The following is a 288,358-nucleotide window of genomic DNA, read 5'->3' as shown; positions in this document are numbered from 1 at the left end:
CTCAGTGGTGAAGATTATTATTTAAAAAAAAATTATTTATGCTTAATTCACATACAATATGAAATTCACCAGGCAGTATGTAAAAATAAAATAAAAGGACATCAGCATAAGAAATATTTTGGAATTGGACCACCATGCCTTTAGTTGATATGGCTGTTTTAGTACTGGGCTTAGGGATACAGCAGAAACCATTCAATTACATGTTCTTAGCTTGTCTAGATGATGGCAAGGTCACAAACAGGTGCCTCAGGAAAAGTGGCATCTCCACCGTGATGCCATTAATCTTAATATCCTTTCGTCATTGCTGATCCTCAAAAGAAGCAAAACAACACTCAAACAGACTCTTGTTGCTGCATCTCCTGGATCAAGTGCTCAATCAAGGTAAACCTTTAAACATAACTAATGGATTTGCCCTCCAAGGCCCCAAGTCGACTGATTAGGCCTGTCAGGTCTTTGCAAAACATGGCCACGTCCATCAACATGTTTTTTTTTCTGTAAGTCAGTTAGGAGCTCTTTTAAAAACTGCTGTCATCACCAGTGAGGAGTCTGTGTGCTGTGGTTTAGGTAGCGGTGTCAACAGGCAGTGGAGTCTTCATCCTCACCCTCCAGTTACCCTGGCCATAATAGGCGAAGGTTTCCAATGTTCACCCCTGTTAGAGGCCTCACCGGTTTTGGGTTTTTGTCTTCAGACCCATAGTAGAAGATGCAAGACAAACACATGGCAATAACCCCAAATAAGGGCTTCAAATATGGAAAAGAGACAGCATAATAGTGATTTGGCTTAGAGCCCTCAAAGAGTGTGTGTCATATTCATACAAAACCTTTTCCTTTCAGTCAATTAGTTCCAGCAGCAATTCCTGTTTTCCTCCACTAGTGGCCTCACTAACCACTAGTCTAATTAAAAACATTCATCTGAATAGCATGATCATCCAAACATGCTATAAGAGACCACAACCGACTTCAAAGGGTGCATGTAAATTGATTGAAGTTTGTGCTCTGAAGTGGACAAGACTTCTTATCCTGGCTCCTACTCTGAAATCCTGATACTATCTGAACTATCCTAATTCATTCTTTTCAACTTGCCTCACTTACTGAACACTGCTTAACCAACCTGGAGATCCTGTTCGTCTATTCCTACCAGCTTTAGTCAATACTGGACTTTGTACCTACAAATAACCGGTAACTATTTACCCGACCTGGATATCCTGATCTGCTATTCCTACCAGCTTTATTCAAATACTGGACTTTGATTTATTATTACTTTATTTCTACACTATTGAACAAACCTAGATATTACAATATTCCCTATATTTGCAAACATCCTGAAGGACCCTGTTTCTAAAACCCTGCTGTACAACCTCCAAGCTAAAGAGACTGATCCCCTGAACGTCAAACTTATTAGTTTTACTTGTTCCTTTATATTGTTGTTTAGTTGTATATAATTGTCATGTAACCTATAATTTCTATTATAGGTTTTCCTTCTCTTCTCCTTCATACTCACCTATAATTTCGTTTATAGGTTCTACTCCTACTTCTCTCACAGCCTGTATCTTGATAACCTGCTTAGGGCCTATTGCCTAAACCTCTGTTTCTGTTGTCTTTCCTTATATTACCTATAATTTTGTTTATAGGTTCTCCTTCATACTCACCTATAATTTTGTTTATAGGTTCTACTTCTATTCATCTCTTACAACCTGCCTCCTGATAACCTATTTAGGGCATATTGCCTAAACCTAAATTTCTATTATCTCCTTTCGTCTGTATTGTTTCCTTTTCCCCTTAAGTTCTGCTACTCTTATTTTTTTTGTCAAATCATGTCTAAAGTTCAAAATAAAGAACATAAAGTTAACCCCAGCATAAGTTTCTTGTCTGACCTGATGCAAAACCTGACGGTGAGCTTCTGCTTCAACAGGTAAACCACATGCAGAGCCGGCGCTATCCTAAGGTGGCACAAGCAGCCGCTTTAGGGCGCACCGACCCGAGGGGCGCAAAAATGTCAGAGTGACCGGCGAGAGCACACAAAACTCTGCTCCTGCTGGTCTCTTTCTGCAGCAATTTACTAATCTGGCTGTGTGTTGGGGGTACAGCCACTGAGGGAGCTGGGTTGAGCAGCGATGAGCGACTGTGGCCAATCTCTTCATGAGCTAAATGCCGCTGGTATATGTAACATCATATCATGGCGGCCAACTGCTGTGGAGAGCGGTAGAAAGCTACTACAGTACAGCGGGACGTCTGTTTAGCAACTATAACAAACAGTAAGTCTGTGTATGTGTAAGAGTTTGTGTGTGTGTTTTAGAGCAAGTGTCTCTGTGTTAGAGCCAGTGTGTGCAAGTATGTGTCTGCATAAGCAGTGTGTGTGTGTGTAAGAGTTAGTGTGCGTATGTGTGTGTGTGTTAGAGTCAGTGTGCGTGTGCAAGAGCCAGTGTGTGTGTGTGTGTGTAGCAGACAGTGAGTAAGTGTGTGACACAAGGGACTAAAGAGACCACAAAAATAGGATGAAAACACAAAAACATGAAAAGAATGCCAAACAGGGGATACAATATAGAAAAAGGAAAAACAAGAAAAAGATGACAAGATGCACACCGTGGGGCAAAAGAATTGTTAAGAGGGGCACATTGGGAGATATTAGACAGATGAAAACAAATTTTTGGGGCAGCAAAATGTGTCTTCTCCTGTGTAGACAGAAGTCCTTGCACCAGCCCTGACCCTATGCCCAGCAGATTAGCATTTTGAGAAAACTAATTAAATATTTCTGTATAGATGTCTATGTATGGCTTCTTTAAATGCAGCATTGCAATGTTTCAAAACTCTTGTCAACCCTGTAACGAGTATATACCCCTACACGCAGGATCCAGCAAAACAGAAGACAGCACAGAGGAGAGATACGTCTACCGGACCTTAGAGTTGCCGGACTCGACGTAAAGGAGAAGTACAGAGTCAGGAGCGATCCGAGGTCAAGGGCACAAAGAGACAGCGTAAACGAGAACTAGCCGGGGTCTGGTACACAGGAATCAGCAAGCCGGCAAACAGTACAGACAAGGATAAAGCGAAAACGAAGTCAGAATACAAAGCCAAGGTCAAGTACGGAGAAACACAACTGAATACAACAAGCACTAAAGGGAACTGTAGCAGAAACCACGATAGGGCAAGGAACTAAGGGAAAAGGGTAAGTATAAGTAGCCTTCAAACTAACGTGATTGGCTCCTGTCACTTCCACTCCCCCAACAGGTAAGTGTATGGGGTGATTGGCATGACAGGAGCCAATGGGAGCCTTTTTGCAATTTAGGCTCCCACTGTCTCTTTAAGAGCGCGCCCGAGAATCGCGGCGCGCTCTTAGCTGCAGGCGGGACACGTGACCGCTTCTCGCGGTCACTGCCCGCCTTCCTGTTTGAGCAGTCGGATGAGCCGCGCGCGGCTCATGCAGCCGCAGGACCGCGCGCGGCTTGAAGAGAGGACCGCGGCCGGCCCCCGGATAAGGTAAGTACCGCTACAGTACCCCCCCCTGAGGACACGCCCTCCGGGCGGGCAGGACCAGGCCTGGCAGGAAAACGCGAATGGAAAGAACGTACAAGGCGGGGAGCATGAACAGCATCCGCAGAAATCCAACTGCGCTCCTCAGGCCCATAACCCTTCCAATGTACCAAGTACTGAAGCCGACCCCTGAGGAAACGAGAGTCAATAACAGCAGACACTTCGAACTCCTCATGACCCTCCACAGAGACAGGAGGGGGAGGGGGAGTATGCCGGGTATAGCGGTTGCGTACGTAAGGCTTCAACAACGAGGTGTGAAATACATTGGGTATACGCAGATTCTTAGGCAGACCCAAGGCATAAGAAACGGGATTAACCTTATGTATAATGCGATAAGGACCAATGAAGCGGGGAGCCAATTTCATAGAAGGCACCCGGAGGCGAATATTCCGTGTGGAAAGCAAAACCCTGTCCCCCACAACATAGGAAGGAGCCGCTCTGCGATGCTTGTCAGCCTGAGCCTTCTGGCGGGCAGCAGAGTCCACCAAAGAACGCTGAACCTGCTCCCAAGTATTAGGCAAACCAGCCAAATGCTCATCCAGAACTGGCATGCCCTGTGAGGAGAATGCAGCCGGAAGAACAACGGGATGCTGGCCATAGACAACGTAAAAAGGGCTTTTGCCGGAAGAATCATGAGTGGCATTATTCCGAGCAAATTCAGCCCAAGGAAGCAGGTCAGACCAATTGTCCTGATGGTGAGACACAAAACAACGGAGGTACTGCTCCAGAGACTGGTTGGCACGTTCAGCAGCTCCATTAGACTGGGGATGGTAAGCGGAAGAAAATGAGAGGGAAATACCCATCTCCGAACAAAAGGCTTTCCAGAACCTGGAAATAAATTGGCTACCCCTATCGGATACAATAGATAAGGGAATACCATGTAATCGAAACACTTCTTTAGCGAAGATAAGAGCCAGTTCCTTGGAAGTGGGCAACTTGCGAAGAGACACAAAGTGAGCCATTTTGGAAAACCGATCTACTATCATTAGGATGACTGTGTTACCATTCGAAGGGGGTAATTCAACAATAAAATCCATTGATAGATTAGACCAAGGTCTCTCGGGAACGGGTAACGGATGCAACAGCCCACAAGGAACTCTACGAGAGGTTTTCATACATGCACAAGTAGAACAAGCACTTATATAGTCAGTAACATCCTTACGTAAGGTATCCCACCAGAAATACCGAGAAACGGCTGACACTGTTTTGGAAATACCAGGATGTCCAGCAGTCTTAGTATCGTGATACAGTGACAGAATATCCCGTCTCTCGGGAACGTCAACGAACAATTTATCATTAGGCCTCTCGCTAGGTGCCATGCTCTGTTTCGCTTGTATGGCCTGCAAGAGGGACGAGGAAATAGACAATATAGTAGTTGCTATTATCCTGTCTGGGGGAATGACAGGAGTGACATCAATCTCCTGTTTGTCAATAGTCTCGAATTGTCTGGACAGAGCGTCTGCTTTAGTGTTCCGGTCACCTGGCCTATAGGTTATTATATAATTAAAATGAGACAAGAACAGTGACCACCTAGCCTGCCTGGAAGACAATCTTTTAGCTTCGCTAAGGTAGGACAGGTTCTTATGATCCGTAAATATGAGGATGGGATCCTTAGTGCCTTCTAACAAATGTCTCCATTCTTTGAGTGCTAAAAGGATAGCAAGGAGTTCGCGATTACCCACATCATAATTCCTTTCTGCTTTGGACATTTGTTTAGAAAAGAAGCCACAAGGATGCAATGGCTTGTCAGGAGACTCTCTTTGGGATAAGACAGCACCTACCCCTATATCGGAAGCATCAACCTCAAGTATATATGGCAATGAGGGGACAGGATGCTGTAAAATAGGGGCAGAGGCGAACGTAGTCTTAAGAAAGTCAAAAGCCTGAAGTGCCTCAGTAGACCAGACACGTGTATTGCCATCCTTTTTAGTCATACGAGTAATAGGCGCTACTATAGACGAAAAACCTTTGATAAAACGTCTATAATAATTAGAAAAACCCAGAAAACGCTGGATGGCTTTCAGACCTTGCGGCAGAGGCCATTCTATGACCGCAGCGAGCTTCTGGGGATCCATCCGAAAACCCTCAGCGGAAATCAAATACCCTAAAAACTGGACCTCGGATTGGTCGAATAGACATTTTTCTAATTTGCAATAAAGACCATTAGCAAGAAGGGTCTTCAGAACTGTCGTAACATGTCTGTGATGAGTGTGAATGTCTGTAGAATATATTAAAATGTCATCCAAGTACACAATAACAAATGAGTGAATAAAGTCCCTTAAGACATCATTAATAAATTCTTGGAACACTGCTGGGGCATTGCAAAGCCCAAATGGCATGACGGTATACTCATAATGACCTGACCGAGTGTTAAAGGCTGTCTTCCATTCGTGGTCCTTTTTTATGCGTATCAAATTGTATGCTCCTCTAAGATCTAATTTGGTGAATACCGTAGCATGTTTGAGCCTGTCAAACAATTCTGTTATTAACGGTATAGGGTAAGCATTTTTGATGGTGATTTTATTAAGACCTCTATAATCAATGCAAGGTCTTAAATCACCTTCTTTCTTCGATACAAAGAAGAACCCCGCTCCAGCCGGAGAAGAGGATCTCCTAATAAATCCCTTTTCTAATGATTCTTTAATGTACTCCTCCATGACACGGTTTTCTTGAACCGATAGGGGGTACACCCTGCCCTTGGGAGGTATAGTACCAGGCAACAAATCAATAGCACAATCGTAGGGTCTGTGAGGCGGTAATTTGTCAGCCTCTCTTTTATCAAAGACAGTCTTTAAAGTTAAATACTGAGAGGGTATAGCCGTAGATAAAGGAGGAACAGTAGGAACGTTAATAGAATTCACAGGCGTGACTTCAATAGTACATGACTCATGGCAGGCTTCACTCCATGATTTTATCTGCCCTGTCTCCCAGTCAAAAATGGGATTGTGGGCACGTAACCATGGATACCCTAATACCAACTGTGAAGAGGGAGAGGTGATGACCTGGAACCGAATGGTTTCATAGTGTAGAACCCCTGTGTACATGTGTAGCGGTGCAGTCTCGTGAGTAACAACTGGAGATATCAATGGTCTACCATCTATGGCCTCAACGGCCAAGGGTATCTCCTTCTCCCTGATGGGAATATTGTTTTTCTTTACAAAACCAGAGTCTATAAAATTCTCAGCTGCCCCAGAGTCAACCAGGGCGTATATGTTTTCAACTATACAACTCTCTCCCATATGTAAAGAAACAGGGAGAAGCAGTCGGTTAGGAGGCAATGTAGGAGACTTAGAAATCACACCCAAGGCCAGTCCCCTATAAGGTATTAGGTGCGAGAGTTTTCCGGGAGCAGAGGACACTCCTTTACCCTATGTTCTCTCCTACCACAATATAGGCAGAGTCCCTCTCTTCTCCTATGTAATTTTTCATTATCAGAGAGTTTGGTAACCCCTAATTGCATTGGCTCCTCTTCAGATACTTTTACACTCTCCGGTGGATTAACTCTGGGGTGAATAGGCGTAACAAAATGTCTATTCCTGTTCTTGGTATAGAGCCTGTCCCGAATCCTATTATCTATATCGATGAGGTAGTCAATAAGGTCCTCTAAGGCAACAGGAAGTTCCTTAGCCGCTACCTCATCCAATATAGAATCTGATAAGCCTTCCATGAAGGCAGTAGTTAACCCATTATTGGTCCAATCGACCTGTGAGGCAAGGGTACGAAACTGTATAGCGTAATCAGCCACAGACCTAGAACCCTGTTTAACCCTCATTAATGCTCTAGCGGCATTCTTAGACCTTTTCATAGTGTCAAAAGTTCTGCGAAAAGCTGTTAGGAAACTGTGAAAGTTATGCACCATAGGTCCATTAGCCTCCCAAATAGGGTTTGCCCATTCAAGTGCTTTGTCGGTAAGTTGGTGCATAAAGAACCCAACTTTGGACCTCTCTGTGGGAAATGAACGTGGATACATTTCAAAATGAAACTCTATTTGGTTAATGAACCCTCTGCATGTCTTAGAATCCCCTCCATACCTAGGAGGAGGCGTTAAATGTGCTGCAGCATTAGGCATAGTCGATACTTCAGGAAGCAGGGGTGTAGGAGGGTTAGGTGCGGTTGCTGGAATGGTTCTAGCTAAGAGCGTCTGGAGAGCCTGAGCTATTTGATCCATACGGTGATCCTGCTCTACAAATCTAGCCTCATGGGTCGCCATCTGTTGAGCTACATCTGCGGGGTCCATGGCCCTATCGTAATGTAACGAGTATATACCCCTACACGCAGGATCCAGTAAACAGAAGACAGCACAGAGGAGAGATACGTCTACCGGACCTTAGAGTGGCCGGACTCGACGTAAAGGAGAAGTACAGAGTCAGGAGCGATCCGAGGTCAAGGGCACAAAGAGACAGCGTAAACGAGAACTAGCCGGGGTCTGGTACACAGGAATCAGCAAGCCGGCAAACAGTACAGACAAGGATAAAGCGAAAACGAAGTCAGAATACAAAGCCAAGGTCAAGTACGGAGAAACACAACTGAATACAACAAGCACTAAAGGGAACTGTAGCAGAAACCACGATAGGGCAAGGAACTAAGGGAAAAGGGTAAGTATAAGTAGCCTTCAAACTAACGTGATTGGCTCCTGTCACTTCCACTCCCCCAACAGGTAAGTGTATGGGGTGATTGGCATGACAGGAGCCAATGGGAGCCTTTTTGCAATTTAGGCTCCCACTGTCTCTTTAAGAGCGCGCCCGAGAATCGCGGCGCGCTCTTAGCTGCAGGCGGGACACGTGACCGCTTCTCGCGGTCACTGCCCGCCTTCCTGTTTGAGCAGTCGGATGAGCCGCGCGCGGCTCGTGCAGCCGCAGGACCGCGCGCGGCTTGAAGAGAGGACCGCGGCCGGCCCCCGGATAAGGTAAGTACCGCTACAAACCCACAGTGACTTTCTAGGGATAGAGTGAGTTAGCAAAAGAGTTGAAAAATTAGTAAAAAGGTTAGCAAAAGAGTTTCCAACCTCTTGTCAACTCAGCGTTACTTTCTAAGGATAGAATGGGTTGGGAAAAGAGTTGAAACATTTTAATCTGTGACATTTCTGCTTGTGGCACTGATGAGGAAACAATACATTATTTTGTTGTTTGACCAGGCTGCACTTCATATTGCTTTTAAATATATCACATATGTTCTTGCATTATACACACACATTTTCCTACAATTATTTTTACTAAATAATTAAACATTTATATGTGAAGTTGATCATTTCTCAAACTATAATTCACGGTGGTTAATCCAATATACAAAAAGCAATTGTCAGAACACTACACTTGTTTTATTGTATTGCATGGAAAAAGCTTATTATTGTTTGCCTTAATGTAAAATAAGAGTTTTATTATGGTCTATCTGGAAATTAGCTTTTCATAAATAAGAGTAGAGATTTTGAGTTTGACCTCGTCTCTATTTTTTTTTCTTTTACAAAGGAACTGCAAATGACTTCCATTAATTTAGTGCAAAGCTACTGAATTCATTGTTCTCCTCTACATTATGTAAATGCTGTGAGATGGGGTACTTGGGATAAAAACTCTGTTTTTAAAACAGATGACAGGACTGTTCTAACCTTTCTTTGAAAGGATTTTCATGAACTACATTTTAAATGGATGCTTGGGGAATATGATTCATTGTACAAGCAACTAAGAAGTAATTTAAATGAACAATGAGTTTGTCAGTAAAAAATATATATAAAAAATGCTGTCAGCTTTAATTCATTTTTACAAACTCTTAGTTTTGCTCTTTACATAACAAAGATATAAAGTAGGTTAAATAGTCAGATTTGTATTAATTTTACCACATGACAGGAGGCTTCATATTTGCATATCTTTCTTTACTGAAAACTCCAGCAGCATAGAAACAGTAACAACCAATCAGAGAAAAGATATGGTGCCCATAAAAGGCCCTGTCTATGACATCACTTCCTCTTTCTTTGCTGCTCCAGCCATCAACAGGTCAGAGTAATTTTACCTCTCTGGTTTATGTACCTATATTGTCTTATTATTGTATTATTACTGTTTTCTTATTCACTCCCTGTCTACCTATACCTGTCCCCCTCCTGTTTTTACTTACTCAGTTGCCCCTGTTTGCTTTTGTGCCTCTGTTACTTTGATTTTTGCGGTCTGGCGGTCCGCGGGCGTCACGGCTGTCCGTGCCGTGTTCGCCGCGCGGACCTGCCCTTACTACACACAGGGGGCTGGGTGGGGACGGGTGGAGGGTAGCCGGGGTGAGAACTTTTCTGTTTGCCGCGTTTTTCCCTTCCCGCTCGCAGCCGCGAGCGGGTAGCTCTTACTCACGCGGCCGGCGGCCATTTTGGATCTCGCGAGCCGCATCACCCGATCGCCGCAACGGAGTTGGGGGATTACCCTCAGGGACCCCCCCCCTTCACAGTCTCAGGGCACCCCTAACCAACAAGGTTATTCTACTGGACAAGATAGTCAAAGCATGCACAATTTGAGTTTTGGTTATGAAGGCTGTACAATATATGATATACATATCTCACTCTTATAACTGACATACTGCCTCTCTGGTCCCTGCAGGGACAGATGCAACATTATTTACCCCACAGGGGATCGGATACTGCTATACCCTTCAAAGGGAATATTATACTGATTACCCTGCACAGGGTTATATTACATTACTGTACCCAAGGGTGCAAAAATTATGTGGGTGTCCTCTGGGTATTTTTTCATGGCACACCACCTGGGGTGACCCCCCAGATATGCATGCAAGGGCGCTGTTGGCCCATTTCAATTGATGTGGGTGTCCTCTGATTGCCACGGCACACCACCCGGGGTGAACCCCGATGATATGCACAAGGGCCTGTACTTTCAGCTGACGAGATACACATATAGCCCTGATTTCACTAATTACGTGCATATACAGCCTTCTATATATATATTCAAGAGTCAATCTACAGGGAGTGCAGAATTATTAGGCAAATGAGTATTTTGGCCACATCATCCTCTTTATGCATGTTGTCTTACTCCAAGCTGTATAGGCTCGAAAGCCTACTACCAATTAAGCATATTAGGTGATGTGCATCTCTGTAATGAGAAGGGGTGTGGTCTAATGACATCAACACCCTATATCAGGTGTGCATAATTATTAGGCAACTTCCTTTCCTTTGGCAAAATGGGTCAAAAGAAGGACTTGACAGGCTCAGAAAAGTCAAAAATAGTGAGATATCTTGCAGAGGGATGCAGCACTCTTAAAATTGCAAAGCTTCTGAAGCGTGATCATCGAACAATCAAGCGTTTCATTCAAAATAGTCAACAGGGTCGCAAGAAGCGTGTGGAGAAACCAAGGCGCAAAATAACTGCCCATGAACTGAGAAAAGTCAAGCGTGCAGCTGCCAAGATGCCACTTGCCACCAGTTTGGCCATATTTCAGAGCTGCAACATCACTGGAGTGCCCAAAAGCACAAGGTGTGCAATACTCAGAGACATGGCCAAGGTAAGAAAGGCTGAAAGACGACCACCACTGAACAAGACACACAAGCTGAAAGGTCAAGACTGGGCCAAGAAATATCTCAAGACTGATTTTTCTACGGTTTTATGGACTGATGAAATGAGAGTGAGTCTTGATGGGCCCGTGGCTGGATTGGTAAAGGGCAGAGAGCTCCAGTCCGACTCAGACGCCAGCAAGGTGGAGGTGGAGTACTGGTTTGGGCTGGTATCATCAAAGATGAGCTTGTGGGGCCTTTTCGGGTTGAGGATGGAGTCAAGCTCAACTCCCAGTCCTACTGCCAGTTTCTGGAAGACACCTTCTTCAAGCAGTGGTACAGGAAGAAGTCTGCATCCTTCAAGAAAAACATGATTTTCATGCAGGACAATGCTCCATCACACGCGTCCAAGTACTCCACAGCGTGGCTGGCAAGAAAGGGTATAAAAGAAGAAAATCTAATGACATGGCCTCCTTGTTCACCTCATCTGAACCCCATTGAGAACCTGTGGTCCATCATCAAATGTGAGATTTACAAGGAGGGAAAACAGTACACCTCTCTGAACAGTGTCTGGGAGGCTGTGGTTGCTTCTGCACGCAATGTTGATGGTGAACAGATCAAAACACTGACAGAATCAATGGATGGCAGGCTTTTGAGTGTCCTTGCAAAGATTTGTGGCTATATTGGTCACTGATTTTTTTTTGTTATGTTTTTGAATGTCAGAAATGTATATTTGTGAATGTTGAGATGTTATATTGGTTTCACTGGTAAAAATAAATAATTGAAATGGGTATATATTTGTTTTTTGTTAGGTTGCCTAATAATTATGCACAGTAATAGTCACCTGCACACACAGATATCCCCCTAAAATAGCTATAACTAAAAACAAACTAAAAACTACTTCCAAAAATATTCAGCTTTGATATTAATGAGTTTTTTGGGTTCATTGAGAACATGGTTGTTGTTCAATAATAAAATTAATCCTCAAAAATACAACTTGCCTAATAATTCTGCACTCCCTGTATAACTGTATGTGACTCTCCTCCACGATTTTTCCACTGAATCTTGTTTTCACCAACAGGTCGGAATACACCCCAGATCATGGAAGATACCCAAAGCACCCAGGACTTCCAAGCCATGATCAATGCCGCCGTGGCGGCTTCAGTGGAGAAGACCCTCTTGCGGGCTCTAGCCAGGAAGACACAAACCCTCCCAGAGCGCATGGACGCTTCGGGCTCAGAGATGTCTAAGGCCAAGAGGCAAAGGAAGGCCTCGAGTCCCCCCTCCACCAAGACTAGGGGCAAGTTGCCCGTCAAGCGAGTTAAGAACGCGGACCGACAGCCCGCGCCTTTCCCGCCTCAATCCTCGGACGAGGACGATGCCTACGTCCCATTAGACGTTGTGGACGAGTGGCACGGGGACGGCTCACCCTCAGATGACGAGGAATGGCAAGACCTCCCAACCTCATCAAAATATGTCAAAGAGACCTTCCTTGGCAACCGAGACAAGGAACTCGACGATGACCGCCACACTGGTCAGTCCGAAGACAGGGTCTTCCTGGATGACCAGGGGACGCCATTGTTCGACCCACGCACCATCCGGCACCCAAGATCCTCAGAGTGGACGCTGCCAGAACACCTGGCGAAATTCATACACTACTGGCTGCGCAAACCGCTGGAAAGGGAGGTGCGGGCACGCCTCAGGGCTGAATGCCCCAGACCGCTGATCCCCGACAAAGTGGCGCTGACGCCCGATTTTGACGACACTATGGTGGTCTTCATGTCACGCACAGGCAGAGACCCGCGCAAAAGGGGGGAAGAAGGGCATGAAAGCGGCACAGGACAAAGTGCTGGACTTGCTCGGCCCCATAGCCAAGATGTTATACTTCGCAGACCTAGCCCTCAGCCAAGACTCTCCACTGGACCCTCATGTCATACGTGAATGGGCTCAACGTGCTGTGTGTCTACTGGGCAACGCTAACGCCGCACTCTGCGTCGAAAGACGCAGATCGGCTCTAATACGTATTGACAGCAAGCAACTGGACCTCGGGGCTAAAGAATTCGGACCGAAAGCCAAAGGCCTGTTATTTGGCGATGCCTTCATCGCGGAACTTAAAAGACATGTGAACCTATTCACTACCTTGAACAAGGCTCAAACCTCTCTCAAGCAGGTGTTCCACACCCCATCCACAAGAGGTGTTTTTGGAAGGGCTGGTCGACAGCGGAACTGTGCCACCAGCCGATTTGGGGCCTCAGGTTCCAGATCGTTCCCACAAGCCCCGAATTTCTTCCCGTCTACAACGCAAAGACCTTCATCGTTTCGAGGAACGGGAAGAACCAGAGGTTTCAGAGGCCGTGGTCGCGGCCGCTTCCCCAATGGTGAGTCCACTTACATACACAAATGCACCAAAATTTGTTGCAGGCAACCTATCCTTTTTCTTACAGAACCGGGAACAGATTACCACAGACGCCTGGGTCCTCCAGACGGTTTGCGGATTCGTCATAGACTTCTCCGCACGACCCATTCAAAACGCTCCCCCTCCTCCGATCCACATGGCGGCAGGACAAAGCCGCCTAGTGGACGAAGAGATCCACGCTCTCTTCGAGAAAGGCGCGATACAATAGCCACCGGGCGGGGGAGGTTTTCTAAGCAACATCTTCTTGGTCAAGAAGAAGACGGGCGAGTACAGGCCGGTTATCAATCTCCGGCAGTTAAACTCGTTCGTAATCTACAGACACTTCAAGATGGAAGGAATCCATCTTCTACAAGACCTTCTCGTCAAGAACGATTGGTTCCTCAAAGATGCGTATCTGACCGTCCCAGTGGACGTACACTGCCGACGATTCCTCCGCTTCCGATGGAGAGGACGTATATGCCAATTTACATGTCTGCCATTCGGCCTCAGCTCGGCTCCGTGGTGCTTCACGAAGCTACTGAGACCAGTGATGGCTCACATCCGAACAAGGGGCATACGATGTCTCGTATACTTGGACGATTTTCTGATCTTTTGCGAATCCGCATCCAGGCTGCGATCACAGACGAAATATGTCGTTCACTTGTTAGAATCTCTGGGGTTCGTGGTGAACAGACAGAAGTCGTCCCTCTCCCCCTCCCAGTCGGTCCAATTCCTGGGCTTCGACATCGATTCGAAGGAATGCGTACTACGCCTTCCCTCGAAAAAGAGCCTCGATAAGGAAGGAAATCAGACGAGTTCTGAGGATGGACACAATAATCAGGATGCTCGCTCGGATCATAGGACTCCTATCCTCATCCATACAAGCGATATTCCCGGGCCCTCTACACTACAGGGCCATGCAACGACTGAAGGCGGGATACCTACGCACCGGACACTCCTACGACCACTGGATCCCACTCTCGTCGGAAGTGAGGTCGGAACTACGGTGGTAGTTACTACATATACAAGCCTTGAACGGCAAAGCGATCTTCGGACCTTCGCCGGACTTCATAGTGGAATCAGGCGCCAGCCTGTGGGGATGGGGCGCTCACTGATCGGACGCCTCCACGGGAGGCCCATGGCAGGAAGAGGAGACCAACCTGCACATCAACTGCCTGGAATTGATCGCAGGATCCTTCGCCATCCGCAGCCTGGCCAAAGACAGGTCGAATTGCTGTATCCTGCTCCGCATGGACAACGTCTCGGCGGTGCAATACATCAACCGCCTGGGCGGAGCGAGGTCGAAAGACCTGACGGAAGCCACGAAGGACATCTACAGTTTTTGCCTACGGAGGAACATCACGCTACAAGCGGAATACCTTCCAGGAATCTCCAACCTAACGGCGGACTGGTTCTCCCGCCACTGGAGAGACACCAGGGACTGGAAACTCAACATGGAGATATTTCAGACACTACGACAACGGATGGGCCCACTAACAATAGACTTGTTCGCCTCCAGGACCAACCACTAACTACCAAGGTACTACAGTTGGCTTCCGGACCCGAAGGGCGAAGCAGCGGACGCATTCCTTCAGGACTGGCCCTCCCACGGGCCTACGCTTTCCCTCCATTCCCAATGATCCCATGGGTACTGCGATACACCCGCACTCACAGGATATCACTCCTGCTCATAACACCACTTTGGCAGAGCCAACCGTGGTTTCCGGACCTCCTGGAGATGTCCCACGACCATCCCATCCGGCTCCCGACCTATCCACTTCTCCTGTCGGGACCTCGAGGGGAACTCCATCCCCTCATTCTAGGACAACTGGAACTGGTGGCCTGGATGATTTCAGGGGCTCCTGGTCGGTCCACGGCCTATCGCAATCTACTAAAGACCTCCTGTGGGACCTCATGGGCTCCAGGCACCAGGAGATGTTACATATCCGCCTGGTCAGCTTGGAGTGATTGGTGCATGGAAAGTGATTCCGATCCCTTTACTGCCTCTGTCCCACTGATCCTCTACTATCTCTCTCATCTGTTCTCGACGGGTCGATCATATAGATCCCTTAACGTGATCAGATCTGCAATTTCAGCGGCGCACGTCCCAGTACAAGGCAGGCCGGTGGGTCAAGATCCCCTGGTGTGTCGTCTACTGCGGGGTGCCAAACTTACTAGACTCCCAGCACCCAAATATTCCAGCCTCTGGCAGGTGAATGGAGTGCTGGACTTCCTTCGGATTTGGCCGGACAACCCTTTGCTGTCGCTGAAACAGCTTTCAGCCAAACTGGCCTTTTTGTTATGCCTCGTCTCTTTCCGACGGGTGTCAGACATTAGGGCTTTTTTTTAGATACATAAATGAGAAAAGAAAAGTAAAACAAGGATTAGTTAGATTAAAAACAAAAGAAGGAAGGTATGTAGATGAGGATAAAGGTCTAGCTGACTGCCTCAATGAATATTTTTGTTCGGTATTTACAGATGAAAATGAAGGAAAGGGACCTCAGTTAAGAAAAAGGATAAATGAGTCATTTATTACACGTGAGTTTACAGAGGAAGAGGTTCTATTTCAACTCTCAAAAGTAAAGACAAATAAGTCAATGGGACCTGATGGAATACACCCAAAGCTATTAAAAGAGCTTAGTGGTGTACTAGCAAAACCATTAACAGATTTATTTAACCAATCATTGTTAACAGGCGTAGTCCCAGAAGATTGGAAGTTAGCGAAAGTTGTGCCCATTCACAAGAAAGGTAATAGGGAGGAGTCGGGCAACTATAGGCCAGTAAGGCTTACTTCAGTAGTGGGGAAAGTGATGGAAACCATGTTAAAGGATAGGATTGTTGAACATCTAAAAACAAGTGGATTTCAAGATCAGAGACAACATGGGTTTACTTCAGGGAGATCATGCCAAACTAATCTTATTGATTTTTTTGATTGTGTAACTAAAATTATAGATCAGGGCGGTGCAGTAGACATTGCTTACCTAGATTTCAGTAAGGCTTTTGACACTGTTGCACATAGAAGGCTTATTAATAAACTGCAATCTTTAAGTTTGGATTCCAATATTGTTGAATGGGTAAGGCAGTGGCTGAGTGACAGGCAACAGAGGGTTGTAGTCAATGGAGTATATTCAAAGCTTGGGCTTGTCACCAGTGGGGTACCTCAGGGAGCTGTACTTGGACCCATTCTGTTTAATATTTTTATTAGTGATATTGCAGAAGGTCTTGATGGTAAGGTGTGTCTTTTTGAGGATGATACTAAGATATGTAACAGGGTTGATGTTCCAGGAGGGATAAGCCAAATGGCAAATGATTTAGGGAAACTAGAAAAATGGTCAGAGTTGTGGCAACTGACATTTAATGAGGATAAGTGCAAGAGTACAGAATATTTGATAGAGTCCTAACCTCAACATCTGAGGAAAGGGAAATAGGGAAGTGCTCATTAGGCATGTGCATGGGGAAAATTTTCGGTTTGGTTCGGCATTCCGAAATTCGGAATTTTCGCAATTCGGGACTTCGGCACTTCAAGACTTCGGAAATTCGGCAACTTCGGAATTTTGGAACTTCGGCATTTCGGCGCCTCGGGACTTCTCTTGCAGCCGCTTGGTAGATAACTGCCTAATTCCCACGGTATTAGGGAATTATCTACCAAAAGGCTGAAAGACCTAAATTGGTCTTTCAGCCAAATTTACTAATACTAAGCAAAAATTACTTAGTATTAGTAAATTTTGCCCCTACTCGCTATACCGCGAGTAGGGGCATGTCTAGTAAACAGTGAGCAGCCTGTGACTGCTCACTGTTTAAAAAAAAATAAAAAATAGTACCCCCCTAACCCCCACCCCTGAGCGGCGGGTGGGGGCCCTAAATACTAATAAGGGGGGGGGGACCTAATGTCCTCCCCCCTGGCCCCCACCCCTGAGCGGCGGGTGGGGGCCCCTAAATACTAATAAGGGGGGACAGGGGCATTATTTTTTTTGTTTTTTACAGTGAGCAGCCACAGGCTGTTCACTGTTTAATAGACATGACCCTACTCGCGGTATAGCGAGTAGGGGCATAATTTACTAATACTAAGTAATTTTTACTTAGTATTAGTAAATTTGGTTGAAAGACCAATTTAGGTCTTTCAGCCTTTTAGTAGATAGCTCCCTAATACCGTGGGAATTAGGGAGTAGTTATCTACTTATTCATTCCTGTCATTACATTGACTGGCCAAGTAACTTACATTTTATATGAATGTATGTTACTTGATTGTTGTAAGTGTTGCAAATGCTTACAGCTGAATCCTGGCTATGTTTGTATACTTTTTATTTAAAATTGTTTATAATGTAACATTCTTCTTCTTTCACTTGGTAAGTATATTAGTACTTAGGCAATACTGTGCTTCGGAACTTCGGCACTTTGGAATTTCGTAACTTTGGCACTTAGACACTTTGGAAATTCAGTAATTTTGGAACTTCGAGACCTCGGCAATTCGGACATTCGGAAGTACCCGAATGTCCGAATTGTCCAAATTCATATTCGGACTGAAACGAATTGCACATGTCTAGTGCTCATGCCATTGTACAGAACACTGGTGAGACCTCACTTGGAGTATTGTACGCAGTACTGGAGACCGTATCATCAGAAGGATATTGATACCTTAGAGAGAGTTTAGAGAAGGGCTACTAAACTGGTTCATGGATTGCAGGATAAAACTTACCAGGAAAGGTTAAAGGATCTTAACATGTATAGCTTGGAGGAAAGACGAGACAGGGGGGATATGATAGAAACATTTAAATACATAAAGGGAATCAACACAGTAAAGGAGGAGACTATATTTAAAAGAAGAAAAACTACCACAACAAGAGGACATAGTCTTAAATTAGAGGGACAAAGGTTTAAAAATAATATCCATAAGTATTACTTTACTGAGAGGGTAGTGGATGCATGGAATAGCCTTCCAGCTGAAGTGGTAGAGGTTTAACACAGTAAAGGAGTTTAAGCATGCGTGGGATAGGCATAAAGCTATCCTAACTATAAGATAAGGCCAGGGACTAATGAAAGTATTTAGAAAATTGGGCAGACTAGATGGGCCTCATGGTTCTTATCTGCCGTCACATTCTATGTTTCTATCACTTATCGTAAATAACATTCTATAATATGCTCCACATACATTAAAAACACATGCATATATACTATTAAATTGCCATGTATAAGGTTAAATTAAATGTCTGTTGAGGTAATGTTCAATGCATCTCTCTTCCAAATATAGTACATCCTCTCTTTTCCCAATAGCAAATATAATCCCCGATCTCTCTAAAAAGAGAGTGCAAATTAGGAAATGTCTCAAAATGTATTTATATAATTTTTTTTTTATTCTTTATTTTTGTCGTGCATGAGTAACAATCGTATGACAGCAATGCCACAACAGCATACTTAGACAATGTGAACATACAAGAGTGTAAACTGTTATGTAGCATTCAGATGGTATGCACATATTTTTATATAGTGATAATAGCAAAATCAAGCTGGGCAGGGGCGGACTGACCGGTCGGGCACTTCGGACATGGTCCGAGGGCCCGGCCGGGAGGGGGGCCCGCCCTCAGGGGGCCCGGCCGCCCCTTTAAATGCTGCAGCCGCCTGAGCGCTCTCTTAAGAGCGCTCAGGCGGCTGCAGCTTCTCACCTCCCCTCCCCGTAGCGTGGCCGAGCTGCTCTGCGTCCGCGGTGCCGGCCGGAGTGATAGGAAGGTGCACACACACTGAGTGTGCACCTTCCTGTCAGTCCGGCCGGGTACAGGAAACAGAAACTCCTGTTCCGCGCGGAACAGGAGTTTCTGTTTCCTGTACCCGGCCGGACTGACAGGAAGGTGCACACTCAGTGTGTGTGCACCTTCCTATCAATCCGGCCGGCACCGCGGACGCAGAGCAGCTCGGCCACGCTACGGGGAGGGGGTAAAAAGAGAGAGGGAGGGAGGGGGGGGGAGTTAAAAGAGAGAGGGAGAGGGGGGGTTAAAAGAGAGAGGGGGGGTTAAAAGAGAGAGGGGGGGTTAAAAGAGAGAGGGAGGGGGGTTAAAAGAGAGAGGGGGCGGTGTTAAAAGAGATGGGTTAAAAGAGAGAGGGAGGGGGGTTAAAAGAGGGAGGGGGGTTAAAAGAGGGAGGGGGGTTAAAAGAGGGAGGGGGGTTAAAATAGAGAGGGAGGGGGGTTAAAATAGAGAGGGAGGGGGGGTTAAAATAGAGAGGGAGGGGGGGTTAAAAGAGGGAGGGGGGGTTAAAAGAGGGAGGGGGGGTTAAAAGAGAGAGGGGGGTTGTTAAAAGAGAGAGGGAGGGGAGGTTAAAAGAGAGGGAGGGAGGTAAAAAGAGAGGGAGGGGGGTAAAAAGAGAGGGAGGGGGGTAAAAAGAGAGAGGGAGGGGGGTAAAAAGAGAGGGAGGGGGGTAAGAAGGGAGGGGGGTAAGAAGGGAGGGGGGTAAGAAGAGGGAGGGGGGTAAGAAGAGGGAGGGGGGTAAGAAGAGGGAGGGGGGTAAGAAGAGAGAGGGGGTAAGAAGGGGGTAAGAAGAGAGAGGGGGTAAGAAGGGGGTAAGAAGAGGGGGAGGGGAGAGTAAGAAGAGGGGGGAGGGGGGTAAGAAGAGGGGAGAGTAAGAAGAGAGGGGGGGAGTAAAGGGGGTAAGAAGAGGGGAGGGGGGAGTAAAAAGAGGAAGGGGGAGTAAGAAGAGGGGGGAGGGGGGTAAGAAGAGCGGAGGGGGGAGTAAGAAGAGGGGGAGGGGTAGTAAGAAGAGGGGGAGAGTAAGGAGAGTGGGAGTAAGAAGGGGGTAAGAAGAGAGTGGGAGTAAGAAGGGGGTAAGAAGAGGGGGAGGGGGGTAAGAAGAGGGCGAGGGGGGAGTAAGAGGAGGGCAATTGCCCCCTCCCCTGTCCGCAGGCACCGTGCGGGCAGCCGGCAGGGGAGGGAGGAAGAGAGGACCCAGGAGCTCAGCCTGCAGCTCCTCTGGGTCCTTCTTGCGCGAGCACAGATCGTTGCCGCGGTTACCACGGCAACGTTACGGCTCTTGCGAGAGTAAACTCTAGCCCTGGAGCTACGGGCTAGAGTTCACTCTCAACACTGTGACCACCAGGTATTCCTGGTGGTCGCAGTGGTGAGAGTGAACTTTAGCCCCATAAACACACTGCCCCCACACACCATACACATTCACACACTGCCCCCCATACACACACACTGCCCCCACACACACCATACACATTTACACACATTGCCTCACACACACACACACATACACTGCCCACCCATACACACACAGCCCCCCATACTAACATTGCCACACACATACACAGCCCCCTCGTACACACATTGCCCCACACACCCTACACATTCACACACTACACCCCCTCACACACACTGAACCTTTCACACACACTGCACCCCTTACACATTGCACCACTGCTCCTATACCCTACTACAGCCTCATATCCCAGCAGACCCCAGGTAAGTTGTCAAACTGTTCTTAAACGGTTTGACTACTTACTCTGGGAGGGGGGCCCGGCCCTCCTGGCACCATAACGACTACACAGAGTAGTAGTGGTTATTTTGCATGGATTATTTCTTTAAATAATCTACGAGTGCCCCAGTAGCCAGCAAGCCAGCCAACCCACAGGCCAGCCAGCCCACAGGCTGGCCAGTAGACAGCCAGCCAGCCTACAGGCCACCAGTTAGGCTTAAAGCCAGCAAACCCACAGCCTGCCAACCGCAGCCAGCAAGCCACAGCCTGCCAGCCAGCAAGCCACAGCCAGCAAGCCACAGCCTGCCAGCCGCAGCCAGCAAGCCCACAGCCTGCCGGCAGTAGCCAGCAAGCCCACAGCCTGCCGGCAGTAGCCAGCAAGCCCACAGCCTGCCAGCAAGCCCACAGCCTGCCAGCCGCAGCCAGTAAGCCCACAGCCTTCCAGCAAGCCCACAGACTGCCAGTCAGCAACAGTAATTAAGGTAAGAGGAGCCAACTTGGCCTAGGTATCAGCTATGTTGTGTTGCTATATTGTGAATAGGAACCAGAGTGTTGGAGAGACCCCCCTCCAGGCCCCATTAGACTCCATTGTAGTCTCTAATGGGACCTGGAGGAAATTCTTTCTAACACACTCTCTAAAGGACACTGAGATAGCCTCTGCTAGAATGCTCCCCCCCTCCATGGCCCATTAGCCCTCAATTGTAGTCTCTACTGGGGCCTGGAGGCGACTGTTTCCAGCAGGGACACTGAGATGGCCTCTGTTAGAAAGACCCCCTTCCAAGCCTATTAGACTCCATTGTAGTCTCCAATAGGGCCTGGAGGGGATTCTTTCTAACACACTCTCTAAAGGACACTGAGATAGCCTCTGCTAGAAAGACCCCCCTCCATGGCCCATTGTAGTCTCTACTGGGGCCTTGAAGGGATTATTGCACTTTTGTTCCTTGTGTCTAAAGATTGTGTAGGGTGTGGCTGGAGGCGGGACATGGGTGGCGCTTGCTGCGGAGTATGGGTGGGGCCTGTAAGGGGCCCTTGATTTATTTTGCCCGGGGGCCCTGAGGGTTCTCAGTCCGCCCCTGAAGCTGGGTACATGCTGGTTAGCAATAGTGAATTTTTCTGTGGTTTGGTAACAGTAGCGTAGGGTAAGTAAGTGTATTGAATGTCATCGCTTTAAGTTAGTTATGTAATTATGATGCTGGTAAGCAGGCGAGGTAACTTTGGCTAAAGTATAGAGTTGCTAAGTTAAGTCAGTAGTTATGTCATGCAGGCAGCAGCATCAATAGTTAGATCGTTTAGGCATTGACATTGACATTGCGTTGAGACTAGAAACAGGCTTGAATGGTTATGTCAACAGAACATTAACACTAATGACACTCCTATAACGTAAAACAGGCTTAATTATGTTGCTATGATGCTATTAGAATAACGAAAAAGCTTTAGCTGAAAGAAAGTTCACTCGGTGATAGGAAATGCTGTGTCTGGATTGCTTCCCAACCCTGTGCCGCAGAAAGTGGAGAGGTGGAGGTATTAAGAGTAAGCCCATAATGTGTAGCTTGTCAGCATGCGAGTTGCCTGCATGTGCTCTGAAGGTATAGTGCTTGTACTCGTGTTTTAATTAATGGGTTAACATAGAGATCACAAATGTTGCCTAGTGTCTGCGATGAAGGATGACTTATATTGTGTTTATATAATTAAACACAATATTAACAATGATCTACATATACTAATTACCCAGGTAGGGGAACATGTCTCTATACTACACCTTATTTCAATATTATATGGGAAGTTAGATATGACAAAGGATTTGGGGATAGAGCATCTTTCTGTCTTCACTTGACACAGACATTCTAAAAGTAGCCTTGAAATTGAGGCAACTCTTTCCCTCGTCCATATACAGAGATTTGAACCAACTGGCACATCAGAAACTGTCAGGGTGGTGGTCCGGTGCCCGGAACCCAGACACAGTGTCCAGGCGGCGGAGCATGGACCGGGACCCAATATGCCTGATGTTAAGTGGGAGTCTTCAGCGTGGAGGTGCATTAGCAGGGTCTGGTGCAGGGTAACCACACGCCCCCTGGTGTTGAGCACCAGCGTTTGTGCAGCCACATACCAAGACCCTGAATCAGCTTCAGCGGATACCAGGAACTAGGAGCTTGGAAATTAAGCAGACCTCCCAGGAGCTGAATAGGGAGGCTCTGCAGCAAGATTGTATCCAGTACTAGAAATAAGGCAAGACTAGAGATAGGCACCAAACATGAAAACAAGACAGAACTAGTAGAACCCAGAACCAGAGAAGGATAGTAAGCTAAACCCAGAACATATACACAAGACATGAGGAAAATATGAACACAACATGGGCATGACTGGACAGGACTGTACATGGGCTGGGTATACAAACTAAAACAAGACAAAATAACATAAGCAAAACAAGAGGAGAAATAACTAAGTACTACATATGTAAATCATGGGATTTAGTCACACTATATGATCATACATTGCATAAGCCTGCCAACAACGCCCATATCTGGCAGGTCCTACACTTACCTGCAAGAAAGGGCAGAAGCATGACAGAAACTACCTCTACAGTGTCAACTTCAAATATGGCAAGCTATCTATTGCCTTAAACAAGGTCAAAGTGAGTGAGACCTGCATACCTATTGCTCTCAAACCGTAATGATGGCCAGGTGGAGATCGTACTATGCCCGCCCCTCTCTCCCAGGACCATGTGGATTGTCCTGGTCTCCTGTTGTAAAGTTACAAGTTTAAAGTTTTTCTGTTTGCTGAACAATATTGTTCCTAGCAGAGCTCTTGTGGCCACTTGGTGGACTCCCACCGCTCAGGGACCCTCTCCACTTTCTCACCCACTTGCTAAATGGAAGATGGAGATTGATTTATCTCACTTGACGGGAGGAGTATGTCTGAGTCGCACATGCGCCTGTGGGGGCTTCCGATCTTTTGGTGTTTCCGCAGGCCTGAGAGCCTGCTGCACGGATGGGCATTTTGCCTCTGGGTTTCGGGGGGACCGTAGAATGGAGTCCCCATTGTTGTGATCCCTGCTGGGTCAGGCGGCCGTGGCCCCAGGCAGACCAGTAGCTGAAGGCCTGGGTGACCCCTTTCTTGGACGAGAGGCCTGTGATGGGAGAGACTAGCGGAGGTGACATACATGACCTGCCTGGATGCAGGCTGAGATGCAGAAGGCGGTTGGCCAAAGGACTACGGCCTTTGAGTACCCTCGGTGCTGCTGCCTATTCAGCGGGACAGTGTTGGCCGGCTCTGGGGTGAGGGTCAGTGGATTCATGCCTCATGGGGCTTGTCTGCTGCACAGCTTCGACACTCCTCTAACTATTCAATATCAGATGTCTATTCTGCAAATATTTTTATTTTTTCTTTCTCATCTTGCAACATACCTCTGAGTGAGGGGGAGACTACTCTGCTTTGACTGAAAGTCAGCGCTATGTGTTGTGTTTTTTTTTTTTTACTTCTGGCTGTACTGTCTCGGACAAGACCCTTAGTGGAGACCGGATAAAGTTTTGTTTGATAGGCCACCTACTAGGGTCTTCACTTACGCCCTACTTCGTGTCTGTCCCATTGAAAAAAAAAAATGTATTTTACGTTTTTTTTTTGGAACGCATCTTAATTTTAAAATAAAAAGCCGTTCTACCACAGTCATGTCTTCGGTGCATATGCCTTCCTTGTATAATTCTATAATGATGTGATACCTTTCCAATACTTATATGTTTACAAATACATAGCTTTTTCCTAATGTATGTACCTTTCAAACTAATAAACTTTGGATAACAAAAAAAAAACAAAAAAAACAAGTGAGACCTGATCTAATGCCCCTGGCTGTGCATGGACAATTTTGGAGTGATTTACATTTATTTGTTAATAATAATTTCTCAATGAAATTGTTGCTCACCCTGGTTATTCCACTTAATAGTTTATTCGATGACAGAGCCTCTACTTCGTTTATATACCTGATTTTTTTATTGGATTGACTGGACACTGATTCTAAATAAAGGCAACTCGTCAAAAAATGTATTCAACAGTGGCAACCCTGAGTCAAAACACTAGACCCCCACATTACATTGAACATGGAAAAAAATCTTTGAACTCACTAATTGGTTCTCTTACCAACTGCTACACGATTTAAACCTTTATATCTATCTTAGCTGCTATCACCTGTAAGTCTTGTGAATAGCTTAACCATACACTACTTACTACTACATGATGTGGACAAGCTTGTACATGCAACTATCTTTAACTGACCACACTACTGCTATCTGGAGACTCGAGACCTAGAAAAATTACAGGAAAATGATCACCATTTCCATTCACAAGTGTAGTTTACACTAATTGTTTTTTTTGAGTTTGTAAATTTATGTTTCCAAAGGCTAACACGGGTGATAAAAAGAACATCAAATATATAACATAAAAATGGGAAGCGTCCGTGTTATCGTATAAGGAAGATAATGCCATTTCTATAGCTCAATTCTCAGGATCACAACCTTGTCTTTAAATAGCTGCTGTAAGCTGTCACTATTAAAAACAGCCAGTAGCTTGCAGCGGCTACAAATTACCATCAGGTTTACAACATTGTTGCTAAATTTCCTACCAATTTAATTTTAGCGGCTTGCTGGTAAACCACAGAAATACACACCTGAAAATGTGTATTTCAGCCTTTAACAACCGACAAGTAGCATTTGATTGGCAAAGCTTAGCAACAGGATTGGAGTGCTCCACACTAATATCTTCATACACTGGATCTCTTCGGGGGGAGGTCCGCTAGCCCCCAATATAAATCCAGAAGTATAGAGCCACAGACTACACGGTGCAGGGTGAAGAGTCCTGCATATTTATTATGGTCCAAATGAGAAAAAGATACAGCGTTTTGGTCGTTTATACATGATTAAGGCATTGTATCTTTGTTCTATCTTTTGGATCCTAATAATATATAAATGACCCTGCACCGTGTAGCCTGTGGCTCTATACTTATGAACTCAAGTGTGTAAGGTGTTGCATGGTCTTTTCTATTTCTGTGTGTCCATGGAACCTGGGAAATACCTTGTAACGTAATTAGAATTTCCAACAGAAATATTGTAGCAGTAGCATTAACAGTGTAATGAACAATCAAGTATCAATTAATATTATTAGTTTCATTTTTTCCCCCTCCAGAAATCAGTTGCTAAGTAGTGGTTAGTGGCTCCCAAATATTGGGAGCTGTTAAAGCGACACTATAGTCACCTTAACAACTTTAGCTTAATGATGCAGTTTTGGTATATAGAACATGCCCCTGCAGTCTCACTGCTCAATCCTCTGCCATTTAGGAGTTAAATCCCTTTTTTTATGAACCCTAGTCACACCTCCCTGCATGTGACTTGCACAGCCTTCCTTAAACACTTCCTGTAAAGAGGGCCCTATTTAAGCTTTCTTTATTGCAAGTTCTGTTTAATTAAGATTTTCTTATTTCCTGCTATGTTAATAGTTTGCTAGACCCTGCAAGAGCCTCCTGTTTGTGCTTAAAGTTCAATTTAGAGATTGAGATACAATTATTTAAGGTAAATTACATCTGTTTAAAAGTGAAACCAGTTTTTTTGCATGCAGGCTCTGTCAATCATAGCCAGGGGAGGTGTGGCTAGGGCTGCATAAACAGAAACAAAGTGTCTCCTTAACCCCTTAAGACCGGAGGGCGTACAATTACGTCCTTTTTAAAGCGTCTCTAAACGCTGCAGGGCGTAATTGTACGCCCTCCAGTTTTTTGTTACTTACCCGGTCGCCGGCGATCCCAGGGAGCCCCCCGCGGCACCTCCGTCCTCTTCAGCCCCCCCGGGCCATGTGAGAGTGGCTGGAAATCAAATTAAAATAAGTTAAACAAGTGTAAAAAAATATATATATATACTTAGATCATATATATATTTTATATATGATCTAAGTATGTATATATATATATATATATATACATTCACACACATACACTGTCTAGGTGTATTTTACTATTAATATATATAATTATATATATATATATATATATTTTAATATCAAATTACACGTAGACTGATACTGATTAAATATATATAATTATTGTTATATATATATATTTATATATAATATAAAAAAAATGTAAATACGTACAAAAATAAAATAAAAAAATAATTAAAAATAAAATATTAAAAAATATATAGATGTGTTTTATTTCGTTCTAACTGTATTGTGATATTAATATATATATATTTATATCAAAATACACGTAGAACGAAATAATAAATATATCTATATACATAAATATATACGTATATATCACTATATATAATATACCTATATATAAATAAAAATATAAAAATATATACCGTATTTTTCGCTCCATAAGACGCACCTCACCATAAGACGCACCTAGTTTTTAGAGGAAGAAACCCAGAAAAAAAATATTCTGAACAAACTGTCCCATAGTGTTTCTTACTATGGGACAGTTTATACAGAATATTTTTTTTCTCCCCTGTCCCATAGTGTCCCCCCCTCCCATAGTCTTCACCCACCCCCTCCCCATAGACTTCATCCACCCCCTCCCCATAGTCTTCATCCACCCCCTCCCCATAGACTTCATCTCCCCCCCTCCCCATAGACTTCATTTCCCCCCCTCCCCATAGACTTCATCCCCCCCTCCCCATAGACTTCATCCCCCCCTCCCCCCATAGACTTCATCCCCCCCTCCCCCCATAGACTTCATCCCCCCCTCCCCCCATAGACTTCATCCTCCCCCCTCCCCCCCATAGACTTCATCCTCCCCCCTCCCCCCATAGACTTCATCCTCCCCCCCTCCCCCCATAGACTTCATCCCCCCCCTCCCCCCATAGACTTCATGCCCCTCCCTCCCCCATAGACTTCATGCCCCTCCCTCCCCCCCATAGACTTCATGCCCCCCCTCCCCCCATAGACTTCATGCCCCCCCTCCCCCCCATAGACTTCATGCCCCCCCTCCCCCCCATAGACTTCATTCCCCCCCTCCCCCCCATAGACTTCATGCCCCTCCCTCCCCCCATAGACTTCATGCCCCTCCCTCCCCCCATAGACTTCATGCCCCCCTTCCCCCCCATAGACTTCATGCCCCCCTTCCCCCCCATAGACTTCATGCCCCCCCCTCCCCCCCATAGACTTCATGCCCCCCCTCCCCCCCATAGACTTCATGCCCCCCCTCCCCCCCATAGACTTCATGCCCCCCCTCCCCCCATAGACTTCATGCCCCCCCTCCCCCCATAGACTTCATGCCCCCCCCCCCTCCCCCCCATAGACTTCATGCCCCCCCTCCCCCCCATAGACTTCATGCCCCCCCTCCCCCCCATAGACTTCATGCCCCCCTCCCCCCCATAGACTTCATCCCCCCCCTCCCCCCATAGACTTCATCCCCCCCTATATTCTTCTCTCCCATACTGTCCCCCTCCCCTTGTCCCATAATTACTTACCTGTCTTGCAGCGTTGGCCGGCAGCACAGGGCGCACCGCGGTAGTGGAACTTGAATTTCATGTTCCGGTTTCCGGCGGGACTGAAAGGAAGTGCGCACTCAGCTTGTGCACACTTCCTTTCAGTCCCGCCGGAAACCGGAACATGAAATTCAAGTTCCACTACCGCGGTGCGCCCTGTGCTGCCGGCCAACGCTGCAAGACAGGTAAGTGAAGCTTCATATTCGCTCCATAAGACGCACAGACATTTCCCCTCACTTTTGAGGGGGGAAAAAGTGCGTCTTATGGAGCGAAAAATACGGTATATATATATATATATATATATATATATATATATATACATATATTAATTCTACACATATATTTATGTGATATTTTTACATAATTAGGTATCCTAATTAATTACAATAAGCGGGACCTGCTTGACAACCCATGCCGAAATTATAGGGAATTTAATTTGGTAGCACTATATTTAACCCTATAACTTTCCAAAAAAAACATAAAACCTGTACATGGGGGGTACTGTTTTACTCGGGAGACTTCGCTGAACACAAATATTAGTGTTTCAAAACAGTAAAATGTATTACAACGATGATATCGCCAGTAAAAGTGACGTTTTTTGCATTTTTCACACACAAACAGCACTTACACGGACGATATTATTGCTGCAATACTTTTTACTGTTTTGAAACACAAATATTTGTGTTCAGCGAAGTCTCCCGAGTACAACAGTACCCCTCATGTACAGGTTTTATGGTGTTTTCAAAAATTACAGCGTCAAATATAAGGCTTGTGTTTCATTTTTTTTCACATTAAAATTCGCCAGATTGCTTACGTTGCCTATGGTAGCCCAAGAATGAAAATTACCCCTATGATGGCATACTATTTGCAATAGTAGACAACCCAAGGTATTGCAAATGGGGTATGTCCAGTCTTTTTTAGTAGCCACTTAGTCACAAACACTGGCCAAAATTGGCGTTTTTTGCATTTTTCACACACAAACAAATACTAACGCTAACTTTGGCCAGTGTTTGTGACCAAATGGCTACTAAAAAAGTCTGGACATACCCCATTTGCAATACCTTGGGTTGTCTACTATTGCAAATGGTATGCCATTGTGGGTGTAAATTTATTTCCTGGGCTACTATACAGTCTCAAAGGCAACGTAACCAATCTGGCGAATTTCAATTTCAAATGTAACATGCTATATTTGACCCTGTAACTTCCCAAAACACCATAAAACCTGTACATAGGGGGTACTGTTTTACACGTGAGACTTTGCTGAATAATAATATGTGTATTTTATTGCAGTAAAAGCAAACAGTATTATGACATTGACAGTTAAAATGTCATGTAGAACTAAACAAATAACAAAATTTCTTATTTTCTCCCATTTTTTTAATATTAAATTATGTGTAATAGCTAAATATTTGATATTAAATGAAAGCCCTGTTTCCCCTGAATAAAATGATATTTAATAAGGGGGGGTGCATTTAATATGAAAGAGGTGAACTGCGGTTGGACAGACATATAGCGCAAATGCCAGGTTTTGTTTACGTTTTGTTCTGTTCACAACGTGTACATTTGGCTCAGTCCTTAAGGGCTTAACTAAGTACCTGTAAAAATAAAAATAAACTTACCATTTGATGTTTTCTTTCTTCTAAAATCTTCTTTTTTCAGCCCCAAAAAAGCCAAATAAAAATCCATAATAACCGATGCAATAAAAAAAAAAACCCAAGCAAAAAAAAAAAAATCCATCTTCACCCGGCGAGGGCTCCGCGCAGACTGAGCTCTGCAGGGCGGGGGAAGGCTGTAATTGGTGGGTTTAAGCCATCCAATCAGAGTGCTCTGACAGGTAAGTCTCTACATTTACCTGTCACAGCATTCTGACTGGTTGGTTTGAAATCCACCAATCAGAGTGCTCTGTGTCATTTTACACAGCGTGGGAAAGTTCTTTGGAATTTTCCCACGCTGTGTAATTTGACTCATAACACTCTGGTTACTTAATCCACCAATCAGAGTGCCACAGGTTGCTCACTATTTAATAGACATGCCCCTACTTGCGGTATTGCGAGTAGGGGCATAATTTACTAATACTAAGTCATCTTTACTTAGTATTAGTAAATTTGGCTGAAAGACCAATTTAGGTCTTTCAGCCTTTTGGTAGATAACTCCCTAATACCGTGGGAATTAGGGAGTTATCTACCAAGCGGCTGCAAGAGAAGTCCCGAAATTCCGAAATGCCACGGTTGCCGAAGTGCCGAATTGACAAAGCCCCGAATTTCGGAATGCCGAACCGAGACGAATATTTTCCCCATGCACATGCCTACATACCATGCTTGTATCAGTTCCCCTAAGGTATTGTTAGATAAAAACATTCTGTTCCCGGTGTCATAGGGGCTTACTAGGGGTGTTGTTCAGTCTTTACCATAATCTGTTGTTGTAGTGGGCTGCCTTCAAGAAGGTGTTTCAAAAAGCTGAACATTTTATGAGGAAGCTCAAACTGGTCTATTACATGCAAAGAAACAGGGCAGAAAGAAAACTCCATGCCAAACATGCATCTGCTAAAATACCTTACATTCACTATTCCTCTGGTGTGAAAATTGCAAATCCAGCACTAATAATTAGTTAATTTGCTGCTTACTATCGTAATCTCTACAATCGAAAAAAGATTCTTCTACCCACAATCCTACACCTGAAGAAATCAAAACCTACCTCAGTTATTATAGTTCCGCAACTCACCATAGACCAGGCAGATTACTTATTGCTACCATTCTCTACATAAGAAAGCACTGAAACAATGATTTCCTATGGGGTGTTTCAAGACACTGGACATCCTCATGCAAAGTGTGAGAACATCCAGTGTCTCTAAAATTGCAATGCCTTACTTTGCAGAGGTAATAGAACAGGCGCAGTGCACCCAGACCACTTTGATTAGATGAAGTGGTCTGGGTGCCTATAATGTCCCTTTAAGAATATCACAGACATTCAGCTTCCCCTCACACTATTTCTGTTGTATATGGTGCCTACAGAGGTTAGAGATCTTACCAAAACGCCAGAAACAATATTGGCATACACTGGAAATCGATGCATCCCCCACCAATCGCTTTACTTCTTCATATGTTACGGAATACTAGAAAAAAAAGAAATGGCTTACAGACTGCTGGGATCTCTAGAAATGTTCAGGAAGCATGGAAGCATGAAACTGTTTCCTAGTCTCTGGCCCCCAGTAGGTCTACTGTAGAATTTCCTTGCTCCCCTTCTCCTCTTCTACAGTTATTTATTTTGCACTGAAAAGTTGTAAGACTCTCTTTCAAAGCTCACTCAGAAAAGTGCATAAGTGATTTTTCTGCCCTCTTGTGCGATTAGAACTTAGCATCTACCCTCTGCAGTGTAGTATTGTTCATATAAGCTGATATGTTTTATTAGAAAAAAATCAATAATATTTGAACATTCCTACGAAAAAAAAGAATACTTGATTTAGCATAAGATGGTTAGCATAATAAGTGTACGTAGCAAAAGATATTAGCATTTATGAATTAGAAGTTCATATGATGGAACGCTATCAATAAATAAGTGTTTTTTTCTTAATGTCTCTGCATAGATACTAATTCTACAACTGGCATGAAAGTGTTAAAGTAAGAATCCAACCAAAACAATAATATATAATGTTTTGTTTTTTTATGTGAGTTTTCCTTAAACTCTCTTCACTGAATTCCAGCACCTAACGAGTTTCCTCACTGCAGCTCTTATCTGCCTCCTGTGAAGTCATCATTACTGGTGATTTTTTTTCCAACCAGCTGCCTCTTCAGCAATGTTTCTCATAGAGGATCATTGAAATCAATGCTTTTCTATGAGAAAAACGAACTTCTGCTTTGAAGTGTATGAGGCAGGACACCCTTCCAGCAGTGTGTTTGATAGTCAAGATCAAGAGGTGTTCCCAAAGAGATTTATGAAAGTGCTGCTTTCTTTCATAAATAGCACGTGTATAAAGAAAACCTGTGTATGCTGTTAACCCCTAAAGCACTTCAACTATTTTCAAATTTACAAGCTTATAGAATCCTTACATGTTTTAGGGAATATTTTGTTAGGTAATAATTGCCAACTGGTCTGACCACTCTCTCGTAGCCATTAACATGACATCTGTCCTGCCCATACCCGTCAAAAACACCAGAGGCTCAATTAATCTCTTATCTAGATTCTGAAAGTGTGAATTGTCTTACCCAAATGGCATGCATTTACGGTGCACTTTAAATTGACAATGCTAAAATGGCCCCAAATGAAACAGGTTCAGCAAATCAATCTTCAAAAATTGAGGTTTAAAAACTGAAATGGGCAGATATCCAGTTTGACCCTGTAACATCTCAGAAACCTGGCAAAGATATACATGGAAGACATTGCTATACTCATGATATGTAGCAAAATGTTATATTTATTAATTATTAATTCACTGGAAAAACCCAATGTTTTCTATGTGTGTATGAAAAGCAAAAATATGCAATATTAGAACATAATTCAGCAGATATTGGTGGCAAATTAGGTAAATGAAAATGTCAAAGTACCCGAAATAAATACAGCTTTCTATAAATTCATAGTTTGTGTGGCATGTTCGGTTTCTGACAGTACTATTAAACTTTAAAGGGACACTATAGTCACCTGAACAACTTCAGCTTAATGAGGTTGTTTAGGTGAGTGCTACAGCTACCCGGAGCCTTTTTCTTGTAAGCACTGTATTTTCTGAGAAAATGCAGTGTTTACATTGGAAGCTTGGAACACCTCTTGTTGCAGTCAATCAGACGGCCACCAGAGGGACTTCCGAGTTCAGAGGCCCTAAAAAGGCCTCTCGTCCGATGCATTCTGGGTGAATGCATCAGACGGGCTATCAGCACACAAAGCACTGTGAACGCGCTTTGTGTGCTGACAGCCTGTCAGCACTGCTGTGGGCGTGGCTTCAGCTGACAGCTGAAGCCCGAACCCACAGGGATGCTGTCTGGCCACAATAGTGGTTGAAGGGGGGGGGGACGGACCTACTCTCCTCCCCCCCCCCCCCCGGCCCCCACCGCTGTGCGGCGGGTGGGGGCCCTAAAATTATCAATAAGGGGGGGACATACTGCCCCCCCCCGGCCCCCACCCCTGTGCGGCGGGTGGGGGCCCTAAAATTATCAATAAGGGGGGACCTATTGCCCCCCCCCCCGGCCCCCACCCCTGTGCGGCGGGTGGGGGCCTTAAAATAAAAAATAAGGGGGGGACATACTGCCCCCCCCGGCCCCCACCCCTGTGCGGCGGGTGGGGGCCCTAAAATTATCAATAAGGGGGGACCTATTGTCCCCCCCCGGCCCCCACCCCTGTGCGGTGGGTGGGGGCCTTAAAATAAAAAATAAGGGGGGACATACTGCCCCCCCCCCGGCCCCCACCCCTGTGCAGCGGGTGGGGGCCCTAAAATTCACAATAGGGGGGGGACCTACTGATCCCCCCGGCCCCCACCACTGTGCGGCGGGTGGGGGCCCTAAAATTCACAATAAGGGGGGGGGACCTACTGCCCCCCCCCCGGCCCCCACCCCTGAGCGGTGGGTGGGGGCCCTAAAATTATCAATAGGGGGGGACCTATTGTCCCCCCCCGGCCCCCACCCCTGAGCGGTGGGTGGGGGCCCTAAATACAAAGGGGGTGGGTACCCTAGTTAACCCTCTCCCCCCCCCCCCCAAAAAAAAAAAAAAACTTATCTCCCTACCTACCCCCCTCACCTTAAAATATTGAGGGGGGACCCTTTAACTAAAAACCTGTAAAGAAAAAAAAAATAAGATAAAAACAACTTACCATTCGATGTTTTCTTTCTTCTAAAATCTTCTTTCTTCAGCCTCAAAAAAGGCCAAATAAAAATCCATAATAACCGACGCAATAAAAAAAAAAAAAAAAAAACCCGAGCGCAAAAAAAATAATCCATCTTCACCCATGGAGGGCTCCGCGCAGACTGAGCTCCGCAGGGCGGGGGAAGGCTTATAAAGCCTTGCCCCGCCCTGCAATTAGGCTAAGAACACTCTTATTGGTGGGTTCTTTGGAATTTTCCCACGCTTGTAAAATGACACAGAGCACTGTGATTGGATGGATTTCAAGCCATCCAATCACATTGCTCTGTGTCATTTTACAAGCGTGGGAAAATTCCAAAGAACTTTCCCACGCTTGTAAAATGACAAAGAGCATTGTGATTGGATGGCTTGAAATCCATCCAATCACAGTGCTCTGTGTCATTTTACAAGCGTGGGAAAATTCCAAAGAACTTTCCCACGCTTGTAAAATGACAAAGAGCACTCTGATTGGCTTAAACCCACCAATCAGAGTGTTCTTAGCCTAATTGCAGGGCGGGGCAAGGCTTTATAAGCCTTCCCCCGCCCTGCGGAGCTCAGTCTGCGCGGAGCCCTCCATGGGTGAAGATGGATTATTTTTTTTGCGCTCGGGTTTTTTTTTTTTTTTTTTATTGCGTCGGTTATTATGGATTTTTATTTGCCCTTTTTTGGGGCTGAAGAAAGAAGATTTTAGAAGAAAGAAAACATCGAATGGTAAGTTGTTTTTATCTTATTTTTTTTTTTCCCCGCTCAGGGGTGGGGGCCAGGGGGGGACTATTGATAATTTTAGGGCCCCCACCCACCGCTCAGGGGTGGGGGCCGGGGGGGGGACAATAGGTCCCCCCCTATTGATAATTTTAGGGCCCCCACCCACCGCTCAGGGGTGGGGGCCGGGGGGGGGCAGTAGGTCCCCCCCCTTATTGTGAATTTTAGGGCCCCCACCCACCGCTCAGGGGTGGGGGCCGGGGGGGGACAATAGGTCCCCCCCTATTGATAATTTTAGGGCCCCCACCCACCGCTCAGGGGTGGGGGCTGGGGGGGGGCAGTAGGTCCCCCCCCTTATTGTGAATTTTAGGGCCCCCACCCACCGCTCAGGGGTGGGGGCCTATTGATAATTTTAGGGCCCCCACCCACCGCTCAGGGGTGGGGGCCGGGGGGGGGCAGTAGGTCCCCCCCCTTATTGTGAATTTTAGGGCCCCACCCGCCGCACAGGGGTGGGGGCCGGGGGGGGACAGTAGGTCCCCTCCCTATTGTGAATTTTAGGGCCCCCACCCACCGCTCAGGGGTGGGGGCCGGAGGGGGGACAGTAGGTCCCCCCCTTATTTTTTATTTTAGGGCCCCCACCCGCCGCACAGGGGTGGGGGCCGGGGGGGGGGACAGTAGGTCCCCCCCTATTGTGAATTTTAGGGCCCCCACCCACCGCTCAGGGGTGGGGGCCGGGGGGGGACAGTAGGTCCCCCCTTATTGATATAGTTTTAGAAAGCGAGCTGAGCTGTCAGTCAGACAGCTCAGCTTGCGAACGCGCATTCCGCGCACATGCGCGGTAAAGCGCTCAGGTTCTTCATAGGGCGGCTGTCAATGCCGCTCTATGAAGAACGCGATTGGTGCAGCGCGAAGCCGCGCATGCGCACCACATTGCCCTCTCCATTGGGCCCCGCGATTTAGTCATTTTGACGAAAAAGGGGGCGCGGCCTGGCTGGGAGCTCGGCGCTGGAACGGAGGTAAGTTTTTAATATAAAAACACCTCGAATTTTTTTTTAATTAAATGTAAGTTCATATAAAAGCAAGAAGGAAGGCTGGGGGACCTGTCTTTCTTGCTTTTATATGTAGACTATAGAGTCCCTTTAAAGAGAAAAAACGAACAAGCCTGTTGCCTGAGGCAACCCGCCTGTAAGTGTGTCTGGGGAATCCTGGGAAAGGGGGTAACCCTTACATACGTTTTAATAGAGAAGAGAACAATGGAGGAAGATCAAGAGAGAGATAGGAGACTCCTAATCTCTATTCTAGATCGCCCAAGGTAGGAAACCCCTTCCTAATAGTAATGTTAAAATATAACCTTTATTAGAAATACACTAAAACAGTGTGGGCACAAATAGTAATAATAATGTTTGTAACAAAGAAAACAGAAATAAATAAATAATAAATAAAAAAATGAGTAGTGGTTCCTAAATAACTGTGGTAATGGACAATGATAATTGTAGAAAAATCAATCAAATTGCGTCCTAGGAAACCACCTATAGGAGGAGAATTAAAGTCCAAACTGGTATAACAATAGGGGGAGGTGGAGGGAGAGAGTCAGAGTGGTAAAAATAATGCCCTCTACAGCTCTTAAATGGGAAGATGACAAGATAAAGAAAGGATGCGGTACACAAGCTAATATATAGGCTTAAATAATAATAAGTCACCTGTAGGGTGCACAGATGTAGCAAAACCTTATTCCCTAGGAGTTACTATCCAGCGTACTTTCAGGAGACCACCTATATAGAGCTATGGAAGTGAGTAAAACTCGGCTACCTAAATCGCCAGCTAAGAACTCCTAACTTCCATACAGTGTGCGCCTAGAAGATCACCCCCATGGAGCCGAGGGAGAGTAAAATCGGCTAACACAGTAGCCCACAGGAACACCTAACCCCAAACACCCCTTGTGTGACACCTCCAAACACCCTGAAAATAAACAACCAGTCTAACTAGACTAAAGGAATCTCGACCTGGAAACACTACTGACTTGACTACCTAATGCGCGTTTCAGTGCTTCTAAATGCGCCTTCGTCAGAGGTAAAAGCATCGTTCTGTCCTCCTGCCGGTTCTTTTATACCCGACGAGCCGGCAAACCTGTTCGCGCCGAAAACGGCGTTCAATTCAGTGCCGGCCATCTGAATACGTCATAGGGCTGATTGACAGGATATGCAAATGTGTCTGAACATCTAAGCACTTGCTACGAAGAACCCAAAGTTTATGCAAACAAAAAAGGGAGGATAAATCCTTATTCATTCAAAAGGATGCAGTAAAGATAGATGGGATAAAGTGACACAATCCCATCCATGATTTTTCTACAATTATCATTGTCCATTACCACACAGTTATTTAGGAACCACTACTCATTTTTTTATTTATTATTTATTTATTTCTGTTTTCTTTGTTACAAACATTATTATTTGTACCCACACTGTTTTAGTGTATTTCCAATAAAGGTTATATTTTAACATTACTATTAGGAAGGGGTTTCCTACCTTGGTCGATCTAGAATAGAGATTAGGAGTCTCCTATCTCTCTCTTGATCTTCCTCCATTGTTCTCTTTTCTACTATTAAACTTTGCAGTCAAACATAACAAATTCTAAAAATGTTACGATTTTACTCCTTATATTTTGTGACCTGTTTATGCAATTATTTATAAAAGTGTTGATTTCATATAAAAATCAGCACTTTTATATACTGCAATTAAAGCCTTAAGCCCCACCCTTTTGTCACATTTGTCAGGCGTAGGAAAAATAATAAGACAAAGTGATACCGGAGAAACTGACGGAAGCTAAGCACAGAGAGATGGACACAGGTTTCTTCAGGAAGGAAGAGATTCTTTATTCGATTCACCGACCGGGACTCAGAGGGACTAATGTCACCAAAAAACAGCAAAGTCTGAGTCCTGATCATACAGTGAACCAGACCAGACTTTGCGACTCCCTAAGGACATGAATCTCTCAACATTCCTCTTCCTGTACTAGTTCTCCCTGATTTAGAGCCTCATACCTATATATAGCCATTATCTGTGCAGCAGCCTTTCTCTCTGCTATATTTTCTATAATGCTCTGCACAGACCTAACTACCAAAGGAATAAGACATGGTAGGAGAAGACACAGCATCAAGATTAGCATGACTCCACCTACCAATGCCTTAAGTCCTCCAAACTGCTCATACCAGTTACCAAACCAACTACTTGGATTATACCCTTTCCATACCTGAGTAGGCACATGCGCTAGTTTAACCATATGGCTAGTGAGCTCAGCTATTGCTTGCCCTTCATCATCTATTTGAAGACAGCAATTGCTTAGGTTAAACTTCCCACATACACCTCCCTCTACTGCCAATAGGTAATCCAAGGCTAATCTATTTTGGTAAACGGCTGTCCTCATCCTAGTATTATGTTTCGCTAGGAGATTGAGCGCTTGCGATGTCTCGTTGGTAATTATCTCAACCACTGCCTGTAACCTTATAATACGGTTGAGCATATATATTGGGGTTCTATATCAAAAAAGTACCTCTGCCCAAGTAGCTGGCCCATAATAATATATAATACGCTGGGGAGGCCATTCATTATCTTCCCAGGTACCTATCTCTAGGGGTCCCCTTTTCTTCCTATGATTTACATCATATACCTTAACTCCCAAAGTCTCTCCTGTTTCAATAGGCAACAAGAAGAAGGATGGTTTGAGCATACCTAACACACATGCCCCTTCCCAGTCCTGTGGTAACTCCGAATAGGCTTTCTTACCACAGATCCAGTACAAATTTGCTGGGGCTTTCCAACTAGATGTAGTAGATAGGTCAAACCACACGTCCTTTAAATTGGTATAACTTGCAAACGGGTTAGGTGGTTCTGAGACATTTGAAGCCGACCACCAAGTTGTATTCTTTGTATTATCATCATAAGCTTTTTGCCCTAGACAAGTCAATTCTCCTACAGATGTATTAAACATTATTCCTTTCCTTGCTATGCAAACATAACCTATAATGGAGGTCTTTAATCGCCACTCAGATTTACCTCTAACACTCATTTGATAATCGGCTTGAGAGGATATTATTTGTTCAATTGTCTCAGAACCAGAATACATTACCTCCTTTGCTTCCCAGGGCCATTGGTCTCCCATATTAGTACCTCCACACACATAGCAGTTGGTTACATTAAGACTACCAGCAATACTCTCGGCTAGATCAATAAACAGGTTCTTAGCATTATGGGGGATCTTATTTTCTACACTCATCTCTTCATAAAAAGAATGGAAAACCTGATGAGTTTGGGATGCTACGGTATCGGTCTCTATCCCTATGAATAATATTGTCCCAGGATCCAAACCCGTCCCATATATCTGGAACCCAAATAAGTTTCCGAACCTATCTATAAACTGTTCAGGATTATTAATAAGTATATGGACTGGGTTACACTCCATAGACTTACAATATGGTTTGGTAGGAAACGTAGTAACAATCATATCGTTATCTACTGTCTGTCCCCAAGTTGCCCACCCTACACAAGACCAATATGGACAATAATTATAATTCTTATTTGGGCATTTTGGATCTATATACTTGTTCTTACTACTGGGGCAAATATACCTATCATTAGACCCATACGTTCTTTCCCATTTAAGATCCCGGCATACATTCCACGGTTTTCTACCACTTGATATCGCCTTACATGCATCAAATAGCAGAACACCCGAAGAATGTATGGTTTCTAGTATTGTCTTATTTATTAGGGTCCCCTGTGAGTCTCCATTCCAAAGGGTCAACCAAATTGTACGGGGTTGATACTCTTGATTGAAGCACTTAGGTTCTCCTACTCCTAAATGGCATACACTATAATCTATACCTAAGTATCTACACTTAGATACATATCCTTTACACTCATATTGTGAATGCCAAAAAAGAGTCTGGGAAATATGATTACCTGTTTTAGTAGTCTTAATGCAAACCTCACAGCCAGGTGTGTCGGTACCTCTACCTTCCTGAATAATTAAAAACACAAATATATACACTATCAAATACATTTCTCATCTTTATCCTAATTCTTCGCCCGTGCGATGGCACCTCAGCTTCCAGGTTGTAAGGGCTGCAAGGAATGGAGTCCTTCAAGTCCTCTCTTCCCTTCACAGAGGTCCCTTCAAGACACTCTGGCTATGTAACGTGGGTAGGTGGTCAGGCTTTATTATGGCCGTCAAAACACCCACTTGCTGATCTCTTTGATTACTCTAGAAGTCCCAATATCTCCTCGTCACTCCGACTGAGTTACACGCTTTAACCGGATCTTGCAGGGATTCTCTGGATCTGGTGTAGCTTGCCAAGAATCTACTGCTGCTGGTTTAACCCTGGAGTGATGAATCCACGGAGTCACTTCAGCCACCTTTATAGCTGTAGGGGTAGACAAAAGAACAACATAAGGACCCCTCCACTTTGGCCCCAACGGTTCACTGTTCCACTCCTTTATCCAAACTTGATCTCCTGGATGATAACAATGGACAGGTGGATAAATATTCACAGGTAATCTATCTTGTACCCATTTCTGTACCTCCTCCATAGTCTTACCCAACTCTACAACCTGCTGCCGGGTAATTCCTTCTCCCAACTGACTCAAATCCCCCCTTAAGTTACCAAGTACGGGAGGTGGACGCCCATACATGATTTCAAAAGGTGAGTGACCCATCCTTCTGGTAGGTGTATTACGAATGCGCAACAGAGCTATGGGCAAAAGAACATTCCACTTAAAGGACCACTCTAGTGCCAGGAAAGCATACTCGTTTTCCTGGCACTAGAGTGCCCTGAGGGTGCCCCCACCCTCAGGGACCCCCTCCCGCCCGGCTCTGGAAAGGGGTAAAAACTTACCTTTTTCCAGCGCTGGGCGGGGAGCTCTCCTCCTCCTCTCCGCCTCCGTTCCTCCCCGCCGGCTGAATGCGCACGCGTGGCAAGAGCTGCGCGCGCATTCAGCCGGTCACATAGGAAAGCATTCATAATGCTTTCCTATGGACGCTTGCGTGCTCTCACTGTGATTTTCACAGTGAGAATCACGCAAGCGCCTCTAGCGGCAGTCAATGAGACAGCCACTAGAGGAAAAAGGGGAAGGCTTAACTAAATGATAAACATAGCAGTTTCTCTGAAACTGCTATGTTTATAAAACAATTAGTTAACCCTAGCTGGACCTGGCACCCAGACCACTTCATTAAGCTGAAGTGGTCTGGGTGCCTAGAGTGGTCCTTTAAGTTGAGTTTCTTGACACATCTTTGCCAATTGGTTCTTAATAGTTCTGTTCATCCTTTCCACTTTCCCAGAACTCTGAGGTCTATATGCCGTATGAAGCTTCCACTTAATACCAAGCATATGAGTCAGTTGTTGTAGGCACTGGTGAACAAAGGCTGGACCATTATCCGATCCTATAGAACATGGTAGTCCATATCGGGGTATTATTTCTCGCAACAGAAATCGCACAACTTCTCCTGCTTTCTATGTACGAGTAGGACATGCTTCTACCCATCTTGAGTAGGTACACACAACTACTAGTAGGTAGCGATGTCCGCCGGATTTAGGCATTACCGTATAGTCTATTTGAAGATCGGACTTAGGGAGTCCCCCCATATACTGGACTCCCGGTGGTTTCACTGGTCCTTGCCTTGCGTTATTCTTGGCACATATCACACATCTTCGTACAATGGCTTGAGTCAAGTTGGCCAATCTTGGTATGTAGAAATGTTTCCTGAGAGATTCTTCCATACTATCTCTTCCAGAATGTGTCCCGTTATGATAATTCTGGACAATTTCTACAGCTAGTGATGCTGGAATGACTATTCTTCCATCTTCTAACTGATACCAATTATTCTCCAGGTACTTCCCAGCTTCAGTCTTTAACCACTCTTCTTCTTGAGCTGTATAAACTGGAGTCCATTGAGACAGTGGGGTCGGTATAAGAGCAGCTATATGTTCCACATACTCCTGTTTTCCTGATTCAGCGGCACGCTTAGCTGCATTATCTGCCATCCGATTTCCTTTTGTTACATCACCATCACCTTTCAGATGCGCTCGACAATGTATGATACCAACTTCTTTCGGTTCCCACACGGCTTCCAGTAGTTGTAATATCTCAGCTGCATACTTGATTTCTTTACCCTCTGAGTTCAGTAGTCCTCTTTCTTTATACAAAGCTCCATGGGCATGAGTGGTTAAAAACGCATAATTTGAGTCCGTGTAGATGTTCACCCTCAAACCTTCAGCCAATTGTAACGCTCGTGTGAGTGCGATTAGTTCTGCCTTCTGTGCCGATGTTCCTTTTGACAATGGCCGAGCTTCTATCACCTTGTCTATGGTTGTCACTGCATATCCTGCATAGCGAATCCCTTCTTTCACATAACTACTGCCGTCCGTATAGTACTGGACATCAGGGTTCTGGATGGGAAAATCACGAAGGTCCGGTCTACTTGAAAACACTTCATCCATCACCTCCAGGCAATCATGTTGACTCTCAGTAGGTTGTGGCAAAAGGGTAGCTGGATTCAAGGTGTTAACAGTCTCTAGATGCACTCTCGGGTTTTCACATAACATAGCTTGATACTTAGTCATGCGGCTATTGCTAAACCAATGATTGCCTTTATAGTCTAGCAACGTCTGTACTGCGTGCGGGACTCGCACGTAGAGTTCCTGACCCAGAGTAAGCTTATCAGCATCGGCTACCAGCAGGGCGGCAGCACCTACGGCTCCTAGACAAGGTGGAAGACCATTGGCCACTGCATCCAATTGTTTGGACATATATGCAACAGGTCGTTGCCATGATCCCAGGTACTGTGTCAATACTCCCACAGCCATTCTTCTTTGCTCGTGTACATATAAGTAGAATGGACGTGTATGATCAGGTAGACCTAATGCTGGGGCGCTCATCAACGCCTTCTTCACATCTTCAAATGCCTTTTGCTGTTCAGGGGTCCACAGGAAGGGATCATGTTCTGTACCTTTTATAGCTGCATAAAGAGGTTTCGCCAATATTGCATAACTGGGAATCCATATCCTACAGAAGCCTGCTGCCCCCAAGAATTCCCGCACTTGTCTTCTATTCTTGGGTATTGGTATTTGGCATACAGCTTCTTTTCTCTCTGGCCCCATTATCCTTTGACCTTCAGAGATATGGAATCCCAGATACTTGACAGTTGGCTGACACAACTGAGCTTTCTTCCTGGACACCTTGTATCCTGCCTTCCAAAGAATGTGTAGTAAATCATGTGTTGCTTGCTGACATATTTCTCTTGTAACTGCCGCCATCAACAAATCATCTACGTATTGTAATAGTACACACTCTCCTGGGATGGACTTGAAATCCAGTAAGTCCTGACTTAAAGCTGATCCAAATAGGGTAGGCGAAATTTTAAACCCTTGGGGCAGTCTTGTCCAAGTCATCTGGCGTTTCGAGCCCGTTACAGCATTTTCCCATTGGAATGCAAAAATACACTGGCTTTCCGCAGCAATTCGAAGGCAAAAGAAGGCATCTTTGAGATCCAAAACTGTGAAGTAGGTAGCCCCGCCCGGAATTAAAGCAAGCAGGTTATATGGATTGGGTACAACTGGATATATACTCACTACCGCATCATTGACTGCTCTCAAGTCCTGCACAGGGCGATACTCATCTGTACCGGGCTTTTGAACAGGCAACAATGGGGTGTTCCAGGGGGAAGTACAGAATTTTAGGATACCATACCTTATGAACTTATCCAAATAAGATTGTATGTTCTTCTTGGCCTTTTGTGGAATATGATATTGTCTCAGGCTTACTGGATAAACCCCAAGCTTTAGTTCGATATGAATTGGTGGGATATTACGAGCAAGTCCTGGTGGGTTATTCTCTGCCCACACTCCTGGTATATTGAACAAGGATTCATCACTCTTAGGGTTTTGGCTAGTCAACACTGTATAAAGTCGCCACTCTTCTTCCTTTGGTACAGATATTGTCATTATACCTGAGGGTCCATTGAACTTCAAAGATGTTGTTCCGTTAGGAAGAAATGTTATCTGTGCTTGTAATTTCGACAACAAATCACGTCCTAGCAGTTGGACTGGACATTCAGGCATATAAAGGAACTGGTGTTTCACTATGTGGCCTCCCAATGTACAGAGTCGACTTTTAAGAACCGGTTTAGCGGCACTCCTTCCAGTTGCTCCTATTACGGTGATAGTTCTTCCTGAAGGAGGAGCGACTAGGTCAGTCACCACCGAATGTTCAGCACCAGTGTCAATCATGAAAGCACTCCTTTTTCCCCCTATTGCTACATCGACCATAGGCTCCGCTCGGCCAAGGGGGATGGAGCCCGGTCGGTATCAATAGTCCTCCATGACTGTGTCAGCCAAACCCACAAAGTACCTATCCTCTATCTATCGCGGGGTCTCTGCGCTGCTGGGTAGTATCTATCTCCACTAACACTTCCTCTATTATTACCACTATTTCCTCCAGAACCTCCTCTACCTCTCGCTCTGCCTCTATAATTACTGCTATATCCTGCCCTAGGTCTGTCTCTCTCATACTGTTCCCTTCGTGGACACTCACTTCTCCAATGCCCTTCTTCCCTACAGTACACGCATTGGCTCCTACTCAAAGGTTCCCCATTGCACTTACTCTCGCCTTTATCCGTTCCCCTATACACTTCCTTTTCCCTTCTATCTACACCTGCGATAGCTACCGCTAGCATATCTGCTTTCCTACACATCTTCGCTCTTCCTCCTTCTTCGTCTCTGTCTCCCTATTCATATATACCTTATTTGCTATTTCCATTAGTTGGGTTATAGACATCCCTACAAACCCTTCTAACTTCTGTAGCTTGCGCTTTATATCTCCGTAGGCCTGGCTGACAAAGGCAGAGTTAACCATTCGGGAATTCTCAGGAGCCTCTGGATTAAAGTGGGTATACAAACGGTATGCCTCCAATAATCGGTCATAAAAGACACTGGGCGATTCATCACATTTCTGTAATACCTCAGCCGTCTTAGACATATTAATCGCCTTCTTCCCTCCGGCTTTCATGCCAGCAATAATAGCGTCCCTGTATGCTTTTAAATGAGCCATATCTGTGCCATTGATATTCCACTCCGGATCAGTGTTTGGATAATGTGCTGCAGCCCATGCTGCCGGGTTGGCCTGATTTTGTGTACGGGCCACTTCTTCCAGAGCTTTAATTGCTGCTTGGTTTATCCTTGTCCTTTCCTCGTTATTAAACAATGTCATAAGCAGTTGCTGGCAATCAGCCCAAGTGGGATTATGTGTCTGGACTATGGAGGTAAACAAATCTGTCATGGCTTGAGGCTTTTCGGTGTATGAGGAGTTATGGGTCTTCCAATTAAATAGATCAGTAGTTGTGAAGGGAACACAGACGAATACTGGCTCAGCATATTGTATCTGGCAGTCACCGTTAATGTGTGTCGGGCCAGGTGTCAGTCGAAGAGGCATTTGAAAATGTCGGGGTTGGAGGGTACCGGTCAGTTGTCGGATTAGTATGGGGCTTCGTTTAGGAACGTTAGTTAGGGGTTCCGGTCGAGGGGTAGTAAGACAAGGGGATGGGGACGCTTTACTGAGGGGGAGGTCAGCAAGCAAAATATTCCGGGCCGGGCTAGGAGGAGCCTGACCAGGAACTAGAAATGGCACCAAATCTGGGTAGGTGGAGTTAACAGAGGTAGGTACTGAAAGGGGAGGGTTTAAAACAAGAGGGCTGGGCTCTGAGCTAGAGGAGGGGGTAGGTGGGGACAACAGGGCAAGGGGAGTAGCGTTACCAACAGCACCTCCTCTTCCGGTGGAGGAGGAGTAAGGGGGCGGCATGGGGATCTCGGACTCAGGAGACGTGTCCAAAATGGGCGTAATTACGGCCTTAGTGGACAGGCGAGTTCTGGCCACCATAAGGCGACATTGTTCCTCGTGGCCGTGGTTAAAAAAAAATAAAAAATATTTGAATTATCAGTTTAGACTCGAGAATAACACTGTAGCTCTAAATCAGAATCTTCCATCACATCAATAATTCTCAAGATTTACCTGGACAACCTTTATCACTGCTCTCAATAAAACCAGCACTGTTAAGCCACTTAATATTTACTTAAACTGTTTGTGGCGTTCTCAAGCTCATAAAGTTCTAAGCATGAACGTTCTAATCACTTCGCCGGAACGTGAGAGACACACACACACTGCAGCTTCGCCTCATCATCCTCACCGCGCATGTACAGGACCGAAGGGGCGGGGCCGATGACAAAAGGGTTTCACTAAGACGGTTCGGTTGAGTTGCAGTGACGTCACATGTGATGGACGCGAGTGACGCTTACGTAGGACGTTACTGGCAAAATAAGAAGAGAAGCGAACATGGCTGCCCGGAGAGGTAATGTCCGGCTCGGTAACAAGCTTTCCGTACCGAGTTATTGTTTCCCTGTTCGTTACAAAAATCTGAAAGTGTGTTTGTTAAAGGCTTTAAATGGCTCTGTGCAGGTTTTACATAGTCACTTTAAATATATTGTAGCTGAGCTTCACACCCTGTATTGAGTAGAAGGTCAGTGTGACTGGTGGTAAATCCTCCTTGCAGTATTTAATAAGCTGTAACTGTATGTGTTACCCTAGTGTCCTTGTTCTATGAGTTGTGTGTATTAGGGATTGCTAATGTGCATATCTGTGTAATATGTATAATAAGTATTGTTGGCCAGGTCCCATAAGCAGAGGTTGCTGCTATGATAGAGGCAGTAATGTAACACAATCCACGCCCTGTGTCATTCAGTGACTTCAAAGTGAAAGTCTTATGTTACCTATGCAGATGAATCCTTTAGTTTATATATAGTCATGACGGGGAATGTTTTTCTGAGTTTGATTACCCAAACTGCTAGGAGAAACCCATGGTGTTTGTGGCCACACCTGCTCTAAGTTAAACACGAATTGTAGATTTTATAAAAAGTTGGGGGGGATTACTCATCTGTGTGAAGTATTAGACTGAGAAATACACTGCTTCTTGCTGTTTTACCTTTTATTATCCCACTGTTTTCTGCAATTTGTTCCTTATTGATAAATGTGTGCCACCCCCGCCTTTGTTTCCTTACAGTTCTTTTGGCTTGTCTCCCCTTTGTTGCCGCTCAGATCTCTGCAGGGGTTTTCCTTATTTGTTTTCCCCCTGCATTGTTCTCTACAGTTGCAACTAATCACCATCTTTGGAGCCAAGTTTCTGTTCCATCATTTAGAAGACAAGTCTAAGGCATAGCGGAGGTTGAGAAATGGGTAGACTCCAAGTTATGGAATGGACAAGGGACTACAAGAGTAAAGAAGCTCTTAATATGGAAATTTAATTTTTGTATCTCTGTTGCTGTCCCTTTTACACACTCTCCTGAAACACACAAGACTAAAGCCTAGCCCTCTCACTGTAACTAAATAGATTGCAATTTAGTAACGTGTTGATGCAATTATAGCTTCAAGGAAGGTGTGGAATTATTTGAGCAGAAACATATCTTTTTATAATGAAACAAAAATAACTGTAATAAAGCAGGTGAACAAAAGAGACATAACATGAAATAATTCAGATCATATACACAATGCACCAAAACAAAAAGGGACAGCCTAAACTTCATAAGGACTTTCACTCCTCCATGACGACATCACGGAGCTGGTGGATGTTAGACGTTGCACTCCCCCACCTTCCGTTTGAGGATGCTCCACAGACGCTCAATAGGGATTAGGTCTGGAGGCATGCTTGGCCAGTCCATCACCTTTAGCTTCTTTAGCAAGGCAGTGGTCGTCTTGGAGGTGTGTTTGGGGTTATCATATCGGAATATTGCCCTGCGGCCTAGTCTCCGAAGGGAGGGGATCATGCTCTGCTTCATATGTCACAGTATATGTTGACATTCATGGTTCCCTCAATGAACTGTAGCTCCCCAGTGCCGGCAGCACTCATGCAGGCCCAGATCATGACACTCCCACCACCATGCTTGACTGTAGGCAAGAAACACTTGTCTTTGTACTCCTCACCTGGTTGCCACCACACACACTTGACACTAATTGAGCCAAATAAGTTTATCTTGGTCTCATCGAACCACAGGACATGATTCCAGTAATCCATGTCCTTAGTCTGCTTGTCTTCAGCAAACTGTTTGCGGGCTTTCTTGTGCATCATATTTAGAAAGGGCTTACTTCTGGGACTACTTCCATTCAGACCAATTTGATGCAGTGTTTGGCGTATGATCTGAGAAATGACAGGCTTCCCCACCCCTTCAACCTCTGCAGCAATGCTGGCAGCACTCATACATCTACTTCCCAATGACAACCGCTGTATATGACGCTGAGCACGTGCACTCAACTTCTTTGGTCGACCATGGCGAGGCCTGTTTTGAGTGGAACCTGTCCTGTGAAACCGCTGTATGGTCTTGTCCACCATGCTGCAGCTCAGTTTCAGGGTCTTGGCAATCGTCTTATAGCCTAGGCCATCTTTATGTAGAGCAACTATTCTTTTTTTCAGATCCTCAGAATTCTTTGCCATGATGTGCCATGTTAAACTTCCAGTGACCAGTATGAGAGAGTGTGAGAGCGATAACACCAAATTTAACACACCTGCTCCCTATTCACACCTGAGACCTTGTAACACTAACAAGTCACATGACTCCGGGGAGGGAAAATGGCTAAATGGGCCCAATTTGCACATTCCCACTTAGGGGTGTACTCACTTTTGTTGCCAATGGTTTAGACATTAATAGCTGTGTGTTGTTATTTTGAGGGGACAGCAAATTTACACTGTTATACAGGCTGTACACTTACTAATTTACATTGTATCAGAGAGTCATTTCTTCAGTGTTGTCACATGGAAAGATATAATAAAATATTTACAAAAATGTGAGGAGTGTACTCACTTTTGTGAGATGGATGTGTGTGTGTGTGTGTGTGTGTGTGTGTGTGTGTGTGTGTGTGTGTGTGTGTGTGTGTATTTTAATCACACTACAATTCAGGATCGTACTTCAATAAAATTCAGTACTAGACAATTAAAGTGATGCATATATTAATATCCATATAATTAAGAAAAAAGTGGAAAAGTGCTACTTGTAAAAAAAATGTAACATATTATACAAACAAATTATGTCATCATTGGCATCTAATAATGGTGAAATTTACTCATATACCAACAGGTGAAAAGTGCTTGCAAAAGAAGTGAGGGTGTAGATGTCAACCAGCGCCAATGATTGTAGAAAACCTGTGAAAAGTTAAAAAGAAAAATATTCTATATAATCTAAACAACTTTTTGAAAGTTAAAAGTTAAAAACTGGGTCAGATCATATTCTTCGTTTAGGACTCCGTGTATCAAGGTTTTCTAATCCAATGGGCTACCTCTGTTACCTCACCTCTCCTCAGAGACTCTATGACTTGCCCAACCAATTGTATGAAATTTGAGTTGGAAAACCTTGTTCCATGCTTCAACAAAGTGAGCTGGTAGGGCCAATTTAAAAAGATCTGTCCTGATAGTAGATTTATGTTATGACAACCTCTCTTTCAGGTCAAAGGGGCTTTTTAAAACCTACACCACATGTGTGGTGTGTAGTGTCACAAAATTGTTTACTTAGTGGGGGCTTTTTTTTTTTTTTTACCACTATGAGGGTAATAAGACATTTCTCTCTGGATCATAGAATGGCAACAAACCCCAATTTCTTTTGGAACAGCTAAGTGTGAATCAAAGGCATTTTTTCCCTAACCAGTTTGCCCCTAAGAAAATGATATCTCTTAAAAGCCAGCATGGGTTTATCAGCAATCTCTGGAACATCTGGATGGCAATCCAATAGAATGTGCCAGTGTTTGTTGATAATCCTTTTAATGTTAGAGGAAAATGTACCATAACGTGAGATGAATTTAATTCTAGTACTGTTCTCCCTCTTTAATTTTGGCAAAAGCAATTATTGTCTTCTTTTTGTTTGAACTTGTCTCAATTATTCATTAAATTAGCTTAGGGGATACCCTCATATCTTAAATTTCTGTCATCTCACATAGTTGTCAATCAGCCTTGTCAGCCAGTGATACCAATCTTTTGACTCTCCTGTACTGGATTTTGGGAAGAGCTCTAAAAACAGAAGGGTGGTGAAAACTGCAAAATGCAAAATCGATTTTCTCTGTAACGGTTTACTAAAAATGTTGGTTTTAAGTTTCCCCCTGAATTGATCATCAAAACTTGTAGACAGGGGGAAAAGGTAGTGTTCTAGGGTCAACCATCATAATAAATTTGCTTGAATAGGAGCAGTTGTTCAGAAAAAATAATTTAGAATTCCAATGAGCCACTTCACAACACCAGGCATGATTGATTAGCCATTTTGTATCAGACTCTACTGTTATCTGGCTAACTGCAGTTCTAAAACAGTAGAGTGTGACCCTATATGGCTGCTCAACCAGATAAAGTGAACGAAAATATAAAAGTCATGTTCTCAAGCAGAGCATCATTTAGGAGACCTAGAGTCTGATAAACTCCTGGAAACACCTCTAGTGGCTGTCTAATAGACAGCAACTAGTGACTGTCTTAGCATTGCAATGTTTTACATTGCAGGACTAAGATGGACAGGTACACTGCACCCAGACAACTTCAATGAGATAAAGTGGTCTGGGTGCCGGTAGTGTCCCTTTAAGTCTGATAAAGGTCTAATAAAAAAAGGTTGGTTGAAATATTGTCACAATGCCTGAAACACAAAGCACACTGGGCTTTTCTCTTTACTATTGCACATTTTATGCGTTATCAGTGATCTTACGTGCTTGACTTTTTTTCCTATCGAATATAGTCAGAAATATTTACCCCGAATGCAAGAGACTTTTGTTTTGTTTTTATGTGTCTACTGGAGTTACTGCATAATCATTTTGAAAGTTGCGGTTATCCAATTGCTGGTGGGAGGGCACAGCACATATTTCCCAGAGATTCTAGAATCTAGAATATATTTGAGTTCTGCATTCCAGAAGATCAAGTTATAAATGTAACATCCCAACTTTTCATGCATACATTTTGTTTTCTCTTTAAAGATCCCAGCAGTGATGATGAGTCATATGAAGTTTTGGATATAACAGAATATGCTAGGCGTCATCATTGGTGGAGCAGGCTTTTTGGACGAAACTCTGGGCCACTAACAGAGAAATATTCTGTTGCTACGCAGATTGTCATGGGTGGAGTGACTGGCTGGTGAGATTAGATTCTAATTGTTTTTAATAATTATATTTTTTTAATGTACTTTCTTGTAGAAAATTAATAAATTACATTATATGTTAGTTACCTGAAACTATTACTAAATTTCTTCTGGATACTAATAAACATAACATACACATGCAGTAGAAGTTCTGAATATTGTGTACCTTTCATAGTGACTGATTAGCTTCAGTGCCTATTTAAATATGTATATTCTGCATTTTTAGGTGTGCAGGGTTTCTCTTTCAAAAAGTAGGGAAGCTGGCTGCAACGGCCGTAGGCGGTGGATTTCTTCTGCTTCAGGTAAGCATGTGATCTGTTAAAATGTATATTTTTTTGTATATAATTTTTGGTGTTTCACTTATTAGTCTTCAGTACCAAGCTAAATATGTCCAAATGTATTGTTACAAAACTACATATGCTTTAGAGTTGAATTTTCCATAAAGTATTGGAAAAATAGACACAGCTGTTAAAGTTGAAATCTCATGGGGTTAACTTATATGATTGTACAGCCAGTGCAATGTATACCTTCCAGAGAGATATCTGTTTGCTTGTTTACATCCCATGGAAATAAATGTAATTAATATGTTTAATTTATAAATTTTCTCATTAAAGAAATAGTCTATCCATCTCTTATATTTTTGTTATGTCCTTAGATTCACTGTGATGGCGTATACAAGTTAACAATTAAATTGTTACTTTCAAGTTAACAACTAAAGAATACAACTAAGGGATATAAAAAAATGCCCACCAGATAACATGCCCACAATGCACTCTCCCAAAAAAGTGCTAAAAACAGAATATGAATATTATAAAATTACTCTAGATATGTGAATTATCATTTATTTTTTGTATCTTAAAACATGTACTGTTTCTTTAAGGAATTTGTTGGTAGCCTTATGTAGACAACAATGTAAATCATTGCCGTTTTTGAGAAAGACAAGACTAAGAGTGCCTCTAGTGGCTGTTAATCAGACAGCCATTAAAGGCACTTCCTTGTGGCTAATGAACTTTGGATTCCTGACGCTGGACGTCCTCACCTCCACCTGTTGGACGACGCAGATTGTCGAGGGACATTGACGCTAGAATTGGGTAAATGAAAAAAGGGGTTTTAGCCCTTTATGAGCTGGGTACAAGGGAGGGGGCACCAGACGATTTATGAATATCCAAGAAACACGATTGCCACGCAACTGTGTTATTTAATGATTGCTAAATGTTTAATGGCAGAAGTTTAATTAGATTTTCCTATCCGAATAGTAACCTAGGTGTCCAAATTGAGAATTGTCGGGAATTAAAAGTGAATTTCAAATGTAAGACCAAAGATTCCAAACTGGATGCATATTTGACTGTTTCAGTATTTTGGCCTTAAATAAGAAATTAATTTTGATTTCCCAACCCTTTTCACTTTAGTGAATAACCTTATAAATTAGCCAAGCATTATGTCAGAGCACCTATATTGACAATAGTTAACACATTTTGAGATTAACAGGAGAGGTTGTAGACTTTTATTTTTTGGGGAAACTGCAGTATTTACATTTGTAATCAGGGTTCCTCTTGTGGCTGTCAGAAAGCCACAAGAGTGACTTCATTTGATAATTGAAACCCTTCATTCGGCACTGACAAACGCGTTAAATGATTTTCATAGAGAAGTATCCTATTGGTGCACATGCTCAGTAGATTTCCACTGCTTCAGTCAGACCAGATATCATCCTAAAGGATGATCTCAGAAGTGGAGAAGCAGGTGCCTAGCAGAGACTGCCCGCCGCTGGATAAAAGGTAAATAAACATGTAGATGGGTTTATTTTTTATTTTTTTATTTTCTAGTATATCCTAAAAATAAAGAGATGTAAATATATATACTTGTGTTTTACGTGTATGTGTGTGTGTGTGTGTGTGTGTGTATATATATATATTCTTTATATATATATATATATATATAAATATATTCCTTGATTTATAAATGTTTGGCATGCTTCACAAGTATTGAGTTTTTTGTTGCTTTCTTTTTGCTTGAATTAAGTAATAATTACATGATGTTTTGCTTTTTAGATTGCCAGTCATGGTGGCTATGTACAGATAGATTGGAAGAGAGTTGAAAAAGATGTTAACAAGGCAAAAAGGAAGATAAAAAAGCAGGCTAATAAATCAGCACCTGAAATTAACACCTTAATTGAAGAGGTAAAAAGAAATGTATGTGGATTTTTATTTTATTTTATGAAATAATATAATATGTATACATTATTATTATTTTGTAATCAGACTATATGTTGCATAATTGTTATTTATTGAACTATTGTGAACTTATCACTCAAGGACTCTTAATGTTACACTTCTATCTACTGAAATTCACTTGTCAGATGTTATGTTGCTAAAGTGAAAGTACTAATTAGACAAACTTATAAGGGCAGCACCTTTCCCACCCCCCCAACAAATGCGTATTTCATAAATATAGTCAGTACTTACCTCTCCCTCCACCACGAGCGGTGGCTGTAGGGACTTGGATGTGTCTATGGAGGGATCCCTTGTGGTCACGGGATCCTCTATAGACATCAAAGCTGTACTCTCACATATGCGCTAGAGTACAGCAGTGACGTCTGCTCCGAAGAGGACCCGACAGAAAAAGATGACGGCGCCCGCAATTAACTCCGTCGCTGATCTTTGTATCAACCTACATTCAGTACTCCATAATGACTAAGAAAATATCTGATTTTTTTTTTCTTTATTGCAAATACATTAAATAGCAATAACTGAAATATCACATTGACAATTGTAAAGCTTTTGCTTAAGACATCCAGCGATAGTTTTTCAGCATGCATGTAATAACTATCAGATTCACACAGCTGTCTATGACCTATTGTTGGACTGCCCCACTAATGAGGAATCCAGCAATAGTGGGGTCTTGCTAGAATCATTCAGAAATACATTGTAGCAGCACGTTTGGCTATGGACATGAAGTGTATTTAATCAGTTCGGTGACTGGGACATAAACTCTGTCTTTTTGTCATATGCGGGTTAAGATTCCTTTGGTGTCCTCAAAGGTGAAGAATGGGGATATTATTAGTAAAATTAGCAAGATAATTTTCAACTGGGGCAAACAGCCTGTTTGCGGGCTGACATTTGTAAACACTCCCATTTCTGAGGAAAGGCAGTGTTTACAAATGTTCTTAAGGCCTTCGTTAGTGGCTGTCACTCAAACAGTAGTTATATACCCTTCCTAGGGTGGACCTGAACTCTTTGCAGGGCTGACATTCGGCGTTTTCAAGTTCAGCATGAACGCGCCAAACACTTTCAATAGAGATGCATATCTATGAGGAGATGCTGATTTGTGTAGAGCAGTGGTTGATTAACATGCGCACTACCCCCTATTTGTCTACTGGGCATCATTGGACAGGCTGAATTAATCTGTAATGATTATCTCAGTTGGGAGGAGTAGCAGTTACTGCAAGACCTGCATAGCGGGAGAAATATTGTAAGTAAAACTGATGTATTTAATTTGTTAACAGGGTCCCAATAATCTCAATATATATTTGTATTCCTAACGTTAGGAGTTAGGTTGTTTTTCCTCAGAATTAAGTGGTTTATGCTGTAGGCTTTGTGGGAATATTTAAAGGGACATTCCAGGCACCCAGACCACTTCTGCCCATTGGAGTGGTCTGGGTGCCAACTCCCACTACCCTTAACCCTGCATAAACTGCAATAATTACCTTGCAGTGTTAACTCCTCCTCTAGTGGCTGTCTACTAGACAGCCACTAGAGGGCACTTCCGTGTTTAAAGCACATGAAAAGTGTGCTATAGCGTCGCTGGACGTCCTCACGCTATGTGAGGACCTTGCAGTGTTAACTCCTCCTCTAGTGGCTGTCTACTAGACAGCCACTAGAGGGCACTTCCGTGTTTAAAGCACATGAAAAGTGTGCTATAGCGTCGCTGGACGTCCTCACGCTATGTGAGGACCTCCAGCGTCGCTGAAATCCCCATAGGAAAGCATTGAAAGCATTTTGTAATGCTTTCTTATGGGGAGGTCTAATGACCTCGGCGGGGGAGGAGCGTGGGCGGACCCTGAACCAGCCCCAAGGTCATCGGTGCTGGATACAGGTAAGTAGCTGAAGGGGTTTTAACGGTTTGTATTCCTGGCACTGGAGAGTCCCTTTAACCCTTTAGTGACCAGACTGTTTTTTTTTTTTTTTTTTACCGTTAAGGACCAGGGCTGTTTTAACATTTCTGCAGTGTTTGCGTTTAGCTGTAATTTTCCTCTTACTCATTTACTGTACCCACACATATTCTATACCGTGTTTCTCGCCATTGAATGGCCTTTCTAGGGATACCATTATTTTCATTATATCATATAATTTACTATAAAAATATTACAAAATATGCTGAAAAAAATATATTTTTTTAGAAATACCCAATGTTAACATGGTTTTAGTTTTTTTTTTTTTGCAAGTTATAGGGCTATAAGTACAAGTAGGACATTGCTGTTTAAAAATATATATTTTTAAAATGTATCAATAGTGACATTGTAACGCTGTTATCTGTCATAAATCTCTGAATCACACCTCACAAGTGCATGTTTTTTTTAAAGTAGACAACCGAGGGAATTCAATATGGTGTATGTCCAGTCTTTTTTTAGTAGCCACGTAGTCACAAACACTGACCAAAGTTAGCATTTATATTTGTTTTGTCTGTTTAAAAATGCAAAAAACAATTATGAACGCTAACTTTGGCCAGTGTTTGTGGCTAAGTGGCTACTAAAAAAGACTGAACATACCCAATTTGCAATACCTTGGGTTGTCTTCTTTTGCAAATGGTATGCCATCAAGGGGGTAATTCTCCTTCCTGGGCTACCACACGCTCTCAAAGGCAACATAACCAATCTGGCAAATTTCAATGTGGAAAAAAAGGGAAAATCAAGCCTTATATTTGACCCTGTAACTTTCAAAAACACTATAAAACCTGTACATGGGGGGTACTGTTATACTCTGGAGACTACGCTGAACATAAATATTAGTGTTTCAAAACCGTAAAACGTGTCACAACAATGATATCATCAGTAAAAGTGCCGTTTGTGTGTGAAAAATGCAAAAAACTTCACTTTCACTGACAATATCATCGCTGTGATATGTTTTACTGTTTTGAAAAACTCATATTTGTGTTCAGCGAAGTCTCCCAAATATAACAATACCCCCCATGTACAGATTTTATGGTGTTTTGGAAAAGTTAGAGGGTCAATATAGGGCTTGCCCATTTCAGTTTGCCAGATTGGTTTGGTGGGTCTATGTTGCGTTTTGAGACCATATGGTAGCTCAGGAATGTGAATTAACCCAATTATGGGATACCATTTTCAAATGTAGACAAACCAGGGTTTTCAAAATGGGGTATGTCCAGTCTTTTGTAGTAGCCTCTTAGTCACAAACGCTGGCCAAAGTTAGTGTTTTTATTTGTTCTTTGCATTTTTACTGGTGATATCATCGTCGTGATAAGCTTTACTTTTTAAAACCACTCATATTTGTGTTGAGCGAAGTCTCCCGATTATAACAATAACCCCATGTAAAGGTTTTATGGTGTTTTGGAAAGTTACGGGGTTAAATATAGGGCTTGCCAATTAAATTCTCTGGACTGTCTGCCTGGGTTGTCAGGCAGGTCCCTCAATATATATATATATATATATATATATATATATATATATATATATATATATATATATATATATATATATATATATATATGTGTGTGTGTGTATATATCTCAAAGTACACTTATAATAAAATCATATATATGCATTATATATGTATGATATATTATAAAATGCTTTAATAATTTTACAATATATATGTACAATATATATATATTTTTTTTTACACTTTAGGTGTCAGGGGGACTGCCTGACAGCTTAGACAGTCCCCTTGCAGGCAGCTTCATAGACTCCTCTTACGGCCATGTGATCATGGTGATCACATGGCCCTGGTGGGCCGGGGTGGCCGGAGCTGCTGCAGGGAGACTGCTGGGGTCTCTGGCAGTCTCCCCCCGCCCGGGAACGCCGGTCCAGGTAGTGTAGAGCTCTTATTTCCCGCGGTCGTTAAGGGGTTAAAGAAACTCTATGGGGTCAGGAATACATGTCTGTGTTCCTATAGTGTTACAACCACTATTTAGTTGGCTTGGATTCCCCACCCCTCTCCAAATTGGAAAGAGTTAAAACATTTTTTTTCCAGTGCTGGCCCCGCCTCCGATCCTCCTCTTTGACTGACATCATTAAAATTGATCGCCATGGAAGCGGGGTGGGGCCAAACACCGGCCAAGACAATTAGCATCTCCTAATAGAGATGCACTGAATCAATGCATCTCTATGAGGAAATTCCAGTGTCTCCATGCAGACCATGATGACACTGAACAACCCCAGGAAGCACCTCCATTGGCCATCTGAGGAGTGGCCACTGGCCACTTATTATATCAATTGTAATAAGAGACAAAATAATACTTTCCTCTAGTCATAATACTTTTAATTCTTTTGTATGAGATACATTTTATTTTTTATTTTTCACTATAAACTTGACATAAGAAACATAGAATTGGGGTATAGTTAACATTTTGGCTTCCTAAATATAGTGAGTAATTCTTTCCTATATATAGGAATCCGTTAATTCTAAATGTTTTATACAAGGAAACAAAATAAAATAAAATGTTATTTCAGTGAATATTTAAGTTGTTCTGATCTTTATTTGTTTTTCTTTACAGTCTACAGATTTTATCAAGCAGAACATCGTTGTGTCTGGTGGATTTGTTGGAGGTTTCTTATTAGGTCTTGCCTCTTAAAGAGCAATGTCATGGAAACAGCAAGAACTATGACAAAGACTCAGAAATTTGTTTGTAAGAAAAAGTATCGTCAGACACACCACTGAAGTAAAAATGGGAAATGCTGATCCGTTAATAAAGACACATTTTTGTTTTATTTTTCTAAGTGGGTTCTCCTGTAGATGCTTAACAAAGTCTAGAGTGCTTGCAAAGTCTGTGCCTACATTAAATGGCTGACTTTTGGCTACTTGAGATATGAACGTTTATTCCTTGCACTGCTGTTCCTATAATGACATCAAATTCAGCGTGGGTTACAGTTTTTTTTCCCATATTGTTTATGATGCCTGGCAACCTTGCTAGATTCCTTAATATTCATGTTAGATCATAAATATTTACTTTTTATATTTATTAAATATGTGGGGTTTGTTTTCCTCCTAACCAGTGCCAAAGCTATGTACTGTATTTGGCAATCAAAGCCCTATTGAAGAATGTTATTAAAAATAAAAAATTAAAACACTGTGTGTATTATAGATTATTTAGAAATAGTATAGATCAAGGCTGCAAAAATAAATCTCAGTATATGGTAACATTGCGTAGCTTTTTCTTATTAGGTTGTCAAAAATTGTAGTGACTTCCTTTTATTTTTGTTTTGACCCTGTTTGATCCTTACATCCATAAATTGTTCTCATTCAGGTTCCTATAGGTTTAATCTGTACATTGTTTTTAGAATATACATATATACAACCAAAATTTATTCCTCCACATTCAAAGGGTTATCCTTGAATGGATAGGAGAGCTGTGCACAAAGCCCTCCTGCCTGCAAAAAGCATGTGATGCAGATCTTACAGCATAGTAGTAAATCCCAAAATAATGTATAGTTTACATGTGTACATCAAGTGTAGCCCTTTTCACGTCAGCTTTTGATTGAAAAGAAGGGAAAAATCTCAGTTTGAAGTGATTTTCCAATTTTGCAACACACTAGGAGAAAATTCCATCTTGACCCCAGAATGGCAGTAAGAGCTTTCCTTGGATCAACAAGCTTTTGTTTTCATTCATATCCCTAGCCTGTATAACACAATGGTTCTTGATGCTTCCCCATGTCTTTGGTGAAGTTAATGCCTCCGGATCCACAATTACTGTAGTTAGGTGGTAGCCTATTCTACACACACACACTTCATTTCAACAGACCGCTGCACACCTCCTGATATCAACCAATGCTGGGCAGCAACTATTGACATCTTCTTGAAATGTAATGGGTTGCTGAGTTGCCTTTGTAGTAGTTGTATTTTTTGGCTTTGCATATAGACAAATTATGTGCGTGCATGAAATCTTTATAACTTAGCATTTTAGATTTTTATTTCTTTATAGAAACACTAGGCACCATAACCCCTTCACGCAATTTCGTTGGTTATAATGCCTGGAGTTTCCTGGCACTCTCACAAGATTCACTTTTAAACAGTTTTTAAACAATTTGACTCTGAATGAGGGACCCTCAATTGCCACTTACCCAAGTAAGGGCATAATATAACTTATGAGTAATATTCTAAAAAAAAGTGTTAAATTACAGGAAAACACTTTCTTCAGTTACTTGTTGACGCAATTCCAGGTCCTCGGACACTTACATGATTAAATGTATCCTAATAATGGTGCTGGATTAATCACGAATGTAGAAATTGCTAAACAGCCCACACTCATAAGGATCTCAGAATAATCCACCAGGTCGATCATGGAAAGTGCATACTTTTATTGTAGAAAAATGGTTAACCGCATGTCATAAAAATAGGTGCAGATCTCATAAGTGACAGGCAAGCCAGAATCTTCAGGCACATGTCAATTAATGCAGGAGTTTGAAATTACTAAATACAAAAATGTAATTATACAAATATGAAAAAAAACCTGCCAGAAGCGGCGGGGAACAAAAATATGAAAAAACTTACAGTAACGGATTATAACTCAGCATTAGCTATACCACTACATACCAATAATGAGAGGCAGTGATAAACTGAGTGCAGTTGAAGGATATCTTAAGACAGGCATAGACAACCTTTGGAACGCCTGATGTTTGGAATACACCTACCATGATGCTTTGCCAGCAATATGGGTGTAAGAGCATTGTGGGTGATGTAGTCCACAACATATGGAGTGCCAAAGGTTGCCTAAACCTGCCTTAAGACAAAGTTGGAACTGTTTTGTCTTGGCGTCAAGCATAAAGTTGACAAAAGGCAGAGCTACTGCCGGCAAGTTTTGTTAATTCTCATAGCCATTGCTAGCAGCGCTGTTGGAGTCAAATTTTGTCAATGCAGATCACTAAACATGATGTATGGTGAATGCACAGTCTTGCAGGATCCTCACTTTTGTAAAATTGAGCTTGAGGGAGAGACATTAACTTGTGCAGATCAAATGCCCGGAGTCAAAGAAAGAAAATGGCAGCACCTGCTGAGAATAGATTCAGTTAAGTACAGTCACAGGAAAAGAAAGTACACCCTCTTTGAATTCTATGGTTTTACATATTAGGACATAACAATCATCTGTTCCTAAAAATACAATCTCTGATGTACAACAACACATGACAAATTACAGTGTTGTGATTAATTTAACAAAAATAAAGCCAAAATGGAGAAAAACTAATAAAAGCTTATAGTTCGATAGTTTGTAGAGCAACCTTTAGCAGCTATAACTTGAAGTAATCGTTTTCTATATTATTATTATTATTATTATTATTGCCATTTATATAGCGCCAACAGATTCCGTAGCGCTTTACAATATTTTGAGAGGGGGGGGATGTAACAATAAATAAGACAATTACAAGAAAACTTACAGGAATAATAGGTTGAAGAGGACCCTGCTCAAATGAGCTTACAGTCTATAGGAGGTGGGGTATTAGAAACATTAGGATAGGAAATATCAAGTAGGAGTGAAGCAGAGCTGGAGGAGAGAGCAAAGCACTATCCCATAGGGACAGGTATGTAAGGGAGAGATTACTCTGGGAGGCCATACGCTTTCCTGAAGAGATGGGATTTAAGGCCCTTCTTAAATGATTGAAGACTAGGGGAGAGTCTGATGGCAGTAGGCAAGTTATTCCATAGGAGAGGAGCCGCCCGTGAGAAGTCCTGCAAGCGTGAGTTGGCCGTACGGGTGCGAGCAGCGGTCAGGAGGTGGTCGCGGGCAGAGCGGAGGGTACGAGGAGGGGCATACCTCTGGATCAGTGAAGAGATATAAGAGGGGCTGGAATTCTTCAGTGCTTTAAATGTATGGGTTAGCACTTTGAATTGACTCCTATAGGATACAGGGAGCCAATGTAAGGACTGGCAGAGGGGCGAGGTGTGAGAGGACCGACTGGATAGGAAAATCAGTCTAGCTGCAGCATTCATTACAGACTGTAGCGGGGCAGTACGGCTTTTGGGGAGACCAATCAGGAGAGGGTTACAGTAATCCATGCGGGAAATTACTAGAGCATGGACAAGCTCCTTGGTAGCATCTTGCGTAAGAAAGGGGCGGATGCGGGCTATGTTTTTGAGTTGGAACCTACAGGACTTGGCAACAAACTGGATGTGAGACTCAAAGGTGAGACCAGAGTCAAGTATGACGCCAAGACAGCGCGCTTGTAGGGATGGACTTATGTGGATATCACTGACTTGAAGGGAGAGTGAGAGAGGAGGATCAGTATTAGGAGGAGGAAAGACAAGGAGTTCAGTTTTAGAGAGGTTAAGTTTGAGAAAGCGTGACGACATCCAGTCAGAGATGGAAGAGAGGCAAGCAGTGACACGTTGCAGGACGGCCGGGGAGAGGTCCGGTGAGGAGAGGTATATCTGAGTGTCATCAGCGTACAGGTGGTAGTTGAATCCAAAAGAGGCAATAAGTTTTCCAAGAGAGGCAGTATAAAGAGAAAATAGAAGGGGACCAAGGACAGAGCCTTGGGGAACTCCAACCGAGACAGGGCGAGGGGAGGAGGTATCCTTGGAAAAGGAGACACTAAATGAGCGTTGGGAGAGATAGGAGGAAAACCAAGAGAGGACAGAGTCACAGAGACCGAGTGATTGAAGAGTTTGAAGGAGGAGAGAATGATCAACTGTGTCAAAGGCAGCAGAGAGGTCAAGGAGAATTAATATGGAGTAGTGACCTTTGGATTTAGCGGAGATTAGGTCATTAGTCACTTTGATAAGAGCGGTCTCAGTAGAGTGGAGAGGGCGGAAGCCAGACTGAAGAGGGTCAAGGAGAGAGTTGGAATTAAGGAAGTGAGACACACGGGTAAAGACAAGTCTTTCCAAAAGCTTTGATGAGTAAGGGAGCAGGGATATGGGACGATAGTTCGAGGGGGAGGACGGGTCAAGAGATGGTTTTTTCAGGATAGGTATTACAGTGGCATGTTTAAGGTCAGCAGGAACAGTGCCAGAAGAGAGAGAGCAGTTAAAGATGTGTGTTAGGATAGGCACAAGACAAGGGGAGAGAGATCTGATGAGGTGAGATGGGACAGGATCAAGTGGGCAAGTGGTGGGGCGAGAGGAATGGAGAAGTGCAGACTTTGTTAGTGTTAGTGTTAGTGTTAGTGTCTCACATTGTTGTGGATGAATTTTGGCCAACTCTGAGGTTGGGTTTTCCTAATTAAAAGACCTGCTAAGGAACATATGAGTTTTATTATGGAGCAAACAAACAAGTAAAGAATAGTATGTACCACCTAAGGCACTATAATTAGAAAATAGTCCAGGTGGATCCAGCTATCCTTAGCAACAAACCAAGACTCCAGGAGACATAGAATCCCAGCACATACAGTGTTTATGAGTCACTGTATCACCTGGAGATGAAAGTAGTTATGAAAATAGTAACTACAAAAATAAAAATACCTACAATGAGGTGAATAGTATAAATGGGATCTGGTGAAAAAATAATGAAGAAAAAAAACAAAAAAATCCTAATGCTCCTTTGTGACAAATATATAACAACTCAGAATCATTAGGTTCAGGTGGAGTCCAAGTATATATACAGATGAGCTTTATTAGATATGGCTCTTGGTGTAAGAGAACATCCCCCTGATCATATATCTAGTGTTATATAGTGAAATATCTCCTGGTCAAATATATCCTATGAATCTGTGTATTGTAAATCTTAATTATGAACTAGTGGCTCAATACACAGACTAGTTTCCTATCCCCCTAAAAGTAATCAGTATATCAATGGTACTCTTAAGGGATATCAATCAAGTATCTAATAGGATGTGGCAGATATAAGTGATAGAGAACAGCCAGGTCAAGTTGTCAAAAATGTATATACACTTGTATCCTAGTTGATACCCAGAGGATTAAATACTATCAGAGTTTATAGGTAGAGAGTAGCAAATAAAAAATCTATTGCCAGCAAAAACAGCCGGTAGTAATGAAATTAAATAGCCTCTCTCCCTGGTAAACTCGATAGACATAGGAGCAGAAAATAAATAGAAAAAAAATTATAACAACATGTAATTCAAAACGTGCTAAATCATAAATGAACACTGAAGTGATTCAAGGACATTAAGTCCAGTGGACACAATAAAGTTCCCTAGGTTTGCAAGTAAATATATACAGTTAAAATCACATTTTATTAGAGAACATAAGTATCAAAATAAAATCATCACACCACATCTAAATCCGTAAGGAGAGCTAATGAGCTCAGCAAACCTGATGGGGAGAAGGGTAAGCAGAATATAGGAGGCTGCTGAATGGCAAATAGTGAATGAAATATAAGGTGGAAATCTATATACTATAACCCTCACCACCAGGTGAAGAAAATGAAAGTATGTATCACTTGCAATGAAGCTAGTCTGTAGTGCCAGATGCAAATGCACCGGCAGAATAAACTGTGTATGTAGCCTATTGTTACCAGCGTCTAAGATCTATCCGATTGTACACACCTGCTCTGTTAAAATATTGAAACAATATGTCTCACAGTTGTTCTACAAAAATATCTAGATAAATGTAACAGGAGACAGAAGCATAAAAAAACAAGCCTTCACTAGACTAATAGTATATAATATATCCGACTTCAAGGTCACTATCTGGAGAAATAGAATAAGGGCTATGCAAAAGTATCCACCTTAACGGTTAAAAGTTAAACAGCTAAGCACAATAACCTGTAGTATACATACTACCTCATAAGTCAATAGCTGAATATATGGATGGTAAATAGACTGTACACTAAAAAGCCATAGAGATAAGTCCCTTAATAATAATTTCCTTCCTGTTGAAAATACCCTAAGAAACCCCCCATCGTAGAGAATAGTCACTTTGGGTATGCTATATAAATCCTCTAACCATAATTAAAAAAAGTGCCAAACTAAAGAGTGCCGTGAAAATAAAATAAAAAAAATATAGTCATAAAGCCTGATGTGTGTTTCGGCGCTACTAAAGCGCCTTCATCTAAGGCACCTTAGTCTAAATCATAATAAAGTGCCGTACCCAGTGCCCATAACCCAGGAAGAAAAACGCCTGACGCACGTTTCGGTGCTATATGAGATGCACCTTTGTCAGGCCCTTTTAAATAAAGATTGTTGATGTTATAAGGCTTTTTCCTGTGGAATAAAATGGTGTTGGTAAAATATATATATTATTACAACTGCTGCAGCTACACTGTTCAGAAGTTTACAATCAAGATGTTTGTTCAGAAGTTCACAAACAAGCTTTTTGGATATGTTTGAATTCAAGCCTTTAATTCATCTTGTTACTCTGATAATTGTACTGTATACATGGTGTCATATATCTAACCAGCAGGTTTTGCTGCACCATAGCTTATTTTCTCAGGCTGTGGACCCCACAATTTATCAAAGGGTGAAGCCCCATGTGTATATATATATACACATACTTTCTCCTGTCTCAAATAACAGGGCATATGGTATGTTGCCTGGGGTGAACCCCCAGATGGACTGTGCACTACTGAGGCATTACCGATAGGGGTGAACCCCCTTACTTCTGGCGTGACCCCCCCACTAACATATGTGCATTTACCAACTAATTGCTACTCACATCGTTATAGAGGTAACCCCCCCCCTAGCCCTGGGATGAACGCCAAGCGATACATATATCCGCCCAGTAGTGGCGAACGGATCTCTAGAGGTGACCCCCCAAGCGTTCTGAACCCATTGAGGCACTGTAACACGGTTTCACGTCTCCCAATTTCATGTGCCTATAGCCCCATTTACATATAGACCACTAATCCCGGTCACACAGAGGGTAACCCCCTCTTCTGGCTGCCTGCCAATACTGCCTCACTAAACAGTGGGCTTTGATTGCCTGATAACCTAGGTAAACCCTAGGCTTGCTCTGTGTTTTAACATGTGTACTTCTGTACCTGAACCGAGTCTATTTTCGGTCCCAGAACACAGACCACACAGTGGTATCGTCACTAAAAGAGGGATGATATCCATATGGCGCAGAATCTCTTCCTCGCAAATGATTGGTTCACTTGTCTGGACTTGAAGAATGCATACCTGTAGGTTCCAATCAGAGAGTCATCCATGCATTTGTTTCATTTGACGGGACCGACCATGCCAATTCACTTGTTACCCTATCTATCTAGAAGACATGATGATACTCTGCAAGTCCGCATCCGGACTACGCTCTAAAGCGAGGTTTATAGTTTTATTTATAGTGAACTTAAAGAAAATCAACTCTATCCCCATCCCAAGTAGTCCAATTCCTTGGGTTCGAAATAGATTCAACAAAATGTGTCCTATGTCTTCCCACTGCGAAAGTGGCCTCAATTCGTAAGGAGATTCGTTGTATACTCTAGAAGATTCGGTTCCCCTTTGGCTCCTCGCCCGAGTAGTGGGACTTCATTCCTCTTTTATACCATTACCAGCGGAAAGGACACACCTACGACCACTGGGTACCGGTAAAACAGGAGGTGCGAACGTGACTTCATTGGCGGCTCCTACGTATGCAAGCCTGGAATGGCAGAGCCATCGTCGGGTCCACACCGGATTTCATAGTGTTGTTGGACGCCAGCCTCTGGGGCTGGAGAACTCACTGCATACACGCTTTCAAACGGGACCCATGGTCAGGGAAAGAGACACCCCTTCACATAAATTGCTTGGAACTGATCGCGGGATCCTTTGCGATCCGCAACTTAGCCAAGGACATTGAGGTATCCTCCAAATCCGCATTGACAATATGTAAGCAGTTCAATACATTAACCATCTGGGCGGAGCCAGATCTCATGCCTTGACAGAGGCAATGAGAACCAGTTACTGACTTTGCCTTCCCTGCAACTTCACTCTCCGAGCAGAGTTTCTTCCAGGGATCACAAATGGGACAGCAGAAATTGGTGACTGGACACCTTGGTATTTGCCATGCTGAGAACGGTCAGAGGACTGTTCCACGTAGATCTCTTTGACTCACGGACGAACACACAAACTACGAGATGGATTCTACATCCATGTCATCCGTATTTTCCCAAAGGTTCCCCGTCTCTGTGTGGTGAACACTCTACTACGTTATGTGAAGGTTACTGCATCTCTTCGGTCTTCAGGCAGGCCAACTTCTTATTTTATTTCTGTCAGACTTCCCATGCTTCCTTTGCTTTTCGGGCACACCATTAAAAAATGCAAAAAAAAAAAAGCCTCCTGTCATGATGTAAAATTGTAGATTATGCTTATGTAATGTACCTATAATCTTAATTTTAATAATGACGGTAGGCAAATATTTTCTCTCCCTTGGCTTCCCTCCCTTTGACGGGTATTGTATTCTAGTCTGTTTACGTTTTCTTGTTGGTTTATTCAGTTATGGTTTTCATACTGATTGTATAAGTCTAGATACGCTGATTTGTCTGGTGGTAGTACATGAATGATGAGTTGTCTACTGCAGTATGTGGATATATAGCACATCTCGTATTCAATATCCTAAGTTGATACGTATATATACTAATATAACATTTCTAATTGATTATCCATGTTATGTTGGACATCCATTTATTACCATTGCCTTTCACTTATTTCTGTTCTTTTCAGTTGGACCCTCTTCTACGGTCTCAAGATTGGACATATTGGAATTCTCCGTTCTTCGGCTCTACTATCTACTATTATCAAGTGTTTGCAAAGTTCACATTGTGGCTCCAGTTTTTGTAACTGACTTTTAACTGACACACCAAAGAAAGAGGAGGAGCTGTGCCTGTCAGGGCTTTACATGGAATGTGTCACTTGTTTTGATTGGTTTAAGTTTTATGATTGACCTGTGCTGCTGGAGGCATAAGTAAAAAAAGTTATGCAAAATATTCGCCTCCTGTCATTATTAAAATTAAGATTATAGATTCATTACGTTAGCATAAGCTACACTTACCCAAGAAAGTAGAAAGAGTTGACGATACCAAAAGTGAAGAGTATAAGTCAAGGTGGTGGTAGAGTACTTTGTTTAAAAAGTGTTCTATTTACAGAGGGAAATAATGATTTCCTTTTCATGCATCTTTCTTTCAGTAACGAAAAATAATTAATAAAAGTGCAGTCATGAAGAAATGCATTTGATAACATTTATATGAATAGAAATACAATTTTAATGTATTTGGCATGAAAAGTACTTAATTATGATTCTGTGACATTGCTTTGCCAGTGTGAGATTTGCCATCTTAACAGTACTGTGGTTTCAAGCAGTGCTAAATACCTAAATCTTTCTAATTCTTGATAAGCAAACTGTTGTGGTTTAACTCTTAGTGACCAGACCGCTTTTCAATTTTCTTAACGTTTGAGACTAGGGCTCTTTGTACATTTCTGCCGTGCTTGTGTTTAGCTGTAATTTTCCTCTTACTCATTTACTGAACCCACACGTATTATATACCGTTTGTCTCGCCGTTAAATGGCCTTTCTAAAGATACCACTATGTTCATCATATCATATAAATTATTATACATTTTTTTTATAAAATATGATGAAAGAATGTAAAAAAACATACTTTTTATAACTTTGACCCCCCAAATCTGTTAAGCATCTGCAACCACCAAAAAACACCCGTGCTAAATTTTCTAAAAAGTTTCTAAATTTAGAAATACCCAATGTTAACATGTACTTAGCTTTTTTTGGAAAGTTATAGGGCTATATACAAGTAGCACTTTGCTATTTCCAAACCATTTTTTTTTTCAAAATTAACGCAAGTTACATTGTAACACCGATATCTGTCAGGAATCCCTGAATAACCCTTCACATGTATATAATTTTTTTAAAAGAAGACAACCTAAGGTATTAACCCCTTAAGGACACATGACGTGTGTGACACGTCATGATTCCCTTTTATTCCAGAAGTTTGGTCCTTAAGGGGTTAAACTTGAGGTATTTTGACTCTTTTCATGCAACCATTTTACCAACAATCTATGCCAAATAATTTTTTTTAATAATAATTGGTGATTTATTTGATTCACATAGCAATTTAAGAATACATGTAAAGAGAACTTTAAGGGTTACTGCCAAAGAACACCCCAATATGTGTTCAGCAACATCTCCTGAGATACAGTGATACCACACATGTATAGGTGTATCGGGTTCTCTGGGGCCTAAAAGACCTTATTTGGAGGGTCCACATTCCAGTTTTCCAACTTGGAATTTTCACAGTTGGTCATCATGCACCCATGTCCTATTTGGGACATTTTACCCCATCGAACCATATATTTTTGAAAAGTAGACAACCCAGGGTATTCAATTTGGGGTATGTCTATTTTTCTTTAGTAGCCACTTAGTCACAAAAACTGGCCAAAGTTAGCATTTATATTTGTTTGTGTGATAAAAATGCAAAAAACAATTAGGAATGCTAACTTTGGCCAGTGTTTGTGACTAAGTGGCTACTAAAAAAGACTGAACATACCCCATTTGCAATACCTTGGGTTGTCTTCTTTTGCAAATGGTATGCCATCATGGGGGTAATTCTCATTCCTGGGCTACCATACGCTCTCAAAGGCAACATATCCCATTGTACAGCGCTACAGAATCTGATGGCACTATATAAATAATAAAATACCGTATATACTCGAGTATAAGCCGAGTTTTTCAGCACATTTTTTTGTGCTGAAAAACCCCAACTCGGCTTATACTCGAGTCAGAGTCTGTATTATGGCAATTTGCATTGCCATAATACAGACTGGGGGGAGAGGGGTGCTGGCAGAGCTGTACTTACCTTTCCTGCAGCTCCTGTCAGCTCTCTCCTCCTCCGCGCCGTCCATTCAGCACCTCGGTCAGCTCCCAGTGTAAGTCTCGCGAGAGCCGCGGCTCTCGCGAGACTTACACTGGGAGCTGACAGAGGGAGCTGCACAGACCGCGCGAGGAGGAGGGAGCTGACAGGAGCTGCAGGAAAGGTAAGTACAGCTCTGCCAGCACCCCTCTCCCCCACTGAACTACCAATGACACTGGACCACCAGGGAAGGAGCCCCCCTCCCTAGCCAGCTAGCAAGCAGGGAGGGGGGACGAAAAAAAAAAGATAATAAAAAAAAATAATAATAATAATTAAATAAATAATAATAATAAAAAAATAATAATAATTAATATATCAAATGCCCACCCCCACCAACACATACACAAACACACACTGCATCACACACTGCATCACACACTCACACTTCATTCATATACACACACTGCATCACACACTCACACTTCATTCATATACACACACTGCACTCACACACACTGCACTCACACACACTGCATCACACACACTGCATCACACACACTGCATCACACACTCACACTTCATTCATATACACACACTGCACTCACACACACACTGCACTCACACACACACTGCACTCACACACACACTGCACTCACACACACTGCACTCACACACACTGCACTCATACACACACACACTGCACTCATTATATACACACACTGGAAATAAATATTCAATTAATATATACGCACACACACTGCACTCATACACACACACACTGCACTCATAAACACGCACTGCACTCGCGCACTGCACTCATACGCGCACTGCACTCATATGCGCACTGCACTCATATGCTCACTGCACTCATACGCGCACTGCACTCATACGCGCACTGCACTCATACGCGCACTGCACTCATCCGCACACTGCACTCATCTGCACACTGCACTCATCCGCACACTGCATTCATACGCACACACTGCATTCATACGCACACACTGCATTCATACGCACACACTGCATTCATTATATACACACACTGTAAATAAATATTCAATTAATATAATTTTTTTAGGATCTAATTTTATTTAGAAATTTACCAGTAGCTGCTGCATTTCCCACCCTAGTCTTATACTCGAGTCAATAAGTTTTCCCAGTTTTTTGGGGTAAAATTAGGGGCCTCGGCTTATATTCGGGTCGGCTTATACTCGAGTATATACGGTAATAATAATAACCATTCTGGCAAATTTAAATGTGAAAAAACAGCCTTATATTTGAATCTGTAACTTTCAAAACCACTATAAAACCTGTACATGGGGGTACTGTTATACTCGGGAGACTTCGCTGAAAACAAATATTTTCAGTTTCCCCATATTTCTTCTTCCTGCAGCTCATGACTTACTTTGGGCAATCTCTGCCTTCTGCTACAGTACCTCTACACACAGCCATCACTTACCCTTCACAGCCATCACTAACCCTTCACTCCATACGTTACAACTTTTTTAAAAAGGTGGATGTAACGGAACGCAGTATATTAGTCCACGATATCCGTTGGTATCTTCAGGAAATCCACAGTCAAGACAGAAAGCACGGCAATATTCCCCATCCTCCCAATAACCGGACGAAACACAGTTTGGGAGTCAACTAACTCGCTTTATTCACAGACTTCTGTATTTATGCAGTTCCCCGTGCAAGGGGTTTCCTTACAGTTATTACAGGGGATTTCTCCCATCAGGCATTGTAATTATCCCAACAGGCATTGCGGCACGAGAGGGATACTCCCACTAAAATGGACGATTAAGTGGATTATCCCCTCGTGGCGCAAAACCGACAATTTATACAGAAATCTATATTTTATACATTTTTACTCGCTTTTAGACGAGGGACCGTTCGGTAGATAGCTGGGGTCGGCGGGCACATTTAGTGAGAATACCGCTCCGATCCCAGCTAAACCAACCGAACGCCGCACAAAATACCTTCAAACATTGAGTTCGGCCCAACAGTACCGGACATTTATGGGGAACACAACATACTAAACGCGGCACTCCCGAACGCTCTGGAAGTCCAGCGGTGTTCGGATCATTGAGTAGCCGATTTCGGTTCCAAGCTCTCGACGACCGAACACCGCTGCAGAGACAAAGGATCCAAGATGGCCGACCGCCGCATGGTCGGTAGCCGATCGGCGGCCACCTAGGAGAGCCCTTGATTACCGATTGCAACATTGTTGCAATCGATTACTTGGTGCCACACGGCTGGTGAGTGTGTGGTCTACCTGGGGAGCCCGCATTCGTACGGTGAACGGCCGGAATAGCCATGTTCCGTCAACGAATGCTTTGTGTGCTGGCAGGGTACGGGGGCCAGTATGCGAACGGCTGCAACATAGCATTATTACAGGTAAAGATCTACAGTATACATTCAGCCTATGGACAACCTACAATACATATAGTTCAGAAGTGGCTAGATTTGCCACAATGCTCCCCCAGAACCAAGCCGGCATACACAGTCTGATCCCAACGGATCGGCTTGGGGATGTCCGGGGGAGTACTCACAGATCACTTTTCTAATTCAGTCTGTCTGGATAACCCGTCGGTGTTACCGTTTTGTTTTCCTGGCCGGTAGTGAATGGTAAAGTCAAAGGGCTGCAGCGCCAAACTCCAGCGCAGCAGCCTGCCATTGTCCCCAGATACACGGTTTAGCCACACCAACGGGTTGTGATCTGTGAGTAGAGAAAAAGGTTGTCCATACAAATACGGCTGTAACTTTTTAAGGGCCCACACCACGGCCAGGCATTCCTTCTCAATGGCGGCGTAGCTCACTTCACGGGGTAACAACTTGCGACTTAAGTATGCTACGGGATGCTCTCCGCCATCGGCTCCCACCTGGCTTAGCACTGCCCCCAATCCAAACATTGAAGCGTCTGTGTGGACAAGAAATCTTTTAGTTGGATCAGGAGCCGTTAACACAGGAGCATTAGTTAGGGCGGTCTTGAGCTGTTGGAATGCCTGCTCACACTCTGGGGCCCAGACAACCTGTCGGGGAAGATTCTTTTTGGTCAGGTCCGTCAGGGGTTTGGCCAGGGTGCTGTAGTCGGGCACAAATTTCCTATAATACCCTGCAGTCCCTAGGAACGCTAGCACCTGGGTTTTGGTCCTGGGGGTAGGCCACTTAGCTACGGCCTCAATTTTGGCTGGCTCGGGTCTCTGCTGCCCACACCCTACTCGGTGTCCTAGATACTGCACCTCGGCCATCCCTACATGGCACTTACTGGGTTTTAGCGTTAACCCGGCTTCCCCAATACGGTCTAGGATCGCCCCTATATGTTGGAGGTGATCTTCCCAGGTCTGGATGAAGATGGCTATATCGTCCAGGTAGGCACAGGCATAGTCCTGGAAGCCGTCCAGTAGCCGATCTACCATCCGCTGAAACGTAGCCGGGGCGTTTTTCATTCCGAAGGGCATGACCTTGAACTGGTACAGGCCAAACGGAGTGACAAACGCCGACTTGGGGATGGCATCATCGGCTAAGGGAATCTGCCAGTATCCCTTACATAAGTCAATGGTAGTGAGATACTGACCCCGTGCCATCTTATCTAGTAGTTCGTCTATCCGGGGCATCGGGTAGGCATCAGACACTGTTTTGTCATTCAGCCTCCGGTAGTCAACGCAAAATCGGGTCGTGCCGTCCTTTTTCGGCACCAGGACTACCGGCGATGCCCAGGGGCTATCTGAGGGTTCGATAACCCCTAACTGTAGCATTTCCTCCAGCTCTGCCTTCATATGGGTCCGGACTGATTCCGGAACCCTATATGGCGCCTGTCGCATAGGTAGCTGTCCCGGAGTTTCAACTCGGTGGGTGGCCAGCGGAGTGTACCCAGGTAAATTGGAGAAGGTAGCCCCTTTAGCTACGATCAGCGCCTGTATCTGGGCACGCTCGCGAGGGCTTAGCCGCTCCCCCAGTTGAACTCCCCGGGAGGGCTCTACCGGCTCTTCCGGTTCTAATAGATCAGGTAGTGGCAAGTTCTCCTGATCTTCTATGGCGGAGGCACAGATTGCCGTCACATCCTCTATCCGCTCGTGGTAGGGTTTGAGCATGTTTACGTGAAGCATGCGTCTCTTCCCCACCCCTGAGCAGGGGCCGATCACATAGGTAGTGTCGCATCGCTGTTCCACTACCTGGTATGGGCCTTGCCAGATGGCCTGCAGCTTGTCTGTGCGGACAGGTTTTAAAATTAAAACTTTCTGTCCCACTTGAAAGCTGCGGTCCCTGGCTCCCTTATCGTACCATCGCCGCTGACGTTGCTGGGCCGCCTGGAGGTTGGTGTGCACAGCCTGGGTTAGCGCCTCCAGTCGGTCCCGGAACTCCAGTACATACGATACGATAGGGGTTTCGCTAGCGGTACTCTCCCCCTCCCAGTGCTCTCTAATCAAGTTTAAGGGCCCCCGTACTCTTCTCCCGAACAATAGTTCAAATGGGGAGAACCCGGTCGATTCTTGGGGAACCTCTCTATACGCAAAGAGCAGGTGAGGTAGGAACCTCTCCCAGTCTTTGTGTGTTTCCCCGAACGTCCGAAGCATCTGCTTCAGCGTCCCATTGAATCGTTCACATAGTCCATTGGACTGGGGGTGGTAGGCTGAATTGACTATTGGCTTAATGCCACACACCTTCCACATCTGTTGGGTAACCTCAGCAGTAAATTGGGTGCCCCGGTCGGATATTATTTCCTGGGGAAACCCTACCCGGGAAAATACTTTTATTAGAGCTTCCGCCACGGTTTCGGCGTGAATGTTAGAGAGGGCTACCGCTTCGGGATATCGAGTGGCGTAGTCCACCACGGTTAAGATGTACTTTTTCCCAGAGGGACTGTGTTTTGGCAGGGGCCCTATTATATCTACCGCTACCCTGCTGAAGGGTTCGGCGATAATGGGGAGGGGGCATAATTTGGCCTTGTGGCGATCCCCTCGCTTACCTACTCTCTGGCAGACGTCGCAGGAGGTGCAATACTGTCGTACATCCTGGGAGATTCCGGGCCAGAAGAACGCATGCGTTAGGCGGTATCGGGTACGGGTCATCCCTAGATGTCCTGACAAGGGGATATCGTGAGCAATTCTGAGCAGCTCCTGCCTATACTTCCGGGGTACCACTAGCTGTTTGTTAGTCAAGGTGACAGACCCCCCCACGTCTTTGGCCGTGATACGGTACAATAACTCTTTCTCCCACGTGTAGTGCTCCCCCTCTAGCCCGGCCTGGTCAGCTTGTGCCCGGTCCCTATAAACTTGTAGAGTGGGATCGGTCTGTACTTCAGTGGCAAAGGTAGTCGGGGTATCCCAGGATAGGGAAGTCGGGTGGAAGTCGTGGTCTCTTACCTGAGCCTCAGAGTGTATCGGTGTAGCCGTGGTGCGAGCCTGTTGCCGTGTGGTTACTGGATGGGCTTCCTGGTAGGGGGCCTGTGGAACAAAGGCAGAGGTCATCTGACCCAAATCATTCCCTAGCACAACATCTGCTGGTAAGTTCTGCATTAGCCCCACTTCTACTGTCCCCTCTCCCGCACCCCAGTTCAAATGTACTTTCGCCGTGGGTAGTCGGTATACAGCTCCCCCGGCTACCCGAACGGCCACAGATCCGCCGGTATGCGTGCCCTCCGAAACCAAATGGGGGGCTATCAGGGTCAAGGTAGCTCCCGAATCCCGCAGTCCCTGAACCTCGTTTCCCTCAAGTGTGACCAGTTGTCGGTGATGTTGCCGGTTATCAGTGGCCCGGACCGACATGACTTCGTGCAAGATACCCAGAGGTTCCTCCGCCTGCACACTCCATAAATCCTGAGTGGCGGGTTCCCTCTGGTAATGGTGAGCAGCCGCCCTGGGTGCGGGGTTTGGACGGCCCTGATTCCAGGTGGGCCTGCTGCGATTCTGGGTGCATTCTCGGGCCATATGCCCCCATTGTTTACAGGAATGGCATTGGATGTTGGCCCGCCCGTTGTATCTGGAAGGTGGCGGTATCTGTCCTTGTGAGGGACGGAACGGGGCAGCGGTGGGCGCTAGAGGTGGTGTAGCGCTAGGTAGTCCTGGGGGTCGGGAGTAGATTTTGGCTACGGGTCCCTGGGGTCTCCGGGCATCAAAGTGTTGATCGGCCAATCTAGCCACTTCCGTTAGGGTGAGGGGTTTCCTGTCCCGCACCCATTCTTGCGTCTCCGGGGATAATCCATTAAAAAATTGTTCCAGCAACATCAGCTGGCGTAATTCCTCCATGGTGGTGGCGTTGCTGGCCTGGATCCACCCTTGGGAGGCTTGATCCAATTTGTGTGCCCATTCTGCGTGCGAATCTCGCTCTGGTTTGCGTAAGTGTCGGAACTTGCGCCGGTATGCCTCTGGGGTAATGGCATACCTCTCCAAGATTGCGCGTTTTACTTTGGCATAATCTTTGCTGTCCTCACTGGGTACAGCACGGTACGCTTCGGCTGCCCGACCTGCTAGTTTGCTTGCTAGCAGTTGCACCCATACGGACCGTTCTAGCTCATGCAGATCACACAGTCTTTCAAAGTCCTGCAAGTACCCGTCTATCTCGTCCTTTTCCTCGCAAAAAGCCCTGAAGGCCTGGTACGGGATCTTGGCCTTTACTGGGTTGTAGAGGGACCCTGTGTTGGACTCGGTTCGAGTCAGGGTGTGTTGCGGGCTGTGTGCCATAACATATTCTTGCACATTTGCCATTACCATATTCAACATGGCATCTGATATCGGTTGCGGCAAAAACGCTAGCCTGGTCCTCATCTCTCTTTCATAGAGCGTTTCCTCCATAACTACTGGGGGTGTAGCGCTGCGGGCTTGGTCTCCCTCCATCAGCTCGGCAATTATTGTAGCCTTGTTTTTGCTGCTGGCTACTTTCCCTCTGGCTTCCAGTAGTTCCTTTAAAGTCTGTCGTTTCAGTATGGTATAATCAATCTCCATACGAATTGCCTTTGCTTTCCTCGTTCGGTAGTTCCAGTTACACGAACTCCGTTTTTCGGCTGTAAGGTTCGGATCCCGTCGCTTGCCACCAATTGTAACGGAACGCAGTATATTAGTCCACGATATCCGTTGGTATCTTCAGGAAATCCACAGTCAAGACAGAAAGCACGGCAATATTCCCCATCCTCCCAATAACCGGACGAAACACAGTTTGGGAGTCAACTAACTCGCTTTATTCACAGACTTCTGTATTTATGCAGTTCCCCGTGCAAGGGGTTTCCTTACAGTTATTACAGGGGATTTCTCCCATCAGGCATTGTAATTATCCCAACAGGCATTGCGGCACGAGAGGGATACTCCCACTAAAATGGACGATTAAGTGGATTATCCCCTCGTGGCGCAAAACCGACAATTTATACAGAAATCTATATTTTATACATTTTTACTCGCTTTTAGACGAGGGACCGTTCGGTAGATAGCTGGGGTCGGCGGGCACATTTAGTGAGAATACCGCTCCGATCCCAGCTAAACCAACCGAACGCCGCACAAAATACCTTCAAACATTGAGTTCGGCCCAACAGTACCGGACATTTATGGGGAACACAACATACTAAACGCGGCACTCCCGAACGCTCTGGAAGTCCAGCGGTGTTCGGATCATTGAGTAGCCGATTTCGGTTCCAAGCTCTCGACGACCGAACACCGCTGCAGAGACAAAGGATCCAAGATGGCCGACCGCCGCATGGTCGGTAGCCGATCGGCGGCCACCTAGGAGAGCCCTTGATTACCGATTGCAACATTGTTGCAATCGATTACTTGGTGCCACACGGCTGGTGAGTGTGTGGTCTACCTGGGGAGCCCGCATTCGTACGGTGAACGGCCGGAATAGCCATGTTCCGTCAACGAATGCTTTGTGTGCTGGCAGGGTACGGGGGCCAGTATGCGAACGGCTGCAACATAGCATTATTACAGGTAAAGATCTACAGTATACATTCAGCCTATGGACAACATACAATACATATAGTTCAGAAGTGGCTAGATTTGCCACAGTGGACACTAACAGTTATGTTTTATACAACAGCGGACACTACACACCCTGGTTGGAGAATATCCCTAAAGGACAATTCCAAAGACTACAGCGTAATTGTACAGACAAAACTATTGTTTTAAGAGAGACAAAGGCTAATGTTTTAAGAGAAAAATTTGTACAGAAAAAATACCCTATTAAAATATTAGAAAAGGCATATAAAGAAGTTGAAGGAATGGGTCAAAAAGATTTAATCTTACAACATTATAATCATTAAAATTATGAAGAGGATAAAAATAAAAGAATACAGTTAGTCTTTGATTTTTAATAATGAGTATAAAAGCATTACATCCATAATGAATAAGAACAGGCATCTTTTGAAAAAAAAGATAGAGAATTTTTAGTATTATCCCGGACCAACCTTTTCTTACCTTTAGGAGTGCACCCAATTTTAAACAATTGCTCACTTTTAACCACCATAGGAATGAAACCCCAGGGACTTTTTTTTAAATGGAAAAAAAATTATTTTACTCATTTATAAAATGTGTGGGCTGCAAGTGCAGCACTAATAAAGCCCTAAAAGGTATAAACACATTTAGAAGTAAATATAAAGAGGAGTATTTTTATATTAAGGATTTCATTCCTTGTTATAGCAGAAATAAACTGCTATGTTTACATTAGGGTTAATACAGCCTCTAGTGGCTGTCTCATTGAGGCCAAAACTTACATTTTGTTTTGTTCTGCATCCATCTTGGCAACATGCTGTGAAGCTTATGAATTTTAACTTTTGTGTGTTACCTTTGATTTCACCCCAGAAAGGTATATGGTTTTATTATATGTGTTTGCCAAGTGTAGGAGATTCACTCTGCATTGTCCTCTGCACTGTCCCTTTATCTTAATGTGTTTACTGATAAACTTGAAAATCTATACTTTGTTCTGATATAAACAACAAGAAAATGCATGGTAAAACAACAACAGGAGCTGCAGCAGCACGTTCTGGACCTGAGCGTTCCTGGTCCCCTTTGTTAAAGAAGCACTATAGGGTCAGGAACACAAAAATGTATGCCTGACCCTGTAGGGTTAAAACCACCATATAACCCCCTGGCCCAGTCATGCCTCCCTAAAAAGAGTAAAACTTACTTGTATTCACGTCTGCAGCCTCATATTTTGTCCCTGTTTACTTTAGAACTGCCCACTGCCTGCTGACATCAGCAGAAGTGGTAGCCTGATCCAATCACTAGGGCAGCACAAAACCAGGATACACCACTGCATCCTGCCAGCATACACAACACACACATTACACACATTACATACTGCCAGCATATGCCACACACAAATTACACACTTTACATACTGTGCCAGCATACATCACACACACATTACATACTGCCAGCATACGGCACACACATTATGTACTGCCAGCATACACTACATACACATTACACACATTGCATACTGCCAGAATACGCCACACACACATTTCATACTGACAGCATACACCATACACATTACACACATTACATACTGACAGCATACACCAGGCCTGGCCGCGATGGCTCAGAATCTCCCCTGTCGGCTCATGCAGAGCTGGCGCTATCCGAGCGCCGGCCCTGCTGTGTGCCTCCATGGGCCGATGGGGAGATCAAAGATCTCCCTCACTGGCCCACAGGTAGTTACAAGCGGCCGCCGGCTGGGGAGTGAGGTAAGCAAGAGAGAACACGGGGAGCTCTAGCCAGCAGCTCCACCGGGTTCCTCTCGCGGGATTCTGAGCGTTGCTGCGGTTACCCTGCAGGCTAGAGTTCACTCTCACCACTGGACCATCAGGGAAGGCAGCACGTATATTTAAATAGACCTTCACTCACAGTACACTCAGACACTCCTAGTACCCCACTACACACACACAGCAACCTCAGACACAAACAGCACCCTCAGACACACACAGCACCCTCATACACAAACACATCACCCTCATACACACACAGCACCCCCCCCACACACACACACAGCACCCTCATACACACACAGCACCCTCAGACACACACAGCACCCTCAGACACACACAGCACTCTCATACACACAGCACCCTCATATACACACATCACACACCCCCACACAGACACACACAGTACCCTCATACACACACAGCACCCTCGTACACACACAGCACCCTCAGACACACACAGCACCCTCATACACACACACAGCACCCTCATACACACACATTACCCTCACACACACACATTACCCTCACACACACACAGCACCATCATACACACACAGCACCATCATACACACACACAGCACCCTCATACACACACACAGCACCCTCAGACACACACAGCACCCTCATACACACACATCACCATCACACACACACACACAGTGCCCTCATACACACACAGCACCCTCATACACACAGCACCCTCATACACACACAGCACCCTCAGACAAACAGCACCCACAGACACACACAGCACGCTCTCACACATATACAGCACAAACACACACTCATATATATATATATATATAATGTATAAATTAACCCTCAGTGACTTAACAGACAAAGAATTAGAATCATAGAATGTGACAGCAGATAAGAACACCCTCACACACACAGCACCCCTCTTACACACACACACACACACACACACACACACTGCACCCCTCACACACACATGCTGCACCCTTCACACATACACCCAACACATAATACGTGCCCCTCACACATACAATATGTCCAAACATAAAATATACACTCTGAATCCTCTATACACACACTCACACACACACACTCTGGGTCATTTACACACTAGATCTCCTACACACACACACTGCACCACCTACACATACTAAATTCCTGACATACAAACTCTGGATCCCCCATGCACACACTACATTCCTTGTAAGCAAACACATACAACATTCTCTAAACACACACTCTCTACAACCCTTACACACACTTTGTCACCTATACACACACACTATAGCCCGTATGCACACACTCACTACATCCCCTATACACACTATGCCCCCTATACATACACGCACTCTCTACAGCCCCTAGCCACACATATTACACCACAAACACGAATGAAATTGACCTATTTGCACAATACCATAGCACAATCAGCTCACTCTACACACAAGCAATCCCACTAGCAGGCTCCAAACACATGGCCCTTTTGTCCTGTGGTATCCCACTTATGGAGGCCAGGTTAAAAGCAAACACATCGCACGCATGTTATTAAATTTGCTTGCGCTGCACAGAACAAATACAGGGCATTTTCCCCATGCTTGAGCTCTTCAGGGCTCTGCACATTGAACTAACATGCTCACTTTCAGAGGGGGCGTGCTTGTCATTATTCATGACAAAACACACCCTCTCTGGCCCGGGCCAAATTTTTTTTCCCAGTCCGGCCCTGGCACACACCACACACACATTACACACATTACATACTGCCAGCATACACCACACACACATTAAACACACTACATACTGCCAGTATACGCCACACTTATTACGTACTGCCAGCATACACCGCACACACATTACACACATTACATACTGCCAGCATACGCCACACTTATTACATACTGCCAGCATACACCGCACACACATTACACACATTACATACTGCCAGCATACGCCACACACACATTTCACACATTACATACTGCCAGCATACGCCACACTTATTACGTACTGCCAGCATACACCGCACACACATTACACACATTACATACTACCAGCATACGCCACACACACATTTCACACATTACATACTGCCAGCATACGCCACACACACATTTCACACAGTCAGGACACAATAAGCACACCCAGCACACACTATATACACAAAGCAGTCAATCACACATGACACACAGCCAGCAAACAATAGGACAAAGGGAGAGAATATGAAACACTCAGGGTAATTAATGAAACAGAATATTTGCAAAATGAATACAAATAGTAAACCTAAGGCAAAGGTAGCCATGCTGGGACTGTAGCAGAGTTGGAGAATTATAATACCAGATCAGCTATTTTTGCCTCAGTTTTTTTACTTAGATTTACATTTTGAAAATTCAGAGTTTAGCAAATAGCCATTTGAATGTCCTGAGCTTTTGGCAGATGCCCCAATCTTTGTAACTAAAATGATTTGATGTCAGGACAAATAGATTGTTATGATGGACATGTAGAGTGGGCTACTGATTTGGTCACTTGGACAAGTAGATTTGTTTTAAATAAAATCCAAATCCCTGAATGCATACATTGTTAAAGAAAAATAAATAAATAAATAAATAAATGCTGACTAGTTTTTAGTGGACTGTTAATTGTAACTATAAAATTTATTAAAAAAAAAAGTTAAAACTAACAAAATAATTTTCTCGGAAATCAGCAAATCAACTTGCCAGGAGCATTTTGCTTTCACTATATTTATTTCACAAACTAGAATTGAAAACCAGTAATGTTTACTGACAAATGTATAAATAAAGTTAGGAGGAAATGAAAAAAAAAAGTTCAGTTTTGCACGACAGTAACTAAGTAACATGGCTGAAAACAATGCTATCACCTTAGCAACAGTGGTCAAGTAGGCTATCCCCATCCCTATCCTGTATTGTGAAGCTCTGTATTGTGCTCCTGCTCAACTGAGCTGAAAATGGCTTTACCTCTCCTACCAGGAAACTCCTTCAACAGAAATGTGAGTATAAAATATAAAAAGGCTTGTTAATTTAGGAACATTTTCCTATTTGTCTCAAATGAATATGGAATGTCATAATCACACTAGGACAGTGAATATCCACACACTGAGCCATTACTTTCCATTAATAATATATATTGTATAAAATACACATTGTAAATCCCTCTCACTTAATACGTTTGGTGGCTTAGTTAAGCTTCTATTTGCTTTTTCTGCCAATGTTACTGTTTTAGTTGATTAGAAAGTTTACCAGCATATGTAATGCTGTGTTTATAAGCAAAACAGTGCTAATCAGACGAGCTCAGCATTCACTTGAGACAAGTGTTATAATGAGCAGATTTGTGCATTTTTGGTTAGGATTCCAAAAGTCGTTTAAAAAAAAAAAAAAAAAAAATACAGCTGTGTGTCACATTGCCAATATAAAATAATTAAATAATTAAGTGAAGGAAGCAGCAGGAGAGGAATTTGTATCTATATACAGACAGAACAGAGAGGCTAGAAAATAATACAAAATCGAGATTAAAACACTACAGCAGCAATGGCCTTTCATGTAGTTTAGATATATCATTATACTATGTATTTATGACTATTGTATTGTATCTGTATCAAACAAAAAAAATAAACACGTAATGGTAAAGTGTATTGTAACTGAAATATTGGTACTGCAGTAGCATTTAGTATAGAAATTAATTATCCCTCGATTTAGAAATTAGGCTCTGGATTTTAAATTTCGGGTTATCCCTGCTATTTTTTTATTTACATGAATCACTTATTCCGTCTGTGTTATCGTTATAATTTTAATTTATATTTATAATTTTATCGTGGTTATTACACTATTTTAAATTGTAGTTTCTGATTTACCATTTGCCCATCTTTGCAGAGATGTATTTGTGAGCAGTGTTTTTCGCATCTGTTTGTTTATGTATGTATGTGCATATTATAATCAAAATCTACTGTACTTTTTCTGCTTGTAGTCATTTCTTTTGCTAATAATGATAATGGATATACAAGGAGCTTTATGCATATCAGGAAATCTGATACGGGCTCTAGAACACTTGCTTTTTAAAGAAATTCTCTGGGCACCAACATAAGTGCATTTGAGGTTTTGGCTTCATATCCATGCAGTATTTATCTCCTTGTTCAAATTAGTTTAGTTTTGCTTTTAAAAAATTGAAAAGTGTTTTGCAGTTTTCTGCAGCATCAATTCACTCTCTTAACGATGCTTCTTCTATCACATATACATGTTCTTGATTTTATTCTATACAGTGTAACTTATCCAATTAGGGATCAGCATGGCCTTAGCTGCTGACTTGACTCTTGTCCTCCTGTAATCTGCAGTTGCGGAACTAAAGAGTGCAAGACATTTTTTGAGCTCCCCTTTAGCGCAAGGGTGGCCAAAAGGTAGATTCCCATCTGTCGAACTCCCATGATGCTATGCCAGCCAGGGATTAACCATTTGTGCATCCTTGCAGAGTTGTATTTGTGAGCAGTGTATTTTACATGTTTGAGTTTGTGTGTGCTTGTAGGGATGTATTTTTATGTGCTTTTGCCATTGGAGTGCAGTGTACTTGTGTGTAGTGTTGCTTTTGACTGCATGGATGTATTTGTATGTAGTGTTGGCTTTTACATGCAGGTGTGATTTTGTGTGTAGTGTTGGTGTTTGTATATAATTTTATCGTTTGAATACAGGGGTGTGTTTGTATGTAATGTTTGCTATTGATTGAAAGGTTATGTTCGTAAGTAGTGTTGGCTTTTAAATGCAGATGTACATTTGTGTGTATTAAACACACACTGACATATACACACACCTTGATACACGGATAAACACACTGACACATACACAACCGTGACACACAGATACTCACTGGCACATACATACACCTTGACACACAGATACACACACTCATAAACAAATGTGCACAATGACACATACACGCACACTCAGATACACACACTGACACATACATGCACACTCAGATACACACTGACACACAGATACACACATTGTCACATATGCACACATTGACACATACATACACACACATACATACAATGACACACAGATGCACACACTGATAGGCAGACACACACTGATAGATTCACAGACACTAAAATACACACTCTGACACACAGATACACACAAACTAACACACACATACATGTAATTTGTTGCACCACCCTCTTGTTAACATACCTTTTGTGGCTTTCTTGGGTTCCTGCTGATGGAGAATTATGTATATTTTTGCAGTGCCACATGCACACATTCCCACAGTCAGACACACAGTCAGATGCACACAGTTTTACACATATACGATCAAATACAGTCACATGCACACAGACCCAGGCATATAGTCACCTGCACGCACACACACTTATACACTTACACACACACACTTAGTCAGTCCAGACAAAAGGGGTTTAGGTTAGCGCTAATAATATATAGGACAGGCAGCGTCCTTATAGAGGGTAACCCTCTAACCCTCTATATAAGGAATATACAGTAAAAACAAAGAAAGGTTGCGCCAAAATTAAAAATAAATAAATCAATAAAAGATAAACGATAATAAAAAAAAATAAGTAGAGTTAAAAATAATAATAGATAAGTTCCAATGCGTATCAAGAGATCAGATGATTCTAGTCTCTAATTCCACTGTGGGGGTGAATTCTCTTGTTGTAGTAGTTCACACCGTCTCGTGATATGGAAAACATAAGAAGAGAGGACCAATCGTGCGGAGTGTTAACAGTTAATATAGCAGTATTAAAACATAAGTGGTACACTCACATTTGGATGAGCTATAGCCAGCTCAGGGTTTGTAGGCATATAGCGGAATAATCCCCGCTTACAGGATGTCTTGTCCTCCAGGGGTTTTGTCCAACTCTCAGAAGAAGGAAATAAAAACAGCAAATAGTGCTCTCTGATGGTATTATTGAGGTGGTGAATAAAATAAAATAAAATATACTCACAAGGAAAGTGCAGGTCACACTGCAATTTAAAGGTAGCGTTAGTGGTATAGTCCCCACTTCAGGATATATAGTATAAAAATGCCAGGAAAATAGTTGAAATAATAAAAATTATAATAGTGTATAAAAAATTATAATGGTACAAATATCTAACCAAAAAATCATTTATTTTATAAATAACACAATATAAATAACCATAACGCGTTTCACCGCTGGGGCTTTATCAAAATGGTATAATGATAACACTTTGATAACACTTAGTCAGTCACACACACTTACAGGCAGTCAGTATCACACACACACAGACATGCACACTTACTTACAGTCAGTCTCTCTCTCTCCCCCTTCCCCCCTCCCCCCCCCCCCCATTGTAGGTGGGGCATTCATTAAAGCACAGGGATATGGGACACTTGTAATTCATACAACTCCTGCATAATACATAACTCAGAGCCCACATGAATTGGAGCACCTGAATAACAGCATTGACATATCATGGACCAACATATCAAGGACACACAACACATTTAGCAACATGCAAACGCATATGTTATGCATGCATGATTTCTCTGAAATGCAGATCTCTGTATGCTATAGATGCATTAATTTCTGTAGTGACTATTGCAGTGGCTTAGCGGGAGGAGCTAAGCCCTCAATGCATGACTACACATTGCTTTCTGCTAATGTTACAGTGCTCCCAAGTGTCCAGATGTACTAAGTGCAGCTACAGCTATATTTGGAAATTACTCTTCTGCACAATATATAGGCTATCTTTTAATCAAAATGTACAGTGTATTGCTTCATGTCAATCCATACCCTACAATGGGGGACTCATAATTCTTGTGGCCTAACAAACTCACTTGACCAGGAAATCCATCTTCTCTTCTGCTGTGGGTAAATGTTGTATTTTCATAAACTGCTCATAATATTAATGTCAGTAATATAACATTGACATCATTGGTATCATTTCTTTTTTCAGCTAGGGAAGGAAAAATTCCACAAATCGCAGCATTTTGGCTATTCCAATGATATATCTATGCTACTTGGAGAAGAAAAGCCTGGAATTGGTGGCGAACCCCTTCTTGGACAGAAACCAAAACCTAAATTCAGTGTGTTTCCTAAAGGAGTAGGCAGCAATGCTCCATCCTGGGTAGCTTTTGACAAACAGGTGTGTTGGTGTGTATAACGCTTGTCTGCCTATAAGTTAATAGGACAATATGCAATGACTATTCTACTTATACTCGCTTTTCACTAAACTAGGAATTGGGAACAATAATCAGCGAAACTGTAAATTGTAGTCAAAGCTGAGCTGGAGAAATAATTGAATTACCATCAGATATTTTGGGACCCCTTACAAAGCTCAAGGCCTGGGGCCAGTACCGAGACTCTCCACTAGGCTGGCCACGAGTCCACCTACAGGGTTCGCTCCTCTCTTCACTATAATCTTACAGGCACTTAGAACTGTGGTAGGGGATGTAGTTTGTGTTTTTAAGGGATGCAATGTGTGTGTTTAGGGGATGTAGTGTATGTGTATAGGTAATGCAGTGCATGTAGGGGATGTAGTTTGTAAACTGGATGCAGTGTATGTATGTATAGGTGATTTGTTGTGTGGGTGTATAAGTGGTGCAACTGTTGTGTAAGGGATGCAGATTGTATAGTGGCTGAAGAGTGTCTGTTTATAAGGCATGTAGTGTGTGTGAATAGTGGATGCAGTATGTAGACTGTAAGCTTGTTCTGGCAGGAACCTCTACAGCTACTGTTCCTGTATGTTATACATGTTTTGTTAGAATTGAATGTCTGTTTTGTTTCCTGTTGTGGAATATGTTGGTGTTGTATAAAGAATTGGAATTGTGTGTGTATGCGATGCAGTGTGTGTGTGTAAAGGAGGCAGCATGTGTGTGCAAGGCTTGCAGTGTGTGTATGCGTGTGTGTAAGGGATGCAGAGTGAGTGAGTGTGAAGGATGCAATGTGTGTTTCAGGGATGCAGAGTGTGTGCATTGAGGATATAGTGTGTGTGTATAAGGGATGCAGTATGTGTAAGGGATGCAGAGTTTGTGTGCACGGAGGATCTAGTGTGTTTGTGTGTGTCTGCCTGCCTTTATGGGATGGGATAAAGGCTGTCATCTGCAGGTAGTGACAGGTGCAAGTTTTTTTTTTTTTGTCTATATTTTATGTTTTTCGCTACCTCTTATCTGTGCCAGTGAGAAAGGACATGCGTTCCCTCCTGGCCTAGTGAAACCTATTAGCACTTTTCCGGCTGCCTAGGCTCTTGTTGCGAGAGATAAAAAGCCCAGCGGTGAGGATACAGACAGCCTTCCATGCCTCCTCTCTATGCAGGGAAGAATGCTTAGATCTTTGATCTTCCTTTTCCGCAGCTATGTAGAATTGCTTATGCACATTTTTACTATGGGGCCAGGCCCCTTACATGTGTATTGCCTGTACCCCCCTGGTGGCGGCCCTGATCTTCATATATTTCCCAAGCCATCCAGGCCCTCAGCACTGTCACACCCTGATTGCGGCCCAGTCCTGTTTTCCACATGAAGGTGTTTTGTGTACTTGCCTATGTATGTTATTTCATAAACATTGATAAGTATTTTAAAAATGTATGCAAAAATTTTACCAAAATGTAACATTTGCAAGCATTAAGAGAACAATGTCCTAATCATCATTTTTATGATTATATGCGAGTGCCTTAAATAAAGACTTTTTAAAAATAAAATAAAAAAAAACACCCCCACTTTTTATTAAGAATAAAAATAAGAAGAATACAATTATACTGCAAGTTCTTCTTGGTAAAATATAGGTATATCATCAATCAACCATCAATCAACTCATTATTTGAAGCAAAATGTTTAATGTTTGACTATAGTTATACACTTGTGATATTTTAGTTATATACAGTTTATTAAAATAAATGGTAAATCAAAAATGAATAACATAACATAACACACACAATAGCATTACCATTATACATTTAGATTTATTAACATTTTTTTTAATACAAATATTTAAAGCTTTAGTTAGAATTAATTGTTTACTAAACTATCTGCTTTTCATTATACAAAGTATACCTGGTTTGCAATACAGTATATGCATTTGGAGTGAAATTGTTGATATTAAACATGTCTAATTTACTACACCCTTACATTACAGTTATGTTTTTGGATTAACGTATTGACCATGTAATATACTTTTGCTAGGTTCTTTCATTCGAAGCATATTTTGAGGAGGTAGTTCCACTGAGTAGAGAAGAAACACGTCGAATCAGACACTGCAAAATATATTTCTACCTCGAGGATGACACAATACAAGTAGTGGAACCCCAAATAAAAAATAGCGGTATACCACAGGGTATGTTAATAGTAGTTTTTCAGAGTAAATATAAAGAATTTTCACAAATCTTACTGAAATGACTATTTTTCTGCCTATTTCTTGCTGTGTGCTACTGGTTAATCTATGAATACATTCTTCAAGTGCACAAAACAGTCCCAGCTATATTCTTCTCTAATCTCGTGTAGCATTGTAGATGTTTTGTTGTTTGTGTAGTAACATTTTATTGAGCAGTATATTGTGGGTGAATTATTTATTTAATTTATTTGTATTTCTTTTGTTTTTTTATTACCGCTTCCTGTTTATCGTCGATATCTGCTTCTGCTTACTTCTTGTAAAAATATGGTTTACTTTTCTGGTTATAAGACACAGCAAATCTTTATGTAAGAAAAATCATAGGGGAAATGCATTCACAGGAAATCTATTCTAGACCACATGTGGAAATAGATCGTCGTACACCCCAGAGGACGACAAAACACTAACTACGAAAAGCCAGACAATCTCCCTGCTCCATCCCACTCCAGAGCGGCCCCCAAGCCAAGCTACGAGTGTCACAGTCCGAGCTCATACTACAACGACCTTTTTACCCTAGACTTATTATTTTCACATTACAACACTCCGACTTATTATTTACACGTGTAGTTATCTTGCTATACACCACGAAGACGCTAGGTTATAAAACCATTTGTAATTTTATACTGTTCTTGGATTTTAATCATCTAACAACATAATTAGTATTAATATGTTACTTTAGCAAAATGTGCGACTTCCATCTTGTGTTCTGTCAATGAATGCCTAATCTTGCCTGCTACTGCTATGGTGGCACTGCAGACATGTCTGTCAATTTTTTCTGCACAACAAAAATAAAGAATATATATAAAAAAAAAAAGGAAATAGATCGTCGTAGCTCACATGTCTCTCAATATTGACATTTTAGTTATTGAGAAATAACTATCATTACGTTTATCATAAAATTTACCCTTTTCCCTCCAATCTAGTCATTTTCACATTTTCACAGAGTGGTATAAAATGGAAAAAGGGATGGGAGAAAGATAATTATGTTTCACTCCATATAAACTCCTAAACATTATCTGGCCAGTGGTAAAACAGTTATTGAATATTTATATTCCTCTATTATACCCTTTACCTCTTTTATAACTGTACCTTTTTTTTCTCACACTCTCTAAATATATTTTTTTATTAATATTAATTATCGTTATTAATAATTTTTATTGAAGGCACAATAATACGACGTCATCGGATTCCACTTCCTTCGCCTAACGATGATCAGTTTTACACTGTCGATGATTTTAACATCAATATGGACATTGTTTTTTATTCAAGATTTTTTAAAATTGTGAACTGTGATGAGTTTACACATAATTTTCTAAGGAAACTGGGAATCCGATTAAATCCTCCTGGGTCAATTCCACCGGACTCTTACTCCACAATACGCAGAAAGGTAATTGATTAATTCTGTAAATATTATTTATACCTACCATTTATATAGTGCTAGTATTATGGTTCTAATTAATGCTATCATGTTCCCAGTAAATTTGGAGAGAGTTTTGATTACCGAGTGGTGTACTAAAGTCTTGAGTGCTTCACTTAGAATCAGATTATTCAACAAAAATGTATCTAATCATTTAGAACACACATTGTAAAGGGAAATTTCAGTCCATTGCAGCAGAACAAGAAGGCTGTTTTCTCCTATTAATGCTACAAGAATACACATCAGAAAGCACAGATTACGATTCCCAATGACCATTTCATGTTTCATGCCAATCAAAATTGAGCACATTTTCAACAGAAACATCACAGATAAAAATAAATAATAGCAAATTTGTTTTCTATTAAATTCAAATTTATTGGGTCGATCATGTAAAATTCAGATTGATAACATTTACATATATTACCGCAGTTTCTTTTAATTTGCACTTTGATATAAACTAAATTTATGTTCATACATTGATGTCCCTATGAAGAAATAATCCTAAAAGGGAATAATATGTCAAAATTATGATCATTCTGGATAGGTTTCTTGGACAGGTATTCTGTCACTGTGCACATAGTCAGATTTGTTTGAAGATAATGTGCCACAATTCTAGTTGTTTTATACTTACTATAACCAGCAGAAATGTCTCATTTGTTTCCTGTTTATTTCTCCTGAAATATTTTACACATATGAATTTATCTTTAGAAGAATTATTGTACAATCCATTAATTTACATAGTATTTTGTAATGTTTTCTTTATATTACAGATGAAAGAAAATATGAAGCCTTTGCGTCCATATGAGCGTACAGATACACTCAAACAGTTTCTGGAACATGACAGAGAAGTGCTACGTTTCTACTGCTTCTGGGATGACACACTCTCAATGTTTGGGGATTGCCGGGACCTTATTCTACATTATTTCCTAGCAGACGACACCATTGAGATTATTGAGATAATACCACCAAATGCTGGCAGAGATACAGTTCCAGTATTTCTCCATAGAGGAAAGCTGCCCAAGGTAAAGGCAACAAGAATTAAAGGGACACTATAGTCACCTGAACAACTTTAGCTTAATGAAGCAGTTTTGGTGTATAGAACATGCCTCTGCAGGCTCACTGCTCAATCCTCTGCCATTTAGGAGTTAAATCCCTTTGTTTATGAACCCTAGTCACACCTCCCTGCATGTGACTTGCACAGCCTTCCATAAACACTTCCTGTACAGAGAGCCCTATTTAGGCTTTCTTTATTGCAAGTTCTGTTTAATTAAGATTTTCTTATCCCCTGCTAAGTCAATAGCTTGCTGGACCCTGCAAGAGCCTCCTGTATGTGATTAAAGTTCAATTTAGAGATTGAGATACAATTATTTAAGGTAAATTACATCTGTTTGAAAGTGAAACCAGTTTTTTTTTTTTTTTTTTTTTTTCATGCAGGCTCTGTCAATCATAGCCAGGGGAGGTGTGGCTAGGGCTGCATAAACAGAAACAAAGTGATTTAACTCCTAAATGACAGTGAATGAGCAGTGAAATTGCAGGGGAATGATCTATACACTAAAACTGATTTATTTAGCTAAAGTAATTTAGGTGACTATAGTGTTCCTTTAAACAACATTATGGAAAAGTATCAAGCTACAGAATCAATATTAATTTATGAAAAACATGAGAGGGAGACACAACCTGATTTACCCTCCTTGCTGACTCAATGCTAGTTTGCGTGTGTGTTTGAGTGTGTGCTGGGTTGCACATGCTGCTGTGGGGTTGTGTGTGTGTGTGTGTGTGTGTATGGGGCTGTTTATGGATGAGACCACATGTATTGCCTGTCTTTTAAAACTTTGAAAGTTCACCATAACTCAGAAAAAAAGAGTTTAAAGTTTCACATCAGTTTAAGTGAAATTAAATCCCTGATGAGATTGAGTCTTGACAAAGGACAGCACTTGGTCCAAACATTATCATTTTATGTGTACTTGACTAACAATTCATTTAGTTTTTTTTAAAGAGGTAACAGTTATAAGTCAGCTTTGAAATTACATTTTTTAAGTGAATTAAACATGTTGTTTAACTTCTTTTTTTTTACTGTTATTTTTTCCCCTTAATTTCTTATGTAGGATGCCCCCACAGAAATGTACAAACCAGGGGAGGTTACTTCACGCACTGTCTTGAATGTATTTGGACCAATGGGACATGGTGGTCGTTATATTCTGGATAATCTAAAGGTGGGAAATATAAATAAAATGTAGACTACTGCATGGCAAAAAAATGTTCAATCCCCAAATAAGTTTGTTTCAGAGAATTCAGGTTTCATCCATTTGGTGTTTAAAATGAATTTCGTCCATGTGATTGTTTTGGGAAAAAACTATTTAGATGAACCAAAATGGTGGAAAATTGGCCAGTGTAGTACTGCAAAATATATATTATTCAATGTACTGGCCAAATACAAATTAGCCAGTGTACTACAAAACATCTACATAATAGTAATATTACGGATATATTTTGCAGTACACCAAGAGGTTCATTTTTGTGCCATTTGGTTCAACGATCAAGTGAGAATAAGTAACCAATAGAAGGGAAAAAGGAGGAACAGTAAACAAATCTATATTTATATAGGTTGTGTGTGTATGTACGTATATATATATGTATATTTTATTTTTTTTAAATTTATTTTTTGTCTACTTTTTCCCCCCCCTCAATTGGTCACTTCTCACATGATCTGTGAATAAAATCAACATTTAGTTTGTTTCCCCTAACCATTAATCATCTTTTTTTTACATTAATCATCTTTTTTTTTGGGGGGGGGCACAACGGATGGAACTCGAAATCATGAAAAACAACAAAATAGTTCATTCATTGTCCATTTCAATTGTTTTGCGATTTGTCCATATAACATTTCAAAGTTAAGGTTTTTCAGATGAATTGCCCCAAATTGGATCAATCTCAATTTGTCTAAGACCAAATTCTAATAAAATGGCATATGTGAGTAAATCACTAAAACGCTTTGAGATGAAATGAACTTCTCCATCTCTTCAAATCAGTGAAGTTTAGACAGACAAGCACATATACACTATTATCCTACTCTCACACTAAGTAATACATTCATTAACTATTCATCATGTGAAACAATTTCAGCTATTTTACCCTCTTCCCTCTTTACTTATGCAACAAATGTAATAAAGGATGTTACATGTTTTAATGCAGAAACTTGGTGTGAGCCATTAATAAAAGAGAAAAGTTATATGATTACATAGGAAACAGGAAAGGCTCAAAATGACAAAGGGACCATCTGACAAAATACTGTAAACATAGCAAATTGTCATACTTCTATGTTTAAAGGGATCCTATAGTGGCAGGAAAACAAACCTGTTTTCCTGGCACTATAGGCTCTCCTCCCTCGGTGCTGAAGGGGTTAAAACCCCTTCAGCCACTTACCTTAATCCAGCGCCGGGCTCCCTCGGCGCCGGTGACCTCTCCTCCCCCGGTGACCTCTCCTCCCACGCCGACCTCAGCTCCCGAGTGGAGCCGAATGTGCATGCACGGCCAGAGGCTCGCACGCATTCAAACCCGCCCATAGGAAAGCATTACTCAGTGCTTTCCTATGGGGATCTTATTTGACGCAGGAGGTCTGTGAGGACGCCCAGCGTCAGGTAAGTGCGATTTACTCAGTGTAAATCGCAGAGGCACCTCAAGTGGCTGTCAGGGAGACAGCCACTAGAGGCTGGATTAACCCTGCAGTGTAAACATAGCAGTTTCTCTGAAACTGCTATGTTTTCAGCGGCAGGGTTAAAACTAGGGGGACCTGGCACCCAGACAACTTCATTGAGCTGAATTGGTCTGGGTGCCTAAAGTTGTCCTTTAATTACATAATTGTCAACAGATACTGACTGTTTGGAAGATCTTCATGTCCTCTGGTTTTCACAATCTCCATTAGATAGCTGTGTCTACTACAAACTAATAGTATAAAAACCTCCTATGATTTATGGGAGAACTACAGTGAGACTAAACAGATGTATACAATACTGTAATTATATCGTAAAATGGGTATCATTAATCTGACTTTTCCTCTGTACCCAACCCACATGCAATGCATAAGAAATATACACACTGCCATTACTAGCAAAGATACAGTAAGTCACTGAAGACCACTGAGAAGCAGTTTGTTTGATATTAATGACAATCAGAAAAATAATTAATTCAAACTGCAGTCACTACAATCATAGGATGCTATATGAACCTTTTTAATTTTCTTATTTTGTTTTCAATTACATCCATAACTGTGCCAAGATCCAAACTAGACAGTATTTATTTGCTTGGAGCTTGAATTTCTTTTTGTATTCTTCACAATATTTTTTACCATAATTGGAAAACCATAATTTTTGATGCAAAATTCAATAATATTGAGATTTTTTTTTTTTTTTTTAGACAGGAGCTGTGCATCAGGAGTTTTACAAGGACTGTGACCTGGCAGTAGGAGTAGCGCTTAATGCATGGGGAAGAAATATTATTCTTTGTGATTGTGATGAATTCACCAAGAATTATTACAGAACAAAATATGGAATTGGTAAAAAAAAAAACGAAATCTGTGCAAAGTTGGCATGGTTTATAACCACAGGAGAGATTTTTTTTTGTATCTGGAAATGATAATGTTAATATTGATTTTATTTTATGGTAGTTTCACAGTATAAATACAGATAGCAATAAATTATGAAATGCACAAACAAAATGTTATGCAAAATGTTATCTTAAAATGTGTTTTTGGGTGGAGATGATGTACTTTTAGGGAACATGATTAGAAGTGACGGCACCATATTGCCTTTTTCTTTTTAAAGCAAAGTTGGTGCTTTCCTGCATTATATTATATGATGCTGTACCAGGGTTAGCTCATTGGGTGGGAGCACCAGCTAATCACTCTCAGCCAATGAACTATGGCCTGCACTGCAGAGCTTAGCTCTGACAAAGCGTTTGTCAACCATCAGTAGTGGTTATGGTGCTTGGAGTGTCCATTTAAGCTTTTGATCAAAAGGATTCTATGCATTCCCTAGCTGGTTTAAAATACATGAATGTAATTTCTATGAAGCAGTTCTTGGGTGTAGAAAATTGCCTGCAGGGAAACATTAGAAAAATTGAGGAGCAATTGCTCTCTCATGCATTTTCCCTCTAGTTAATGGCAGCAAGAGACTTGAGCTTCTGACATGAAAGGTCAGTCTTAATAAGCTCCCATAGCTATTGCTTACTTCACGGTGTCTCACAGATATAGAATGCATGGGAATAAAGCCAACACATCATTTTAAGACACTACCAACCTGGCAATCATGCTAAATAGATAATTCTGCTTAAGTGCTTACTAAATTAAAAGTATTTCTAGAGCTCCCTCTCCTGTTTTAAAATGTATATGGATTTTATCCAGAATGGTTGAAGGATCTTGATGAATGGTTCTTAACCTCGGGTTCAGGAGCCAATATTGATCCCCCATGCTATTTTAGTGGGTCACCTCTAGCAGGGCTGGTGCAAGGATTTTTCCCGCCCTAGGCAAACAACATTTGCCGCCCCCCATATACCCTGCCCACCATGTGACATCACAATGCCCTACCCATATGATCTTCCATATGAGCCAATGCCAGTGCTGCACACATTCCCTTTTCTCTGAAAAGGCAGTGTGTTTACATTACAAAAACCTGCAGGGACAGGCTATAAACACCAGAACCACTACATTAAGCTTTAGTGGTTCTGGTGACTGCCGTACCAGACAACCACTAGAGGCACTTCCTGGAGTTTCACAGCTTGACTGAGGAACATGTTCGTTCCTAACACTAAACTGTTCCTTTAGTACAGCATGCAAAATATATTGCAAGATAATGCAAAAGATAATGGTGCATTATCTTTTGCATGCTACTGTAATTCTAAATTGAGGTATTGTACTTATTAAGAGGATATTTGCATGCTAAGTTGGATCTTAAAGGGACACTATAGTCACCAGAACAACTACAGCTTATTGTATTTGTTCTGGTGAGTAGAATAATTCCCTTCAAGCTTTTTGCAGTAAACACTGTCTATTCAGAGAAAATGCAGTGTTTACATTATAGCCTAGTGATAATGTGACTGGCCACTCCTCAGATGGCTGCTAGAATTGTTTCCTGGTGCAGTGCTGCACTGCCATTTAGTGTCTCCGCCCTCTGCATGCAGACACTGAACTTTCCTCATAGAGATTCATTGATTCAATTCATCTCTATGAGGAGATGCTGATTGGCCAGGGCTGTGTTTGACTTGTGCTGGCACTGCCCCTGATCTGCATCCTTGACAGTCTCAGTCAATCCTATGGGGAAGCATTGTGATTGGCTCAGGACACCACTTCTGATGATGTCAGCAGACAGAGCCAGTTCAGGGACAGAGGCAGCAGCTGCATACTTGAATACAAGTAAGATTTTACTGTATTTAGGGAGGCAAGGGGGGCCAAGTTGGTTAGATGGTGGTTTTAACACAATAGGGTCGGGAATACATTTATGTTCCTGACCCTATAGTGTTCCTTTAAATGAATATCCACTTAATTTAAATAAATATTTTTAATATTTTGAGTGCCTGTTTTATTCACTTGTAAGTATTGTTTTTTGTTTTTTTTCATAATGTGGGCACTATCACATAATGTGGAAATACTCTAAGCACCTACTCTGCAACTGAATGTTTACAAATCACTGGGCTTTAATTTAATATTAGAAATATAATAAATTATGATTGGTATGTAAAATAATGAATGCTGTTCTATTATTCTTTTTTTTTAAAGAGGACTTTGCCCCAGTTCAGTACAAAGCTGCTCCACCACAAAGAACTGAGAGAAAATTGCCACCATACAATGGTTTTGGTTCAGAGGAAGATTCTCTCTGTTCCTGCTTAGGACTTTTACCAAAACCACCTCAGCGTGATTTCAAGAAATTTATGGAAAAGGACAGGTATTTTATTGCTGTTTCTGGAACATACGCACAACTTCTTTATATATCTGTATCTATTAGTGTCTTTATTATTATTACTATATGACTACTTACGTGTTATCATATCTAGCAGTTTTACAACCCATAAACGAAACGTAGAAGTAATTGTGATATGTTTCACATATAGGAACTAGATGCAACCAAGGCATTTCTCAAAACAAGCCTACAGCCTAAAAGGATTGTAACCAAAAACATAATCAGTATATGTAGACAATATGTGAATATGCACAAGATACACCACCATTCTGATTTTGCCATATTACTTTTAACTTCATGTTTAAGTCTGTATATGAGTAGTCTGATTTGTTTATGCATAGTTAAATAAAGTACGATAAAGATGTGGCTTACTTATGTTTCTGTAATAAAAGCTAGAGGTCTGTTCACAGTCAAGACTACTGATCTACACTCACTTAGTCTAGGTAAAGAGTATAATACAGAAATGATAAACTGCTGCAACCAGTTGCCTTGGCTGTTGAGTGTATCTTTATGTTATAGTACCTTGGGATGTCACATAGAAATTCAAGATCATCTTTCTAAGGTTAATAATGTAAAGACATACTCCAAGTACAGGGCCGGACTGGGAAAAAAATTCAGCACGGGCATTTTTTAATCACAACGGCACACTGAGAGGGAGTGGGGCTAGATAGGGTGTGTTTTGTTATCACCAATGCCAAGCACGCCCCATCTCAAAGTGAGCATGTTGGTTCAATGCTCTTCTAGGGCAGACCATGCACAGAGCTCTGCTAAAGAGCTCTAGCATGAGAAAAAGGCCCAGTATTTGTTCTGCGCAGTGAAAGCTAATTTAATAACATGCTTGCGTTGTGTTTGCTTGAAACTTGTCTCTTGTGTCTCCATAAATGGGATACCAGGAGACCAAAATGTTTGGAGCCTGCTTGTAGGATTGCGTGTCTATAGAGTGAGATGATTGTGGTGTGGTATTGTGTAAATAGGTTGGTTTCTGTCGTGTTGTGTTTGTGGTCTAATGTAATGTATGTGTATCTAGGTGCTGTAGAGAGTGTGTGTATATAGGAGGCATAGTGTATATAGGAGATGTAGCGAGTGTCTACATATGGGCTGTAGTGTGTGTGTGTATAGGTGATGTAGTGTATGTAGGGGTTGTAGACAGTGTTTGTTTAGGGAATGTAGTATGTGTTTGCTTACATGGAATCTAGTGTATGCATAGGGAATCCAGAATGTGTATGTCAGGAATGTAGTGTGTGTAGAGGATCTAGTGTATATTTAAATGACCCAGATTGTGTATAGGAAATCTAGTGAGTGTGTGTGTGTAGAGGATTCAGAATGTATATGGGGAGCTAGTGTGTGTATGTGTGTAGATGATACAGAGTTGGGTAAGGGATCTAGTGTGTGTCTGGAATGTAAAGTGTTTAAGGTTGCAGTGTGTGTATGTGAGGGTGCAGTGTGTTGGGGGGGTGCTGTATGTATGTGTGAGGGGTGCGAGGGTGCTGTGTGTAAGGGATGCCGTGTGTGAGTGAGGTGCTATGTGTGAGGGAGGGTGCAGTGTGTGTGTGTGTGTGTGTGTGTACAGGGGTGCAGTAAGTGTGCACATGATGCTGTGTGTGTGAGTGAGGGGTGCAGTATGTTTGTGAGGATGCTGTATGTGTGAGTTAAGGAGTAAAGTGTGTGTGAGGATGCTGTGTGTGTGGGTGCTGTGTGTGTGTGTGTGTGAGGGTGCTGTGTGTGTGAGAGGTGCTGTGTGTGTGTTAGTGCTGTGTGTTTTAGTGAGGGTGCTGTGTATGTGTGTAGGAGAGTGTAGTGTGTGTGTGTGTGTGAGGGTGCTGTGTGTGAATATGTTTAGAGGGATTGTGTGTGGGGGGAGTCAGATGTCAATATATATGTATTATTTATTTTTTATTAAAAAAAACCTTACTGCTTACCTTTAGACTGGGAGGGGGCCTGTGCATGCATCCATCCCTGGTGGTCCTTGTGGTGAGTGAATTCTAGCCTGCAGGGCTAGAGTTCACTTCTGCGAAATCCGGTGCATTGCCATGGCAATGCTCCAGTTCTCGTGAGAGGAACCCGGTGGAACTACAAGATAGAGCTCCTCCGGTTCCTCTCCTGCCTCCTGTCTCAGCCGGCGCCCGCTTGTTAGTGCTAGTGGGCCAGTGAGGCAGATCTTTGATCTCCCCATCGGCCCATGAAGGCACACAGCAGGGCTGGTGCTCGGATAGCGCGGGCCCTGCATGGACCAGTAGGGGAGATCCTGTGACCTCCCCTGCTGGCCTCGACCCATGGCCATCGCGGACCACGGGGCATATGCCCCAGTGTGCCCGATGGCCAGTCCGGGCCTGTCCAAGTACCATAACCAGTACAATGCACTGAATTGGTTTTGTTGCCAGAACTTCCCTAGTGCTCCCCAATGCCTCCTCACATTCGGAATCAATAGCCAGAGGCTGAAATTGGTTTGACTATTTTTATTGATGGCGCACCAGGGCACTCCTGGCTTGCTGTAGTTTTTTGGTGCTCGAAGTGTTCCTTTAAAGCTACGTAATGGGCTACGTAGATGAAAGTTCTGTTAGTTAAATCCCCATTTTAAGTAAATTAATCTCTGTGTTTTATAAGCTAAAGCAAGCACAAGAGCTAATTTAAAAGCAATGGAATAAATGTGGTGCTGTTCTCTGATAGCACATTTTAACACTTAGACAAAGCTGTAAATCTGAATTGCCTCTATTTGTGGCTGTTTGGCAGCTTACACCTCACCACATAGCAGATGAATATAACCAATAAGTCATATTTATAATTATGCTTGTGGACCTGTATTTGATCCATGTATCTGAAGACTTGACCACAATGTTATGGAATACCCTCAGCAACAGTGGCATTCTCAAGGATTGTCAGTTATGTGATTCTGCATTTTGAAAAGCTTTAACATTGTTCCTGTCAGAGCAAGTGCAAATAAATATATCTATTACTCTTATTGTTTATTTTAGGGCCCATCTGGTAATTTTAAATGTGTTCACAGCTTCTTTGTAATACTATTACATTGATGAGTGAAGCTGTCTGGCTCAGGTTGCTTTGGAAAAGTCATTGTGATTGACATGTACAAGTGGCTTGGTTGTCTTAGCTTATTTTCTATTGAACATATAAACAGCTGGGGCGATTTACCAAACTGGGGTGTGATTGTCCCAGTCACAATAATGTACAAATCTTTTAAAAATATAATCCATTAGAATTGTAAATTGTACTTTAATCACACACAGGAGGCTCCTGCAATGTATAGCAGGCTATTAACTGAGCAGGAGATTAGAAATTCTAACTCAAACAGACTATGCAGTAAAGGAAGTGTAAACATTAGATCTTAATTTATAGGAAGTGTTTAGGAATAGGGCCATCTTTCCGCATTGACACACTGGGCCCTCACACACAAACACACTGCACACCTTCCACACATACTTTACCCTACACACACATTGCACCATTCACTCACATACACTGCACCCCTTTACACATGGTCACCCCTCACACACACTGCACCACTAATCATACACTGCACCCTTCACACACTACACCCCTCACACTTCTTCAACCTTATGCATAGGTTATGTTTGGGCGAAATACGTAAAATAATACAAATAGCATTAAAGCTCTTATTCTCAAAATAAATTCAGATACATAGCAAAGCTTTGGCTTCATGCACCCTACTGGCAGACAGACATATCATAGCACTTCATTGGAAAAGCACAAAAATCCTGATGTCAGAGCTATGTAACAAAGTGAACCTTAATGATGGGTACAAATCATTGACTAAGAAACAAAGGGAAAGAACAGACACAGTTTAGGTGCCTTGAATACATTCACAGATGGGAAGGGGTGGAGTGTGTGCTACACTACCAATGTCCCTCACTGACTCTCAATGAATAAAGGTAAATAAATAAATAAATAAAATACAGACAAATGCAAACTAATGTTATGTAGCTATTAGAAAGCGCTTCTTACGTTGGGAATGAGACATTTACATCATCATGCAATTAAATGTGCAGGACATGCCCTGTTGTGTGTAACTACAAATGATAGAAAACATAGAAAATAAACCATAGAATGTGACGGCAGATAAGAACCATTCGGTCCATCTAGTCTGCCCACTTTTCTAAATACTTTCATTAGTCCCTGGCCTTATCTTATAGTTAGGATAGCCTTATGCCTATCCAACGCATACTTAAAGTTCTTTACTGTGTTAACCTCTACCACTTCAGATGGAAGCCTATTCCATGCATCCACTACCCTCTCAGTAAAGTAATACTTCCGGATATTATTTTTAAACCTTTGTCCCTCTAATTTAAGACTATGTTCTCTTGTTGTGGTAGTTTTTCTTCTTTTAAATATAGTCTCCTCTTTTACTGTGTTGATTCCCTTTATGTATTTAAATGTTTCTGTCATATCCCTCCTGTCTCGTCTTTCCTCCAACCTCTATGATATAGAGGTTATGCTCTGTGTTCCTGCTGACATGGAATGTGATACTTGATATGTGAACCATTTTGATATTTTTGGGGAATGTCTCCTCCACACCCCCTTTTATTTGCTATATTCCATATGTATAACTTTTCAATAAAGTGCACTGCTATTATAAATAAAAAAAAAATCAAGAATAATTGCCACTAACCATATTTATAGCCTTCTTGCCTTTGTATGTCAACCCATGGAAGGAAGTGAAAATATAAAGATAGATTTATCAATATGTATTGTGCCAAAATGTTCATGGGGAAGAGCAACCAATGTTGGTTACAAGTGTTTCCATGGTAACTGCCCCACTTTTAGTGCTTCAGACAACTTGTTAGAGCACAGCACTTTGATAAATTTTCCCTTTTCCCCCATTGTCCACCTTCTCTATTGCAGTCATTGAAATGAATATATGTACCCTTTGCGAATACTCAGTGTAAATGTAAATTTACTGTAGACTCTCCACACTATCAGTGAGCTCATTGCACCCCCTCTCCTCCACCGTTAACACTTGGGAAGGGGCAATCATTCTTTTCACTAAGTGCCTATCAGAGATGTACCTTCAGGTAGCTACTTTCTGGTAAATTAACTATTTTTATATAGCTAAAACTTTCTGTTCAATTTCCTTACATTTAATCATATTTAATGATTTCCGTTAGATAATGATGCAAATTATTCATAATGTTAAATGCCATAACCAAAGGATCTTAAGCACTGTATGAAAATAAAGTTTTTGTGTATTCTTGTGTTGCATTTGTTTTAGGAATGGCCTTGAAAGTAATGTGCTCAGATTCGTAGCAAAACTTGCCACAGATAATCCTATTGATAAGGAGCGAAAATTCATTATCTCCTACTTCTTGTGTGATGACTCCGTATCGGTTTTTGAGCCACCTCAAAGGAACTCAGGTAATCCAAATATCTATTTAATTACAAATATATGACAGAGTCTCTCAATTGATTATATATTGCCAGATTCTTTCAATGAAATTTACAAATCATAACTAGTAAAACAAAAGCACTAAATAATAGTATTTGTTCAATCATCCTTCACTGACTGAGTCTATTTCAACTAGCCATGTGTTTGTGACTGAGGTCTTTTTTACACTTTACGTTTCTGCTTTCCTATTAAAGGGCACCCATATATCTTAGATATAATAATTTTTTTTTAAAGTACCAATTCGGCATTCTTTCATAGCACAACATTACATAACAATTTAAAAAAGAAAGAAAAAAACTACTTATTTTTAATGTTTTGCTTTGAGTTTCTAACAACTTGTGTATTTAAGAAAAATGTATAGATTAAATAGGTTTAGTTACTCCTCCTGATTCTTCAAATGACACGTATGTCTAGGATTTCAATATAATTTTGAAAGTTATAGGAACTTGTCAATTAAAGTATCCAAACCAGCTGAACAAAAATATATTTGTAAAAAGTAAGCCTCCAAAAGTATTTAACTAAGAGCATTTTACTATTTTTTTTCATTTAATCGTTTTATCACCAACCTCTCCAAAATCGGCAGGTTATGTTTTAATTTTTATTTTTTTTCACACACATTCCACCCTTATGGAAAATCTCACAGATCTTGTCCAACAATGCTGTAAACTCAGATTTGTATTTCCCTATTCCTCCCTTGTACAGCACTGCTTCACATGTAGACTATTGTGAGATTTTTGAAAAATTATAGAATCATATTGCAGACATGCCAATTTAAATTTTCTAATTTCTATTTTTGATTTTCTAATTTTGAATGATTGATTTACTGGGCTCATGTCCAGTTTGGGTCAAAATAGAAACCCCCAACTGCACTTTCACCCAATCATGACAAATTACGGCCAGACCACTGTGGTGTATCACCAAATTAATATAAATATTACACAAGGTTCGTCTACATTAAAAGGTATTTATTTAGAAGGCAACAACACAATACTATAAATATATCACAAACACACAGCCCAGACCCACGGAGCAACAACCCTTTTAAATCTATCTATCTATATAGTAATCCCCTTCCCCACACGTTTGATCTCACCCACGGTTAGGCCTTCACATCTAGTAATGGCTCACTGCTGCAAGTCCAACATCACATCCACCAAGGAAGAAAAGGAAGCAAATAGACTGATTTCCTGCCTGGCCTTATGTTATATGCCCTTAGTTGAGATGATGTGTTTTACATCACATCCTGTTCATGCCTCACTTCCTTTAGCAATTGTGGGAGGGAAGGAAAGATTCTTAGCCCTCCCACCTAGTCTTTGTTTAAGGAAGTCCTGAAAGGAAGATAAATGATCATGCAAGGAAGACAAGTTACCACAACCACGTTTGCCCAGGGAACACAGGTCAGTGTCAAATGGTTCAAAAATGGTTTAACTCTTATATGGTCAAAGATGCCATGCGATTCCTAGTACCACAAAAATACCGACACGCCAAGGTTTTAGTAAATCAATCTTCTTTATTCTAATAAATCCAGTAGTCAACATTTCAGCTCTAAACTGAGCTTTCATTAGGACATATCAAGACATACACTACATACAGTACAGTGCATTACTGTAATGTTACCTTGATATGTCCTGATAAAAGCTCAGTTTAGGGGCTGAAACGTCGACTACTGCATTTATTAGAATAAAGAAGATTCCTTTACTAAAACCTTGGAGTGCCGGTATTTTTGTACAGCTATATCTGACCAGAGCACCAGGTGCCATATATTTTTAAGTAGGGGTGCAAGAGCTTTGGAATTATATATATATATATATATATATATATATATATTTTTTTTTTTTTTTTTTTTAAATAACATTATTTTTATACCTTTGATAAAAAGTGACTTCAAAATTCTAATTCTGACACATAACTATTTGTTTTTATTAGGAATAGATGGTGGTAAATTTTTGGAAAGATGCCGTGTTAAGAAACCTGGACAAGAACTTTTCAAGAGCGAGCTGTCAGACTACTTTAAAGCTGAAGACCTTTTTGTTGGAGCCAGAGTTAAGTTCAATGACCACAACTTTATTCTTGTCGACGCCGATGAATATGTTTTCAATTATATGGAGAAGAATGCAAATGAGGTAAGCAGTATATTTCTAAAATTCTCAGCTATATCCTCTACAATATAAACTGGGTTAGACTATAAGTAGCTTTAAATCTGTTTTTGAACTACAGCTTCCATAAACCTCTGCCAGCATACATCCAGCTAAAGGCACCATGTGGATAATAGCTGCCCATCAGCAGTATTAGAACTACTCTACTTGTTGATTAGTTCCACTCTCATACCTCCCAACATCGTGACGCGTGAGCGTGACTGAGAGGTGGCTTCACCATTGATGCGTCTCACACCACCGGCAATGCCCATTATGGCCCATAATGAAGGGGCCTGTCTAGTTGCCCTCCAACCTGCAGGACCTTGCTTAGAGCACTGCTCGTGAACAGCACACTCGGGCTGTGCTGCCCGAGGACAGTTCCCTGGTGACCCCACTTGTGGGACACCAGGGAATTAAATCTGGACAGTGCAACAGGACCCCTAAATGAGGACTGTCCTAACAACATCAGTACTGTAAGAGGCCTGCACTCTTCCTTGATTTTAAACAGCTCTCATTATTGCGTCTTACTTATAAGTGCCAGTATATGCCACAGTCTTGTACAGTATATATTACTACCATTTAAGGTTTTCATGATCTCTAGAAAAACAATAGACCTTCTGACTGTCCTAATTTCTGGTTCCAGTCCAGCACAGAGCAGGGATACGAATTTGGCATTAACAAGCATACCTGTGTGGAATACATTCCTCTACTTTTCTAAGGAAAGTATTTAGTGTTTTGAAAAAATGAATAGCCTCTACATGTTGTACTGGTGAATACCATGAGATTTGCACTCGCCTTCTGGGGTCCTTTTGGTAGAACTTTCCTTCAGAAGTTTATTTGCTGTTGGTAGAACCTGTAAGATGTATGCTGCACAACCTAAAGAAATACGTGCAAGATAATGCATCTTGGATGTAAAAACCTAAGGGCAGAGTATAGAATATTTGATAGAGTCCTAACCTCAACATCTGAGGAAAGGGATTTAGGGGTAATTATTTCAGATTACTTAAAGGTAGGCAGACAATGTAATAGAGCAGCAGGAAATGCTAGCAGAATGCTTGGTTGTATAGGGCGAGGTATTAGCAGCAGTAGAAAGAGGGATGTGCTCATGCCATTGTACAGAACACTGGTGAGATTTCATTTGGAGTATTGTACACAGTACTGGAGACTGTATATCCAGAAGGATATTGATACTTTGGAGAGAGTTCAGAGAAGGGCTACTAAACTGGTTTATGGATTACTGAATAAAAATTACATGGAAAGACCACTTCAATTTAATGAAGTGGTCTGGGTGCCAGGTCCATCTAGGATTAACCCTGCCTGCTGTAAACATAGCAGTTTCACAGAAACTGCTATGTTTACAAATGGGTTAATCCAGCCTCTAGTGGCTGTCTCATTGACAGCCACTAGAGGCGCTTCCACTGGCCGAAGAAGGAGGAGATTCCCCAGCACCGATGGAGCACGGCGCTGGAAAAAGGTAGGAATTTAACCCCTTCCTCACCCTAGAGCCCGGCGGGAGGGGGACCCAGAGGGTGAGGGGGCCCCAAGGACCCTATAGAGCCAGGAAAACAAGTGTGTTTTCCTGGCACTATAGTGGTCCTTTAAAGGATCTTAATGTATAGCTTGGAGGAAAGACGAGCCAGGGGGGGATATGATAGAAACATTTAAATCATTTAAATACATAAAGGGAATCAACACTGTAAAGAGGAGACCATATTTAAAAGAAGAAAAACTACCACAACAAGAGGACATAGTCTTAAATTAGAAGGGCAAAGGTTTAATAATAATATCAGGAAGAATTACTTTACTGAGAGGGTAGTGGATGCTTGGAATAGCCTTCCAGCTAATGTGGTAGAGGTTAACACAGTGAAGGATATTAAGCATGCGCGGGATAGGCATAAGTCTATCCTAGTGATAAGTTAAAGCCAGGGACTAATGAGAGTCTTTAGAAAATTGAAAAAACAATAGTATACCAACTAACCACAAATAGTTAATCTACCCCAGGGGGGTGAGAGGCCTGATTTTCACTTTCGTTTGTGAGTTTATTACTTGCATCACATTTTCATTACTATATTTGTACTGTGTTACACTATGATATATATTCTTTATCATTCCAGATTTCACTATATTCTTTTATAGAATATTCTTATTTTGGATATATTTTTCAGGTTGTATTTTTAATTGTATGCTTATTTTGATTGTGGTTTCCACTTTGTTGTTTCTTTAGAAAATTGGCCAGACTAGGTAGGCTGAATGATTCTTATCTGCCGTCAATTCCTATGTCACATCCTATGTAATATATGTTAAAGTGGCTTTGTTACATTTGAGTGTCTTTTTGCCATATTTTGGCCTGAATGTGACATCACTGCATTGGTGTGCAACCAAGTAATGAAACTGAATTCGTCAAGTTGTGAAGCTGTAGTAGTGCCTACCTGAAACTCTCCTTTCTGGATGCTGCCATCTTCTATTTTCAGCTTCTAGTGCTTTATGAGCCAGGAACTCCTGTCACTGCCTTATTCTTGTGTATGGAAGAGAACAGCATGAAAATCCCATGAAATATCACCCAAGACCATCAAAACTAGATCTGTTTGTAGTTGGTGTTGCTTTGAGGAGTCTTTGGGTGGGTCCCTCTAGTTTTTAGCTCAACACAATGAATGCTTTAAGTGGTTTCCCCAAATTCAACTAAAAATGCAACTTATAATAATGACTTCTCCAGCTGCAAAATTATTCAACCCTTTCATGACAAGCGTCTTTAGTACTTAGTAGAGCACCCTTTTGCTGTTATGATCTCCTGCAAACAAGATACATAGATATACACTAGCTTCTGGCAGAATTCCTGAGGAATCTTAGCCCATTGCTCATGAGCAATGGCCTCCAGTTCAGTAATATTCTTGGGTTTACTGCAACTGCCTTCTTCAAATCCCACTAGAGATTTTCTATGGGGTTCAAGTCAGGTGACCGTGATGGTCACTGTGGAATTTTCCAGTATTTTGAGGAATTTGAGGTATCCTTGGGAGCATTATCTCGTTGGAAGTTCTAATGGTGCCCAAGCTTCAGCTTCCTTACAGATGGCATCACATTTTTTCCTAGAATTTCCTGATACTTCAATGAATCCATTTTGCCTTCCACATGCTGCAGGTTTCCAGTGCCAGAGGATGCAAAGCCACCCGAGAGCATCACCAAGCCACCACAATGCTTAACTTTAGGTAGAGTGTTCTTTTCAGCGTATGCTTAATTCTTCTTCCTCCAGACATATCACTGATCCATTAGGCCAAAAAGTTCCAGTTTTGTTTCCTCGCTCCACAGAACAGAATCCCAAAACTTCTGTAGCATACTTAGATGATTTGAGCATATTGGAGACATTTTTTATTGTGCTTTTAAATCAGTAGTGGTGAATGTCTTGGAGTTCTAGCATGGAAACCTTCTGCTCTTAGTATACACCTTACTGTGCTCACTGAAACCTCAGTGCCTGTTGCCACCAAGTCGTTCTGCAGGTCTATTGCAGTCACTTGATGGACTTTCAGAACCTTCTCAGAAATCTACCATCTTCTGGTTGCAGCCATTGATAGCTTCCTTTTTCTGCCCCGTACAGGTAGTGTAATCACTGTTCCTTCAACTTTTAACTTGCGAATTATGCTTCCAACTGTGTCTCTAGGAACATTCAATGCCTTTGCTATCTTTTTGTGTCCTGTTCCTTGTTTGTAAAGGGCAATGATCTCTTCTCTTGACTTTGTGGACCATTCTTTTGACTAAGCCATATTTCTAAAATGCAGTCAAACATGACACTTAACCAACCCCTAGCCAGTGTAGATATTTCAAGTGTTCCAGCTCAAGCACACCTGGTGCAACTAATGAAGCCCTTGATTGGTTGCATTAGGTGTGCTTGAGACAACACTTGTTTTGCACATTTGTGCTGTTGTGAGGTATTCTGAATTCTGAGACTAGAGAAGTCATATACATTGCATTTTACGTTGGATTTGGGGAAACCACCTGACGCATTTGTTGTGTTAAGTTATTTCATTTGCTTTTGTTTGATTTGTTCATTGCAAACAGCTGAAAGTCTGTCAATTTTGACAAGAAACCTGATTTTCAATGGGGTTTGAATAGTTTTGAGCTCAGATTTCAGAAGCATCAATCTGTACATGTGTATGTCCTAGTAGTTTGTATTCTCTTCTGAAAGGTTTAAAATATACTCAAGCAAAATGCTAGATGTTGAGTAGTGGCTTCTTGTATTGAGCTTTGGGGGGGGGGGGGGGAGCAAAAAATACATAATGCATTATATATTCTGTGAGATGACATTTATACATTTCAATTGATTTTTATAAAAGCTCCCTGCTATCTGAGTCTTTTTTTCCTGGCTTCTGTATTGCTTTTCTGTTTTTTTTTGTACCCTGTGGTTTTGTTTATCTAAAATTATTGTTTTTCATAAATGTTGCTAAATTTTGAGATCCATCTTTCTTTCATTCCCTTCACGATCTAAGGGTTTTAGGAGAAAGGATATGCCACTAGGGGAAGAGGTCTTTTCCATGGGGCCTTTAACAGCTTTGCAAATAAAATTCCAGTGAGGGAAATTGTGTTTTCCTGTTTTTTCTCATAATTTTTTTACTTTCTTCATATTTATAAATAGGTACAATAAATAATATTTTATCATCTTATGGTTGGACAGTGAATACATTTTCTCAAAACCATCTTAATAATTTTTTTATTTTTCTTCTTGATCATATGTAAGCCCTTGTCATTAAGATTAATACGTATCTCATATTTACTTGTATAGTGTTACCGAGTTCCACAGCTAACCTTACCAACATATCATATGTGTGCCATGTTACTTTAATGCATAAGACGTCTACATAACAATCTCCGGTAGTATTTTATGTTATAGTGATGGTATGAAATACAAGTGGATAATCGGAAACTGAAGTTCGATTACATTTAAACAATCTGATGTATTTTGTTGTTGTTTATTTTTCAATATAATACAAAATATACAATTACATAGCATATTATAAATATCTTGCCATGGAGAAATACATCTTTTATTTAATACTAGACTTCAAATTTTAACTTTCAAACTTTAAAAAAAAAACTAATTTTCACCATTCCTTATTACATAAAGGACAATGATGCCCCTAACATTAAAAAACATTCATTCTACCATGCATTCCATGACTCTAAGGGGAAATTATTCTTTGGTGTAATTATACTTTCTCTTTTAAGTTCATAATATATATATATAGGATTTGTTTTTTCTGTCCCACTTTGACTATCTCTTTCTAGATTTTTCTCGATTTAAACTATTATTCTGATAATAACCTTTTTCCATAAGGTATTGGTATTCTAGTTGGGCATATAGATCTTTAAATTCCACTTCTTCCTTCAATTTCCATTTTCTTGCTGCTAATAGTGTAAATGCCGCCAAGAGATGAACCACAATGTATCTTGTTTCTATCGGGAGGGTATAAATATCAATATGGAATAGGGCACGTGCTGGATCTAAATCCCATTTTTTGTTTCTTAAAACGGAAATTATATTAAAAACTTTAATCCATTGAAATTAAATCTTGCTACATTCCCACCAAATATAGACTAATGGCCCCTTTTCTTCCATACATCTCCAGCATATCCCATTTTCATTGGGAAAAATCGTACTTAGTCTTTCTGGAGTTAAGTACCACCTAAAATTTATTTTAAAATAAGTTTCTAACAAATTCATATTGTGAATAGCTGTTTTCATAAAATTGATTGATCTAATCCATACAGGGCCGGTGCAAAGATTTTTGGCTACACAGGCGGAGATGAATTTTGCCGCCCCCCCCCCACCACACACAAATAAGATGTATCTTTAGCGGTGTCCCGTATCCAGCCTTTTGAAATCCCCATTTAGTGTATTGTATATATTAGTGTGTCTTACACCCCCTTGTATGTCTCTTACAACCCCCATGTGTATCTCCTCCCCCCCCCCCAGCCCCTCTGTGTGTCTTTCTTTCCAACAGCCCTTTTATGTGGGTCTCTCCCCTCAGTCTGTTTTTTGTGTGTCCCTCTTCCCCTCAGGGCCCTTTGTGTAACTTTTCTCTCCCAAGCCATATAGACATAGATATATAGCTACACACACATACAGGCACATAGTCACAGAAATATGCAGGCACACAATCAAACAAACACAGTCATACAATCAACACATACAGGTACACAGACATACAGTCATACAGACACACACATATAGATGAATAAAGACACAGTTATACAAACACAGACTTACAGAGACATGAAGATGCAGGCATACAGAGACATACAGAACAAAGCATACAGATACATACAGGCATGCAGAGACATACTTACACAGGCATGCAGGGACATATATACACAGAACAAGGCATACAGAGACATATGGATACGGTCATACAGAGACATACAGACACAGGCAGAAACACACAGACACAGTCATATAGAGACATACAGACACAGACATACATACACTTTCATACACAGACAGACATACTCATACAGAGACATGCAGACACAGGTATACAAAGCAGGGGCAGATCCAGAACCTAATCGTGGGTGGGGGGGTTGGTGGTGAGTTTTAGTGGGGTAATGGGGGCTCTAAATGAGGAGTTAGGGGCTGTGGTAGGGGGACAGGGGCTGTAGTTGAGAGTTAGGGGCTGTAATTAGGGGCTTAGTAAATGTAGTGGGGAATTGGGGCTGTAGTAGGGGGTTAGGGACTGAAGTAGGTTGATGGCTGCAAGTGGGAACAGGGGCTGTAGTGTGGGGGATATGGGCAGCAATTGGGGGAGAGGGGCTGTAGTGGGGGTAAGGACTGTAGTAAGGGAATAGGGGCTGTACAAGGGAGTGGAAGGGATGTGAAGTAAGGGAGTTAGGGGCTGTAGAAGGGAGTATAGGGGCTGTGGTGGGAGCAAATGCGAAATGTGGTTGGAACGGGCAGTATGGTGTGGGCACAGGCTGTAACGAGGGACACTGAGTCAATAAAGTGGTGTCACAGGAACAGTATGGTGGGGGTAAATGGGAAGTAGAGGGGGGGACGGGGGGAACAGGGGCTGTATAGAGGGTAGGGGAAGTAGAGGGGGGAGACAGGGGCAGTAGAGGCGTGTGAAAGGGGGGCAGAGGCAGGAGGCAGGGTCTGTAGAGGGAAATAGAGGAGGCACAGGGGATAAAGAGGGGGTCACAGAAGCAATAGAGGGGGACATGGGCAGTATAGTGGGGACAGGGGCTGTAGAGGGGGAGCATGGGCTGTATAGGGGCGCATGGGCAGTATGGTGGGGTAGAGGCTTTAGAGGGAAATAGAGGGGCTGTAGACAGGGCAAGGGCTGTAGATGGAAATAGAGGGACTGTAGAGGGGCAGTATGGTGGGGCAGGGGTTATGGAGGGAAATAGAGGTGCTGCAGAGTGGCACATGGGGTAGTAGAGGAGGACAGGGTCAGTATGGTGGGGGCAGGGGCTATAGAGGTGCTGTAGAGGGGCACATGGGGCAGTATGGTGGGGGCAGGCGCTATAGAGGGACGTAGAGGGGGCATGGGCAGAATGGTGGGGGCAGGGGCTATAGAGGGAAGTAGAAGTGCTGGAGAGGGGCACATGGGGCAGTAGAGGGGGGCTGGGGCAGTATGGTGGGGACAGAGGCTATAGAGGGGCTGTTAAGGGGCAGAGGTAGTATGGTGGGGCAGGGGCTGTAGAGGGGGCAGGGGTAGTATGGTGGGGCAGGGCAGGGGCAGTATGGTGGGGCAGGGGCTATAGAGGGGGCAGGGGCATAGGGGGCTGTAGAGGGGGCAGGGGTAGTATGGTGGGGCAGGGGCTATAGAGGGGGCAGGGGCATAGGGGGCTGTAGAGGGGGCAGGGGTAGTATGGTGGGGCAGGGGCTATAGAGGGGGCAGGGGCAGTATAGTGGGGGCAGACGCATAGAGGGGCTGTAGAGGGGGCAGGGGCAGTATGGTGGGGCAGGGGCTATAGAGGGGGCAGGGGCATAGAGGGGCTGTAGAGGGGGCAGGGGTAGTATAGTGGGGCAGAGGCTATAGAGGGGGCAGGGGCAGTATAGTGGGGGCAGATGCATAGAGGGGCTGTAGTGGGGGCAGGGGCAGTATGGTGGGGCAGGGGCTATAGAGGGGCTGTAAAGGGGGCAGTATGGTGGGGGCAGGGGCTATAGAGGGAAATAGAAGTGCTGTAGAGGGGGCAGGGGCAGTATAGCGGGGCAGGGGGAGTATAGCGGGGGCTGGGGCAGTATAGCGGGGGCAGGGGCAGTATAGCGGGGGCAGGGGCAGTATGGTGGGGCAGGGGCAGTATGGTGGGGCAGGGGCAGTATAGTGTATAGTGGGGGCAGGGGTAGTATGGTGGGGGCAGGGGCAGTATGGTGGGGGCAGGGGCAATATGGTGGGGGCAGGGGCAATATGGTGGGGGCAGGGGCAGTATGGTGGGGGCAGGGGCAATATGGTGGGGGCAGGGGCAGTATGGTGGGGGCAGGGGCAGTATGGTGGGGGCAGGGGCAGTATGGTGGGGGCAGGGGCGGTATAGTGTATAGTGGGGGCAGGGGTAGTATGGTGGGGGCAGGGGCAGTATGGTGGGGGCAGGGGCAGTATGGTGGGGGCAGGGGCAGTATGGTGGGGGCAGGGGCAATATGGTGGGGGCAGGGGCAGTATGGTGGGGGCAAGGGCAATATGGTGGGGGCAGGGGCAGTATGGTGGGGGCAGGGGCAGTATGGTGGGGTCAGGGGCAGTATGGTGGGGTCAGGGGCAGTATGGTGGGGTCAGGGGCAGTATGGTGGGGTCAGGGGCAGTATAGTGGGGGCAGGGGTAGTATAGTGGGGGCAGGTGCAGGGGCAGTAGAGAGGGGCTGCAAAAAAACACAAAAAAACTTTTGATTTAAAAAATAAAATAAAAGTAAACATACTAAAAGTTATTCCCCTTCCCCTCCCAGGGGCATACCTTGGGCTAGGAGGGAGAACCTTACCCCTGGTGGTCGGCTGGGACGGGCTGCACTGGAGGCTGGAGCTGCAGATAGAGTCAGGACCGCTGGGGAGTCTGGGAGCAGTAGAAGTCCCGCCCCCTTCTGACATCATCAGAGGAGGACGGCTGACTTCACTGCCCTGCTCCTGCTGTGTGCTGGCTGCAGGGAGAGAGGTGAGATTAAAAATCCGAGTCTCCAGCCAGAGGCCGGGGATTCTGATTTTTGCGCCCCCCTCCTCTGGCGCCCTAAGGCGGCCGCCTGTGCCGCCTTATGGACGCGCCGGCCCTGAATCCATATATCCTCTTCTACTTTTAAATTTAAGTCATTATTCATTTTTGTATAGTTTTTCTTTTTTTGTTTCCCCAAAAAGATGTCTTTAATTTTATTATCCTCTCTATAATTTCTTTGGATATATCTTTCTCTATATAATTTTGTATCCGTATATATTTATAAAATTCACTCGCAGGAATATCATAAATGTTTTGAATTAAATCAAAAGATTTTACATTATTATTTTCAATCAACTGATAGATATATACTAATCCTTTTTCTTTCCTGATTTTTTTATTTGATATTTCTCAACATAGCCTCCAAAAGTACCAATGGAATAAAACTATTCAGATCCCGTGGACTCAGATACTTGTAATGTAGATTTTCCTTGCTATGCTCATATCTCTACGAGCAGTTGGATCTTTATAGAGTAGCCATACTGCATCTAAGAAAAGATCTCTAAACCCAAATCTCCTCATAGTCTCTTCCAAATATATCCAGCCAACCCTGTCAAAGGTCTTCTCTGCATCCAATGACAGGGTCAGCATGGATTCCCTTGAGTTTTTTGCCAATAGCATTAAATTCATGTTTTTTCTAAAGTTATCTTCTGCTGATCACTTATTAGTTTATATGTAACCCTTTTTAATTGATTAGCCCATACTGTTTGTTTCTTTATATCAACATTAATAAACATTAATGAGAGAGATTGGTCTATAATTTTGAATTAACATTTTATCTTTTCCTTCTTTCAAAATGGGAGAAATAATTGATGCTAACATTTTACTTGGCATTTGATTATTCCTAATTATGTCATCAAAAGTTGTAGAGAGATAACCAGAGAGGTCTCTTTCAAAATCTCAAGAAAATCAATTTGAAAGAGCATCAGGACTTGGTGCCTTGTTTTTCTTTAAGTCATTTATGACTAGTGATGTCGCGAACATAAAATTTTTGGTTCGCGAACTTCCGCAAACGTTCGCGAACCGGCGAACCGGGCGAACCGCCATAGACTTCAATGGGCAGGCGAATTTTCTGGCCACAATAGTGATGGAAAAGTTGTTTCAAGGGGACTAACACCTGGACTGTGGCATGCCGGAGGGGGATCCATGGCAAAACTCCCATGGAAAATTACACAGTTGATGCAGAGTCTGGTTTTAATCCATAAAGGGCATAAATCACCTAACATTCCTAAATCACAATGGATATGGATTGACACCTGACATATGACATATTGACACCTTGACATATGGATTGACACCTGTCCTCAGAGACCCTGATACACACTGACACAGAGCAGAATAGGGACTGTTCCCCCTTCATAGGGTCACTTGGCAGATATGGATTGACACCTGTCCTCAGGGACCCTGATACACACTGACACAGAGCAGAATAGGGACTGTTCCCCCTACATAGGGTCACTTGGCAGATATGGATTGACACCTGTCCTCAGGGACCCTGATACACACTGACACAGAGCAGAATAGGGACTGTTCCCCCTACATAGGGTCACTTGGCAGATATGGATTGACACCTGTCCTCAGAGACCCTGATACACACTGACACAGAGCAGAATAGGGACTGTTACCCCTACATAGGGTCACTTGGCAGATATGGATTGATACCTAACCTAAGGATCCCTGATACACACTGACACAGAGCAGAATAGGGACTGTTCCCCCTACATAGGGTCACTTGGCAGATATGGATTGACACCTATCCTAAGGATCCCTGATACACACTGACACAGCGCAGAATAGGTATTGTTCCCCCTACATAGGGTCACTTGGCAGATATGGATTGACACCTATCCTAAGGATCCCGGACACAGAGCAGAATAGGGACTGTTCCCCCTACATAGGGTTACTTGGCAGATATGGATTGACACCTGTCCTCAGGGACCCTGATACACACTGACACAGAGCAGAATAGGGACTGTTACCCCTACATAGGGTCACTTGGCAGATATGGATTGATACCTAACCTAAGGATCCCGGACACAGAGCAGAATAGGGACTGTTCCCCCTACATAGGGTTACTTGGCAGATATGGATTGACACCTGTCCTCAGGGACCCTGATACACACTGACACAGAGCAGAATAGGGACTGTTCCTCCTACATAGGGTCACCATTTTTAGCCCAAGGCAGCTCATCTCATCAGGCCTTTTTTAGTCGAATGTATCACCCACTGTCAGTCCCTTCGGGATCCATCCCTCATTCATCTTAATAAAGGTGAGGTAATCTAGACTTTTTTGACCTAGGCGACTTCTCTTCTTAGTGACAATACCTCCTGCTGCACTGAAGGTCCTTTCCTACAGGTCACTTGAAGCGGGGCAGGCCAGAAGTTCTATCGCAAATTGGGATAGCTCAGGCCACAGGTCAAGCCTGCACACCCAGTAGTCAAGGGGTTCATCGCTCCTCAGAGTGTCGATATCTGCAGTTAAGTCGAGGTAGTCTGCTACCTGTCGGTCGAGTCATTCTCTGAGGGTGGATCCCGAAGGGCTGTGGCGATGCGTAGGACTTAAAAAGCTCCGCATGTCCTCCATCAACAACACGTCTTTAAAGCGTCCTGTCTTTGCCGGCGTGGTCGTGGGAGGAGGAGGATTACTTTCACCTCTTCACCTGTTAGATTCCCGTTGTGCTGTGACATCACCCTTATACGCTGTGTAACGCATACTTTTTAATTTATTTTGCAAATGCTACATCCTTTCCGACTTGTTGTAATTTGGTAACATTTCAGCCACTTTCTGCTTATACCGGGGGTCTAGTAGCGTGGACACCCAGTACAGGTCATTCTCCTTCAGCCTTTTTATACGAGGGTCCCTCAACAGGCATGACAGCATGAAAGACCCCATTTGCACAAGGTTGGATGCCGAGCTACTCATTTCCCGTTCCTCCTCCTCAGTGATCTCAATGATGGTATGTTCTTCCCCCCAGCCACGTACAACACCATGGGTGCCAGATAGGTGACAACGAGCACCCTGGGATGCCTGTTGTGGTTGGTCTTCCTCCTCAAAGCCACATTCCTCCTCTGACTCCTCTTCCTCACAATGCTCTTCCAGCGTTGCCGCAGGTCCAGCAAGCGATGCTGATAAGGCTGTTTCTGGTGGTGATGGTGACCACAACTCTTACTCTTCCTCTTCACGCTCATCTACGGCCTGATCCAGCACTCTTCGCAGGGCACGCTGCAGGAAGAAAACAAATGGTATAATGTCGCTGATGGTGCCTTCGGTGCGACTGACTAGGTTTGTCACCTCCTCAAAAGGACGCATGAGCCTACAGGCATTGTGCATGAGCGTCCAGTAAAGTGGCAAAAAAATTCCCAGCTCCCCAGAGGCTGTCCTAGCACCCCGGTCATACAAATATTCATTAACGGCTTTTTCTTATTGGAGCAGGCGGTCGAACATTAGGAGTGCTGAATTCCAACGTGTCGGGCTGTCGCAAATCAAGCGCCTCACTGGCATGTTGTTTCGCCGCTGGATATCTGCAAAGTGCGCCATGGCCGTGTAGGAACCCCTGAAATGGCCACACACATTCCTGGCCTGCTTCAGGACGTCCTGTAAGCCTGTGTACTTATGCACAAAGCGTTGTACGATTAGATTACACACATGTGCCATGCACGGCACATGTGTCAACTTGCCCAACTTCAATGCCGCCAACAAATTTCTTCCGTTGTCACAAACCACTTTGCCGATATCCAGTGTCTGCGGATTCAGCCACTTTTCCACCTGTGCGTTCAGGGCGGACAGGAGTGCTTGTCCGGTGTGACTCTCTGCTTTCAAGCAAGTCAAACCCAAGACGTCGTGACACTGCCGTATCCGGGATGTGGAATAGTACCTGGGGAGCTGGGGGGTGCCGTTGATGTGGAGCAAGATGCAGCAGCAGAAGAGCACTCAGCCGAGGAGGTTATGGAAGAGGATGGAGTAGGAGGAGTAGAGGAGGTGGCAGCAGGCCTGCCTGCAAGTCGTGGCGGTGTCACCAACTCCTCTGCAGAGCCACGCATTCCATGCTTGTCAGCCGTCAGCAGGTTTACCCAATGCACACTGTAGGTGATATACCTGCCCTGACCATGCTTTGCAGACCAGGTATCAGTGGTCAGATGGACCCTTTCCACAACACTGTGTGCCAGACATGCCATTACTTCCTTTTGCACAATCGAGTACAGGTTGGGGATTGCCTTTTTTGAAAAGAAATTTCGTCCGGGTACCTTCCACTGCGGTGTCCCAATAGCCACAAATTGTTTGAATGCCTCAGACTCCACCAGCTTGTATGGTAAAAGCTGGCAGGCTAATAGTTCAGACAAGCCAGCTGTCAGACGCTAGGCAAGGGTGTGATTTTCTGACATTGGCTTCTTACGCTCAAACATGTCCTTGACAGACACCTGACTGTGGGCAGATGAGCGGGAACTGCTCAAGGCGAGAGACGGAGTGGCGGATGGTTGAGAGTGCGCAAGGAGGACAGCAGTGGTTGACGTGGCTGAAGATGCTGGACCAGGAGGAGGATGGCGGGTTTGAGTTTGTGTGCTGCTTGTACTCATGTGTTGATCCCATAGGCGTTTGTGATGTGAGATCATGTGCCTACGCAAAGCAGTTGTACCTAGGTGGGTGTTGGACTTCCCACGACTCCGTTTCTTTTGGCACAGGTTGCAAATGGCATCGCTGTTGTCAGAGGCAGACACACAAAAAAAATGCCACACTGCTGAGCTCTGCAATGACGGCATTCTGGTGGTGGCAACAACATGCGTTGATTGGCGTGCTGTCGGGCTGACCCCGGGTGCCGATGCATGCTGTCTGACTGTGCCACTAGCTCCTTGAGATGACCTCCCCCTGCTTCCAACTTGTCTCCTCCTCCTCTCTGTCTCCCCATCTGAACTTTTGCCCTGTTCTTCTTCTTGCCGAGCGGGCACCCACGTGACATCCATGGACGCATCGTCATCATCAACCGCTTCACTTGTATCTGACAACTCAGCAAAGGAAGCAGCAGCGGGTACAACATCATCATCACACCGTACGTCCATGTGTGTAATGCTGCCTGACTGAGACATATCCCGGTTATCTACATCCTCTGGCAATAATGGTTGCGCATCACTCATTTCTTCAAACGGATGTGTAAATAACTCCTCTGACAGATAAAGTGAAGCGGCTGTGGTGTTAGTGTTGGTGGTGGCGGCAGGTGGGTGAGTGGTATCTTGAGAGGTGCCCGAAGCTAAGCTGGAGGAGGATGGTGCGTCAAGGTTCCGTGCGGAAGCTGTAGAAGATTGGGTGTCCTGTGTTAGCCAGTCAACTATGTCCTCAGAACTTTTCAAGTTCAGGGTACGTGGCCTCTGAAAATTGGGCATTATTCTAGGGCAAAAGGGGCACCACGACCACGAGGGCCCCTGCGGGGTGGCCTGCCTCTGCCTGTAATTTTTTTTTGATTATTGGTACTATGCGTGCAAGCTACTGTGAGACCAGATATGAGTGGCAATGTGCACTGGCAAGGTTGGCAGAGTACACACTGTAGGCCTGACACTCGCTTGAAGACAACTAACTGCTATTCAATCTATAACAGTGAAAAAGGTTTTTTTGGTTTTAAATGCACGCTATTGTGACACCAGATATGAGTGGCAATGTGCACTTGCAGAGGTTGGCAGAGTACACACTGTAGGCCTGACACCTGCTTGCAGACAAGTAACTGCTATTCAATCTATAACAGTGAAAAAGTTTTTTGGTTTTAAATGCACGCTATTGTGACACCAGATATGAGTGGCAATGTGCACTTGCAGAGGTTGGCAGAGTACACGCTGTAGGCCTGACACACTCGCTTGCAGACAAGTAACTGCTATTCAATCTATAACAGTGAAAAAAGTCTTTTGGTTTTAAATGCACGCTATTGTGACACCAGATATTAGTGGCAATGTGCACTTGCAGAGGCTGGCAGAGTACACGCTGTAGGCCTGACACCCGCTTGAAGATAATTAACTGCTATTCAATCTATAACAGTGAAAAAAGTTTTTTGGTTTTAAATGCACGCTATTGTGACACCAGATATGAGTGGCAATGTGCACTTGCAGAGGTTGGCAGAGTACACGCTGTAGGCCTGACACCCGCTTGCAGACAATTAACTGCTATTCAATCTATAACAGTGAAAAAAGTTTTTGGGTTTTAAATGCACGCTATTGTGACACCAGATAGGAGTGGCAATGTGCACTTGCAGAGGTTGGCAGAGTACACGCTGTAGGCCTGACACCCGCTTGAAGACAACTAACTGCTATTCAATCTATAACAGTGAAAAGGTTTTTTGGTTTTAAATGCACGCTATTGTGACACCAGATATGAGTGGCAATGTGCAGTTGTTATGGTACTTTTTAGCAGTAAACCAAAATGTTTAAATGTCTATCTGTTCCTGTCCAAATTAAGAAAATTGAATTGCGTATATACGCTGAAGTAATTAAGTCTGACACACGGAGTTCAGGTTAAAATAACTTCGAGAAAATTTATTGGCAAGTGAAGAAAAGCGGGCGCGCAGGCCCTTTTAAGAGACATTTTACGTCATCATTGATTATCAATATATTAGTGAATAAACATCATTAATTGGGTTAATTGTTAAGTGTCTGAATTAGTGTCCGCCTATCTGTATAATTAATTGGTTCAAAAGCTAAGTGGTTAGTCCCGTGCCCACCCACCAAGAGGTGGTATTATTTTGGACACGGGTGGGGACAAGGGGGTCTGGAGCGTCATTTTACACGGTCAGTGATCTCAGATCTCGTGGCCAGGTGCGAGGTCTCTTATGAATAGAACATTTCATTACTACTGTGTTCTCATGGCCTTCAAATTATACTATGTTGCGAGTTAGGGGAAAGTCAGCAGTTCCTGAGTTAATCATGTCTTATAGAAAATACAGTCTTTGTCCATTGTTATATGTGCTGGGAAATTCTGTCATGTAATGTAGTTTTAAAATGAGAAAGTTTGGTTATGAGGACAAAATGGAGGAATGAAGAAGTCAGGTTAGGAGGACAAAATGGAGGAATGAAGAAGTCAGGTTAGGAGGACAAAATGGAGGATTTGTCAAGGTGTGAGGTTAAAATGGAGTTAGTACAATAGTTCAATACAAGTACAATAAAGATTTTTAATAATTCTACATCAGTCCCCCCTATGAAATGTTAGATTCTAAGAGATAAAACTTTATTTGTTAGTATCAGAAGACGTGTTAATCCAAAGGCACAGAAACCCCGTGGCCGCTAGCTAGGTGTTAATGCAAAGTGCAAGTCTGTCCCTAGAGCTGACCCTGATAGGCTAACTCATCGTCAGTATGGCTCTCGAACACTTCACTCCCATGGGTGGCCCATGATGGCTTGCCCACCACTTCTCCACACGGGGTCTTTACCATTCACTGACAGATGCTGTCCCTAAGCTGGTCCCTTCCTAGAATTCTCGCACTTTATCAACAAAAGGGATAGTTTGCAGCGGTAAACAGGGTGAGTTGAGATCTTGGAAATCTTGGTCATCAACTTCGAGATGTGTGAAAGTGGGTGCCGCTTGATCAACAGTCTTCATGAGGGATTTTCTCAGACAAGGGAGGACACAACAAAAGAGAAGAGCAAAGATAAAAAGAAAAATTAGTATTGCCATACCAATATGCATTAAAGCTTTTTGCCATCCTGTCATCCAACCAAACCATCTTTCCCAGGGATCTTTTATCCCAGAATTCCTTTTTAACTCCTCAGACAGGTCATTTAATTTCTCTATGGCTAATGTAACTTTACCATTAGGGCCTGTGTTTTCTGGGATATAGGTACAACATGTCATGGTGTCGGGCAAAATTTTACATACCCCTCCTTTTTCGGCTAAGATCATATCTAGGGCCATTCTATTCTGGAAGGTCATTTGGGATGTGGCCTGCAACTGTTCGGCCAAGCCCTGGAGGGCATCTCTGGTATAATTAACAAAACGCTGTTGATTATAATAAATGTAATTTATCCAATTTAGATTCTTGTTTGTGGTAACTATGGCAAAAAGTGATTCAAATCCTGCAGCAACTTCATCTCTTGCTTTAAATTCATTGGGCACCCCCCTATGCACCCCAATGGCATCAATATAAACATGAGGGTCAAAACTACCCTTCACTGGGGCTTCGCGCTTAACCTTAGTGTGTCTGGATTCATGAGTAATGAGGTGTGTGTCAGAAATGATGTGTATGGGCATAATGGCTTTAGCCAAAGTACACTCCCCCCACCACTCCTTGTCCACCCTGGATCTTAACTGTAGATCCCCACACAACCAGTAAATATCCCCTAATGACCTAGTGTGAAATTGCAATAAGTTCATGGAGACTTTTCTGTAGGTAGCACAATACCCTTTGGAGAAGTTACCTAAGAATCTGCCAATTCCATCATAATTAGCATAACAAGTGTAATTACCTTTATATACTGTAATACCATCTGGGGGTTTGACATCCTGGGTTAGGAGAGGATACTCTTTTGTCCATGCTATGCATATGGACCTGTTAAAATCATAGTGATAGGCAAAAAGGCTCAAAACACATGCTTCTATATCTACTGGCAGGATTAAAGGTACGGTGCCCAGGTGAGGCCGGGCACCGCCACACACATAACATGCAGTTTTATTATGCTTATTAGCATTATATTTCATCCATTCTAACCATAAATTTACATCATTAAAACCTGTTTCTGCGGCCATGGTATCTTCAAAGGTGGGGTTTGCAATGGCCATCATATCTTGAAAGGTCTGGATGTGAGGTTTTAATGGATTGGGGACCATATGGGTGGCCCCTTGCCACTCAGAGGAGTTGCACATATCTTTAAGGTAGAAATGCCCTAACTTTTTATAGGATCCCTTTTTCCAATACATTCCCATTACATATTGGTCTGCATCTGTTGGACTTGGATGCTCAATATTAAGAATTAATTTCATTGGTGTACCTCCCCCAGGCTTTCTTAAAGCCATTCTCTGGAGAAGGGATCTACCCTGATCATCTATTTTAGACAAGGCACTTTTTGGCTTGTAACCCCAGGCAGGCCCGGCATTCCATCCCGCCGCCCCCCAATGGTCACAATTGTGCCCCCATTGTCTGTCCACTACACAAACATATGGGTCTTTTGAATGAGGGATATCTCTATAGATACTCTGAATTTGTGATGTAGGGAACGGGCATTCTACAATATCACAATAATCAAAGGTATAGGTAGCCACATGGGTACATGATGAATTATACCAAAAGGTGTACCCACTAATATCCTTAGTAATGGCCACCTGCTGGGCCTTAATTGAGCTAATTAAGGAGATTATGTACCAGAGGTACATGCTTGTGCGGTATCTGCTTCCTCCGGGGCAGGAGACTTCTTGCAATGGGAAGCGTGGATCCAATTTGGCCTGCCGGCCACTTTGACGGAGGTTGCGGTGATCAGGAGAACTTGGAAGGGACCGTCAAATCTTGGTTCCAGGGTATTTTTCCGCACAAATTTCTTGACCAGAACCCAATCTCCGGGAAGCAGGCTGTGGGTACCTGTATCCAAATCGGGATCTGGAATTGAAGAGAAAACTTGGGCATGTATTTTGTTTAAGGCACTTGCAAGTTCAGTTACATAGTCTACTAAAACATCTGATTGGAGCTGTAACTGTTGCGGATAATAACAACCTAGTCTGGGTGCTGTTCCAAATAGAATCTCATATGGGGATAATGAATGCTTCCCTCTAGGTGTGTGCCTAACGCTGAATAAAGCTATTGACAGGCTTTCTGGCCAGGGCATCTTTGTTTCTTGTGACATTTTTAACATTCTGGCTTTTAGAGTGCCGTTCATGCGCTCTACTTTACCACTACTTTGCGGGTGGTAAGGGGTGTGAAAGGCTAGGGTCACCCCCAGAGCAGTCCAAATTTCTTTAGTCACTGTTGCTGTAAAAGCTGGGCCTTGATCACTTTCAATGACTTCTGGAAGTCCAAATCTACATACAATATCCGTAAGTAGACGTTTTGCTGTTGTTTTTGCAGTGATATTGGCCACTGGGTAGGCTTCTGGCCAGCCTGAAAACATATCCACTATCACTAGTGCATATTCATGAGGCCCACTCTTGGGCATTTGTATATGGTCAATTTGAATTCTCTGGAATGGGTACATGGGTTTTGCCAGGTGTTTTGGAGGCACCTTAATTGGTTTTCCTGGATTGCATTTTGCACAAATGACACAGGCCCTACAGAAGCTGTTGATCAATGTTGTGATTCCAGGTGCTTCATAATACTTCTGTATGAGGGCGGCCATTAAGTCCTTTGACAAATGTGCAGGTCCATGTGCCCATTGGACAACTGCTGGATATAAATTTTTTGGAAGGCAGAATTTGAAGTTGTTGTAGTATACCCCATCCTTTAGGACAGCTCCTTTATTCTTCCATTTCTGGATTTCTTCAGGGGTAATTGCAGCTTGCTGTTCTCGCAGAATTCTTAAATCAGTAGGAAGAGTTTGCAGTGCAAAAATAGGAACTTCTTCTTCTTGTCCGGACACTTCTTCATCCACTTCCTGCAAATCTCTGGCTGCTTGCTTAGCAGCCTGATCAGCCAAATGGTTGCCCTTTGCTTCATCTGTATCCAACTTCCCATGTGCCTTCACTTTCAGAACGGCCACTTCTTCAGGGAGTAGGAGGGCGTCCATTAGATCCTTGATTGCAGAGCTGTGTTTGACTGGTGTACCGGCAGTGGTAAGAAATCCTCTTGTCTTCCAAATGAGGCCGAAGTCATGTGCCACAGCCAGAGCATATCTTGAATCTGTATAGATGTTGGCACGTTTTCCTTCGGCAATTTTGCATGCTGAAGTTAGGGCTTGTAATTCAGCTTCTTGCGCAGACATTGCTGGTGGTAAAGGTGATGATTTGATAACTTCATCTGTTGTGGTTACGGCATATCCTGTATGGTATCTTCCTTCTTCATCAGCATACCTTGATCCGTCCACAAACAGGGTAAAATCTGGATCTGGCAATGGATTCTCGTGCACAGTTGGTAAGTGCACTGTCTCCATTTTCATCTGTTCAAAACAGTCATGAGGTGTTTCGGGGTCATAATCATTCACTATGACCAGATCTTGAAATTCGTCTTCCAGGAAATGGCGTGGCCATGCTTCCAGAAGGTCAGTTGTTGGGTATTTGACAATACCATTTTCCTGTAGCTGTGATTCATCCATGGTGGCCCATAACTTTGCCATGGGCCCAAGATCATTCCATGACCTTGTCTTCAACTTGGTAACAGGAATATGTGGGATAGCAGTATCCCAATGGCGGTAGAGGTAGTTAAGTTCTTGAGGTAGTTGAATCAGAACCATGCTATTGCCCTCGGAGTCACAATAGAAATCTTGAGCTGTGAGCTTCACCTTTGTCCAGTGGTATAGCTCATCTTCATAGCAAGGTTCAGGAGTAATATTTGGTTTGTACCATGTGGTACAGAAGGCGTACTCCGGGCCTTCACAAAGAGGTGTATCTTCTTCATGAAATGTGAGGTCTGGATGCATTCTCTTGATGCACCCACAAAGAAGGTAGATGTAGGTTTCATCTATGATAAACCCATAGTAGACACCCCCCTCAGGGAGTGGAAGAAGAGTGGATGGGTTAAGAATTTGACATCTTTGTATGGAAATGTTGTCAGGCAGGAGGAGATGACATTGCAGGCGTAGGTGTCTGGCAGGAGACACGTGCTTGAGCTGGACTTGGTTGATAATGGCAGAGATGTCATGAGGGGCCAAAACAACCAGAGGGTGGCCAAGGACCAGGTCTGAGGATCTTTCAATGAGTTCTCTTGCAGCAAAAACAGCCCTAAGGCATGAAGGGGTCCCCCTGGCCACAATGTCCAGTTGACATGAGAAATATCCAATAGGCCTCTGGCGGCCTCTTAAGTCATTAGTTTGGGTAAGCACTCCTGTAGCATGGCCTTGTCTTTCCGAGACAAATAACTTGAAGGGTTTGGAATAGTCTGGTAGGCCCAGTGCAGGAGCAGATGCAATAGCACGTTTTAGGGTGCGGAAATTGTCCAGAGCTTCATTGGTCAGGCAGAATGGATCTGACTTGAGTGCATCATAGAGGGGTTGCATAAGCAGAGAGGCTTCTGGAATCCATGCTCTGCAATAGGAGATGAGGCCTAAGAAGGCATGAAGAGATTTTGCAGTCCTTGGAGGTGGAATATCCAGTACTGCTCTCACCCGGTCCCGAGTGAGATGTCTGGTACCTTGAGATAGGCAATGACCAAGGAAAATTACTGAAGGTTGACAGAACTGCAGCTTGAGGAGTGAAGCTTTGCATCCTTGTTCTGCCAAATAGCAAAGGAGACTGAGTGAACACTTTTCAGTAGTGGGAATATCATCTCCACAAAGCAGTAAATCATCCACATACTGGAGTAAAACAACTTCTGGGTGTTCAGCTTGCCATGGGTCGAGGATGGTACACATGGCTTTAGCAAATTGGCTTGGAGAATTTTGGGCCCCTTGGGGCATGACAGTCCAGGTATACTGTTGCATTTCATGGGTAAAAGCAAACAGATATTGACAGGATGGGTCCAGTGGAACACTGAAAAAGGCATTAGCCAGGTCAATGACTGTGAAATACTTAGCAGATGGTGGAACTCCAGAGAGCAGAGTATGAGGGTTTGGTACAAGAGGGGTGTCCAGGACAGTTGCTTCATTGACGGCACGAAGATCCTGGACCATCCTGTACTTTTCTGGCTCACCTTTTGGAGTCTTCTTTTTTACAGGGAATAATGGAGTATTACACTCCGATTTGCATTTTACTAGAGCACCCTTCTCCAAGAGAGCTTTTATTTGGATAGAAATAGCCGCAGCCTGTGCTGGTTTTAAAGGGTACTGTGGCTTCCTTGGTAGCTTAACTCCTGGAATGAGCTTTACCACCACAGGCGGGACATTTAGGTGACCTACGTCCTCTGGGCCTGAGGACCATAGGTGAGCAGGCACCTGGGTTTTTAACATTTCGGGGAAATTGGGCCTCTGTTCAGCTGCTTCCCTATGGGGTTCTTCTAGCTGTAACATCAGAGGCAAGGAGCACAAGGCTGAGGTGTCTGATTCAGATAGAGGTGTAGACATTTCTACCTGTCCATCTGGAGTGAAGGTGATAGAGGCCTGTAGGCGTGAGAGAACATCAGCACCTAACAGGTTAATTGGGCATGTGGAGGATACCACGAAACGAGCAAGCAGGCTAGAGCCAACCCGTAGCGGAGTTGTTAAAGGGCTGTGTCTTGGCTGGCCATCCACTCCAACACAAGAGACATCAATATTGGACAGAAAGGATGGGTCTGGCAGGTCTTGTTCTCGCAGAACACTACGGGCTGCACCTGTGTCAACCAGAAATGTGGTTGGTTGGCCCTCAATGGGTAAAGTCACTGTAGCAAGTGGCCCCCCCTTATCCCCTGTAGACACTGCCATGACAGGGGTTAATGACACAGGCTTGCCAATTTCCTAATCATCTGGTTCCTCAACTAGTGGAACCTGTTGAGTGGCTTTGGGAGCCGGGGCAGGCCTGGACGGCTTTCTGGGCTCTCTTGGCTCTCTTTTAGGCTCAGGGCAGTCACTTCTAAAGTGTCCTTTGGCTCCACAATTGAAGCAATGTCCATCCTCAGGTTTAGTGCCTTTTGGGACAGGGGTGGAGCGGGACACCATGAGAGGGGCTGAGGTGGGTCTTCTTGGGGTCTGGGCAGATTCCAGACCTCTAGCAACTAAAAGTAAAGTATCCAGAGGAACAACCTTATATTCTGGGCGTGCAGCAATGATTCCCTTGCGTATGGAATCTTTAACACCTTGGACAAATGCACCGGACAACATTTGTGAATGGATCTTGTCAGTGAGATCAAACCCCAAATCTGTAAACATTTGATACAGTCTTGCATGAAACCTTTCCACTGATTCTCCTTTATCTTGTATAACATCAGTAAGGCCAGCCGCCTGATCTGCAAGTTTGTCTTTAGCCCATTCTCTTAATTGGTTGCAGAAAGTTACTCCGGAGGGGTAATCAACATCACTAGAGAGCAAATCTGTACTGAGGTGGCGGGCCATGCTGGGCCAATATGCATCCCCTGCTTTAATAGCACAAATACTCAGTAAATCACGCCATGCGGCGGAATAAGTCTTTTGAATTTGGACTATCCCTCGGTAAAAAGGCATAGGCTGTTTTTCTGGGTCAGGGAGTGATTTCATTAAAGCACTAGCTTGAGTGGGGTTAAAGGCAACGTATTTGGGAGGGGCCCGTTCTCCCCGACCCTTGTGTCCAAAGGGATCGTCGATAGAACGATGAGCTGAGGCTCCCACAGCCTCCAATGAATCCTGGGATACCCTGTCATCCTCTTCCTCCTCTATTTCTACGATCTGGGCCCTTCTACGTGAGGGGCCCGCTTGAGGTGTCAGAACCGGGGGATGTGAGGGAGTCCCAGATGCAGGGGTGGCTTGTTGGTCGTAGTCGTGGGACAAGTAGTCACCGGGAAGTACCGGCATCAGGGCTGAATGACTGGGGGCCGCCATATTGGAGGCGGGAAAGGAAGCTGCGTTTGGGTTAAGGGAAGAAGCGGCGGCCATGTTGGATGTGGGCACATCCGGGGTAGACTGTGCCGTACTGGGCATGACCGGAACCTGGGGAGTGGCTTGGGGAAGGGGGTATGGGTAGGTTGGATAGGGCAGGGCCATGGGATATGGGAAGGGGTATGGCCAGGCTGGGGAGGGCAAGAGAGTTGGTTGGGGATTTACATTTAAGGAGGTGGGATATTGGACCGGGGCGGAGGCGGGCACGGGAGAGGACGGAGAAGGATTGGCAGGGGTGGGTGTAGAAGGAGGAGCCGGAGCAAGAGAGGAGGAGGTAGTTAGTTGGGCGGATGCAGAAGGGAGGGTAGAGTTGTTAACGGAGAGAGCGTGTAGAGAAGAAATGGCGGATGAAATGTTAGGATCAGGTGCAGAGGGTAGTGCAGGGATGGATGAGGATGATGGGAGAGTTAGAGATGGGAAAGGGGAAAAGAAAGATCCGTCAGAATTCAGGACCGGGCAGACAGGGGAGGTGAGGGGATGGGCATCGGGAGGATTGGGAGTGGGGAACATAGTCAGCTGGCTATCACCTATTGCTGACTGAACCTTGGGGATAGACATCCCCTGGGCGCCATTTTGGGGCGCTGGCTGAGGGAATACCCCAGCAACACAGTTATTATGATAAACAAACAATTTCACACCTTTGTGATTTATTTCTTCCTCAACCCAACCTTCCTGCTGAATAGCCTTCGCTACTCTGTACCACGCTTCAGCAGTCTTTAATAAACCGTTATCTGTAAGCTTGCCTTTCTTATCTGTCAGTAATCTACGCCAGCTTTCTGGTTGTAATCTACCACATGAAGGCACAGCAATTTTACACACTTTAGCAATTCTTTCAACACCTTTAACCATTTCCTCTCCCTCTCTGTCTTCAACTAAATCACATGCGAGCCAGCCCCTACCGGGCTTACTCAATTCCTGTCCCATATTCCCCCTCCCCCCTATACCAGCGTCCTAGATATAGGGATAGAATAGGAGAAAGGAACAAGAGCGTCTACAATGCTCGACTGCCACTCAAGGAATAGGGTGGGACCCTCCCTCAAGTGCGTCTTCCCAAAACGTAGACTAGTCACTGAATCCGCCTACCCGAGGTGGTAGACACGGATTGGAGCGAGGTGAGAAGTGTGTGACCAATCACTTCTCTACCAAGAGAAATAGGAGTGGATAGAGTAATAATATAGTAAGTGTAGAAAAGATGAAAGGCAAGGAAAAATCCTTAGAGACAGACACAGGAGTTCATGAGACTCCTAATTAAACAAACAAGACAGCAATACAATTGAAATACAGTGCATGCATCACAGTTCAATTAAAATAAACCTTTCCTTTACTCGTGTGCTTACTCCAAAGTCACCTCCCTCAACCCCGTAGTGCCCCTATAAAACCCACTTACAAGTCTCACTACCACGTGGTGCGGGAGACAAGCAATGCCTGCCTGAATCCCCCCGCCACAAATAAAAGAAAATTGGAATTCCACCAGCCTCAGCGCTCGAAGCTGTGGGTTACCACCTCTCTGCAAGCAGAGTTACGTGTACAATGAAGCTAGCTAGGCTGTCAAAGTGACACAAGAAGGATCACAGGAAATTATGAGTCTACACAAAAGCCACAGTTCCAACACTCCCCTTTTTCCTTACAGCCCCAGCCACGAGGCTCCTAAAAGAGGTAAACAGGCAAAGAAGACCCCCAGGAACACATCCACAGGTCAACCCCCCTTTTTCCCTACAACCACAGCACCGTGGTTCCTAAAAGGAGTAAAACAGGCAACAGAAGACCCAGGCAAATCCCCTCAGGTCCACCCCCCTTTATCCCAAAAGGGGTAAAATACAAACAGATAGACAGACAAACTGAAGACCCTGGCAAATCCCCTCAGGTCCACCCCCCTTTATCCCAAAAAGGGGAAAACAAATAAAACAGAGAACCCCAGGCAAATCCCCTGCAGGTCCACCCCCCTTTATCTCAAAATGGGGAAACAGGCAAACAATTCAAACATACCCAGGCAACAGATAGACTAAAATGCAGGTAAACAAGTGAGTAACGAGACACCGGGCAAGATATTACCTGTCTTTGATGTCCTCCCGGGAAGCAGTCACAGACACGTGGACGGGTCAATCAAAGGGGCCGGAACATACCGGTGGCTCTGCAGAAGTCTCTACCGTGTACCTGGAGGTGATCAATCTCCTTTCCTTCCCCCCGGATTCCTCCGTCCAACTGCGTCTTCCTTAGGACGGCTCACCGGCCGGACATAGCCCGATGCCCCACGTTGGGCGCCAAGTTGTTATGGTACTTTTTAGCAGTAAACCAAAATGTTTAAATGTCTATCTGTTCCTGTCCAAATTAAGAAAATTGAATTGCGTATATACGCGGAAGTAATTAAGTCTGACACACGGAGTTCAGGTTAAAATAACTTCGAGAAAATGTATTGGCAAGTGAAGAAAAGCGGGCGCGCAGGCCCTTTTAAGAGACATTTTACGTCATCATTGATTATCAATATATTAGTGAATAAACATCATTAATTGGGTTAATTGTTAAGTGTCTGAATTAGTGTCCGCCTATCTGTATAATTAATTGGTTCAAAAGCTAAGTGGTTAGTCCCGTGCCCACCCACCAAGAGGTGGTATTATTTTGGACACGGGTGGGGACAAGGGGGTCTGGAGCGTCATTTTACACGGTCAGTGATCTCAGATCTCGTGGCCAGGTGCGAGGTCTCTTATGAATAGAACATTTCATTACTACTGTGTTCTCATGGCCTTCAAATTATACTATGTTGCGAGTTAGGGGAAAGTCAGCAGTTCCTGAGTTAATCATGTCTTATAGAAAATACAGTCTTTGTCCATTGTTATATGTGCTGGGAAATTCTGTCATGTAATGTAGTTTTAAAATGAGAAAGTTTGGTTATGAGGACAAAATGGAGGAATGAAGAAGTCAGGTTAGGAGGACAAAATGGAGGAATGAAGAAGTCAGGTTAGGAGGACAAAATGGAGGATTTGTCAAGGTGTGAGGTTAAAATGGAGTTAGTACAATAGTTCAATACAAGTACAATAAAGATTTTTAATAATTCTACATCACACTTGCAGAGGTTGGCAGAGTACACGCTGTAGGCCTGACACCCGCTTGCAGGCAAGTAACTGCTATTCAATCTATAACAGTGAAAAAAGTTTTTTGGTTTTAAATGCACGCTATTGTGACAGCAGATATGAGTGGCAATGTGCAATTGCAGAGGTTGGCAGAGTACACGCTGTAGGCCTGAGACCCGCTTGAAGACAAGTAACTGATATTCAATCTATAACAGTGAAAAAAGTTTTTGGGTTTTAAATGCTCGCTATTGTGACACCAGATAGGAGTGGCAATGTGCACTTGCAGAGGCTGGCAGAGTACGCGCTGTAGGCCTGACACCCGCTTGAAGACAACTAACTGCTATTCAATCTATAACAGTGAAAAAAGTTTTTGGGTTTTAAATGCACGCTATTGTGACACCAGATATTAGTGGCAATCTGCACTTGCAGAGGCTGGCAGAGTACACGCTGTAGGCCTGACACCCGCTTGAAGACAACTAACTGCTATTCAATCTATAACAGTGAAAAAGTTTTTGGGTTTTAAATGCACGCTATTGTGACACCAGATATGAGTGGCAATGTGCACTTGCAGAGGTTGGCAGAGTACACGCTGTAGGTCTGAAACCCGCTTGCAGGCAAGTAACTGCTATTCAATCTATAACAGTGAAAAAAGTTTTTTGGTTTTAAATGCACGCTATTGTGACAGCAGATATGAGTGGCAATGTGCAATTGCAGAGGTTGGCAGAGTACACGCTGTAGGCCTGACAACCGCTTGAAGACAAGTAACTGCTATTCAATCTATAACAGTGAAAAAAGTTTTTGGGTTTTAAATGCACGCTATTGTGACACCAGATATGAGTGGCAATGTGCACTTGCAGAGATTGGCAGAGTACACGCTGTAGGCCTGACACACCCGCTTGAAGACAAGTAACTGCTATTCAGTCTATAACAGTGAAAAAAGTTTTTTGGTTTTAAATGCACGCTATTGTGACACCAGATATGAGTGGCAATGTGCACTTGCAGAGGTTGGCAGAGTACACGCTGTAAGCCTGACACACTCGCTTGCAGACAAGTAACTGCTATTCAATCTATAACAGTGAAAAAAGTCTTTTGGTTTTAAATGCACGCTATTGTGACACCAGATATTAGTGGCAATGTGCACTTGCAGAGGCTGGCAGAGTACACGCTGTAGGCCTAACACCCGCTTGAAGACAAGTAACTGCTATTCAATCTATAACAGTGAAAAAAGTTTTTTGGTTTTAAATGCACGCTATTGTGACACCAGATATGAGTGGCAATGTGCACTTGCAGAGATTGGCAGAGTACACGCTGTAGGCCTGACACACCCGCTTGAAGACAAGTAACTGCTATTCAATCTATAACAGTGAAAAAAGTTTTTTGGTTTTAAATGCACGCTATTGTGACACCAGATATTAGTGGCAATGTGCACTTGCAGAGGTTGGCAGAGTACACGCTGTAGGCCTGACACACCCGCTTGAAGACAAGTAACTGCTATTCAATCTATAACAGTGAAAAACGTTTTTTGGTTTTAAATGCACGCTATTGTGACACCAGATATGAGTGGCAATGTGCACTTGCAGAGGTTGGCAGAGTACACACTGTAGGCCTGACTCCTGCTTGCAGACAAGTAACTGCTATTCAATCTATAACAGTGAAAAAGGTTTTTTGGTTTTAAATGCACGCTATTGTGACACCAGATATGAGTGGCAATGTGCACTTGCAGAGGTTGGCAGAGTACACGCTGTAGACCTGACACACTCGCTTGCACACAAGTAACTGCTATTCAATCTATAACAGTGAAAAAAGTTTTTTGGTTTTAAATGCACGCTATTGTGACACCAGATATTAGTGGCAATGTGCACTTGCAGAGGCTGGCAGAGTACACGCTGTAGGCCTGACACCCGCTTGAAGACAAGTAACTGCTATTCAATCTATAACCGTGAAAAAAGTTTTTTGGTTTTAAATGCACGCTATTGTGACACCAGATATGAGTGGCAATGTGCACTTGCAGAGATTGGCAGAGTACACGCTGTAGGCCTGACACACCCGCTTGAAGACAAGTAACTGCTATTCAATCTATAACAGTGAAAAAAGTTTTTTGGTTTTAAATGCACGCTATTGTGACACCAGATATTAGTGGCAGTGTGCACTTGCAGAGGCTGGCAGAGTACACGCTGTAGGCCTGACACCCGCTTGCAGACAAGTAACTGCTATTCAATCTATAACAGTGAAAAAAGTTTTTTGGTTTTAAATGCACGCTATTGTGACACCAGATATGAGTGGCAATGTGCACTTGCAGAGGCTGGCAGAGTACACGCTGTAGGCCTGACACCGGCTTGAAGACAAGTAACTGCTATTCAATCTATAACAGTGAAAAACGTTTTTTGGTTTTAAATGCACGCTATTGTGACACCAGATATGAGTGGCAATGTGCACTTGCAGAGATTGTCAGAGTATACGCTGTAGGCCTTACACACCCGCTTGAAGACAAGTAACTGCTATTCAATCTATAACAGTGAAAAAAGTTTTTGGGTTTCAAATGCACGTTATTGTGACACCAGATATGAGTGGCAATGTGCACTTGCAGAGGTTGGCAGAGTACACGCTGTAGGCCTGACACCCGCTTGCAGACAAGTAACTGCTATTCAATCTATAACAGTGAAAAAAGTTTTTTGGTTTTAAATGCACGCTATTGTGACAGCAGATATGAGTGGCAATGTGCAATTGCAGAGGTTGGCAGAGTACACGCTGTAGGCCTGACACCCGCTTGAAGACAAGTAACTGATATTCAATCTATAACAGTGAAAAAAGTTTTTTGGTTTTAAATGCACGCTATTGTGACACCAGATATTAGTGGCAATGTGCACTTGCAGAGGCTGGCAGAGTACACGCTGTAGGCCTGACACCCGCTTGAAGACAACTAACTGCTATTCAATCTATAACAGTGAAAAAAGTTTTTGGGTTTTAAATGCACGCTATTGTGACACCAGATATTAGTGGCAATCTGCACTTGCAGAGGCTGGCAGAGTACACGCTGTAGGCCTGACACCCGCTTGAAGACAACTAACTGCTATTCAATCTATAACAGTGAAAAAGTTTTTGGGTTTTAAATACACGCTATTGTGACACCAGATATGAGTGGCAATGTGCACTTGCAGAGGTTGGCAGAGTACACGCTGTAGGCCTGACACCCGCTTGCAGGCAAGTAACTGCTATTCAATCTATAACAGTGAAAAAAGTTTTTTGGTTTTAAATGCACGCTATTGTGACAGCAGATATGAGTGGCAATGTGCAATTGCAGAGGTTGGCAGAGTACACGCTGTAGGCCTGACACCCGCTTGAAGACAAGTAACTGCTATTCAATCTATAACAGTGAAAAAAGTTTTTTGGTTTTAAATGCACGCTATTGTGACACCAGATATGAGTGGCAATGTGCACTTGCAGAGATTGGTAGAGTACACGCTGTAGGCCTGACACACCCGCTTGAAGACAAGTAACTGCTATTCAGTCTATAACAGTGAAAAAAGTTTTTTGGTTTTAAATGCACGCTATTGTGACACCAGATATTAGTGGCAATGTGCACTTGCAGAGGTTGGCAGAGTACACGCTGTAGGCCTGACACACCCGCTTGAAGACAAGTAACTGCTATTCAATCTATAACAGTGAAAAAAGTTTTTTGGTTTTAAATGCACGCTATTGTGACACCAGATATGAGTGGCAATGTGCACTTGCAGAGGTTGGCAGAGTACACACTGTAGGCCTGACACCTGCTTGCAGACAAGTAACTGCTATTCAATCTATAACAGTGAAAAAAGTTTTTTGGTTTTAAATGCACGCTATTGTGACACCAGATATGAGTGGCAATGTGCACTTGCAGAGGTTGGCAGAGTACGCGCTGTAAGCCTGACACACTCGCTTGCAGACAAGTAACTGCTATTCAATCTATAACAGTGAAAAAAGTCTTTTGGTTTTAAATGCACGCTATTGTGACACCAGATATTAGTGGCAATGTGCACTTGCAGAGGCTGGCAGAGTACACGCTGTAGGCCTGACACCCGCTTGAAGACAAGTAACTGATATTCAATCTATAACAGTGAAAAAAGTTTTTTGGTTTTAAATGCACGCTATTGTGACACCAGATATGAGTGGCAATGTGCACTTGCAGAGATTGGCAGAGTACACGCTGTAGGCCTGACACACCCGCTTGAAGACAAGTAACTGCTATTCAATCTATAAAAGTGAAAAAAGTTTTTTGGTTTTAAATGCACGCTATTGTGACACCAGATATTAGTGGCAATGTGCACTTGCAGAGGTTGGCAGAGTACACGCTGTAGGCCTGACACACCCGCTTGAAGACAAGTAACTGCTATTCAATCTATAACAGTGAAAAACGTTTTTTGGTTTTAAATGCACGCTATTGTGACACCAGATATGAGTGGCAATGTGCACTTGCAGAGGTTGGCAGAGTACACACTGTAGGCCTGACTCCTGCTTGCAGACAAGTAACTGCTATTCAATCTATAACAGTGAAAAAAGTTTTTTGGTTTTAAATGCACGCTATTGTGACACCAGATATGAGTGGCAATGTGCACTTGCAGAGGTTGGCAGAGTACACGCTGTAGACCTGACACACTCGCTTGCACACAAGTAACTGCTATTCAATCTATAACAGTGAAAAAAGTTTTTTGGTTTTAAATGCACGCTATTGTGACACCAGATATTAGTGGCAATGTGCACTTGCAGAGGCTGGCAGAGTACACGCTGTAGGCCTGACACCCGCTTGAAGACAAGTAACTGCTATTCAATCTATAACCGTGAAAAAAGTTTTTTGGTTTTAAATGCACGCTATTGTGACACCAGATATGAGTGGCAATGTGCACTTGCAGAGATTGGCAGAGTACACGCTGTAGGCCTGACACACCCGCTTGAAGACAAGTAACTGCTATTCAATCTATAACAGTGAAAAAAGTTTTTTGGTTTTAAATGCACGCTATTGTGACACCAGATATTAGTGGCAGTGTGCACTTGCAGAGGCTGGCAGAGTACACGCTGTAGGCCTGACACCCGCTTGCAGACAAGTAACTGCTATTCAATCTATAACAGTGAAAAAAGTTTTTTGGTTTTAAATGCACGCTATTGTGACACCAGATATGAGTGGCAATGTGCACTTGCAGAGGCTGGCAGAGTACACGCTGTAGGCCTGACACCGGCTTGAAGACAAGTAACTGCTATTCAATCTATAACAGTGAAAAACGTTTTTTGGTTTTAAATGCACGCTATTGTGACACCAGATATGAGTGGCAATGTGCACTTGCAGAGATTGTCAGAGTATACGCTGTAGGCCTTACACACCCGCTTGAAGACAAGTAACTGCTATTCAATCTATAACAGTGAAAAACGTTTTTGGGTTTCAAATGCACGTTATTGTGACACCAGATATGAGTGGCAATGTGCACTTGCAGAGGTTGGCAGAGTACACGCTGTAGGCCTGACACCCGCTTGCAGACAAGTAACTGCTATTCAATCTATAACAGTGAAAAAAGTTTTTTGGTTTTAAATGCACGCTATTGTGACAGCAGATATGAGTGGCAATGTGCAATTGCAGAGGTTGGCAGAGTACACGCTGTAGGCCTGACACCCGCTTGAAGACAAGTAACTGATATTCAATCTATAACAGTGAAAAAAGTTTTTTGGTTTTAAATGCTCGAAAATTGTGACACCAGATAGGAGTGGCAATGTGCACTTGCAGAGGTTGGGAGAGTACACGCTGTAGGCCTGACACCCGCTTGAAGACAACTAACTGCTATTCAATCTATAACAGTGAAAAAAGTTTTTTGGTTTTAAATGCACGCTATTGTGACACCAGATATTAGTGGCAATGTGCACTTGCAGAGGCTGGCAGAGTACACGCTGTAGGCCTGACACCCGCTTGAAGACAACTAACTGCTATTCAATCTATAACAGTGAAAACGTTTTTTGGTTTTAAATGCACGCTATTGTGACACCAGATATGAGTGGCAATGTGCACTTGCAGAGGTTGGCAGAGTACACGCTGTAGGCCTGACACCCGCTTGCAGGCAAGTAACTGCTATTCAATCTATAACAGTGAAAAAAGTTTTTTGGTTTGAAATGCACGCTATTGTGACAGCAGATATGAGTGGCAATGTGCAATTGCAGAGGTTGGCAGAGTACACGCTGTGGGCCTGACACCCGCTTGAAGACAAGTTACTGATATTCAATCTATAACAGTGAAAAAAGTTTTTTGGTTTTAAATGCACGCTATTGTGACACCAGATATTAGTGGCAATGTGCACTTGCAGAGATTGGCAGAGTACACGCTGTAGGCCTGACACACCCGCTTGAAGACAAGTAACTGCTATTCAATCTATAACAGTGAAAAAAGTTTTTTGGTTTTAAATGCACGCTATTGTGACACCAGATATGAGTGGCAATGTGCACTTGCAGAGGTTGGCAGAGCACACACTGTAGGCCTGACACCTGCTTGCAGACAAGTAACTGCTATTCAATCTATAACAGTGAAAAAAGTTTTTTGGTTTTAAATGCACGCTATTGTGACACCAGATATGAGTGGCAATGTGCACTTGCAGAGGTTGGCAGAGTACACGCTGTAGGCCTGACACACTCGCTTGCAGACAAGTAACTGCTATTCAATCTATAACAGTGAAAAAAGTCTTTTGGTTTTAAATGCACGCTATTGTGATACCAGATATTAGTGGCAATGTGCACTTGCAGAGGCTGGCAGAGTACACGCTGTAGGCCTGACACCCGCTTGAAGACAAGTAACTGATATTCAATCTATAACAGTGAAAAAAGTTTTTTGGTTTTAAATGCACGCTATTGTGACACCAGATATGAGTGGCAATGTGCACTTGCAGAGATTGGCAGAGTACACGCTGTAGGCCTGACACACCCGCTTGAAGACAAGTAACTGCTATTCAATCTATAACAGTGAAAAACGTTTTTTGGTTTTAAATGCACGCTATTGTGACACCAGATATGAGTGGCAATGTGCACTTGCAGAGGTTGGCAGAGTACACACTGTAGGCCTGACTCCTGCTTGCAGACAAGTAACTGCTATTCAATCTATAACAGTGAAAAAAGTTTTTTGGTTTTAAATGCACGCTATTGTGACACCAGATATGAGTGGCAATGTGCACTTGCAGAGGTTGGCAGAGTACACGCTGTAGACCTGACACACTCGCTTGCACACAAGTAACTGCTATTCAATCTATAACAGTGAAAAAAGTTTTTTGGTTTTAAATGCACGCTATTGTGACACCAGATATTAGTGGCAATGTGCACTTGCAGAGGCTGGCAGAGTACACGCTGTAGGCCTGACACCCGCTTGAAGACAAGTAACTGCTATTCAATCTATAACAGTGAAAAAAGTTTTTGGGTTTTAAATGCACGCTATTGTGACACCAGATATGAGTGGCAATGTGCACTTGCAGAGGTTGGCAGAGTACACGCTGTAGGCCTGACACACCCGCTTGAAGACAATTAACTGCTATTAAATCTATAACAGTGAAAAAAGTTTTTTGGTTTTAAATGCACGCTATTGTGACACCAGATATTAGTGGCCTTGTGCACTTGCAGAGGCTGGCAGAGTACACGCTGTAGGCCTGACACCCGCTTGCAGACAAGTAACTGCTATTCAATCTATAACAGTGAAAAAAGTTTTTTGGTTTTAAATGCACGCTATTGTGACACCAGATATGAGTGGCAATGTGCACTTGCAGAGATTGTCAGAGTATACGCTGTAGGCCTTACACACCCGCTTGAAGACAAGTAACTGCTATTCAATCTATAACAGTGAAAAAAGTTTTGGGGTTTCAAATGCACGTTATTGTGACACCAGATATGAGTGGCAATGTGCACTTGCAGAGGTTGGCAGAGTACACGCTGTAGGCCTGACACCCGCTTGCAGACAAGTAACTGCTATTCAATCTATAACAGTGAAAACTGTTTTTTGGTTTTAAATGCACGCTATTGTGACACCAGATATTAGTGGCAATGTGCACTTGCAGAGGCTGGCAGAGTACACGCTGTAGGCCTGACACCCGCTTAAAGACAAGTAACTGGTATTCCATCTATAACAGTTAAAAAAAGTTTTTTTGTTTTAAATGCACGCTATTGTGACACCAGATATTAGTGGCAGTGTGCACTTGCAGAGGCTGGCAGAGTACACGCTGTAGGCCTGACACCCGCTTGAAGACAAGTAACTGCTATTCAATCTATAACAGTGAAAAAAGTTTTTTGGTTTTAAATGCACGCTATTGTGACACCAGATATGAGTGGCAATGTGCACTTGCAGAGGCTGGCAGAGTACACGCTGTAGGCCTGACACAACCGCTTGAAGACAAGTAACTGCTATTCAATCTATAACAGTGAAAAAAAGTTTTTTGGTTTCAAATGCACGTTATTGTGACACCAGATATGAGTGGCAATGTGCACTTGCAGAAGTTGGCAGAGTACACGCTGTAGGCCTGACACCCGCTTGCAGACAAGTAACTGCTATTCAATCTATAACAGTGAAAACTGTTTTTTGGTTTTAAATGCACGCTATTGTGACACCAGATATTAGTGGCAATGTGCACTTGCAGAGGTTGGCAGAGTACACGCTGTAGGCCTGACATCCGCTTGCAGACAAGTAACTGCTATTCAATCTATAACAGTGAAAAAAGTTTTTTGGTTTTAAATGCACGCTATTGTGACACCAGATATGAGTGGCAATGTGCACTTGCAGAGGTTGGCAGAGTACACGCTGTAGGCCTTACACACCCGCTTGCAGACAAGTAACTGCTATTCAATCTATAACAGTGAAAACATTTTTTTGGTTTTAAATGCACGCTATTGTGACACCAGATATGAGTGGCAATGTGCACTTGCAGAGGTTGGCAGAGTACACACTGTAGGCCTGACTCCTGCTTGCAGACAAGTAACTGCTATTCAATCTATAACAGTGAAAAAAGTTTTTTGGTTTTAAATGCACGCTATTGTGACACCAGATATGAGTGGCAATGTGCACTTGCAGAGGTTGGCAGAGTACACGCTGTAGACCTGACACACTCGCTTGCACACAAGTAACTGCTATTCAATCTATAACAGTGAAAAAAGTTTTTTGGTTTTAAATGCACGCTATTGTGACACCAGATATTAGTGGCAATGTGCACTTGCAGAGGCTGGCAGAGTACACGCTGTAGGCCTGACACACCCGCTTGAAGACAAGTAACTGCTATTCAATCTATAACAGTGAAAAACGTTTTTTGGTTTTAAATGCACGCTATTGTGACACCAGATATGAGTGGCAATGTGCACTTGCAGAGGTTGGCAGAGTACACACTGTAGGCCTGACTCCTGCTTGCAGACAAGTAACTGCTATTCAATCTATAACAGTGAAAAAAGTTTTTTGGTTTTAAATGCACGCTATTGTGACACCAGATATGAGTGGCAATGTGCACTTGCAGAGGTTGGCAGAGTACACGCTGTAGACCTGACACACTCGCTTGCACACAAGTAACTGCTATTCAATCTATAACAGTGAAAAAAGTTTTTTGGTTTTAAATGCACGCTATTGTGACACCAGATATTAGTGGCAATGTGCACTTGCAGAGGCTGGCAGAGTACACGCTGTAGGCCTGACACCCGCTTGAAGACAAGTAACTGCTATTCAATCTATAACAGTGAAAAAAGTTTTTGGGTTTTAAATGCACGCTATTGTGACACCAGATATGAGTGGCAATGTGCACTTGCAGAGGTTGGCAGAGTACACGCTGTAGGCCTGACACACCCGCTTGAAGACAATTAACTGCTATTCAATCTATAACAGTGAAAAAAGTTTTTTGGTTTTAAATGCACGCTATTGTGACACCAGATATTAGTGGCCTTGTGCACTTGCAGAGGCTGGCAGAGTACACGCTGTAGGCCTGACACCCGCTTGCAGACAAGTAACTGCTATTCAATCTATAACAGTGAAAAAAGTTTTTTGGTTTTAAATGCACGCTATTGTGACACCAGATATGAGTGGCAATGTGCACTTGCAGAGGCTGGCAGAGTACACGCTGTAGGCCTGACACCGGCTTGAAGACAAGTAACTGCTATTCAATCTATAACAGTGAAAAACGTTTTTTGGTTTTAAATGCACGCTATTGTGACACCAGATATGAGTGGCAATGTGCACTTGCAGAGATTGTCAGAGTATACGCTGTAGGCCTTACACACCCGCTTGAAGACAAGTAACTGCTATTCAATCTATAACAGTGAAAAAAGTTTTGGGGTTTCAAATGCACGTTATTGTGACACCAGATATGAGTGGCAATGTGCACTTGCAGAGGTTGGCAGAGTACACGCTGTAGGCCTGACACCCGCTTGCAGACAAGTAACTGCTATTCAATCTATAACAGTGAAAACTGTTTTTTGGTTTTAAATGCACGCTATTGTGACACCAGATATTAGTGGCAATGTGCACTTGCAGAGGCTGGCAGAGTACACGCTGTAGGCCTGACACCCGCTTAAAGACAAGTAACTGGTATTTCATCTATAACAGTTAAAAAAAGTTTTTTTGTTTTAAATGCACGCTATTGTGACACCAGATATTAGTGGCAGTGTGCACTTGCAGAGGCTGGCAGAGTACACGCTGTAGGCCTGACACCCGCTTGAAGACAAGTAACTGCTATTCAATCTATAACAGTGAAAAAAGTTTTTTGGTTTTAAATGCACGCTATTGTGACACCAGATATGAGTGGCAATGTGCACTTGCAGAGGCTGGCAGAGTACACGCTGTAGGCCTGACACAACCGCTTGAAGACAAGTAACTGCTATTCAATCTATAACAGTGAAAAAAAGTTTTTTCGTTTCAAATGCACGTTATTGTGACACCAGATATGAGTGGCAATGTGCACTTGCAGAAGTTGGCAGAGTACACGCTGTAGGCCTGACACCCGCTTGCAGACAAGTAACTGCTATTCAATCTATAACAGTGAAAACTGTTTTTTGGTTTTAAATGCACGCTATTGTGACACCAGATATTAGTGGCAATGTGCACTTGCAGAGGTTGGCAGAGTACACGCTGTAGGCCTGACATCCGCTTGCAGACAAGTAACTGCTATTCAATCTATAACAGTGAAAAAAGTTTTTTGGTTTTAAATGCACGCTATTGTGACACCAGATATGAGTGGCAATGTGCACTTGCAGAGATTGGCAGAGTACATGCTGTAGGCCTGACACCCGCTTGCAGAGAAGTAACTGTTATTCAATCTATAACAGTGAAAAAAGTTTTTTGGTTTTAAATGCACGCTATTGTGACACCAGATATGAGTGGCAATGTGCACTTGCAGAGGTTGGCAGAGTACACGCTGTAGGCCTTACACACCCGCTTGCAGACAAGTAACTGCTATTCAATCTATAACAGTGAAAACATTTTTTTGGTTTTAAATGCACGCTATTGTGACACCAGATATGAGTGGCAATGTGCACTTGCAGAGGTTGGCAGAGTACACGCTGTAGGCCTGACACACCCGCTTGCAGACAAGTAACTGCTATTCAATCTATAACAGTGAAAAAAATGTTTTTGTTTTTAAATGCATGCTATTGTGCCACTAGATATGAGTGGCACTGTGCACTGGCAGAGGTTGGCAGAGAACACACTGTAGGCCTGACACCCAGACGCTTGCAGACAACTATATAAAAAACAAAAGAAAATTATAAACACTAAAGGTGAAAACCGTATAACTGGAAGTGATCCCAGGTGTACTTCACAGCCACCTAAGAAAATATACACATATATATAAAGAAGTGGAAACCACCCAGAATACGTTAAGATCTATATATAAAAATAGAATGACCTGTATTGAGGTAAATCCTCCAAACATGCGCTCTGTATAAACAAATCAAATAGCTAACATAGGTGCACCGCCCCCTGTCACAGGTGTCTCATCTCAGGACCCTATTTAAGCCTTGTACTGCAGAGAACTCGAGATGGAAGGATTTCCCCAAACTACATCCTACATCTTATATTCATCACAGTACCCCTGAGTGGGTGAAAGGCTTGATCCTCCCATCTGTTTGTGAGTGCATTCACACCACATTTACTTATATTCCTAATTTAAACTATTTTACGCTATGTTAGCTATTTGATTTGTTTATACAGAGCGCATGTTTGGAGGATTTACCTCAATACAGGTCATTCTATGTTTATATATAGATCTTAACGTATTCTGGGTGGTTTCCACTTCTTTATATATATGCTTGCAGACAACTAACTGCTATTCAATCTATTACAGTGAAAAAAAAATTTTGTTTTTAAATGCAAGCTATTGTGACACCAGATATGAGTGGTGACACTGGGCAAGTTGGCACAGTATCCACTGTGAGCCTGACACAGAAGCTGGCAGGCAGGCAGGCAACTGCAATTAGATTACACAAAAAAAAAGCAGACTGATGTTCTAGCCCTAAAAAGGGCTTTTTGGGGTGCTGTCCTTACAGCAGAGATCAGATGAGTCCTTCAGGACTGTAGTGGACACTGAATACACTAGCCTAGCTATACATTTCCCTATCAAATGAGCAGCAGCTACACTTTCCCTCCTCTATCTAAGAATGCAGCTTCAGAATGAATCTAAAATGGATGCTGTACAGGAGGTGGAAGGGTTTGGAAGGGAGGGTCTGCTGCTGATTGGCTGGAATGTGTCTGCTGACTGTGAGGCACAGGGTCAAAGTTTAGTCAATTATGATGAATAGGGGGCGGATCGAACCGCGCATGTGTTCGCCCACCATGGCGAACGCGAACACACTATGTTCGCCAGGAACTATTCGCCAGTGAACAGTTCGGTACATCACTATTCATGACTTTTGTAATCTCCTGAGAGGTCAATGGGGCATTCAAGATGTCTAAATCAATTTGATCAAGATTTGGCAATTTTCATTTTTTTAAGTACTCTTTAATTTTAATTTGCATTTGATTAACATTAGACCCTTCTTCTAGATGATATAGATTTTTATAAAAAAAAATTGAAAAGCATTAGCAATCTCATTTGGATCCATAATTATTTTATCTTTTTCTATAATTTTATCAATTCTATTTTTTGCTTGTATTATCAATCTGTTTGTTAAGAGTTTGTTTGCTTTATTACCCTGTGCATACCACATTTGTTTTAAATTAAGTTTTAAATTAAGTAGATTTAAATTAATTCTATCTATATCTTTAATTTTTATTTCGTTCTTAATTTTTATTATTTCTTTACTGTTTATTTCCAAAGGGTTTTCTTTGTTAAGCAATTCTAATTGGGCTAATTTAATATGCAATTGTTGATATGCTAATCCTTTTCTTTTTTTCCCAACCTTTTCTTATATGTCCTTTTATAACTGCCTTGAAAGCACACCATAAGTTTTTGTTTTCACATCTCAGGCTTATCATTTTCGTTAAAATGATTCTTTGTCTAGCTATTTTATCTTTTATTTCATCTTGTTTCAGTAAAAATTCATTAAGTCTCCATTCCTTATGGTTTTTATTTGTATTAGTTTTTAATAAAAAAAAAACAAAAAAACTTGTGCATGATCGAACAATGTTGGTATATGTATTTTACAAGTGATTTGTTCATTAAAGAGATTTTTATTTTGGTTAAAAATAGGCCTATTCTTGAATACAAATGATGAGGGATTGAATAGAAAGTAAAATCGTTTGTTTCTGGAAACTAAGAACCTCCATATATCTAGTAGATCATATTTTTTTTAAAAACTTAATAAATCTTTTAGCTCCCAATTTTTGTTATGTGTTTATTTCTTTTCCTTTTTGAATTGCTAGCTAGCAAGATTACAAGTTTTACTCAGTGTACATCCTGCTGCATGTATGCATGCCTGGATAAATCTGTCCAGGGTCCATACCTCTGTGGTGGGTGTGAGCGAGTGGCTTTTCTGGAAGCTCGGATAGGAGATCTGGAGAGGCAAATTGCAACACTGAGGGAGATTGATAATCTTGGGAGGAGTCTGCTGCTCACTGAGCAGAGTTTAGTGGGTGCAGGAAGTGGAGTGGGAGGAGATGAGACAGTTGGAGAACAGGCACATAGCTGGGTGACAGTGTGGCGAGGAAGCAGAGGGGGTGGGAAGAGGAAAGGTTTAGCTAGTCCTGATCTAGTGCAGCCTAACAGATTTGCCCGTTTGAGTGAAGATGTTGGGAGCATCAGCTCATGAGTAGCTGTACTGCAGGAAGCTGTTCCTTCTAACAGCCGTGGGAACAGCCCCTCTAGTACGGGTGGGGTTGAGTGGGTAAGGAAGTCTAGACAGGTTGTGGTGGTAGGGGACTCTATTATTAAGAGAGTAGATAGGTTAATCTGCCACTTTGATCGACTCAACCGGACAGTTTGCTATCTCCCGGGTGCTCGGGTCCGGCATGTTGCCGACAGAGTGGAGGGATTATTGGTAGGGGCTGGGGAGGACCCAGCTGTCATTGTCCATATTAGTACCAATGACAAAGTCAGAGGAAAATAAAAGGTCATAAAGAGTGAGTTCAGGGATCTAGGAAGTAAGCTAAAGAAAAAGACCTCCAAGGTAATATTTTCAGAAATATTACCTGTGCCGCGCGCTACAGCAGAAAGGCAGCGGGAGATTAGAGAGGTCAATGCGTGGCTGAAGTCTTGGTGCAGGAAAGAGGGTTTTGGGTTTTTAGATCACTGGGACGATTTTGCGCTTGGGTACAACCTGTATAGTCGTGATGGATTGCACCTAAACGGAAGAGGGTCTGCTGTGCTGGGGGACAGGATGGCTAGAAGGTTGGAGGAGATTTTAAACTAGTAGTAGGGGGGAGGGTCAAAGCAATCTAGAAACTGGAGATAGGATAGAAATGAGATGGGCTTTAGCTCAGAACAAAGGGTGTGGAGATGGGGGAAGGGGAAAGCTCAGAACAGAGGAGGTATGTAATATTGATAATTCACAAAATGTACAAATTACTTATGGTAATATTAAATGTATGCTTACTAATGCAAGGAGCCTATATAACAAAATGGGGGGAACTAGAGGCAATAGCATGCACTAAACAATACAATATAATAGGCATAACAGAAACATGGTGGGATGAGACACATGACTGGGCAGTTAACTTAACCCCTTAAGTCCGGCGGACGTATATTTACGTCCTTTTAAAAGCGGCTCTAAACGCCGCAGGACGTAAATATACGCCCGCCGTTTTTTTTTAACTTACCCGGTCGCCGGTGGTCCCACGCCGGCGATCGCGGTTGGGGGGACTCCCAGGGAGCCCCCCCGAGGCAGATCTGCCTCCTCCGGTCCCTCCCGGTCATGTGAGAGTGAGGTCCTTGCGAGGACCTCACAATCACATGGCCGGTATAGCTGGCTTCTGTATTGCCAGCAGGGGGACCAACTGTAATGACAGTTGGTCCCCCTGCTGGCTGAAAATAAAATAAAATAATGTTAAATAAGTGTAAAAAAAAAAATTTATACTTAGATCATATATATATATATTATATATATATGATCTAAGTATATATATATACACATATACATACACGCACATACACCGTCTAGGTGTATTTTAATATTAATATATATATAATTATATATATATATATTAATATCAAATTACACGTAGACTGATACTGATTAAATATATATATAATTATTGTTATATATATATTTATAAATAATATAAAAAAAATAAATATGTAAATACGTAAAAAAATAAAATAAAAAAAATAATTAAAAATAAAATATTAAAAAATATATAGATGTGTTTTATTTCGTTCTAACTGTATTGTGATATTAATATATATATATTTATATCAAAATACACGTAGAACGAAATAATATATATATCTATATACATAAATATATACGTATATATCACTATATATATACCTATATATAAATAAAAATATAAAAAAAAAATATATATATATACGTATATATACACATATGTATATATATACATATATTAATTCTACACATATATTTATGTAATAATTTTACATAATTAGGTATCCTAATTAATTACAATTAGCGGGACCTGCCTGACCACCCATGCCGAAAGTATAGGGAATTTAATTTGCTAGCACTATATTTAACCCTATAACTTTCCAAGACACCATAAAACCTGTACATGGGGGGTACTGTTTTACTCGGGAGACGTCGCTGAACACAAATATTAGTGTTTCAAAACAGTAAAATGTATTACAACCATGATATCGCCAGTAAAAGTGAAGTTTTTTGCATTTTTCACGCACAAACAGCACTTACAGGGACGATATTATTGCTGCAATACTTTTTACTGTTTTGAAACACAAATATTTGTGTTCAGCGAAGTCTCCTGAGTACAACAGTACCCCTCATGTACAGGTTTTATGGTGTTTTCAAAAATTACTGCGTCAAATATAAGGCTTGTGTTTAATTTTTTTCACATTAAAATTCGCCAGATTGCTTACGTTGCCTTTATGACCCTATGGTAGCCCAAGAATGAAAATTACCCCTATGATGGCATACCATTTGCAATAGTAGACAACCAAAGGTATTGCAAATGGGGTATGTCCAGTCTTTTTTAGTAGCCACTTAGTCACAAACACTGGCCAAAATTGGCGTTTTTTGCATTTTTCACACACAAACAAATACGAACGCTAACTTTGGCCAGTGTTTGTGACCAAATGGCTACTAAAAAAGACTGGACATTGCTTATTTGCAATACCTTGGGTCGTCTACTATTGCAAATGGCATGCCATTATGGGTGTAAATTTATTTCCTGGGCTACTATACAGTCTCAAAGGCAACGTAACCAATCTGGCGAATTTCAATTTCAAATGTAACATGCTATATTTGACCCTGTAACTTCCCAAAACACCATAAAACCTGTACATAGGGGGTACTGTTTTACACGTGAGACTTTGCTGAATACAAATATGTGAATTTTATTGCAGTAAAATCAAACAGTATTATGACATTGACAGTTAAAATGTCATGTAGAACGAAAAAAATAAAAAAAAATCTTATTTTCTCCCATTTTTTTCATATTAAATTATGTTTCATAGCTAAATATTTGATATTAAATGAAAGCCCTGTTTCCCCTGAATAAAATGATATATAATAAGGGGGGGTGCATTTAATATGAAAGAGGTGAATTACGGTTTGACAGACATATAGCGCAAATGCCAGGTTTTGTTTACATTTTGTTTCGTTCACAACTTGTACATTTGGCTGCGGTGTTAACCCCTTCAGGACCGCTGACGGTTCAGGACCGTCAGCGGTAAAACGTGCGTTTGGACCGCTGACGGTCCTGAACCGTCATAACGGTTTTGGGCTACTTACCTGATCGCCGTCGGTCCCACGGCGGCGATCAGCTCTCCTCCCGGTCCAGGGGGACTGCCTGTCTGCCCGGGCAGTCCCCCCTCGGCAGATCAGGACCCCACGGCCATGTGATCACTCGATCACATGACCGCAATAGGGGTCTGTGTATCTGCCTGCAGGGGGACTGTCTGTGCTGACAGGCAGTCTCCCTGCAAGTAAAAAATCATTAAATAAAGTGTAAAACAAAAAAATCAGTGTAAAAAAAATTATAATATGTGTATATATATATGATATATATACATGTATTATATCTATATATAATATATGTATATGTATCATATATATAATGTCACACTAAGTGTATTTTTATATTTATATATACGTATATTAATATAAAAATACACTTATATTTAAATTACACACGAATATATACAATATATATAATAACTATATATATGGTATATATATATTATTATAAAATACAAATAATATGTTAATAAAAATAAATAACAAAAAATAAAAATAATTTTTAATAATTAAAAAAAAATTATATATATATATTCAATTTTATTCTAACAGTATTTTGATATTGATATATATATATTTATATCAAAATACACTTAGAATGTAATGATATATATATCTATGTATAAATAAATAAATAAAAATAATACGAAATATACATATGTCCACATACAAAATTACATTAATAATTTCATAAATATACACGTAGACGTCAAATATATAAATATGTATATATATTAAAATTCTACGTGCATATTTATGTAATATTTTTACCTAATTAAGTAATTTTAATGATTGCAATTTGAGGGACCTGCCTGCCAACCCAGGCCAAAAGTCCAGATAATTTAATTTGCTAGCACTGTGCTTAACCCTGTAACTTTCTATGACACCCTAAATCCTGTACATGGGGGTACTGTTTTACTCGGGAGACTTCGCTGAACACAAATATTAGTGTTTCAAAACAGTAAAACATATCACAGCGATGATATTGTCAGTGAAAGTGAAGTTTTTTGCATTTTTCACACACAAACAGCTCTTTCACTGAGGATATTATTGCTGTGATATATTTTACTGTTCTGATACACTAATATTTGTGTTCAGCGAAGTCTCCTGAGTATAACAGTACCCCACATGTAGAGGTTTTATAGTGTTTGTGAAAGTTACAGGGTCAAATATAAGGCTTGATTTTTTTTATTGAAATTTGTCAGATTGGTTAGGTTGCCTTTGACAGCGTATGGTAGCCAAGGAATGAGAATTAGCCCCATGATGGCATACCATTTACAAAAGAAGACAACCCAAGGTATTGCAAATGGGGTATGTTCAGCCTTTTTTAGTAGCCACTTAGTCACAAACACCGGCCAAAGTTAGCGTTTCTTGCATTTTTAACACACAAACAAATATAAATGCTAACTTTGGCCAGTGTTTGTGACTAAGTGGCTACTAAAAAAAACTGGACATACCCAATTTTGAATACCCTGGGTTGTCTACTTTAAAAAAATATGTACATGTTAGGTGTGTTTCGGGGATTTATGACAGATAACGGTGTTACAAGGTCACTATTGATACATTTAAAATATATATATATTGAAACAGCAATTTCCTACTTGTATTTATAGGCCTATAACTTGCAAAAAAAAGCAATAAAGCATGTAAACACTGGGTGTTTTTAAACTCGGGACAAAATTTTGAATCTATTTAGCAGTTTTTTTCATTAGCTTTTGTAGATAAGTAAAAGATTTTTCAAGTAAAAGTCCAAAAACATGTTTTTTTTTTATTTTTCACCATATTTCATTATTTTTTTTAAATACAATATATGACATAATATAAATACTGGTATGTAAAGAAAGCCCTTCTTGTCGTGAAAAAAACAATATATAACTTGTATGGGAACCGTAAATGAGAGAGCGGAAAATTACAGCTAAACACAAACACCACAAAAGTGTTAAAACTGCTCTGGTCCTTAACGTACAAACATCGCAAAAACAGGCCGGTCCTGAAGGGGTTAAGGGGTTAAATGGGTACACGTTATTTAGGAAGGATAGGAAAAACAAGAAGGGTGGTGGGGTATGTTTGTATGTCAGCCATGAGTTAAAGTCAAATCTTAGGCATGTGGAGTGTGACGAGGAAAATGTGGAAGCTTTATGGGTAGATATCTGCTTGGGGCAAACAAAGGGATAAGTTATTGGTTGGGATATGTTATAAACCACCAAATGTAAATATTAATGAGAAAGAACTGCTGTTAGAGCAAATTGGGAAAGCTGCAAATCGGGGTAACACGTTAATTATTGGAGATTTTAATTACCCAGACATAAATTGGGATAGAGGGACTAGTACTTCAGCAAGGGGAATCCGGTTTTTGAATGTGTTAAATGACACCTTTATGTCACAACTGATACAAGCACCAACTAGATAGGATGCTTGTCTGGATCTCGTTATAACAAACAATTTTGATCTTTTAACCAACATTCAAGTAGGGGAGCATTTGGGAAATAGTGATCACAATATGGTAACTTTTGAAATAAACTCAAAAAAGCAAAAGCACGTGGGGTATATTAAAACATATAATTTAAAAAAAGACAATTTTAATAAGATTAGGGCAGCTCTGCAACATATCGACTGGCATAAACTCCTTAGTGATAAAAACACTGAGGAAAAATGGAAACTATTCAAACAAATATTAGAAAGGTACATTTCACAGTATGTACCATTGGTAGTGATGTCCCGAACAGTTCGCCGGGAACCGTTCGCCGGCGAACATAGCGTGTTCCCGGTCATGAACACGCACGATGTTTGGTCCGCCCCCATTCATCATCATTGAGTAAACTTTGACCCTGTACCTCACAGTCAGCAGACACATTCCAGACAATCAGCAGCAGACCCTCCCTCCCAGACCCTCCCACCTCCATGCCGAATAGGGGGCGGACCGAACATCGCCGGCGAACGGTTCCCGGCGAACTGTTCGGGACATCACTAACCATTGGGTAATAATTATAAAAGAAACAAATTAAAACCAATGTGGCTTAGTAGAGAAGGAAAATAACAGATTAAAAATAAGAAAAGGGCATTTAAAGCATTTAAATCGGACAAATCAGAGGCATCCTATATAAGATATAAGGAAGCCAATAATACTTGCAAAAAGGCAATTACAGTGACTAAACTAGAAAATGAGAAATTGATAGCCAAATGCAAAACCAACCCCAAATTTTTTTTCAAGTACATTAATTTTAAAAAAACTAAAAATGAAAGTGTAGGTAAACTGAAAACAGAGATGGGTCTGTTAGTCAATGAAGACCAGGAAAAGGCAGAAATTTTAAAAAACAATTTTTCTTCAGTATATATTAATGAGGATCCTATGGCAAGAGATATGCAAATGATTGCTGCAAGAAACTTGCAGATAACTTGTGACTGGATAACTCGAGACAAGGTGCTACAGCTATTAAAGAAAATTAATGTAATTAAAGCTCCGGGGCCTGACGGTATCCACCCACGAGTACTTAAGGAGCTAAGTGGGGAAATAAGTGAACCTCTGAGATTCACAAGATTCTTTTGTTTCAGGTATTGTACCGGAGGATTGGAGGAAGGCAGATGTTGTTCCTATATTTTAAAAGGGTTCAAAATCCTTGCCTGGAAATGATAGACCTGTGAGCTTAACTTCTGTGACTGGGAAATTATTTGAACGGCTATTAAGGGATAATATTCAGGAATTCATTGGGAAGAACTGTGGTATTAGCAATATAGATGACCCGAACAGTTCGCCGGGAACTGTTTGCCGGCGAACATAGCTTGTTCGCGGTCGCTGCGGCGGGCAAACATATGCGATGTTCGGTCCACCCCCTATTCGTCATCATTGAGTAAACTTTGACCCTGTACCTCACAGTCAGCAGACACATTCCAGCCAATCATCAGCAGACCCTCCCTCCCAGACCCTCCCACCTCCATGACGTATAGGGGGCGGACCGAACATCGCATATGTTCGCCCGCCGCGGTTACCGCGAACAAGCTATGTTCGCCAGCGAACTGTTCGGGACATCTCTAATTAGCAATAATTAGCATGGTTTTATGAAACATAGGTCATGTCAAACTAACCTAATTGCATTCTATGAAGAAGTAAGTAGAAGTATAGATCAGGGTGTTGCAGTGGATGTGATCTACTTGGATTTTGCGAAGGCATTTGATACGGTTCCTCACAATAAGTTAGTCTTCAAACTAAAAGAAATTGGTCTAGATGAATATTCTTGTTCTTGGGTTGACATTGGCTTAAGGATAGAGTACAACGAGTTGTCATTTATGGTAAATTTTCAAGCTGGACAAAAGTGGTAAGTGGTGTCCCTCAGGGTTCTGTTTTGGGATCGCTTATATTTAACATATTTATAAATGATCTTGAAATGGGCATTGAAAGCCATGTATCAGTGTTTGCAGATGACACAAAACTTTGTAAAGTAATAAAATGTGAGCAGGATATTGCCTTGCTGCAGAGGGATTTGGATAGATTGGGGGACTGGGCACTAAAATGGCAGATAATATTTAACATAGAGAAATGCAAAGTTATGCACTTCGGGGTTAAGAATGCACAAGCAATTTACATCCTAAATGGTAGTGAACTAGGGATAATCACACATGAGAAGGATTTGGGAATTGTTATAGACAACAAATTAGGCAGCAATATGCAATGTCAATCTGCCGTTGCTAAGGCCAGTAAGGTTTTGTCATGTATAAATAGGGGCATAAATTCTCGGGATGGAAATATAATTTTGCCTCTTTATAAATCGCTGGTAAGACCACACCTTGAATATGCTGTGCAATTTTGGGCACCTGTTCTAAAGAAAGATATCATGGCACTAGAAAAAGTGCAGAGACGAGCTACAAAATTGATTAAAGGAATGGAGCATTTTAGTTATGAAGAGAGGTTAAAAATTTTTAATCTCTTTAGTTTGGAAAAAACGTGCCTGAGAGGGGATATGATAACATTATACAAATATTTTCGGAGACAGTACAAACCATTATCTGGAAATCTATTCATAAACAGGGCTATACATAGGACACGAGGCCACACATTTAGGCTTGAAGAAAGGAGATTTCATCTAAGGCAAAGAAAATATTTTTTTACAGTAAGAGCAATAAGGATATGGAATTATTTGCCTGAAGAGGTGGTTATGTATAGTTTTTATCAAAAATATTTTTTTTTGTTGTGAATATAACCAGTGTGTTTCTTCTACTAGTGTAATATCATTTTTTTTAAAAAATGATTGTGTCCAATAATTTCCGTCTATAGACGGAGTTTAATCCTTGTGCATTAATAGTGCAAAAATTTTACATTTAAAAACTTAAAAAAAATGTTTTCTATCAATTTCCCCTTTGACACATTCACACATCACATTCATACTTAGATAAGTCAAGAGACCTTCCTTTCCTTTCCAATGTAAGCTCTTTATTAGAGCTATTAAGGTTAGTCAGGATGTTGTTCCATAAGAGGTCTGATTGCCAAGTTTATCTATTATTAGAACTTTTAAGAGCAGAGAATATCTTTGGAAGGCATAGGATAAAGGTGCCAATATATAGGTGGGAGGAGGCTGGCGGGAGGATACCCAAGCAAAGGGAGGGAAAGGAGGAGCAAACATTCCATAGAGTTAAACGTGATAATAATCCTATCTACTCTGGACATGTTTTAGAATCAACTTAAACATTAAATGTATCACTGGTTCTTAATATAGGGAACTCCATACAGAATGTGATGTGTTTTTTAATGCCTGAAATTTATGTATCCTGGCTTCTTAAATGAGTTCCCTCACAATGATAATTAATATTTTGCTGTACTCATATTGTGGTTTTATTTACATACTACTTATTTCTGATTTGTCTTTTTGCATCATAGTATCGTGATAATATGGCGATCTTGTATGGATAGTTAGCTCTTTATAAATAAGGAATTTTGCATATTGAGAAGGAATTATTCTACTTATCTATTATATGTTGAACAATTTAAATGGACACTTAACTGCCCAAATACAAAGTAAATAAAAATCACTGTTGAGCAGATATACCCCAAATGAAAACCTGCATGCATTTAATTATGCATTTTGTCATTGGAGTTATAATTAAAAATAGCTTGGAAAACTGCAGATCTCTTGTCTGCTGCTTTTCTAAACCCTCCCCTTCTAACCCCGCCCAGACTTTATGTGACTGTCCAATCTCAGACTGCAAAATGCAGCTCAATGAGAAGTTTTTGCAATCCAGGTGCTCTGGGCAGTTTGCTGCTCCTTGAGTTCAATGCAAGCTGATAAGTTGATAAGCTAACCAGACTAGGAAGTAAGTAGTCAGGGGGGTGTAACCAGTATAATTTATAAAAGTGTCAATTTCTATGAAATCTGAAATCTGAACTTTTTCCAAAATGAAAAAAATAGGACCCACTCTTCACACCTAAATCTTTTCAGCAAGTTAAAGTGCTCTACGGGCCTGGAGTGTCCCTTTAATACGTTAATATGTTAAGCAAGCTAACATAAAACATACTTTTAACTGTCATTTAATTGAGGACATGAAGATTCTGATTTACTAACTTTTGCATGTATAGTGGTTAGCTATGCAATGGTTAAAATTACTCTTGTTACATTATTGTCTACACATTGTCTGACTGGCCTCCATCCTTCTTGCCGTTTTTTTTTAAATGGATTCTTATTTCTTTTATTTTTACATCCATTCCCAAAAATTCTCTGTTTCAAATCATTTAAAAATGTAGTTCAATCTAAATAAAAGTGGTTTGACATTTTGCAGCCCCCACAAGTTTACAGAGGGCTGTTCCTTAAAATATATCCACAAACCAGTATTTTTCCAGAATCTACTCCTGCTTTTCTTTATGTTCGAAGATATCCTGGCATCTCCCTATCTTCCTAATTTTTTTTGAAACACTGAGTCCAGCTATGTAAAGTCCTCCATTTTTTTTTATCATGTTCTCTCTAACCATATCCCCAATAAAAAATTCCCGTGAGGATAAATTGGGTTCCTTCTTCAAACGGCTGAAAGGTTTTACATTGGGGTCTAACGTCAAATAGCCCACTAACCCCAACTAACCTTTAAACAAAAAGTAATTTTAGGACGGGTGAAGACAGCTGCTGAACAGCAGAATATACTCATGCTATTTCTTAAACTACCACATTAAGCCATAATAAACTGACCCGGGCAGCCCTGCCCTCTAGATGCTAATTAAGAGTTAATGGATCATCCTTAAATGCTAACGAAATAATAATGAGCTTATAGAGAATTTTATTTTTATGTGGTAGCAATAAAGGTGCTTTCTTTTGGTTAATTTAAAGGAAAAAGTGAGTTCAAGCATCCACAGTAAACTGACAGGCAGCACCGTAGCTGCCCGATGCCTCAGATTATGTGCGTGGGAAAATAGAGAAAAGAGTGGAGAGTCCTTGCACCCCTACAAAAAGGGTGGTCCCTTTGTTTCTAAAACCTGCTGGTTAAGATTAAATTCATGGATCATTCTTTTAATTCAATTTTTTTAATGTGCAATGTTCATTTTTTTTTGTGTAGCATACATGATTCACTGTATTTACTCATTTGTTAGTATCTAACTTGATATTTCTAATCTAAGGGTTTTTTTATACCGTGCCATATGTTTTTCATTACTATTTTTGTAGATCTGTCAGTAACTTATGCAGGATTGTTCTAACTAAATAGGTTATTAAAGGAATATGTATGGCATTATTACATGTAATTCTGTCCAACCATGATACTCTACTATTTATCAGTGCTTCCACTAATTCTTTGATTTGTAGTACCAGTGGGTTGCAGTTCTCTTAAATCATGTCATCTGATTTCTTTGGCATGTTTATCCTCAAATAGTATAGCATGCTATCCTTTCTTTGGAACATTTAGCCTGTTCATTTCTTATTATTACCTTATTCTTATATGTTCATAATTAGATATAATTGTGAACATATACAAATAAGGTAATAACAATTCAACAATTGTTCAGCAATTTTTTTATAGCCTCCATATATATATTCGTTTTCCTGTGTTATTTATTTTCTCTTCCTTATAACTGTTGGTACTGTTATTTTTTTATTTTATTTTTAATGATTGTATGTAGTGTGCATATGGACATTTCTTATGTATCCTGCTTTTAATTAAAAACAAACCCCATCCTACAATCATATCCACTAGTTTCATATATAGGGACACTATTGCTTTTCCCAGTCTTTGTTTATTCTCTACACCATCAGAGAATTAAAGGGAAACTATAGTGCCCGGAAAACAAACTCGTTTTCCTGGCACTATAGCTTCCCCCTTGTAACGGGTCCCAGTACTTTAGCTGAGTACATTCGTGAAGAATCTCCCAAGTCCCAAGCGCAGTAGTGATTAATTGTGAATATAGCTCCCAATCCCCCAAACATTAGCCTAGACTTAATGAATGGGTAAAACGACCTGTTTAATCCAGCTGTAATGGCCTGCTTTTATTCAATACAGGGACACAGAAAACACACCCATGACACTCCCATACACACACACACAAAATGACCCCAAAATGCCATGTCACCGTGACTAAGCATAAAATGCCAAATTATAGAAAACACACAAAAATACATATTTCCCATAAAGGAACTCCCATAGTTCATAACCCGAATAGCCTGGATTTGAGCGCCCAACATATCCGAAAAGCGCTCAGATCCCAGGAACACAGCCAAAACGCCACTGGGGTAAAGTTCTGTCCCTTTATCCCCTTAAGGACCAAACTTCTGGAATAAAATGGAATCATGACATGTCAGACATGTCATGTGTCCTTAAGGGGTTAAATAGTGTCTCTGTCACCTGTTATTCAAGTGCCACTGATAACATACATTTCCACATGAATATTATTTTTTATCACATACTTCTCTTTTAACAACCATTACATACAAGCAGTACCAAGTACTTTCTTTTTCCTCACCTATGTACCCAAGTACTGGCCAAGCATATTAGCAATATACAAAACTTAACCATTCTATTCCCCTCCTAAAGCAATAAAAGGTCACGAAAAGAAGTAACAGTCACAATAGTGGCAAAGGGCTGGGTGCCCCAACCTGAATCATGGTGGCTCTGATGGGTCAAGTAGGCAAAACTTAATTCCTGATGTACCACTAGTTGTAGTATTTAATGGAAATGCCAAATATAATGTTATAATAGAAATACAATCTGCTCTCTCCAGGCGTCAAGTCCTGGGGAATAAAGTGTGGGAACTCACCCAAGTTCCACCCCCCCCCCCCAAAAAAAAATACACTCTTATGCATATATAAGTGCACACATACACACACACACTGACACACACTCATACACTCAAACACACACAGACACGCACACTGATACACACAAACATACACTCACAGACACACACACACAGACACAGACACACACACACTCTCACAGACACACACACACACACTCACAGACACTCAAACACACACAGACACACACTCAGACACACACACTGATACACACATACATACACTCACAGACACACACACTCTCACAGACACACACTCACAGACACACACACAAATTATTCATATTTTTTTTTAATTTTAAAAATGTCCTCCCAGCCTCCCTACCTGGAGAGCTGGCATGGACCTGTCCCTGGGGTCCAGTGGGGCTACAGTGCGGCGGGCGCCTTTCTCGCTGTCAGACACGGCGTTCCTGCACTTTTATTAGACACAGCGTTCCTGCAGGACTCGAGCACTGTCTCTCTCACTCTTAATCATCTAAGACTTCTTCCAAGTGATATAATTAACCGAGGTTTATGACAGTATCCCCACCATGGGGCCCCACACTGTTTAGCTACATTGACACAATCTATCCTGTGAGGATGGAGACACAGTCAATAGTGTATAGTATTGAAGCAACATGTTCAACAATTGTTTATAGCCTCCATTTAGTCAGTGTCCTCTCTTTCCTAGGAATTTATACGGAAGGCCTTTTTCTACAGGTGTAGAGTTAAAAGATTTAAAGGGTTACCGCAAGCACCATTACCTGTTCAGTGATTTGAAGTTGTCATAGTGCCTAGAGTCTGTATGTGCAGCATTTCCCTATGAAATGCTGGACATACGGAGATTAACCTCTCTGATAACTGACAACCAATGGCGGCACAGCAATGTTTCTTAAAATACTGTTTTTTTTAATTGTAGTAGCCCTTTAATCTGAAATAGTGCAATTTTCTGGAAGTTCGTACCCCAACAGAAAAAAAAACAATGCAAGAATGCTGCAGATGTTTGGAAAACATTGGGCTTCGATTAGCTGTTACATATCTGATACAGGTAACAGGAGAATATATTAGCATTACATTCCTCTGTCATTCCACAGCAATTCATACTCAGGGCATTGACATTGGCCCAGATAGGACATCTACAAATAACTGATTTGAAAGTAAAAACATCTAAGTTGAGCTTGGCTACAAAGCTAGTAAGATAAGAAAGGTTTATCTTAAAATATTCACAATCTATAAAACATCACTGGGCAGCAAACCAGAACAATGGTTAGACTTTACTCTCGAGTGACATTCCATGGTTTATTAATATGGTTTTCTAGCCAGAAACAACAAATTTAATTCTTTTGTGATGTTTATGAATATACACAAGAGCTGGCTTGAAATTTAGAGTTTAAATTTGGCATAGTAAAATCTTTATTATGTCTTTTTAAATTAAAACCATTTTAACTGTTATTAGTTTTGTTATTTAATTGAACTGGCAAACTTTCTTTACACTTCTTACAAATTTCAGATTTCATAAAATTATAATTTTGAAAGAGTTTTCTTAGGATTTTTTTAGGTTCACATCTTTTTTGTCTCATGCACCCTGCTAAGCAGAGCCAAGTATAATCTTAGTTGACATGAGAATTTGACCACACATAATCAAGAAATTCTTTAAAAAGTGAGTCTCAGCAAAACTACTACTTACTTTGCCCAAACACACACCTCTAACGTCCCAACCAATAAATAGGGAGATTTGCATACGTGCTAAGTAGAGCTGTGGTGTAATAATCAATCATCATATAAGCAAACAATATAACAATATATCCACTATATTTTTTTTTCAGAAGTTTCTCACAACGGGGAATTTGTCTGTGTAATCTGATTACTATTCTAAAATTTGCTGTTACTCACAACACTGTTTCCAAATAGTATTAGTAACCAGCAGCCAAAAAACAACAACAAATCTGTGGTGATGGTGGTAGATTAGTACATTGCTCTGAAAAGTTAATGCCTCAAGTAGAATAGTTAAGTGTATTATAAACAAACTGGCATGGGTTTTGCAGCACAAAATATCTTTACTCTGTGCTATATGAGGCTGTCACCTATACGATATATCACTGTCATATGTAATATGTTTTCTGGAAACTGTGGCAGCCTTTAAAGAACAGTATAGCGTTAGGGATAAAAATGTGCATTCCTAACGCTATAGTGCTCTGGTGGCCATTTAGGTGGTCAGCACCCAACTTGCAAGACTGGTTTTCTGCGGCTTGCCCTGCCTCCTTGGCTGAGATTATCGAGATTGATGATCTCACCCAATCCATTGTTTTTCTACATGAAAGCATTGGGAGGCAAGTGTGAATGTGCAGCAAAATGCCATGCTGAGACTATCTGATAGATATAGCAGAGTTCTCTCTGCGAATTCCTTGGGAGTGTTTCTAGTGACTCTGAGTGACAGCCCCTAGGGACACTTAAAATCTTCCAATGAAACGTTGCCTTTCTGCTAAATGGCTATGTTTTCCACTGCAGGGTTAAAACAGGGGTGAGGGTGGGGGACACATAGCAAATTAAACCACTTCATTGAGATTAAGTGGTTTGGGTGCCTATAGAAGCCTGTAGTAGCCTGTGACCCTGCGCCATCTTGGGCGCGCCATGTGCTTGACTGCCCCGTCGTTTCTTAGTCTCAGGCTGCTGATCTAGTCTGTATTTGCCTCTCTCGCTGCTCGCTGTGGACCGAGATGACCCCCATCGGTCCAGGGGGGGGGGGGGGTAGGAGCCGAGAGCCCCGAGGGTACCATACCCAGGTCAGGCATCGTGGAGAGCGGCCGTCCCTCCACTGTTCGATCTCCGGTGGGCCTCAGGTTTGCAGAGCGGGGTCTCGGGGGGTCACACGCTTGGGTTTGGTGTCGGAGGAAGCCCCCGGGTTTCCCCATCTTACCAGCTTCACTCCGGTGAGCTTTGATGCCAGCTTTTTGGGGTTTTACCCCCGATTTGTGTCGATTTGAGCAGGAGCTGCAGCTTGGCACAACCGCTCAGCTTGGCTGCTAGGCTCCGCCCCTACAGTATGTTTAATGGGATTATGTGTCACACTGAGGGGAGGAGATGTGTGGGAGGTAACTGTTACATTATTGGCTACTGTACTAAATATTGTGACTCCCTCCCCTGCATGGGAGAATGCTTTAAAAGAAGGTTGAGTGATTAAAAGTTCAGTTCTGCTCCTGATGCTGTGTGTCGTCCAGTCATTGGGATCTGTATGGGGATATTCGTGGATTACCTTACTTGCTGTGATTATTATTCTATGGTATTTGTATTACTTTTCCTGAGCCTCACTGGAATCTTTATTGGAGTTAACCTGTGAAAGACCAGCTCTCCGTTACAAGCACTGTGTATTTATAGTTGCTGACTATGCTACATATTATATGCTTTTTGTTAATTATTACACATGTGGGATATTCTCAGACTTGGTTATTTTTTACATATTAATCCAGAAAAAAACATTTTGCAAAAGCATACAAAATTGTATTTTTGTCTGTGTTTTTGTGTTTCATTGGTAACCATATCACTCAATTGGCAGCACACAATACAGCCACTGGGTGGAGAGCTAGTTTAAGAAATACCATGATTTGCCATTCTTTTTATATCCTATACCTTACCACTAGAAATTAACTTCAAAAGAGTTTCTGTTTCCTTACTGTGCTTGACGCTCTAACCTAATGTTATTTAAATCCAATTCCTTTTCACAAAATAGAAATTTTAAACACAATATTAGATAATTTACAAGCAGACAATAGTCTACTGCAGTTTAAATATTACTCTATGGCTTTAAAGTACCAATATAGCTTCAAGCAGGAGAAATCGTTCACATTTACATGTTTTAAAAAAAAAAAATATATATATATATATATATTTATTTCACATTAGCCTTCCTAAAAGTGCTTTGCTGGGGGCTCCAATAATGCTAATGAACACCGTGCCAAACTAACTGCTCCCATATGCTTTTCCAGTTCATACAGGAGCTCGCAATAGTTATGAATATTGAGATTGCATAGTTATGAATATTTTCCATGAATGTTTCATTGTGTTTATTATGAATTTTCCTGTGGATACTAAGGCACTCAACCATACTGAGTCTGATGAATAAAAAAAAAGAAAAATTATTGTAGTAACCAATAATGTGATTAGATCATAAAGCTACAGATGACAATCCAGACATGAAAATTCATAATCTGTTACATTTCTGATTTACACACAAAAAATGACTTGGGGAGAAAACTAGATGAGACATCTTAGAAATCCTATTATTGTGTCCTAACAACTACCTTTAAAATGTAGGTCAAAGCAGCTAAGTTGTAAAAAAATCTCACACAGTTTTTTGGTTGTTTTTCCTCTAACAAATTTCACAATACTGTATTTGATCCCTTGCTGATTTTAAATGTTTGCACACTGACAAATAAATGATGAGTCTACAATTTTAATTTTAGGTGTATTTTAACAGTGAGAGACAGAATAAAAAAAAAAAATCCAGAAAAACGCATGTCAAAAAAGTTATAAATTGATTTGCATGTCAATGAGTGAAATACGTATTTGATCCCCTATCAATCAGCAAGATTTCTGGCTCCCAGGTGACTTTTATACAGGTAACAAGCTGAGATTAGGAGCACTCTCTTAAAGGGACACTCCATGCACCCAGACCACTTCTGCCCAGTGGAGTGGTCTGGGTGCCAACTCCCACTACCCTTAACCCTGCAAGTATAATTATTGCAGTTTTCATAACCTTTCAGTTTTCATTACCTTGCAGGGTTAACTCCTCCTCTAGTGGCTGTCTACTAGACAGCCACTAGAGGGCACTTCCGTGTTTATAGCACACATTCCGTGTGCTATAGTGTCGTTTGACATCCTCACGCTATGTGAAGACCTCCAGCGTCGCTGAAATCCCCATAGGAAAGCATTGAAAGCATTTTAATCGCATTAGGTCTCCCCCGCCGGCGGCCGCGCATGCGCAATGGGTCTCCCCCGCCAGATGACGTCCGCGGGGGAGGAGCGTGGGCGGACCCTGATCCAGCACCACGGGACATCGGCACTGGATACAGGTAAGTCACTGAAGGGGTTTAAACCCCTTCAGCAACTTGGGATGAGGGGTGGAAGGGAGAGGTGACCTGCAGTGCCAGGGAAATGGTTTGTTTTCCTGGCACTGGAGAGTCCCTTTAACCACTTAAGGACCAAACTTCTGGAATAAAAGGGAATCATGCCATGTCACACATGTCATGTGTCCTTAAGGGCTTAAAGGGATTGCTCCTAATCTTAGCTTGTTACCTGTATAAAAGACACCTGTCCACAGAAGCAATCAATCAGATTCCAAACTCTCCACCATGGCCATGACCAAAGAGCTGTCAGGGACAAAATTGGAGATCTACACATGCTGTTCTGGAGCATTCATAAGTAGAGCTCATGATGCAGAACTCATTAAAGTCATTTAAAAATCAACACAAGACATCTGGAGAAAAACTAAATAAATTACAAAAAATAAATGTATAAAATGCCATAGACCCAGGGTTTTAAGCAAGCTATGACATTGTAGTTGGCAAACAAATTCTGTTTTGTCACTTATTTTTACTCACTTTGGCCTTGATTAATTAAACTTTCAAAATTATTTATCTACAAGCGTTCCCATATACTTTATTGGTGATTTTTGAAGTGAAATCATTTTATATGTTTAATTAAATGAAAACTTAATTAAATTAAGGGGTTAATGTTTGAAATCAGTATGGTGATCAACTTTCTCATTTTGAGTGAAAAACACTTATTTATAAAAGTACAATGGTATCGATTTAATATTGTTGGATAAGCTTTTCAATGACTTAATACTTTGGGATGAACTTTTAAAATATATATTTTTTCAAAATATAAAAATATCATAAAATATCATATATTACAAAATATCTTAATATTACACAATTAAAATATTTTTCATAATTTTAAATCATTTAAAAAGTTTATCCAATAATATTAAATCATTTGAAAAGCTCACCTAATAATATTAAATCGAGGCCAATGCACATTTCTAAGTAGAAGGATAATTACTGTAGCTGTAATTTTACATTTTGTTTTTCATCTTTATTTTCTAGTTCCCTATGGCTGACATTATTGCCATTATAAGTAAGTTAAGGAGTATTGCAGAACCAAGACCACGCGAAATCAAGCAACTCTTTGCAGCTAATGATCCTGGGAACAGCACTGAGATGGCTTATGAAACTTTCAGGTATGAAATATAAATTAAAATGATGAATGTGCTATACTTACAGTTTAATGCTTTGCATATGAAAGGAAATCAGTGATTGATTTATGTATATATATATATATATATCATACAAATTTCAACCCATTCCATTAAAAATGACTTTAAAACAGAGTATTAAAAAAAAAAAAAATCCCTGACTTAAGTAAAAATAATGGATTTTTAAAAAATATATTGTTATATTTTGCATTAGCTTGCCACAATGCCAGTGCACTATTTAATCCCAGGTCCTACTCTATAGCAACCTAATGCCTATGCATTTCAAGGTTTACGTAGGGCTTGAAATTAGGCACATATGACCGTAAAAGATGAGAAAAAAAAAGTGTTTGGTCATTACTCTCTTATTATACACAGAAATGCAGCTCTCACCTTAGTATATATAAATTATAAAGGTGCTGCTGGTGGCCAATAGATGCAACAAGCAAAATTCAGCCCAGCCTACTTAAAACCAACTTTAAAATGCACATTTTTATATACACCTAACATATGTAAACATAATTGGAATTTAGTTACAGTGTATGTTTATACATTGCATAAGCCTGCCACAATGCCAATGTACCCCAAATTTGGCAGGTCGTACTCTATACCATATTATTTTTTATCTGTGTGGTTGTTTTGGCGCGGTAGATCATTCCTGTTTTTTCACAATTTGTACTCTATACCAACCTAATGACTGTTTTTGTATGTTGTATCTGTTGGTCACAAGCAGCATGTGAGCATGTTTAGGTGGTTGTAATCTTTCTGTTCTATATGCATATTACTTTAGTTACATCTGATAACCCTGGTTGATTTCTGATTATGTTTGGTCAAAGTAGAGTAACTATCTTCTCCAGTAATGTCCAATAATGACAGGTTCCAGGCAGGGCCGGCGCGTCCATAAGGCAGCACAGCCGGCCGCCTAAGGGGGCGCACTGGCTCTGGGGGCACAAGATTCCAGTGACCGGCAGGAGGGAAGCTTTCTTTCCTGCCAGGTCACCTCCTGGATCCCCGGCGGGCAGCAGTGTTCTAATGAGAGGCGGCGAGGGAGCTCTAACCTGTTTGCTCTGCTCCCTCGCGCGATTTTTGCTGATGCCGCGGGACCCGGAATATGACGTCATATTCCGGCTCCCGCGGCATCAGTAGACAGCCCGCCAGGGAGCAGAGCAGACAGGTTAGAGCTCATTCGCCGCCTCTCATTAGAACACTGCCACACGCCGCCCAGCAGCCCCACTGGACCCCAGGGACGGATCCACGCCAGCTCTCCAGGTAGGGAGGCTGGGTGGATATTATTAATAATTTGTGTGTGTCTGAAAGTGTATGTGTGAGTGTGTGTCTGTGTATGTGTTTGTCTGTGAGTGTGTGTGTCTGTGTTTGTCTGTGAGTGTGTGTGTCTGTCTATGTGTTTGTATGTGTTTGTCTGTGAGTGTCTGTGCTTGTCTGTGAGTGTGTTTGTCTGTGAGTGTGTGTCTGTGTATGTGTTTGTCTGTGTATGTGTGTGTCTGTGTATGTGTGTGTCTGTGAGTGTGTGTGTCTGTGAGTGTCTGTGTTTGGCTGTGAGTGTGTGTGTCTGTGTATGTGTTTGTCTGTGAGTGTGTGTCTGTGTATGTGTTTGTCTGTGAGTGTGTGTGTCTGTGTATGTGTGAGTGTGTTTGTCTGTGAGTGTGTGTCTGTAAGTGTGTGTCTGTGTATGCATTTGTGAGTGTGTCTGTGAATGATTGTGTGAGTGTGTGTGTCTGTCAGTGTATGAGTGTGTTTTGTCAGTGTGAGTGTGTCTATCAGTGTGTGTTTGTGAGTGTCTGTCAAATCAGTGAGAGTATGTTTGTGATTGAGTGTGTGTCTGTCAATGAATGAGTGTGTGTCAGATCAGTGAGTCTGTGTCTGTCAGTGACGTCTATGTGTTTGTCATTGAGTGTGTGTGGCTGTTAGTGTTTATACACCACTGAGTGTAGCGTGGCGGAGCGGAGCGCAGTACAGGAGCTTCTTTTTCCTGTACCCGGCCAGAATGACAGGAAGTGCTCACTGAGAGAGCACTTCCTGTCAGTCCAGCCAGGTACAGAAAACTGAAGCTCCTGTAGAGGATCTGCTCCGCAACGCTACAAGACAGGTAGGAGGCACACCAGGAAGGGGAGAAACACCAAGGGACAGGGAAAAGAGGGGGGAGGGGAGAGGGGAGAGGAACACTAAGGGACAGGGAAGAGGGAGGGGCTGGTTAGGAGGCACATAGGAGAAGATGTTAATTTTAGAGGAGGGGTGGGGGCGGAAAAATGCATCTTCGCCTATGTACCCAAAAATCCTTTCACCGGCCCTGGTTCCAGGCTAAAGTAAAATTAGTTAATCCTTCCCACCAGCATCCTTAAATGGAATTTAAGATCAGCAGTGCTCTCAAACTTGTTAAAAACTAATTTCCTGGGTAGCACATGAGTAATGCTGAATCCTGCATGGTTATTATTATTATTGGTATTTATATAGCACCAACATATTCTAATAAATGAGACAATTCGAAAATTTGAAGGAACAAAAGGTAGACGAGGACCCTGCTCAAAAGAGCTTAGATTCTACAAGAGGTTATTCACTAAAATTAGAATAATATCCAACTTTTGTATTGCCAATTTTAAAGACCTAGCCAGAAGTTAGTCAGAATTGGACTTCTCAGCCAACAGAGTGGAGTCATTTGTTTCTTGTCTCCCTGGTTATTGTGTAGAGGACTTGAAAGATACCCTTCAAGTTTGTGCACTGTGAACCTTATATTGGACGCTATCACAATTATTCATTAAAGAGCTGCATTGGAAGTAAAGCTGACGTGAAGATATATTCCAGTTCAGCTTTTTGATCATTAGATTTGAAATGCACATCAAATTCACTCTGAATAACCAAAACTTGTCACATAATTAATAACCCTAACTGTTTTCATGGTACCTCTAGAGTAGAGAAGCTGACCTTTTCCTTCTAATTCTGGAGCTGTTTGCAACTCACATAATCTTCATAAAGAACATGTTAGAAACTCACTGAGTTTTGATAAATGCAATCCAGGTGATCATATATAAACGCTTATGTGCCTGGCCTGGTCACTATGGTACAAGTGATACACTTTGAAAAACATAGAGACAGAGCTTCATATTTAGTTTACTATTGAAGACTTATCAATAAATGTGTAAATAAGCCAACAACAGAGTGTAACTGAGAAAAGACAAATGCAGGATAGATTTTCGTGCTGGTAGTTCAAACTCAGGAGTTAAAATTAATCTAAGCTTAACCTGCCAAAGTGTATACTTACAATTATGAAGAACAATATCCAGCAGTGATAGTAGATGTCAGTCTGTGATATAGATTGCCTATCAAGAGACATTTAACAGTGCAGGTTCTATACAGCACAGGTTTACTTTAAATTTGGAAATGTCAGAAATTATCCAGGGAATTGCATATAGTAGGCCCAAATAAATGCACTGAATAAATAGTCAAGTTGTGGATTTATCCCAATAACACTATTTTAGCCTAAAATGAACAATTAGCTGCAGAATTCCTGGCAGTACATTGAAGAATACTGTCTGTAACTTTGTTGCAGATAGAGCTTAGTACATGAGATTAATTTGTACTTGTGTGATCTTAAAATCTTGATCCATCGCCATTGACCAAGACACCTGTCTGTGACCTAATTACCATAATCCATGTTTTTTTTAAATGCCCATTTGTTATAAAGGTAGACTTCTGTAATAACCAATAATTGTATGCTAGTTAACTTGTGAGCACCCGGTAAAGTATAAATGAAATAACTACATGTAAAAAGGGTAATTTCAACATTTTATATGAAATATTTTTGTTTTTCTTGTGCATATGCATATAGAATTTTTTTGTACACGTGGTGACCGTATTACAAGCTAAAAAGCAGTCACTCTTTTTAAACTAACTTTTTTCCATTTCCAAAATCTTTTTATTTAGACGACCGTTGATAAGTTTAATCTATCAAAATGATTTAAGAAACCATAAGCTAAATGAATCATCTTCGGATCCGTGTTAGCCTGTTTTTTTAGTGTATTCACAGCTGTGCTTCCTAAGTGCATAACTGAAATGTGTTTGTTGTATGACACTTAGCCCTTGGCATTTAATATATATGTCCTATGTGTCATCACTTTAAAATCTTTGACCAACAACCAACACTAGTGTCTTAAGGATGATGCCATATCATACATACATTACAGTTCACATAAACCTTAAATTAACTGTTAATGTGATATAAATTTTTTGTTTTGATTTAACTGAACTTCATGGTTATTTACTAGATTAAGAATTTGGGGAAATAATACTTTCCTATGGGGAGGTATAATGTGCACGTGGCCATTGCCGCGCATGCGCATTAGGTCTAACCCGCCCGATGATGTTGTGGGGGAGGAGCTGGGTGGGACCCAGTGCCAAGATGAACGACTCATCTAGAATGTAACAATGTTGTAGGCCCCCTGTTTGAATACCAAGACCATGTCTGTAATGTCAATTGTTCTAATTAAATCCCTTATTCCATTCCCCTATCTTCAATTTCTGTTACACCCACAGAAAGGGATTTTATTTATTCTTATTTTTATCTTGCTTAATATAATTTTACTTTATTCTCCCCTTTTGCACCAGGCTTAAGTGTGAAATCCCAGATATACAAGCCTTCTATCATACCAGCTTTATATGTCTATTTCCTACCATGTTTTATCCCTTGCCGCTTTGGTCTTGTGGTAGCTGTCCTTTTTTGAGATCATCAGTGAAGATAATCTCAGCCAATCCAATGCTTCTGCACAGAGAGGCATTGAGGCACCTAATGTGCATGCCCTACGCACATCAGCATCTCTTCGTAGAGATGCATCATACCATATTTATATAACTCCCTCAGAAATGATATAGATTAATTTGTGTATTTAAGGGAAAAAAAATAATTCTTTGACACATACATTAACTAACTCTCCCTGGCACATTATTTCAATGACAGGCACATTCATTGACCCATAGACAAAAAGGCTCAATGACTTATATCCACTTACACTGAGTGACTGACACAGCCACAGTCACATAGACATATACACACTTACTGACGTAAACACCCTCTAATGCACCAATACAGAAACACTTAAAGGGACACTCCAGACACCAAAACAACTTAATCTAAATTAAGTTCTCGAATGGTTTAACCCCAAGGTTGACTATAGCAGTGGTCTCCACTTCCACCCAGACGGCCCCTGGCTTCTGCATTTTTAGATTAGGGAAAAGCAGAGTACTGCCGGGCAGGCATGGAAGGAAACGTATCTTTTCCAAGCCAGTTTAGTTAATGGGGAATCACTGACTGTTTGAGAGCATCAGCTGGCCACTCTCACCCAATCAGCAGTGACCTTACCTAGCGAAACCCTGCGCTTCCTGAATCTGAAAATTCAGAAGCCAGAGCCACCTGGGGCTAGTGGACTTTACCCCTTGAGGCAGCTTGGGGTTAAACCGTTTAATAAGGGTTTAACCCCTTGTGGTAAGAGTGCCTCCAGGGGCCTCCTGGAACCATAACAACTTTACTTAGATTAAGTTGTTTTGGTGCTTGGAGTGTCGCTTTAATATCACTGACACATACATTCTCATTGACACAAACAATAACAGACACCCCTCACCTCACACCTCAATGACCTCCCTTACCCGTCTGGCACCTTTACACCCCTTGAACCACACACACGTCTCTGCTTTTTTATTTTTTTCTTGCCCCCATCTCACTGCTTCTCTCTGCTTTGCCAGATCTATTTCTGTCACTAACCTTATCAAGTACTATATCTCTTGTTCCAAACCCCAAAACTACATTTCACTCCCTTGTAAATCATATCCCCAAACCACATTCTCTCTCTAGCCTTATAGATATTTTCTATTTTGTCTATTAACCTTTCTGTTGGTGTATTAGCTATCCTAGTACTTTCTAGGATATATATAAAAGGTATTTAGACTAGAGAGCAGTAATACAGCTAAAAGTGAACCTCAATCCAGTCTTTCTGATGTAATGAATTGGGAGAGGAAGAGAGGAGAGGAAGATAAATGTCACATAGTTTGTCAATCGTGTGACACGTAAACCAGCAATAGGCTTGATTTTTTTTTATATATAAAAATAAAATTAGTATGTGCTAGAAATATTTGGCCAGGTCATTTAGCCACTTCTGGGTGGCAGTGCCACTCTTTCGAATAGCTCTTACATTCTTGTTCAACAGACTATTGTATAGTTATTCTAAATTCAGCTTGGCTCAGTTACAAAGGCAGTTTCCCCTAGTAAGCATCCAACATTCTTTTTCTGTCCTTCTCAGGAATTCAGAGAGTTCTGTGAGTCTCACATTGTATGGTGCTCAAGTATCAGAGTAGAAAGAAAGCATCTAATATACAACTGACGTTAGAGCACATTTCAAACACATTTAGAAACAGAAGATTATCAGTCAGTTATTGCGTTAATGTCGACCCGTACATGTTGAACTTTCTGCATACATTGCTCATATTTTGTTTAATTAATTTTAAGATTGTACAATTAGAATATTTGTTCTAAAAAAATAAGTTTAGTAACAATTATATAAAATCTTTAATCTATTGTCACTTGGGACCATTTGATCAACCACACAGAATTTAAAGGTATCAAACACCACAAAATGTAGAAAACGAAAGTTAATAATTCTCACAAAATTGTAAACTTAATCACAATTATTTCTAGGGTTAATTATAATAAAAATGAAGGGGTTGTTCTGGATGACTCTGTAGGTATTCAAGATGCAAATGACTATCATTACCTACGGTCAACAAAGAAAAAGAAAGTAAATCTTTTTTTTTAAATCAATGCTGATATAGACTTTATAAGCCAGACTACTCAAATGTACCTGTAATCCCTTACTTTCAAGCAGTGGTTCCCAAACCAGTCCTCACGACCCACTAACAATCCAGGATCTATGCATTTTCGTGTTTTATTTTAATGAAAATACTGACAAAACTTGGACTGTTGGTGGGTCTTGAGGACTGGTTTGGAAAACACTGCTTTTAAGTATTATGTACTTTCAGGTTTAAGTATCAAATAAGAAGATAAACTGGACAATCATACATTTTGGTTTTATATTGTTATATTGTTATATTACCCAAAAAGGTCATTGACGTTTCTGTTAAGTGTTCTTTCCTTAAACAAATTCTGTTTTGCAAAGATTTAAATTGAATAAGTCTACATATTATCGTAGTAGGACAGCATTGATTTTGTAAACAAGACTAAATAGTGGGCAGATCATTTAATGCATAAAAGGGAATCAGTGATTGGTTTCCTTACTTCCTGTATACAAACTAGCAATTATTTTGTTGTTTTTTTATTTTTTTATATCTAGGAAATTGAAAATACAATTGTTCATGTCTTCCTCGTAGGTTATTTACGAGAGTATTAAATAGGTTTAAATGAAATACTTTGCATTTAGCCATATTAATACTATTCAGGACATGATCCTATCAGTCTATTAAGTAAAAATCTATTTTAAAGTACATATCTTACCATCTGTCATCTCCTGCACACACCATCTACATTGCTCTTTCTGTTCTTCCTTCGCCCAGCCTTTCAACCAATGCTTTTTACTCACATATATATTGTTCCTAGACCCTGTTACAAATTTCAGCATTCACTACATACATTCAAGTCAAACACTGCCACATTCTTCCTCTGGGCTCCATTCTGCTTCCAGCAACTTGGGGTGTGTCTCCCCTAATCATGGCCCTTCGCCTGCTTCCTCTATCCACCGTGTCTCCATAAACACCAACAACCTCTTACAGAAATACTCCACCACTTCTTATGTTCATTGTGATCTCTGAAATACAGTCTATGACAGCAGCAAAACAAATGTAATTCTTAGTTTCCTGCTCCTAATATTATTGATACTGTACCCCTTCCACTGTATCTTACAGTGGCATTCAGATAAACCCTCCCCCCACACAATGTTGTAATTAAGGTGGTGTTTAATTTTTGTTCTCCCCTATTTGCTCATTTCAGTCCTTGCCACCTTGTCCTTTCCTCTCATTTTCTTCTTTTGAGGTTCACTTCATCTGAATTTTCAATACTTCCTCTGTCTTCATTGCTGTCATCTAATGCTAATTGAATCTACTTTGTTCCTTCATGGATGGCCTTCTGCTTGATTTTCTCTCTTTTAATATGCTATCCTTCATCCTTGCCAATTTTAACATCCTGATAACCAACCCACCAGCTTAATATCCACAAATTGCTCTCAATTACATTTTTGAATCCCCCTTTGTAAGTCTACATGACAGTCATCAACTTCTTCTTGGCTTTTCCCAATTCCTTCTTGATTAGTTTTCTGCTTGGCTTTCTGTCTTTTAATATTCTATCTCTAATCTTTGATGAATTCAACATCCAAGTTATCTAACCCATTAGCTCTATAGCTTCAAGACTTCTCTCAATTACCTACTTTTTGTCTAACTGAGTGGACTAGCTCTATTACACATGGTAACACTCCTGCCATAAACTTTTTCAATATGCACTCTGTCTTTTTGTCTGAAAATCATCTTCTTCTTTTTTTTCCCACTTCTTTATTTGTGTGTGACCTATAGCGTATGCAGTGATTACATTCAAATCCAGTAATATCTAGACCTTCAAAATACAATTCAGTACTTAACAAAGGCATCTGTTGTACATAACATATATGTAACCACGTTTCCAAGCCCGTAGGCCCTCAGTTAGTTGCTACCATCCTATTTTGAATTTTAGATCGTTTAATATGCCTATATGGGCAAAAGGAACTTAGACATAGGAACTCTACTGTTGACTTAACGCATCTGTCCTAACACATTACAGCACACTTGTACATTCGTCTGTGGGTCATTGACGCCGTGTGAGCGGTGGATTATCTTGTTCCCACCTTAAGAGTAGCTTCTATACCTCAGAGGAGGTAGAAAAAAGACAAAGAGAAGAAAAGATGATAGAAGATAGTGAAGAGAAGAAACTCTCGTGGACAGCTGAACAAGCCCGGCGGCCGCCCTGCATGAACTTAATTTTCTAACGCAGTGGTTCCTAAACCAGTCCTCAAGGCACTCCTACCAATCCAGACTTTAGGTATTGTCCAGTTGTGTCTAAGGTGTTTTTTTTTCTTCCATTTTTCCTAAAAACACCTTAGACACAACCGGGTAATCCCCAAATCCTGGACTGGTAGGGGTGATTTGAGGACAGGTTTGGGAACCACTGTTTTAACGTAGGATGCCAATGTGCTCCTCACGCAGAATCTTAACCCCTTAAGGACACATGACGGAAATATTCTGTCATGATTCCATTTTATTTCTGAAATTGTGTCCTTAAGGGGATAAATCTAACTCCTCTTGACTTAGCAAAAAACTAGACCCACTTGATCTGTTTCAGTTCTCCTCTACTCTCCTGTGTCCACTTTCACATCTCTGAACTTTTTCCTGTCCCTCTCAAACAGTATACTTCCATTTATCTGTTAAGGCAATACCAATGGAAAAAATGCTGTAGGGGACTGTCGTGCACTCAGCCCTGGCATAACAAATTCACAAAATGCTCAAATGTATTCCTGCATAGCAGAATACTACAGGAAAAAGTCTGACACGATAACACACAACTTCTATTGCAAATTAATGCTTCATTCTTATATTTTCACCTAATCTTTCGTTTTCACCCTGCTGCATTCCCTACTCACATTAACCCTGCAGTCAATATTTTTGCATATTACTTAATAAGATTGACCAAATTAGGAATGGTGTCTATTCTCTTCTTCCCCCCACAATTCAACTTCAACTGTGTTTCTTCTTCTAGTCTAAATTCCCCAAGCTAGTTACTCAACAGATGGTTTCTATACTTTTCTCTTGACCCACCATCTGTCCCCTTGTTCCCCTTTCACCTATGCACATTTCTACATGTTTTGTGACTGTCTACTAAAGGGTTATTTCAAACACCATGACCAGTGTCTGGCATCTGCATGAGCAGCTGTTCAGTATAAAATATTGCACATATGGAATTAGGGCATCATTAGCTAGAGTTTCAGGCTGGTTAATATCATTTGGTGCATATTTCAATGCACAGATGCTTATTTATTGGTTAAGAGAGGTCAGGTGAAACTCTGAGTCAGTGAAGGAGCGTCAGGAACGGCTCCGGCTTCTACAGCTAAGCAGAAGCTGGATGTTAAAAACCTGCCTACAAAAGGGAGCGGGATCCTGGCTGCACCCAAATAAGAGGGCAAACTGTTGCAAAGCGGTTTCCCCCATTACCAGGAAACAGGGCTAGGCTACTTCTCACCTCATAACCACTACAGCGAAATTATATATATTCCATTCATTCAGTGCTCCTATTAACTTTCTGGACCTTAAAGGAATAAAAGACTAAAGGATATTAATGGGACTATATGAAAATAATGATGTGTAAAATTGTTACGAGATTTGGACATTCCTCTTCCAGCCATATTGCAATGACTGTTATTCTTTGTTATGGTATTTAATGGTAACCAACAATTCTCTGTGTGCATAACTAAATGATTCACAGGCCACCCACATTTTGTTTTTCTAACAATATGAACCTTTCTCACCTTTCACCCATAGAAATGTCCTTTTGTTAAGACCAAACATACTTGTTGGCCAGTAAATCATCGATGCCCCCTGGAGAGCAATCTTTATTTTTTATTTTTTTTGATGCATGTATATTTACAGCATTTTCCTTTCTGAGTCAGTTTGTATCCATCATGGAATTATTGATGTCATGATCATCCAGTAAAACCATAAGGAATGTCTCATTCAGTCAGAAACAAAACAAACAGGACTGGCATGCATCTGCCTTCACGGTTATTATTGTGTTAAGTACGCGTTTTATTCACTAAACAGAAATAAAATCCTGAACATTTTGTCGAGAACAGATAACTACATTCTGAACTTTTGGATAAATACTGAATCAGAAAAAAAAATCTCAAAAAAAACACAGCTTTGCTATTTTTTTTTTTCCCAATACAGCTAATACAGATGAAAATATGCATACAACTCTTTTTCTGTTGTCATAATTAACTACTTTAATGGTAAAGCACCAGTTTTTGTGTATCTCATCCGTCAGCTTTGATTAACCCCTTAAGGACGCATGACATGTGTGACATGTCATGATTCCCTTTTATTCCAGAAGTTTGGTCCTTAAGGGGTTAAACTGCAGAAAGTAATTAAGAAACAGAGGAAATTGACCTCTGTGCTTAGATATATGTAAACATGCATTAAGCAGAATGGATTTTAAAAGGAATCTTTTTAAAATGATGGATATTTGTCCTCACGACTAAAAACCAACATAAATTACTCTGACCGACTTGGTTCTAAAATAACACTTCAATGTCTAACCTATAAAGCATTGATTTGCATTGTCTGCCACTCATATTATTCTTCCTTTAGTGCCATGTTGTCTACATATCTAGGTGAATGTTAAAATCTAACCTCTGTATTGCTTTTATGCAATCCCCAACAGATGCATAGGTGTTATATTTGCCTAAATCTGTGTCAGGCATGTACAATGCATTTTCTCAGTGGAACTGTGCTTGCAACATGTGGTTATATATTTTAGGTTACTGCTCTATACTACTTTCTGTTGACATATGCATTCCAGTTTAGAGATATAACAGTAAATTCTAAACATAAACATAAAATGCTGTCTATACATCCATGGGGTATGTGACTAACCCAGTGTAAAACACAAGTTATTTATTGATGTATTGCTATACAAAGAGCCTTCGTACCTTATTTGTAAAGCTTTAAATGATAAGATGTTCTAAAATAGTTCACCAACTGGAAATGTACCAGTTGAAAATAACTTGTGCTCTCCTGTAAGACCCCACACCACTGAGGATCTCATCTCATATTTATAAAGATCTCATTATTACATGCGTTGTTGTTTTTTTCATACACCCAATTCAACTGTATTAATCTGACAAGTCCATTGTAGTCCTGTGAATCATCAGAGTAGGATGGGAGTGCATTTAAATGGTTGACCACGGCTTTGCGCCCGCCTAAATGTTTTATAATAAGCCGTTGCCCTATATCATTTAGGTGAAAACAAGGGGAGAGGTGTGTAAAGTAGGACTTAGTGGACACACTCCCTTTCTGGTGCACCATGAGAAAACACACTTTGCTGTACCACTATGGACTGGTGGGGAAAAAGGTAAGCACCCAGGAGGCACAGAGTGGTAGAATTGCAGATAGTTCAAAATAGAAGGATGATCTGGTTGGGATTTTCACTGCCACCTCTAACATCTTGTAAAATTCCCCAAAAATACAGGCACCAGGAAAGGATTACAATTCAAATGAGATATGGGGAGTTTACTGCCATTTTGTACCATGAATATGAATATTACTTTTACATACTACATACGTGGTGACTCTTTTTGGGAGCCATCAGTATCTTGCATTGGGCATCTAAATAATAGGGAAAATAAGTGTTCAAATCAGTACATTCAATTGAGAAAAGGGGATCCTTGAAACATTTCTTGCTCTGGATCTTCTACCTCCCATTATGTTGTCTCTTCCATTGTCGAAAACTTTCCCAAGCTATTCCTTCTCTAACAAAAGACACTTGAAATGCAAGAACAACAATGATTGTATCTTGAATATGCTTGTACCTTGAACACTTGCATGATATGTAACAACCTAACATTTGCTAGTGGTCTGATGTATTTAGCAACCATAAATAGTAATTGTTATCAGTTCATTCTTGAATATGCTTCAAGAAATGCTTCATGAGTGCTGTGCCACCATGCTGCCTTCCGTGGTGACCAGCATTGCTATCCACCCTTGGTTGTGTACACCACATGCTCCAATTTATGCAAGGCCATGCACAAGGACACAGAGAACATCAGTGTGGTACCTGCCACAGAATTATCTGTGGAAAGTTAACAAATTCACTGCATCTCTACACTTGCTAAGTGTTTGACCTCTTGTTTTTTCTAATAAGTGAAAAGTTTAGGTGATTAGAAATGGACTTATTATTAGCACAATTTTACTTGAATGTAACGCTGTAAATATTCATAAAAAAAATTAATGTTTCTTTGTTGTGTCTATTCACAGAAATATTCTGGTGGATATATCAGACAAACAACTTACTGAACACCAAATTATGACTATTGGACGCTACTACAGTGTTAGAGAAAAGCCGGAAATCGATTTAAATTCCCTTCTTGCTTTGGCCCATGAGCAACTGAAGAAAAAAGCCTTTGAGAATTTTAACAAACTCTGTGACGCCTTTAAATACAATGACCGTGAAAAGTATGTATAATTTATTCCTGCTTATTGTATGGTTACGTGACATTAGCAGTGTAGTTTATATTTACGGAACAATATGTACAAGGTGTTCTCAGTAATTTATTTGTTTTTCTTTTGTGCTTTTGTTTGGAAAATTGCTAATGAAACTACAGAAACTGGCTGAAATATTGCTATTATATGGTAAACCTTTAATGACTAATCATAATTTCTCAGATGTTTCCATTCTTATGATGCTCAGCCAAAGCTGTACAAAATGTTTTTCATCAAGGTTATCCACTATGGTAGACTATTTACAGTGTATTCAGAAAGTATTTAGAACCGTTCATTCTCTGCATCCTTCTGTTACAATTGTTAAAAATATAGTTTTTTTTTAATTAGTATATAACAACTCTGTACCCCATAAGGGCAACCTCCCACCACATAAAATAAACACGCCTTTGCTATTAAAAAAGTAAAATATAACATTGACATAAGTATTGATACGCTAAACTCAGTTGAAGCTTCTTTGGCAATGATTGCAACTTCAAGTCTTTTTGGGTATTATGTGACAACCTGCATTCATCTCTGCAAAATCCTCTCAAGCTCTGTCAGGTTAGTGACCGTCGATGGACAACCTATTTCAGGTCTCTCCAAAGATGTTTGATTGGGTTCAAGTCTACACTCCTCAAGAACATTCAGAGTTGTCCCTAAGCCAGGCTAGCATTGTCTTGGCTGTGTGCCTAGGGACATTGTCCTATTGAAAGGTGAACCTTTGGCTAAGTCTGGGGTCTAGAGCATCCTGGACCAGGTTTTCATTAAGAATATTAAGAATATCTCATTAAGAATATCTCTGTATTTTGTTGTGTTCAGCTTTCCCTCAACACTGACCAGTCTCTCAGTCTCTGCTGCTGAAAAACACCCCAGAGCATGATGCTACCACCACCGTGCTTCAAAGTTTTAATGGAAATGCGCAGGAGAAAAACTGTGACTCTTTTCCTTCAGACATGACCCTTTGAATTAAAGCCAAACCATTCAACCTTCATCAGACCAGAGCATCTTGGTTCTCACAGTCTAAGAGTCCATTAGGTGCTTTTTTTGCATGCAGGATTTCATGTGTCTTCTAGTAAAGAGATGCTACCATCTGGCCAATCTGCCATAAACTCCAGATCAGTGCAGTGTTGCAGTGATGGTTGTCCTTCCTCAAGTTCTCCCACATCCACACATGTATGCCCTTAGTTGGTCATCCTGCATGACATGTATTCACGCCAGGCTGACCTTCCATTTTTGGGCAGACTCGCCACCTTTCTGGGCATGGGCCGGTTACGTGGTTCACGTCAGTGGCCCACCCTTTTACCCTGCCCACTGATGTCCTGCATTACCAAACACTGCTGTATCGAGAGATGATAGCGAGAAATGAGTATAGGGTGTTTTCTTGTAGCTGCATCCTGTGAGTTTCCCTCCAGTAACACCTCCACCAGATAAAGTTAGGTCTGGAAATGTTTGGACACTGACACAAGTTTTGTTATTTTGTCTGTTTACCAAAATAAATTTAAGTTACAGTTGAATAATGAATATGGGCTTAAAGTGCAGTATCTCAGCTTTCATTTGAGGATAGTAACCCAAAACCGTGGACAGCACTAAAGATTCTAATATACACTGTAGCACATAATATCATACAATTGTTCAAACCAGCAGCACTCACCCAAATAAGTGACTTATAACATCCAAAACCAAGAAATGGTGTTGCACTAAATGGTTATTCTCTATATATGGTCAATTGGTATATAGAGAACAAATATTTTCATGGAATCATCTGAAAAGATACATATAAAACCAATATAGTGCAGACCATCTGATCTTAAGTATTTTAGTTGTGCACACTTGTTAAAAATTGGGAGTTCACACTCACATTTCCCAGAGCCTGATCAACCCTGGCTCTGGGTAGGATAGGCTCATATGGAGAGGGAAAAATCCAACAATCAGGTGTCCTAGGGAGATCAAGTGTACTCTGCAGCTCTGCATGGGATACAGAACCAGGAGCATGCCTGCTTTCTCTCAATCTCTGTGATCTCAAAGTATGATGTTAACTACATGTTAACTTAACTTGCCTAATGAGTTACACTTCCCAAAGTTACAGTTAGGGAGAGGCGTTATTGAAGGGGTAGAATGGGAGGCACGTGGGTATGTGTCAATATTGGCTTGATCCCCCTTGATCATGGCTTTTATGTATTTCTCACCTGTGCATTTCTTATCAAGCCTTGTTGCCCCCACCCTCCACCGTAATTTTTGTAGCTGAGCTCATTAGGGTTATTAATATAATCATAATTTAAAATTGAGTTATACATTGACTTGTGGACAAGCAGGTGACCAGCTTTCCATATTTGAGGAAGATCTTTCTGTTAGAATAATAAAAGGCTTCTTTACAGCTTGCAGTGTACTGTAGTTATATGGTCCACGTTCCCCTGAATATTCGAGTATTCTGAGTAAATATTCTTGAAACTCCTTCATAGTTCAGTATTATGAGTCAGTTACTGCTGGCACCAATATTTATGAGGAAACAATAATGTCTTTAGGCCAACATTAATGCCAGACTACGCAAGACCTACCCCTTGTATATTGCAGCAAAACAAAATAAATACGCTGGAATTCCAGTAAAATAATCTTATGAGATGTTTTTTTTGTTTTAATGATTCCTTTATTTTCAATTATTTTCAGGAATGGCTCACTTTCGTTTCGAAAAACAATTACAATTTGCAAAGCTTTCAAGATTCCTTTGGAAGATGATCTTCTCCGAGCAATACTACACAAGTAAGACTCAAATATTTAAATATGACTTTTGGAAAAGTGCACTTATGGCACTTATTGCAGTGGCAGTAACCCTCTGAGTATGAAAAGTTGAATTAAATGCATTCTTCAACCAAAGTCCATGCAGGCAATCGAGAGGTTGTGTGTGTATTCACAAACTCTGATGTCATGCACCAGTGCAGGGATTTTGCATATGTCTTATGAGCTGGTTTTTAGCTAATCAAGTTGTCTATATTCTTGACAGGTATGTGTTGCTTCTTACCAATGAGAACTTAAACATGGCTGACCCCACAGAGCAGGGATAAGCAAAAAGATGAAAAGCTGAGCTCTTGCTGGAAATAAAAAGCCTAGATTTTTTTTAATTATACTAGCCCAATATACAGATGGAAAAGAAATGTAAACTTTAAAATATTTCTCCAACACTCACATTCATAGGACAACAGCTTACATTAAACATTTTTAGAACCACTACCTCAACGCCTTGAGAAAAGTTTGGTAATGGGACTAAAACATTGGAAATGTTGACTGTATAACATATTTATATATCTATAAAACCCTGCATCCAATCACTTGAGAAAAGCTTTTGGAAATAAAAGTTAAGTGCCAACTGGCACAGGCTGACCCAGACACTGTCACTGACATACACGCGCACATGACTCTCACTGAAGTTTACACTCAGTTGTGCCATTATAGAGAGAACCTCTTCCATTTAAGTATCAGATTAATCCCACTCATAAGTACAGTACAGATCCGAAATGCCAGCAAGTCCTTTGTGCACGAGAAATATAGCAACACTGGATGATAATTTCAGTCTTCTTTGCGCCTCGTCTGCGAGGTGTAGCCGATATCACTCTAGGCAAAGTGAGCCAGTTTCCAAGTCTGGATTACCCTTTTAACTTGGGGAGAGCCAAAGTAAATGCATTGCAACAAATATATGTGAACAACAGTTCAGAGAAACCTCAATAGCTTGCCTTTCAGTTTTCCATTAAAGGACCACTATAGTGCCAGGAAAACAAACTCGTTTTCCTGTCTCTATAGGGTCTTTGGGACCCCCCCACCCTCTGGGTCCCACTCCCGCCGGGCTGAAGGGGGAGGAAGGGGTTAAATTCTTACCTTTCTGGGGACTCTCCTCCCTCTTCCGACGTCTTCCGCTGAATGCGCATGCGCGGCAAGAGCCGCGCGTGCATTCAGTCAGTCCATAGGAAAGCATTTCTATGGACGGCAGTGTCTTCTCACTCAATGAGACAGCCACTAGAGGCTGGATTAACACTACTGTAAACATAGCAGTTTCTCTGAAACTGCTTTGTTTACAGCAGGCAGAGTTAACCCAAGATGGACCTGGCACCCAGACCACTTCATTAAGCTAAAGTGGTCTAGGTGCCTATAGTGGTCCTCTAAGCATTGATGCAGCCTTGAATGAATAAATGTTTTGTTTTGTTTTCTAGACATTGTGCTCATCTGTACTGCATTCCATATTGTAGAACTAGCAGGGAAATAAGCTTGTGACATTACAGTTTTAGGATTCGGGATCACATTTGTGTGTAATTAGTTCTCTGAAGAGCATTAATGTACAAATGACATGATGGTAAAATACTGATTAGAATGTAAACTCCTTAGTTCAGGTATATCATAAAAATAGTACATGGTGTACTGTGACAACTAAGAAAGCACAATCACTCTCCTTCACTAAGAGTATTATAGGTGAACAGACAGTACATATTATTTATCAAAATAAACGATTTATAAAACAAAACTTTTCTAAAATGTGAGTAAAATTTCTAACATTGTAGAAAATGTGCTAGAAAGGGTAGAATAAATAATGTCCAGCACCAGATGAATAAGATTGTATTACTATTTCCATTTGTTCATGAAAAAAATAAATGCAGAGCCTATTTCAAAAGAAGAGTCCTTATTTCAAGTTGGCCTTTTTATATAAAAAATAAAAAAAATGTCTTGATTGCACCAGGCAACCGAGAAGGTGCTTTTTCTGATTGGTATAGCTCCAACACAAAGTGGAGGGCAATGCTTCTTGTAGAGAAGCATTGGAATGGCTGGGTACTGAGGGTCTGATGCCTTTTTGGAGACAGAAATGAACTACAGCCTGGCACACTCTCACCATTGGATTGGAGATCAGGGTGCTGTTGGGGGCCCAATACTTTAAACGGTGATCATTGCAGCATTATACATATAAGTTCTTGTAACAGTATACACATAAATCAAGAGTGGAAAACAAAGTCAGTCCACAAGCGGGTAATTGCTTGCATATCTGATTTGTTTGCTATATATATATATATATATATATATATATATATATATATATATATATATATATATATTTTACAATTGCCTCACTTCAGCTTTACAGAACAGAATAGGGTTTCATTGTGTAACTAAAATAAAATGTAAAAAACAGAAAATGCCAAAGAGGCAGGCCTATTGAAGTACATACATACTATTCATTGTTAATTTACTAAATTGAAGAATGCAACAACATAATAAAATATATCAATAGTTTAGAATTCAAGAGCGTGGAATTATGGTTCAGTTGCCTTCATTCTGCACATTGTGAGTTCAACTTTGTGACTGAATAATATATATCATAATGCATTTATTAGAAGGAAACAATACAAAGTAAAAACTATTATATCAATATATCTCAACATGAGGAGGAACAAAAAAATTTAAAACCATGCTGGATGCATTTTGCGCCTACCAGGGCTGCCGCAGCTCTGTTCGCAGGAGGATACCATAGCCACTGAAGGATCTCACAATTCGTAGGCACTGCAAAATGTACCATAATAGCACTGTATTCGCTTCTGAGCTATTGCTATAAGGATGGTTTTGCATTGCTCTGTTTAGGAAGTGCATTTACTTGTTTTGAAATAATAATCTCTATTTATATGTTTCACTATTGCTGCTTCTCTTGTGCCTTTTTTTTTGTTATTTGTTTTATATAAATTGCAATTCATATAGGAGGAACTCTGGTGGGGATGTGTAATGACAAAAAGCCAAAAGACATTGCATTGCAATTTAACAAAATGAAATCCTTTGTTTGTCAGAACTTGCACCGATAATAACGTCATGTCAAAATAATAGAATTGCCGAATAGGTCTTTTGTTGTGGAAAAGATGTATTAAACAAACATTTTAATAACAAAACACAGACACAATTCGATGATTGACTGCAAATGATGCAAAGACACACAAGACTCCCAACAGTGTAACAAACTCACCATGTCATCAAATGTAACTAAATATGTGTAGTAAGCAACTATTGCACATTACTCACATCTGGTTTTGCTTTGCATTTTTTTTTTTTTTTTAAGATTCGGTATTGAATCAGATAACTAAAATTCTGAAATAGTAAACCTGGCTTTTCTGATAGTTATTGGTTTCAATGCTGGCTCTGGACCAAAGTCGACAGTGCAATATTTAATCATTTTCACTAGTTGCAGTTGCCTGTTTAGCAAAATATATATCTATATATACAGTTTTATACTAACATGTTCTTCATGTGCTTTGTGCAGGTATGAAGAAAACGGTGATCAGGTTAATTATCTGAAATTCACTTCTGGACTTAACTGGCGAGAAAATCCTACTCGTGCCAGGCAGATCACTCCAATTAAGGTAAACATTAGTCTCTGTTTCTCACCCACTTTAGTGTTTGTGAGGCAATAGCATGTGATTTTATTGTGTAATCTTTACTTAATATGTGCATTGTATGGGTAAGCAAAGTGAAAGTGTATAAGGGCATCAGTCAATTTTATGAAACAAAGTAGTAAAGTGAATCAACGATTACTTACATTGCATACTATTGCAGCATCGTTAGTGTGTTGTTTGGTAGAATCCTGTAATTTGTCAAATTGTATCTGGTCGCATAGTCAAGAATTGCTGAATTCAGAGTAGTGGGAAACCCAATTCTGAATGGATATTCACTATAGCCTCTCAGGATCTATCAGTACAATTGGAAGTGAGATCACAAGCAGATCCACCAAAGACAACAGATACAAATGCTCAAAATATCCATTTTATGAACATTAGCAGACTTCAGCATCAAGCACCATCTTCATGTTTGGGCTGTTTGTTCCATGGACATAACCATGTTCTCTATTTAATCTGTGGAAGGTTTCAAGGATAAAAAGGACCAAATTATATTGTTAAATTATTACTGAGTCAAAGGGACACCCTAGGCACTGAAACCATTTCATCTTTTTGAAGAAGTAATAGGGCCTGGAGTCACCTGGCACTGCCCCTTTATTCAGTGTCAAACCATTTTTTTAAACCATACATTAAACAAGAGTCCCCAGCAGCCAATCCCTCCCTCCTGCTCTCGTTAATGAAGAAACATTTGGCAAAATAATAAAAATGGTGGCTTATACTGACATCATATGTATTAAAATTAAACTATTTTTAAGCACTAAAACAATTACTTAATTCTCTTTAAAAGCCACTCTTTAATGTTGCCGTGTAACAAAGTCAGTGTTTAGAGTTGAGCGAACCCGAACTGTAAAGTTTGGGTTCGTACCGAACATTACGATATTTTGACCTTGAACCCGGACATTTCAGTAACAGTTCGAGTTCGGTGTTCGGCGATTTAATGGCGCATTTTGAAAAGCTGCAGGGCAGCCAATGAACAAGCGTTTGACTCGTGTGCAGGCCCGTCGCGACAAGGCAAGCAAACCAAGCAATTGCTTGGGGCCCCGAGCTGGCCTGTGGCCCCAAGACAACGACTGGTTAAGGATAAAATGCAACGACAAACTGTGTAAGCACACCTTTGATAGTCAATGCAGTAAAGTGCAAATAGCTTTCCTCCCTGTTCCCACGATGTCTCCTGTCAGTATTGCCGAACGTCCTGTCACTTAGACAGAACGCCGGCAAAACTGCCGAATTGCGTCCTAACAGAATGAGAACAGTTTCTCCATTCGTGTTAGAACACAATTCGGGACTTTGTTCCAAAGAACTTTCCCACGCTGTGTAAAATGACACAGAGCACTCAGATTGGTTAGATTCCAACTCCACCAATCAGAGTATTATGAGTAAATTTACACAGCGTGGGAAAATTCCAAAGAACTTTCCCACGCTGTGTAAAATGACACAGAGCACTCTGATTGGCTTAAGCCAACCAATCAGAGTGTTCTTAGCCTAATTGCAGGGCGAGGCAAGGCTTTATAAGCCTTCCCGCGCCCTGCTGAGCTCAGTTTGCGCGGAGCCCTCCATGGGTGAAGATGTATTATTTTTTTTAGCGGCAGGTTTTTTCCTTTTTCCTCAGTTTTTTTGGGCGCTCAGATTTTTATTTTATTTTAAGTTCGACGGGTATTATGTTTTTTTATTTGCCCTTTTTTTTTTTTTTTTTTTTAATTCTTTATTTTGATCGTGCAGAGATAAAACATGCAATTTGCACTGCCACAATAGCTGGTGCAGATCGATTGGCATTCACATATGTTTACATGGCATCAGAAACATTGCACTTTTTTTTTTAAAGCGAAATAACAAACAGGTTTACATCGTAAACTTCCTAACCACCTAGAAGAAACAATTGCTTTGCCCACCGATTGATAGCGTTGTGTAGGAAAGGGTAGGGGTAAAAGGTCATGTTAAAACATTGCATTAGAGAATTGAGTCGAGAACAAATGGCTTTGTGCCTGGCTTCCTCAGTTTAGTGCCTAGTGCGTTGAAACAAGAAAAATAAAAATAAACAAGTTTGATAGACAACCAAGAGTTGGTGCAAAGGTAATACGGTACAATTGCTCACAGCGCACCAACAACAATTGTCAGCGTAATGAAAATGAGCTGCTTAGTTAACTTCGAAGAGAGGTAGTCTACGCTAAAAATACACACCGCAGTTTAAATTTTAAACAATGCTGTTGTTAGCCTACTGGGTGCTGGTAGTTGGCTTCTGAGTTGGAAGTAGTTCCCTGTTTCCCTACTTGGTAACATGGGGAAGCCTATGGGCTATGGGACTAGCAGGTAATACATACATATTCAACATGTGGTGAGATGCTACGACCTAACGTGCGAAACATAAGGCTGGGATCAGTATGTTGTATTAGGCAAATAACTCACAGTGCAAACTAGTCAACATAGAATCAACTGGACAACTGAATAATAGTCATGCTTCATCAGTGTAGCTTTGATTAAAGAGTTACATATAGTGTGAGTTCTGTTGTGCCGATCAACGCTGGTTTGGCATCGCTGTGGTGAAGTCCCTTTGCTGGGTATGACAGTCCCTTGAGAGGATGTGGATGCAGAGGGCTCCGTGCGTGGCAGTTCCTTTAGCCGATACCCTGTCGCCAGGCTGGCACCGAGGGACCCTGAGGTTGGCTGGGAGCTGCTTTGGTCGTTGGTCTCTGCTGCGAGTGATCTTGTTGCCTCGTTGTGGTGCCGCTCACCGACGGGTGCTGGTGGGGTCGGATAGCTGGATCGGGTTGCTGGGGCAGGGTCACCCCCGATGTGGTGGGTGCTTGGGTGGGTTTTATTCCTGGTTTCAGCAGGCCCCTCCGCTGTGCTGCTTTGCGTACGTGAGGTGAGTGTGGAGCTCTGCGCCGCCATCTTGTGACTTCGGTTGCTGGAGTATCTGACTTGTGCTGCGGGGCATGTGGAGGTTGTCGAGGTAAGTGGTTTTCCGTTGCTTTTAGGGCCCCTTGGTGCAGTTTGCTCTTAAGTTTGCGCCAAAAGTCTGCAAAAATTTGGTCCAGGCTGGACTTTGGGTCGTGTTGCTTCTCGTGGCTGTTTGAGCCCTGCGTGGTCTCCTCCATCTTGGGTAGGCCCTGCGGCTCCCCGGCTCGCCCCCCTAAGGGTACTGCCGTGCTATGGCGGGTCTTCCGAGGTGGACCGGGATCACCCCCACCGGTCCAAGGGGGGGGGTTACGGGTTACCCATTTGTAGCAGCCAGTCTCCGGGGAGCCCCAGGCTGGGAGGTCGGCCGCCTCTCCCTCCGGTGCTCACCGGGCCTTTTGCCCTCGTGGATAGTGCTGACTGTCCGATGTCCGCTCACGGGCCGCATTACCGGTTCACCGTGGGGATTGATAGCAGGTGGGTCGTTTAAAATCATCTTTAGTGCGTTTTGTGGGTGAGAAATGCCGTTTTAGCTATTGCCAGTGAGGAGCTCTAGCTAGGCACGTCTTCCCTCCATGGCAGTCAGGCCCCGCCCCCCTATTTGCCCTTTTTTGGGGCTGAAAAATTAAGATTTTAGAAGAAAGAAGACATAAAATCATAAGTTTTATTTACAGGTTAGTTATTTTATTCCCCCTCACTATTTTTAGGGAGAGGGGGGTAGGTAGGGGATAACTTTTATTTGGGTGGAGGGGTGACTAGAAGTTTGGAGACCCCTAGTCACCTTGGAAGGGGGGGGATTTTCATTTAGGGCCCCCACCCACCGCTCAGGGTTGGGGGCCGGGGGGGAGGACAGTAGGTCCCCCACTCATTGTTATGTAGGGCCCCACTCACCGCTCAGGGGTGGGGGCCGGGGGGGAGGACAGTAGGTGTCCCCCCCTCATTGTTATGTAGGGCCCCCACCCACCACGCAGGGTTGGGGGCCGGGGGGGCAGTAGATTCCCCCCCTCATTGTTATTTACGGGCCCCACCCGCCGCTCAGGGGTGGGGGCCGCCCGGGGGCCTCCATGTCCATTTTGCTTGGGGCCCCCAAATTACTTCAAACAGCCCTGCTCATGTGCCCTTAGAAGCCATCACAGCCATGTCTACTAATCTTATACTCAAGTGCACTTATTCTTTGTTTTCTTTTTTTATATGTCCCAATATTTTGGGGACTACCCCAATTAAAAAACAAACAAATAAAAAACAGTGTTGGCTACCTCCTCCTCCTCCACTGCCACTTCCACCTACACCGCTACGGTCACCGACTCCTCAACCTCCTACTCCACATCCACCTCCTCCTCCTAGTTCAATATTATTATTTTTAATTTGTATGTATTTTTTATGTTATTTTAAGTTATTTCCCTATCCACATTTGTTTGCAGGGCATTTGTCCTACTCTTACCCCCATTTTACTTCCTTTTGCAGCCTCTAGCCCTTTTCAGGACTTTTTAAGAGCCATTTTAGTGCCCAAAGTTCGGGTCCCCATTGACTTGGGGTTTGGGTTCGGGGTCAAGTTCGGGTCCCGAACTCGAACTTTTTTGCCGAACCCGGCAAACCCGAACATCCAGGTGTCCGCTCAACTCTATCAGTGTTGGTATAACCAAATTACAAACAGCAGTCCTAATAATAAACAAAATACATTTCCACCTCTGACTAGTTGTAATAACCAAAGTCATCAGCTGAAATCTGACTGCTCTCCAAAAACTATCTGTGCCAAATTTTACATATTATTCTCAGAAATCACCAATAGGGGGCGCCCCTCTGTTAGGGACCACCACAATAGAGAGAGGTAGTAGCAGACAAAGCAAAGAACCTCTGTTCTCTATTTACTCTAACTCGAATAATATGAGCTTCCCCCTCCATATTTGACAGCCGAATTTGCTCCAAGGGATAGCAAAGCAGATGGACAACAATGATAAAATAAATAAAGCACCCGACGTGTGCTTCACCTGTACCTTTGACTCATCTGGAGGGGAAAGTATTAGCACAGACAGCAATGGGTAGCGGTAACGAGCTCCATTATTTGTATCAATTGAGTATGCGTTGAAAAAAAGTATAATCTGTGCCTTGGCCGTATCTCCAGTGGGGAAATAGCAGTGTTTTAACACTGAATGAAAGGAATGGAGCCAATGAAGCCAAAGGGCTCCAGGTACTATAACCACTTCACTTAAATGGTTATTCCTGCCAGTGAAAACACAACTGTGCACAGCTCTGCTAATGATGAAGAGTTGTCTTCCATATTGTGCTTGAGTACATCCCGCTTGCTTCACATTTGCTCTGTATGCTTTAGTTAAAACCCTCTGTTTGCTGTCTGCCATTGTGGTGCCTTATCACAATATACTGTAGGAGCCAGTATCATATAAGAGGCTGAAAACATTTCTAAAACTATACATTTTTATTAAAAATAAATATGTATGAGTCAACAATGTTACACAGGCGGCAATGTTCTTTATGAGACATCTCCCCCTATCACAGATGGCAGGACATATTACCCTCTTTGTCCCTCTTTAAAACTGTTCCTGGCAGAATTCCTTTTAATTAAATGTAAAAAGCATGTTTATTAAGTTTCCTACATATCTTACAGATCTACTTTCAAGAAAGAATGTCTAGATCGATGGAAGATATAGTCTTTAACATACAACTGTTCTCTGTATGATGGCTCCACTGAGCACTGAAACATTGGTCTATCAATCTAATTGTGCAATGTATTTCAGTGTTTTAGGACTAATATGTTAGATTTAAAGACACATTTATTGTACCATTGAGATGTTATTACTTACTGAAATATTTTCTCTCATGAAGAATTTTAAAGACAGATATACATCAGTCCAAAGCATAAATAAGTATACTTTTTTTTTTTTATACTTTGCTATTAAGCATTTAAAGTGAGCTACCCTCTCAGATTGTGTTGTAAACCTTTTCCCAGTGGAATGAACAGTATCCCTAATATTCAGATTTATAGGTTTTTAGGTCTGCAATTTGCTTATATTTGTAACTGCTCCCAAGGAGCACAGATAGCAGGTGTAGATATACTGGACTAAAATGGAATCGGACTTCTGGAAAAATGATTTTTGTAGTGCTTTGGGCGTTAGCTGATTAAATCAACTCTGTCAGCCCCCCAAAATTGTCAAGAATTTCAAATATAAAATCTTCCTGAAATGTTCAAAAAGACTGGTTTGGAATTCCACTGAAATTTGAACACAGTCAATAGACGCCATAAGACAAAGTGTTACTTTTTTTTTTGGTAAACGTTGATAAAACTTGATAAAAAGAGGAGCTACTGCGGTCATGTTTTGTCACTTCCCCCAAGTGTTGCTAACGATGGTTCTGGAATAAGGAATTGTCATGCTCAAAATGAAATAATATCTATGGGGGCTCCTGTGGTCACTCGCGTGAGTACAGCACTGATGTAAACTGAAAAGTTACACTTGCTCACTAACCATTGATGAGTAAAAGCACAGCCCTGTGCAGAAGAAAATTCACCCGTGGTGAGTGTGGCATGTGCTCTCCAGTCTTGCAATGGTCCTGTTCTAGATGATTTGTTGATGACAAGTTCAATTTAATTACACATCTAAACGTTTGATTTAATCATAGTAAAATTAACATGTGCTATATATTAAAACATTCAAGCACATTTTGCACATTTAGCAAAAACAGTGATTAGAAATGCTTTTTTCCTTATAAAGAAATGACATGCCTCAATCTCTGTAATCAAATTCTTTCCTGAGCTCTGAATTCAGTTAAATAATACTTTAGTAAATGATTAAACCCGATTCACAAAATTGGATAATGTGTACTATTTTTTCAGCTTCATTTGTAGCATTCATCCCAGAAGACAATGAACTAGTGCATTCAAACATTTTTCTACATGATATTCCAATTTAAACAATGTTTATTTATTTTTTTAGTTTACTATGTTGGGTATCTTTGTATTTATACTGCATACATTAGAAAGATATCACTAAATAAGTTAGTTGCATAGTCATCTATTGCAACTGACTTACTCTACTTAGCTTTTTAATAGTTAATAGGGTCTGCAAAAGATGACTAGCATTGGCTTGCAGTAAAAGTATCACAAATTGTGCTAGTGCTGACTTGCCTAACATAGACAGTTTAGTTTAATATATAGAAAGCAAATTAGATACTCCTGACTTGGTCAAATAACTCTATTATACATGTGCAGGCTCAATATTTTGATTCTCTCAAAACACTTTGGCAGAAAAAAAATTGGGAGGTTGGCAGAATTTAGTTCGTGCCGCTGTTCTGCTTAGGAGTCTTTGTAGCAGTAGTAATTTCAAGTTAAATAGTGGATTTATAAAAAAAAAAAAATTTTTTTTTAATAAAGTCAATGTGCATCCGACCACCCACGTACCCTTCCACCCTGACAAGAACAAAGGTTCCCCACATATTCAGTCTGTAATGACTGTCCTTCAGTTTAAAAAATAAAAATTGATTTAAAATTTAAATTTTTTAAAATCCCCTGTTCCTCCTATATTAAATTCCTTTCATTATAATGCTGGCTGAGTCTTGTGGTGCCTGTTACCTGTGTCACTAGTTGCTGGCTGGATACAGCAGAAAATGCTAAACCTATTCTGACACTAAAATCATTGACACAGGCTAGGCAAAAGGATTTATTATCTACCACATTCCCCAAAAGAGGGATTTTCTTTCCTCAGAACAGATAATAAAAAAAAAAAAAAAAAAAATAATAACTTTTAACTACTGTATATTGGTGACCTGGTCTCAAACTAGTGTGAATGAAAAAATGCCTGTCAATCTCCCATTCAAAGTTGTTTCAAGTGCCTCTGTCGTATCAGCTCATTAGATACAGCAGGAACTGCTAAACCTTTTCCTATACTAGAATAAATGACTCAGGCTAGGTAAAATAATGATTTTCTCGTCAAAACAGTTAAAAAACAAAAGTAAAAAAACAACAACTTTTATTAGCTGAATATTGGTGCCCTAGTCTCATAGGAGGAACAGTGACAAAATGCCTTCCAATCTCCTATCTCCTATCTCCCAAAGGTGTTTCAAGTGCTACTGGCAGTAGCATAAAGTTAATCAATGGTAAACACAGGATCACTGCTGATTTGTCTCCCTCAATAGCTGAATTCATCAAGTCTAGAAGAATCCCGTTTGGAAATAAAAAAAAATTTTTTGCCCCTCCTCCCCCCCCCCTCCCTATTGGTCACTTGATTGTGACTAGAATCAATCATCTTGATTGGAAAGGTGATCAAACTAAACTGCTTATTTTCTAACAACCAAAAAAAAACCTTTTTTTTCTGCTGCCATAAACAGCACTTAGAATGAAGAACTGAGCTGATCATTTCTAAAATCAGGAAAGAGATCTCTTATCTATAGGGATATATATCCCTATAGTAGCAGTATATAGATTAGCAAAAGTGAATGTACTAAAGTGTACAGATAGAGCAATATTAGGATAAGTAGGTAAATGGCGGAATGTGTAAAGGGTACCTTGAGAGAAGAGAAACAATATGAGGTAGAGCAGATCTAAGGCACAAATTAGCAATAAGTAATCCCCAAATCTGTATATTTAAGGGCACTTAATTGTCTGCTACAAATATACCTGATGGTGAAACCACCCAATACTTATTCGTTATAAGTAAGACCCTAAATCTGTGCCTTTGAGGGCACCTGATAAGCTAAACGCTGAAACCTACTAGCTGCTATCTATACAGAAGGTAAAGTATAATACACCTTTTAGGAATATACAGACAAAGGGAACAGCGCTAAAATAAACCAATACTATAAATGGGGAGAATAGGAGGCAGCAACCTAAAAATAGGGTGTCCTCTAAGCCCTATTAACAAAGATAGTACAAAAGACAAGATAAGTAAAGGTTGCGCCAAAGTTGACTATAGTACAGCTAATTGTGAACAAAGTCCAAAATATAGTGGTAAATCTTAAGAAAATTATCTTTAAAAAAGAGAGATAACAAAACAAAGTCCTTAGTTATGCCTGATGGACCGCCAGCACCCTGTGTAGGGGGATATTCTCTGTATGGACCAAATGGAGACCGCTTCTTAGGATCCATACTTCACGCATCCTATAAGCGGAGATTATACCGCTGTATGCCATTCATACTAGAGCTGGTTCAAGCTCTACTGCACATGAGTAGGACTACATTAGATCCTGTTGTTCAATTATTTATCCATCTGTACTAGATGTATTGAACCATCACTTTTCTCTCTTTTCCACATACGGATCAAAAGACCAACACCTCTCCACGTATCCTATAAGCGGGGATTGTACCGCTGTATGCCATCCACACTAGAGCTAGTTTAAGCTCTACTGCACGTGAGTAGGACTACCATAGACTCTTTCTTCCTGTTATCCATTTTCTGTACTAGACGTATTGCACTATTATCTTCTCCTCTCTTCACATACGGATCCTAAGAAGCAGTCTCCATTTGGTCCATACAGAGAATATCCACCTACACAGGCCGTTGGCAGTCCATCAGGCATAACTAAGGACTTTGTTTTGGTATCTCTCTTTTTTAAAGGTTTTTTTCTTAAGATTTACCACTATATTTTGGACTTTGTTCACAATTAGCTGTACTAAGGTCAGCTTTGGCGCAACCTTCACTTGTCTTGTCTTTTATAATACACCTTTTCCCTGCTGGCCTCTATAATTAATGTATCGAGATAGAGTAAATACAAATATCAGATAATATCAATCTGGAGTGGCAATATCTGTCAGCAGGGTAGGAGTTTAACACTGAGCCCTGACGCGCGTTTCGCCAGTATGCTGCTCTTCAAGGGGGACTCAAAGAAAATATATAAGAAAACATATTTGGATAGACTTGACAGATACCAGAATTATTAGGAACTAGGTTTGGTTGGAGATAAATGAATTGTAAGCTCTGTTGTATAAGAAGTGATCTCTCTGAAGTTCTATATATATTTAATATGTTTTATTTTTCTTCATTTCCTTTAAAAACTAATGATGTCATCAACTGTTTTCTCATTTTCAGTATGATGCTCAGTGGAGTGGAGAAAATACATCCAATGTTGTGAAACGTGTCAACTTTATGCGTTTTCTTGATGACTTGTTTGGCCTTCGAGAGTAATGTGAAGAACACTTTGAAGGTCTGGGTCATTAATGAGTTAATCTTCAGTCTTTCAATAGAAAAAAACAAAAACAGAAAAATATAGTATTGATTTCAGGAACAACTACTTAAAAGATGCAATAAATTCTAATTGAAGCAATTATTTTTGTGCTTTTGTTTGTTTTATTGTTTGGTATCGCACAGAGCAGAAAAGACCTCTGTTTTGTCTTCTTAATGAAATTCTTTTACCTCTAAGAAAACAGTGTAGTTTTATGATACTTGCCAAAGGTTACTGTTCAACTAGTTTAGTGTAGTTACATCAGATGAGAATTATAAATAAATAAATAAAACGGGTTATTCAACAAAAGCAAAAAACGGGTCGCAAGAGTATTCTCAGAACGGACAGCAACTGAAATAGCCTGCCCTTCGGTGGATCCCCGCTCAGAACTCAAGCTGGTTTTAGCTCATCTTGTGCCATTACAGAGAGAACATATCTGAAGCATATCAGAATGGTCCACACACATACGGGCATTCCAGATCTGAAATGCCAGCAAGTTCCCTCTGCACAAGAAATACAGCAACCCCAGACGATCGTTTCAGCCTTGTTAGGCATCATCAGTGAGGCATAGCTGATATCTCTCTTTTACAGTGAGTGTGGTTGTTATTATTCCTGGAGTGTTCCTTTAATAAATATAATATGAATTTTCACTACATTTGTTCCTAATCCCCTTTAAATAATTATATATTTATAATTTACATTGTACAATAAGCTGAAATTATCAATGGCAAAAAAAATAATTGTCAAATACATATTGTCTTTTACAAATATAGCACTTTATAATATCCCACATAATATTGAGTGAATTGTAAGTAAATGTATACCCACCATCATATTTCAATGAGAATGTTTTCACTGTGTATTGGTGAACATATATGGATGATATGTGATAAGCTGTTCATTGAAGGTCACATTTTTAAATAAGACATCCGTATGGATGCCCTAGTGATCTTTAGTGTAATATGTATGGATTGTAAGAATCTGTCTCTGCATCCATTCTAACATTCTAAAGTAGAACACTAAGTATAGCCAATGGAAAACAAGCAGAGTAACAATTTTCCTGATGGCGTCTCTCACCTAATATTATCCTATTACCTTTCCCTAACCTCACTTCCTACACAGTGACATGAGATATGACACACCAAACCCAAATCAGGAAGGGTTATTTTTGCGAAGAGGTAATGTTGTGCATTGCTAGGGATAACCAACAAGGGCCTTGATTTAGTATTTTGGATACACTTTTCAAATGATTTATTATTTTGGGATAGACTTTTAAAAGTATCCAAAAATATGAAATATTAAGTAGAGGCCAAAGTTTTCTACTAGTTTGCGAACCAAGAGAAAACAAACATAACAAGCCAACCCACAGTCATAATATTAGAATAATGCATTTATTTTTTAAATAAACCTGTCCAGGGTTACCCATACCCAAATCTATATTTAGCTTAAGAAGTACTATAGATGTAGGTGTAAGGGTTAATCATTAATACATATTTTGTTATCATTAAAAACTAAAGCTGTTGATAGATGTAAAATCTATCAACATAATTTCTGCTTCAATATATTTTATTTTGTTTGAAAAAGTTAATAGAAAGGGCCTAGGTAATACAAACCTATGTACAGTATATTATTTATAATTTACATGGGAATTTGTAAGTTATGGGAGCTGGTTAGGAAACCGAGTAAGTGTTATTGTCATCTCAGTAGCACGTCTTGCCTCGGCATTTACCCTGAGTTTGGTAAACTAAAGGGACACTCTAGACCCCTAAAGAACTTAAGCTTGTTAAATTGCTTTATGTGTGAAGAGTGTGTCATCTTTTTTCAATTTTACATTTTAAATCCACCACAATTCACTAATTAGTGAATGAAAGGAACTGTAAATCTTTAAGTCCAATTTTTAATAGCTGCATTGAGGAGCAATTTTGCTATACATTGATTGCATTATACATAAACTAAGAGAACAACAATAAGCAAGATGTTCATCTTGATCTTTAGAACTTGGCAAATAAAGAATCTCTATCGTCCAATTATGCTAAAGGTCACCAGAGTTGTCTTAAATTTAATCCAATTTAGTATCTGAAACATATGGGATTTAGCAAACAGATCCTATAAAATGTACACTATAAAATATTTTTTTTTTATCATTATAAATCACATTTCACCATGAAACATTTGTTGTTAACCAAACTTGTTTGCATTTTTGTATTGTCTCAACACGGTCAGATTGTGTTTTCTTTTCTCAAAAACAGAAAGGAAAAACACAAAAATGGTTTTAACTTGATAAAACCCATCTGTATAGTAAAATGTCTGTTTTATAACAATGTGGTAGCTCTGATGTCATGCCAAAACAGCGACACTAGGAAAATTATAATGGTTACTTCATTTTCCCCTACCTTTTTGCTTGTTTATCTGGTGTGTTTATAGCACAGATCTTATCTAAATTTGCTTTACTTTTCTCCCAACACCTCCTTATTTTCCACGAATAGTCGTCTCGTTCCTATTTATGGATTGTTCAAAAGTGACCTCTCCCATTGCTCTGCTGATTAATTCAGTTTAGTGATTAGAGCAGCTTACTAGAATATAAATAGTATTAAATGGAAATAATTACATTAACACAAGTAAAAACAAGTAAATGAACAAGTAAAATGTATAATGTAAAATAAAATAAGCAATGGGAATGGTTCATATTTACTAGACTTGGAGATTCATTTGCTTCATTTGCACAACCCTTCCCAATATCCCTAGTGGCAGTGCTCACATTGGGGGAAGCAAAATCTGCTGACTTTTCAGGAATATGTTCATGTATAGAATGATACCCTCTTGCTTGATCATGCTCTCTCCTAATATTTCTTGTAGCAAAGCTGGACAAAGGCTTGAAAGTGTCTAATCATGTCTAAATAAGGCAATAAACAGTTTTTTTCATTGGCTTTATATAAATAATCTAAAACAGAAGAGAACACTGTGAACCGATAAAGCCTTTAATAGCCTGTCCTATGGTTGGTTTCAACTCAGATCTCTAGCAAGTAATAGTTTAACTGTGCCTTGTTCTCATACAATCTGTTTGGGCTTCATATAAATAAAACAGTTTCTGAGAATCTGGTTGGACATTCTTGAAACATTCATGTTCCAGGTTCTCCTGTGAAAAAGGCACAAATGTAATCACATGGGCAAATAACCTCTGGCAATATAAAAATGACTGCGGCTAGTAGTCATCCTTACACACTTGTATATTGGTTCAAGATGAGCTTTGTAGCTTTGACCTTTTAACATAGCCAGTGGTGGAACTACCGTGGTCGCAGGGGTTGCAGCTGCGACCGGGCCTGTCACTCCAGGTCCCCTGTGACCGAGGTGCCAGCCGGCCATGTGTTGCGCCCCCAGCCCGCGTGGTGTATCTGCCAGGGCCGCACGTTCTGGGTCCCATCGGGTGGCCCATGTTGTTAGGGCCACCTGATGGAAATTAATTTCCAGGGGGCCCGGTCAGCGCTGTGGAGCTTTAACAGACCGGGCCCCTTATGATGACATCAGAGCACAGGGAGGAAGTGACTGCCCGGTCACTTCCTCCCAGCAACCACCGGGAGACACGGGTGGAGGAAGGAGAGGAGGGAGAGGTGGGAACTCTGACTCCAATCAGCCTGAGCCACTGGACCCCAGGGAAAGGTACCCTCCTGCACCTAAAAGGTAGGAAACAGGAGGGTGACTAAAACATTTTGCATGTGTTAGTGTTTGTGTATCTGTATGTATGTCTCTGTATGTGTGTGTGTGTGTGTCTGTATGTATGTATCTCTGTCTGTATATATGTATGTATGTCTCTCTGTGTGTGTCTGTATGTGTGTGTGTTTGTATGTATGTATGTATGTATGTGTGTGTGTGTGTTTGTATGTCTGTGTGTCTGTATGTATGTGTGTGTCTATGTGTCTGTATGTGTCTACATGTATGTGTGTGTCTATGTGTGTGACTGCATGTGTATCTGTTTGTCTGCATGGAGGGGGTGGGGGGTAGACGTATGGGGGGGCAGGTAAAGTTTTGCACCAGGGCTCCGTGGTTTCTAGTTACGCCCCTGAACATAGCTACTACAATTTCTCTAACAATATATTATTTTGTTGTTTAGTTGCATCAATGTCCTGCACAGTGACTTATTAGTAAACGTGTGCACAACGAGAACATTCAGTTTGGCTGAAGCATTTTAATCATCAATAGCACACCTGAATTTAAGCCATATGGTAGTTTGGATCGGCTAATTTCGGTATTGAATTTCTGATTCAGAAACTAATCAGATGAACCAGAAGCATGTAAAAATAGGCCAATAATTATACTGCAACATACACTGGTCAGCCACAACATTAAACCACCTCACTTATATCATGTAGGACCCTCTCATACTGCGAAAACAGCTGAGGCATCGAGGCATGATCTCTACAAGACATCTGAGCATGTCCTGTAGTATGTAGCACTAACACATTAACAGAAGATCCTTTAAATCCTGATATCTGTGAGGTGGGGATTCCATGGATTGGATTTGTTGTTCCAGCACATCCAAAAGATGCTCAATCAGATTAAGATCTGGGGGATTTGGAGGCCAAGACAACACCTTAAACTCTTTGTCATGTTCATCAAACGATTCCTAAACAAGTTTTAAAGTTGGCAGGGTGACTTATCCTGCTGATAGAGGCCACTGCCATCAAGGAAGTTCCAATAAACCTGCCTTACAAAAGGGGTGTACCCACGTATCAATCCCTAGGTAGGTGGTATGTGTCAAAGGAAAACTCACATGAATGCCAGGATGAAATGTTTCCCAGCAGAACATTGCCCAGAGCATAACACGGGCTCTGGCAGCATGCCTTCTTCTCTGCCTTCTTCTCTGCCTTCTTCCATAGTTCATTTTAACGCATACGCACCTGGCCATCCACCTGATCTAAAATAAATCTTCTTCCATTGCTCCATGGTCTGGTTCCCTATTGAAGTTGCATTTGGCGGTGGACAGGGGTCAACATGGGCACTCTGATCGGTCAGTGGCTAAGCAGCCCCATATGTTCACTTCAATTGCTGCCTAAAGTATATCCCACAACTTGACAGGTGCTATTGCAACAATATGATCAATGTTATTCACTTCACCTCTAAGTGGTTTTAATGTTGTGGCTGATCCGTGTTTAGACATAAAATAATATTATGTATATATTTCCAGTACATTATCAGGAGCATTGTTCCGCCTCTTGCTTCAAAGTCAAGTGAGAAAAAGTAACCGACAGAGAGAAAAACAGGAGGATCAGTAAAAAAATTTAATCAAATTTATATTTATATGACATATATTTATTAAATATAAAGGTATACAAAGATATTTTTATTTTAATTTCTTATTTCTCACTTAATCTGTGAATAAAATCAACATTTAGTGATTGCTTTGGTTTGTCGATCACGTGATTGGCCCAAATTTGTCTAAATTGCAGTTCGATGAGAAACAAATTTCCAAGTCTATTTATTAGGCAAAACAGAAAGGTGCTCTCCAGCAGTGGAGTAAATGTATGCATATGGATGCGTCTGTGATTTCCTTCTCTCCAAGTCTTTATTGGTTGCTGGGAACAGATCTACTGTGCTGTCTGTGCAAGTGTCCATGATGTTATGCCTGTGTCTAGTATGTGCACCATCATCAGATGGCAAGAATATCCCACTTTTTTAGTGCAATGGACAATTTGTGCCCTTTTAAACTATTGCTCTACTAAAACATACATGTGATGGCACCATATCTACTAAGTGGTCTGGTGTAATTTCAGTGGACCAAAGTTGGCACACAACCATATCCCAATACTATTGACATGGTCCTTGAATGCACCAGCTTTAGCCCTGAAAGTTACTATGAGCACATGTTTAGGAATGCAGGTTACTCAGATGCTTCAAGTGAAACCAAATATTTCCTTGGAATTAAACAAGCCAGCCTAACTTCCCCATATGCTTATATGTGGCTGGGCTAATAGGAAAAAGCATACTAAACAAACAAAAGTCGGACTCCAAGAAGCACACCATAAAGCACACCATAAAACAAGCACTCTCTGAGAAAGTACAAGATACTTTATTGAATATATTGAGTATACTGGAGACAAAACATGACAAAGGCACACAATCACCCCCCCCCAAACAAAAAGCATTTTGGATCCTGATGCCTTTATACATAGGGATAGGTGATCACTTGAATTCCTGAATTGTCAGATGAAATGTATTCGAATTACGAACCAAAGGAATCAGGCGATGGACGAGCGGGTTCATGTGATTTCATTTGAGTTCCTCCCATGGCACCAAAAAAAGAGATGATTAATGGGATTTGTGCCCAAGTCTAATATTAATATTGGATGAGCCACACGCCACATGGTGAAATTCTGCCATCCTCAAATTTGTTTTTTTTGTTGAAGTGGTTTAGCCTAAACAATTTTTTTCACAGTGCTCACGTGTAAAAAAGATATTAAAATAAATTAGGTCCAGGCACTCAGGATTTCTGCAGGAAGGCAGGTTTATTGGAACAAAAAGTGCAACACACAGGCCTTTATGTAGCTTGATAAAGTCCTCTCTGTAGGTTGAAACGTTGCACATTTTGTTCCAATAAACCTGCAGCAATCCTAAGTGCCTAGACCCAATTTATTTGATCTACTAAACTAGATTTTGCAAACCCTGGCTCTGATAAGCACCTGGATTCCTAAGTGTGAGTGCGGTATCCTCGTTTAACAATTAAAAACGATATTAGAACATCTTGAGGTCTAGTAATATTAAAAATGTACATTGTAAAAAAAAAAATAATAATAATAATACAAGTTTATTTTGTTCACTATAATTACAAACTTTCATAGTGTTTTTAATTAACAATTAGCACAAAAAATAAAACCAGGTTAAAACTTATGGAAGTAAATTATCAGTGGACCGTGAAGTCATACACCAAACTCACTAAAGACTATTAAATTAACATTATGACAGCGAGATCTAATTGAGTTGGTTTCTTGTAAAAATGTGTAGTTTATCATGCTTTGAGAGATAGTGTTCCATTTCATGTTGTGAGCAGCATTAATTTGTGTTTTATAAATTATTCTTTCAGCCGTCTCTCAGTGTAAACATAATATTTAATATCTGTGATGATGGAACCAGCTGCTCTATGAGATCAGTCAGAGAAAACACTGTCAATACCACAACTCACACAATCCATCCCTCATATGTTCCTTCTTTCTTGTGTGAGAATGTTTGCATCTTTGTATGTACCATGTTTAATTAGGAGGAAATGCAATTGAATTGACTATAAACAGTGATGATCAAACCACTCACTGTCACGTACCATTTAACATTAAGGTCGAGGCCTCTCTGCTGTTACTTGATGACAGTCTGGTGTTACTATTATGTTCTCATGCTCTTGCATCAGTCACCAACTGTATGGGCTTTCAGAAGCATCAATATTTTAATGTCTCTTCTGTTTCTTTGAATCATGTAAATAGCTTTGCATTCATTACTGTCATTATTTTGTTGCTAGTTATTTATTTTTATAGATTTTTTTTGCATCAACCACAATTTTGTCTTCCCTAATTTTAACCAAAAAGCCTGTTTAAGAAGAGAATCAAAAACAAACAACTTACAGTGTAAGGTATATTACATACAATGTAAATGTAGGTGCTGCTATAATCACCCGTGGAATAATTACTCAGTCCCACACAATTGCAAAACAATCATAAAAAGGGGTGAAAGCACACACCAGACATGCCAATATACCCAATCAGCTTGTTCAGAGGGCTATGAAACAAAAATATAAATATATATTGTGCAGTATGTTTGTATATACCATAAATAGATTTTTTCCATAGGCATATGTGGACACACTCACATTTTTAGGAGACTATTCAAACTGTTTTATTAAAAGTTTAATCAACATGGATATTAAAACTCAAGCAATCTGGAACTTCTCCAAGGGAAAGGAGATACAAGAAATATGTGACAATCCGTTGGGGTTGTTTTCGGTCCTGGAACTCAGGTGCAATAACAGCTCTCCCTTACCAGCACGATTCACAGAGATCCTAAAGTTTCAAACAGGATTTAATGAAGTAACAGAAAATCAAAGGAAAAGGTATCCAAAGTAGGGTCAGGCAGAAATCACAGTAAGTCAGTCCAGAGTTCAGAGCAGGCGGCAATCAGAAAAAAATCAAAGAGCAAGCAAAGTCAAGAAACCAGCAAGGACAGGAAACACAGGGAAACAAATGCTAGGAGTTCTCAGGCAGGCAACAAAACAACCAAGCACCGACTGAAAGGTGTGCTCTGCTTATAAAGGAGTGGCTCAATCACATAACACGTGTAGAAGAGGTTACCTTTGGTCAATATGACTGTCTGTGGGACTCAGCCCCATCTTGGATACAGCATCATCTTCGCTCTGCCCCTCAGCCATGCCCCATCCAAACCTCTGACCTGCAGACCAGTCTTCTCAAGCAGAAGCTGCCATCTTGGAATGTTGGTACAATCGCTGCTAGTTCCCCAGCGTGCAAATTGAGGATCAGAGGATGCCGACTGGGCTACAGCAAAATGACTGCTGCAGACTGCTGCACCCCGGGACAGGGTGAGTACTGTCTGGGAATGTGAAAGCATAGAATTGTAATGTTTATTTTCAAATAATAAAATATCAGCTTCCCGATCGTGGGCATAGGATGAACGCATAAACACACTCCTGGACAGTACCACAGCGTGCACACCGGGACTTACTCACAAGTAGCTCTAAACAGGCAGAAACATGTTGCCTCCTGAATGTTACCAGCAATGCCATAAATGTATATTCTGCTTTTGTTTTACTAGAAAAGTATGATTTTTCTCTTTTTTCAGTCAATAGTCTATTTCTTAACATGCCTAGCTTGATGCAGACACGCCCCAAAAGCCTAGTGGTTTACAACTTTTAAGCCTCCTACATATATGTCTTGCCGAAACCTGCAGAATATGCGGCCTTTAGCCTTTATGTATGTTTAGCCTGAAATAATTTAATCTAAGAGTATGCTATTTAATCTAAGAGTATGTTATTACGCTCTCCCACCTATATTAAGCCAAAGGTAACAATTAGCGCTGTGCCCCCTATGCCAGGACTCGGATACCACTGCTGTACAGCCCCCCCTATTATATGGTAAACTGAGGTACAAAGACTAATGGACACTCCCCTCACCCAGCGGATCCCACCGCTGTAACCCAGGCCTGTGAAATCTTTCAAACACAAAACCCAAGGACAAGAAGGGAAAAAAAAAAAAAAAAAAAAAAAAACAACAAAAAAGGAAAAAAAGAAATTGTTTGCATAGTTGATATGTATTACTGTTTTATTGTTTGCATTCACCTCCACTATGATGTCCATCTGGGAGATTGCTAACTGGCGCACTAACATATAAAACACGCCAAGTAACGTTGCTTTCCCTTAACTAGGACTCAGGTGTGACAATGGACACCCCTATCCCGACTCGAATGGCACCGAAGTTATACTAAACAGCCTCCCCCCACCAAGACATGGGCAATCACGCGTAATGTCCTCCTCTTTTTGAGACACTGGAGGGACAGGGCAATGCCCCCCCCATCATCAGGGCACTAAAGTCACTAAGCACCACTCTCCCCTGGCGAAGACTTAACTGTCAAATCGCACAGCTCTCCCACTACCACAACGTAACTGTTAAAATGCGCTGTTCCCCAGTCACCCTGGCAAAACGGCTACTTCACACTGACCGCCTCTTACTCAGGCACAGGCAATACCAAACCACAAATGGTAATCTCAACTAATGTCATGCATACTCTTTCCGCAGAATCCCGGAACCCTAAGTGCCACCCCAACCGCTAGGACATAGCGACTCGACAAATGACCGCGACTAAGGTAACGCACTCACGGCTCGAAGGAGACGGGAGGCGAGGTTCATTCCCCCTCCGGACACCTCCGATCCGACTCACACAACCTACTCGTGACAACCCCCCAATAACGGCCGAACCTGCTCCCCCCCCCATCGGGACAGCAGACCACCCACGAGGGAACAGGAACAGGACTGCAACGACACGCAGGTACCTACACCCCCTCAATCTCCGCCCCCGCCACACCTGGCAGCTTTAGTATAAGACCAGGAAACACCAAACCCTCACCCCTACCAGGAGGCGAACCCCTGACCTCTCACACAAAAGGACCTGACTCCCCTACCATAACAACCAACACAGATACAGACAACACTTCCACTCAAGAACCACACATACAACCCCTCCGACCCACTCCACACACAACGAGAAAACATGAACACCAAACTGACATGCGTATCTATCAACTGCAAGGGCCTCAACAACCCCGCAAAAAGACATAAACTAATGAGGTGGGCAAACCGTACAAACGCAGACATTATATTATTGCAAGAAACCCACTTCACACAGGCCAAACCATTTCACCTCATTAATAGACACTATCGAGAATGTCACACGGCAAACTCCCCCACGACCAAACAAAATGGAGTTGCCATCCTGATGCGAAAGACTTGCCCACTCAACACCAAACAAATACTGAAGGATCCACAAGGTAGATTCATCACACTCACGGGCCAAGCAGGTCACACCCGTTATGCCATAACCTCACTATATGCACCGAACACCCCGGATAAAAACTTCTGGGACACGTTCCAAGCACACTTAGCCTTAACCCCAGGCCACCTCAAAATCGTAGGCGGCGACTGCAATGCCACGCTATCACCGACGGTAGACAGACTACGAACCCAAACCCTTCCGAACCCAACACCCAAAATAGACAGACTACTACAAGACTTCGTGCTCAGACAAGGACTTGTAGACGTATGGCGCCTGCTCCACCCAACCACTAGGGATTACACATTCTACTCCCACCCCCACAACTCGTACTCTCGCATTGACCTATTTCTGATATCACCCCCCCTTACTCACATGACCCAATCGGCTGACGTAGGCAACATCACGTGGTCGGACCACGCGGACATTACACTATCAATCAAGGTCCCAGACGTAGCAAAACCATGGTCCTGGAAACTCAACCCCACACTACTACACAATCCGTCAATAACGGACGCTATCCTAACTGAACTGACAAACTACTTCACGCTAAATACACCCACGGCACCCTCACCAGGCATACTATGGGCAGCCCACAAGACGGTCCTGAGGGGGAAAATCATAAGCCTAGCATCGCACTTGAAAAAAACCCAACTAGCAGAGCTAGCAACAGCCCTAACAAACCTTAGGACCCTAGAAGCAAGCCACAAACAAAACCCCACGCAAGACATCCTCACCAAAATAACAGACTGCCGCACCGAAATTAAGAACTTCATGACCAGAGACACACACAAAGCCATGCAATGGACAAGACAGACCTACTATGAAAAATCTAATAAGGCCGACACCCTACTAGCCAGGAAACTGAGAAACAGGGCGGACCGAAAACAAATAGACACAATACTATCACCGGACGGCACCAAACACCACACGCCATCTAAAATTGGGGAGGTCTTCCAAAAATACTTTTCCACATTATACGACCACAGCCCCAACACCCGACTAAATCCCGAACTAACTAAACAAACCATAACCGAATACCTACAGAAGATACCCTTACCAGCCTTAAAAACGGAAGCAATATCCAAAATTGGCCAACCAGTCACCGTCGAAGAAATCGCCAAGGCTATCAAAAACACCAAACCCAACAAAAGCCCGGGCCCAGATGGCTTCACGGGACTATATTACAAAACCTTCCCTGCCATCCTCCTCCCCCACCTTTGCAACCTCTTTAACGCAATACTACAGGGGAACCCCATACCTCCCGACATCCTAAGAGCAAACGTGTGCCTCCTTCCCAAACCAAACAAAACCCACCTAGACCCAGGCCACTACAGACCGATCTCCTTACTTAACGTTGACTTAAAACTACTGACCAAGCTACTCGCAGACAGGATAAATCCCCACATACACAAACTTATACACCCTGACCAAGTGGGCTTCATACCCTTTAGACAGGCGTACGACAACACAAGACAGACCTTTGACCTTCTATGGACGACCTCACACAGACGAATCCCCACCCTATTCCTATCCCTAGATGCCGAAAAGGCATTTGACCGACTACTATGGCCTTTCCTTTTCGCCACCCTGCACAAATTCCGGTTCCCAGACCCAATCTTGAATGCGCTCAACACTCTTTATTCCGCACCGGTAGCAAACCTCCTCATCCCAAATGCTCAACCCCCCTCTTTTCGCATCTTCAACGGGACGAGACAGGGCTGCCCCCTCTCCCCACTCCTGTTCGCCCTTTCATTAGAACCCCTACTCCAGGCCATACGCCTAGACCCGATAATAAAGGGAGTACACATCAGAGACGAAGACTATAAAGTGGCAGGCTATGCAGACGACCTACTCCTCTCCATCACAGACCCGACAAACTCACTCCCACCCCTACTACACACCATACATGAATACGCACAGGTCTCAGGCTACCGCCTTAACCTAGACAAAACGGAAGCACTCCCAGTACAAATACCCCAGGAGGAGCTGGACACTCTAAAATTAACATACCCATTCCGCTACAACACCACGCACATACACTATCTAGGTGTCGACTTACCTATAGATGTCTCCCAGACATACCGACTCAATTATTCCCCCCTACTGCTAAAAGCGACGGCCGACCTGAAGTCATGGGAATCCCACTCTATCTCTTGGCTAGGAAGGGTAGCATGTATAAAAATGAACCTCCTACCGAGGTTTTTATACTTATACCAGACGCTACCAGTTCAAGTAGTCATAAAAGACTTTAAACTATTACAAACGCAAATAGATCGCTTCATCTGGGCCAATAAGCGAGCCAGGATCCGAAGAGACATTCTCTACCTCCCGACACGATCCGGAGGACTTGGCCTGCCCCACTTTCTCCATTATTTCCATGCAGCACAACTTGCGCAGATCAAGGCACTGCACGCCCCCATAGGGATGAAAAGATGGGTAGACCTTGAACATAACCTGTTTGGCCAAGATTTCCCCTCCCTCTATATATGGGTCCCAAAACAAGCAAGACCACGACCCCCACCCACCACACCAGCACTTGACACCTCCATTTCACTCTGGAACAAACTCTCTGTAAAACATGCACTCACAACGAACCCCTCGCCCCTGACACCAATCCTGAGAAACGAACACTTCATACCGGGCATGACCCCAAAAGACTTCGCTCACTACGAAGACAATAACCTTGTCAGAACATACCAATTCTTTCGGAACCAAAAAATCATTGCATTTGCAGACTTACCTCAAACCAGACCACTCACCACACACGACTTCTTCCGCTACCTGCAAATCAAAAACCTCCTAGACACCCCCTCATATAAACAAGCTGGACTTACACCCCTCACAGCCTTCGAACAGGCGTGTATCCATGCCCCCATACAAAAAAGCCAGATCTCCACAACATACACACAACTGCTCAAAACGACAAGGACCCGACCACCAGGGTATGTCATAGCATGGGAAAGGGATCTGGGACCACCCACAGATCCTACCGACTGGAACGCTATATGGGAAGCCACAGCGACAGTAACAATATGTGTAACACATAAAGAGCAGGCATACAAAACCATGATGCGCTGGTACCACACACCGCTAAAACACAAACAAATGGGACTCTCCACATCAGATAGATGCTGGAAGGGGTGCGGCCAACAAGGAACGTACTATCACATGTGGTGGGAATGCCCATACATCGCACAAATCTGGACTGACATAGTGGCCCTGGCCTCAAGAGTCCTACACGACACCATCCCAAGGGACCCGTGGCTGTGGTTACTATCCAAACCACTAGAGGGCACACCACGAGCTCATAACAAACTACTGGCCAAACTAGCCTTAGCCACTAGGAGAGCCATAGCCTCCCACTGGGGTGCACCCACAACCCCATCACTCACCGACATAAAAAAAAAAATGAACGAAGCCAGATCCATGGACAATCTATCAGCACTCATTCATGACACCATAACTCACTGTGATAAAATATGGGACCTGTGGCTCATGGAACCTACCACCGCCATTTAGGGGATATACCTATGGTTATTAAAAAATTAAACACTAGACAGTAAGACTAGTCAACTCGCTCCCCTACTTTTGTACAATCATACGACCTGGCTGTTCTTGAATGTAGACCCACATTTGGAGTCAACACCAACAAACTACACAACCTACAGGTCAGGGACGCCTATCCCTCCCCCCCCCCCCCCCCCCGACGACCCCACCGGAGACTCCAAAGTAGGGAGCCCCCGAAGTACGCCCCATTCTCGGAATGGGCTTCACCCCCCAACATCCTTTACGTTTTATTTACTGTTCCTTGTACCGCAACAAGGAAATCTAACTGTACATATAAGCTTGTTCATACTTACTGTTGTTTTTTGTTCGCTCAAAATGTTTAAAAATTTATCTGGACAGAACCCCTTACGAAAACATAACGCTGCAACACCAGATAACTACTCTACTAATATAAGCCTCTCTGTATTACAATGTTTTTTCTTTTTGAAATGGTTACACTTTGGCTTTTGCATAAGCCCACACAGTATCTTTTGTGCAACATTCATGTCCATGTGAACTTTGTCAAATGTACGGCGAAGAATATATATGAAACAAAAAAAAATAAAAAATCTCGGCAAGACACCATGGATTTAAAGGCACTCACTATTGTAACAAGATGTTTGATGGACTTTCCTGCAGTTGACCGTTCCTTCGACTACTTGCTTATTTAAGTACCATATCATTACAACATGCCCTTATATTGATGTACATTCGCATTGTATTTCACTACTGTTATGCTTTTTGGTGCCTTGCCTTGCAACAAATAAAGAATTTAAAAAAAAATAAATAAATAAAACTCATCCAAAAGTCCAGTGATATATGCAGGAAAGAAACAGTATTACACTGCAGCATAACAAGATTCAACGCAGATCGTCTTCTTCAGGAGATCTCCCAAGAAGAGAATCATCCATGTTTTAACATCTGCATTTATTTAGGGGTATATACTAGTGGATTGATAGTACCAGCGGGTTTGGCCAATGAGAAATCCATAACTGTCACAGATATCTGTTTACAGAGAGATTTTGTGCTGCTTCCATTCTCAGCATCCCTCTCCTGGCTGTTACCTAGGGTAGAACCCCCTTTTAGAGTGCCACTCCCTTTTAGTGTGCCACCCCTCTTTTAGTATGCCACATGCGTCCATCAATTTGTATTTGCTGTTGATCCAAAAGAAGGCAAAACCCAGTGCTTCCAATTTTGCAAAAATCTAGTAAAAAAATCCTTCCAACCCCAGAATGGCAGTCAGATATCTCCTTAGATGAAGAAGCTATTGCCCCACTAATTAACAAGTATATCCCTGTATATTGTTTTTGCAAGCATTTATACAATTGCTGTTTAAGCATCTGTATAGACTCTGATAAAACCAACTCTTCAGGCAGAAAATTCCACATCCTTTTTGTTCTTACTGTAAAACACCCTTTCCTATGTCTTAGACTAAATCTCCTTTCTTCCAGTCTAAATGCGTGACCGCATGTCCAATGTATAGTCCTGTTTATAAATATATTTCCAGAAATTTTTTTTTTTACACTGTGTTTAACATTGTTCTTGTAAAAAAGTGGACTGACTTAATTATTGTCATCTTTCTTGGGTGATTTGGAGGTGCTTGCCTTTATTACATGAATACAGAAGATCATTTTTTGCAAAGAAAGGTATAGCATATATTTGTTAACACCATGCCTGCTTCAATAGCATTTGAATACCATTCTAGTAACACGTCTGTACAGTCATATATGAGAGTATACTCTTCTATACAACTATAGCGACCACTAACGTACTACCCATTGAGCAGTTTGTCTGCTCAACCAAATGTGAGTACCTTATGGCATTTATATACTCCTGGTGTTTTTAAACAGTGAGCACTATTGTTGTTCCTGGCACTAAGAAGTGGAATAAGCTAGTCCCCGTGCCTTCAAGGGCACCTAACTATCATCCCACTCAATAAAAAAAAATATTATAAATTAACAGTAGAAAAACCGTAGGTGTAACGAAAGGATAGTTGGTACAGGAGCTAGGCTTGGCTGGGGTGAAGGATAGTGTGCTGCTGAACAAAGATACCCTACTACTAACGCTAGAGACTGTGCCTTCGAGGGCACCTCAAACTAATCCCCCTGGTAAAGATACAAATTAAAAACAATAAAGACGCGCGTGAAACGGTCGGGCGAAATGCGCGCGTCTTTATTGTTTTTAATTTGTATCTTTACCAGGGGGATTAGTTTGAGGTGCCCTCGAAGGCACAGTCTCTAGCGTTAGTAGTAGGGTATCTTTGTTCAGCAGCACACTATCCTTCACCCCAGCCAAGCCTAGCTCCTGTACCAACTATCCTTTCGTTACACCTACGGTTTTTCTACTGTTAATTTATAATATTTTTTCTATTGAGTGGGATGATAGTTAGGTGCCCTTGAAGGCACGGGGACTAGCTTATTCCACTTCTTAGTATAAATACTGTTCTGTTCATCGTACAATAGCAAGCGTTCTTCACAGGAGCTAGTTAGGGTGGAGGTAGCCGATCCTCTATGCAACATTAGATCACTCACGATTACAGGCTGCTGCTGTCACATGGGTAGTTTAACCGCTGCTACTGCTATATTACACGCAGAGACAACCGGTCACAAAGTTGCCAACATCACTGCTGGTAGCATATTTGCAAAATAAGTCACTGTGTTACGGGAACCAGACCATGAGTAACTACAGACTCCAGCTACACTGTGGTCAATAATACAGCTGTGACCGCCACTATCTTTCCGTGATTACGGGGAGCCAGTGCTCTCTTCTCCTTCTCTCCCTACCTATATATTTATATCTCAGGACGGTAATCTGCCTTATCTTATTGGCCCTTTTCCCATATACTAAACGAACTACCCTGTGTTGCCGCCAAGTAGCTTTGGAGATCTTCCTCATACCTACCAAGCGGCCTGGGGTTCACTTACCAGTCTTGTTAATATCTCAACGACCAAGAACGTTAATAGATATATAGGTCCTGGCTGATACTTGTTTCTTCCTTCCTATATTTATTACACCTATGTTGGGTTTTCAGTTCAATCACTATCTTTGGTTAACACTTATGTACACTAGCACGTTGTGGTTTTAATATTAATTAATACAATTCATTTGTTTTTCTTTGCTTAATTTGCTGAGCAATTGACCAGTGGTAGACTCTGTCTTACAGTTGAATATTCTGTATAGTTTACCGTACTCTTTTTTGAGTCTGTGCATACTTGAGTAACAACTCATTACATATAGGTACACTTTCTGCCCTCTTTTTGCCATGTTACATTTGGGGTTATCCCCCGTTCTCTAAAGTGTACCTTCCTTTCGGCTCTTTCGTTGCTCCTTTTTGTTCTATTGTTGTTCCTTTTACTTTATTTTATGGTCTCAAATTACTGAGACAACTACCAACTCAACACGTATCCTATAAGTGGGGATTGTACCACTGTACGTTATCCATACTAGAGCTGTTTTAAAGCTCTTAAAAAGATGAGTAGGACCATATAGACCTTTCATCTAGCGTCACTTTGTTGGGATGTATTGCAGTATTGGTATATCTTGTTTTTACATACGGATCCCAAGACTTCTTCTGATTTGGCACCCCCAAGGAAGAAACTTCCTGAAAAGACTGCATTTGTTTCTTCTGGCAAGTTCTTATTGGAATTTATATTAGACATGTTTTTAAAAAATATATTTACCTTACTCAGTTTTACATTTTTTACCTCATTCTGTATTATCAGTTTTTTGTGTTGCCATACCCGTATAATATTATTGTTTCATATTGTTTTGGCGCAATCTCCCCTCCCTATCTTTTTGCTACAACTATAGCGACACTCTGGAAAAATCTTCTAAACCACAGGTAGACGGATCTTGAATCAGGGTGCTACTTATAACAAATATTCTAACATGTTACTAATAATATGCGCATTAGCAATTTGCATGTATCCTACTCTTATTAGAGTGCCAATGATCCCTGAACAGTATGAACAATTAAACAATTAATCAAACTTTAAGCTCATTCAGGAACACAAAACAGTTTGCTTCCTTTAACCTTAACATAAAGAAGTTGGGAAATTATGGATCATGAAGTATTTCTATAGGTTACAATGTGTATGATTTAGAATGTAACAACACACATAGTTATTTACTAAAGTGTGAATTCAAAGTGGATTGAAAGATCAGCCCAATTAGAAACAATGTCCAAGTCAATTCTGTTTTCAGTTTGGCTATTTTTGGATTTAAAACTTTGAAATCACTTTCAATTCCCTGCAATTCTCATATTAGTGTATTAAATTTGCAAGTGTTCATCCATGATACCTCAAAATCTCTTCTGTAGAAACTTGCCATGGGATGAAAAGTCCATATCACTTGTAGCAATGACTGCATTCTCCACTTTAGAGGGAATTATGTAACCAAATGTGTTTTTCAATAACATACTGTTTCCTAGCATTGATTAATTGTTGAAATGTATGTCCCATTGTACCGCCAAATTCAGAAAGAATTGTTGGCCACTGAACAGAGCAATTGGCTTTTCATCTGCTTTAACGCTAGTGCCCTCTTGGTCTGTGGGCAAAGTTTCATTGATGACAAAGCACAATAGTGTTATTTATAAAATTCAGATTGTTTAACATAACTTTAATTTCCGTTGCACTTCAAACTAACGAAATGCAAGTTAATTGTCAATTCCAGCACCAGGCTACTGCTTAAGGAATCTGCAGAAAGTTTGTTCAGTTAGTACTCATTCATGTATTCAGACATTTTTTGACATTTACATTATGTAACGAAGCTCCCTGTAACCCGACCGGTTACCTCCGTTAAAGGGACTGCTTCCTAGCTGCACTGGGAAGGGAAACTAGCTTTGCTCGCTCCCAGGCACTGGGCGGCACTCAGTCCTGGGAGTTAGAGTCCTTACAAGGACTTTCCCTGCTGCATTCTCCACCAGCTGCGTCAAACTGGCACAGGGATTAACCCTTTCTTCCCCCCAGTAACTGGATAAGGCCGAGTTCTGGAGGTACAACACTGACTGACTCCGTTTATTTTGTTACACATGGTTTTACAGACACAGACCCAGGGCCGGTGCAAGGATTCCTGCCGCCCTAGGCAAAGATCCATTTTTCCGCCTCCTCATGAATACAACTACATTCTCTCAATGTTTTATTCACTAAACTCTCAATTTTGGTGGATTGAAAATCAAATTGCAAAGTTTAAGCAACAGCAGCTGAACTGTGACTGTAGCGGAGTTGGAGAATTCTTCTAAATCAGCTATTTTGGCCTAAATTTGCCATTTGGTTTCCAGTTAGGTCTGATCAGATATCCCTTTGCGTTACAGTGCTCATTCCTACTCTTAACAAGCTCTCACATGAGCGTTTATCCCCATCTTTAACCAGTTTCTTTTTCCAGAAGCTTGCAGTCTCTATGTTCATGAGTTCGCTGCCCAATACATACATCTAACATACATCTATACATACATACAGGTTATAATACATACACCCATGCTGCCTAATGCATACACCCGGAAAGTGAAGAATGTTAATGAGAAAAATTACTGGGATATAGCAATACCAGGGTACTCTTTATATAGAAAAAAACAGAGAAGGCAAGAAAGGGGGAGGGGTGGTCCTGTATGTGAAGGATTGCATAAAATCTAGCCTAATAAAAGTTAGTGAGGCGAACATAGAGTCCGTTTGGGTTGCGTTAGAATTTGGTAATCACACAGTAACTCATGTAGGTTTGATTTAAAGCCCCCTGGACAAATAGAAGAGTTAGATAATCTACTAGTTGAGGAAATAGCTAAAATGACAATGAAGGGAGAAGTTATCATCATGGGTGACTTTAATCTTCCTGATGTTAACTGGAAATCCAAAATAGCTGCTTGTGCCAGGAGCACACATATTCTAAACTCCCTACTGGGATTGTCTCTAAAACAGCTCGTTGAGGAACCAACTCGTAAGGAGGCCATACTAGATTTAATGTTTACAAATGGAGATTTGGTATCAGATATTACTGTAGGTGAACGTTTAGGATCCAGTGATCACCAGTCAGTGTGGTTTAATATAAGAACAGTGACTGAGTCACACCACACAAAAACAAGTTTTAGACTTTAGAAAAACAGACTTTTCTACAATTAGAATATGCGTAAAGGAGTCCTTGTCAGACTGGACAATTGAGTCCAGGAGAAATGGGATTATGGGATTATTTAAAAGCTGCACTGCTGAATGCAGCTGAAAATTGCATTAGGCTTGTCAGTAAAAGCAAAAAAAAAAAAATAAGAAACCACTGTGGTACTCCGCAGACGTGGCCAAAATAGTAAAAAACAAAAAGTTAGCATTTAGTAATTATAAAAAAAAAAACCAGAGTGAGGAAGACAGACAGATCTATAAGATTAGGCAGAAAGATGCTAAGCAAGTTATAAGAGCCTCCAAAGCACACACAGAAGAGAAAATACCACAGTCAGTAAAAGAGGGGGATAAAACATTTTTTAGATACATAAATGAAAAAAGGAAAGTAAAAAATGCATTAGTTAGATTAAAAAAAAATAAACAATGTATGTAGAAGAGGATAAAGGTCTAGCTGCTTGCCTCAATGAATATTTTTGTTCAGTATTTACAGATGAAAATGAAGGAAAGGGGCCAGTTATGAAAAAGGACAAATGAGTCATTTGTTACACAAGAGTTTACAGAGGAGTTCTATTTCAACTGTCAAAAGTAAAGACAAATAAGTTGATGGGGCCTGATGCGATACAGACAAAGTTATTAAAAAAACTTAGTAGTGTACTAGCAAAACCATTAACTGATTTATTTAACCAATCATTGTTAACAGGAGTAGTCCCAGAAGATGGGAAATTAGCGAATGTTGTACCCATTCACAAGAAAGGTAGTAGGGAGGAGTCGGGCAACTATAGGCCAGTAAGCCTTACTTTAGTAGTTCGGAAAGTGATGGAAACCATGTTAAAGGATAGGATTGTTGAACATCTAAAATCACATGGATTTGAAGATCAGAGACAACATGGGTTTACTTCAGGGAGATCATGCCAAACTAATCTAATTAATTTTTTGATTGGGTAACTAAAATAATAGATCAGGGTGGTGCAGTAGACATTGCTTACCGAGATTCTAGTAAGGCTTTTGACATTGTTCCACATAAAAGGCTCATCAATAAATTGCAATCTTTAAGTTTGGATTCCAATATTGTTGAATGAGTTAGGCAGTGGCTAAATGACAGGCAACAGAGGATTGTATTCAATGGAGTATATTCGAAGCAAGGTCTAGTTACCAGTGGGGTACCTCAGGGATCTGTACTTTGACCCATTCTCTTTAATATTTTTATTAGTGATATTGAAGAAGGTCTTGATGGTAAGGTATGTCTTTTTGGTGATGATACTAAAATTTGCAACAGGGTTGATGTTCTAAATGGCAAATGGTTTAGAAAAATTAGAAAACTGGTAAAAACCCAAGGGTAGCGTATAGGATATTTGATACCCTACTAACCTCAACATCTGAGGAAAGGGATTTAGGAGTCATTATTTCAGATGACTTAAAGGTAGGAAGACAATGTAATAGAGCAGCTGGAAATGCTAGCAGAATGCTTGGTTGTAAAGGGAGAGGTATTAGCAGTAGAAAGAGAGAAGTGATCATGCCATTGTACAGAAAACTGGTGAGACCTCATTTGGAGTATTGAAAGACAAGATGGGGGGGGGGGGGGGGGGTATGATAGAAACATTTAAATACATAAAGGGAATCAACACAGTAAAGGAGGAGACAAGATGACATAGTCTTAAATTAGAGGGGCAAAGATTTAAAGGGACACTATAGTCACCTGAACAACTTTAGCTTAATGAAGCAGTTTTGGTGTATAGAACATGCCCCTGCAGCCTCACTGCTCAATCCTCTGCCATTTAGGAGTTAAATCCCTTTGTTTATGAACCCTAGTCACACCTCCCTGCATGTGACTTGCACAGCCTTCCATAAACACTTCCTGTAAAGAGAGCCCTATTTAGGCTTTCTTTATTGCAAGTTCTGTTTAATTAAGATTTTCTTATCCCCTGCTATGTTAATAGCTTGCTAGACCCTGCAAGAGCCTCCTGTATGTGATTAAAGTTTAATTTAGAGATTGAGATACAATTATTTAAGGTAAACTAAATCTGTTTGAAAGTGAAACCATTTTTTTTTTTCATGCAGACTCTGTCAATCATAGCCAGGGGAGGTGTGGCTAGGGCTGCATAAACAGAAACAAAGTGATTTAACTCCTAAATGACAGTGAATTGAGCAGTGAAATTGCAGGGGAATGATATATACACTAAAACTGCTTTATTTAGCTAAAGTAATTTAGGTGACTATAGTGTTCCTTTAAAAATAATTTCAGGAAGTATTACTTTACTGAGAATGAAGTGAATGCATGGAATAGCCTTCCAGCTGAAGTGGTAGAGGTTAACCCAGTGAGCGAGTTTAAGTATGCGGGGGATAGGCATAAGGATATCATAGACTTAAGATAAGACCAGGGACTAATTTAAAGTATTTTGAAATATTGGGCAGACTAGATGGGCCGAATGGTTCTTATCTGACGGACACATTCTATGTTTCTATGTAAAGTTTAAAGTTATTTAAGTATAAAAAAAAAGTGGAAGATGTTTTTCACTGTAGCCACTTTTCCTGCCGAAGTTATTTTGTTTAGCTTCCATGCTATTTAAGGCCTTCAATGGAGAATATTGATCCTACATAGACTAGTGTAGGATAAAGCATATACATTTAACTGTGACATTTCTTTACAGGTCATTGCATGTCCCTTAGTTTTGCAGTAATACATACCCAAGTAATTAAGTGATTAAACCATGATGTCTACTTAAATGGTTACTGTACCCTAATCACTATAACCACTTCACCTTGAAATGCAGCTATTTGAACTTTTAACAGGGGGTTGACTCCAATAGGCTAGCACGGAACCTGAGATCTGAGCTGGCTAAGTCAATTTCATCCAAGACTCGAAATACCCACATCTTGCGGTTATCCTCTCATCAACGGACCACGGCTCTACGAAGGATAACTAAATACTGAAATTCTGAACAACTTTAAAACCAATGTCCAGTCCAGCTTGTGCATGACCATAACATGTTGCCAAAAAGTCTTATAACATTGTATCATTCCTCTGCATCTGTGTCGTCGATTTACATATGATGTGTTTTATGATATCAAGCATCGGGAGAAAAACTAGTAACTGGTTTAAGGTCAAGAAGTGAATATGGAAGACAAATATCTTTGGGATGATTTGTAGTTATGGATGGTTTGAACACACTGAGATTTCTCCCTACTTTTGCATATCAGTTATAGTTCGTATTCACTGTGCTGAGGATGAATTTAAGGTTGAAGAGTTGATGAGTGATAGTAACAAATGCATTTTATTATTTGGAATGACAGTACATAAATCATCATTCAGTATCATTCTTGTACTGGTGGAGTAAAGCTGGTATCAAACTGTGATAAGGTGAGGTTTTAGTATTAAAATTATTAACACATTGCAAAATGTACATATGGGTGGACACAGCAATCATTTAACGCAGTGATATTTTTTGTTTTTCATAAAGTAAGACTTGTGCTTGCTGTAAATGAACACATTAGAAAAGCCAATTGTCCCTTATCAAATTCTACAGCCAAAAGGACTTGCTAAACCACTGACAACACATTTTAACAAACTAATACCTCAAATACACTAAAAATTATCAAATGTTTTGTGTGTCGACAAAAACATTCCACACAATGTTCCTGCATTCTACAACTAATGGTGGTATGGTCCCTAACCATACTCTGCTGTTCAACTGAGCCAATTATTAGGCTCCAGGTTTGTGAGTATTTTACCTATTTATATGAAAATATTTGTTACAAACGGTATCACACTATATATACAACTCTTTCCTTGAAATACTGCATACCACTGCTGAATACACAAGGAAACTCCTAACCTACTCTCCATAAAGAAAAAGGGGCAGGTGGCCTAAAAGGATTAGTTAAATTAAAAACAAAATAAGCAATGTATGAAGAAGAGGATAAAGGTCTAGCTGATTGCTTCAATGAATATTTTTGTTCAGTATTTACAGATGAAAATGAAGGAAAGGGGCCAGTTAGGAAAAAGGACAAATGAGTCATTTGTTACACGTGAGTTTAGAGACGAAGAGGTTCTATTTCAACTGTCAAAAGTAAAGACAAATAAGTTGATGGGGCCTGATGCGATACAGCCAAAGTTATTAAAATAACTTAGTGGTGTACTAGCAAAACCATTAACGGATTTATTTAACCAATCATTGTTAACAGGAGTAGTCCCAGAATATGGGAAATTAGCGAATGTTGTACCCATTCACAAGAAAGGTAGTAGGGAGGAGTCGAGCAACTATAGGCCAGTAAGCCTTACTTCAGTAGTTCGGAAAGTGATGGAAACCATGTTAAAGGATAGGATTATTGAACATCTAAAATCACATGGATTTCAAGATCAGAGACAACATGGGTTTACTTCAGGGAGATCATGCCAAACTAATCACATTTTTTTTTTGATTGGGTAACTAAAATAATAAATCGGGGTGGTGCAGTAGACATTGCTTACCTAGATTTTAGTAAGGCTTTTGACATTGTTCCACATAAAAGGCTCATCAATAAACTGCAATCTTTAAGTTTGGATTCCAATATTGTTCAATGGGTTAGGCAGTGGCTAAATGACAGGCAACAGAGGATTGTATTCAATGGAGTATATTCAAAGCAAGGTCTAGTTACCAGTGGGGTACCTCAGGGATCTGTACATTGACCCATTCTCTTCAATATTTTTATTAGTGATATTGCAGAAGGTCTTTATGGTAAGGTATGTCTTTTTGCTGAGTATACTAAAATTTGCAACAGGGTTGATGTTCCAAATGGCAAATGATTTAGAAAAAATAGAAAAATGGTCAGAGCTGTGGCAACTGACATTTAATGTGGATAAGTGCAAGATAATGCACCTTGGATGTAAAAACCCAAGGGTAGCGTATAGGATATTTGATACCCTACTAACCTCAACATCTGAGGAAAGGGATTTAGGAGTCATTATTTCAGATGACTTAAAGGTAGGAAGACAATGTAATAGAGCAGCTGGAAATGCTAGCAGAATACTTGGTTATAAAGGGAGAGGTATTAGCCGTAGAAAGAGAGAAGTGCTCATGCCATTGTACAGAAAACTGGTGAGACTTAATTTGGAGTATTGAAAGACGAGATGGGGGGGGGGGGGAGGGGGGGAAGAAAGATAGAAACATTTAAATACATAAAGGGAATAAACACAGTAAAGGAGGAGACAAGATGACAGTCTTAAATTAGAGGGGCAAAGATTTAAAAATAATTTCAGGAAGTATTACTCCACTGAGAGGGAAGTGAATGCATGGAATAGCCTTCCAGCTGAAGTGGTAGAGGTTAACACAGTGAGCGAGTTTAGGCATGCATGGGATAGGCATAAGGCTATCCTAGACTTAAGATAAGACCAGGGACTAATTTAAAGTATTTTGAAATATTGGGCAGACTAGATGGGCTGAATGGTTCTTATCTGCCCGCACATTCTATGTTTCTATGTTTCTATGTAATGTTTAAAGTATAAAAAAAAAAAAAAACAGGGAAAGATGTTTTTCACTGTAGCCACTTTTCCTGCCGAAGTTATTTTGTTTAGCTTCCATGCTATTTAAGGCCTTCAATGGAGAATATTGATCCTACATAGACTAGTGTAGGATAAAGCATGTACATTTAACTGTGACATATCTTCACAGGTCATTGCAGGTCCCTTAGTTTTGCAGTAATACATACCCAAGTAATTAAGTAATTAAACCATGATGTCTACTTAAATGGTTACTCTACCCTAATCACTATAACCACTTCACCTTGAAATGCAGCTATTTGAAATTTTGGGTTGACTCCAATAGGCTAGCACGGAACCTGAGATCTGAGCTGGCTATGTCAATTTCATCCAAGACTCGAAATACCCACATCTTGCGGTTATCCTCTCATCAACGGACCACGGCTCTACGAAGGATAACTAAATACTGAATTCTGCACAACTTTTAACCAATGTCCAGTCCAGCTTGTGCATGACCATAACATGTTGCCAAAAAGTCTTATAACATTGTATCATTCCACTGCATCTGTGTCGTCGATTTACATATGATGTGTTTTATGATATCAAGCATCGAGAAAAAAACTAGCAACTGGTTTAAGGTCAAGAAGTGAATATGGAAGACAAATATCTTTGGGATGATTTGTAGTTATGGATGGTTTGAACACACTGAGATTTCTCCCTACTTTTGCATATCAGTTATAGTTCGTATTCACTGTGCTGAGGATGAATTTAAGGTTGAAGAGTTGATGAGTGATAGTAACAAATGCATTTTATTATTTGGAATGACAGTACATAAATCATCATTCAGTATCATTCTTGTACTGGTGGAGTAAAGCTGGTATCAAACTGTGATAAGGTGAGGTTTTAGTATTAAAATTATTAACACATTGCAAAATGTACATATGGGTGGACACAGCAATCATTTAACGCAGTGATATTTTTTGTTTTTCATAAAGTAAGACTTGTGCTTGCTGTAAATGAACACATTAGAAAAGCCAATTGTCCCGTATCAAATTCTACAGCCAAAAGGACTTGCTAAACCACTGACAACACATTTTAACAAACTAATACCTCAAATACACTAAAAATTATCAAATGTTTTGTGTGTCACACAATGGTCCTGCATTCTACAACTAATGGTGGTATGGTCCCTAACCATACTCTGCTGTTCAACTGAGCCAATTAGTAGATGACTATGCGAGAATGGCCAAAGTGTTAGTATACCAATATCTTACTAACAGAGAAGGGGGTAACCCAAAAATAGGAATGTACTAAAAAAGAGAGAGGAGAGGGAGAAGGGGGAAGATAGAGTCTATTCCTAATAATAAACAAATAAAAAGTCCTTTAATAGTAAATGCTGGGACATCAAAAATAGGCTAACCCGGCAATGACTTACTGACAAAAGAAAGTGTCAGTTGTAGCAGTCAAAAACCGAGAACACACAAAATCAAAACACAAAATAAATAAAGAAAGACTATGTACATAGTATATAGATAATGATAATAATAAAAAAACAAATGAATAACCGGGTTGGTATAATAGCGCCGTAACGTTGTGTCAACAAATTGTGGTAATAAGAGAGAATAAAGGCGTCTATAATAATATATAGGAAGGCTTGGCACAAAACGAGAGGGAAAAAATAAATTGGACAATAAAGTATCTAGGTAGATAACATGTAACAAGATAATGCCATAATGTAACTAAAAAATGGAACAGAATGTTCCTATTCTCAACAGATCGTGGTGTCTGACTGTATGGAAATGTAGCCTATTTGATTTCACTGAACAGGAAACTAATAGAGATCGTTTATAGTATACTATGATACAAAGCTATACCAAGTATCCAGTAGAGGGAAAATGGTAAAAAGTATAATATCTGAACGCTCAGGCAGAGTGGGTGATTTCCCTGCTATAATGCAATATGTCGTGCTACATATAAATAGAGAGATCTTAGTTGAGAAGATCAAGTATACAGTATATCTGCGTAAAAGTTTGGAAAGGTACCTTCAAGGGCAGCTGGTACAGGAAAGACACAAAGGAGTATCAGAAAATTGATAATAAAGACCAATCCTTATATTAGAAAAGACATAAACCAACACAGTATTAGTTGAAATAATTGTCAGTTATACTAGAAAACCCTGATCAGTGCATGATAAATATGAGAGTATCATTAATAGTGCCCCATACTTTTTTAGTATGAGACAATTACTAGGCTCCAGGCTTGTGAGTATTTTACCTATATATATGAAAATATTTGTTACAAACGGTATCACACTATATATACACATCTCTTTCCTTGAAATACTGCATACCACTGCTGAATACACAAGAAAACTCCTAACCTACTCTCCATAAAGAAAAAGGGGCAGGTCGCCTAAAAGGATTAGTTAAATTAAAAACAAAATAAGCAATGTATGTAGAAGAGGATAAAGGTCTAGCTGATTGCCTCAATTAATATTTTTGTTCAGTATTTACAGATGAAAATGAAGGAAAAGGGCCAGTGTCATGCCTTAACTATGGTATCCTCTTACTTCCTGGTTCCACGGAGCCTAGCCACACCCCTTTATGACACGGTCTCCTTATTTAATCCGACCGCACCAGCTGATCGACGCTGGATTATTGAACTACGTTCCGTACTCACGAACCGGCTACAACTTCGTTGTGAAAGCCTTCTGTTACCGGACCGGACTGGAAGACACTTCAAGTTCCCTTCACCTCTCCTCATCCACGACTAAAGCTGAACTCTCTTCACTTATGATAACCGCCTCTGAGGAGATCTCGGGAACCAGTGTTCTATGTGCCGGAAGCTAAGTAAAACCTCTGTGATAAGCGTTACATCTCAAAGCCGTTATTTCCTGTCTCCAAAGTCCTTCTATAAAACAACCCAGTTACAGCTATCTTCAACTCATTCACTATACAAGTTAGTTGCATCTGTCTTGCTTCAGTTAAATTCTATGGAACAGCTATTGTAACTTCTTATCACCTAATTCGTTAATACTACTAAGAGACTCTTTCTGATTCAGTGTCTGCTAATTACTATCGTTTACTACTTAAAGCTACAGTGCCTGTAATTGTGGACTTCAGTTATCGTTTACTACTTAAAGCTACAGTGCCTGTAATTGTGGACTTCAGTTATCGTTTACTACTTAAAGCTACAGTGCCTCTAATTGTGGACTTCAGTTATCGTTTACTACTTAAAGCTACAGTGCCTGTAATTGTGGACTTCAGTTATCGTTTACTACTTAAAGCTACAGTGCCTCTAATTGTGGACTTCAGTTATCGTTTACTACTTAAAGCTACAGTGCCTGTAATTGTGGACTTCAGTTATCGTTTACTACTTAAAGCTACAGTGCCTGTAATTGTTGACTTCAGTTATCGTTTACTAATTAAAGCTACAGTACCTGTAAATTGGACTTAACGTCACAATATCTTCTACTTTTTATAATAAATATTCAAACTATAAGAAATCTGCAGTTGTGTTCCTTCATAACAAATGTTTAAACGTGACAGAATAATCCAGCCCTTGTAATGGATCCAGCAGATTTCGATTCTACGATAACTACGCTGAATCAAAGAGTTGATACACTAGCCCAAGGTGTGCAAGACCTGCAAGTTACTAACGAAAGAATTCTCACTTATGTCAGAGATTTACAAACTCATACTCCTCATACTATTCTGCACTCGGCTAGCGATCCTGCTGTATGTAACCCTGAAAAGTTCTCTGGAGATCGTTCTAAATACAGGGAGTTCCTTAACTCTTGCAAACTATTAATTGCTTTGAAACCTAGATCTTATCCTACAGAAAGAACTAAGGTTTGTTCGGTTATTTCCTTTCTAAGAGGTGAACCTATGTCATGGGCCCATTCCTTTCTGGAAAACGATGACCCCATCTTAGACTCACTGGATGAATTTTTTGAAGCCATGTCTCTTCTCTATGAAGATCCTAACAAACAAGCAACAGCTGATTTAACAATCAGAACTCTACAGCAAAGACATAGACCCGTTGAAGATTACATTGCTGAATTTAAAAGATGGGCAGTAGAAACGCAATGGAATGACATCACATTGCGCAACCAATTTCGAATTGGTTTATCTGAAGCTGTAAAAGATGAACTATCTAGAACAGAACTCCCTACTACTTTGAACGCTCTAATTCACCTATCAATCAGCATTGACAGAAGATTAAGAGAAAGAAAGGCCGAAAAAGCCCTCTTACATTCTAAAGACCGAAAACCTTTCACTCCCTCAAAAGCTCCTGAAAAGACTTCCTTACCAAGCGAACCTATGGAAATAGGGGTTATAAGAAGTCCTCTCACTCCTGAAGAGAAGAACCGAAGACGTCAATTAAACCTATGCATGTATTGTGCTTCTCAAGATCATTTGGTTCCTGATTGTCCCTTATTGAAACGGACAAAGGGCGTTAGGCAAGCCTATGCCTCTGCTATCTTAAGTGCACTCCCTTCTACACCAACCACTCAGTTCACTCCTATATCTCTCATACTACAGTGGGATAAGGTGAGAATTATGACTGAAGCTATCATCGATTCTGGTGCAAATGGGGTATTCATCGATTCAACCTTTGTAACAAAGAATAAAATTCCTTGTGTTCGAAAAAACACTTCTGTTCCTATTAGAGTGATTGACGGCTCCCTTATCTCCTCGGGACCGATTCTTCATGAAACCATCCCTCTAAAGGTAACCACCAATCATATTCATACTGAATTTCTAGTATTTGATGTTATTCCATCACCTCTCTATCCCGTTATAATAGGGATCAACTGGTTAAGGAACCACAACCCTCAAATTTCTTGGTCTCCCTTCTCTCTCACCTTTAACTCCCATTATTGTAAAGAAACATGTTTACAACAAATTCCCATTCTTCAGATCTCCAAAGAACCAACTATACCTTCTTGTTATTCAGACTTTTCAGACGTATTCAGTAAAAAGGAAGCTGAAACGCTCCCACCTCATCGTTCCTACGATTGTCCTATAGACCTCATACCTGGTGCCCCAGTACCTTTTGGGCACATCTACCCTCTCTCTGAGTCTGAATTGCAAATTCTCAAAGAATATCTGGATGAAAACCTACGGAAGGGGTTCATTAGACCCTCTAGTTCACCTGCAGCCTCAAGTATGTTTTTTGTGAGAAACAAAGACCAGACTATACGTCCTATCATTGATTACAGAGCTTTAAAAAAATAACAGTTAAAAATCGTTATCCTCTTCCCCTCATCAATGAACTGGTTGAACGATTAAAAACTGCTACCATCTACACTAAGCTTGACCTTTGCGGGGCATATAACCTCATCAGGATAAAGGCTAATGATGAATGGAAAACTGCTTTCCGAACAAGATATGGCCTCTTCGAATATCTGGTGATGCCTTTTGGCCTCTGCAACGCCCCTGCAACTTTTCAACATTTCATAAATGATATCTTTAGAGACCTATTGGACGTCTGTGTTATCATTTATTTAGATGATATTCTCATATACTCCAACACTCCTGATGAACATAGAAAACATGTCAGATGGGTGTTATCCAGACTCAGAACTCACAAACTATTCGCTAAACCCGAAAAATGTATTTTTCACGTCAATGAAATAACCTTCTTAGGTTATGTTATTTCCCCTCATTCAATAAGTATGGATAATTCAAAAGTCGATTGTATCATCAACTGGCCTGTTCCCTCTACAGTAAAAGAATTGCAGCGATTTCTAGGGTTCGCCAACTTCTACAGAAAATTTATTAAAAACTACTCTGAGATAGCTCACCCACTCAATCAACTTAACAGTAAAAAATATCCCTTCAATTGGAACGAGAAGGCTCAAACTGCCTTCAATAAATTAAAGAGAAAGTTTATAACAGCTCCTGTTCTTCAACTTCCAAATCCTTCATATCTTTATGTCCTTGAAACGGATGCTTCGGAAATTGCAATTGGAGCTGTCCTTTCTCAACATAAAACTCCTCAGGAACCTCTTCATCCAGTCGCCTTCTTCTCACGATCATTATCTCCTGCCGAAAAGAATTATCCTATAGGGGAAAAAGAATTATTAAGTATCAAAGTGGCTTTAGAAACCTGGAGACACCTTCTTGAAGGTGCTCAGACCCCTTTAATCGTATATACTGACCATAAAAATCTCGAATATCTTCACTCCAATAAAACATTGTCTGCTCGACAAGTAAGATGGAATCTCTTTTTTTCCCGGTTCAATTTCTAAATCGTCTTTAGACCTGGGTCTAGAAACAAAAAGGCAGATGCCCTTTCCAGGATCCATAAAGACACTATATTTGAACCTCCTCTGCCTACAGTCATTGGAATCTTATCTTCTCTTATTGACGACATTAAAGATCTCAGTGAAGATGCTCTTGAACTTCCTAAATCAATTAAATTATCCAAGAAAAACGGTCTCTACTATTTTAAAGACCAGATTTATGTACCTCCCTCTTTCAGAATTAAAGTACTTGAATTTATTCATGATTCTTCTCTGGCAGGTCATCCAGGTATAAAAAAGACCCTTGAATTGTCTAAGAGATACTATTGGTGGCCTCGTCAAGACCAAACTATTGAATCTTATGTCAAATCTTGTTCTATATGCCAAAGATCCAAACATGTCCATCATCAACCATTCGGTCAATTATTGAATTTACCGATTCCTGAACGGCCTTGGCAATCCATTTCTATGGACTTCTTGGTGGAACTACCTCCTTCTCACCATCATACCACCATTTTAGTGGTAGTAGACCGCTTCACGAAAATGTCTCATTTTATTCCTTTAAAGAAGTTACCCTCATCCTCTGAACTTTCAAAAATATTCCTTGACAACATAGTTAAACTTCATGGACTGCCAGACGAAATCATTTCAGACCGAGGAACTCAGTTTACCTCCAAATTCTGGAATGCATTATGTGCTACTCTTCATATCCAACGTAAACTATCATCTGCATATCATCCTCAAACAGATGGACAAACTGAAAGAGTCAACCAATGCTTAGAGCAATATCTACGATGTTATTGTTCTCACTTACAAGACGATTGGATAACATGGTTACCCATGGCAGAATTCGCATACAATAACTCTTTTCATACCAGCAGTAAAATGACTCAATTTTTATCCAATTATAGAATTCATCCCTCCTCATTTCCTGCTCAGACAGTTTCTTCATCTAACCTCTCCGATTCGAATCAAATCTCTCATATGTCCTCTTTATTCAAGAAATTGCATGAAAATCTAGAATTGGCCTCCTCCAATCAAAAGAAGTTTTTTGATACAAAAAGACAACCTCCTCCCTCTTATGAAATCGGAGATCTTGTCTGGCTTTCCTCAAAGAACATCTCTACAAACCGTCCATCAAAGAAGTTAAGTTCCCTTTTTCTTGGTCCTTTTCCGATAATATCGGTTATCAACCGTAATGTTGTTAAATTGAAGCTTCCACCTACTTTGAAACTACATCCTGTTTTTCATGTGTCCTTGCTAAAACCTCATCATCCTGACCCTTTCCATAGAAATGTCACTACTTCTCCTGATCCCATATTGGTCCAGGGTGAAGAAGAATACGAAATTCAAAGTATACTGGATTCAAGGATTCATCGTGGCTCTTTACAATACCTCATCAGATGGAAAGGATATGGAATTGATGAAGATACATGGGAAAACTCCTCTGTCGTTCATGCTGACAAATTGATTTCCAAATTTCACAAGCGTTACCCTTCTAAACCAAGTCAATAGCACCCAGAGGTTGCTCATTAAGGAGAGGGTACTGTCATGCCTTAACTATGGTATCCTCTTACTTCCTGGTTCCACGGAGCCTAGCCACACCCCTTTATGACACGGTCTCCTTATTTAATCCGACCGCACCAGCTGATCGACGCTGGATTATTGAACTACGTTCCGTACTCACGAACCGGCTACAACTTCGTTGTGAAAGCCTTCTGTTACCGGACCGGACTGGAAGACACTTCAAGTTCCCTTCACCTCTCCTCATCCACGACTAAAGCTGAACTCTCTTCACTTATGATAACCGCCTCTGAGGAGATCTCGGGAACCAGTGTTCTATGTGCCGGAAGCTAAGTAAAACCTCTGTGATAAGCGTTACATCTCAAAGCCGTTATTTCCTGTCTCCAAAGTCCTTCTATAAAACAACCCAGTTACAGCTATCTTCAACTCATTCACTATACAAGTTAGTTGCATCTGTCTTGCTTCAGTTAAATTCTATGGAACAGCTATTGTAACTTCTTATCACCTAATTCGTTAATACTACTAAGAGACTCTTTCTGATTCAGTGTCTGCTAATTACTATCGTTTACTACTTAAAGCTACAGTGCCTGTAATTGTGGACTTCAGTTATCGTTTACTACTTAAAGCTACAGTGCCTGTAATTGTGGACTTCAGTTATCGTTTACTACTTAAAGCTACAGTGCCTCTAATTGTGGACTTCAGTTATCGTTTACTACTTAAAGCTACAGTGCCTGTAATTGTGGACTTCAGTTATCGTTTACTACTTAAAGCTACAGTGCCTCTAATTGTGGACTTCAGTTATCGTTTACTACTTAAAGCTACAGTGCCTGTAATTGTGGACTTCAGTTATCGTTTACTACTTAAAGCTACAGTGCCTGTAATTGTTGACTTCAGTTATCGTTTACTAATTAAAGCTACAGTACCTGTAAATTGGACTTAACGTCACAATATCTTCTACTTTTTATAATAAATATTCAAACTATAAGAAATCTGCAGTTGTGTTCCTTCATAACAAATGTTTAAACGTGACAGCCAGTTAGGAAAAAGGACAAATTAGTCATTTGTTACACGTGAGTTTACAGAGGAAGAGGTTCTATTTCAACTGTCAAAAGTAAAGACAAATAAGTTGATGGGGCCTGATGCGATACAGCCAAAGTTATTAAAATAACTTAGTGGTTTACTAGCAAAACCAATAACGGATTTATTTAACCAATCATTGTTAACAGGAGTAGTCCCAGAAGATGGGAAATTAGCGAATGTTGTACCCATTCACAAGAAAGGTAGTAGGGAGGAGTCGGGCAACTATAAGCCAGTAAGCCTTACTTCAGTAGTTCGGAAAGTGATGGAAACCATGTTAAAGGATAGGATTGTTAAACATTTAAAATCACATGGATTTCAAGATCAGAGACAACATGGGTTTACTTCAGGGAGATCATGCCACACTAATCTAATTAATTTTTTGATTGGGTAACTAAAATAATAGATCAGGGTGGTGCAGTAGAGATTGCTTACCTAGATTTTAGTAAGGCTTTTGACATTGTTCTACACAAAAGGCTCATCAATAAACTGCAATCTTTAAGTGTGGATTCCAATATTGTTGAATGGGTTAGGCAGTGGCTAAATGACAGGCAACAGAGGATTGTAGTCAATGGAGTATATTCGAAGCAAGGTCTAGTTACCAGTGGGGTACCTCAGGGATCTGTACTTTGACCCATTCTCTTTAATATTTTTATTAGTGATATTGCAGAAGGTCTTGATGGTAAGGTATGTCTTTTTGCTGAGTATACTAAAATTTGCAACAGGGTTGATGTTCCAAAAGGCAAATGATTTAGAAAAATTAGAAAAATGGTCAGAGCTGTGGCAACTGACATTTAATGTGGATAAGTGCAAGATAATGCACCTTGGACGTAAAAACCCAAGGGTAGCGTATAGGATATTTGATACCCTACTAACCTCAACATCTGAAGAAAGGGATTTAGGAGTAATTATTTCAGATGACTTAAAGGTAGGAAGACAATGTAATAGAGCAGCTGGAAATGCTAGCAGAATGCTTGAATGTAAAGGGAGAGGTATTAGCAGTAGAAATAAAGAAGTGCTCATGCCATTGTACAGAAAACTGGTGAGACCTCATTTGGAGTATTGAAAGACGAGATGGGGGGAGGGGGGGATGTATGATAGAAACATTTAAATACATAAAGGGAATCAACACAGTAAAGGAGGAGACAAGATGACATAGTCTTAAATTAGAGGGGCAATGTTTTACAAATAATTTCAGGAAGTATTACTCTACTGAGAGGGAAGTGAATGCATGGAATAGCCTTCCAGCTGAAGTGGTAGAGGTTAACACAGTGAGCGAGTTTAGGCATGCGTGGGATAGGCATAAGGCTATCCTAGACTTAAGATAAGACCAGGGACTAATTTTAAGTATTTTGAAATATTGGGCAGACTAGATGGGCCGAATGGTTCTTATCTGCCCGCACATTCTATGTTTCTTTGTTTCTATGTAATGTTTAAAGTTTTTTAAGTATAAAAAAAAAACCAAAAAACTGTGGAAGATGTTTTTCACTGTAGCCACTTTTCCTGCCGAAGTTATTTTTTTTAGCTTCCGTGCTATTTAAGGCCTTCAATGGAGAATATTGATCCTACATAGACTAGTGTAGGATAAAGCATATACATTTAACTGTGACATATCTTCACATGTCATTGCAGGTCCCTTAGTTTTGCAGTAATACATACCCAAGTAATTAAGTAATTAAACCATGATGTCTACTTAAATGGTTACTCTACCCTAATCACTATAACCACTTCACCTTGAAATGCAGCTATTTGAACTTTTAACAGGAGGTTGACTCCAATCGGCTAGCACGGAACCTGAGATCTGAGCTGGCTATGTCAATTTCATCCAAGACTCCAAATCCCCACATCTTGCTGTTATCCTCTCATCAACGGACCACGGCTCTACGAAGGATAACTAAACACTGAAATTCTGCACAACTTTTAACCAATGTCCAGTCCAGCTTGTGCATGACCATAACATGTTGCCAAAAAAGTCTTATAACATTGTATCATTCCTCTGCATCTGTGTCATCGATTTACATATGATGTGTTTTATGATATCAAGCATCGGGAGAAAAACTAGCAATTGGTTTAAGGTCAAGAAGTGAATATGGAAGACAAATATCTTTGGGATGATTTGTAGTTATGGATGGTTTGAACACACTGAGATTTCTCCCTACTTTTGCATATCAGTTATAGTTCGTATTCACTGTGCTGAGGATGAATTCAAGGTTGGAGGGTTGATGAGTGATAGTTTTAACAAACTAATACCTCAAATACACAAAAAATTATCAAATGTTTTGTGCGTCAACAAAAACATTCCACCCAATGTTCCTGCATTCTAAAACTAAGGTCCCTAACCATACTCTGCTGTTCAACTGAGCCAATTACTAGGCTCCAGGCTTGTGAGTATTTTACCTATTTATATGAAAATATTTGTTACAAACGGTATCACACTATACATTAGAGATGTCGCGAACACGAAATTTTCCGTTCGCGAACGCAAACTTCCGCAAATGTTCGCGAACGGGCGAACCGGGCGAACCGCCATAGACTTCAATAGTCAGGCGAATTTTAAAACCCACAGGGACTCTTTCTGGCCACAATAGTGATGGAAAAGATGTTTCAAGAGGACTAATACCTGGACTGTGACATGCCGGAGGGGGATCCATGGCAAAACTCCCATGGAAAATTACATAGTTGATGCAGAGTCTGGTTTTAATCCATAAAGGGCATAAATCACCTAACATTCCCGCTTCACAGTGACAGACCAAACTCCCTGTTTAACGCACCGCAAACAACCGCAAACAGTCCAGGAGGCTACAGGACTCACCCACCGAATAGCATTGGCAACAATACCCGGCAATCTATGGCTCCTGAATAGCATTGGCAACAATACCCGGCAATCTATGGCTCCTGAATAGCATTGGCAACAATACCCGGCAATCTATGGCTCCTGAATAGCAGTCGCAGAGATACAGCACCCACGGACTGGTGATCCTTAAGGTGCAGCTAAAGCCACTTCGTCTATAGACAGTCATAACAGTTAACCTTTCCACATCATATACATGTCGCAATGCATAGTCTCTGAGAGCGGTTGATCACGATTCATACTAGGATGTCTTCCATGTTTTAGTGCAAACTAGTCTAACTACTAATATAGTTGAAACATGCTACTTTTATTCATGCCAGACAACCATGCAGGCCAGACTAACAAACATGCCAGGGCCAATCATAGTTAACCACCTCAGATAGTAACATGGCTCCCTCTATATACAGAGTAAAATGGCTCCCTCTATATACAGTGTAACATGGCTCCCCTCTATATACAGAGTAACATGGCTCCCTCCATATACAGAGTAACATGGCTCTCCTCTATATACAGTGTAAACATGGCTCCTCTCTATATACAGAGTAACATGGCTCCCTCTATATACAGTGTAAACATGGCTCCTCTCTATATACAGAGTAACATGGCTCCCCTATATATACCGTGTAAACATGGCTCCCTCTATATACACCGTGTAAACATGGCTCCCTCTATATACAGAGTAACATGGCTCCCCTCTATATACAGAGTAACATGGCTCCCTCTATATACAGAGTAACATGGCTACCCTCTATATACAGTGTAACATGGCTCCCCTCTATATACCGTGTAAATATGGCTCCCCTCTATATACAGAGTAACATGGCTCCCTCTATATACAGAGTAACATGGCTCCCCTCTATATACAGTGTAACATGGCTCCCCTCTGTATACCGTGTAAACATGGCTCCCTCTATATACAGAGTAACATGGCTCCCCTCTATATACAGTGTAACATGGCTCCCCTCTATATACCGTGTAAACATGGCTCCCTCTATATACAGAGTAACATGGCTCTCCTCTATATACAGTGTAACATGGCTCCCCTCTATATACCGTGTAAACATGGCTCCCTCTATATACAGAGTAACATGGCTCCCTCTATATACAGAGTAACATGGCTCCCCTCTATATGCAGTGTAACATGGCTCCCCTCTATATACCGTGTAAACATGGCTCCCTCTATATACAGAGTAACATGGCTCCTGAGCTGTGGGTGGGGGCCCTATAAAAGAATAATGGGGGGGACTTACTGTCCTCCCCCTGCCCCCACCCCTGCGCGGTGGGTGGGGGCCCTAAGTTACAATAAGGGGGGGACCTACTGTCCTCCCCCACAGCCCCCACCCCTGTGCGGTGGGTGGGGCCCTAAAAAACAATAAGGGGGGGACCTACTGTCCCCCCCGGCCCCCACCCCTGAGCGGCGGGTGGGGGCCCTATAAAAGAATAATGGGGGGGGACCTAAGTTACAATAAGGGGGGGACCTACTGTCCTCCCCCCTGGCCCCCACCCCTGCGCGGTGGGTGGGGGCCCTAAAAAACAATAAGGGGGGACCTACTGTCTCCCCCCGCCCCCACCCCTGCGCGGCGGGTGGGGGCCCTAAGTTACAATAAGGGGGCTACTGTCCTCCCCCCCGGCCCCCACCCCTGTGCGGTGGGTGGGGGCCCTAAAAAACAATAAGGGGAGGACCTACTGTCCCCCCCGGCCCCCACCCCTGAGCGGCGGGTGGGGCCCCTAAATGAAAATCCCCCCCCATCAAAGGTGACTAGGGGTCCCCAAACCCCTAGTCACCCCCCCCACCCAAATAAAAAAGCCCCTACCTACCCCCCTCACCCTAAAAAATAGTGAGGGGGGAATAAAATTACTACCCTGTAAAGTAAAATTCAACTTACTATTCAACGTCTTCTTTTTTCTAAAATCTTAATTTTTCAGCCCCAAAAAAGGCCAAATAAAAAGCCATCATACCCGTCGAACTTAAAAATAAAATAAAAACCAGAGCGCAAAAAAAAAAATTAATCCATCTTCACCCATGGAGGGCTCCGCGCAGACTAGGGTATTAACATATACCCTATTGTTACAATTGTTACTTGAAAAGCATGAGGAATGCCGCTGGGGTACCACATGCTCATTTGTTATACCTCCATGCACTACAAAAATAAAGAATTAAATAAATAAATAAATAAATAAATACAAAAATAAAAAAAATAATTAAATTAAAAAAAAAAAATGTATGCAGCTTCCAAATGAATCTAAAATGGATGCTGTCCAGGAGGTGGGAGGGTCTGGGAGGGAGGGTCTGCTGCTGATTGGCTGGAATGTGTCTGCTGACTGTGAGGTACAGGGTCAAAGTTTACTCAATGATGACGAATTGGGGGTGGACCGAACATCGCATATGTTCGGCGTCCGCAGCGGACGCGAACACGCTATGTTCACCAGGAACTATTTGCCAGCGAACCGTTCGGGACATCTCTACTATACATTCATCTCTTTCCTTGAAATACTGCATACTACTGCTGAATACACAAGAAAACTCCTAACCTACTCTCCATAAAGAAAAAGGGGCAGGTCGCCTAAACGGACCTACAGACCAATAACTCCCAGAGCTAGGTTAAAGATCTGGAATATGTGAGTGTTCCAATTTATGTGTATATTGCACTTGTGTACATAAGGGTACTGCACTATTTCTGATTTTTTTTCTTTTTCTTAAAGGTATACACAACATTGAATGTTCAAGGATATGTAAAAATATGGTATATATATATATATACTTATTCCTTGTTTGCACTAGGTGTACTTATACGTTTTTTGCACATATTTAAGTGCTCCACTGAATCTGGTACAAATAATTTTTGCACAAGTCTACTCTTACTACATTTGCTTACTAAAGGTACACCACTCCTGGGCCACTATGCTCTGCCATTGACCATCTTCTGTTTTCAGTTTGCACTCATACTGCTAATGCTTGTCTACAAAATTTCTCAAGGACAGAAAAAAGAGTCAGCCTTCCCCCAATCTGTATACAAGTGGTTTTGGAAACCAAAGACTGAGAAGAGATGAGGTGAAGACTCAGTGTTTCTTGCATTAAAATAATGGTAACAAGGGTTGTCACTTATCAGTCATTAAGAAGATCAGAGAAATGGGTAATAACTGGGACTGTTGGAAATTATGTGATGTAAAGAATAGGGTAAGAGAAGAAAGAAAATAAAACTCTATAGAGATGAGGCGGTCCTATGATTAATGCCATACACCCATGGCTAAATCAAAATTTGTTTCAGTTTATGCTGACCAAGCCACACAACCCAAGCGGTTACTTACGCTACCTCCATGAAAAAAAGGTTTCCTTTCTAATCAGATCTTATAGCAGAGTGTGTTTACTTTAAAAGTTATTATCTTCTGCTCTGTTAATTGATCTTAAATCATACACAGGAGATAAGAACGTTTTGCTCGAAATGTCCACTCATTACTAGCTCTTGGAGAATGAAAATATAAACTGGTGAGTAAGCTATGGCTTGCAGTGGAGGGTAACTGTCTGCTAAGTAGTGTAATAAAGGAAGTTTAAAAGTGTAAACACTTTTTCAGGAAGTGCATAGAGAAGCTATGTGAGCTATACCCAGAGGAGGTGTGGATAGGGATACATTAACAAAGTGAACTTACTCCGTAATGACAGAGAATTGAGCAGTGAGACTGCTGGGCCTATTAATCTAAAAAACACTTTATTATGCTAGCATTATTCTGATCTTAGAGTGTCCCTTTAACCACAGAATTAAAGAGTTTAAAAAGTGGCTTGTTCAATTTTATACCAGCATGTGAGACAGGTCAGCTATGTTTTGCATACTATGTTGACATTGTACACCATCTAGTTATTTACTTGGTTCCAAGAACTGCTTATGCCCACACATGTGCACCATTACATAAGCAACATCCGCTGGTCTATATGTCCCACTACATTGTTACGCACATCTGGCACCCGTACACTTTGTGGGTATTTAAGTTGTGAAACTTTTTGAACAAGAAAATATGCTCGCTATTTCTATTTTGCAATATCCAGAAGATGTGTTTTATTCACACATATGGGAACTTGCAATACTAGTTTCCAACATATTTATCACAAATACAATTAGTATGACAGAATGGTGTGTTAAACAAATGTATCTCTCTATATCTATGTTGATAAATATTCATTTTATGTTACCTCTGAGTTGTATATTGTCTCTGGGCAGAGGAACATATTTTTAGTTGGAATCAACTGTACGCAGAACACTTTCTTTTGATGTGTAATTATTCACAATAGGGGGTGTGTAAAATTTATAACTAAATTCTACTTCTTGGAATATGCTCTGTTTGGAATTTATATTGCTGTCTTAAAATTAACCACATGATTTCGCAATAGTCCTTCTAAATACAGTGTTCTTAAAGGGACACTCCAGACCCCCCCACTGCATTTTAGCTTGCTAAAGTACTTTACGTGTGAAGATTGAGTCTTCTTTAATTTCATTTTACAAAATGTGCAGATTTCAATAGTAATGAGCACTTTTATAAATTAACCTTGTTACATCCATGCAGGGCCATCTTTAATATTGATTGGACCCTGGGCAAGCATTTGCTTGGGGCCCCTGGTCTCTGCTCCCCTCACCATTCCCTGGCATGCAATCACACCCTCCACCCCAATGCAGTGGCAGAACTAAAGTAGAAAGAGCCCTGGTGCAAGAAATATTTGAACCCACCAATCTCAAGCTTGGCCAAAAGGTAGATCTCTATCTGTCATGCAACTCCAATAATGCTTTGACAATTGGGGCTATACCATTTTCCCATGCTTGTATGGTTCTATGTAGTACTGAGCCGTGTTTGTGAATTTGAATATAAGCATGCTGAATATAATCATGGATTATGTTTGGGTGAATGGGGTGTGTTGTATGTAGTGTTGGAGTTTGAATTCAAGCATGCATTTATGTGTAGTGTTGGTTTTTGAATGTAGTGGTAGGTTTATATATACTTTTGGTGTTTATCACAGAGGTGTGTTTGTATGTAGTTTTGATGTTTCGCTGCAGGAGTGTGTTTGTATGTAGTGTTGAAGTTTGTATGCAGTGTTGGTGTAGAATGCTAAGATATATGCACATATAAAAATACACTGACGCACACACACACACACACACACACACTGTGAAGCACATACACACAGATACACATACACACATTGAAACACATGTAGATATACAGACACATATACACACTAAAACACATGCAGATACAGACACATTGACTGACACAGATACAAACACACTGATACACATACAGACAAACAGATACACAACCTGACACACATGCAGATGCTCAGACGCACAGATACACATTGACACACATACAGATAAACAGACACATATACTGTCATGACAGTTAATGTATTAGTATGTGTGTTGGTATGTCTGTCAGTGTCTGTGTGTCAGTATGTCTGACAGTGTATGCGTCTGTGTGTGTCAGTGTGTGTGTCAGTATGTCTGTTAGTATATGTGCCTGCGTGTGTGTCTGTCAGTGTATTTAAATATGTGTCAGTATGTCTGACACACACAAACGCAGGCACACATACTGACACACACACAGACAGACATACTGACAAACACTGGCACATGTACTGATAGACATACTGGCACACACACAGACGCATACACTGACATGCATACTGACACAAACAGATACAAACACTGATAGACATACTGACCCACACACAGGCAGACATGCTGACACAGACACACAGACAGACATGCTGACACACACACAGACACATATACTGACAGACATACTGTCACATACACTGACAGACATACTGTCACACACACAGACAGACATACTGACACACACAGATACGTACACTAACAGACATACTGAAACACACTCACGCACACACACACACACACACACACACATACATAGACATACTGACACTTACACTGACAGACATACTGACACACACATAAACAGACACACAGACATACTGACACACACACAGGCATACTGACAGACATGTACATGCACATTATTAAATTTTTTTAAACCAGACCCTCCAGTTTCCTTCCTTTTTCTGGAGGCTGGCTTCCCTGGGATCCAATGTGGTGTCTGAGGCTGATGGGGGTGAGGAGCCCCCACCCTCACTGCCTGCTCCTCCATCCCACACAGCATTTCATTCTCTGTGGGAGGAAGTGAATTGGGGCTGTCACTTCCTCCCAGGCAGCAGCCGAAAAGCATGGGGTCCAGTCATGCTGTTAAAGGGCCACAGCGCCCCACCGGGCTCCTGCTAAAACAAGCTCACCGGGTGGCCCTAAGGGCATGGGACACCTGGTGGGCCTCCTTAGTGTGCGGCCCCCAGCTCCTCCGGTGGTCCCATAGGGGTGGAGGGGGAATAAATAGATCAGGGCAGCGAGGCCCACGGGGCAGCTGCCTTGGGTCCCCAGGAGTAACTGGGCCCGGGGCAGCTGCCCCATTCGTCCAGCGTTAAAGACGGCCCTGCATCCATGGCTGTCAAACAGACAACCAACAATGTTACCTCCTGGTTTGTTTAGCTCAGTGGAACTAAAGTGGAACTTTGAGAGACAGCCAATTGTTAGTAGCATCTGTCTTGCTAAGACTTCTCATTGAGCTGCATTGGGAAATCTGTGATTGGACAGCCACAGAATGTCTTGGATGGAGAAGAAGGGGAGGGCTTTTTAAAGACTGCAGACAAGATATCTGCAACTAGTGTAAGCTGTTTTTTTAAATCTATTGCTGACTATGAAGCAACTTATTAATGGTGGCTTATAGTTTCAGACAAAAATCGCAGAGTACATTTATAGATACTGCAACTTTTCTACAGAACCTAGTACATGACCCCTCCAAACATTTCTGTGGTTTTATAACTTGAAAATAGGCTGTAACTTTACACAGTGCAATACATTTTCTTATAAGTATTATTGTTTTCTATGTGAAGCTATAACTATTGGTTTGGCATTTCAAACCTAATATTCCCAGACAGGTTCTTTATAGATTTTGTGTTTCTAAACAAAATACCCAGGCCATAATAAAAATAAGTGTAGCACACCTCCCGCTGGTATTGGTGGTCTGTGAATAATGAAAATAAACTAGGAATATAATTTATGATAGTTTTTGCAATATATTTACTACTCTGTTTTCAAAATTTAGTGTATTTTTTATTTTGGGATAATTGGCAAATTTAAAGCAGTTATTTCATCTTTCAAAAATATATATGACTTAAATGCATCCACATTTTTAAAAGTAACAGAAGGTTTGCACAATTGCTATATTGTATTTCTGAGAATATTATGGGTCTTTGTCTGTCATTAAATATGTCCATTTAAAACCCCTTAAGACCGGAGGGCGTACTATTACGTCCTTTTTAAAGCGGCTCTAAACGCTGCAGGATGTAATAGTATGCCCTCGGTTTTTTTTCACTTACCCGGTCGCCGGCAATCCCATGCCGGCGATCGCGGTTGGGGGGACTCCCAGGGAGCCCCCCGCGGCACCTCCGTCCTCTTCAGCCCCCCCGGGCCATGTGAGAGTGAGGTCCTTGCGGGGACCTCACAATCACATGGCCGGGATAGCTGGCTGCAGCAATGCCAGCAGGGGGACTAACTGTAATGACAGTTAGTCCCCCTGCTGGCTGGAAATAAATTAAAAATAAGTTAAATCAGTGTAAAAAAAAATATATATATACTTAGATCATATATATATATATTATATATATATGATCTAAGTATATATATATACACATATACATACACATACACTGTCTAGGTGTATTTTAATATTAATATATATATAATTATTGTTATATATATTAATATCAAATTACACGTAGACTGATACTGATAAAATATATATATAATTATTGTTATATATATTTATATATAATATAAAAAAATATGTAAATACGTAAAAAAAAAAAATTAAAAAAAATAATTAAAAATAAAATATTAAAAAATATATAGATGCGTTTTATTTCGTTCTAACTGTATTGTGATATTAATATATATATATTTATATCAAAATACACGTAGAACGAAATAATATATATATCTATATACATAAATATATACGTATATATCACTATATATATGCCTATATAAATAAATAAAAATGTTTTTTTTTAATTATATATATATATATATATATATATATACGTATATATACACATATGTATATATATACATATATTAATTCTACACATATATTTATGTAATAATTTTACATAATTAGGTATCCTAATTAATTACAAGTATATGCCGAAAGTATAGGGAATTTAATTTGCTAGCACTATATTTAACCCTATAACTTTCCAAGACACCATAAACCCTGTACATGGGGGGTACTGTTTTACTCGGGAGACTTCGCTGAACACAAATATTAGTGTTTCAAAACAGTAAAATGTATTACAACGATGATATCGCCAGTAAAATTTAAGTTTTTTGAATTTTTCACGCACAAACAGCACTTACACGGACGATATTATTGCTTTTGAAACACAAATATTTGTGTTCAGCGAAGTCTCCCAAGTACAACAGTACCCCTCATGTACAGGTTTTATGGTGTTTTCAAAAATTACAGCGTCAAATATAAGGCTTGTGTTTCATTTTTTTCCCATTAAAATTCGCCAGATTGCTTACGTTGCCTTTATGACCCTATGGTAGCCCAAGAATGAAAATTACCCCTATGATGGCATACTATTTGCAATAGTAGACAACCCAAGGTATTGCAAATGGGGTATGTCCAGTCTTTTTTAGTAGCCACTTAGTCACAAACACTGGCCAAAATTGGCGTTGTTTGCATTTTTCACACACAAACAAATACTAACGCTAACTTTGGCCAGTGTTTGTGACCAAATGGCTACTAAAAAAGACTGGACATACCCCATTTGCAATACCTTGGGTCGTCTACTATTGCAAATGGTATGCCATTATGGATGTAAATTTATTTCCTGGGCTACTATACAGTCTCAAAGGCAACGTAACCAATCTGGCGAATTTCAATTTCAAATGTAACACGCTATATTTGACCCTGTAACTTCCCAAAACACCATAAAACCTGTACATAGGGGGTACTGTTTTACACGTGAGACTTTGCTGAATACAAATATGTGTATTTTATTGCAGTAAAAGCAAATAGTATTATGACATTGACAGTTAAAATGTCATGTAGAACTAAAAAAATCAAAAAAAATCTTATTTTCTCCCATTTTTTCATATTAAATTATGTTTCATAGCTAAATATTTGATATTAAATGAAAGCCCTGTTTCCCCTGAATAAAATGATATATAATAAGGGGGGTGCATTTAATATGAAAGAGGTGAGTTACGGTTGGACAGACATATAGCGCAAATGCCAGGTTTTGTTTACATTTTGTTTCGTTCACAACTTGTACATTTGGCTGCGGTCTTAAGGGGTTAATACATAAGTGCATCTGGGAGACTTGGGAAACATTTAAAAATCAGTATTAGCTTGTCTGGGTTATTTGTGGAAAATATGAAATGTAACACATTCAAAACCAACATGTGTACATGACTCACGTTTTCCATTGCATTTATCAAAATAAGTAAATGTAGCCCTCCCCCTTTCAAAGAAGGCTATAACTACACTTTATCCCCACAAAACTGTGCAGGTCTGCAGGTTTACTATTTGGGCCAAAGACCTTCCATTATGCTTGCCCATTCTAAGGACTTGTAAAAAGATGCTATTAGGGATGTGCATTTGAAAACAATTTGGTTCGGTTCAGAAATTCGGGTAAGTAAAAAAATTGTCTGCTTCGGCAATTCGAACCAATGGCATTCGGTTCGGTTCGGCGGTTCGGCACTGCACTGCACAGATAGTGCAGCCAATCAGGGAGCACAACCAGCATGCAACACTTCTGCACACTATATAATCCCACCCCTCCATCTTTGTGGAGAGATTAGGAGCAGAGTGTGAGAGCAGAGTGTGAGAGCAGAGAGAAAGCACTTTGTGTGTGAACAAGCAAGTGAGAGTGTGTGTGTGAGAAAGAGAGAGCAAAGTGAGAGCAAGTGATGGCTAGTACACAAAATGAATCACTGCAGTAAAGTCACAGTGCAGCAGAAAGACACACTGGCAATCAGACTACCTGGCTTGCACAGCCACACACTCTCTCACCTCCCCCCCTTTTCAAAAAAAGAAAAAAAGGCAACACTCACTCTCTCTCCCTCCCTGGAACACTCATTTAAAAGCAATATGGCTCCCCAAGTTTGCAACAAGAAAAGTACAATAAATGTTATGTAATTTATCTCTCTGTCTCTTGTACTATCACAACTAGTCTGGTCACATGAATGCAAACCAACACCCTGGCAGCCTGATTTATATACTATCCCACCTTAATGACTCTGTGTGCCTTCATTGGCCAAGTATCAGTGACAAAATCACTATTAATTGGTTGTCCTCTAACATCAATCACAAAATATTGCTCATTTCATTGGACAGGGAATAGTGAAACCGGATCGGGCAAGCAAGCATTACATTGCATAAAAGGAATTAGCTTAATGGTCAAGATTCCTGTCATCATGCACATAATTTTCCCTCCCTCTCTCTTGTTTTGCCACTTTTCAGAAATCCTAATCACTTCGGTGCTTCGGCAGTTCCGAACTACCAAACTTTGTCACTTCGGAACTTCGGGGCTTCAGAACCTCGGCACTTTGGACATTCATAAGTGTCTGAATGGCATGAAATTCGTACGAATGTACATTCAGAACGAAACAAATTGCACATGTCTAGATGTTATGCTATTTCTATTTTTGAGCTATTGCCTGACTAGAGAGTTAAGAATCCAGCCTTGATATAAATATAAGTATTCAGTTGTTAAAATATCACTTTTATTATGTATTAAAAATGAAATATCAGTCATATAGTCTGTTTCTGATCCCATGCCTGTCTTCACAAGTTATTTTTTTCTTCTTCATTATTATACACTAAAAAAAATTATAAACGCAACACTTTTGTTTTTGCCCCCATTTTTCATGAGAAGAACTCAAAGATCTAAGACTTTTTCTATGTACACAAAAGACCTATTTCGCCCAAATATTGTTCACAAATCTGTCTAAATCTGTGTTAGTGAGCACTTCTCTTAAGCCGAGATAATCCATCCACCTCACAGGTATGGCATATCAAGAAGCTGATTAGACAGCGTGATTATTGCAAAGGTGTGCCTTAGGCTGGCCACAATAAAATGCCACTTTAAAGACATCTTAATGTTTCCCCGGCTACTAATTAATGTTCACACGGCCCTCACACATGTTTAGCAGATGGTAGCTCTACATATATAAATAAGGGGGCGGACATGCCATTGTTCACCCACCCAAAAAGAATATCACCAGCCACTAGCCACCACCCACCTCAAACAGTCTTCCTGCCTACCTAATAATAGTAAGTGAGGCCAGTAGAACTAATACATGTAAGAGAAAAAAAACCCAGAATAACATGATAAAAATTAGTTAATAACTATTAAAATTAAAACAGATTAAAAACAATAACAAAAAAATCCCATCTTTGCCCCATGAGGGTTTGGTGTAGACTGCGGATGCAGGATGTGGAAAGCCCTTAACAATAGTTTTGTTCTTGAACAAAACAAACACTACACACATCTAAATTGAATTTGTGTCGGTGGGGGTTTTACATGACAAGCATAGTCGCCTTTTCATATAAAACCGATATGAAAAGGCGACTATAAAAACTGATAACCCTCCAATAAGATTCAGACACCTTGTTGTGGGAAAAATTATCACAACTTTTATTTAAAAATTTACACAAATAATTTAAGGTAATTGTCATCATACTTGAACATTAAATATTCACCCCCATTCTTTTACACAACTCTACTCCAGACAATGACCCACATAACAATAACTGATAACCATTATAACATATAATACACGAGTCCATAAACCATTGCCACCATGGGCAATATTTTCAAATTTTTACAATCTAGGATATACCAAGATACACTGTCACGTCTAAACATTTGTTATGAAGGAACACAACTGCAGATTTCTTATAGTTTGAATTTTTATTATAAAAAGTAAAAGGTATTGACTTTAATTCCAATTTACAGGTACTGTAGCTTTAAGTAGTAAACGATAACTGAAGTCCACAATTATATGCACTGTAGCTTTAAGTAGTAAACGATAACTGAAGTCCACAATTATATGCACTGTAGCTTTAAGTAGTAAACGATAACTGAAGTCCACAATTATATGCACTGTAGCTTTAAGTAGTAAACGATAACTGAAGTCCACAATTATATGCACTGTAGCTTTAAGTAGTAAACGATAACTGAAGTCCACAATTATATGCACTGTAGCTTTAAGTAATAAACGATGACTGAAGTAGAAGGAGTTCTTTAGTAGTAGTAATTAATTAGGTGATAAGAAGTTACATTAGCTGTTCCATAGACTTTAACTGAAGTAAGATAGATGCAGCTAACTGAGACAAAGTATGAGTTGAAGTTAGCTGTAACGGGTTTGTTTTAACGAAGGACTTTGGAGACAGGAAATAACAGCTTTGTGATGCAACGCTTATCACAGAGGTTTTACTTAGCTTCCGGCACATAGAACACTGGTTCCCGAGATCTCCTCAGAGGCGGTTTATCCTGAATGGTGAGAGTTCAGCTTTAGTCGTGGATGAGGAAAGGCGAAGGGAACTTGAAGTCTTCCAGTCCGGTCTGGTAACAGAGGGCTTTCACAACGATGTTGCAGCCGGTTCGTGAGTACGGAACGTAGTTCAATAATCCAGCGTCGATCAGCTGGTGCGGTCAGATTAAATAGGGAGACCGTGTCATGAAGAGGTGTGGCTAAGCTCCGTGGAACCAGGAAGTAAGAGGATATCATAATTAAGGCATGACAGTATCCCCTCCTTAATGAGCAACCTCTGGGTGCTATTGACTTGGCTTAGAAGGGTAACGTTTGTGAAATTTGGAAATTAATTTGTCGGCATGAACGTCAGAGGAGTTTTCCCATGTATCTTCATCAATTCCATATCCTTTCCATCTGATGAGGTATTGTAAGGAGCCACGATGGATCCTTGAATCCAGTATACTTTGAATTTCGTATTCTTCTTCACCCTGGACCAATATGGGATCAGGAGAAGTAGTGACATTTCTTTGGAAAGGGTCAGGATGATGAGGCTTCAACAAGGACACATGAAAAACAGGATGTAGCTTTAAAGTTGGTGGAAGTTTCAATTTAACAACATTACGGTTGATAACCGATATGATTGGAAAAGGACCAAGGAAAAGAGAACTTAACTTCTTTGATGGACGATTTGTAGAGATGTTCTTTGAGGAAAGCCAGACAAGATCACCGATTTTATAAGAAGGTGAAGGTTGTCTTTTTGTATCAAAAAACTTCTTTTGATTGGAGGCAGGGCCGGCGCCACCTGTAAGGCGACCTAGGCAGCCGCCTAGGGCGCAACTTACCAGGGGGCGCCGGATCCCTGTCCCCGCTGCGCCTCCTCATGCTGCGCCGCCTGAGCTCTTTAACAAGCCCCAGGCGGCGCAGCACTGCTGCATGGAGGGCGTCCGGGTTTATGACCGGCAGGAGGGAAGCGCAGAGCGCTCCCTCCTGCCGGTCTCTCCATGTAGCGTGGCCGGGTGGCGCGGAACGCGGGACAGGAACCTTTGTTTCCTGTACCCGGCCGCCGGCGGAATGACAGGAAATGCTCACTCAGTGAGCATTTCCTGTCATTCCGCCGGCGGCCGGGTACAGGAAACAAAGGTTCCTGTCCCGCGTTCCGCGCCGCCCGACCACGCTACATGGGCAGGAGGGGAGGGTAAGGACCACTAAGGGGGGGGAGGGGGGGTTTAAGGACCACTAAGGGGAGGGGGAGGGGGGTTTAAGGACCACGAGGGGGGTGTTTAAGGACTACGAGGGGGGGGGGTTTAAGGACCACTAAGGGGAGGGGGGGTTAAGGACCACTAAGGGAGGAGGGGGGTATAAGGACCACTAAGGGAGGAGGGGGGGTATAAGGACCACTAAGGGAGGAGGGGGGGTATAAGGACCACTAAGGGAGAAGGGGGGTATAAGGACCACTAAGGGAGGAGGGGGGGTATAAGGACCACTAAGGGGGGGTATAAGGACCACTAAGGGAGGGGGGGTATAAGGACCACTAAAGGGGGGGTGGTATAAGGACCACTAAGGGAGGGAGGGGGTATAAGGACCACTAAGGGAGGGGGGTATAAGGACCACTAAGGGAGGGGGGGTATAAGGACCACTAAGGGGGGGGGGTATAAGGACCACTAAGGGAGGGGGGGTATAAGGACCACTAAGTGAGGGGGGTATAAGGACCACTAAGGGAGGGGGGGTATAAGGACCACTAGGGGAGGGGGGGTATAAGGACCACTAGGGGAGGGGGGGTATAAGGACCACTAGGGGAGGGGGGGGATAAGGAGCACTATGGGAGGGGGGGATAAGGACCACTATGGAAGGGAGGGGGATAAGGACCACTATGGGAGGGAGGGGGGGATAAGGACCACTATGGGAGGGAGGGGGGGATAAGGACCACTATGGGAGGGAGTGGGGGATAAGGACCACTATGGGAGGGAGGGGGGGTAAGGACCACTATGGGAGGTAGGGGGGGGTAAGGACCACTATGGGAGGGAGGGGGGGGATAAGGACCACTATGGGAGGTAGGGGGGGGGTAAGGACCACTATGGGAGGGAGGGGGGATAAGGACCACTATGGGAGGTGGGGGGGGGTTAAGGACCACTATGGGAGGGAGGGGGGGATAAGGACCACTATGGGAGGTAGGGGGGGGGATAAGGACCACTAGGGGAGGGGGGGGATAAGGACCACTAGGGGAGGGGGGATAAGGACCACTAGGGGAGGGGGGATAAGGACCACTAGGGGAGGGGGATAAGGATGACTAGGGGAGGGGGGATAAGGACCACTAGGGGAGGGAGGGGGGATAAGGACCACTATGGGAGGTTGGGGGGGATAAGGACCACTAGGGGAGGGGGGATAAGGACCACTAAGGGGGGGAAGGACCACCAAAGGGGGGAAGGAGGGAGGACTACTAAGGAGAGGGGAGGAGGGTGATTACCACTAAGGGGGTGGGGGGAGTAGGGGAAGGTCTACTAAGGGGTTTGGGAGAGGGAGGACCACTAAGGGGTTTGGGAGCGGGAGGACCACTAAGGGGGGAGGGGGGAGTGAGAAGACCACCAAGGGGGACTGCAGAGGGATAGGGGGCCAAGGGAGAGCACTGACTGACAGAAGGGGAGAACACGGAGGGACAGAAGGGAAGGGGAAATCAATAATTGAGGGGAGAGCACTATGAATTTTTTTTAAAAAAAGAAAGCTGTTCCCATCTCAGTCCCTATCCTACCCCACAAACCCTCTCTTTTACACTACACACATACATAATGCATCCCCCCCACACACACACAGAAACATACAATGCATTCCTACTCACACACAGACACACCCGAAACACACAATTCATCCCTTACGTTCTATTACATAATTAATGCACCCCTTACAGACACACACTGCATTCAATTACATACACAGAAACAAACCTTGCACCCCTTACACACACACACACACACAGAAACATACAATGCATTCCTTACACGCAAACACACACTACATCCCCTATAAACACACTACATCCCTTACACAAATTGCACACATAAAACATCACCAACTCATGGATGGGCCATGTAGGTGGATTTATGGGTGGGCATTGTAGGCGTATGCCCCCTGGGGGCCCAGACCTTGAGCTGTGTAAGGGGCCCTAAAAAATGGAGCTGCTTCCTGTTAATTGTTGTGAGCACTGTTAAAAACAGTCTCCAGAGAGCCTCTTCTACACCAGACCTGTGGAGCCAGACTGAGCCCATCATCAGCCTCTTGTCCTCATCTGGTGGTAAGTAGGCAATCCAATATATTATTAGTGGCACTAATCTCTCATTTACCTCACATTAAATGGATACTATAGTCACCAGAAGCACTACAGCATAATGTAGTGGTTCTGGTGTCTATAGCCTGTGCCTGTAGGCTTTCTAATGTAAACACACTGTATTTTCAGATAAGACACTTTGTGAAGACTGGCGTTGGCCCATATGGCAGAGCATATGGCCGGGCATTGTGATGTCACATGGTGGGCTGGACATATGGGGGGGCGGCAAAAACTTTTTTGCCTAGGGCGGCAAAAATCCTTGCACCGGCCCTGATTGGAGGAAGCTAATTCTAGATTCTCATGCAATTTCTTGAATAAAGAGGACATATGAGAGATTTGATTCGAATCGGAGAGATTAGATGAAGAAACTGTCTGAGCAGGAAATGAGGAAGGATGAAATCCATAATTGGATAGAAATTGAGTCATTTTACTGCTGGTATGAAAAGAGTTATTGTATGCGAATTCTGCCATAGGTAACCAAGTTATCCAATCGTCTTGTAAGTGAGAGCAATAACATCGTAGATATTGTTCTAAGCATTGGTTGACTCTTTCAGTTTGTCCATCTGTTTGAGGATGATATGCAGATGATAGTTTACGTTGGATATGAAGAGTGGCACATAATGCATTCCAAAATTTGGAGGTAAACTGAGTTCCTCGGTCTGAAATGATTTCGTCTGGCAGTCCGTGAAGTTTAACTATGTTATCAAGAAATATTTTCGAAAGTTCAGAGGATGTGGGTAACTTCTTTAAAGGAATGAAATGAGACATTTTCGTGAAGCGGTCTACCACCACTAAAATGGTGGTATGATGATGAGAAGGAGGTAATTCTACCAGAAAATCCATAGAAATGGATTGCCAAGGTCGTTCAGGAATTGGTAAATTCAATAATTGACCAAATGGTTGATGATGGACATGTTTTGATCTTTGGCATACAGAACAAGATTTGACATAAGATTCAATAGTTTGGTCTTGACGAGGCCACCAATAGTATCTTTTAGACAATTCAAGGGTCTTTTTTTATACCTGGATGACCTGCCAGAGGAGAATCATGAATAAATTCGAGTACTTTAATTCTGAAAGAGGGAGGTACGTAAATCCGGTCTTTGAAGTAGTAGAGACCGTTTTTCTTGGATAATTGAATTGATTTAGGAAGTTCGAGAGCATCTTCACTGAGATCTTTAATGTCATCAATAAGAGAAGATAAGATTCCAATGACTTTAGGCGAAGGAGGTTCAATTTTAGTGTCCTTATGGATCCTGGAAAGGGCATCAGCCTTTTTGTTTCTGGACCCAGGTCTAAAGACGATTTGGAAGTTGAACCGGGAAAAAAAGAGATTCCATCTTACTTGTCGAGCAGACAGTGTTTTATTGGAGTGAAGATATTCGAGATTTTTATGGTCAGTATAAATGATTAAAGAGTTCCGAGCGCCTTCAAGAAGGTGTCTCCAGGTTTCTAAAGCCACTTTGATACTTAATAATTCTTTTTCTCCTGTAGGATAATTCTTTTCGGCAGGAGATAATGATCGTGAGAAGAAGGCGACAGGATGAAGAGGTTCTTGAGGAGTTTTATGTTGAGAGAGGACAGCTCCAATTGCAACTTCCGAAGCATCCGTTTCAAGGACATAAAGATATGAAGGATTTGGAAGTTGAAGAATAGGAGCTGTTGTAAACTTTCTCTTTAATTGTAACGAGTATATACCCCTACACGCAGGATCCAGCCTAACAGAAGACAGTACAGAGGAGAGATACGTCTACCGGACCTTAGAGTGGCCGGACTCGACGTAATAGTATAAGACAGAGTCAGGAACGATCCGAGGTCAAGGGCACAAAGAGACAGCGTAAACGAAAACTAGCCGGGGACTGGTACACAGGAATCAGCAAGCCGGCAAACAGTACAGAATAGGATAAAGCGAAAACGAAGTCAGAATACAAGGCCAAGGTCAAATACGGAGAAACACAACTGAACACAACAAGCACTAAAGGGAACTGTAGCAGAAACCACGATAGGGCAAGGAACTAAGGGAAAAGGGTAAGTATAAGTAGCCTTCAAACTAATGTGATTGGCTCCTGTCACTTCCACTCCCCCAACAGGTAAGTGTATGGGGTGATTGGCATGACAGGAGCCAATGGGAGCCTTTTTGCAATTTAGGCTCCCACTGTCTCTTTAAGAGCGCGCCCGAGATTCGCGGCGCGCTCTTAGCTGCAGGCGGGACACGTGACCGCTTCTCGCGGTCACTGCCCGCCTTCCTGTCTGAACAGTCGGACGAGCCGCGCGCGGCTCGTGCAGCCGCAGGACCGCGCGCGGCTTGAAGAGAGGACCGCGGCCGGCCCCCGGATAAGGTAAGTACCGCTACATTAATTCAGTGAAGGCAGTTTGAGCCTTCTCGTTCCAATTGAAGGGATGTTTTTTACTGTTAAGTTGATTGAGAGGGTGAGCTATCTCAGAGTAGTTTTTAATAAATTTTCTGTAGAAGTTGGCGAACCCTAGAAATCGCTGTAATTCTTTTACTGTAGAGGGAACAGGCCAGTTGATAATACAATCGACTTTTGAATTATCCATACCTATTGAATGAGGGGAGATGACATAACCTAAGAAGGTTATTTCTTTGACGTGAAAAATACATTTTTCGGGTTTAGCGAATAATTTGTGAGTTCTGAGTCTTGATAACACCCATCTGACATGTTTTCTATGTTCCTCAGGAGTGTTGGAGTATATGAGAATATCATCTAAATAAATGATGACACAGACGTCCAATAGGTCTCTAAAGATATCATTTATGAAATGTTGAAAAGTTGCAGGGGCGTTGCAGAGGCCAAAAGGCATCACCAGATATTCGAAGAGGCCATATCTTGTTCGGAAAGCAGTTTTCCATTCATCATTAGCCTTTATCCTGATGAGATTATATGCCCCGCGAAGGTCAAGCTTGGTGTAGATGGTAGCAGTTTTCAATCGTTCAACCAGTTCATTGATGAGGGGAAGAGGATAACGATTTTTAACTGTTATTTTGTTTAAGGCTCTGTAATCAATGATAGGACGGATAGTCTGGTCTTTGTTTCTTACGAAAAACATACTTGAGGCAGCAGGTGAACTAGAGGGTCTAATGAACCCTTTCCGTAGGTTTTCATCTAGATATTCTTTGAGAATTTGTAATTCAGCCTCAGAGAGAGGGTAGATGTGCCCAAAGGGTACTGGGGCACCAGGTATGAGGTCTATAGGACAATCGTAGGAACGATGAGGCGGGAGCGTTTCAGCTTCTTTTTTACTGAAGACATCTGAAAAGTCTGAATAACAAGAAGGTATGGTTGGTTCTTTGGAGATTTGAAGAATAGGAATTTGCTGTAAACATGTTTCTTTACAATAATGTGAGTTAAAGGTGATAGAGAAAGGAGACCATGAAATTTGAGGGTTGTGGTTTCTTAACCAATTGATCCCTATTATAACGGGATAGAGAGGTGATGGAATAACATCAAATACTAGAAATTCAGTATGAATATGATTGGTGGTTACCTTTAGAGGGATGGTTTCATGAAGAATCGGTCCCGAGGAGATAAAGGAGCCGTCAATCACTTTAATAGGAACAGAAATGGCTTTTTGAACACAAGGAATTTTATTCTTTGTTACAAAGGTTGAATCGATGAATACTCCATGTGCACCAGAATCGATGAGAGCTTCAGTCACAATTCTCACCTTATCCCACTGTATCACAAGGGATACAGGTGTGAACGGAGTGGTCGATGTTGAGGGGAGTGCACTGAAGATCGCAGAGGTATAGGCTTGTCTACCGGCCTTTGTCCGTTTTAATAAGGGACAATCAGAGACCAGATGATCTTGAGAGGCACAATACATGCATAGGTTTAATTGACGTCTTCGGTTCTTTTCTGCAGGAGTGAGAGGACTTCTTATTACCCCTATTTCCATAGGTTCACTTGGTAAGGAAGTCTTTTCTGGAGCTTTTGAGGGAGTAAAAGGTCTTCGGTCTTTAGAATGAAAAAGGGCTTTTTCTGCCTTTCTTTCTCTTAATCTTCTGTCAATGCTGATTGATAAGTGAATTAGAGCGTTCAAAGTAGTAGGAAGTTCTGTTCTAGACAGTTCATCTTTTACAGCTTCAGATAACCCAATACGAAATTGGTTGCGCAATGTGATGTCGTTCCATTGCGTTTCTACAGCCCATCTTTTAAATTCAGCAATGTAATCTTCAACGGGTCTATTTCTTTGTTGTAGAGTTCTGATTGTTAAGTCAGCTGTAGCTTGTTTGTTAGGATCTTCATAGAGAAGAGACATGGCTTCAAATAATTCATCCAGTGAGTCTAAGATGGGGTCGTCGTTTTCCAGAAAGGAATGGGCCCATGACATAGGTTCACCTCTTAGAAAGGAAATAACCAAACAAACTTTAGTTCTTTCTGTAGGATAAGATCGAGGTTTCAAAGCAATTAATAGTTTGCAGGTGTTGAGGAACTCCCTGTATTTTGAACGATCTCCAGAGAACTTTTCAGGGTTACACACAGCAGGATCACTAGCCGAGTGCAGAACAGTATGAGGAGCATGAGTTTGTAGATCTCTGACATACGTGAGAATTCTTTCGTTAGTAACTTGCAGGTCTTGAACACCTTGGGCTAGTGTATCAACTCTTTGATTCAGCGTAGTTATAGTAGAATCGAAATCTGCTGGATCCATTACAATGGCTGGATTATTCTGTCACGTCTAAACATTTGTTATGAAGGAACACAACTGCAGATTTCTTATAGTTTGAATTTTTATTATAAAAAGTAAAAGGTATTGACTTTAATTCCAATTTACAGGTACTGTAGCTTTAAGTAGTAAACGATAACTGAAGTCCACAATTATATGCACTGTAGCTTTAAGTAGTAAACGATAACTGAAGTCCACAATTATATGCACTGTAGCTTTAAGTAGTAAACGATAACTGAAGTCCACAATTATATGCACTGTAGCTTTAAGTAGTAAACGATAACTGAAGTCCACAATTATATGCACTGTAGCTTTAAGTAGTAAACGATAACTGAAGTCCACAATTATATGCACTGTAGCTTTAAGTAATAAACGATGACTGAAGTAGAAGGAGTTCTTTAGTAGTAGTAATTAATTAGGTGATAAGAAGTTACATTAGCTGTTCCATAGACTTTAACTGAAGTAAGATAGCTGCAGCTAACTGAGACAAAGTATGAGTTGAAGTTAGCTGTAACGGGTTTGTTTTAACGAAGGACTTTGGAGACAGGAAATAACAGCTTTGTGATGCAACGCTTATCACAGAGGTTTTACTTAGCTTCCGGCACATAGAACACTGGTTCCCGAGATCTCCTCAGAGGCGGTTTATCCTGAATGGTGAGAGTTCAGCTTTAGTCGTGGATGAGGAAAGGCGAAGGGAACTTGAAGTCTTCCAGTCCGGTCTGGTAACAGAGGGCTTTCACAACGATGTTGCAGCCGGTTCGTGAGTACGGAACGTAGTTCAATAATCCAGCGTCGATCAGCTGGTGCGGTCAGATTAAATAAGGAGACCGTGTCATGAAGAGGTGTGGCTAAGCTCCGTGGAACCAGGAAGTAAGAGGATATCATAATTAAGGCATGACATACACCCTACACCCACCAGGTTTGGAGCTACCAACAAGCTTGAACCGACTAATACCAATTCCAAATTAACCGTTCTTAACCGTGAACTAAAACTATCCTACCGCTGAACAAGCAACCTACACCTCAACTTTTCTGTCCATCCCCTGGCACAGATCAGAGCTTGATCTGCAAGCCACCCTGAAAGCCTAATAACAAAAAGTCTGCATCGACGTCCGAGAGATGAACACCATCCCGCCGGTAGTATCCTGGAAGCTTAGCTTCCAAATTCCTATGTCTCACCACCAACCCCCCCCTACACGCCAAACATAATTAGCCATTAGCTAATTAATCTTACCCCTGCTCTTCTCCAATGCCCCAAGGTCCCTAGCATACCATCACTTCAACCAGGGAATGATCTCTGACCAGACTACCACCACACCTGGGACAAGCTGCCTCAAAGTATCCACATCCCTCTTTATTTGTGTAATCAATTTACGCTGCGGGGCCAGCACCAAGTAATTCCCCCCAGCATGAATCAACACCACATTCGGTACCTGACCTTCCCTAACACATTTAAATATTTCAAAACAAACTCCCTGCCAACTGAAACCCCAAAAACCAAACCACAGAACTCGGACTACTGAACGGGGAAAGACCAGCTTTATGCCATGTTGACGAACTGCAACCCTCTGTTGTGCCCAGTACACAAACGAGTGTCCAATCACCCAAGCACTCCAACCTATGGGAGAAAAACATATTAACAACATGTATATTAGAAGCCCCCCCGCCTGAACTAAACTAAATGATCAGGCCTCACATTTGTCTAAAAACGCAAATGATTGCCACCTACCGATCTTTTTAACCAGATCCTCCTTTAAACCCAGCCGTGTAGCTTCCATCGCAGCCCCAATTCTAAAAGAGTGTGTCCCAAATTGAGTTACAGAACCAAACCCATATGCGCCAGAGTCAACCGAAAGACATTGATAAACTGGAACTTAGATAAAGAGAACCCATTGGCGTGAGAGAGAAATTAACCCGGAACCTTAGCCCGTACCGATGTAAAGGCGAAAGCCAAATACACTGGCAAACCTTGACCTCTGGCAATGAAAATAGCAGCACCGAGCAACCTTGTCCTAAAACATCAGTCTTAGAGTGCTCCAAATGTAACACCACCCGATCAACCCATAATTTGACATCTGAACTTTGCAAACCTCCACAGCCAAACTGAATGCCGCTAACCAGTTCACTCACCCGAAACGCTCCAAAGAAGGCCAAACTAAATGCTACTGAAAACAAAAGCACTTCGTACACTGAAAGACAAACCTCTGGCAGTGCGCTGAGCAAACCATGCAAAATCTCAAAAGACACCGGACGCCGTGTATCCCGCTACATCCTCCCCTTACGATAACCCTTAAGGGCCTGACAAACAATGAAATAATTGGTAAAGTCATCCCAACCTTTAAGTTTAAACAAGAAGGTTAGCGCCGTCATGTTCCACCCCACCACAGAAGGAGATGTGCCCAAAGTGAATAGCCTACAAACAAACCACAACAGAGTATCAAAACGAGCCCACTCAGAGTCAAGACCCCCTGCACAGACCACTGCCCTGTCCCATTCTTGCCAAACCCTAATGTAGGCCGCCCACATCCATGGCGCCAACGACTCTCTTATGAGTCCACCAAGCATGATGTCCCGAACTGCTACACTTCCTCCGAACACGAAATTTCCTCCTTCAATGCACCCAGAGCCACCGATCTAAACCTCGCCCACTGAAAATAAGAGAGACTGAATCAGCGACAACATTCAACAACCCAGGTTCATCCATAGGTCTATGTGACGAAACCAACCTCGCCACTGGGCATTGGAGAAGCCTGTTTGCCTGCCTCCTACCTGCTGACTATGGCCCCTTGAAAATTGGTACGTTTAGAGAACTATATTTGGGCATATTGTATTTTATTGTGCGACTGCTGGCCCTTTAAGCACAGTGAATGGTATTTTATTGTACTGCTGCTGGCCCTTTAAGAACTGTCTGGGGACATATTGAGACTTTGGGTAACAATACCCTTTAAGACTATGGCCCCTGAAAAGTATGAACTTTTATTGTGTGTGTATGGCCCTTTAAGAACCGTCTGGGGACATCTTGTAACTTTGGTGAACAATGTCTCTTTAAGACTATGTCCCCAGACCTGTAAAATAACTTGTTCCTGGCTTTCTCCCACTTGGTTCAGTAAATAGGGCTTACTGAACCAAGTACCACACAGGCGGACCACCCAGAAGCTAAAGTGTGCAGGCAATTTACCTCCCAGGCTGTGAGGTTACTGCCGGTTAATTGCACGTGGCGGCGGCCATCTTGGTTTCCTCGAATGCGGTCAGCGGTGTATGCTAAAGATTCTGTGGAACTAAAATCGGCTACACATTCTGCCGAACACCGCTGACCCTTACCTTCTCCCATACGGAACTTGCAGCTCCAGAGACTAAGTCCCGTTCGAAATGGGACTTAGTCGTTTTTCCGCATGAAATTGACCGACCGCACAGCCCAAATCTATGGAACTGTTTTGGGCAGGAAATTGTGCTTGCGGTCGGTCATAAAGGACTTCCAGCTAACTTTTGATCCACTGGAGGGATTTGGCTGATTTTTGGAAGGGTTTATGTTTGAAGTGTGCTGAGTTCAAATATGTAATTGTTATGAATATTGGATGTAGGGTTTTAAAGTTATAGCACATGTATAAAAACTGTATTTTCCCTGGCTGTAATAATTATGTTAACTGGTTATCTGAGGGGAGGGAACTTGTGGGTTGTAACCGTTATGCTATTGGCTGTTTTACCCCGCCCCTGTGGGCGGTCTTTTATGTGTAAGATGGAAATAAAAGCAGACTGGGTGTGCTAGCACCTCAGATCATCTTGTACCTTCATGAAGTTTCGGCTCATGTTTGGGGGGATTGGAGAACTACACTCTGGGGATTGCTATAATCACTATACTCCCCAGGGTATAATCGCTGAGCTCTGCTAAGAGCTGGTTCCTGTTCCTGCGCTCTGGAATTCGGAGAGGTCCATCTACTGGAAGCTAGACCCTGGTCGTGGGTCCAGAGTGGGTAGCGTGGCGAGACCCCAACCAAGCTGCGGCGGTTCGTGGGAGTCTACAGTGGTTATGGTGTCTGGTGGAGTGCTTGGAGACCTCGGAAAGCACTAGGAGCATCCGTCAGCGGAGGGTACCCGGTCGGGGTGCCAGCGGTTCCGTTACAGTCTATAAACCACATTAAACTTCATGACAAAACTGCAAAAAAGCTGAACCACAGGGATCAAAGAAGCAGATAGACCATTGACCGTGTCCACTACGGACATGTTGTCTGTGAAGAAGATCACCTTCCTATCTCTCAATTGGTGCCCCCACAAGGTCAATGCCACCACCAACGGAAAAAACTCTAAAAAGGCTAGATTACCAATGAATAGGCTGGCCTTCCACTCCCCGGCCACGGTTCTGCAGACCACTGACCTGCAAAAAATGCACAAAACTCCAAACTCCCTAACGCGTCTCTTAAAAATTCCAGGTCAGGGGAAGAAACCGCTATTTTCGGAAAAAAATATCTGCCTGTTGAAATCCTGTAGAAAAATCGCCCAGAAATCCAAATCAGCCCTCATGGATGCCGAAACCTGAATCCGATGGTGTGGTAATGCCACGTCACTCATTGCCCTAGCCAGGAACCTGTTAAATACCTGACTCATAGGAATCACCCTGCAAACAAAATTCAGACTGCCAAACAATGACTGAAGTGTCAGTATTGCAACCTTCTTGGACCCCCTGACCTTTGATACCACCTTGTCCTCCGGCAGGCGACACTCACCCGTATCAAATCAATCTCCAGACCCAAATAGGACAAACATGTTGTGATACACAGTCTTGTCACGGAACTCCAAAAAGTTACGTGACCCATTCCAATGTTCACAACCCGACCTCTTACACATCCAAACTTGCATGCCCTACACAGAGGAAATCATCTAAATAATGGTCTATGAACCTAGTGCCAACCTCCACCTTTATCACCCACTCCAGAAAGTAACTGAATTTTTCAAAGTAAGCGCAAGAGATGCCACCTCCCCATCCGACTTTGATGTCAATGCCCCATGACCGGCCCACTGCACTAACTCGAGCGTGTGGTCGAATGAAGCATACAAAACCAAACAGAGATCTCTATCGATATCGTCATTCACCAACGTACCCTTTGGATACGATAAATGATGTATCAGCTGGTACTTACCAGGTTCCTTCTTAAGCACCACAAACAAAGGAGAAACACAAAGGTCTGCCAGTGGAGGCTCCGCAAATGGCTCTGACATCCTTGACATCCCAGTTGCACCTCCTTGAGCAACGTTTCCTGCACAATACCAGGAAATTCCCCCACGGATTTCAAATTATGCAGACTCCGGACCACTTCCCTCTCCTTGAATGGAATAACAAAACCCTTAACAAACCCGTCCCATAGCAACGTCGCATCGCCTGATTACGGTAGCTGTTAACCATGCAACATCTCTCCTACCTTCACTGGCGACACCACCAGCAGCAGCGGTTGAGGTTGCCGTCCCTGCCGTAAATGACTTACCCCACTTGAAGCATCGATTGTAGCCATGATTTCCCCCAAATCCCGAACATTCATGCTTGAACCAGCAAGTGGCTCCTCACTTACACTGGCCCTTATTGAAAAGCCAGCAGAAACCATTTTTAAGAGCTTGAATTGACAACCCAAAGGTCCAGCAAAAGAAATGTGCAGGTTTGGGCGTACCACCTCAGGGAACCCCCAATCAGATCGGCCCTCTCATTCCCTAAGTCCTCTGTTGGACTAACGGGACCCCACCGGGCCTGTTTATTGGCCCTCCGATCTAGGCACCCATACCTGACTAAAGTCCGCACCCTTACCCGAACCCACACTCAAGATTCTAAAAATGATTTTAAACCTTCAAAAAGAGCCTCAAAATTATAGTAAGTAGCTGACTCACAATCCGAACCTCTTGCCGACGAATGCCGTGAGGGTGCATCCCGAGTGTCGTTGTCCTGGCGCCAGCGCAGCGGTGCCTCTCTCCATGTGTCAACCGCTTGTAGTCTCACCCTCTCCGCGGGCAACCATCCCGGGGATCTGGAAACAGAAAACATCCTGGGTAGGCCGTCCAATTGGGCTCTGACCTCCCTATCATCTGACTGGGGCTGATAAGGCAAGCTCCCCCCTCACATCCAGAGTCCTGACCCCTTAGGCTGTACCTGCATGGGTTGTGCCTTCTGTCATCCTGCTAATGGGAACTCCTGCTGGAAGAGCGATATCCTTGGTGTCTGTCACCTTCTCACCTAACAGAGGGACCCGAGCTCCGGCCTAGGGCAGTGTCTCCAGGTGACCACCAGCCGTCTCCATGCCCCTGCTCCCTAAGAACACTCCTAAAGCGATATCTAGAGCTCTGCCCATCAGTATCCTTAGGAGACCTGACGTCTGAGTTCTGAGTGCAACAATGACCGCCCACTCATGGGGAAATCCTATTGGGCTGTCCCCCGTTTTCACTCAGTGGGGACCCCACGGTGTGCGTCTCCCAGCTCTGGCCCTCTGCATGACCCTCTTGATGTGCGTGGTCACTAGAATGCAAGGGCCTAGCTGTCGTCCTGCCAACCCCCCCCCCCCACTATGCACTGTGCTCCCGGCTCCCCCCCTTACTGAATTCCTAATACCAGTAACAAAGTGACCAACCGTGTCAGTGGCCAACTCACCCGTAGTTGTTACTGCATCGTCCTCTGTTCATGGCCCGAATGTTTGGCAGATTCCTGTTCACAGCCTGAACGTTCAGTGGTTTCCCGTTCGCAGCCCGAACATTCGGCCGTTTTGCAGGATACCTGTTCGCATCGCAAACGTTCCAACTTCACCAACAGTACCAATTTGCAGCTCAAATGTTTCCCGACAGCCTTGTTCCTGTGAACACCTCCAGGCAGCGCAGCCACACGCTGCTGCCGTCCTCGATTTGCGGCAGTCGCGGTACTTCCTCCAGCAGCCGCATCCCCCTCTCCAGGCTCCACAGACGGGCTCCTTCTCCAACCACCGGGCTGCTCACTGGGACTCAAACTTTCTGCTGATCCGACTTCCGAACTCCTTCCATCAGCTCCTCCATTCTTCCAAAGTGCAAGATTACCTGAAAGACAAAACTGAGACACCACACAGAACTGCCACAACAACAGGTAAGTGAGGATTAGTTAAGGTGGCCTCTAATCTAAAATGGCCCCTATATATACCCCCATAGCCAAAACCCCTCCTCTACTTTCTCTTAGCCCATCCCAAACCTTACTGACGCTCCTGGCCTGTCTCCTAGCCCTGTCAAGGCCCATTCCCCTTAGCTATACTGCTCCATGGCTATAGTTCCATTCTCAACTTCTATGATTCCTGGTTAACGTCTTGCTGTCAGTGTCAGTGCAAAATTGCTATTTTATTTTTCATTAAACTGATGGTTCATTTTGAAATCATGCAGTTATGAGCAAAGACAAAAGTTGACCCTATTTTGGACTGTGATCATGTTAAAAACAAACACACATCATAGCCCAAAGTTCAGAAACTGGTAATGAATTAAATAAGCATGTGAATGATCTACACCTAAACCTGACAATAACTCGCATTTCATGGACCAGATGCATAAACATACATATATAAATGTATACTGTTAGAATACTCTAAATTTATACCCCTGCCAGTATAGACACTCCTGCACTTTTTATACATTACAGAATCAGACAGCTTTATTAACATTTCTGTATCTATATTATCTTAAAAGGTCAGTTTTGAGATATTCAGTGCAGGTGCAACTAAAATGTACAGGTGGTGTGGGCTTAGCAGATGTAAAGAAATATGATTAGACTGTTATAATAAATAGGATTAGGGGGCGGAGCCTGACCGCCGAGGTGATCAGACGTGCAGGGACAGAGCTCCCAATGGGCAAGGGGAACAACGGGCAATAACTACTGCTTTATAGCCCAAATACCCCCCAAGGTGTGCCACCCACATCGGGGACATGCCAAGGAAGCGGTGGATACCCTTCTGACGCTGATCGGGGCATATCGCCCAATAAGCTACCTGAGGCCTGCGGGAGATGGAGCTGGGGAGAGGCGGCCGCTCTCTCCGGAGCCGCACACCCCGGCAAGCACGACTAGCCGCTGCACCCCCCCCCCCCTGGACCGGTGGGGGTCATCCCGGTCCCCGCAAAGCAAGCGGACAAGCGACGGCGATCGATCTCGTTAATCTGGCAGACACACGAGTCAGGCGAGGCAAGTCCAAGATGGCCGCCCGTATCGGCTCACAGGGGAAGACCGCGAGCACTCAAAGAATACCCTCCTCCTTGGAAGTCCTCGACTGGCTGTGCTCAGCCTTCTATAACCTACAATGCAACAGGGGTATACCTTACTTCCACGCGGCACAGGCGGTGGCTGGGTGGATGCGGCCAGTGATCCGCAGACGCTACTACGGAGACCCCCTGCAGGTATTCAGCTCACAGAATATACAAACGACTCCAGCAGGGAAGAAACTCACACAGAGGCAGCGGACTGGGCCCTGCACATCTCCCCAACGCAAGCCAAAGCAGAAACAAAACCTCCGACAAGCGAGAACTCCTTATGCCCATCGCTGCAGATTTCAGACACCCTCATCGGCCATAACCCGCGGACCTGACTGGCCTCATGTGTCACGCCCGAAGCCCAGAGGCCTAGAACACGGCTCCGACCTGTTGAACCGCGGGAAACATCAATACTCGCCGGATGCCTGGCTCTCAGCCACACACCAGCTACAGAAGCCCCAGGAACCAAAGACTCACACGATCGGCAAGCGGCACCCAGAAGGGATAGGATGAGCCCAGGAGACAGCGCAGGGTCCGGCAGGCACATCCTGGTAAAGCGGGACTTTTTACATGCCTTTACATGCCTTTTTACATAAGAACTGCTCCTTACAAGCCGTACAGACCTTTGAACTGCCATCACCGACAAGTCTTCAGCCTCACTGTTACTCATAAGACACATACCCTAGCTGACAGCTATTACATGCATTATTCCGGCAGAGATTGTTTTTCTTAGTTCAGCCTTGCAATGCATAAACGCTTAGGTCTCGAATCACCTAATCGCCCTCAACTAACCAGACATGGCAGATTATTGTTAAACTCCACAGGGAGCTTCTGGTAATTCAACTTAGGTGAATCAATCAGGGATAAGAACACCCCGCTTTAGAATTAACTTCCAGCGGAGTCTTAAGCTAAGTTGCTCGTTATGTAACCTGTCCGCTTCATTTAGAATAAGAATAATTGAAAACGCTTCTGCCTAGCATCTGACACAACATATTAACCCACTATGCAAAAACCAAAACTTTGTTTTTCTTTGTTATGTTTTGCAAACTCACTAAGCAAAGTTTATCATTAATGTTTATCTCCTTACTTTTAAAAAATTGTGTGCAAGATCTCATGTCTACCCCTATGTACAAATGTGCCTAACGTGCTAGAGGATTGCCTTTGGGGTACCTCATAAGCAACTGTTATCACTGTGCGCACTTCAAAAATAAAGAATTTAAAAAAAATAAAAATAAGAATAATAAATAGGATTAGGTATTGTCTTCTTGGAACAAACTAGCATGCATTGCGTATTTCCAAACATGCCACGTCTAAACGTATATATGTGACCATGTGGTTGATACCAAAATTTTATAACATGACAGGAGGCTTCGTATTTGCTTAAGTCTCTCTTTACTAGAACTCCACAGCAGCACAGAAAAAACAACCAATCAGAAAAAAGTTAGGTACTATAAAACTCCCCTCCCCATGCATCATTTCCTCTTTCTTTGCTGCTCTGCAGTCAGTACAGGTCAGAGTACCACTGCCTCCTGCTTATAGTGGGTGGCTTTGGGTTTTTATTGCTTATATTCAGTCTTTTAGCCTTATAAATGCAGTATTGTTGTAATCCTTAGGGGATTTTATTCTTATATGCAGTATGCTATATCCTTGTGGGATTCTATTCTTATTATGCAGTATGTTCTATCCATGTGGGATTGTATTCATGTAAATGCAATATTTTTATCCTTATGGCATTCTATGTTTATAATGCAGTATGTTTTATCCTTATGGCATTTTATTTTATAATGCAGTATGTTTTATCCTTCTGGCATTTTATTTTTATATACAGTAGGTTTTTATCCTTATGGCATTTTATTTTTATATACAGTAGGTTTTTATCTTTATGGCATTTTATTTTTATATACAGTAGGTTTTATCCTTATGGCATTTTATTTTTATATACAGTAGGTTTTATCCTTATGGCATTTTATTTTTATAATGCAGTATGTTTTATCCTTATGGCATTTTATTTTTATATACAGTGTTTTATCCTTGTGGCATTTTATTTTTATATACAGTAGGTTTTATCCTTATGGCATTTTATCTTTATAATGCAGTATGTTTTATCCTTATGGCATTTTATTTTTATATACAGTAGGTTTTTATCCTTATGGCATTTTATTTTTATATACAGTAGGTTTTTATCCTTATGGCATTTTATTTTTATATACAGTAGGTTTTTATCCTTATGGCATTTTATTTTTATATACAGTAGGTTTTATCCTTATGGCATTTTATTTTTATATACAGTAGGTTTTATCCTTATGGCATTTTATTTTTATAATGCAGTATGTTTTATCCTTATGGCATTTTATTTTTATATACAGTGTTTTATCCTTGTGGCATTTTATTTTTATATACAGTAGGTTTTATCCTTATGGCATTTTATCTTTATAATGCAGTATGTTTTATCCTTATGGCATTTTATTTTTATATACAATGTTTTATCCTTGTGGCATTTTATTTTTTATAATGCAGTGTGTTTTGTGCTTATGGGATTTTTTTTCCTGTAAATGCAGTAGGTTATAGGCCTTGTGGCATTTTATTTTTTATAATGCAGTGTGTTTTGTGCTTATGGGATTTTTTTCCTGTAAATGCAGTAGGTTATAGGCTTTGTGGCATTTTATTTTTTATAATGCAGTGTGTTTTGTGCTTATGGGATTTTTTCCTGTAAATGCAGTAGGTTATAGGCCTTGTGGCATTTTATTTTTTATAATGCAGTGTGTTTTGTGCTTATGGGATTTTTTCCTGTAAATGCAGTAGGTTATAGGCCTTGTGGCATTTTATTTTTATAATGCAGTGTGTTTTGTGCTTATAGGATTTTTTCCTGTAAATGCAGTAGGTTATAGGCCTTGTGGCATTTTACTTTTTATAATGCAGTGTGTTTTGTGCTTATGGGATTTTTTTCCTGTAAATGCAGTAGGTTATAGGCCTTGTGGGATTTTTCTTCGGTGTCTGTACTTCGGATCATCGCTGCTTCTACCTCCAAAGCATTTGCCTCCTCTGTCCCCCGAGATCTGGGACCGCGGAGTTAATCTCCGCCAGCCCAGTGTGTTTTTTCCAGCTGCCGGTATGCTCGCGAGTGAGCACGACCACCCGGCGGCCGGATCTTCTTTCCCACGTGGCTGCTTCGCTGCAGCCGCCCCCCCCCGTGGGTCCCGTGTGTTTTACCCGGTCGCAGGGGTACTCGCGAGTGAGCACGAGTACCCGGCGACCGGATCTTCTTTCCCACATGGCTGCTTCGCGACAGCCGTCTCCGCCGCGGACCACGTGGGTCCTGTGTGTTCTACGCGGTCGCAGAGGTACTCGCGAGTGAGCGCGAGTACCCGGTGGTCGGATCGTTTCCTCCACGTAGAGGCTTCACTGTGGCGCTGCCTCCGCCCGCGGACCGCGTGGGGGCGGGGGGTGTGCCCACGCGCAGCTCCTTCCCCGCCAGTACCGTTCTTGGCGGAGGTCTGTGGAGGGGCTTTCTCCTCCCCCATCTATAGGCAGGGTGTATTCAGACCCCAACCTAATTCGCTGGCAGTCTGGGAGGACCACCTCCCACCCTGCTCAGGGTGCATATCCATATAGAGACATATAGCAATTATGTGATCAAACATATATATTATATATTTTTACTTCTATATTTCTTCAAGGGCTGGAGATCAGCCTGTAGGCAATACACCCTGTACTTCTGAGTTTTCCTGCAACAGGATATCCTTATTTTTGGCCACAAGCATTAAGGTCTAACAGTTTCCTGTATATCTGTAGACACATTACCTCTGCCTAGGGGGGTTTGCATATTGGAGTTATTTCACCCTAGGTTCCCTTGTTTTCATTACACATATAGGGGGCTCTACACAGATTGACCCCCTGCTATTGTCGGAATACAACACCGGGGTATGCCCTGCTATGTCTGTGCCCCATTGATTGGCCTGCTATGTCTGTGCCCATAAGAACGGCCTGCTATGTCTGTGCCCATAAGATTGGCCTGCTGTGTCTGTGCCCATAAGATTGGCCTGCTGTGTCTGTGCCCATAAGATTGGCCTACTGTGTCTGTGCCCATAAGATTGGCCTGCTATGTCTGTGCCCATAAGATTGGCCTGCTGTGTCTGTGCCCATAAGATTGGCCTGCTGTGTCTGTGCCCATAAGATTGGCCTGCTATGTCTGTGCCCATAAGATTGGCCTGCTGTGTCTGTGCCCATAAGATTGGCCTGCTGTGTCTGTGCCCATAAGATTGGCCTGCTATGTCTGTGCCCATAAGATTGGCCTGCTATGTCTGTGCCCATAAGATTGGCCTGCTATGTCTGTGCCCATAAGATTGGCCTGCTATGTCTGTGCCCATAAGATTGGCCTGCTATGTCTGTGCCCATAAGATTGGCCTGCTAGGTCTGGCCCATAAGATTGGCCTGCAATACCTGTGCCCAATAAAATGGCCTGCTATGTCTGTGCCCCATTGGATAGCCTGCTATGTCGGTGCCTACTTGGATGGCCGGCTATGCCTGTGACTATTTGCTTGGCTAACCTTTCTGTGTCCATTCGTTTCACCTGCTGAGACTATGCCCTAAGGACGGGCCTACGCTATTGGTACCGAACCCCTTTTGGCCGCAGGCCTGGGGTAATATCACTGAGGTAAACCCAGTGCACACCAGTGACATGGAGATAGGCAGGTGTCCGGGCAAACACCATTGCCATAGTGTTCGAGAGGACACCAGTATACGGCCATCTGAATATGGCGGGAAGGGTGAAGGCCCTAAACCTCATGCCTGAAGGGCAAAGTTTCTTATGAAGACCCCGGACACATCCACGGTTTACTCCAAACCGGCGACTGCACGTCTCCAAGGAGAACTTCGCACCGGCAGGGACCGGTATTCAGACTCCTTCAGGAGAAAGCTGTGTTTTTCCCTTGTCTTTACCATCTACTCTGTATATGCCTCCCGGAGTCCCTATAGGTTAGGTTAGTTTTTTCCTGCGTTAGGTTAGCTCCTGGCCCTGTCCAGTGGGATTTACTTTTCTTACCTTCCGGCCTGCTGTTTACATTCTATCCGAGATAGAATGGGTGTATTTTCTCTTATCTTCGTTTATTGTTGCTTTTTTGTTTTGTTTTGTTTTTTTCATGACTTCCTTTTCCTATTCGCTCAGGTCGTCGTGAGGCCTGACTTGGTCTCCTCCGACCTCCCGGGCACTCGTGGATTGCGGAGAACGTCTCCAGCTTTCCTCGGACTACCAACAGCCTACCAGGACCCCGCGCGCGCGCGCACGGGATCCGGATAGTCGGTTGATAGTTTTCCATTCCTTGTTTCCCAGATTGCCCTCAGCCTTATGCTGACATTTGTGATTGGTGCGCCCTACGGTTTTGGTCACCCTGAATCTCTAGGGACTCTAGTTTGCACCACAGGAGGGTGCGGCCCTCCATCACCTCGATCCGAGTATATTTATTTTCAGGAGCAGTGGGCGAATCCTCTCATACGGAACCGGATACTGATTTGTTATTAGAGGGCGCAGTCCCTCACTCGTCATCAACCAGATACTGGGCTGGATACAAAGTACAAGTTGGGTGGACCCATTCTCATAGAGAGAACCGGTCTCGGATGTAGACTCTGCTGTTGGTTACTAATGGGTGCGGCCCGCTCAGGCTAGCACCCGGACACTCTCACGGTATGCGATCACAATAGTAGAGAGCGCGCCTCTTTCATGCACTCGACGCTCTACAGTACCGGCCATTTGTTCATCACACAGGCTTGTGCCTGTGCAAGACATTGATGACTACATAGAGGGGTGTCCCTCCGGAATTCAATTAGAGCTGCCATCCACGCTACTGGCTTCGTCCTAGAGGACTGCCTGGTCATGCAAGTATTACATGTTTGGACTAGATCCCTCTATTCTATCTCCCGTGATGGATCTACTGGATCCGGGCTGCTGTAAAACACGCGAGAAATACTCAGAGGTATAACGGGGGGAGTCTCACATTTATTTACACACACTCCTGGAGATGGTACACTAACGGATGGTCCTCCGGTATTTTGAGAGTGCAGGTTTTTGGCATATTCGGCACCATATAATACAGAGTTTGCTTTCTGTTTTAGATATCCAGACCATTACTAGCAAACTGAGCAGAAAGTTTCCCCCATGTCAAGATGTCGGGAGATACGGAGACCTTCATGGAGCAAACAGGCACCGCCTTGCTCGGGTAACAACATTAAGGAAGGACTATTGCCCGGTCTGAAGGTAAAACCGTACGTATGGGTCATATGGTAAATCAGGAATCCTCGTTTGTCTTGACTTCTCCGGTCTTTACGATCTTGGGATAAAATCGGAGCGCATACCTGGTGAACATGGTTCGGAGATGGAGGACCCTTCGTCTATACTCTATTCATCCCTCACGGGAGCCGTCTGTTTTTGGATTCGCGCTACCCCCTTTTTTTTCAACTACCGTCGAGGGGATCTATGAGACTTTACGGAGGTACCTGGTGTACCCCGACTCCTACAGACATCTTTCACTCTTTGACGAGGGCATTGCTGGATGGAAATCTGCGTTCCGGTTGGCTTTTCCCTTCCTTTGAAGGTTTCCAGGATTCGCTATTCCCAGTATAGTCGACCACCGTCCTTCCACACAAGTTCAGTTCGGAACCCTGAATGGACGTCCTTTGGAGTCTTTCTCTACTGCGTCCAAGGTTTACTCAGTCCATTTGGAATCTTAGAATCACTTAGAATACGGCTAGTTTGGCCACGCTCTTGCCTGCATTATGAAATTATTCTCGGATGAGACATATCACCGGGTAGGACAGGAAGGAACGAAAGTTCCTCCTCGGTTTCTAATACGATTTTGGTAGTGGACTTGGGCGCATTCCTTGAAATTGGAGATCTACCTGCAAGACCGCATCGCTGAATATCCCTGGTACGATCGGAGGAACCGCCTTACGGATCATGAGTTGAGACGGTGACAGTTTCTTCTCGCGTCCCCAAGTCCGAACTTGACCATTGATATTAAAACTACAGGAAGGTGGCTGATAGGTCAGCTTGCCAGCTCATGGACCGGCTGCTAGGAAACAAGTCGCAACCACATACAATGGATTTACCAACGGATGGTACTTTTTTCCGTAATTGAGATGCTTCGTCGGCTGGCATTTTCTTTTATCCGTCTACTGTCAATTATCGAACTTGGAATGTCCAATTAGGATTACTCTGATATTTCCTGCAATAGATACCAACGACACAAACAGCCTTGGATTGGTGAATTGAGCGTTGAAACAGCAAATACGAAGCCTCCTGTCATGTTATAAAATTGTAGATTATGCTAGCTTTAGTGTACCTATAATCTTAATTTTATTAATGACAGGAGGCGAGTATTTCCCACCCATTCTTGTCCCTCCCTTGTTTAATGTTATAGTTTAGATTATCAGGTACGTATGCAACTCTGTTTGTTGTCTCTGATACCTGTCGCTTGTTCATTATGTCTGTGTTTCTTTTCATAAGTAGGGTTGGGATATCTACATATTAAGGTTAATTTTGGTTGCTACATTGGGTACCTACATGTTTATTCTGAGTACATTTAATTTGATAATCAACCTGTTCGATTCTGTTTTTCTCTCGTTTCAGCTTACAGTCCATCAACACTATCTAGTTTGACGGTTACTCTCGGATGGTGGACATCGTTATATTCATCGTATCTAGGACTTCGTTTCTTCCCCATGATGTTCTCTGCCTTTTATTCTGTTTTGTCGCAGCTTGAAAGAGGAAATGATGCATGGGGAGGGGAGTTTTATAGTACCTAACTTTTTTCTGATTGGTTGTTTTTTCTGTGCTGCTGTGGAGTTCTAGTAAAGAGAGACTTAAGCAAATACTCGCCTCCTGTCATTAATAAAATTAAGATTATAGGTACACTAAAGCTAGCATAATCTACAATCATCATCCAACAATAGGCCCAGAAACCCATATTAGAAACCTGATAAAAAACAAACCAGAGGAAAACACTACTTGATAACACATTGGTCAAAATCTAATTAAATATACACAGACAAGTTTCAAGATAAGTACTTGCCAGTTAGAATTCTAACACTTTATAAAGGTTTTTTCCCATATTGAGTCTGATTCTCTGCTTGGTCCTCATGGGCAAAAATGGATCTATTTGGGTTTTTCATTTTCAAGTAGCTCTGTCACCGTCTTGGGACCTTACACAAGTTGCAAAGACCACTGACAGTAACTTGCCACCTGGGGTAAGGTGCTGGGGTGCTGGGGACCACAGGGTGCTGGGGAAGGTAAGTTATACTGAACCTGTTGCTTGTGGCTGCCGCCATGTTCTTCTTTACTGTCCTATTCAGGTTTTGGCTTTAGCTGTCAGGAGCGCACGTCAGCCTTGTACGCTCACGCATGCACGAGAGAACAACACTGAGGTCTATGGATAGTCAGTCATTAGTGACGGCTGGCGGGAAATTAGACAGTGGCAGTTCCATCTTTGGGACATCAATGGGACAGTGGCAGTTCCATCTTTTGTCAAGTTTTGTCAAGCAGAGGAAAAATAATAAGACAATGAAGTCCCTACTTTGTCTTAATATATCTTTTGTCTTAATTGGAATTTTATTGAAAATGTTATCTTTGTGAAACACTCATTTTGCAGGGGTACTGACACACTGACACAAACATTGATCCATACTGACACACAGTTCCATACTGACACTCACACACACACAAACTAATCCATACTGATACATACATGGATCCATACTGATACACACACAGTAATCCATACTGGAAAAAAGATAAGGTGATTTGCGCACACAGAAAGAGATATTTTGGTTTACCTTACACTCAATGTTTCTTTGGTAACCAATACACATACACCCTGTTCCAGGTTATTATGCAAATTATATTTTTCTCATTTACCTAAATAATTGATGTAAATAACAGTCAGCATAATCCTCATGTTATCAACTATTAAGAGTACAATTCAAATTTTATTGAACAAACCTCCTAATGATAACAGTATTTTTTTAACCCCTTAAGGACACATGACATGTGTGACATGTCATGATTCCCTTTTATTCCAGAAGTTTGGTCCTTAAGGGGTTAAACATAAAAAACAACGCACTGTTCCAAATTATTACGCACATTAAGTTTCAAAACACTTTATATGTTGTAAAGAGCTGAAAATTGTCATTTGTTGCGTTTGCAGCATTTTTACTGAAATCAAAAGCTATTTCAATCAAACCTATAACAACATTTTAACTTTTTAAACATTTTGAGATGGTGCATTGTCATGCATGAAGATGATTTTATTATGTAAAGCCTTCCTTCTGTACCAGGGAAGAAAGTGGTCAGTCAGAAACTCCACATACTTTGCAGAGGTCATCTTTACACCTTTAGGGACCCTAAAGGGGCCGACCAGCTCTCTTCACATGATTCCGGCCCAAAACATGACTCCACCACCGCTTTGCTGACGTCACAGTCTTGTTGGAACAGGGTGGCCGTCTACCAACCATCCACTACTCCATCCATCTGGACTATCCAGGGTTGCACGGCACTCATCAGTGAATAGGTGCTCAAACACCTAAAAAGTGGTATCCCCTACACCACTTAAAAATACACAGTTATACATACATAAAAAAAGGTGGAGCTTTTAAATGTTCAGTCAATGTTCTGTAAAACAAAATAGTACAACAAATAGTGCAACACAGTACATATAAAGGTTCAAGGGTAAATAATAAGGTATTATAACTCACAAGCCTAGAGTCATACCCTCATATGACTCAGGTGGTATGCGTTTCTGGACCATTCAAGGATGTCCAACTCCTTTTTCTTTTCTTTGAGGCTTGGTGTTTTCTTTAAGCAGTGCTTTCCCTTTTAAAGTGCTCAGTGCTCCCTTTCTCCCTTTGGCCGGTATATAGTGTGAAAAAATGCCAGGTCCAAAGGGGTGGGTTCCAAAAAAGGTGCTTTATTAGTAAAAAAAATCTACACATAAATAAAAATTAAAATAGTTTTACCAGATAAATAGTCTTTAACAGTAGTCCAATACGCGTTTCGCCCTTCCAAAGGGCTTCCTCAGTTGGCTGTCATCTGTTTTCCATCTTCTTGCTTCAAATTTAAATCGCCCGCTCATTCCGCTTCCGGGTTGCGTTTCGGAACGTGACGGGCGTTCCAGCGTGTATGTTGACTTCCGCGTTCGTCATTTTGGTGGAACGCATATGCGTTCCAGCGTGCATGCGGATTTCTGCATTCGTCACTTCGGTGGAACGCACCGTGCGTTCCACCGCCGTGGCGTTTCATTTAGTGGACATGCTGGATTTTAATAACAAGAAGTAAAGAGACATTTAAAAACACATATGTCTTGTAGGTGCATATCTTAACAAGTAACATCTAAAAGCAGGCTACATTAGTCCTGCTTGTTATATTAATTTAAATCATGATAAAATTAAAGTATTGAAACCAATTGATTGATACATAATTTGGTGTGGTCTGATTTAAAGTTCCATTTGCGCAGTGACATATCAGATACGAAAAGGACCTAAGTTCATAGTATAAAAAACAAATTGAGAGTGAAGAATGGCTACATTTAAGGCATCTTTATGATTAATAAATAAAAAAAAAAGTATCATTGAAAAAGGAAAAGATGTTAGTTCATAGAGTGGCATAATTCGAAATCATTTTTTTAAAACCATATGGTGACATTATATTAAAATTAATTTAGGTCCTCTTAAGATTGGGGTATTCCCTCATAAAATTAAAGTGATAAAACCAATTAATTAGTGCATTGCTTGGTGTAGTCTCATTTAAAATTCCATTTACACAGTGGCATATAAAAAAGGACCTAAGTAAAATGAGAGTGAATAATAGCAACATTTTGGGCATCTTCATGATAATAAGTATAGTTAATCTAAAAAGAGGGGTCATTAAAAGTGGGGAATTGATGTTAGTTCATAAAATGGCATAATTCGAAATCCTTATTTAATCCGTGTGGTAACATTGTGTTAAAATTATAAATTAATTTCATCTCCTCCCTTCCTATTTTTTTAATATAATCACCCCCTCTCCAATCTTTTTTTACTAACTTGATCGCACTGAAGAACATCCCGTCGGGGTTTGAGTTGTTGATTCTCTTAAAGTGGTTCGAGACACTGTGTGTCTCTACGCCATTTTTGATATTCCTCACATGTTCCGCCACTCTTATATTCATGCTGCGGATTGTTCGACCTACATATAGGAGGTTGCATGGGCATTTTAGAATGTAAATAACTCCCTTTGAATGACAAGTTAAGTGGTCTTTTATTTGGATTTTTTTTATTTATAATAGGTTCCATATCTATGATGTGTCTTCTCTTATTATTAGTGTTTTTGCACGCCAGGCATTGTCCACATCCGTAGAATCCTTTGCTCATACTTAGAAAAGTTTTAGTAGTTAAAATGTTGTTTCTATTACAGCTCTGAACTAAAGTGCTTTTTAAATTCCTAGCCCCTCTATAAACTATTTTGGGTTTGTCTGGTAGAATATTTCTCAGAACAGGGTCATCTTTTAAAATGTGCCAATGTCTGTTAATGATTTTGTTTATTTTTTTGTTATTTCCGTTAAAACTGCATATAAATGGGATACTCTTACTATCCCATTTTTGGTTTTTATTTTTATCTTTATAAATCAAAGTATTTCCTCTGGGGATCTTAAGGACATCTTCTAAGGCTGTTTGGAGTTTTGTTTCTTCGTATCCCTTTGTAAGAACTGCATTTTGATCTTATTAGCCTGAATTATGTAGTCCTGGTCATTCGTGCAGTTGCGCCTAATTCTTAGGAACTGGCCCCCCGTGATGACAGCTTTCTTTGGTGATGTATCCGTTTGCATCGACTTCCTTAAAGTGATTCTTTGTGACTATCTTGTTATTTTCTATATTGATCTAAAAATCTAAAAAATTAATAGTGTCCATGCTGATCTGTGCGGTTAAAACAATGTTCCATTGGTTGTTGTTTAAATGTGTGATAAAATCATTGAGGTCTGAATTAGTGCCTGTCCAAATAAAAAATATATCATCTATAAAACGGCGGTAGCTCACCAAGTTCGCCCCCCATGAGTGCCCTTGGTATGCAAACTGTTCCTCCCAGTAGGCCATCAATAAGTTAGCGTAGCTAGGGGCGAACTTGGTGCCCATCGTCGTTCCTATAATTTGTAAGTAAAAAGTCTCATTGAACCAAAAAAAGTTGTTTGTTAAAATTAGATAGATGCCTTCTAAGATGTATAAAATCTGTTCCTCTTTAAAATTATGTTTGTTTAAAAAGTATTTCACTGCTTCTAGCCCTTTCTCGTGCGGTATGATGCTATAAAGTGAAGTTACATCGCATGTTTTTAAAAAATTACCTTCTTTCCAGACAATCTTTTCAATTAGCTGTAGGATGTGGATGGTATCTTTCAGGTACGCTGGATTTTGAACCACTAAAGGTTGTAACAGGTGGTCAAGATACTCTGATACTTTTGCTGATATGGAATCTATCCCAGATATACCGGTGTCTTGGGATATGGTGTAGATAAATATTTAGCTTCCTTACTGGTTAAGATTCCCTTTTCTAATCCTTTCTCAATGTAATCATCAAATTTTTTCTTTATATTATCAATTGGATTTTTATATGTGTGTGGATCTGAAAGGATTCGTTCTGCTTCCTGTAGGTACTTATTGTTTGGCATGACCACTACACCTCCCCCTTTGTCTGCCGGTTTTATCACGATTTATTTATTTTGTTTTAACTCTTTTACCGATCTTTTTTCCTTATTTGACATATTTTGTTGGTATTTATTTAATGGTTTAATTCTCTTTATCTCATTCATTACCATTACTTCAAAGGCTTTTATTTCGTCTGAAATGAGGTGTTTGGGGAAGAAATCAGATTTTAATCTAAGATCCGTATGTACATATTCTAGTGTTGATACATCCTCTGGTCTATCTTCCTTGTCATAAAATTTTTTTTTAAGACAGAGATTCCTAATAAATTTATTGGTGTCTACAAAAAAATCAAACTTATTAAGGTCTGAAGTTGGGGCGAATTTTAAGCCTCTTTGTAGGATCTCTACCTCTCCTATGGTTAACTCTTTTCCCGTTAGGTTGAAAATGCCCTCTAAGTTTGTCTCTTTCCTCTCTTCTCTATATGTCTCTCTTCTTCTTCTTCTACCTCTCTTTCTTTTGTTGCCGATCTCTGTCTTTTGCCGGGTGACTCCCATATTGTGATTTGATGTTTCCGCTTCAATCTCTCTGCTGTTTGAAAATTAGTCTTCATGTATTTTTCTGTCCAATGCAGCCATTTCTGCTTGTGAGCATTGGTTAGTGGTGGTCGAATAGAAGGTTTATGCACAGTTGCAAGACTCTTGAGGATTCTACACCTTGATGTCTGTGGGACTCCAGAGGCACCAGCAGCTTCAAATATCTGTTTGCTGCTATGTAATGGTATTTTAGCAGCTGCTCTCTTGATCCAATGCATGGATCTGGCAGAAATTTTCCTCAATGTGCCTTTATCTGCACGAACCTGTCTGGGCTCTGAATCAGCCACAAATCTCTTAATAGTGCGGTGATCACGCTTAAGTTTTCGTGAAATATCTAATGTTTTCATACCTTGTACAAGGCATTGAACTATTTCACTCTTTTCGGCAGCAGAGCGATCTTTTTTCTTCCCCATATTGCATGAAAATGGTGCTCTGCTTAATAATGTGGAACACCCTCCTTTAGTAGTTTTTTCTTAAATTGGGCTCACCTGGCAATCTAATTATCACAGGTGTCCGAGATTGTTTTCAGTGATCAATAGAGCCCTGAGACACAATGCCTTCCATGAGTCAAACTGAAAAACAAAATATTTAAACTTTGTGACACTTAAATAGAATTTGCATAATAATTTGGAACAGGGTGAATGTAAGAATATTTCTTCAAACTCACAATTTTCAGAGCCCATTAAAAGTTGGCTCGGTGCTTATGGCGCTTTTCATCTCATAAGAGTGATATGTGAGGGAATTTCCAAAGATCACCTTCAGGAACTCGACACTGCTGCAAACACAGGAACTCCAGAGTAAGTATTAAAAGGTGTATATTTATTAAAAACGTATTAAAACAAATACAAATTGCACAACACGTTTCAATCAGAAGCTCTCCCTCAGGTGCATGTATTTCTCCAACTGAACATGTATGTTTCAAGAAATAAGTCAGACAATTAAACTAATCAAAACATATGTTTGTAAATGCCACCCACAAACAAATATGGTCAGGACCAGAGGTATGCCGCCATCCCCAACATGGAGGCACATCCTGTCCTGAGCATAGTATCCATTCCCACCCCAAGATGTCCGCTGTGTTCGTACAGCCTCTTTTTCTATTTCGTCCGTCATTTCGTCACTTCCTGTGATGACTTCTCAGTGATGCGCATTGATCTTCACATCTTCCGGTCGATATCTTCCCGATTCGTCACTTCCTGTGATGTATATGACGTTGTGCATCCGATGGGAGGTGATTTAGCTCGCATTTGCTAGATGGGAGTGGTTTGACCGCAACTATCCTTTTGTCTGTTCTGAAAGAGGGCAGAGATGCCCAAAGTTCATACAATATGTCGGAATATATAATATAATAAAATAAAAATGCATATTAAAAATAAACAAATATAAGTTTAAATAAAAACGTATCCATACATACATTGACCCATACTGACATACATTGATCCATACTGAGAAATATATTGATCCATACTAACACATACATGGATCCATACTGACACACTCCTTCAGAAACACCTCCCACACTCAAATATACACAGACCCTAAGATTCAGTAAAAATTTACATGAAATACCTGGGTGCCACTGCTCACTGAGCCCACCTTGCTCCTTGATCTGTGCTCAGCTCCTGGCTGAAAACTTCCATCCAGCAAAAAAGGGAATCCAAAGCACAGAGGTAAATTGTATATTGTGTTTTAGGGTCCTGATCTGATAGCAAGCCAGTGACAGATAAACACAGGGAAGCTAATTCCCAGCAGCCTGCCTGCAGCTCTATGTCAGACCTCTTGCTCACTCCTCTCCCTGCCTGACAGCACTTAACACACAGGAAGCAAACCTTAAAGGACCACTCTAGTGCCAGGAAAACATACTCGTTTTCCTGGCACTAGAGTACCCTGAGGGTGCCCCCACCCTCAGGGACCCCCTCCCGCCGGGCTCTGGAGAGAGGAAGGGGTTAAACTTACCTCTTTTTCCAGCGCCGGGCGGGGAGCTTTCCTCCTCCTCTCCATCTTGATCGCGACGTCATCGGTTGAATGCGCATGCGCGGCAGGAGCCGCGCTCGCATTCAGCCGGTCGCATAGGAAAGCATTTACAATGCTTTCCTATGGACGCTTGCGTGCTCTCACTGTGATTTTCACAGTGAGAATCACGCAAGCGCCTCTAGCGGCTGTCAGTGAGACAGCCACTAGAGGATTTGGAGGCTGGATTAACCCTCATTATAAACATAGCAGTTTCTCTGAAACTGCTATGTTTATAAAAAAAAGGGTTAATCCTAGAGGTACCTGGCACCCAGACCACTTCATTAAGCTGAAGTCGTCTGGGTGCCTAGAGTGGTCCTTTAAGAGGACCCGCATGGGCTTCCCTGCTGTGCCTGAATACCAGGTCACATGCTCCTTGTATGTACAGGCTGTCAGGCAGGAACCAGGACTACCTCCCTCCCTGGACTTACTCCAGGCTCCTGCCGACTGCTCCTTATGTCTCACTCGCGAGCAGCATTGAAAGTTCACTTTGGAGTCCTGGCTGCTCGCGAGTTGATTAAGTACAGTGCCGAGAAGGGGACCTTCTCTCCTCAGCTCATCAAGCCCCTGACATGAGTTTGTGTGTACTGAGTGGGGGGATGAGGGGATTCTGCAATGTGCGGCCCCAAGTGCCCCGGCCCACCGGGAAATTTCCCAATATCCTTGTGGGCCAGTCTGGCCCTGTCTCCATTACTGCGTACAATACTTCAAGTGAGGTCTCACCAGTGTTCTGTACAATGGCATGAGCACTTCCCTCTTTCTATTGCTAATACCTCTCCCTATACAACCAAGCATTCTGCTAGCATTTCCTGCTGCTCTATTACATTATATGCCTACCTTTAAGTCATCAGAAATAATCACCCCTAAATCCCTTTCCTCAGATGGTGAGGTTAGGAGTCTATCTAATATTCTGTACTCTGCCCTTGGGTTTTTACTTCCAATATGCATTATCTTGCACTTATCCACATTAAATGTCAGCTGCCACAACTCTGACCATTTTTCTAGTTTACCTAAATCATTTGCCATATGGTTTATTCCTCCTGGAACCCTGGAACATCAACCCTGATACATATCTTAGTATTATCAACAAAAATACATACCTTACCATCAAGATCTTCTGCAATATCACTAATAAAAATATTTAAGAGAATGGGTCCAAGTACAGATCACTGAAGTACCCCACTGGTAACAAGACCTTGCTTTGAATACACTCCATTGACTACAACCATCTGTTGCCTGTCACTCAGCCACTGCTTTACCCATTCAACAATATTGGAATCCAAACTTAAAGATTGCAGTTTATTGATAAGCCTTCTATGTGCAACAGTGTCAAAAGCCTTACTGAAATCTAGGTAAGCAATGTCTACTGCACCACCCTGATCTATTTTTTAGTTACCCAATCAAAAAAATCAATTAGATTAGTTTGGCATGATCTCCCTGAAGTAAACCCATGTTGTCTCTGATCTTGAAATCCATGTGATTTTAGATGTTCAACAATCCTATCCTTTAACATGGTTTCCATCACTTTCCGAACTAATGAAGTAAGGCTTACTGGCCTATAGTTGCCCGACTCCTCCCTACTACCTTTCTTGTGAATGGGTACAACATTCCCTAATTTCCCATCTTCTGGGACTACTCCTGTTAACAATGATTGGTTAAATAAATCCGTTAATGGTTTTGCTAGTACACCACTAAGTTCTTTTAAGAACTTTGGGTGTATCTCATCAGGCCCCATCAACTTATTTGTCTTTACTTTTGACAGTGGAAAGAGAACCTCTTCCTCTGTAAACTCACATGTAACAAATGATTAATTTGTACTTTTTCCTAACTAAAACCCCTCTCCTTCATTTTCACCTGTAATTACTGAACTAAAATATTCATTGAGGCAGTGAGCTAGACCGTTATCCCTTTCTACATACCTTCCTTCTTTTGCTTTTAATCTAACTAATCCTTGTTTTACTTTCCTTTTCTCATTTATGTATCTAAAAAATGCCTTGTCCCCTTTTTTTTACTGACTGTGCTATTTTCTCTTGTGTGTGTGTGATTTTGAAGCTCTTATAACTTGTATCATAGTCTTAATCAGGTCAGATAAGAGACTTTGGTCAGAGTTAACGTTTGGTTCTTTATTGGTGAGTTTGGACATAGTAAAGTAGCAGGAAATCCTATAAATGAGATTATTGGTGGAAGGAAAAAAGGAGAAGCTATAGACAAAATTATAGGTAATGTATAAAAGGTGAACCTATAAATGGAATTAAAGGCAAAGGTAGATAGATAGAACCTATAAACGAAATTATAGGTAAATAGGTAGAAAGTAAAATAATAGAAATAGAGATTTAGGCAGTATGCCCCAGGCAGGTTGTTACCAAGATATAAGTAGATAGTAGCAGACACCTATAGTTGAAAGTATAGGGTATATAGAAAAACAAGAACAGAACAGTAAGGTTTCAGAATTTCAAGTAAACTAGACATTTAAGGAAGCAGCCCCCTGTTTGGGAGGAAGTACTGATAATACAAGTAAATAACACCTAGCAATGTTAGTTAGTAGCGAAGTCCAGGTTGGTGTTATGTAGGCTGGTATAGAGCAGGTTGGTTGTGTAAATCAGGTAGGTATAAAGCAGGTTGGTAAGATAAAGCAGGTTAGTTGTGTAGTTCAGGTTGGTATGGAGCATGTTGGTAATAAAGCTGGATTGTAGAGCAGTTCAGGTTGGAATAAAGTAGGTTGGTAATAACAGTTGGTAACGAAGATTAGGTTGGAATAAATAAGCTTGGTAGAGTATATCAGGTTGGGTTTCAGCAGGATGGTATCAAAGTAGGTATGTTTACAGGAGCCAGGAACAGAAGTCTTTCTGGTTGACCATCAACTTCATTATAAAGGCCCTGTGTTGAGCAGGGTGTAGCCTTTTGTAGGATAAGTTATCAGTCCATACAGGTGAGGATGATGAAGGTAAGTTCAGTTCTAGTGATTACGGAGGCCACTAGTGGTAAAAAACTGGAACTTGTTTTAAAGAAACCGAATAAGAGAAACATAATTCTTGGTTGTCAGGATAGGATCCTAACAACTTGCTTAGCCTCTTTCTGCCTAATATTATAGATCTGTCTATCTGACTCACTCTGTTTTTTTTTTTTTTTTTTTAATAATTACTAAATACTAACCTTTTGGTTTTTTTTTACTTTTTTGGCCACATCTGTGGATTACCACATTGGTGTCTTAAATTTGTTGCTTTTAATGACAAGCCTAATGCAATTTTCTGTTGCCTTGAGCAGTGCAACTGTTAAATAATCCCATGTTTCTTGAACTCCATTTAAACTGCTCCAGTCTGATAATGACTCCTTTACACATATTTTAATTTTAGAAAATTCAGTTTTTCTTAAGTCTAAAACTTTTGTTTTTGTGTGGTGTGACTCAGTCACTGTTCTTATATTAAACCACACTGACTGATGATCACTGGATCCTAAACTTTCACCACTAGCAGATTACCTAGCAGATTATCTAACTCTTCTATTTGTCCTGGGGGCCTATAAATAGTGATGTACCGAACTGTTCGCCGGCGAATAGTTCCCGGCGAACATAGCGTGTTCGCCTTCGCCACGGCGGGCGAACACATTCGCGGTTCGATCCGCCCCCTATTCGTCATCATTGAGTAAACTTTGACCCTGTGCCTCACGGTCAGCAGACACATTCGAGCAAATTAGCAGCAGACCCTCCCTTCCAGACCCTCCCACCTCCTGTACAGCATCCATTTTAGATTCATTCTGAAGCTGCATTCTTAGATAGAGGAGGGAAAGTGTAGCTGCTGCTCATTTGATAGGGAAATTGATAGCTAGGCTAGGGTATTCAGTGTCCACTACAGTCCTGAAGGACTCATCTGATCTCTGTTGTAAGGACAGCACCCCAAAAAGCCCTATTTAGGGCTAGAATATCAGTCTGCTTTTTTTTTCTGTGTAATGTAATTGCAGTTGCCGGCCTGCCAGCTTCTGTTTCAGGCTCACAGTGGATACTGTGCCCACTTGCCCAGTGCCACCACTCATATCTGGTGTCACAATAGCTTAAGCTTGCATTTAAAAACAAAAATTTTTTTTCACTGTAATAGATTGAATAGCAGTTAGTTGTCTGCAAGCGTCTGGGTGTCAGGCCTTCAGCGTGTACTCTGCCAACCTCTGCCAATGTATTTTGCCACTCATATCTGGTGTCTCTATAGCGTGCCTTTAAAAAGAAAAAAGAGTTTTTCACTGTAAGCTAATAGCAGTTAGTTGTCTGCAAGCGTCTGGGTGTCAAGCCTTCAGCGTGTACTCTGCCAACCTCTGCAAGTGCACTTTGCCACTCATATCTGGTGTCTCTATAGCGTACCTTTAAAAAGAAAAAAAGTTTTTCACTGTAAGCTAATAGCAGTTAGTTGTCTGCAAGCGTCTAGGTGCCAGCCTTCAGCGTGTACTCTGCCAACCTCTGCAAGTGCACATTGCCACTCATATCTGGTCGCACAGTAGCTTGCACGCATAGTACCACTAATCCAAAAAGAAATGACAGGCAGAGGCAGGCCACCCCGCAGGGGCCATCGTGGTCGTGGTGCTGTGATTCCCTTTTGCCCTAGAATAATGCCCAGTTTTCAGAGGCCATGTACCCTGAACTTGAAAAGTTCTGAGGACATGGTTGACTGGCTAACACAGGACACCCAATCTTCTACAGCTTCCGCTCGGAACCTTGACGCACCATCCTCCTCCAGCTTAGCTTCGGGCACCTCTCAAGATACCACTCACCCGCCTGCCACCACCACCAACACTAGCACCACAGCTGCTTCACTTGGTATGTCAGAGGAGTTATTTACACATCCGTTTGAAGAAATGAGTGATGCGCAACCATTATTGCCAGAGGATGTAGATAACAGGGATATATCTCAGGCAGGCAGCATTACACACATGGACGTACGTTGTGATGATGATGATGTTGTACCCGCTGCTGCTTCCTTTGCTGAGTTGTCAGATACAAGTGAAGCGGTTGATGATGACGATGCGTCCATGGATGTCACGTGGGTGCCCGCTTGGCAAGAAGAAGAACAGGGCGAAAGTTCAGATGGGGAGACAGAGAGGAGGAGGAGACAAGTTGGAAGCAGGGGGAGGTCGTCGCAAGGAGCTAGTGGCACAGTCAGACAGCATGCATCGGCACCCGGGGTCAGCCCGACAGCACGCCAATCAACGCATGCTGTGTCCACCACCAGAATGCCGTCATTGCAGAGCTCAGCAGTGTGGCATTTTTTTTGTGTGTCTGCCTCTGACAACAGCGATGCCATTTGCAACCTGTGCCAAAAGAAACTGAGTTGTGGGAAGTCCAACACCCACCTATGTACAACTGCTTTGCGTAGGCACATGATCGCACATCACAAACGCCTATGGGATCAACACATGAGTACAAGCAGCACACAAACTCAAAGCCGCCATCCTCCTCCTGGTCCAGCATCTTCAGCCACATCAACCACTGCTGTCCTCCTTGCCCACTCTCAACCATCCGCCACTCCGTCTCTCGCCTTGAGCAGTTCCCCGCTCATCTGCCCACAGTCAGGTGTCTGTCAAGGACATGTTTGAGCATAAGAAGCCAATGTCAGAAAGTCAACCCCTTGCCCAGCGTCTGACAGCTGGCTTGTCTGAACTATTAGCCCGCCAGCTTTTACCATACAAGCTGGTGGAGTCTGAGGTGTTCAAAAAATTTGTAGCTATTGGGACACCGCAGTGGAAGGTACCCGGACGAAATTTCTTTTCACAAAAGGCAATCCCCAACCTGTACTCGATTGTGCAAAAGGAAGTAATGGCATTTCTGGCACACAGTGTTGGGGCAAGAGTCCATCTGACCATTGATACCTGGTCTGCAAAGCATGGTCAGGGCAGGTGTATCGCCTACACTGCGCATTGGGTAAACCTGTTGACAGCTGCCAAGCATGGAATGCGTGGAACTGCAGAGGAGTTGGTGACACCGCTACGACTTGCAGGCAGGCCTGCTGCCACCTCCTCTACTCCTCCTACTCCATCCTCTTCCATAACCTCCTCGGCTGAGTCCTCTTCTGCTGCTGCGCCTTGCTCCATATCAACAGCACCCCCCCAGCTCCCCAGGTACTATTCCACATCCCGGATACGGCAGTGTCACGCCGTCTTGGGTTTGACTTGCTTGAAAGCAGAGAGTCACACCGGACAAGCACTCCTGTCCGCCCTGAACGCACAGGTGGAAAAGTGGCTGACTCCGCAGCAACTGGATATCGGCAAAGTGGTTTGTGACAACGGAACAAATTTGTTGGCGGCATTGAAGTTGGGCAAGTTGACACATGTGCCGTGCATGGCACATGTGTGTAATCTGATCGTACAACGCTTTGTGCATAAGTACACAGGCTTACAGGACGTCCTGAAGCAGGCCAGGAAGGTGTGTGGCCATTTCAGGCGTTCCTACATGGCCATGGCGCACTTTGCAGATATCCATTGGCAAAACAACATGCCAGTGAGGCGCTTGATTTGCGACAGCCCGACACGTTGGAATTCAACACTCCTAATGTTCAACCGCCTGCTCCAACAAGAAAAAGCCGTTAATGAATATTTGTATGACCGGGGTGCTAGGACAGCCTCTGGGGAGCTGGGAATTTTTTTGCCACGTTACTGGACGCTCATGCGCAATGCCTGTTGGCTCATGCGTCCTTTTGAGGAGGTGACAAACCTAGTCAGTCGAACCAAAGACACCATCATCGACATCATACCATTTGTTTTCTTCCTGGAGCGTGCCCTGCTAAGAGTGCTGGATCAGGCCGTAGATCAGCGTGAAGAGGAAGAGGAAGAGTTGTGGTCACCATCACCACCAGAAACAGCCTTATCAGCATCGCTTGCTGGACCTGCGGCAACGCTGGAAGAGGATTGTGAGGAAGAGGAGTCAGAGGAGGAATGGGGCTTTGAGGAGGAGGAGGAAGACAAACCACAACAGGCATCCCAGGGTGCTCGTTGTCACCTATCTGGTACCCGTGGTGTTGTACGTGGCTGGGGGGAAGAACATACCTTCATTGAGATCACTGAGGAGGAGAAAAGGGAAATGAGTAGCTCGGCATCCAACCTTGTGCAAATGGGGTCTTTCATGCTGTCGTGCCTGTTGAGGGACCCTCGTATATAAAGGCTAAAGGAGAACGACCTGTACTGGGGATCCACGCTTCTAGACCCCCGGTATAAGAAGAAAGTGGCGGAAATGTTACCAAATTACAACAAGTCGGAAAGGATGCAGCATTTGCAAAATAAATTAAAAAGTATGCTTTACACAGCGTATAAGGGTGATGTCACGGCACAACGGGAATCTAACAGGGGAAGAGGTGAAAGGCATCCTCCTCCTCCCACGACCACGCCGGCAAGGACAGGATGCTTTAAAGACGTGTTGTTGATGGAGGACATGCAGAGCTTTTTAAGTCCTACGCATCGCCACAGCCCTTCGGGATCCACCCTCAGAGAACGACTCGACTGACAGGTAGCAGACTACCTCGCCTTAACTGCAGATATCGACACTCTGAGGAGCGATGAACCCCTTGACTACTGGGTGTGCAGGCTTGACCTGTGGCCTGAGCTATCCCAATTTGTGATAGAACTTCTGGCCTGCCCCGCTTCAAGTGTCCTGTCAGAAAGGACCTTCAGTGCAGCAGGAGGTATTGTCACTGAGAAGAGAAGTCGCCTAGGTCAAAAAAGTCTAGATTACCTCACCTTTATTAAGATGAATGAGGGATGGATCCCGAAGGGACTGATAGTGGGTGTGTGTTTTAAAATAATGCTGTTTAGAGTGTGCCCATGCACAGTAAATGCAGCCAACATGTTGTGAATGCTTTGTTATCTTCACCCTGACTATGTTGTACAACATTTTTTTGTATGTTTCACACAATTTTTTTTAAAAAAGCACATCAATATTTCAAAACATGTAGCAAATTGAGATCTGCAACAAAGAGAAATTCATTTTATTTCATGATTTATATTCAAACAAAACTGTTGGCGATTCTACAGCTGGTCTATGGAATAAATTAAATGTCTGTCAGTTTGGAGCATAGGTCAAGGTGAGCAGCAAACATGCCTAATGGTAAATAGCAAGGAGTTGAGTAATGTAAAGTGCTACGGAATTTGTTGGAGCTATATAAATATAATAATAATAATCATGGGTGTTCACAAGATCTGGAGAGAAATGTACAGTGGAAAGGGAGGCAGGAATCCAGGCAATTAGGTCAATGGGTTCCAGAATATCCTGGAACTGCCCAGAGCTACCCAGAATTCACCATAGACTTAATGGTTGTGCATGTGCATTCTGTTTGTGCAGGTGCACTGATACATAAGAATGATGTATATCTCACTGCTCAAGTCTGCATTCTCAATGTGAAGGATATGTATTATGACCTGGACTCTGAATTGAAAAGCTACGAGTAGGTCCAGTGTTGACATGTAAGTTACCCTGACAGCTAAGTTGCTGATGAATTAAAAAGTAAAATAACAAGAAAAAAAATATTAAGTTGGGAGAAGCTAATGTCAAAGAAATTTTGTTTTAGGAAAATGTGTTGAGCAGGCGATTTCATTCAGAAGTAACTCTTGAGAAATTAAGACTGTGCATGTCGGCAGTGGTGTATCCTGATTTTGTGCTGCCCTAGGCAGGACAAAACTCAGGCGCCCCCCCTTCCCCCCCGCGCCACCCCCACCCAACCTTTCCCTCCGCCCCGCATTCTAAATACACACACACACATTCACTGACAGATACGCATACACTAGCTAACAGAAACACACACTCGCTAACAGAAACACACACACTAACAGACACACTCACACTCAGTAACAGACAAACACACTCACTAACAGACACACACTAACAGACACACACTCACTCACTAGCAGACACAAACTAGCAGACACACACACTCACTAACATACACACACACTCACAGGCAAACACACACACTAACAGACACACACACTAACAGACACACACACTAACAGACACACACAGTCAGACAGACACACACACACTAACAGACACACACAGTCAGACAGACACACACACACTAACAAACACACACACACTAACAGACACACACACTAACAGACGCAAACACTAACAGACACAAACACTAACAGACACACACACTAACAGACACACACACTAACAGACACAGACACACACACACTAACAGACACACACACTAACAGACACACACACACACACTAACAGACACACACACTAACAGACACTAACAGACACAAACACTAACAGACACACACTCACCCACCCACATTAACACAATTTTTAAAATTTATTTTTAACACATTTTTTTTTCATTTTTTTTTTTAACACATTTTTTTTTTATTTAACCCCCCCCCCCCAAGCCTTCTTACCTTTGGGAATGCTGGGGTGGGGGGAGGGTGTCTTTTCCTCCCTGGTGGTCCAGTGGCTGCTGGGCGATCGGGCGGCACTGCCTGGCGGGCGGGAGGGTTGGCGGCTAACAGACATGCCGGCGGGCTCCTGGGCGGTCGGGCGGCGCTGGTGGGCGGCCGGCGAGGGAGCACTTCCCCTGAGCTGTCTGCTCAGCTCCCTCGCCAGCCTCAGAGTGAGGCTGGGAGCCGGAATATGACGTCATATTCCGGCTCCGCCTCCCAGCCCTCACTCTGCGGCTGGCGAGGGAGCTGAGCTGACAGCTCAGGGGAAGTGCTCCCTCGCCGGCCGCCCACCAGCGCCGCCCGACCGCCCAGGAGCCCGCCGGCATGTCTGTTAGCCGCAAGGCTTACAAGACATTTGCCTTGGGCATTTGGGGGCGGCTTTTTTTGCCGCCCCCTGGAAAATGCCGCCCAAGGCAAATGCCTTGTTTGCCTCGCGGCTAATACGCCCCTGCATGTCGGACATGGTCAGCAGAGAGAATCAAGCTTTGGGCTTATGCTTACAGTGTTATGACTTGTTCTATAATTACAGAACAGGAATATTGAGTACCAGGGTACATAATGTAAACATGAGACAATCTAATGGGATATTAGTCATGATAACCAACTAACAGGGCAAACAGTTCTGCTCTCAAATGTGCTACATAATGTTCTACCATGATGAAGAATTCTTCTTGTTGATGTCCACTGTTTCAACAAAAAACCTCAACAATATTTACTTGAATATGTGTTAACCAATAAAATCCTTAGCCAATGCTAAATTACTAAGACACTGGCATTGCCCTCAGTTTCCTCTCCCCATGGCATGCAGAGAGTTAAATCCCAGTCTGCTATTCAAGACTATGGAAAGCAAATAGTCTTAAGTCATGCTATAGAAAACCTCTATAAATTAAACATAAACATTCTGAAGAAACAGCATCTGGACTGCAACATTCTGATTTATTTGAGTTGTACTTACAAATGTGAAGAAGGAAATGATTTTAAGGTAGATAGGCCTTGGAGGAAAAAGATTGTGATGGATAGCTACCAGTCGCATTCCTCAATATGTTCTATGGTTCCCTGGCTCCCTTGGGATACTCAACACCAACTAGAAAGGCAATAAACAGCTGCTTAGGAATGTCTTTCATGGAGTCTGCAACATTTATTTCAATAAAACTTGTTCAGATATGTAATTAAATAGGTTTCATTAAAGGTAATTACAATACGTTTTAGAGAACTCAACTGCCAACAAAGAAATGGATGACGAGTTTGATGGGCACTTTATATCTGGACAAATTTGCAATATCATCCCTTACCTTATTATTCCGAGAAACATAAAATAGTGACAATTTTACCAAATGAGTTGGCCTGTTACAGTAACAAAATAACATATTAGCAACAAATTTCTATACATCAAGGTGCTGTTTTTTTATTTCTAGAAAGAACCGCAGGTATAAAATTTTCTAGAAGAGTTCCTTATCTTCATGGACTTCATGGGAAGTGGCACCTATTCCTCAACTGGATTTTTAGTATGCACACGTGTCTTATTTGCTATTGCTTGCTTATTTGACATGCAACCAAGGTCTTATTCACCTCAGGTCTTTAAACTGTGCTGACTGAAAGGAAGTCCAAAAATATTCTATAGGCTCTCATGCTTTCAGCTGATAATCCTCCAAAGTGCCCGTGTACCAATAAGCAGCTAAGTTGCTTCAAAAGTACTGTTTGCCAAAATGGTGTCTTTATGTATTTGATCACACAGCACTTATTGATAATGCCACATTCGTTCTCTTTTTTTTTTTTTTTTTTACATTTCTTTTTTTAATAAGTATAGAAATATTGAAACTGTAAAATATGTTACCTGCTCCCTGACTGTAATTACAAGAATGTGCAAGCTGGAATCCAAGGTATACTCTTTAGAGAGGGATTCAATTATGGCATTCTGTTGACTAGGCACAAAAATAAAGAACTGATACAGATGTTTGTGTCCAATTATCACTGACAGAGTTGTCTGGCTGTATAGACTTTAGCAACTGTCTCCCTAGGTGATCTTTAATACAATGCTTTGTTTGTTGTGCAGACTGGAGACAGACAGTTTTTGCAGTTTGTGCCGACAAGAACAAAGCCCGCTTTAGAGATTTAGAAGATTGTACAATAAAGTCAATAAAACTTAATGCCATCTTTCTTATCTTTTCTATTCACAAAAGAAGAGAACCAGGGCTGGATTTATGTGCCAGGTGCCTATAGACAAAACTCTAAAGATAATTCTCCCCCTCTTCCCCCCCCCCCCCCAAAAAAAAAGTTTATTAATTGAATTTATGAATTTATTAACTGAACATTTTAGGCATAAAAAAATTAAAAATATATATTCGAAACAATGCATATATTTGAACAATTTGAAAACGGCATATAAATATATGTCAATTAACGTTAGAAGTGGTTAGTGTATAGGTTAGATGGAGGGTTAATATCAGAGTTAGATAACATAGGGTATCACGAGGGTCAAGAGCTTGATAGGGGTAATAGATTTGGCATAAGGGATGTTTAGAATGATTGGGTAAGTGGGTTTACATTTAGTATTAGGGTACATAGTGTGCTTAATGTTGAACAGGAGTTAAACTTAGGATTGAGGTAATGGGTTTTGTTTCAGGTTTAGGCCTTGAGTGCTTAAATTCGGGACAATTGAAACAGTTTATTTAGTTTGAGGAAGGTTAAACTTAGGGTTGAGGAAAAAGGCTGTTTAGGGTACAGGCATGTGGAGTTTGAAGGGTCATTTGCAAAGTACTTACCCTCCTATGATAGATAGATAGTAGGAATGCAGGAGCTAATACACTGTATGAATAACTCAATGCTGTTCTTGCTCCTCCTTCACAACATTTTGTGTTAGAGACAGTTAGTGGTCCCCTCTACTTCCTGTGCAACATCCACACACGGATTCTGCAGAAGCTGGGACTGTACCGGCCACTCTGATATCACATATAGGAGGCTGACTGTGCCTCTGGTTAAGGTTCCTAGTACTCATCTCTCCTCACCAGTCCACTAAATCTCCACAAACTCACACAAGTGCTGTAAATAAATTCCCCTATAGGAAAGGTGATTGTAGGCAGGTGCTACTCTGCCTAATGGGAAATCTGTCCCTGAACAGAACCGCATTCTAGTGTATGCATTTAATTCTACTCATCCATTTTTAGACTTTGGATAAAGAAGGTCACACGCCTGTAACTTTCTTGATAACCTTGGTGGAGAAGTTATTGCTTGCCTGTTGGTCTGATATCAACCTGCAGAATATCCATCAACTTTTTCTTCATTATTAAAAATACTTCTACATACATCTATAATACATTGCTCAATCCCCCTCAAGAACCTTATTCCTGGTTTTATCTTCAGTGGGCTGTGAAGAGTTCTGGCCATCTTGGAGCACACATTTGTAAATGAAGCCAAAAAAAATAAAAATATAATGAGGAATAATTCCACTATATTATTCGGGCTGGGTCAATAACCTACCACCAAAAACAAGTTTGGCTGGTGCAGTTTATTCAACATAGTATTCGCAGGGTTCGTGGAGGTTTACTGAACTCATTTAGTGGCAAATTCAAATGTCTTGCTTGTTAACAGAGCTTCTACTCAGTCTAATACAGTGTTTATTTGAGTTTTCGGAGGTTCATGTGAAGATAGTGTATATATCACCATGATGGTAATAACCAATGGGATAGATTCCGTCTATATGCTTATGATATTCAGCCTTTATGGATACTTGATGTTAGCCATATTTCATGTAATTTACAATGAACCTCACTGTGTGGCAAAGTACACTGTTTAAGTATAGTTAACTTGCTAGAAGCCCAATTGTTGTACATAAAAAAAGTTCTTTAACAATAAATTTTAACTGGTTGATGTGATTGTCTTGTTGGTGCTTTCTACTATTTATTCCCAGAGAACACATTTTCATAAAAATATAAGAGCATGTTTCCTTAATGAATGGAAATGAGATCTTTTTAGGTTAAACCTATTTTGGCAGGATTTAAAAGTAACATCCTTGTATAAGTATGTGAATGATTACTTTACTGTCACTGGACATAGTCAGAGATGCACTGCTGCCAACTGTTTTACAGATATAATGGACCACACTCTCTAATTTTTCCAGGAAGAGGTTGTTGCTAAATTTCATGTATTCACACACCATTCTTCCCTGTAG

General features: G+C 41.7%; 2 protein-coding genes across 3 annotated transcripts; both read left to right on the top strand.

Annotated features, from left to right (window-relative positions):
* The first annotated feature begins 46,159 nt into the window (after nucleotides 1-46,159).
* On the top strand, nucleotides 46,160-58,359 carry FUNDC1 (FUN14 domain containing 1). 2 transcript variants are annotated; one of them, XM_063444270.1, is made up of 5 exons: nucleotides 46,160-46,258; nucleotides 50,896-51,052; nucleotides 51,283-51,358; nucleotides 53,105-53,233; nucleotides 57,786-58,359. In XM_063444270.1, exons 1-5 carry the CDS (start codon nucleotides 46,243-46,245, stop codon nucleotides 57,861-57,863), a joined length of 456 nt encoding a protein of 151 aa, XP_063300340.1. In that variant the 5' UTR covers nucleotides 46,160-46,242; the 3' UTR covers nucleotides 57,864-58,359. The 2 variants fall into 2 exon arrangements, with proteins under 2 accessions (XP_063300340.1, XP_063300339.1); XM_063444269.1 differs by having other exon boundaries at nucleotides 53,105-53,245.
* A 23,147-nt stretch (nucleotides 58,360-81,506) lies between these two features.
* Nucleotides 81,507-193,424, top strand: EFHC2 (EF-hand domain containing 2). Its single transcript, XM_063444268.1, has 15 exons — nucleotides 81,507-81,627; nucleotides 85,565-85,753; nucleotides 87,786-87,936; nucleotides 89,154-89,377; nucleotides 90,178-90,429; nucleotides 91,513-91,620; nucleotides 93,821-93,959; nucleotides 96,177-96,342; nucleotides 101,600-101,742; nucleotides 103,700-103,896; nucleotides 163,412-163,545; nucleotides 176,623-176,820; nucleotides 179,512-179,604; nucleotides 183,128-183,227; nucleotides 193,190-193,424. Exons 1-15 carry the CDS (start codon nucleotides 81,586-81,588, stop codon nucleotides 193,283-193,285), a joined length of 2,232 nt encoding a protein of 743 aa, XP_063300338.1. The 5' UTR covers nucleotides 81,507-81,585; the 3' UTR covers nucleotides 193,286-193,424.
* Nucleotides 193,425-288,358: the final 94,934 nt, after the last annotated feature.

Source organism: Pelobates fuscus, chromosome 1 (genome assembly GCF_036172605.1).
Source record: "Pelobates fuscus isolate aPelFus1 chromosome 1, aPelFus1.pri, whole genome shotgun sequence".
NCBI lineage: Eukaryota > Metazoa > Chordata > Amphibia > Anura > Pelobatidae > Pelobates > Pelobates fuscus.
This window is presented reverse-complemented; position numbering and strand designations above follow the sequence as displayed.

Bases quoted from the DNA above. Each gene is read 5' to 3' on its own strand.
- FUNDC1 (XM_063444269.1), top strand. The intron at 51,359-53,104 runs GTAAGCATGTGA...TTTGCTTTTTAG, and splicing joins GTGGATTTCTTCTGCTTCAG to ATTGCCAGTCATGGTGGCTA. The intron at 53,246-57,785 runs GTATGTGGATTT...TTTTCTTTACAG, and splicing joins TTGAAGAGGTAAAAAGAAAT to TCTACAGATTTTATCAAGCA.
- EFHC2 (XM_063444268.1), top strand. From the start codon at position 81,586: ATGGCTTTACCTCTCCTACCAGGAAACTCCTTCAACAGAAAT. The intron at 85,754-87,785 runs GTGTGTTGGTGT...TACTTTTGCTAG, and splicing joins GGGTAGCTTTTGACAAACAG to GTTCTTTCATTCGAAGCATA. The intron at 90,430-91,512 runs GTAAAGGCAACA...TTTCTTATGTAG, and splicing joins ATAGAGGAAAGCTGCCCAAG to GATGCCCCCACAGAAATGTA.